General features: G+C 37.0%; 3 protein-coding genes across 8 annotated transcripts; 2 read left to right on the top strand and 1 right to left on the bottom strand.

Annotated features, from left to right (window-relative positions):
• Positions 1-17,075: 17,075 nt before the first annotated feature.
• Positions 17,076-27,974, bottom strand: IL33 (interleukin 33). 2 transcript variants are annotated; one of them, XM_028107317.2, is made up of 7 exons: positions 27,878-27,974; positions 23,120-23,245; positions 22,448-22,573; positions 20,764-20,871; positions 19,909-19,959; positions 18,618-18,715; positions 17,076-17,273 (listed from the first exon to the last, which is right to left on the bottom strand). In XM_028107317.2, the coding sequence occupies exons 1-7, from the start codon at positions 27,972-27,974 to the stop codon at positions 17,076-17,078; spliced, it is 804 nt and encodes a 267-aa protein (XP_027963118.1). The 2 variants fall into 2 exon arrangements, with proteins under 2 accessions (XP_027963118.1, XP_027963119.1); XM_028107318.1 differs by lacking the exon at positions 22,448-22,573 and having other exon boundaries at positions 20,764-20,886; positions 23,117-23,245.
• A 123,603-nt stretch (positions 27,975-151,577) lies between these two features.
• On the top strand, positions 151,578-156,166 carry RANBP6 (RAN binding protein 6). Its single transcript, XM_028107320.1, has one exon. The coding sequence runs from the start codon at positions 151,578-151,580 to the stop codon at positions 154,893-154,895; it is 3,318 nt and encodes a 1,105-aa protein (XP_027963121.1). The 3' UTR covers positions 154,896-156,166.
• Positions 156,167-158,781: 2,615 nt separating this feature from the next.
• On the top strand, positions 158,782-284,573 carry LOC148162376 (putative bromodomain-containing protein 10). 5 transcript variants are annotated; one of them, XM_088019159.1, is made up of 8 exons: positions 158,782-159,649; positions 184,918-185,118; positions 249,153-250,558; positions 260,909-260,988; positions 269,427-269,516; positions 279,565-279,695; positions 279,897-280,007; positions 284,463-284,547. In XM_088019159.1, the coding sequence occupies exons 1-7, from the start codon at positions 159,051-159,053 to the stop codon at positions 279,991-279,993; spliced, it is 2,604 nt and encodes an 867-aa protein (XP_087875285.1). In that variant the 5' UTR covers positions 158,782-159,050; the 3' UTR covers positions 279,994-280,007; positions 284,463-284,547. The 5 variants fall into 5 exon arrangements, with proteins under 5 accessions (XP_087875285.1, XP_087875284.1, XP_087875287.1 ...); XM_088019158.1 differs by having other exon boundaries at positions 279,879-280,007; XM_088019161.1 differs by lacking the exon at positions 184,918-185,118 and having other exon boundaries at positions 279,879-280,007.
• The last annotated feature ends 3,785 nt before the right edge of the window (positions 284,574-288,358 follow it).

Here is a 288,358-nt window from a genome sequence, read left to right as displayed (position 1 = left end):
TTTTTGGAAATCACCCACCCTCTCCCCTTCCCTACCTCCTGTTTACACAATCTTCAGATAATTCCTTAGAACAGTTTTATTTAGTCAAATGCTTCTCCCAACCAGATTGTGTCTTAGAAGTGAGAAAAGGAATACCATTTATTGAGTTTCTTTGAGACACCAGGCATGGTATTAAGTAAGGCACCTTCATTGTATTACATTCTTTAATATTCAAAACAGGTCTATGAGGAAGGTCATATTGTCATTCCACTTCATGGACTGAAACAGAGGCTGAATGATGTTAAAAGTAACAAGACGAAATCAGAGAGGGAGACAAACCATAAGAGACTATTAATAATAGGAAACAAACTGAAGGTTGTTGGAGGGGAGGGGGATGAGGGGATGGGTTAACTGGGTGATAGACATTAAGGAGGGTACATGATGTGATGTAATGAGCACTGGCATAAGACTGATTAATCACTGACCTCTGCCTCAGAAACCCATAATATATTATATGTTGATTAATTGAATTTAAATTTTAAAAAGTAACATACTAATGAATCTAAGGCCATGATTTTCCAACCTGGGTCTGGCAACTGAAAAACTGTTTTGTTTTTCATTTCAACATGCAACATCATTTGGTGGGTTACTTCTTTATTCTATTACAGTTTTTATTACTTCAGTTAATCACATATAAGGACAATGCAATAAGAAGCTGAATAAGACAAAACATTTCAAAAATACAGTTATTAATTACTGATACTGTAGGCCTATTAAATATCTTTAAACATTCTGACAGTTTTTTGAAGCTTAATAGTCAATAAACATAATTTAAGATGGACAATTTGATAAGTTTTGAAATATGTGTGCTCCTGAAACACCATCACAGCATGGTCAAGATAGTGAGCATATCAATCATGTCCAGAAGTTTCCTTTACCCTATTGTTATTACTCCTTTCTTTTCCACTCCCATGCACTCCCATCCTCAAACAACCACTAATGTACTATTACTATAGATTAGTTTGCATATTCTAAAGTTTTTATAAATAGAATCATTTAGTATGCACTCTTTTCTTTTTAATCCAGTTCTTTCACTCAGCTTAATTATTTTGAGAGTTATCCATGTTGCAGTGAATCTCAATAGCTTGTTCCTTTTTATTGGTGAGGACTAATTTTATTGTATAGATACACTGTAGTTTGTTTATCCATTCACCAGTGGATGGATGTTTGGGTTCCAGTTTTTGACTATTATAAACTAAACTGATAGGAGCATTCATGTCTTTGTATGGAGATATGCTTTTATTTCTTTTGAGTAAATACCAAGGAGTGAAATGGCTAGATCATATGATAGATGTATGTTCACTTACTTTAAAAATCTTTTTAAAAATTAGCTTTATTGAGGTAAAAATTACATACCTTAAAATTCATCTATTTTGAGTGTACAGTTCAATGAATTTTGATTTACAGAATTGTATAACCATAATCCAACTTTAAGCAATTTCCATCACCTTTTAAGGTGAATCATGGAGCCCAACATGGGACTTGAACTCATGATCCTGAGATCAAGACCTGCTTCTACCCTTAGCTCCAGGCAACCACTAATCTACTTTGTGTTTCTATAGATTTGCTGTTTCTGGCTTGAGGGCTGGAGCTGGAGTTGGCTGACAAGAGTGTGTGGGGGGAGGGACTGGGGCAGACTGCACCAGAGCTGACTAGGGGGGACAGCTGCAGTTGGTATGGGCCAGCGGCTCAGGGCAAGTGGGGTGGCCCTACTAAAACTGCTAGAACTCCTGGATCATGCTTCTCTGTCCTATCAAGGTGGAGGGGGAATGTAAATAATGGCAATTACCAGCACCTCTGGCCCAGGAGAGAGAGAGTTCTGGCAGTTTCTTGTTTGGCAGATGCTCTAGACTTAGAATATAAATTTCTTTAACTTACAGTCTAGTTGCCCTTTAAACTGCCATGTTTTGCTGTGCCCAGGGTGGTGGAGTCTGTGTGGCAACCCCTCAGTGATAGCCCTGCCTGCTTCAGGTTGCTGCCTGGGGGATGGTATTCCCATAATTACTGTGTTGCCATCTCTTTTACTCTTCTCTATGTGTTCCGTCTATCATTTGTTGTACAGAAACTGTTCAATCAGCCCTCAGTTCTTCTTCAGGAGGAATTGCTGTATATGTAGGTGTGTAGATTTTGTGTTTCCATGGAGGAGATGAGTTCAGGAGTTCCTATGCCACTATCTTGGAATGCTTCATTTTTTTTTTTTTTTTTTGCATATGGATATGCAATTGTATGGGCACCATTGGTTGATAAGACTACCCTTTTCCCTTGGGGCACCTGGGTGGCTCAGTCAGTTAAACGCTTGCCTTCGGCTCAGGTTATGATCCCAGAGTAGGATTATGCACCACAGTCGGTTGGTATCCCTGCTCAGCAAGGAGCCTGCTTCTCCCTCTCCCTCTGCCTGCCGCTCCCTCTGTGTGCTCTCTCTCTCTTTGTGTCAAATAAATAAAATCTTTTAAAAAAAAGACTATCCTTTTCCCACTAAATTACCTTTACACTCTTATAAATAATCAGTTGTGTGTATATGATTAAATCTGTTTCTGAACTCTCTATGGTTTCACTGCAAATACATCACAAATATGATGTATTTGTCTGTCTTTATGGAAATACCAGATTGTCTGTATAAATGTAGCTTTTATAGTAAGTCTTAAAATTAAGTAGTAGAGGCCTCTAGTGTTTTGTTTTTTTTTTTCAAAATTGTTTTGGCTAGTCTAGGTCCTCTGCATTTCCATATAAATTTTGAAATCAGCTTGGGATTTTGATTGGGACTTCACTAAACCTATATATCAACTTGGGGAAAATAGGCATCATAACCATATTGCATCTTCTGACCCATGAACAAGGTATATGTCTCCACCTATTTAGGTCTTCCTTAATTTCTTTCAGTTGTGTTTAGTTGTTTTCAATGTATAGGTCTTGTACATCTTTGTCAGATTTCTCTCTAAGTATTTTAAAATTTTCATTGTATTTTTTGTATTTAATTGTATTATAAATGGTATTTTAAAAATTTCAATTTCCAGTTGTTTTTGGTTATTATATAGAAATACAATTGATTTTTGTGTATTGATACTGTAGCATTCTGCATCCTTGCTAAACTCATTAGTTCTATTAGCTTCTTTGTAGATTCCACTGGATTTTTTACATGGATGATCATGTTTTTATTTTATTTTATTTTCAAATTAATTAATTATTTATTTTTAAATAGGCTCCACACCCAGTGTGGAGCCCAACATGGGGCTTGAATTCATGTTCCTGAAGACTTGAGCTGAAATCAAATCAGCATGTAACCAACTGAGCCACCCAGGCACCCCAATCATGTTGTTTTTAAATAAAAGCAGTATAAGTAGCATGCACTAACCGATTGACCTAGCAACAGCAATCACACAACAAAAAGACATAAAAGGTATTCAAATTGGCAAAGAAGAAGTCAAACTCTCTCTTTTTGCAGATGACATGATAGTTCATGTGGAAAACCCAAAAGACTCCACCCCCAAATTACTAGAACTCATACAGCAATTCAGTAATGTGACAGGATACAAAATCAATGCACAGAAATCAGTTGCTTCCTTATACATTAACAATGCAACTGTAGAGAGAGAAATTAGAGAAACAATTCCATTTACAATAACACCAAAAACCATAAGCTACCTCAGAGTAAACCTAACCAAAGAAGTAAAGGTCTATACTCTAGGAACTACACAACACTCATGAAAGTAATTGAAGAAGACAAAAAGATGGAAAACATTCCATGCTCATGGATTGGAAGAATAAACATTGTCAAAATGTCTATGCTACCCAGAGCAATCTATGCCTTCAATGCCGTCACGGTCAAAATTCCAATGACATTTTTCAAAGTGCTGGAACAAACAATCCTAAAATTTGTATGGAATCAGAAAAGACCCTGAATTGCCAAGGAAATGTTGACAAAGAAAAACAAAGCTGGCGGCATTATGTTGCCCGATTTCAAGCTATATTACAAAGCAGTGATCGCCAAGACAGCATGGTACTGGCCCAAAAACAGACATATAGACCAATGGAACAGAATAGAGAGCCCAGATATGGACTCTCAACTCTATGGTCAACTAATCTTTGACAAAGCAGGAAAAAATATGCAATGGAAAAAAGACAGTTACAGTCTTTGGTTTATATCTTTCAATAGTTACCCTGAATGTAAATGGGCTCAATGCCCCAATCAAAAGACACAGGCTATCAGATTGGATTAAAAAACAAGACCCATCAATATGCTGTCTGCAAGAGACTCATTTTAGACCCAAAGACACCCCCAGATTGAAAGTGAGGGGGTGGAAAACCATTTACCATGCTAATGGACACCAAAGAAAGCTGGGGTGGCAATCCTTATATCAGACAAATTAGATTTTAAAACAAAGACTGTAATGAGAGATGAGGAAGGACACTCTATCCTACTTAAAGGGTCTATCCAACAAGAAGATCTAACAATTGTAAATATCTATGCCCCTAACATGGGAGCAGCCAATTATATAAGGCAATTAATAACAAAAGCAAAGAAACACATTGACAACAATACAATAATAGTGGGGGACTTTAACACCCCCCTGACTGAAATGGACAGATCACCTAAGCAGAAGATCAACAAGGAAATAAAGACTTTAAATGACACACTGGACCAAATGGACTTCACAGACATATTCAGAACATTCCATCCCAAAGCAACGGAATACACATTCTTCTCTAGTGCCCATGGAACATTCTCCAGAACTGATCACATCCTAGGTCACAAATCAGGTCTCAACCGGTACCAAAAGATTGGGATTATACCCTGCATATTTTCAGACCACAATGCTTTGAAACTAGAACTCAATCACAAGAGGACAGTCGGAAAGAACTCAAATACATGGAGGCTAAAGAGCATCCTACTGAAGAATGAATGGGTCAACCAGGAAATTAAGAAGAATTAAAAAAATTCATGGAAACCAATGAAAATTAAAACACAACTGTTCAGAATCTTTGGGATACAGCAAAGGCAGTACTGAGAGGAAAGTATATAGCAATACAAGCCTTTCCCAAGAAACAAGAAAGGTCTTAAATACACAACATAACCCTACACCTAAAGGAGCTGGAGAAAGAACAGCAAATAAAGCCTAAACCCAGCAGGAGAAGAGAAATAATAAAGGTCAGAGCAGAAATCAATGAAATAGAAAACAAAAGAACAGTAGAACAGATCAATGAAACTAGGAGTTGGTTCTTTTAAAGAATTAACAAGATTGATAAACTGCTGGCCAGACTTATCAAAAAGAAAAAAGAAATGACCCAAATCAACAAAATCATGAATGAAAGAGGAGAGATCACAACCAACACCAAAGAAATACAAACAATTATAAGAACATATTATGAGCAACTGAATGCCAGCAAATTAGATAACCTGGCAGAAATGGGTGCATTCCTAGAGATGTATCAACTACCAAAATAGAACCAGGAATAAACAGAAAACATGAACAGACCTATAACCCCTAAGGAAATTGAAGCAGTCAATAAAAATCTCCCAACAAACAAAAGCCCAGGGCCAGATGGCTTCCCAGGGGAATTCTACCAAACATTTAAAGAAGAATTAATACCTATTCTCCTGAAACTGTTCCAAAAAATAGAAATGGAAGGAAAACTTCCAAACTCGTTTTATGAGGCCACCATTACCTTGATCCCAAAACCAGACAAAGACCCCATCAAAAAGGAGAATTACAGACCAGTATCCCTGATGAACATGGATGTAAAATTCTCACCAAAATACTAGCCAATAAGATCCAACAGTACATTAAAAGGATTATTCACCATGACCAAGTGGGATTTATCCCTGGGCTGCAAGGCTGGTTCAACAACCGCAAATCAATCAACGTGATACAATACATTAACAAAAGAAAGAACAAGAATCTTATGATCCTCTCAATAGATGCAGAAAAAGCATTTGACAAAGTACAGCATCCTTTCTTGATCAAAACTCTTCAGAGTATAAGGATAGTGGGTACATACCTCAATATCATAAAAGCCATCTATGAAAAACCTATAGCGAATATCATTCTCAATGGGGAAAAACTGAGAGCTTTCCCCCTAAGGTCAGGAACGCAGCAGGGATGTCCACTATCACCACTGCTATTCAACATAGTATGAGAAGTCTTAGCCACAGCAATCAGACAACAAAAAGAAATCAAAGGCATCCAATCGGCAAGGAGGAAGTCAAACTCTCACTCTTTGCAGATGATTTGATAGTGTATGTGGAAAACCCAAAAGACTCCACCCCAAAACTGCTAGAACTCATACAGGAATTCAGTAAAGTGGCAGGATATAAAATCAATGCACAGAAATCAGTGGCATTCCTATACACCAAGAACAAGACAGAAGAGAGAGTCGATCCCATTTACAATTGCACCCAAAACCATAAGATACCTAGGAATAAATTTAAACAAAGAGGCAAAGGATCTGTACTCAGAAAACTATAAAATACTCATGAAAGAAATTGAAGAAGACACAAAGAAATGGAAAAACGTTCCATGCTCATGGATTGGAAGAACAAACATTGTGAAGATGTCAATGCTACCTAGAGCAATCTACACATTCAATGCAATCCCCATCAAAATACCATCCACTTTTTTCAAAGAAATGGAACAACTAATCCTAAAATTTGTATGGAACCAGAAGAGACCCTGAATAGCCAGAGGAATATTGGAAAAGAAAAGCAAAGCTGGCGGCATCACAATTCTGGACTTCCAGCTCTATTACAAAGCTGTCATCATCAAGACAGTATGGTACTGGCACAAAAACAGTCACATAGATCAATGGAACAGAATCGAGAGCCCAGAAATGGACCCTCAACTCTATGGTCAACTCATTTTGACAAAGCAGGAAAGAATGTCCAATGGAAAAAAGACAGTCTCTTCAACAAATGGTGTTTGGAAAATTGGACAGCCACATGCAGAAGAATGAAACTGGACCATTTCCTTACACCACACACAAAAATAGACTCCAAATGGTTGAAAGACCTAAACGTTAGACAGGAGTCCATCAAAATCCTAAAGGAGAACACAGGTAACAACCTCTTCGACCTCAGCCATAGCAACTTCTTCCTAGAAACATTGCCAATGGCAAGGGAAGCAAGGGCAAAAATGAACTATTGGGACTTCATCAAGATAAAAAGCTTTTGCACAGCAAAAGAAACAGTCCACAAAACCAAAAGACAACCGACAGAATGGGAGAAAATATTTGCAAATGACATATCAGATAAAAGGCTAGTATCCAAAATCTATAAAGAACTTATCAAACTCAACACCCAAAGAACAAATAATCCAATCAAGAAATGGGCGGAAGACATGAACAGACATTTTTCCAAAGAAGACATCCAAATGGCCAAGAGACACATGAAAAATTGCTCAACATCGCTCGGCATCAGGGAAATCCCAATCAAAACCTCAATGAGATCACCTCATACCAGTCAGAATGGCGAAAATTAACAAGTCAGGAAACGACAGATGTTGGCTGGGAAGCAGAGAAAGGGGAACCCTCTTACACTGTTGGTGGGAATGCAAGCTGGTGCAACCACTCTGGAAACAGTATGGAGGTTCTTGGGCGCCTGGGTGGCTCAGTTGTTTAAGCGACTGCCTTCTGCTCAGGTCATGGTCATGGAGTCCCGGGATCGAGTCCCACTTCGGGCTTCCTGCTCAGTGGGGAGTCTGCTTCTCCCTCTGACCCTCTTCCCTCTCATGCTTTCTATCTCTCAAATAAATAAAATAAAATCTTAAAAAAAAAAAACAGTATGGAGGTTCCTGAAACAGTTGAAAATAGAGCTACCATATGATCCAGCAATTGCACTACTGGGTATTTACCACAAAGATACAAATGTAGGGATCTGAAGGGGTACGTGCACCCCAATGTTTATAGCAGCAATGTCCACAATAGCCAAACTGTGGAAAGAGCCAAGATATCCATAGACAGATGAATGGATAAAGAAGAAGTGGTATATATACACAATGGAATATTATGCAGCCATCAAAAGGAATGAGATCTTACCATTTGCAATGATGTGGATGGAACTGGAGGGTGTTATGCTGAGCGAAATAAGTCAATCAGAGAAAGACATGTATCATATGACCTCACTGATATGAGAAATTCTTAATCTCAGGAAACAAACTGAGGGTTGCTGGAGTGGTGGGCGGTGGGAGGGATGGGGTGGCTGGGTGATAGACACTGGGGAGGGTATGTGCTATGGTGAGTGCTTTGAATTGTGCAAGACTGTTGAATCACAGATCTGTACTTCTGAAACAAATAATGCAATATATGTTAAGAAAACAAAAGAAGAAGATAGCAGGAGGGGAAGAATGAAGGGGAGTAAGTCGGAGGGGGAGACGAACCATGAGAGACGATGGATTCTGAAAAACAAACTGAGGGTTCTAGAGAGGAGGGGTGGGGGGATGGGTTAGCCTGGTGATGGGTATTAAAGAGGGCACATTCTGCGTAGAGCACTGGGTGTTATGCACAAACAATGAATCATGGAACACTACATCAAAAACTAATGATGTAATGTATGGTGATTAACATAACAATAAAAAAAGAAAAAAAAAGAATTATTCCCAAGAAAGACTGATAAGGGAATTGGGCAGAGCAGGGGTGGTAGCTTCAGCACGAAGTCTATAGAAGAATTTTTGAGTGAAATTTAAGGCAGAATTGTTTGACCTAAGACAAGGACTTTCAAAAGCCTTGTGAGGCTGATGGAGGAATGCAAACTTACAGAAACTTTCATCTCTCTGTGGAAGATGGCAAAGCAACATCAGTACCATAAAGACAATCCTTGTAAGAAGAGCTTCAAGTGCTGGATATTGAAAGAGCATAGAAGGTGGTGGTAGTGATGGTTATATAGGTGTACAAACAGAAATGTAGTAAAATAATTCAGTACAAAGGGATACAAGGGGATTTGGGCAGAACAACGAGTATTGCTCACTACACCAGGGTTCTTCCATCTTTCCTTCCTACCAGTTTTAATGTTTTGGCCTTTCTCCCCATTCTCATTGACTCATGGTAAGAAGCTGGTTGTTCTACATTCAGCCTTATAGCTATGTCTAGGTAAGAGGAAGGAGGAGAGGGTGAAAGACTGAAAAGGGGCACTTTAATTGAATATGTCCCCTTTACAAAAGCTTTTCTCAACCCCTTAACCTGCCTATATCTTATTGTTTCAGAACCATGTCAAATGGTTACCATATCTACTGCATGAGATTCTGGGAAGTTGTATATTTTGAGTTGGGAATATTGCTGTCCAGTACAAAATGAGGTTCTGTTGGTAAGAAAGTAGGGATAGTGGTGATGGATATAAGGTAAACAACTACAGTATTTGATAACTCCTCATTTTACAGAGGATAGAAAAATTGAGAGAGGTCACATAATTTGCTGACTTTGCACAGCCTGTAAGCAATAAACCAAACTTATGTTCTTTTTACTTAAGAGTCTTTTTCTTGGTTTGTGTCTTTCTCTTTTCTTTTTCCCTTTGCTCATTTGTTTTGCTTCATATGAGTAAAGTCTTATGGTATTTGTCTTTCTCTGACTTATTTCACTTAGCATTATACTCTCTAGCTCCATCCATGTTGTTGCAAATGGCAAGATTTCATTCTTTTTTACAGCTGAATAATATTCCAGTCTCTCTCTCTCTCTGTGTGTGTGTGTGTGTGTGTGTGTGTGTGTGAGACATCCTCTTTATCCATTCATCAATCGATGGACAGTTGGGCTGCTTCCATATCTTGGCTATTGTAAATAATGCCGTTATAAATATAAGGGTGCATGTGTCCCTTTGAATTAATGTTTTTTTTAATTCTTTGGGTGAATACCAAGTACTGTGATTGCTGGTTTGTAGGGTAATTCTATTTTTAACTTTTTGAGGAACTTCCATACTGTTTTCGAGTGGCTGCAACAGCTTGCGTTCCCACCAACAGTGCAAGAGGGTTCTCCTTTCCCCACATAATTTCCAACATCTGTTGTTTCTTGTATTGTTGATTTTAGCCATTCTGACAAGTATAGTGTCTCATTGTAGTTTTGATTTATATTTCCCTGATGATAAGTGATGATGATCATCTTTTCATGTGTCTGTTAGCCATCTGTATGTCTTCTTTGGAGAAATGTTTGTTCATGTCTTCTGCTCATTTTTTATTTGATTTTTGGTGTTGAGTTTGATAAGTTCTTTATGTATTTCAGATACTAACCCTTTATTGGATATTCTGTTGCTGTGCAGAAGCTTTTAATCTTGATGAAGTCCCAATAATTCATTTTTGTTTTTGTTCCATTGTCTCTGGAGACATATCTAGAAAGAAATTGCTATGGCTAATGTCAGAGAAATAACTGCCTGTGCTCTCTTCTAAGATTTTTATGGTATCTTGTCTCACATTTAAGTCTTTAATCCATTTTGAATTTATTTTTGTGTATGGTGTAAGAAAATAGTTTCATTCTTTTGCATGTTGCTGTCTAGTTTTCCCAACACCATTTGCTGAAGAGACTGTCTTTTTTGCATTGAATAATCTTTCTTCTTTGTCAAAGATTAATTGGCCATATAATTGTGGGTTTATTTCTGGATTTTCTATTCTGTTCTGTTGATCTACCTATTTTTGTATTACTACCATACTGTTTTGATTACTACAGTTTTGTAATATAACCTGAAGTCTGGAATTATGATGCCTCCAGCTTTGCTTTTCTTTTTCAAGATTGCTTTGGTTATTTGGGGTCTTTCATGGTTCCATACAAATTTTAGGATTGTTTGTTCTAGTTCTGTGAAAAATGCTATTGGTATTTTAATAGGGATTGCATTAAATGTGTTGATTGCTTTGGGTAGTATACACATAAAATTGTGTCTTTACAAGTGATTTCTAGAAGTAGGATTGGAGTAAGGGCCATTTGCACTTTTTTTCTGTGACTTGCCCATATCTTGTCCTATTTTTTTCTATAGGGTTATTGACTGTTTCTCTATTTTTAGAAACTATATATGGTATATTAACTATTCATGGTATAACTGCAATTATTTTCCTCATATAACATTTTACTCCTCATGGGTTAAAAAAACATATAATCAATTTAACAATACTTTGATTAGCTGCATCTGGAATTTGAGTCATAGTTAGCAAAGGACTTCTACTACTAACAGATGTTAGATTTTACCATGATTCCCTCCATCATTTCACTTTTTATATTTAGATCTCTAACCCATTTGGGATTTCTCTTAGTATCAGTATGATTCATGAATACAATTTATTTTTGCCCTTATGGATATCCAATTAACCCAATACCTCCATTACAAAGATTTCTCTTTCCATACTTAACTGAGATGTCACCTTTATCATATATTAAATTTACACATGCATTTGAGACCACAAAATGTTTTTCTTTTCATCTATCTGTCCATTCCTTCATCAGTACCACATTACAGAGATTTTAAAACATAATTAAATATGTTCCAGATATTTAAATATTTTTCTAGAGAAGACTTTTCTTTTTCATTTTTTGCTTTTTCCAACTGCTAGAGGTTGTCCCCAGTTTTGGTCTCATGGTGCCTTTCCATCTTCCAAGCCAGTGATGGCTACTCAAGTCTTTCTCACACCATAATGTGACTGACTCTTCTGCCTTCTATTCCCACATTTAAAGGATCTTTGTGATTACATTCACTCCACTCTGATAAGCCAGGATAATCTCTTTATTTATTTTTAATTTTTATTTAAATTTTAGTTAACATACAGTGCAATGTTGGTTTCAAGGGTAGAATTCAGTGATTCATAATTTACATATAACACCTAGTGCCCTCTTTAATACCCATCACCCAACTAGCCCATCCCCCACACATCTCCCTCCATCAACTCTCAGTTTGTTCTCTATTTTTAAGAGTCTTTTATGGTTTTTTCCCTCTCTCCTTTTTTTTCTTTTCCCCCTCCATATGTTCATCTGTTCTCTTCTTTAAATTCCACATATGAAAATGAGATCATATGGTATTTGTCTTTCTGACTTATTTCACTTAACACAATACACTTCAGTTCCATCCACATCATTGCAAATTGTAAGATTTCATTTTCTTGCTGGGTGAGTAATATTCCATTGTGTGTGTGTGTGTGTATGTGTGTGTGTGTGTGTGTGTATAGATAAAGAAGGGGTGGTATATATATATATATATATATATATTCATCAGTCAATGGACATTTAGGCTATCTCTATAGTTTGGCTATTGTTGATAATGCTGCTATAAACATTGGGGTGCATGTACCCCTTTGAATCTGTATTTTTGTATCCTTTGGGTAAATACCTAGTAGTGCAATTGCTGGATCATAGGGTAGTTCTATTTTTTGCTTTTTGATGAACTTCCATACTGTTCTCCAGAGTGGCTATACCAATCTGCATTCCCACTAACGGCACAAGAGGCAAACCTATGTTTTTATTTTTTTATTTTTATTTTTTTAATTTTTTATTGTTATGTTAATCACCATACACTACATCATTAGTTTTTGATGTAGTGTTCCATGATTCATTGTTTGTGCATAACACCCAGTGCTCCACACAGAATGTGCCCTCTTTAATACCCATCACCAGGCTAACCCATCCCTCCACCCCCCTCCCCTCTAGAACTCTCAATTTGTTTTTCAGAGTCCATTGTCTCTCATGGTTCATCTCCCCCTCCGACTTACTCCCCTTCATTCTTCCCTTCCTGCTATCTTCTTCTTCTTTTTCTTTTTTCTTTTCTTTTTTTTTTTTTAATTTTTTTTATTGTTATGTTAATCACCATATATTACATCATTAGTTTTTGGTGCAGTGTTCCATGATTCATTGTTTGTTCATAACACCCAGTGCTCCATGCAGAACGTGCCCTCCTCAATGCCCATCACCAGGCTAACCCATCCCCCTACCCCCCTCCCCTCTAGAACCCTCAGTTTGTTTTTCAGAGTCCATCATCTCTCATGGTTCGTCTCCCCCTCTGACATACTCCCCTTTTCTTCCTCTCCTGTTATCTTCTTCTTTTTCTTTTTTCTTAACATATGTTGCATTATTTGTTTCAGAAGTACAGATCTGTGATAGAACAGTCTTGCACAATTCACAGCGCTGACCATAGCACATACCCTCCCCAGTGTCTATCACCCAGCCACCCCATCCCTCCCACCCCCCACCACTCCAGCAACTCTGTTTCCTGAGATTAAGAATTCCTCATATCAGTGAGGTCATATGATACATGTCTTTCTCTGACTGACTTATTTCACTCAGCATAACACCCTCCAGTTCCATCCACGTCATTGTAAATGGCAAGATCTCATTCCTTTTTATGACTGCATAATATTGCATTGTGTATATATACCACTTCTTCTTTATCCATTCATCTGTTGATGGACATCTTGGCTATTTCCACAGTTTGGCTATTGTGGACATTGCTGCTATAAACATTGGGGTGCACGTACCCCTTCAGATCCCTACATTTGTATCTTTGTGGTAAATACCCAGTAGCGCAATTGCTTGATTGTATGGTAGCTCTATTTTCAACTGGCAAACCTATGTTTTTAATATGCTGGGTAGTGATTCATGTATTCTCTTATGGGAGTATCCTATGGGCTAGGGACTATAATTGGACTTGGACAAATATCTTGGTATCTCAACAGGAAGCAGTTCATTGATTCTAACTCTACCAATTGACTTTAACTTCTATCTCTTGCATCTGTTTCTCAGATACCTAAGCCCCCTAATCCCAACCCTAACTATTAAGGAATTTGGAGCAACTGAATTGACCTCCTTTTGCCTGGGATCTGCAGAGGGAACCTATTTAACATGACCTTGAGAACGGATATATGAATCAATCAGGGTGGGTGGGTACTAGGGTATGGGGATAGAGTTTTCAGTCCTGTTTCTTTCTTTAATGAAAAACTCACATTGATGTCTCTTACCTTTGTGCAACTGTGTACTGCAGAGTTGGAGTTTTAATACATAATTGTACATGTTTTAAATTCCATGTGGATAAGGAGCATAGCTTAGGTTTTTGTTTTGTTTTGTGCCTTCATGGTACTTAGCAAAGTCCAATATACATGGCATGTGTTTAAGGAGCAAATGCTAGAGGACAAGATTTCTGGGCTGTACAGGTCATTGTATGATGGGGGAAAGGACAAGCCTGGTTCAATTCCCACGTGGGTACTCTAGCTTACGATTTCTCTATCTATCATGCAGTTTCTTGGTATGAGGCACAAAAGTTGAAATTGTTTTTGTTTTTTGACTTGTTTTGCAGATGTGGGGGTTATAAGTCAATCTTTTTAGACTTTAATTAAGCTGTTGCATTCTAATTAGCGATTTTCTTTCCAAATCCCCTGAATCTCAACTTTTACTTTTCTTTTCCAATTCTAAGCCACATTACTCATTCAAATAAAATTTTCTTAACAGTATTTCAAGGTATCCAATAAATACATAAAAATCTAACAAATATAAATAAAATGAGGGAAAAGCAAGTTTTGACATAATTGTTATTTCTTTTTTTTTATTTATTTGAGAGAGAGAGACAGAGAATGAGAGATAGAGAGCGCAAGAGGGAAGAGAGTCAGAGGGAGAAGCAGACTCCCCGCTGAGCAGGGAGCCCGATGCGGGACTCGATCCCGGGACTCCAGGATCATGACCTGAGCCGAAGGCAGTCGCTTAAGCAACTGAGCCACCCAGGCGTCCCCATAATTGTTATTTCTGATACAATGAAATGAACACATTCTTTCCAGTAATGTGTGTGTTATGGACATCAAAACACATGAAAATAAGTGGCAAAAGGCCACCGCACATTTGTATATTTTAATAAAACAATACTCACCATAGTGATGGTGGAAAGTGTTCTTAAAATGGAAATTGACATCAGAAATAAGATAATCAGGTTAAAAGATACATAATTGACTCAGAAGTCATGTTAAAGTTCCTTTTGTAGTGTATGTTGGCTGTTTGATCTCAGGTAAAAGTCGCTGAATTGGTCCTTTGTGCTGGCCAGTGTAATGGGCACTGGGAATACAAAGGTGAAAAAGACACAATCCCTTCTCTTACTTAGTTTTGAATTACCAGACAAATGATCTACTCCAGATATCAGCATCAGTGGATTAAAATATGCTTACTTTGACTTAAACATTTCAGAATAGTCATTTTATCATAAAATCATTAATACCTCACATACTTTTAAAAAAATGCAACTTATTCAAGAACTTAAACAATGTAATCAATATATTTGGTTACTTTAAAACAATCATTTTAAGTATAACATACAGACGCATATGGTCAACATTTAGTGTTTTTCAGAAAAGATGGTATATATTTTGCTTTTATTTTTGTCTCCATTAATAAAATTGACAATGTAATGAAAGATATATTGTTGTTTACAGTTGTTTACCCTCACACAGTAATTCTTAGCCTTTTTAATCTTATGTTCCACTGGCATTATATCCAATGATCTCAACAAATTAGAAATTAAAAAGCCTACACTTTCAGAAAAAGTTGTACTTCATAAGTACTGTTATTAGTTTTATCATTTATTGTCAGTATTAAACCTATGAAAAAGTTATAGGAGAATTTAAGGCTTTAAAATAAGCAAAAATTATTCCTTCAGTAGTTGAAACATTTTATTATATGGTTGAGTATAAATTTTACTACCTTAGTAATGTAAAACACAAAGATGTTTAAGAAAAAATATTGCCATCAGTAGGTTTATGTGAAATTCTACATCAGGTAGACAAAGTAGAAAAAGATGTTGGCATCTAGAGGTCGGGTGATATGGAATGAAGCTCAGGAGACACAAAATGTATATCAAGAGCACAGTAGGTCAAAAGAAATGAAGAAGGAAGAAAAGGCAAATAAATATTCCATAGTAAGCAGGCTAATCAGGAAGCTGGACAAAGAAGACACTTGTACACCTGGGAAGAAAGGATTAGAAGAAATTTTGTCCAGGGTGACATGTATATCAAGTCATAGATCCCTGGAGCATAGTGTCAGAGGACATGGTATACCACAAACATAAGGAATAGCCAGTTATTGATATTGTAACGTTAATTCTGTGTCCCATCTAGGCTCTAGTAGATTAGAGGACTTGTGGTATCACCATGGTATGTAGTTTATTAGATATTCCCAAAGATTTCAATTATATGTCTGAACTAAAATTTATTTCACTTCTTAATGTAAGAATGCCTTGCTAAATTTAACTCAGTCTATGAAAGTCAGCATTTTAAAAATGAAACAATTAGATGTAAAATTACTTACTTTACAAATACTGGATTTATTTTTCTTAATTTTTCAAATATCTTTGGCTTTTCTCATATTATCTGCCTACCTTTGTAGGTATCTGAAGTTTTGAGTATCTTCTTTTTTTAAAAATATTTTATTTATTTAGTTTTCAGAGAGGGGGAGAGAGAGAGAGAGGGTGCAGAAGCAGGGGGAGTGGCAGGCAGAGGGAGAAGCAGGCTCCTGGCTGAGCAGGGAGCCCAATGTGGAACTTGATCCCAGGATCCTGGGATCATGACCTGAGCCAAACGCACCCAAGTGTCCCAGTTTTGGGCATCTTCAAACAAATTTGGTGTTTTATTCCATCTGTGAAATGGTCAGTCTAAGTAGATCTGATTGTCTTTTCACCAACAGCTCTAGTGTTGGAAACTTTGTTTTGAACCAGGGAAAATTATGTCTCTATGTAGCTTTTTAAAATTGATCCCTTCTAAAATGAAACTTGGATTAAGGCCCTTGCTTTCCCCCAGAGGTCTCAGCTCTAAATATGAAGCTTTCTGGACTGAAAGTAGAAAAAAGTAAAAGTCAGGTTGTATATTTTCTGAGGTTTCTTTAACAACACACTTTTGAATATGTAGAGAGACAAAGGGTAATAAAAAACAGAACTGAAGGATTATAAAAATATATTATACAAATAATAAGAAAAATATTCTAGAGCATACTAAGTAATCTCCATTTCCCTTAATTTTTTTTTTTTTTTTTTTTTTTTTTATCTCTCATCCTTCCTTTCTCCAGCAGTAGCTATTTGGGCTACCCAACCCAGGCTCCACAGCTTTCATCACATTAAGTTAAGAAAGCTTAAATATGGTATTCTCTATACTCGAATCCTCAGTTTGGTCCCCTACTTTAATTAGGGCAAGGTGGTTATCCTTTACTCCTATAAACACTCCAGGATTGTTCTTACATTCAAATGAAACACATTTAGAAGACTTCCTATGGAGGCGGAAGAAGGCCTGGTCTGGCAATTGATTTTCACATTTTTGTAGCTGAGGAAACAAGAAAGAAAACAACCAGCATGTAAGTGGGAAGTCCAAAGTCAACCTTACCTCCTGCATTAGAAACTAAAGGGGAATAGGTGTAACTTAATATTTCTAGCAAAGCTGCTTACTAAGTAGGGGATGGGAGTGGCGGAGTAGGAAGAAATTGGTAGAGGACTGAAGTGGGGGGGGTGATTTGATTTGACTCATTGATATTCAGTTGAGAGACATTATAGCTTAGAGTGAGTGGATTTGGATGCAGCAGCTCAGGATTTGTGCCCAACTTTTGCCATGTACTATCTCTAAGACGTGTGTACATTGCTTTACTTCTCAAACCTCAATTTTTTAGTCTAATCAGTTTTCTAGATCAGTCAACCTGCAACTTATCGGCACGTATGTGAATTATGTAAGTGATTATTATTTTAAGCCAGTAAGTGTGGGGGATGGTCTGTATTACAGTAATATTTGACCAGTACAACAACTCTATTATGGCACTACTGCAAGAATTAAAGGAGACTGCTTGTAAAACATTTAGCACAGTATTTGGCATGTAATAGAGCTCTGTATGGGGTCAGCTCATATTATTAAATAGTTATATATGTCCAACACTGTTATATACATTTAGGAATGTTTGTTAAGAAAGATGCTGGTTACCATCCAGTGTTTATGTTAATACATTACATGTTGTATTAGTTAGATTTATAATTTTGTATTTATGTCATTTGTCATCTATATTATACTCTTATGTTTTCTTCCTGGTATCTATCTTTGGCTTGTTTGTTCCTGAAGATGTTTATAAATTTTCATCATGACCAATATTATACTGCTATTTACATTTTTTGTAATAACACTGTAACATTGTGAATCTTGGCATATGGAAATGTTTATGACTTTCCTTTTAGCAGGGTCAGAGTGTAAAATTATTTTTGCATTTGCCTAAGAAAACTATATTTTATCAAGAAACACTTCTTGGAAGAACAAAGTAGTTCCTAAAGTTGAGTAGAAAGGATTTGAGATCATTCTGTATAGCAGTGCTTCTCAAACTTTAATGTGCTTATGAATATCTTGGAGGTTTATTAAATTATGATTCTGATTCAATTGTGAGGAAGCCTGAAATTCTGCGTGTCTAACAAACTCCCAGGTGCACTGCTGGCAGAGATCAGACTTTCAGTAACAAGGCTATACATGCTGTTTGCCTCCCTTTCCTACTCCAGAAGCAAGTTATTTGTAGTAATTGATTGTGTTTTAGGTACAATAGCACAAACAAAACTTCTTCTTTGAAATATGCCAGACACCCAAATCTGCACAAATGAGTGGAGTCAGTTAAGACAGTTAAGGGCATATTTCTATTACCTCCACAGAGTGTTCCTTGTTGTTGGCATGCAGCAAAAAATCTTTGTCTTTTGTAGGACTCAGGTTTACCAATAATGTCTGGCCATCAACACCATCACCTTGCAATTAAAAAAATGTAAATAAAAAATGAAAGTCAATTATCATATGGTTTCACTTATTTGTGGAACATAAGGAATGGCATGGAGGACATTAGGAGAAGGAAGGGAAAAATAAGGGGCTTGGAATTGGAGGGAGAGATGAACCATGAGAGACTATGGACTCTGAGAGACAAACAGGGTTTTAGAAGGGAGGGGGAAGGGGGGATTGGTTAGCCCAGTGATGGGTATTAAGGAGGGCACGTACTGCATGGAATACTGGGTGATACACGAAAACAATGGATCATGGATCACCACATCAAAAACTAATGATGTAATGTATGGTGACTAACAACATAATAAAATTAAAAAAAATGTAAATTATAAAGTTAAAAATTTAACTCATTTTAATTTAAATGAATTTAACACCTAGGAAAAGAGTCCAAGATATGATGTAAAATAATTGCTTCATTAACCCATATGTCTTTTAGAAGTATTTGTACCCAAATGAAACTAAAGAATCATTGGACAATTTGGGGGTAATTTTAAGCTCCTTAGTTTTCTTATATGGTTTCTAACTGTAGAATTGTGACTCTATTGGGTATTTCTCTGGGTGTCAGCTTCCCTGTCTGCATGCAAAGCCACTGATAGTTGTCTCCCAATATCCAACTACCCCTTCTTGTGTAATAGAACATTTCCCAGTCTGTTTTCTTGTAATTAAGTGTAGCAATGTGACTAAGTTTTGACCAATATGAGAGGTGAATGGAAGTGTCAGGTGCAACTTCAAGGTTTTGTCCTTAAAGGGAAAAAGAATTCATGCCTTTGTCTTCCTTTGTCCTGCTGATTGGGCATTGTCATGGTAGCAAGTAATCTTGAACCATGTAGATGTTGGCAGAGTCACAGAGAAGGAGCTGGGTCCTTGTACAACCTGTTGAGCAGAACTGCTATTCCAGTCCTGGCTAAGATAAAAATAAAGTTTTGTGTAGCTTAAGCCACTATTATTCTGAATCTCTTTTAAATGTAAACATTTATCCTAATTATTAAGCTGTACAAAGGATGGGTGGAATAAATCCTCTAAGAATCTAAGATTTTACCATGAGTGTGGGCTGGAGAGAACCTTCTGAGACTGCCTTCCTTTTTCATGGAGAATTTTTGGATTTGTCCTTACCCCAAATTCAAGAATTCAAGCACTACAGCTGCCCAGCCCTCCAAATTACCTGTTTCATGAGAGGGGGATTGAGAATCATAATAACGGAATAACACCTTATCTGAAAGAGAATGCATAAAATCCCTTTGGTGAGTTACAATTTTATCAAAGGTTTCAATTTCAACATATACATAATAGCAGAAAATATCCTCTTATTATATATCAATAAAAGCAAAACTTTTGTGATTTTAAGAAAGGTCTCAAAAATGTATGAATATGCTCTGATGAATTCTCTAACAGAGTCACTATTAAAATATTTAATATGTTGTTCATAGCACTGGTATATTCTTTTACTTGAAGTTGTACTTTGGTGATATTGATAAGGCTGGAAAGATCTAGTGGGTCATTAACAATAGAAACTATGTGTGGTCTTTCTTTCCATCTTTCACAACAGATACCACTTCTCAATATCAACATTCTTCCCTGATAAACCCTGACTAAGCTTCTGAATTCTCCTCAGCTTAGTGGTATTTAGGCATCTGCTGCCAATGCATTGGAGTTAGCACACAGCATGAAATTTATTTGCCATGTCTGAAGTAATCCACCATTTATGGTTTGGTAAATTTATTATTATTATTATTAAGGGGGGGAGATTGAGCTGGAGGGGCAGGAGCAGAGTGAGACGGGGAGAGAGAATCTTAAGTAGGCTTCACGTGCAGCGAGAGCCTGATATGGGGCTTGATCCCAAGGCCCTGAGATCAATGACCTGAGCATTGTTAAGTGTTGGACACTTAACTGACTGATCCACTCAGGCAGGCCTTGGTAAATTTGTTTTTTACTTTACTAGTCATCATTATATCATCATCATACATCATACATCATACATACATCATACTATCATTATAGACAAAAGGAAATATTCTACCTTTCTCTTGGTCTTTTCCCACGTCTTCTACATAGATCTCATAACTTCCATCCTCAAAAACGAAAGTAATAGATTGGTCATTGTATGTGCTCAGGGAAGCAGAATATTCTGTAACAAGTGAAAAGCTTGTCATTAAAAATTCAAAAACACTTGTTCCCATGAACAATCTTTCATCAATTAAAAATAAATGCTTCCTTAAAGGTTTTTGCTTTTTTTCTTTCCAATTTGAGCTGCACTTTGCCCACCACGTTTGGATAGATAAAAGCCTTTGGTGAGTATGTCAGAGGGGGAGACGAACCATGAGAGATGATGGACTCTGAAAAACAAACTGAGGGTTCTAGAGGGGAGGGGGGTAGGGGGATGGGTTAGCCTGGTGATGGGTATTGAGGAGGGCACGTTCTGCATGGAGCACTGGGTGTTATGAACAAACAATGAATCATGGAACACTGCACCAAAAACTAATGATGTAATATATGGTGATTAACATAACAATAAAAAAATAAAAAAAAAAGCCTTTGGTGCAAGCTTAATGTAGCTCAAAGGATAAGGTGTGCCATTTGAATGGGATTAGAGATACTAGTCTCTTGCTTGAAAACCATAAGAGGTCACATTAGTGTGTTTATGGGAGGATTTGGTGGAGAGAAAGAAGCTGGAAAACTGACAGACTTTGCCTGAGGAAACCTCTGCTTCCTTGCTTCTTATGGTCAGGGGGACTGTGGATAAGGAGACTGTATTTTGATAGACATGGTTAAATGAATTACCCATCTGTAAGGTGTGGAGTTATTCAGAGACTTCCAACAATCCTGGAGAGTGTAAGTGTGAGTACCATTCTGTCCTCTGGCTAAATAACAGAGACACTTAGAGCAGTATTCCCAACTTTTAAAAAAATGTTCCAGCACACGTAGAAAAGGAGAATATTTCTACTGCATGCTGGGGTAAACTTGTGTAGAATTAGGGACTAACTATGTTGGTCCTTAAGAAAAAATTATTATGTTTTCTTTATTTTATAGAATTGTGCTAAGAAAAATAACATACAAAACAGAATGTTAAATATTGAGTCTGTATATGGAACTTCTAAAGTAAAATGATTTAAAAATACCTAATGAGAAACTTCAGTTTACTTCTGGGAACTTAAGACATTTATATCAGGATTATGCTTGAAATGGCAACATGCAATTCCTGTTCAAAGTTTCATAATGATCTCTTCACTTCTTGATGGTCTCCATCAGTTTGGACTTTATTTGCACGAGTAGCTGATGCAATGCAACTTAAAGCCATTTGAACAACCATTGAAAATGTTTAAGAGTTGAAATTTTATTTTAAAAATATAATAGTTCTTAATTTTCTTTCATTGTCAAAATGTTGAAATTTGGGGGGGGACATGTGGGGTTTTTTTTCCCCCAAAGGATAACATATTTTCCCCAGGAATAATGTATATGGGATTCTAATCCATAACAAGCATTTCAAAATAATGATGGAGGGCTAACTATAAAGTGTTCATTCATTGTTAGAGTAGCTACTCTGTACCTAGTTTGAATACCACTAAATGGGTATGTGGACAGCAAATGGACAGAAGTTTCTGTTATACAAGAAGGCATAGACTTGGAGCTTCTTCTTAGAGTGGCATTGGTCCTGTGTCTTACCTCCCTCCTCACACCCACACCACCCTCATCACCAGTCATACCTTGGATACTCGGAATATTAGTTGCTCCAATACATTTCTGGACCATAGGTACCTCACAGGCAAAGTCTTTCCTTAGCTGCTGACGACAAGCAGTGAATACCACATGGTGCTCTTTGTACTTTTCAGCTGTAGGACAAGGAGAGAGTAGGAGTGGACTGTCAGTATCCACTCTGCCCAAATCTCTTTACCCCCATTGGAGGATTCCCAGTCAAAGCTGCTTGCTGGGACTGACCCCAGGGCTTTAGCCACCCCATAATCTGAAGGGATCAGTACTTCCTGGCACACTTATACCCCAGTAGGGCATACCCATTGGAGCCCAGGTGGAAGAAAACTAGTTACCCATGGTCTCAACACCCAAAAACAACTGCTATTAACATTTTAGTTTAGTTCCTTTAAATAAAAAAAAAACACTTAAAAATACTGTAAATATATTTATAATTTTATATCCTGTGTTTTCACTTAATAGTATAACATAACCATTTTCTCCCATGCTATAAAAACTCTTTATATGTCCTTTTGAAAATGGCTAGAAAATAGTTCAGCATCCTTACTTTTTTCAGAAGGAAAATTTGCTCAAGGGAAAAAATTACATATCCAAGATGTGGTAAATAAAGGCAAATAGAAGCCCATTATTATATTGAAGAATTACTAGGAAATGTAGTTTCGCCTTACCTGTTCTTGGTGGATGCCTTTTGGTGATTTCTTTCCTAAAATAACAGGCTGTCTTTTCTATGATAAGGCCAGAGCGCAGCTGCATAAAATACATCTGGCAAACTTCTTCAGCTTTCTGTTGGGATTCTAAACAGTTGAAAATTTTTGATACTGTTTCATTCCATCCATTTTTATCCTTTTACAAACCCTAAGTGTAGGAGACCAAGAAAGTAACTAAAGGTCTACAGTTTTGGGACCCCTGGGTGGCTCAGTCAGTTAAGTGGCTGCCTGCAGCTGAGGTCATGATCTCAGGGTCCTGGGATTGAGCCCCACATTGGGCCCCCTGTTCAGCGGGGAGCCTGTTTCTCCCTCTCCCTCTGCCTGCTGCTGCCCCTGCTTATGCGTGCGCTCTCTCTGACAAGTAAATAAATAAAATCTTTAAAAAAAATATGTTTGCTAAAAAAAAGGTCTATAGTACCTCATCAGAAATCTTGGGGCCAGTGTGTTTCAAAATTCACAGTTTTTTAGATTTTATAATTGTCATGTAAAGTATATACTATATATACATATATATATATAGTACTCCCAGCAGGGACTAGGGCAGTACTCACATAATCAAAAATTAATTATTGATTTTATAGTGAAATATAGGAAAATTTACATAAAGTGAAATAAACACCTCATGTTGGTTCAGGTCAGGATTTGACTGTCATGTAAGTTCAGATCATATTTTATCACCAAATGAGTTATGAAAAATTTTAGGTCTTTAGAAAAATTTTGGTTTTCAGAATTCTATATAAGGGAGCGTAGATCTACATCCAACATACATCAGTCTTTGCCTGAGGGGGAACTTTTATGGTCATATGAAGTCTATAATCTTTTTTACTTATCTAGAATGTACTTTTAATAATTTTAGAGGGACAGCTATAGTCTCTAGAGTTTATTGATGCTAAAAATAACTGACTCATGTTAAGGAGCTTTTTTCCCTATATTTTCTTCTAGGAGTGTCATGGTTTCAGGTCTTACATTTAAGTCTTTAATCCATTTCAGGTTAGTTTTTGTGAGTTCTTTTACATGTGAATATCCAGTTTTCCCAGCACCATTTATTGAAGAGACTATTGTTTCTTCTTTGAGTATTCTTGCCTCCCTCCTCAAATGTTAGTGTGTTATCTGCAATTTTAGGAACTAACAATAAATACAAATTAAATCAGTTAAAGTAAATAAGTATTTAATCACCTATTTAGTAATTTTTATTCATTTAGTCAAAGAAAAGGTCTCAAGTAAAAAATTAAATTTGCTACTTGGAAATTCATAAAAGCCTTTCAGGTCAAACAGAAAAGAAAGTCGTAACACTTGAGTCATGGCACCTCAACTTTTAACATTACAGTAAATGAATTATTAAGAAATTTCTATAACACAGCCAAATTTCAGTTTTTCACTCACAGTAATTCAGAAAATGAAAATAGTTACTTGTGACTTTGGGATCCATTCTATGATTTTTTTTTTAATTTTCTAAAAGATTTGTCTTCCTCATATGCTTTTCAAAGTTAAGTAAATTTTATTAGCCATCGTTTTGAATTATCTATATCTTGCCTCCAATTCAGATGGACATCTTCCTTTAAGTCTCTTCAACTGTCTGAACAGGGCAAAAACCACTTAATTATACTCACATCTACCCTGGAACTTCCCAACATTGCATCACAGCTTATAAATATCAGCTATAGTATCGCATATTTATGGTAGTGCTTTTACAATGCAAAGAAATTTATAAAGCTATACCAGAGCCAGCATTGAACTTGGTCTCCTAATGAGTAATCTAAGACAATACTTTAAATAACTACATCACATTGTCTCTCCAGACCTAAAGGGCATAAGATGATATTATAAGGATGCTCATTCCTTACATACTTATCTTTATGTTGTATTCAGAATCCCATGGGACATGACTGACAATCATGTCTAATACAGAGAGTGGACTCTCTGGGGAGCAGGATGTGGGTCTTGGGTGTAGTTAGAAGTAAGGGTCATGATATTGAGGAAGGATTATGGATGTGGAAGAAGACAGGGGCTAAAGACAGTGATGTAGGTGTTAGCATCTAGTGGGACAAACACTGGGTATAATATATAAAGGGGTGACTACATTTGAAGTATTGAAGATACTTCACATTGGGAGAATTTGGAAGAAGGTATACTTTGGTGTTTGGGGCAGCTGAAAGTATAGTGTAATGGTTGTGCTCTCAGATGGGAAACACAAAGCTGTCATGGCCTTGGGGACTCTGTGGGAGAGAGTTCTCACTGGGGTCAAAGGGCCATGTCAAGCTTATGTAAGGACTGTTGTCACTTCCTATGTCTCTATCTTGCCTGATGTCTGAAAGCAGTGTCTTAGCATGGCTTGTGAGGAAATTCTCATAAGTAATTTCATCATAGCAACAGCATGATGAAACCCCTCACGCATTTCTGGTGAGTAAATGGGAAGGGGCCTGGAAATCTTACGTAGTTCTGCCACTGAGAGAGCCAGACTATGGCTGAGCCTAAGGGGAACTACATAAGTGAATCACTCATCTTTCATTTCTTTCCCAAACACCTATTTCTCCAAGCTTTCTTCTCACTGCTTATTACCCTTGATTGATCTGTGGCATTTGACTTTATGGTTCAGGCCAAATAAAATGTTTCTGCTGGATGGATCTGCCCCAAGGCTCCCATATTGTGACTTCTGGCTATATCCATAAGGAAACTAGATTGTCAGGGCAGGAAAAGTGTTGATGGATGTAGGGGGAGGAAGTAGCAGAGGAAAATGGCCTGACTCTGGGAGTAGCTTCCTGGAAACTGGGAAGGGAATGAGTTTGGGGAGGGGCTTTTCTCTAGTTCATCAAGTCCTGTATCTTGTCTGTGGTAGAGGTGAAATACTCTGGTGCTGACTCATATGGAACCTCACTGTATGTATATCTCTAGTGGGTGGATATTGAGTTTTGTGGCTTTGTGACTGTGTCAAAACTTGTTAGCCCAAAGGAGGAGAAGGAACTAAAACAAGCTTTCTTGCTTTGTTGCTTGGTGGCTCAGAACAGTTTATCAAGAAAAATAAGATATGACTTTGCTTGCACCTCGAATTTTGAGAAATACCTGCCACACACTTTATAGGTATCTGTTGAAATTTTGGCCAAGAGTGTATAAATAATGACAATGTTAGTGTTAAACTGAGCCAATATCATAGGAAAAGAAGATCTGCTAAGAGACAATAAAAATAATGTGCTATATTCCAAAGCCATATAAATGGTTTGGGGATTATCTTTATCACTGTTTCTTTAAATGGTATAAATGAGCTGTTAGGGCCACTGCACGCTTAAAGGAGGGGTTACATTTTAATTTTTGCATCAATGCTAGCAATTCTGGCATAAACTCCAGCCTACTCCCTCACGCCAGTAACTATGAAGGGGCCACAACTCCTGGGGTGCAAGGAAAACACATTCTTTTTTTTTAAGAGAGAGAGTGGGTATGCACAAGCTGGGGGGGAGGGGCAGAGGGAATTAATTAGGAGGGAATTTGAAGACACAGAGTCAGTTCCACAGAGTCACTGTTTCTACACAGAGCATTTTGACTCAGACACAAAAGGACTAACTTAACTGTGATTTTCTGGCCATTCAGAAGCCACAGTCAAATTAATGTTTTCCCTGGTTACTAAAACCAGCATGGGTGGGCCGCAGCCCCAGGGAAAAGAGAAAATGATATTCTTTAACACTGCTTTATCTTCTAGCCTGAAAGATGTTCAGGGAAATGGAGAGGAGAACAAAGGACAAAGGTACACCTGTCCCTACCATCATTCCTCATCTATTTTCTCTCCAGTCTGGCCAGGGTTCTATTAACTTTCTTCTGTGTTACCTCTTTTGTATGGAAAAAAATGTGAGTATAAATATGCATAATTTTTTTCCTAGGATAATTTTTTTAAAGATGTATTTATTTATAAGAGAGAGAAAGAGAGCACAGGGGCACATACATACTCTCCAGTGGGGGAAGGGTCAGAGGGAGAGAATCTCAAGCAGACTCCCCACTGAGCTTGGAGACTGTTGTGGGGCTCAATCTCACAACCCAAAGATCATGACCTGAGTGGAAACCAAGAGTCAAGACACTTAACCAAATGAACCGCCCAAGTGCCCCCAGGATAATTTTCAGAATCAAAGAGATAGCCCTTTCATCTTAGAGCTATGGCTACTGCCTGACTTTATTTACCCTTCAATTTATGCCAGATTCTTTGAGTTTGCAATTGGACAGACTTGAGCATCATTTGATCAATTCTATTTTATTTGGGGCATGGATTATTCAAATATCTTCACTTATTAATCTTTCCTTTATCAGAAGTTGCAAGTCAAGACCACAGCTTGATACATCAAAGTTGTATATTATATATACAATAAATATTGAATTAAAGAAGATCAGATTAAAATTTTGTTAGTCTAGGAAAAAGAATTTGGGACTAGTTGGAAAGAGGTGTGGATAAGAAGGGATTGATATGAAGGACTATGTATGTTTATCACTATTAGCAGGTTTAAATTACTCAAGCCATTCTTGTCCTGCGATGTATCAAATAAGCAAAAGTTGGCTATGTATAGTCTGTTTAAAGCCAAATGCTGCTGTATTACAAACTTATGAGCTATCCCTTTTAATTTCAGCTCTTATAGTCTTAGTAGCTTTTGGAAAGATAACATGTATGAACATCAGAATAATAAGAATTTGATAACAGATAAAAATAGTGTGTAAAACAATCAGAATTTCTTAAGTCCTTACTTCTCAGCTTGGGAGATTTTACCAAAGCCTTGCTTGCTGAACTCTTCATCTTTGCTGGGGAGATTTTGGTGGCTGAATACTTCATTTTAGTCTTCATTTTTCAGGCTTCTGTGGATTAAAATGTAGCATTAGTTCAATTGTTTCAACTTGAAAATAAACAGAAACAACTGTGGCTAACTCAAAATAGCATTAATAACATAGCCACATAAAGAAAATAATTATTTCAGTAAAATTTGAATATAGTTTTCTGAAAATATATCCATATTGAAATATAGTCAGAGGACAAAAAGAACTACAAGAAATCTTAAACTTTACTTAGTGGGTTTATTGGTGGTAGTATTATTGATATTAGGATTCTGAAATGTTTTTACTATATTATAGGATAGAGCAAATAAGTAGATATATTGATATTATAGGATTTTGATTGCAGTGGAAAGGAGATACAAATATAAAATATAAGAGGCCAAGGGAAAAATCTCTGTAATGTTAAATCTGAGTCAGCACTATCAGTGTGCCCGTATCTTAGGTTCTAAATACTTTTTCCTCTAAAAAGAACCAGGACTCTCTAGGTCTGGGCTGAGAATGTGGAAGTGAATATGAAATATTCAGTTATGCCAGAAAGCAGTCATTCAAAAACTTGTGAGTTTGTGTCAAAAGGACATAGGAGTCTCCCTTAAAGGGTTTCTCACTGGCCAAATTTGGCACAATTTGAGCATCAGAAAGAATAATGATGGTAATTCACTATAAAACATTTCATGCAAAAAGAAACCCACCAGTCCATAGCATTCCTCAAGAATGAATGAACAAGAGACTTATTCATTACAGAAGGAATGGTAGAATTAGAAAAATAACAATCTTGTAGCCCCCAGTGTAATACTTGATTTAAGCAAGGATCATCAATGGATGCTATGCCTTGAGTGTCAAGATGGGTCAGAGTACCTTACTGAAAGAATATGCATTTTCTCTTATAAATTGCAGAAAGCCCTGTATTCATTTAGTAGGGTACCATAGCCTGGCTTCATCATCAAGGTAAAGTAGTGGTGCTTTGATTTGTGGAGGGAGCAGGACTTCTCCAGCCTTAAATCCTCCCCTTACATGTTTGAAATTCTATTAATAGTTACTTCTACTTGTATTAAGCCTTGCCCTCTTTTTCCTAGATTAAAAAAAAAATTCAGTGTATTCCCGGGGTGGTTACTATTTAAATCTCTTACAAAGTTTATATGAATCGGCCCTTTTAGCAGGGTAAGGGATGAGCACTGAGTTACTACATTAGAGGACTCCGTGAAAGATAAACTTCATGCAACTTTATTTTTGTTTCTGAACAACCTTGAATAGACTGAAATTCCAAATTTTCTTATTTAGATAGAACTAGAATCTTACACACAGCCATCCTATTTACAACTGGCTTCATGAGCAAAAATCTTCAATGGTAGAAGAACACTTAGAAGCAGAGAACCTTAGATATCATTTTCCTGAGCCTCTAAATCTATGGATGAGTTAGCTAAGACTGAAAGAAAGTGCCTTGCCCAGGATCACAAAAACAAAACTGGGACCAGAATCTAGTCTCCTGATTTCCATCTTTATGCCAGAGCTTCTGCACGGTGTCTCCTCTCTCCTTCCTCCAATGTAGGAAGAAAATAATCAGAACTGGGAATTTGGGCAGTTGTCCAACTTCTTTAGAAATAATAAATTTCTAAATATGGTGGTTGATATGTAATCATAACATGTGCAGTTAGGTAATCTTACTGTAGTTAAATTTTAAATTTTCAGGAAATCATTCAAATAATACCCTGCACACAGTAGGTATGCAGGTAACACTTTACTGATAACATGAAAATTGTAATGCTGGATTATTTTTTGTTTGTTTGTTTTCTTTTTTATCCAAAGATCCTTATGTCCCAGAAAAAAAAGTTCTCCTGGATGGACATTTACCCCCCCCCCGCGACAAACTGTTGCATTTTCAAATAAATCTGGGAAATATTCCTATCTATATTCCACGTCTTGTGAAGTCAGAACCACATTAGCATAGTAAAGATGTTGACAGTCCTTCATTGAAGATTCATGGGTACTTTTGTTTAATTATTTTTGGTAATTATTTGATCTTGTAACTTCCCCCACTACCTCTATTAACACCCTTATTAACAAGGACTATCTATTATCATGGACTAATCTGAGATAACATACTTGGAGGAACTCTGCTCTAAACCAAAATTAGCTTTCTGATTTAAGCAACATAGATAAGAAACTGAAATACCACATTTACAATGGAGTGATTGACACAGAGAAAGTCAGCTGCTTTTTAAGAATCAAATGATAAGTCAAAAGCATAGTCAGAAAAAAAAAAAAGCACAGTCAGGAAATATTTTTAAATCCTATTCTAAAAAACAAAGCATTTTCTTTAAACAGTCTACAAATCTTTTGCTTTAAAAAATACAATCACTCTTTTCAGACTTAAAATTTACTCTTCTCATATTTTTAAGTCAGAAATATTTCAGAATATATAGCAATATAAAAATCACTGGTTCTTTCATGCTGCTTTTCCCAATAATATAGGCAAATATTCTTGCACACTGGTTATGATACCTTACCTTAGTTATAAACGTGAAGGGCTGGTCTCAAATAATGAAGTTTCTTGTCGTCAGCATTTGGTAGTGGCTGATGCTATATTCCAACTCTACTTATATATATGCACTTGGATTAAGCAACATTGGGTGGCAGTGTCTGATGAATGAGGCAATGCAAATAGCACTAGTTGAATGGGTTAGAATGAGTGGGAGTATATATTATCCCACAGCCAAATCCTAAACAGAGCTTTAAGATTATTTTAACTGCAGCACTTTCAGTGAGTTATACTCAGTTAATCATTAATTTTTATGAAACCTCTATGACATGGACTCTAGGTATTGTTTATTGCTCAATGTAGAGCATACAAGGGCACAGACTTTCATTGCCTTTCTCTTTTCTATTGGGAAGTTGAAAACTTTAGGTAATTTTTTTCTGATTATAAAAATGATGGATGTGCACTCAGAAAATGGATAAATGATAAGAAAGCATATATAAGCTATATATCCTGACATTCTTTTTCCAATACAGAAATACTATGCATATATATTTTTTCATAAAAAATAGAATCTACTGCAAGTATTATTTTGTAAGCTGCTTTTTTGATTTTCCAATTAATGTCAGAAATATTCTTTTACAGGAAGCATTATAAATAGCTTTCAATCATGTAAGTATACCATAACAAATCTTTTATTGATTAACACTTTTTTTTAAAGATTTTATTTATTTATTTGAGAGAGAGAGAATGAGAGATAGAGAGCACGAGAGGGGAGAGGGTCAGAGGGAGAAGCAGACTCCCTGCTGAGCAGGGAGCCCAATGTGGGACTCGATCCCGGGACTCCAGGATCATGACCTGAGCTGAAGGCAGTCGCTTAACCAACTGAGCCACCCAGGCACTCTTACTGATTAACACTTTGGCTGTTTCTGTTTTTTTTCTTTCTTTTCTTCTTTTCTAATATCACCAGTGTTGCAATTGACATGTGAGTGTGTGTGTGTGTGTGTGTGTGTGTGTGTGTGTGTGTGTGTGTTGTAATTCTTGGTTAACTTTTGTATGTTCATTGGTAGCACAAATTCCTAGTAGCAAGATTGCTGAATCAAAGGGTTTGTGCATCTTACATGTTGATGAGATATTACCCCATTGAATTTCTAAAAGTTTGTATTGGTTTATAGTTTTTTCAGTGATCCAGGTGAATGCTCTTTTCACCATTGCCTTAGCAGCAATGGGTGTCATCACCTTTAAAATGTTTGCCTTTCTAGTGGAATTTAAGAAACAAAACAAATGAGCAAAGGGAAAAAAAGAGGGAGGCAAACCAAGAAACATACTCTTAACTCTAGAGAACAAATTATGGTTACCTACCAGAGGGGAGGTGGGTGGGGGGATGGGTGAAATAGGTGGTGGGGATTAAGGATGGCATTTGTCATGATAAGAACAGAGTGATGGATGGAAGTGTTGAACCACTGTATTGTACACTTGAAACTAATATTATACTGTATGTTAACTAACTGCACTTTAAATAAATAAAAATTTTTTAAAAATTGCCTTTCTAAGGAGTGGAAAATATCTCATGGTTTTGAATTTTATTTATTTAGTGAAATTAAGCATCTTTTAAACAATGTATTTGTTGTCAATTTCTATAAAATATTGATTTATATGAATTCTTTGTAAAGTAAGAGATGAAACATGTGTTATCTGTGACATGTGTTGAAAAATTTTCCCCAGTACCATTTATCTTTAGACTATTAATGGCATTTTTTTTGGCCATACATAAATTTTCAAATCTCATGTGGTCAAATTTAATTATTGTTTTAGAATTTCTGGATTTTGTGTCCTGCTTCAAAAAACCTCCCCTCCTCTAAAATTATAAATAAATTTATCACACCATTTTCTAAAATTGTATACTACTTAAAACCTAAATCTTTGATCCACTATTACATTTAGTATATAAGGAATAGGATTTTTTTCCACTCCAGTGCTTATCTCAACCACACATGTAATCCAGTTTAGACAAAGTGAAGTTTCATATGTTATGTTGGGACTAGCAGGCAAAGGGCTGTGAATGCAGCAACAAGGAGTTGGAATTTTATCCTGTAGCCAACAGGAATCTTTTAAAAGTTTTTTAAGCAAGTGAGAAGTATTATAAAAAATGTGTTTTGTGAATGTAATTTTATGTTTGTGTGAAAGATCATCTGAAAGAATGAAAGAAGAGAAAGCTAGGAAACAAAGCCCAGTCAGGAGGCAAATTAAAATAGCCCAGGAAAAAGCAGTGAGGGCAGGGACTAGGGCAATGTTAGTGAGGCCAGTAAGGAGGGGATGAAGGTGGTGAGTGCTGCAAGCATTTCAGAGAGTCCTTGTTCCAGCTCCGCTAAGTCACTTAGCTCCTTAGTGGCTGAATCAGGATTAGAACCCAAGTTGCACTCTTGGTTCAGGGTTGTGTCCATCACAGAGCCTCCACAGCTCTTTTTGGATGTGTTTGTATCAGCTCTGGACTGGGGAAGTGAGGAGGTGAAGGGAACTGAGGGGGCTGTCAGGTGTTCAGGGTAGGAAACTCAGGTGAAGAGTCCATTTTCAGGTACAGATAATGAGTCTGATGTGGGGCAGATGGAATTTGAGATAAATGAGGAACAAATATGGAACTTTCAGCACTGAGCTGGTATTAGGTTGTGGGTGGGTCGGGGAGGCCAGAGTTAGCAATCTGGATTCACTACATGTGGATTTCAGCATGAGAATTGATGATGTAGGAACAAATGAGATTGTCTCAGCTGAGTGTAGAACAGGAAGAGCAGGCTACGTCTAAATGGAACTATAGGGAATCTTACATTTAAGGGGTAGGAGAAGATAAGGAATTAGCAAAGAAGACCAGAAAGAGAACCAGAAAAAAGAAGAGTTAATATATTATGAAGTCTAAGAGAGAAAACCATCTCAAAAAGGAACATTGGGTTGATGAGCACTAGTAGACCCAGATGGAGATTAGAGACCTTGGAGAGAGTCCAGTAAGCATGGGAATCTCCAAGAAACTGCAGTGGTTTGCACAGTGTGGAGGAGGAACTAAGACTTTTTCAAGAAATACATTAATGAAAGGGAAACAAAGAGAAAATTCTATTTTGACAGTACCATGGAGAAGGGAAGATGCTGCTTACTAGTTAGAGAATCTTGGACAAGTTACTTGATATTTCTAAGCTCTTAGTTTCCTCATAATAATTTTCTTTATAATAATTTGAACTCAGTGGCTCATGACAAGAATTATATGAGAAGGTATATTTTAAACCGTTGGCACAGTAGCTGGCACATAGTGGGAACTTAATACGTGTTTTTATTGTTATTATTGATTTTTTTATTGGTATATGGCAGTCTTGGGCTTGTTTCAATGTAGAGAGAAAAAGAAAATGAAAAGAGAGAAATGAAATGGAGAAAACTGATATAATAAAGTCCCAGAGGAGACAGAGAGAGGAAAAAGAATACTAGTGGAGGGGTTGGCTTTGAAAAGGAGGACGCGTACTTCTTTAGAAGAGGAGGAAGAGCAAGAGAATGGGTGAGATGTGAAGTTTTAAGGGACATGAACTTGATAGTCTTGTAAAAATGACCTGAATCTTCATAAAGTAGGTTGTGAGAAGAGTTATAGAAATTGAGAGAAATAAGTATGAGTTTTAATTTTTGAGGGTAAGTAGTTCCTTGGAGAATGTAAAAAAAGAATTTATAAGGAATGGGAAACTACTGTTTGTGGATATCAAGTTTCAGTTTTAGAAGATGAAAAGTGTTTGGACATGGGTTGTGGTAATGGTTACTCAATAATATGAATGTACTCCATACCACTGCACTACACACATAAAATGGTCAAAATGATAAATCTTACCACAATTTAAAAAATGACTTTAAAAAGGTTAAAAAAAATGGGAGTAGGAGAAGTAGAAAGATGAGGTTGTTTGTAAACCAAGGAATTCCAATGTTCTCTATCTTGGAGGTAGAAAAGTTCTGATGATAATGGTTGTCAGGATGAGGTTTTGTGGGTGGGCTGTGGAAGAGTATTAAAGAGTCATGAAAACAGGCACTGGAGTCACCAAGGGTGACATCAACAGAGGCAACATCAACCAGAAAAGGACATCAGGGTCCCTGTCAACCTGAATGGAAAGAAATTAACATATGTAGAAAATGAGAAATGTGCCACTTCTCTGTTGGCCCTCGGAAATGGGCACACAAGAAAAGGGGTGGATTTTGAGAATAGTGGTGTCACCAGGGGAAAGCCACATTTTAATGATAAAAGGAAATAGAAGCTTTTCAAGAAAAAAGGAGGGAGAGGACATTCCAGATGAAATGTTACATATTTAAATTACAAAAAACAAAAAACCCCAAACAACTTGAAAGAAGATTTTAATCTATCAAGAAATAATTTTTTACATAGAAATTCATTAGTTGGTGATTCACATCTGAGCAACAACAAAAAATGTATGAAGCGTAGTCATTTCCAAAGTTGCAATGTGCTTGTTTTTCTCTGCCCTGAGGAGGCTTCCAGAAACTTATATTCAACAAATATCACGTGTCCATAACTTGTCAGGGACAATGTATTCCAACAGCATTAATTACTTTCTAAGGCATCAAAGTATTCATGGGACACTGCATGAAAATTTTCATTTCACTTTGTCTTATTATCTACATCTGATCAACTGGAAAATCATCTACTGAATCACTAACCACCTCTCATATGTCAGGCAATGCCCTTTGATTAGCAATTTCCCTCTTTTAAAATACCAATACCCTTTATCATGTTAAGCCTGTTGGTCTTTTTTTCCTTATTGTGAATTTTAAAGTAAATTCACTTAATTAGATTGATTTCCTGTGAGGGGGCTTGTTGTTAACATGCAGAGTTTATAAGAAATTTTTATTAAAATACATGTTAATTATGGAAAACTTGGAATATAAAATATTTGATGCCCTAGAAAGTAATTAAATGCTTTGAAAAGAAAGATACCTAGTAATCATTGTAAGGAAATTCTGCCCTCCTAAGATCCCAAGGTCCCAAATGATGCTGGATTTGCACCTATCTGTACTACAGCAGAGTGCTGTAGTAATGGTAACAGTAATAACTCAAACACTTGTCTAGTGCTGGGCTAGGTGCGGGGGTATAGTAGTGAACAAAACAAACTTTCTCCTGCCCTCCCAGAATTTACTTTCTTTGGGGAGATAGATATTGAGCAAATAATCACACAAATAATTCATTTATAAACAATGATAAATAAGAACTAGGCTGGTAAAGAAGATAAAGAGTAGTACTAAAGTAGTGTGGTCACAGAAGATGGCATTTATGCTGTACTCCAAGGGTGTGAAGAATCTATGGAGGAGAGGGGACAGAGGGTGCCTTCTGGACAGAGAAAACCCTAAGGGCAAGGGCCCTGACAGAACTTGTAGTATTTAGGGAGTTGAGCAGGCTAGTGTGGCTGGAACACAGTGGGCAATGAGGAGAGTATAATGTAATGGGTTGGTGATGGAAGGGGACAGAAGCCAGGTAGGGCTGGGCCGCGGAGGCCAGAGGAAGGAGCTTAGATTTTATTCAAAATGCAGTGGGAAGCCAAGGAAGGGTTTTAAGTAATATGGGATGTGATTTGGGTTTTGTTTTTAAAAGAGCACTCTGGCTGCCATATGAGGAACAGATAGAGGGCAGTAGGAGGGAAGGAATGAAATCATCAAGGAGTCTGCATTAATTCAAGCTCTTAATGGTGGTGGTGGTGATGATGATGATAATGGTGATGGCAGTTACAGTGTCTTGGTCATCTTCTGTGGGCCAGATGCTTTATATATACTATCTCTAATTGTCACCATGATCGTGGTATTTGAGTATGATTGCCTTCATTTTAGAAATAAGGAAATAGAGATTGAGAGATTAAATAAATGTCTTAGTAAGTAACAAAGCTAGGATCTGAACTCAAATCCATCTGGTTCTTTCCCTTATTCCATGGGAACCATTGTTAGAATGAGGTGTAATTAAAATCATGGACCCGAGGGTCCATTCCTCACCTTGTCAAGCTTACATGCTCTTGCATCGGCAGAGGATCTATGAAGGTATGGTGCAATTATACAAACCCATTGTTGGGTCCTAGAAAATTACGGGAAGGAGAGAGTGTCCCCAAACTTGTCCTGGCCTGTAGGAGGGAGAGGAAATGGGGAATATGACTAAGCTCGGCAACACTATATGACTTCATTCTGGGAGATTTTATAGGGGAGCAGGACAGAGAGGGTGAGATGGGAGAGTGATCACATTACCTTCTGTTCCCTTGGGTATACTGGTTTCACTTCTTTCTTGGGGGAGATCAGAAAAAGTGATGTGGAAGAAAAGGAGGTTGAAGTTTGGGGAACAATGAGATAGCATTGTCCTTACTCAAACTGAATCACTTCCTGTCCCTGAGTCTCTGACACTCTGAAAGTTTCTACATGCCTCTTACCTGGACCCAGGGAAAACATTTCTCCCAGAGAGAGGAAGCACTACAAAGAAATTTGGCAAATCAATGTGTGACTCAAGCCAAACCCCTGTGAGAGGAAGGTAGGGATGTTATGAGTTTTTAGGAAAACTTTTTTTTTGTTTTTCACTTAATATTTATAAAGTATGTCTATGCTTTCCCACAGTTTTCCTGGACTCATTCTTACCCAATCATTTTTATTCACTGGCACTACCTGCCCCTTCAACCTTTCTAATGTAACACAACACTGCCTCCCCCCCACTGTTCATTTTGTACCCACTGGACTGCTTACTGTTACTCAATTCACCACACACTTGCACACCTCCATGCTTTTGCTCAAGCTTTTCCTCTTTGTCTGGGAAACTCCTATTTAACCCTTAGAGCCCAATTTGAATGACTTTGTTTCCCTAACTACCCACAATCAAGCAGAATTTATTGCTTCTTTTCTTACTTGCTTATCACATCCAAGTATACTCAATTTCCTCTCTCCTCTGCTAGACTGCTAGCTTCTTGGGAACAAGGGTTGTACCTTAGTCATCTTTGTTTGCCAAGCAATCACTGATAGCAGGCACCCAGTAAATATGGTGTACTTTGGGTCTGTCCTTGCAAAATCCCTACATACTAAGTAAGGCAGGTATTACTCACTGAACAGATGTGGAGGCCCTGTCAAAATGCCCTACCGAGTGGTAGAGCTGAAACTATGGATTGAGCACTGTGGAATTGGCATTACTACAAAATGACAGTTTTATATGACTCAGCTAATAGAACTCAGGTCTTCCTGTTCCTGGGTCAATATTCTTTCTAAATCATTTAAAGAAGCTGACTTTCTGTTTGGCCAATGGCCCTGTGGTTTTAGTGTGACCAGACATTTCGAATTGTTCAGTTCAGTGTGTTGTTTTATTCCCCTCCGGTGCGCCTCCCCATGCCTCACATACTTTGGACACCTAGCTATGTGTTGAACCAAATTTTTAATGATTTTTGAAGAAGCAGAGGTGGAATGACCTCCTTTCCCAAGCTTAGACTCAAGGTTTGCTTCCTCCCTGCAGGGCTCTTAAGCTCTTTCGGTCTTAGTTTCCTCATCTCAAAAATGAAGAGGCTGCATGAAAGCCAGCGTCTTCCTATCCCTTTGACTCTTTCTTGTGCTCCTATACAGGCTCCCACTTCAGCTCCTTCTTTCCACTTTCCCTGGGCCTGCTACTTCAATACTAGCAGCTGCACCAGCCTTGCCCCACAAAAGATATCATTCTCAGAAAAATGCACAAGCTCTGCCTCAGCCCCGTGCCCCTGTCCTCTCCTTTCACTACCTCACAGCAGATAGGATGACAGGGTTAGACAAGGGGGGAATTAAGTAACCTGGAGTCATGTCTTAGGCAAAGGCAGATCTGAAATCCAGGTAAACCATGGACTTGGCTACATTCTGTCTTAGGGCAAAATGACAAAGAAAAAGAAAGTCTACAGAGTTTGTAATTATATTGTGAAACTTTTAAGTGCTAGAGGAAAGCAATATATGAGAAAGAAACAACATGGAACAAACAGGTCTTTGGTTTTAGTTTAATTCTGAAGTTTAAAGTTGAGATAACTTTTTTCTTTCACTTACAATTTTTTTAAGTAAAACTGGACAAGTAATATACAAACTATGGATTAAGGAAAAATTCAGTGGAGCATAAAAAATTCAGTAGAACTATGCAGAGTTAAAATAAAAGTTCTGTGTTTTTAAAAATTTACCTTTATATTGTATTTACTATGTGCCAAGTACTGTACTAAGTGCTTTATATATTTAACTCCTTCAATCATCACAACAATTTTGTCAGGGAGGTACTATTATTTCCCCTATTTTATATGAGAAAACTGGGGCACAGAAAGATCAAGTAACTTCCCCGGGGGTCCATGGCTAAAACCTGAAGCAAATATTTTCAGAATTCATGAGGTGCTCTAGAAAGGGGTGGAGGAATCTAAACCTCTTGGGTTTCAGATCTTCCTGCCTATCCCCCACATCCAGAGCAGAAACTCCTTGTCCGTACTTGGTTTCTGCTTAAAGTTTACTTGGTCAAAAAAGTTTTGCTATAAGAAAACAAATTAAAGTTTTGAGAATATGGCCTAAATCCCTGCCATTTGGATTATTTAACCCTGTAAAGGGAGAGTGAGACTAAAGCCCAGTTCGTATGCCATCATTGGTTGTCTAGTTGGTGAGTAGATTTAGCAGCATCATAAGAAATCATTGCAGTTTAAGGTTAGAAGAGGAATTTTCAAAACTTTGTCAGGAGTAGAAACCTTGTCTGAAAAAGAAATATTGCAAAGAACCCCAAGAGATTTTTAAAAATCAGTAATTTATTAATTTATTAATACAAATATGGTTTTATGTTTAAATTTTAATATGTGCTCATTATAAAGTTAATTAGAGACTTTGTTTTCAGCATAATGGTGGATTAGTTACCATGACAAGTCCTTCTGACAAAAAGAACTAAAATCTTGAAAGAAATATTTAAAAAAGTCTTTTCAAACTCATTGTTGAACTAGCGGGAAAGTTAGTGTTCAAAATACTGGGAGGCAAGGAATCTTGGCTTTTTCCTAAAGTTGTCTGCCAAATGCTAGAGACAGGGTAGAAAACTACGTGAAATACAGGGCCCCAAATAAAGCCCAGGATATACCTAACATGGGGATTCTAATAATGCATGGCTTAAACCTGAACACCCAAAGGGCTGCGCTTGCAGTGTAAGGGTGATTGAGATAAATAAACCTCACTTGCAGAAGGGCACCACTAGGAAGTTTGTTTGACTCAACTCTGGCACTGGATAGAAAGAAAACCATTCTTCTGAAGACTTCTCTCCTCATGAAAAGTCAGACCTCATATGGGTTTGCAGTCTGAAATCACACTACCTGTGTGTTTCCAAAAGTCTGAAATAGAAAGTTAAATATAGAATGGTTTTAGGTTGGTAATGTCTCAAGAAAAATGGGAAAGGCAAACACAAGTCTTATCTTGAACTCAGCTGCAGCCCAAGCCACAAAGTATTCATTTACACAGAAAAATTTCCAGGGCAAATGAGTAGTTTGCAGTCAAAATTTATAAAACACACAGGAATACTAGGTACCATGGTGAGAACCACAGAAGGAACAGACAGCAGAAACCAACCTGCAAAGTTGGTGTATGTATTAGAACAATCAAGAATGACATATAAAACACCTGATTTTAATATCTTGAGGTAGAGTTCTAAAAATATTGAAAACAGGAACAAGGAAAAATTAGATTTGGAAAAGATCCAAATAGAATCTCTAGAAATAAAAAAATGTAATATTGAAATTAAAACTTCGTTAAACAGCAGATTAAATAGCAGATCAGAAATAGTGAACTAGATGAAGAGTCAGTGAACTAGAAAATATATCTGAAGATATTCTTTGGAATACAATTCAAAGATACATAGAGATGGAAAATATGGGAAAGGGGGTGAGAAACTTGGAGGACAGATAATGTGTATCTATTTGGAATTTTAGAAGGGAATGATAAAATAGGGAAGGGAAAATATTTGAAGGTATAAAGACCAAGAACTTCCAAAATCATTCAAAGACTCCAATTTTCAGATCTAAGAATCCCAAGCAAGTTAAAAAAATGAAAGAAATCCATATTTTGATATATTAATTATGAAACTGCAGAACATTGAAAAAAGAGAGAAGGTGAGGAAAATGAAGCTATTGGGACGAGGAAAAAGAAAATTTTGATTGGGTTTATGGATGGATGGTTGTTAGTCTTAGAGTAGCCCCCAATTTCACAAACCTGTGAAATTAACATTAGGTATTTTTGGAACCATTAAGGGCAGATCTTCACTCAAAGTCACATAGGGAGTGGGTACATGGTGGAGTCAGGTCCAGAACTCTGGTCTCCCAACTCACAAAGTGGTAGCTGTCACTGCTCTTTCCTCTCTACCCTGCTGTTGTTTCTTTAAGATATTAAACAATAGCAAAGAATAACAAAGTGTGAAGAAAGCACAGGCAACAGTTTCAGTTTATCAGGGAAGTTTTTGGCACTGTCCTATTGTATCATATATGGAATTTAATAACTATTTTAATGCATTCTTACACAGTACAGTGTCCCATCTCTAGGAACGAATGAAGCTGCTCAGTTTTCCAGGTGGGGGTAAGGAGACATAGCCTTGTTTCCTTTAAGCTTATAAAATAATGTGAGGGTAGAATGAGAAAGATTTTAGAAGATGTAATTAAAGCAGAGTCACAGAAAATAGTTCTGGCACAGCATTCTGTATAAGGTGGCAGAAGAACAATTGGAGATAGATGCAAAATCTCAATCTGGAGAAAGGCTTTGCTGAGAAATACACATAGAGAAAGCAGGCATCAAGCCACAGCATGTGTATATACCTGAGTCACTAAGTCATAAATCAGTACTCAAAACTGGAGATGAAATACAATCTGTTTTGCTTCAGTTCACTGCCTTAGACCTGGCTTGTTTTACTTTCTAAAAAGTTTATTTATACCAAGATCTACAAAGGAAGACAATCTGCAAGGGTTTTGTCTCAAGACAAATCATTTGTATATATATCAAAATCTATCATCTTTGTTCATGAAAAGATAATAATTGCATTTATGTATATGTATGTATGGAAGAATTATTTCTGAGTCTTGCCTAATTCTCTACAAAGGACATCTGGAATTAGGAACAATACAAACAAAATGGATTGCTTAACCAAGAATGAAAACTTGCACATTACTGTTAGTTTTGACTCTGGGGATAGTGCCCAGACTCCAAAGCCTGAAGTACTTTAATATTTGTATAATTTGAAATCCTAAGAAAGATACAATTCTTTGGGAAGTATCCTAAATTTTATCAGGTAACTTGCTGTTTGTTTTTTAAGAGAAACATGAGATTTTTAGACAAGGAAAGATTTAAATTTTGAAGCTCATCTTCAGAGTAGAATGTAATATATATCTTTAAATTGGCTCATTTGTAAAAAGGTAGGCTTGGGTATGGTACATATTTCAACCACAAAAAATATTGATGAGGAGAAATTTATTCCAGATACCACCAATATATATTTAAAGCCAGTGAAAGTATACCTAACTTCAATTTCCAGTGCACAAGGATGCCACTTAGATACTTCAGGAATTGATCCTGGGAGCTAGTAGGCTTTGGAAAACTAAGGAATAACAAGATGAATTTCTAAAAGGATGAGCCAGATATTTATGGAAATGGGGAAAGAGGAGCTCTAGTCTCTAAAATTTAGAAGCAAGAGAAGGCAGCCTGAAGCAGCAGCTGAGGTAACAAAACTGTATTGGTGGAAGATAAATGTAGCAGACCTCCTTTAAAAATAAAAACCTTATAAAAAAAGTTTTCTCTTTAAAAGTGGAAATCAACTACTGGTTAGTCAAGTGCTTGATAATTATATTATGAAGACTAAAGGTAAGTTTCAAAAATAGATATCAAAGATAAGTTTCAAAAGGTAAGTTTCAGGTTTCTGACACTCAACCAGAAGATAAGAATTGTCCTTGTGCTAAAAACACAAACCAGTCAGCCAGTCAGCCTTTATTTTGATGTCACATGTAGAACCTTGATATGATCTGTTTTATCAAATGGTTTTGATAGGGGTGCCTGGGTGGCTCAGTTGGTTAAGTGTCTGCCTTCAGCTTGGGTCACAGTCCTGGGATTGAGCCCCACATCAGGCTCCCTGCTAAGTGAGGAGTCTGCTTCTTCCTCTGTCCCTCCCCCTTGCTTGTGCTCACTCTCTCTCTCTGAAATAAATAAAATCTAAAAAAAAAAAGAAAACCCAAAAAACCCCAATGCTTGTGATAAATTACAAAAAGTGGATACTTTGTTAAATTATATGTCATTTGAATAATGTTTTAATCAAGAAAATTAATCAGGGTGGATTATTATTAACTCATAATGATTCAACAATACCTCAACTAAATTTTTTTAAGTATGTTGTATTCAAAGTATATAAAAACTAGCTCTTTCTGCCATCTTGGAGCCTGAGGAGGCCTGCTGGAAATAGGACTCCTAAAACGATGGAAGTCTGTGGTCCAAGGCCATTTTTGCTGACTATAAGTGGGGTCTCTGGAACTGGAGGGAGCACACAGCTCCTCTTAAAATTGAAGGTATTTATGGTCAAGATGAAATTGAATTCTATCTAGGCAAGAGATGTGCTTATGTGTACACAGCAAAGAACAACACAGTAACTCCTGGTAGCAAACTGAGCAAAACCAGAGTAATCTGGGGGACAGTAATTTGTGCTCATGGAAACAGTGACGTGGTTCATGCCAAATTCTGAAGCAACATTCCTGCTAAAGCCACAGAATCCACGTGATGCTGTACCCCTCAAGGATTTAAACTTACTGAAAAGTAAATAAATAAAGGTGTAGATTTGTTAAAAAAAAGTCTACAAAAATTAAATTTGTGACCATGGGGTTAAGAGGATAATCCCCCCTTTTTTTTTCTACTATGGTATGGCACTTAAAAAAAAGTGATTCCTGACTTTTTTTCCTGAAACCCAAATACAATATGATGACTTGTTTTGTTCCCTAATTAATGTTGCTTTGTAACTGGGAAACAATAGACAAATGCCTCAACTCCAAAATTAAATCTTAGGGAAGATATGTTTTTTTCTAAATTGTGTTTGCCTAGCTAACTCAAGTCTGGGGAAAAATTACTAGCTACCCCAGACTGACATAGTGTATTTTTAAGGAAGATAAAGAAAATGCATACATTAAAGGAGAACCACAATGCCCACCTATCAGAATGGCTAAAATGAGGAAGATAGAAAATATCAAGTATTTGCAAGGATTTGGGGCAAATGGAATTATTTTACATGGCTGATTAGAGTATAAATTGCTACACAGACTTTGAGAAAAAATTTGGTAGTATTCAAAAGCATATTTTTGGCCCAACAATTCTACTTGAAGGTATATATGAAAGGCATAAAAATGCCAAAAGACATAATAAGGGAATGTTCATAGCAGTCTTAGTCATATAATGCTAAGTTGGAAACATTGAAAATGTCCATCTACATTATAATTAGATAAATTGTTGCACATTTATTTAGAGGAATTCTAACCAGTAATGAGATAAACAAGCTACATCTATGTGCAGCTACAGCGATGGATCTCACAAACACAATGTTGAGTGAAAGGCTAGATGCAAAGGGATATATACTGTATGAATTAGTTTATAAATAGTTCAAAAACCCCACAGACAAATTGAACGTATTATATTAGAAAACATAATGCTATTCTTGAGGTACAGAGTGGTGACTAGAAGGTCCTTAGAGTTCTATACTCTTCTATTTCTTTAAATGGTTACTTACGTTTGTTCACTTTGTGACAATTCATTATGCTATACAGTTATGATTTATGCAGTTTTGTGTGTGTTATATGCGAATGAAATTTTTTTAAGTAAAAGAAAGAGAGAGACTGTCAGTGAATTCTAAAATATACAGAGTCCACATTTTTAAAAAAGATTTTATTTTTTTATTTGACAGAGAGAGAGTGAGCACAAACAAGGGGAGAGGCAGAAGGAGAAGCAGATTTCCTACAGAGCAGGGAGCCCGATGCGGGGCTTGATCCCAGGACCCTGGGATCAACAACCTGAGATCACGACCTGAGCGGAAGGCAGACGCTTAACAGACTGAGCCACCCAGGTGCCCCCAGATTCCCCATTCTTAAGTGTGGTGGTCAAAGAGACTCATTGACAGAATTAAGTAAGCACTCATGGTTGAAAAAATTAAAGAAGTGTCAGCATCTGTGTTTAAGAATGTGTTGAGCTGACAGGAAAATGGTCAGATTTGAAATGCACACATTCTCTTCTTCCCTTAGTACAAAATAAGTGGTTCTGATATGCCTGATTAAAGACTTAGTTTTCTGATCTGAAGGAATTGAAAGTTGCTCAGATTAAAAAAGCTTTTTTGTGTGTTTTTGAAATAAGGCAGAATCCTCATGGTAACTTTAAAAAGAGTTTGGCTGCCCTTCTCAGAAGGTGTTTTTTTTTTTATTTTTATAAGTTCTTAAAAACCAAAAATGGCTGGAGTTCTGTGGGAATTAGAAGATGTTGAGAGTTACCTGGGTTGAATGCTGTTTCTTAGCAGACAAATCTCTTTTCTTTCCCCAAAGAATAAATTTAGGTATGCAGAAACATAAGCCATTCATGGCAATCCTGTCTGTCTGCCAATAATGCATCTAGGAGTAGGCATGTGACTCAGATCTTGTCAATGAGACAAAGGGGAGGTGTGTCTGGGACTTCTGGGAAAATTTTTTCCTTAAGAATAAGCACTTTTTGACTTGCACTCACTTGGCCTCTTTGAGGATGTGATGCTCAGAGCTGGACCAACCATCTCCCATAAAGGGAGAGATCATGGACAGTCTGAGGACCACAAAGCAGAAGGGTGAGAAGAGCTTGGGTCTTTGGTGATGTCCTTGATTCTTTGCATCAATTGTGGGACTGACCACTTTAGAACTTCTTGTTAAGTGAGCAACAATTGTCTTATATTTTAAGTCATGTTCAATTCATTTTCTATTTTTGCAGCTAAAGCATATCAAGTGATACAAATTCTCTTTGTTTTTTGTCTAAATGTCATCACATTGCCTTTTCCTAAATCCTAAAATGAAATGGCAAACAACTAATGTATTCTGGACATTGATTTAATAATATCTTTAAATACGGCTGGATTATTTAAACATTTCCCCTGCTCCCCATGCTCAAAGCTCTTCTTTTTTTCTTTTAATTTAATTTTTATTTTTGTTTTATTCTTTAAAAAGATTTTATTGATTTATTTGAGAGAGAGAGAACATGAGAGAGAGGAGGGGCAGTGGGAGGGGCAGTAGCAGATTCCCTGCTGAGTAGGGAGCCCTACAACTATTCAGGCAGGCCGATCCCAGGACCCTGAGATCATGACCTGAGCTGAAGGCAGACACTTAACCAACTGAGCCATCCAGGCATCCCTTTAATTAAATTTTTAATTAAATTTATCAAATTTTATTAAATCCAGTAGTGTTAACTAGATCTGTTCTGCAGCAGATATCTAGAAATTTTTCATCTTGCAAAACTGAAACTATATTCATTGCACAACTCCATTTCCCCCTTTCCAAGACTCCTGATGACACTGTTCTACTCTCGGTTTCTATATGTTTGACTACTGTAGACACATCATATAAGTGAGATAATATAGTATAGAGTATTTGTGTCTGGCTTACTTCACTTAGCATAATGTTCCCAAGGTTCATCCATGTTGTAGCATGTGACAAGATTTCCTTCTTTTCAAAGACAGAATAATATTCTATTATATGTATATACCACATTTTCTTTATCCATTTATCAGTGAATGGACATTTGGGTTGATTTTACCTCTTGGCTATTTTGAATAATACTGCAGTAAACATGGGTGTACAAATATCTCTTCAAGATCCTGCTTTCAATTCTTTTGGATATATACCCAATATACTGCATGGAGCACTGGGTGTTATACGTAAACAATGAATCATGGAACACCACGTCAAAAAACTAATGATGTAATGTATAGTGATTAACATAACTTAATAATAATAAAAAAAGGGAAAAAGAATAAATTCAGATAGCCAGGGGTGCCTGGGTGGCTCACTTGGTTAAACATCTGTCTTCTGCTCAGGTCATGATCGCGGGGTCCTGTAATCGAACACCGCTTTGGGCTTCCTGCTCAGTGGGGGTCTGCTTCTCCTTTTCCCTATGCCCCTCCCCCTTCTGCTCTCTCTCTCAAATAAATAAATAAAATCTTTAAAATGTAATAAATTCAGATGGCCAATAGCAGTACTGTTATTAATATTTTACAGATTATTGTTATTATATATAATATATAGATTATATGTTATTCATTTTACAGATTACCAATATAGTAGTATTATTACTATTTTATTTTTGCAAAACATCAATTGGATTTGTTTACCAAAAATTTTTGTGTGTATAAATTTTTGTGTAAAATTGATTATGAATAAAATAAAAGTTGATTATGAAAATCATATACATATGATACATATTCAGTAGGTCATTGTGGTTGGACAAATAGTGACAAAATGCAATGACTTGTAAAGACTTTTGAATATCAAACTTCAGTTAACATTCCATTTATAAAGTGAACTGTTAAACAGGTTTTCATATCCTCCAGTAACTAATGTAGCTAATGTGAAAAAAACAACTTTCAATTAATAAAGCATTAATATTTTCTAAGATAAAAGCAACAAACAATTGGGTGATAAAAAAATCTTTTTTTTTAAATAAAGTATTTGTATTTTATTTATTTTTTCAGGTGTAGAATTTAGTGATTTATCACTTACATGCAACACCCAGTGCTCATCACACACACACAAAATCTTTATATATTTATAAAATAAAATTGCCAGTAGGAACTCATGATTTTATGTATTTATGTTTCTTCCCCTATCTCTGTAACTGAACTGATTTAATGTCAGTATTAAGATGAAATAATCCAGTATATATCCCAGGGCCCATAGTTTGTAATCTAATAATGTTCTCCACTGAAAAAATCAGAGTTCTTTGCAGAATAGCTTGTTTCATGTTATGGGTGGAAGAAATGAAAGATGAGCCAAAATAACTTGTTGCCTGAAAACAGTGATGCCTTTTTCAAAGTTCTGAGGTGATTAATAAAAAAGCAAATGAGCCAGCATAAAAGGGCTTCTATGTGCCAAATTTGACAATTTGAGTCAAAACAATAAAAAATATAGCTAATCAAAACAAGTTAAGTTTGAAAATGATTTAGTTACAACAATGTCAACAAAAATCATGAGTTCATAATGATGCTCAAAGGTGAAAAACACTAAAAATAAAAACTGTTTTCTGTTAAAAATATTATTTCATTTTACCTTTATTCAGAAGTTAATTGTAAATATATTTTCATAATATGTGAAAGTTTTCCCTTGTACAAAGACTGAAGTTACATCTTGCATAATTTCTGTAGGAATTTTCACCTAATTTTGGGATATGCCTATCAAATAGTAACAGAAATACTGGTCAAGTTGTTAAAAGTGCTGTAAAACTTTAGGTATTCCACCCTATCCTTACTGCCAATTATCCCAGATTAGTTGGTATAGTCCAAAGCCAGAAAGAGAGTCCCTCCCAATGCTGGTATTCAGCTGGCATTCTCTATGTGGCTGGTTCTTTTCCTATTTATCTCTGCTCATGCCATACCAGCTGTTGAAGATCACCCCTGGATAAACCATGAGATATTTTTTCACAACCAAATAGCCACCCAGTAATACACTGTGTCATGTATTAGATGATATTAAATTTGATTATTAGAAGAAATTTAAAAATTAAGAGTGTGGAAGTGCCTGCCCTCCTTTCTTTCCTTTCTTTCTTTCTTTCTTTCTTTCTTTCTTTCTTTCTTTCTTTCTTTCTTTCTTTCTTTCTTTCTTTCTTTCTTTCTTTCTTTTCTTTCTTTCTTTTTCTTTCTTTTTCTTTCTTTTTCTTTCTTTCTTTCTGGAGTGAGGGAAGGGTCACATTTTAATGTCCCAGTCCTTGGATGCTGGGCTGTCCAGCACCCAGCCATTCCTCATGGCCTAGCTGCTCATGCTGGTGGTGGCTGGCCTGCTTCATTGGGCCTTCAGCAGAGGCTGTCCCATCTTCCTAGGGCACCAATTTCACATCCAGCTCCAACTGACCCATGTAGAAACTGAGGGCAGAAGCCCAGAGCAGGCCCATGGCCAGCACAGCCCCCATGCCCACCAACGAGGGGGTGCTGCCCCACACCATGCACAGGCCGTGCAGCAGGAAGAAGCTACTGGCAGCTTCCCAACCCATGTCAAGAGTATGGAAGCTTGCCACTCACAAGTGTGGAGGTTCCTGGCCATTGACCTGAAAAAACTTGTTACAATCCACACCCTGGATATTTAATTCCTGTACAAGTTTAAACAGAACTTCCTTATGCAACAATCAGAAAATAGAACTCAGAGGGCTGAAAACTTGTCCGTGATGGTATGACAAGCCTTTGTCTCCCACTTTGCCTACTTCATGGGCTGCTCCAGCTATTCCCCAAACTGTTGCCTTCATCATCATTATGTGGGATGCTAAGTAGGTTCAACCTTGGTTACTCAGTAGCTGGGTTTGTTGTGAAAGGTACTAACATGTAAAGACTGTTAACCACCTCTCTTCTTCTTCAAGATAAGACTTAATTGTTCTTCTCCTCTGGACAGATAATGACCTCTTCCTGAGTATATCCCAATGATGCAGAGTGAAAAAATATAACTGGTGTTCCTTCCTTTGCCAAGAAGAGGACTCACATATAATAGGTACAGAAGTTATCTGGACCTAACAATGAACAACAACCCTAGAGGTTAGGAGTCACTGTATTGGTCTGCCTAGATAGTAGTCTAAATAAACCCAGGTGCTCATTTAGGAGCATATATCACAAATAACCAGAAAAAAAAAATTGGATGCTGCTAAAAAATGGACTTCTATCTAATTTTTATACTTTTATGAATTTAGAAATACAGGATTTATAAACAACAGTTTTTTTCCAACTGGCACATCACAATGAAAATTGTTTTAATGCTTCTAAATGCTGAGTCTGATCTCATGGACGTCATAGTAACAAAGAGAAATCATACTACTTGACATAATGAAGGGTAATAATAATTAGACAACCAGATGTAAGCATTACATGTCATGTCTTAGGCATAGGACCCTCCAAACTTTCATAGTAAAACAGCTTATTCTCCTTTGCGTTAATAATATCCAATTTATTCTATTCACCACCACACTGTGACAATTATGATTATGGTCAGAAACAATATGATTCTTGAGTAAGTCAGTGAAGATGAAATATGCACCATCTTTGATAAAGTAGTGCTGTATATACATTCAGGTAATATGGATCTTATATAGGTCATAGTGAAGAAAAAAAAAGGAAGCTGAATATATCTACCAAATTACATTAGAATGAATATTGGCACCTATGTCTGTGGCTGAAACTTTTTTTTTTTTTAAGCAGACTCCACGCCCGGGTGGAGCCCAATGAGGGCCCCAAACTCACAACCCTGAGATGAAGACCTGAGCTGAGATCAAGAGTTGGATGCTTAACCAACTGAGATACCTAGGCACCCCTGAGGCTGAAACTTTTTAAAAAGATTGGAAAGAAAAATTACTGAAATAAGCTGAATACTACAGCTACTGCTAATTTACCAATATGAAGCAGTCATGCTGATTATTGATGAAGTATCGTTCAAACAGGATTGCTAAAGAATGTGGACAAGTAGTACATATATGTACATATATTAATACATAAAAGATAATGGAAAAATATAACCTCAGGAAGGAAAAATTTTGGGACTAATAAATTCAGGCTAAGGGAATATTCATGTTTGTATATAATAAGCCCCCAAAGAACACAAGAGAAAAAGCACACAATCTCCTAAGGAAAAAAATGTTAACTGCTTAGATAATATTTCTGAAACAACTGCCAGTGATAGAGCCAACAGGCTAAGAAGTGAGAGTGGTTGATATTTGAACACAGCAGACATGCAAAACTATGAAGTTCTATGAAGTTCTATCAAAGTCTTTTAAAAAAAATATTGAATCTTTGCTAGGAAATTCAAGAGAAGTAATGAGCAAAACATTATTATGATTGCAAAAAGTTTCAGATGCACTAGTGTTGCTGGGGAAAATTGTGGCAATCATCTAATTAATAAGGTGTTCAAAGTGAAGAGGAATTAGATGTAGACTATTGTGCTAATTAAAAGTGAAAGCACCCAGCCAAGTTTGTGGGTGGACCCCTCCTGCTTCTGGCAATACCAATGGGAAAGAAAGTTACATAAGAAAATGGTGGCTGGCAGGGAACTTTTCCCTCAGATGTCAATGAATGTAACCCTAAAAAAATAGGTGGAAGGTTTTATGTCATCTCACTAATATTTTTATGTTTGAAAATTATGGAAACTTTGAATAGAAAATGGCTTTACAATATTAAAGTCTCACTAAATGAAGTGTTTGGAATCCATCTTCCTTCTTGGTTCTTTTCCTTCATGGGACATAACTCTGAGTTTTAACCTCTAATTTGAAATTTACTGATTGAGTTATCTTGGGTTAGTACAATCTTTACAAATTTTTCTTGCTTAACTTTATAAATGGAGAATGTCATCTCACAGAGATGCTCTGAGGATTAAATGGGATAATGTGATGAAAATATCTCATATTTAGTATGTGATCAGTGATTAATAATAGTTACCTTTAATGACTGCTTCTGACTTGCTTTATCTTCATAGGTATCAGAACATCTAAGGTAGGATGTCTTGTTATTGTTACTGTTTTGTTTGTTTTCTATTTTGCACCAGAGGAAAAAAATTCAGGGTCAGGAAAATTAAGTAAGATCCAAAATCACACAGGTAGTCAGTGATAGATGATGGATTTAAGGCCTGTCTGAATAAAAAAAAAAAAATCTGTGTGTTTTTACTATTATGCTATATTGCACTCTTCACATAAAGCAAAAACAAAACCAAACATTTTTACAGAATATAGCATGATCTACTGACAATAACAAGGCCAGCATGTGAGTATGTGCCAGGAGTCTGTTATAGGGAGGAAGTGGCCCAAACTCCTTACTTCCCCATTACCATCCTTCAACAATGAACTTTGGCTGCCCTGTAAGGCTGTGTTCTTTTAAAGCTTACTTTTGCATGCAAATGTCAGCACCAGAAAACCCTGAGGGAAACTGAAAAAAGATTAGAGGTTCTACCAGGATTTCCTGAAATCCTTGAACCAACCATCATTTTGTTTGAAGGAATTAAGTTTTCTTTCTGCTATTCAAGGAAATTATTTTTGGTATTAATGTTTCAAAGGTCCCTGCTACAAGCTGTGATATAAAGAAGAAAAATTCTAACACTTTTGATTTCCACCGTGTTTGCCAGAATTTCAACTTGTTGAGTAAAAGATACATTGATTTTGGCAGTCACACTCACATCTCCAAAAATGACCTCATGCTGTCAGATTTACTGGCATAAAAATTCCCTAGTGTATATTTTTTCTTCCCTCAATGCGGTCCCCTCTGCAGAACTTCTCTGTGAAGAGTTAATTCTGCATGCATATCTCCAAAAAAGGCCTCGTGCTATCATATTTACTGGCATAAATATTCCTTGGTGTTTATTTTTATTCCTCCCTTCAGTGCTACACACACTTATACACACCCCACAGTATTTCCCTGAAATGATTTAATTCCCCCATGGATGAACCTTTTATAATTGAATCTCAAACACATTCCGCGAAGTTAGTTGTAAGCTCTGTTTCTTTAACCCTCTGCTGAACCTAACCAGGAGTGGCACCTCCCATTTCTCAATCTCCTGCCTTATTTTCAGCCCTGTTTCAAACCCTAAATAAAAGTTCTTCTGAGAATTCTTCCTTCTCTATAAATGGGAAAGAGAAAGAGGTACATTCTGGCTGTAGATATTGTAAGCTAAACAGTGATGGGAAATAGAAAAATATCTAGATCATTGCTAAGAAAATGAATTATGCTGCTACCAGTGAAGGACTGGTAGGAAATCTGGGATCCTTTCAGAGAAAAATGGAAAAAATATGAAATTTGAGCTGCAGGAAGTGATGCTTGTGCAGAGAGTTCTTAACTATTTAAGGATACTACTCAACTGTGTGATTCTTCTCAAGCACTCCAAACTTTGGAAATAGAGGATTCTGATGTTTTCTGAACATAGAACTGTGACTTTTGGGAGCAAAAAGTATTCTAAAGACAAATGTGACAAGCAATAGGTAAAGGATATTGGGAACAGCACTGGACCACAGTGGCATACAGGGATGATTCAAGCTTCAGCTGAGGAGGGAGTGAGAGTCAGGAAAATCCAATCACACCTACTCCTAAACTCTCAAGTTTCCAGTGACCTGGAATCAATTTTGTGCAGCCATGATATGTTTGGATTTTTACCATTTTCTTTATTAAAATAGTCTGGAGGCATGTATTTATGTGTGGAAAGATAAGGCAGAGAAAAATGCAAGGAGAAAAAATTGCCACAAGGCAGACAGCAAGAAAGAAAGTGAATAAAACAATCTTTTAAAGAAAGTGTCAAAATGAAGAATAGTAGCAAAACTAATGAGCTTTTGAATTTACTCATTTAGGATGACAATTCCTCATTTTTTCATAAATGGTTTATTTTTTGAGCAGATGACTTTGAAAGGATGGCCCCTCTCAGTTCTTTTATTTGTCCCCCTCTTTTGAAGCCACTGGTAAACAATTGTTAGTAGGTTTGTCTTGGATAAGCATTAGCAGTATGGAGTAGAATTATCAGCTTGTTTTATAAAGTTTTGTGGTGGGGGATGGAAACTTACTATAAAGACTATTATAATCAATTTTAGCAATTTATTAATAGTTTTCCAAATCACCCAAAGGAAATCAAAGTGGAATTATACGTTAGTAGCAACTGCTATTATCAACTTTTACTGGTATTGACAATAAATAACAAATCAGTCTAATCCTTTATTTTATAGAAATAAAAACCAGTTCCCCATGGTTCCCAAGATCTTATTTTACCAAACCTGACAAAAAATGTACAAGAATATTAGTTTTATTCTTACCGTGTAATCTTGTTTTGATTTCTTCTCTGAAAAGCTGCAGCTCTGTGTTCAGAGAGCTTGCAGATTCTATTTATTACCCAAAGTTTGGCAGAGAACCAAAGCACTGTAAGAACATCTGAGAGGGTGAGATTTTGGCAGGATTTTAATTACATGAAAAAAGCCAATAGAGTTACAGTCCTGTCAACATTCAAGATTCCTACTTTCTGTCTTCTCCCCATTTCCATCTTAAAATTTAATTCAACAATTATAGATTTATGTTTTTTTTTTATTTCCAACTCACATCAGAATTATCTTATATGCAAACCCCACTCCCATCTCCAACTCACAATCCTCCTCTGCCCCTGCCCCCAACACATTACAACTTTGCTGTCTTCAGAGATGAACTTCACCTTCAGCACTGTTCATATGGAAATTCTTGGCGGGAGTTTTAAGGTGATAGTGAAAAGTTCCTGAATTTACCTTCTCCCGTGAACACTCCAAATCTACAGCTACATAAGAATCGATTCCCTCTGAAAAAGGTCTGAAAATTAGATGAACTGCTCTCCACAACAAAGAATAGCAACAACAGGATACAACAAAGATAAAAGAACCACATCAAGATGGGGTAGGAGAGGCAGAGACACAATCTCACAAAAAATCCAACCCCTGGCATGGCAAAAGACAATAGGGAAGGATGTCACCAGATGGGTGCTTTTCCCAAAGGAGTGAGGGTTAGTATCCCATATTGGGTGCCACAGCCTGTGAGATCTGCACTGGAAAGACAAGCCCCAGAAATCTGGCTTGGAAAACCAATGCATCTGATGTCTAGGGGTCCCAGAATGCAATAAGAAACTGAGATTCTCTTCTTGGAGAGCTCACATATGGTCTTACTTGCCCCAAGACCCAGTGAAAAAACAGCGGTTTGAAAAGCACCTATACTATATGAGGGACATTCATTTGCTGATCTGGAAGCATTGGCTGGAGGGGCATGGGAATTGAGGTGCTTCCTGGAGAGGGAGATGCTGGTGGACACAATTGTTCCACTCTACACACAGTCTGCAAAAACAGGCAGATGAATTCAAATGCAGCACCCTCTCACCACCTTGCTGTGATCGGGGCGATGGGGGGGAGCAAGAATGCAGGTACAGCATGTGCTGAGGTCAAAGATCATGGGCAGTAGCAGTGCTCCCCCACTTTCTGGCTGGGGTGGGCAAGAGCAAGTAGTTACCACATTTCAGCTTTCAGCTCAAAGCTGGTGTGTGTGCACAGACAAGGAACTCTCACACTGCATTACTGAAGGCTCTGGGGGCATGCAGTGAAGACATATGCTCACTGCATTTCTGAAGCTGGTGAATGTGGCCCACCCATATAATCTCTAGCTTCCTTGCCCAAACCAGTAGGTATGCACAATCCACACAAGGGACACTCCTTGATTGCCTGGCCCTGGTGGCCAAGACTGTAACAATTGGAAAGACAGTTTTTGGCAGGCTATCAACCCCAAGGCACTGCACAGAGAGCAGACTAAAACACAACTCCAGTCTTCCTATGAAAAAGGCCTATTTATTTAGCTTGGAGCTTCAGCCTCAGGGACAGGCTTAAAGTATCCCACACATCTAGAGGGTAAGGAATGTTTCGAGGGGAATATAAACAGGGATACACCATCCTTGCACACTCCCTTGGTCTTGCTAGAGGTTGATGGGACTTCCCAGAAAGGAGCTTATACACTCTTCTAGAGCCCCAATTATTGCAACTATCACCCAGGGTACACTTCCATATCTCCTGGTCTGTAGGCCAGCAGGGACTGTGATTGTGACTCCTCAGGACTATATATTTGTATACTTTAAAAGCTGCTGCCTGAGAGTGTGGTTTCCAGTCAGCCCAAAACTAGGTGCTAAATGAGATTCTTACCTTTGAATCACTGACAGGTCTTAACACACTCTCAACAATGAGGGAATATCAAGACTAAATCAGGTTATTTAGACAATCACAAAGGTTTAAGAGAGAATCAAGAGCTAGGGTGAGATTGACTGAGAAGGTCATCATCTATACAAAGCTTCAAGATAGAGAGAGGTAGCTCTTTCACATAATACATAGAAATAAAAAAAGAGTCAAGCAAAATGAGAAAACACAAATATGTCCCAAACAAAAGAAATAAGACAAAGCCTCAGAAATAGACCTAAATAATATGGAGATAAGTAATGGACCTGATAAAGAATTCAAAGTAATGGTCATAAAGATGCTCACTGAACTTGGGAGAGGAAATGATGAACGCAATGAAAACTTCAACAAAGATGTAGAAAACTTAAGAAAATACCAAAAAGAAGTCACAGAGTTTAAGAATGCAATAACTGAACTTAAAAATACACTACTGGGGTTCAACAGCAGACTGGATGAGACAGAAGTGAATCAATAAACTGGAAGATAAAGCAATGGAATCCACCCAGACAGAGCAACAGAGGAAAAAAAAAAACAATGGCAATAACTTAAGGGACCTCTGGGATAACATCAAGTAGAATAATATTTGCATTTTAGGGGTCCCAGAAGGAGAAAAGAGAAAGGGACAGAAAACTTATTTGCAGAACTAATGGCTGAAAACTTCCCTAACCTAGGAAAGGAAATAGACATCCAAATCCAGGAAGCCCAGAGTCCTCTAGATAAAATGAACCTAAGGAAATCCATACCAAGACACATTATAATTAAAATGTCAAAAATTAAAGATAAAGAATCTAAAAACAGCAAGGTAAAAACCAAATTGTTACATACTAGGGAAACCCCATAAGGCTATGAGCAGGTTTCTTAACAAAAATTTTGCAAGTCAAAAGGGAGTTGAAAGAAACATTCAAATCCCTGAAGGGAAAAACTTCAAACCAAGAATACTCTGTTTAGCAAAGCTTTCATTCAGATTGAAAGAGAGATAAAGAGCTTTCTAGACAAGCAGAAGCTAAGGCATTCATTGCTACTAAACTGGCCATACAAGACATATTAAAGAGATTTCTTTAAGCTGAAAAGAAATAGCACTAAGAATAAGATATACAAAGGAAAAATCTCACTGGAAAAGGTAAATATATAAAGGCAGAGGATTAATCACTTATGAAGCTATTAAGAAGTTTGAAGACAAAAGTAGTAAAATCAACTAAAACTATAATAGTTAAGGGATATATAAAAAAATGTAAGAAACGACATCAAAAACATAAAAGGGGGCAGTAAAAATGTAGTTTTGGAATGTGTTCAAGAAGATAAAGAAAATTGGCAGGCCTTTAGCTAGACTTCCCAAGAAAAAAAAGAAAAAGCTCAAATAAATAAAATCAGAAATAAAGTTACAACTGATACCACAGAAAGACAAAGGATCATAGGAGATACGAAAATTACAACTGATACCACAGGAATCCAAAGGATCATAGAAGACTATTACAAACAATTATATACCAATAAATTAGACAACCAGGAAGAATTGGACAAATGCGTAAAAATTTATAGTTTTCAACACTGAATTGTGAAGAAATAGAAAATCTGAATAAACCTATTACTATTAAGGAAATTGAATCAGTAATCCAAATCCAACCAAAAACAAACAAACAAAACAATCCAGGAACAGATGGCTTCACTGGTGAATTCTACCAAACATTCAAAGAATATTTAACATTTGTCTTTCTCAAACTCTTTTAAAAAATTTGAGAGGAGGGAATACTTCCAAACTTACTGTATGCAGCCAGCATATCTTGATACCAAAACCAGACAAGGACACCACAGACACAAAAAAGAGAAAATTATAGACCAATATCCTTGATGTTCGCAGATGTAAAAATCCTCAAGAAAATATTAGCAATCCGACTTCAACAAAACATTAAAAGAACCATACACCATAATCAAGTGGGATTTATTCCAGGGATACAAGGATGTTACAACACTCATAAATCAACATGATAGACCACATTAACAAAATGGAAGATAAAAATAATATTATCTTTTCAATAGATACAGAAAAAGCCCAAAATTAGAAAAGAAATCTTAAAGTAGGTATAGAGTGAACATATCTCAACATAAAGGTATATATGTCAAACCCACAGCTAACATTATACTCAATGGTGAAAAGCCGGAAGTTTTTCCTCTAAGATAAGGAAGGAGACAAACATATCTACTCTCACTGCTTTTATTCAACATAGTATTGGAAGAAAACCAAAACTGGTGGCATCACAATCCTGGACTTCAAGCTCTATTACAAAGTTATAATCATCAAGACAGTATGGTACTGGCACAAAAACAGACACATAGATCAATGGAACAGAATAGAGAACCCAGAAATGAATCCTCAACTCTATGGTCAACTAATCTTCGACAAAGCAGGAAAGAATATCCAATGGAAAAAAGACAGTCTCTTCAACAAATGTGCTGGGTAAATTGGACAGCCACATGCAGAAGAATGAAACTGGGCCATTTTCTTACACCATACATAAAAATAGACTCAAAATGGATGGAGGACCTAAATGTGAGAAAGGAATCTGTCAAAATCCTAGAGGAGAACACAGGGGATAACTTCTATGACCTCAGTCACAGCAACTTCTTGCTAGACAGGTCTCCAAAGGCAAGGGAAACAAAACCAAAAATGAACTTTTGGGACTTCATCAAGATAAAAAGCTTCTGCACAGCAAAGGAAACAGTCAACAAAACCAAGAGACAACAGAGAGAATGGGAGAAGATATTTGTAAATGACACATTAGATAAAGGGCTAGTATCCAAAAATCTATAAAGAACTTATCAAACTCAAAATCCAAAGAACAAATAATCCAATCAAGAAATGGGCAGAAGACATGAACAGACACTTCTCCAAAGAAGGCATCCAAATGGCCAACAGACACATGAAAAAAATGCTCAACGTCACTCAGCATCAGGGAAATACAAATCAAAACCACAATGAGATACCACCTCACACCAGCCAGAATGGCTACAATTAACAAGTCAGGAAGCAACAGATGTTGGCAAGGATGCAGAGAAAGGGGAACCCTCCTGCACCACTGGTGGGCATGCAAGCTGGTACAGCCAGTCTGGAAAACAGTAGGGAAGTTCCTCAAGAAGTTAAATATAGAGCTACCCTATGACCCAGCAATTGTACTACTGACTATTTACCCCAAAGATACAAAAGTAGTGATCTGAAGGGGCACGTGCCCCCCAATGTTTATAGCAGCAATGTCCATAATAGCCAAACTATGGAAAGAGCCCAGATGTCCTTCAATAGATGAATGGATAAAGAAGATGTGATACACACACACACACACACACACACACACACACACACACACACACACACTGGAATATTACACAGCCATCAAAAAATTGAAATCTTGCCATTTGCAATGATATGGATTGAACTAGAGGGTATTATGCTAAGCAAAATAAGTCAATCAGAGAAAGACAATTATCATATGATCTCACTGAGATTTAAGAAACAAAAGAGAGGATCATAGGGGAAGATAGGAAAAAATGAAATGAGAAAACCCGTAAGAGACTCTTTTTTTTTTTTTTAAGATTTTTATTTCTTTATTTGACAGAGAGATACACAGCGAGAGAAGGAACACAAGCAGGGGGAGTGGGAGAGGGAGAAGCAGACTTCCTGCTGAGCAGGGAGCCCAATTTGGGGCTTGATCCCAGGACGCTGGGATCATGACCTGAGCCGAAGGCAGATGCTTAATGCCTGAGCCACCCAGGCACCCCACTGTAAGAGACTCTTAATCATAGGAAACAAACTGGGGGTTGCTGGAAGGGAGAAGGATGGAGGGATGGGGTAATTGGGGGATGGACATTAAGGAGGGCATGTGATGCAGTGAGCACTGGGTATTATATAAGACTGATGAATCACAGACCTGTACCTCTGAAACAAATAATATATCATATGTTAATTAATTGAATTAAAATAATTAAAAAATATGACTCCCCACTTAATAGGTTTCAGTTATTTTCTGATTAAAATGTCTAATTTGGCAAATTAAAATTAGGACCTCATAATCATTATTTATCTAAGACTTTAGTATTAAATACATGAACTAAGCATTTGTTTTATTTTATTTGAGATAACTGATATGTCAGTCACTTGCCAACCACTTCAATATAATATTCTACACATAATAACTGGCAGAAGATACTGGAAATTTTAAAAAGATAATTTGAATATCAAGTCCAGTGAGGCCTGTCATTTCTCATTGCTTGGTTAAGTAAAACCTGCATAAAGACTTAACTGTGAAATATCATATGCTCCTTGACACCCATACTTTAGACATAATAAAAGCATCAAAAGAATGGTTATTAAGAAAACCCAAAACATAGAATTGGAAATCCTAGACACAGTAATCAGGCAACAAAAGTGAATAAAAGGCAAGCAAATTGGAAAGAAGAAGCAAAACTGTTACTATTTGCAGATGACATGATACTAAAACATTGTTAAAACAAATGAATTCAGTAAAAGTGCAAGATACAAAATTAATATACAAAAATCTGTTTTGTTTCTATATAGTAATAAACTCTGAGAAAGAAATTGAGAAAAACATCCCATTTACAATTGCATTAAAGACAGTAAAATACCTTGGAATAAATTTAACCAAGGTGAAAGACTTGTACTCTGAAAACTATAAGACATTAATGAAAAAAATTGAAGAAGACATGAATAAATGAAAATATATTTCATGCTTACTGGTTGGAAGAATTAATATTGTTAAAAGACCCATACTGCCCAAAGCAATGAACAAATTCAAAGCAATCCCTATCAAAATTCCAATATTTTTCATGGAACTAGAACAAATAATTCTAACATTGTCTGGAATTAGAAGAGACCCCTAATACCCAAAACATTCTTTAGAAAGAACAAAGCTGGAGGTTTCACACTCACTGTTTTCAAAGTATACTACCAAGCTATTGTAATCAAAACAGTATAGCATTGACATATAAAAGACACATAAATCAATGGAACACAATAGAAGGCCTACAAATAGAACCAAGCATATATGGTCAATTTAATTACAACAAAGGAAACCAAAATATACAATGGGGGAAGGACATCACATTCCCAACACCATTGGGAATACTGGATAGCTGAATGCAAAAGAATGAAACTGGATTATATTACACCATATAAAAAATTAACTGAAAATGGATTAAAGACATGAATGTAAAATCAGAAACTATAAAACTAGAAGAAAATAGAGTTGCTAAGCTCCTTAACAGTAACCTTAGCAATTTTAGGGGGGGGGGGGGATCTTTCTCTGAAGACAGTGGAAACAAAAGCACAAATAAATGGGACTGCACCAAACTAAAAAGCTTTTGCATCCTGAAGGAAATCATCATCAAGACAAAAAGACAAATTACTGAATGGAAAAAGATAGTTGTAAAGTATATATATGATAAGGGCTTAATACCCAAAATGTATAAAGAACAACAAAATAAGCAATCCAATTAAAAAGTGAGCAGAGGATCTGAGTAGATTTTTTTTCCCTAACAAGACATACAGATGGCAAACAGGCACATGAAAAAAAATGCTTAACATCACCAGTCTTCAAATGCAAATTAAAATCACAATGAGATATCACTTCATATCATCAGAATAGTTAATATCAAAAAGACAAAAAATAACAAGTGTTGGCAAGGTTGTGGAGAAAAGGGAACCCTTGTGCTTTGTTAATGGGAATGTAATTGGTGCAGCCAGTATGGAAGACAGTATGGAGGTTTCTCAAAAAAATTATGATCCAGACATTCCATTTCTCATTATCTATCCAAAAAATATGAAAACGCTAATTTGAAAAAATATATGCATCCCTACATTAATTATAGCATTATTTTCAATAGCCACGATATGGAAACAGCCTAAATGTCAATCAATGGATTATTGGATAAAGAAGATGTGGAGTGTGTGTGTCTGTGTGTGTGTGTGTGTGTGTGTGTGTGATGAAATATTATTCAGCCATAAAAAAGAATGAAATCTTGCTATTTGTGATAACATGGTTGGAACATAAAGGGTATTATGCTAAGTGAAATAAGTCAGAAAGAAACAAATACTGCATGATTTCACTTATATGTGGAGTCTAAAAACAAAACAAATGAACAAAATAAAACAAAACCCACACTCATAAATACAGACAACAGATTGGTCATTGCCAGAGAGGAGAGTGGAGTTGGGGGATGGTAAAATGGGTGAATGGTATTTTGAAGTACTAACTTTCAACTATAAAATAAATAACTCATGGGAACACAATGTACAACATAAGGAATATAGTCAATAATATTGAATTAACTTTTTATCTTTAAATTTTTTTATTGTTATGTTAATCACCATACATTACATCATTAGTTTTTGATGTAGTGTTCCATGATTCATTGTGCATAACACCCAGTGCTCAATGCAGAACGTGCCCTCTTTAATACCCATCACCAGGCTAACCCATCCCCCCCTCCCCTCTAGAACCCTCAGTTTGTTTTTCAGAGTCCATCGTCTCTCATAGTTCATCTCCCCCTCCGATTTACCCCCCTTCACTCTACCCCTCCTGCTCTCTTCTTCTTCTTTTATTTTTTTTCTTAACATATATTGCATTATTTGTTTCAGATATACAGATCTGTGATTCAACAGTCTTGCACAATTCGCAGAGCTCACCATAGCACATACCCTCGCCAATGTCTATCACCCAGCCACCCCATCCCTCCCACCCCCCACCACTCCAGCAACCCTCAGTTTGTTTCCTGAGATTAAGAATTCCTCATATCACTGAGGTCATATAATACATGTCTTTCTCTGATTGACTTATTTCACTCAGCATAACACCCTCCAGTTCCACCCACGTCATTGCAAATGGCAAGATGTCATTCCTTTTGATGGCTGCATAATATTCCATTGTGTATATATACCACTTCTTTATCCATTCATCTGTTCATGGACATCTTGTCTTTTTCCACAGTTTGGTTATTGTGGACATTGCTGCTATAAACATTGGGGTGCACCTACCCCTTCGGATCCCTACATTTGTATCTTTGGGGTAAATACCCAGTAGTGCAATTGCTGGATTGTATGGTAGCTCTATTTTCAGCTTTTTGAGGAACCTCCATACTGTTTTCCAAAGTGGTTGCACCAGCTTGCATTCCCACCAACAGTGTAGGAGGGTTCCCCTTTCTCCACATCCTTGCCAACATCTGTCATTTCCTGACTTGTTAATTTTAGCCATTCTGACTGGTGTGAAGCGGTATGTCACTGAGGTTTTGATTTGGATTTCCCTGATGCCAAGCGATGTTGAGCACTTTTTCATGTGTCTGTTGGCCATTTGGATGTCTTCTTTGGAAAAATGTCTGTTCATGTCTTCTGCCCATTTCTTGATTGGATTATTTGTTCTTTGGGTGTTGAGTTTCATAAGTTCTTTATAGATTTTGGATAGTAGCCCTTTATCTGATATGTCATTTGCAAATATTTTCTCCCATTCTGTCGGTTGTCTTTTGGTTTTGTGGACTGTTTCTTTTGCTGTGCAAAAGCTTTTTATCTTGATGAAATCCCAATAGTTCATTTTTGCCCTTGCTTCCCTTGACATTGGCGATGTTTCTAGGAAGAAGTTGCTGCGGCTGAGGTCGAGGAGGTTGCTACCTGTGTTCTCCTTTAGGATTTTGATGGACTTCTGTCTCACATTTAGCTCTTTCAATCATTTGGAGTCTATTTTTGTGTGTGGTGTAAGGAAATGGTCCAGTTTCATTCTTCTGCATGTGGCTGTCCAATTTTCCCAACACCATTTGTTGAAGAGACTATCTTTTTTCCATTGGACATTCTTTCCTGCTTTGTCGAAGACTAGTTGACCATAGAGTTGAGGATCCATTTCTCGGCTCTCTATTCTGTTCCACTGATCCGTGTGTCTGTTTTTATGCCAAGACCATACTATTCTGATGATGACAGCTGTAATAGAGCTAGATGTCCGGAATTCTGATGCCGCCAGCTTTGCTTTTCTCTTTCAACATTCCTCTGGCTATTCGGGGTCTCTTCTGGTTCCATAAAAATTTTAGGATTATTTGTTCCATTTCTTTGAAAAGACTGGATGTTATTTTTTTGTTTTTTTTTAAGATTTTATTTATTTATTTGAGAGAGAGAGAACATGAGGGGGGGGGTCAGAGGGAGAAGCAGACTCCCTGATGAGCAGGGAGCCCAATGTGGGACTCGATCCTGGGACTCCAGAATCATGACCTGAGCCGAAGGCAGTTGCTTAACCAACTGAGCCACCCAGGCGCCCCGAGTGGATGGTATTTTGATGGGGATTGCATTGAATGTGTAGATTGCTTTAGGTAGCATTGACATCTTCACAATGTTTGTTCCTCCAATCCATGAGCATGGAATATTTTTCCATTTCTTTGTGTCTTCCTCAATTACTTTCAGGAGTATTTTATAGTTTTCTGAGTACAGATCCTTTCCTCTTTGGTTAGATTTATTCCTAGGTTTCTTATGGTTTGGGGTGCAATTGTAAATGGGATCGACTCCTTAATTTTTCTCTCTTCTGTCTTGTTGTTGGTGTATAGGAATGCCACTGATTTCTGTGCATTGATTTTATATCCTGCTACTTTACTGAATTCCTGTATCAGTTCTAGCAGTTTTGGGGTGGAGTCTTTTGGGTTTTCCACATAAAGTATCATATCATCTGCAAACAGTGAGAGTTTGACTTCTTCTTTGCCGATTTGGATGCCTTTGATTTCTTTTTGTTGTCTGACAGCTGTGGCTAGGACTTCTAATACTATGTTGAATAGCAGTGGTGATAGTGGACATCCCTGCCATGTTCCTGACCTTAGGGGGAAAGCTCTCAGTTTTTCCCCATTGAGAATGATATTCGCTGTGAGTTTTTCATAGATGGCTTTTATGATATTGAAGTATGTACCCTCTATCCCTATACTCTGAAGAGTTTTGATCAAGAAAGGATGCTGTATTTTATCAGATGCTTTTTCTATATTTATTGAGAGGATCACATGATTCTTGTTCTTTCTTTTGTTAATGTATTGTATCACGTTGATTGATTTGCGGATGTTGAACCAACCTTGCAGCCCAGGGATGAATCCCACTTGGTCGTGGTGAATAATCCTTTTAACGTACTGTTGTGTCCTATTGGCTAGTATTCTAGTGAGAATTTTTGCATCCATGTTTATCAAGGATATTGGTCTGTAATTTTCCTTTTTGATGGGGTCTTTGTCTGGTTTGGGGAGCAAGGTAATGTTGGCCTCATAAAATGAGTTTGGAAGTTTTCCTTCCATTTCTATTTTTTGGAACAGTTTCGGGAGAATAGGTATTAATTCTTCTTTGAATGTTTGGTAGAATTCCCCTGGGAAGCCATCTGGCCTTGGGCTTTTGTTTGTTGGGAGATTTTTGATGACTGCTTCAATTTCCTTAGTGGTTATAGGTCTGTTCAGGTTTTCTATTTCTTCCTGGTTCAATTTTGGTAGTTGATACTTCTCTAGGAATGCACCCATTGCTTCCAGGTTATCTAATTTGCTGGCATAGAGTTGCTCATAATATGTTCTTATAATTGTTTGTATTTCTTTGGTGTTAGTTGTGATCTCTCATCTTTCATTCATGATTTTGTTGATTTGGGTCATTTCTCTTTTCTTCTTGATAAGTCTGGCCAGAGGTTTATCAATCTTGTTAATTCTTTCAAAGAACCAGCTCCTAGTTTTGTTGATCTGTTCCACTGTTCTTTTGGTTTCTATTTCATTGATTTCTTCTCCGATCTTTATTATTTCTCTTCTCCTGCTGGGTTTAGGCTTTATTTGCTGTTTTTGTTCTAGCTCCTTTAGGTGTAGGGTTAGGTTGTGTATTTGAGACCTTTCTTGTTTCTTGAGAAAGGCTTGTATTGCTATATACTTTCCTCTTAGGATTTCCTTTGCTGCATCTCAAAGATTTTGAACAGTTGTGTCTTCATTTTCATTGGTTTCCATGAAATTTTTAAATTCTTCTTTAATTTCCTGGTTGACCCATTCATTCTTCAGTAGGATGCTCTTTAGCCTCCATGTATTGGAGTTCTTTCCAACTTTCCTCTTGCGATTGAGTCCTAGTTTCAAAGCATTGTGGTCTGAAAATATGCAGGGAATGATCCCAATCTTTTGGTACCGGTTGAGACCAGATATGTGACCTAGGATGTGATCTATTCTGGAGAATGTTCCATGGGCACTGGAGACGAATGTGTATTCCGTTGCTTTGGGATGGAATGTTCTGAATATGTCTGTGAAGTCCATTTGGTCCAGTGTGTCATTTAGTCTTTTTTTCCTTGTTGATCTTTTGCTTAGATGATCTGTCCATTTCAGTGAGGGGGCTGTTAAAGTCCCCACTATTATTGTATTGTTGTCGATGTGTTTCTTTGCTTTTGTTATTAATTTCCTTATAAAATTGGCTGCTCCCATGTTAGGGGCATAGATATTTACAATTGTTAGATCTTCTTGTTGGATAGACCCTTTAAGTAGGATAGAGTGTCCTTCCTCATCTCTTATTACAGTCTGTGTTTTAAAATCTAATTTGTCTGATATAAGGATTGCCACCCCAGCTTTCTTTTGGTGTCCATTAGCATAGTAAATGGGTTTCCACCCCCTCACTTTCAATGTGGGGGTGTCTTTGGGTCTAAAATGAGTCTCTTGCAGAGAGCATATCAGTGGGTCTTGTTTTTTTAATCCAATCTGATACCCTGTGTCTTTTGATTGGGGCATTTAGCCCATTTACATTCAGGGTAAATTATTGAAAGATAGGAATTTAGTGCCATTGTATTGCCTGTAAGGTGACTGTTACTGTATATTGTCTTTGTTCCTTTCTGGTCTATGCTGCTTTTAGGCTCTCTCTTTGCTTAGAGGACCCCTTTCAATATTTCTTGGAGGGCTGGTTTTGTGTTTGCAAATTCCTTTAGTTTTTGTTTGTCCTGGAAGCTTTTTATCTCTCCTTCTATTTTCAATGACAGCCTAGCTGGATATAGTATTCTTGGCTGCATATTTTTCTCGTTTAGTGCTCTGAAGATATCATGCCAGTCCTTTCTGGCCTGCCAGGTCCATGTGGATAGGTCTGTTGCCAATCTAATGTTCCTACCATTATAGTTTACATATCTCTTCTCCCGAGCTGCTTACAAGATTTTCTCTTTGTCTCTGAGACTCATAAGTTTTATTATTAGATGTTGGGTGTGTTGACGTATTTTTATTGATTTTGAGAGGGGTTCTCTGTGCCTCCTGGATTTTGATGCCTGTTTCCTTCCCCACATTAGGGAAGTTCTCTGCTATACTTTGCTCCAATATACCTTCTGCTCTTCTCTCTCTTTCTTCTTCTGCTGGGATCCCAATTATTCTAATGTTGTTTTGTCTCATCATATCACTTATCTCTCGAATTCTGCCCTTGTGATCCAGTAGTTGTTTATCTCTCTTTTTCTCAGCTTCTTTATTTTCCATCATTTGGTCTTCTATATCACTGATTCTCTCTTCTGCCTCATTTATCCTAGGAGTTAGTGCCCGCATTTTTTATTGCACCTCATTAATAGCCTTTTTGATTTTGACTTGGTTAGATTTTAGTTCTTTTATTTCTCCGGAAAGGGTTTCTCTAATAACTTCCATGCTTTTTTTCAAGCCCAGCTAGTATCTTTAAAATCATGATTCTGAACTCTAGGTCTGACATCGTACTAATGTCTGTATCGATTAGCTCCCTGGCAGACGGTACTACCTTTTGTTCTTTTTGTTGAGGTGATTTTTTTCGTGTTGTCATTTTGTCCAGAGGAGAATAGATGAATGAGAGAACAAAATGCTAAGAGGTTAACAACGTCCCCAGAAAATATACTCTAAACAAATCAGGAAAGACCTGAAACCAGGGGGAAAGAAAGGGAAAGAAAGAAAAAAGAGGAAAAAAAAAAAAGAAAAAGAGATAAAAACAAACAAAAACAGAACAAAACAAAAAAAACAGAATATGATCAAATATGATCAGGCTTGTGCATAGATCAGTGCCACACACTAGATTTTGGGTGTATTTTGGTCTATTAGAAGAAAGTGCCTCCTAAAATTTTAAAGAAATAAAGACATATATGTACAAAATAAAGGTTGATATGATGAAGGGATGGAATATCACTGTAAAGATGAATATTATTTTAAAAAAGGAATTGATCAGAAGTGTTTGAAAAAAGAAAGAAGAGGATTAATGAAAGAAAGAAAGAAAGAAAGAAAGGGGAGAGAATGTGATCAGGCAAGAGACTAGAACAAAGCCATACACTAGAGATTTAGGGTATATTTTGATATGTTAGAGGAAACTGTATCTTAAAATTTTAAAGAGAGAACAACTTATATATATATATATATATATACGCCAAAAATAAGGGTAATTACTATGAAGGGATAGAATATGACTCTAAAAATAAAAAATAAAATGTTTTTTTAAAAAGGGGATTGATAAGATGTTGGTTGAAAAAGGGAAAAAGAAAAATTCAAAAAAATACAGTTAAAAAAATTAACTTTGGAAGACTAATGAATCATGGTTAAAAAGCTGTGAATTCTATGTGCAGTGTTCCCCTAATGCTGGAGTTCTCCTGTTCTCATTGATTGGTAAACTTGGTCTTGGCTGCCTGTTCGTGCTGATCTTCTGGGGGAGGGGCCTGTTGCCGTGGTTCCCACATATCTTTGCCGGAGGTGGAATTGCCCCACCCTTGCTGGGCCGGGCTAAGCAATCGGCTTGGGTTTGCTCTTGGGAGCTTTTGTTCCCTGCAAGCTTTCCGTACAGCTTTGGAGGACGAGAGTGAAAATGGCGGCCTCCCAATTGCCACTCTGCAGAATCCAAGAACTCGAGGCCTGCTCCTCAGTGAGCCCCCAAAGAAAAGCACTCAGTCACTCCCGTGTCCCCGGTGTCCAGCTGCACTCCGTGCTCACCCAGCCTGTGACCGAGCCTTTCTATCTCTGGCACCCGACCCCATGTGGAGTCTCCAAACCCAGCGGATCCCTGAGGTGTGCTCCCGCGCCGCTCCTCCCAGGGAACAGGAATCTCCCCAGATCTGCTGCTTGTTGGGTCCCTGCTGGAGGAGCAGTGGCCCGACTGTCACCAATCACAGTTTATGGCAACCCTGAGCTGAGAGCCCATGCCTCGGCTCCGTCTCTGCAGCCGGCTTCCCTGCTTTGATACCCAGGAGCTCTGCCACACTCAGGCACCCCTGGTCTTTCTGTGACCCCAGGGTCCTGTGAGGGTTCCACCCCCTGCTTAGCCACTGGAGTGACGTCCCTCAGTAAAGCCAACTTAAAGTTCTGATTTTGTGCTCCACGGCTCTATCCCTTGCCAGAGCGGCAACAGAGGCCCCCTCCCCTGCCATCTAATCCTCCCGAATATCGCCTCGGATTCACTTCTCCGCACGTCCTGCCTTCCAGAAAGTGGTCGCTTTTCTGTTCAGAGAGTTGTTGCTATTCTTTTCTTCGATCTCCTGTTGAGTTTGTAGGTGTTCAGAATGGTTTGATCCCTATTCAGTTGAATTCCTGAGACCAGATGAAGTCCCGGTCTCCTACTCCTCCGCCATCTTGCTCCACTCCTATTGTATTAACTATTAAGGTGACAGATGATAACTAGACTTAATGTGGTGACTATTGTTTCACAATGTATACAAATTTCTAATTGCTCTGCAGTCCACCTGAAACTAAAATGTTACATGTCACTTATACTTCAATTTAAAAAAAAAGATTTTCTACATAGAGCCACTAAGGAGATGGTTTATTCTTTCAAACTCTTTTTTACATAGCGTCGCCCCATATTGCATATCAGTAATATGCAACTCATCTGCAAATAAAACCTCTCAAGTTCTCCATGCATCTCAACATACCTGACTTGCTTCTCTGCTCCACATTGTTTTTTTTTTTTTCACTTTATCATGGCAGTTTTATTGTATTTACAATTTAGAGTTTGACTAGGATTGTACCAGCAGGTTAGAAAAGGGATGAGGTTTACTACGAAAGATTTTCTAGATTGTCCTTGTACTTTTTTTAAAAATTTAATTTTATTTTATTATGTTATGTTAGTCACCATACAGTACATCATTAGTTTTTGATGTAGTGTTCCATGATTTTTTGTTTGCTTATAACACCCAGTGCTCCATGTAATACATGCCCTCCTTAATACCCATCACTGGGTTAACCCATCCCCCCACCCCTCTCCTATCTAAAACCCTCAGTTTGTTTCTCAGAGTCTCTCATGTTTCGTCTCCCCCTCCAATTTTCCCTTCCTTCTCCAAAGGCCTCCATGCTATTCCTTGTGTTCCACAAATAAGTGAAACTATATGATAATTGACTTTCTCTGCTTGACTTATTTCACTTGGCATAATCTCCTCCAGTCCCATCCATGTTGATTTAAAAGTTGAGTATTCATCCTTTCTGATGGCTGAGTAATATTCCATTGTATATATGGACCACATCTTCTTCATCCATTCGTCTGTTGAAGGGCATCTTGGCTCCTTCCACAGTTGGGCTATTGCAGACATTGCTGCTATGAACATTGGGGTGCATATGGCCCTTCTTTTCACTACATCTGTGTCTTTGGGGTAAATACCCAGTAATGCAATTCCTGGGTCATAGGATAACTCTATTTTTAATTTTTCGAGGAACCTCCACACTGTTTTCTGAAGTAGCTGTACCAACTTGCATTCCCATCAGCAGTGTAAGAGAGTTCCCCTTTCTCCACAACCTCTCCAACATTTGCTGTTTCTTGCCTTGTCAATTTTTGCAATTCTAACTGGTGTAAGGTGGTATCTCAATGTGGTTTTGATTTGAATTCCCCTGATAGCTAATGATGATGAACATTTTGAGCAAATCATAGCTGAGAACTTCCTTAATCTGGGGAATGAAACAAACATTTGTGTCCTAGAGGCAGAAAGGACCCCTCCCAATATCAAGGAGAACAGACCAACACCCCGGCATGTAATAGTAAAACTCGCAAATCTTAGAACCAAGGAAACAATCTCAATGGTAGTTAGGGAGAAGAGATTCCTTACAGAGGGAGGAACATCAGAATAATGTCAGAGCTATCCACAGAGACCTGGCAAGCCAGAAAGGGCTGGCAAGACATATTCAGGATATTAAAAGAGAAGAACTTGCAGCCAAGAATACTTTATCCAGCAAGGCTTCATTTAGAATGGATGGAGAGATGCAGAGCTTCCAAGAGTGGCAGAAACTGAGAGAATATGTGAACACTAAGCCAGCCCTGCAAGAAATATAAAGGGGGGAGAAAACAGGAGAAAGACCCCAAGAGTGATATAGAACAGAAGTTTACAGACAAAATCTATAGAAACAAGGACTTCACAGGCAACATGATGACAATAAGTTCATATATTTCAATAATCACTCTCAATGTGAACAGCCTAAATGCTCCATAAAACGGCACAGGGTTGAGGATTGAATAAAAAGAGAGGACCCATCCATATGCTGTCTACAAGAGACTCAGTTTGAACTTAAAGATACATCCAGACTGAAAGTGAAGGGATGGAGATCCATCTTCCATGTCAACTGACCTCAAAAGAAAGCTGGGGTACTAATTCTCTTATCAGACAAATTAGATTTTAAGCTAAAGACTGTAGTTAGAGACACAGAAGGACACTATATCATTCTTAAAGGGTCTATCCAACAAGAAGATATAACAATTGTAAATATCTATGCCCCCAAGATGGGAGCAGCCAACTACATATCCTTTCATTCATCTCCAAATTCTCACAGAAGACATAGTTTTGTTGTTGTTGTTGCAAAAGCAAATCCTGCACTGTAGATCCCAGATCTTACCTCATGATAAAGTTTGCTCCTACACACCCTCTTTCCCTCTTTTGGCATCTGTAATATAAACATAGCAAGAAATAAAGGGGTGAAAGAATGCTTTAAATGTTTAAAAACTTGAGGGTATTTCTGCATCTTAAGATTATACATCAGCGGAAATTTGCTATTGTACTTGGAAGGAATAGGACTGTAACATGCTCGCAAGCCTAGCAAGGTCCCACAGCCATTCAACTTACAAGTTTAGAAGGGTGAACTTGAAACAAAGGGGCAGAATAAATGTTCTGTAAAACTAAATAACAGGAACTTTTAGTTTTCCTCTTGGCATACTGAGGAATAGAATGTCAGTGTTCTGGAATCCACAGGAAAATGAAGATGAGATAGCAACAAATGGCTGACCAGTGCTTGGGAAAGATATGATTGTGATAGTTCCCTGTGGAAAAAAACAACTGAAGAACTGAGGAACACTGAGATCTGTTACCCAGTTTTAAAGTTGTTTCCTATTCTGTGTAATAATGCCCTTCTATCATTCCCAAACCTGAGCAATTGTCTGCTACAAGCCAGTGTTGTGTTTTTGAAGAATGAAGGAAGAAGGTTTTGTTTACTCTTGGGATAAAGCAGTATAGAAAGAAGGCAAACAATCAGGAAGCCAAGATGACCGGTTCTGATCAGGAAATAAAGAGGAAGAGGTGACAAATAACAACCAAAAGAATGTTAGCTTGCTCTACCCTGGGAATTCTTGCAAATACTGAGATTACAAGGGATAAATAGTGTGGCCTTTTGATTGCTGAATTCTTCATTATTACAAAATGTTCCCTTATATAGTTATTTATTTAAGAAGTGTTTCTTATAAGAAGTATATATTTTTTAAAAAATGAGTTTATACTGTCTTTGAAATGAAATACTTACTCTATTTACATTTATTATAATTACTGATATATTTGGATGTATTTGTACTATCTTGCTTTATTTTTCTTTATTTTGTCTCTCCATTAATGCTTTATTTTTCTTTCTTTTCTTGCTTCTTTTGGATTAATCCATTTTTAAAAATTATTAAATTTTCCCCTAGAGGTCATGCACTATAACTTGTCTCATCAGTATAGTAAGACTGAAAAAAACTACAGCTTTGTTCTTAAGAGGCTTTATGATTTTTTTTTTTTTTGCCTCTGCCCCATGCAACTACATAATTTGGCAAATGTTTTGAGAAGAAAACTCTTTGTATGTCAGGCTCAGTTCTCCACTCCCCTCTTTTCACTGAGTTCTTGGCCCTTTAGCACTCTGATTTTGTCTCTCCAGTTCCATAAGACAACCAAAGGCTTTGCTGATTCCTCTATCTCATAGCCATAACCTTCTGCTTAAAGTCCAGATTCCCTGCACCCTGCACAGAGAATTGGCAAATTCCACTGGAGAAAAAGCAGCTATAACTATCAGCTCATCTTTCCTGGGAATGTTGACTTCTCATCTTCAGCGCTTCAACTGCTTTCTCCTACCTTTAAATGTTTTTTTTGGGTACATTATCTGTCCTTTCTGGTTATTCTAAGTGGCAACAGTGGACTGCCACAAGCTAGTTCATTGCATCATAAGTGGACGTCCTTAACTATTTAAGTTAAATACAAATGAAAGCATGGCTTTCATTAGGAGGACTATATATCATTTGGGCTTTATTCAAGTGACCATAGAATTTATTGTCCAAACCATAAAACCTTTAAAAAATGGAAAAAGTATTATTAATAATTAGGTCAGAGTAATAGATGAACACTGAGATATGGTCACCCTAATGATTCACTGGTTCTTTGGGCTGCGTTTATTACTTTTAAAAAAGATTTTATTGATTGATTGATTGATTGATTGATAAAGAGAGAGACTGGGAGCACAAGCAGGGGGAGCAACAGGCAGAGGGAGAGGGAGAAGCAGACTCCCCATTGAGCAGGGAGCCTAATGAGGGGCTCAATCCCAGGACCCTGGAATCATGACGTGAACTGAAGGCAGATGATTAACGGACTGAACCATCCAGGTGCCCCTGCACTTATGACCTTTATACAGTTCTTTTCCTTCTCTGTTCCTTCTCAAATAACAAATCTGCCCTACCAGCTACCTCCTTTCAAGGTAGATGTGTGGTATATGCAAGATCTGGTGATGTTATTTTGTTTCTAAAAAGAGAAAGAAAGCTAAAACTTAGGGTGTGCTTTAAATAGACTTTAAAAAATTAAATTGTAAAGGATATACTTTAGGCAGAGGAAGTTGTCCCCAAATAGTAAGTCTGAGATTCAAGTGGAATTAAAGAACAAAGGATTTAATAAATATGGAAAGAATGCTAAACAAATATTAACTGTAAATGATGATAACAATATCTTGTAATGTTAAGAAAAATAAGCCAGAACTAAATACATAAGAACTATAGCCCATAGGTCTGGAAGTTAATGATAAGAATGAGAGTTTGTAAAGTCCATGTGTTGATTGGGGAGGGGATAAAAATATTGTTGAATTTTAGGTTCTGATGCTTTTTTTTCAAATTTTTATTTAAATTCTAGTTAGCTAACATACAATGTAATATTGGTTTCAGGAGAATTCAGTGTTTTATCGCTTACATATAACACCTAGTGTTTATCATAACAAGTGCCTTCCTTAATACCCATCACCCATCTAGCCCATCTCCCATCCACCTCATTCCATCAGTTTGTTCTCTATGGTTAAGAGTATCTTATGGTTTGTTTCCCCTCTCTTCTCCCCCCAATATGTTCTTAAATTCCACATATGAGTGAAGTCATATGGTATTTTTCTTTCTCTGACTGACTTATTTCACTTAGCATAAAACACTCTAGCTCCATTCACATCATTGCGAATGATAAGATTTCATTCTTTCTGATGGCTGAGTAATATTTCATCACATCTTCTTTATCCATTCATCAGTCAATGGACATTTGGGCTCTTTCCGTAGTTTGGCTATTGTTGACAATGCTGCTATAAACATCATGATGCACGTACCCTTTTGAATAAGTATCCTTTGGGTAAATAAGCAGTAGTGTAATTGCTGGATCATAGTTGGTTCTGATACTTTGAGCCTATGTATTACATTTTCCAGGAAGATTTTCAAAATATTAGATATTGGGCACATAACTAACTTCCAAACTATTAGAAGAGAAAAATAAAATGAGAAAAAAATAGCAGTCTATATACTGTACAATAGAAATCAAGAAAGGAGAGAGAGCAAAACATAGGAAAGGCAGGACAAAATACAGATTTAAGATTTAACACAAAAATATCAATTATTTTAATACATGAATCAAAAACTCCAAAGAACTTATACTGGTAGACTTGAAAAGATCTATCTATGCTGTTTTTAAGAGACATATACAATAATCTATAAATTGAAATTAAAGGATAGGAAAATATAAGAAAGTATATGAGGTAAACACTGATCATTAGAAAGTTAATATTACTTTGTGTATGCTATGCTTTAAGGTAAAAAGTATACCCAAATAAGGTTATTGAATAATGACAAAACCCTGGGAATGGGGAGAAGTGAATTTCCAGAGTTTGCCACATTATAACATTTGACATGTCCACTTTTCCATACAAATATGAGACATGCAAAGAAAAAACATATGGCCACTCACAGGATAAAAAGAAAATTAGAGAAACCATCCTTTACAAAGGCTTTAAATCAACTGTCTTAAATATGTTCAAAGATCTAAAGGAAACCATGATAATGGTGTCATACCAAAGGCAGAATATCAATACAGAGAAAGAAATTATGAAAAGAACCAACTAGAAATTCTGGAGTTGAAAAGTATAATTGAGGTGAAAAATTCACTAGAGGAGTTTAGTAGTAGATTTGAGCACTGAAAAGGAACATGATCAATTTAGATTGTTCAGTCTGAGGACCAAAAAGAGAAAAAAAAACATAAGAAAAATGAGCAGAGTCTTAAAGACCTGTGAGACACCATCAAGCATACCAACATATGCATAGTAGAAGTCTCAGAGGGTAAGAAGAGAGAAAAAGGGACAGAGAAAATATTTGAAAAAATAATGGTTAAATATGTCATTAAGTTTGGTGAAAGACAAGCATCTATACATCTCTTTGCAGATACTTACTCTTAAATGTAGATAATCCCAAAGAATCCATAAAAAACTCCCAAAACAATTAGAGCTAATAAATGAATGTAGCAAAGTTGCAACAAATTTCTCTGTCACAACATCAGCCATAAAAATCAGTTGTATTTCTATACAATAGTAGTGAATCAAAGAAATAAAATCAAGAGAACAATTCCATTTACAATAATGTCAAAAAGAATAAAATACTTTGGAATAAATTTGACTAAGGAAGTGTAAAAATTGTACACTGAAAACTACAAAACATCATTGAAAGGAATTAAAGACCTAGATGTCCCATGTTCATGAATCAAAGGGCTTAATATTAAGATGGCAATACTCTCCAAATTTATCTACAGAGTCAATACAATCCCTATCAGAATTCTAGGTAGCTCCTTGGTAGAAATTGACAAACTGATTTTAAAGTCTATATAGAACTGCAAAGGACCCAGAGTAGCCAAACTAATCGTGGAAAGAAGAACAAAATTGGAGGACTCATACTTCCTGGTTTCAAAACTTACTACAAACCTAAAATAATCAAGAGTGTGGCACTAGCATAAAGCTATACATATAGAACAATGGAATAGAATAGAACCCAGAAGTAATTCCTCACATATATAATCAAATGGTTTTTGACAAGAGTGCCAGGGCCATTCAGTGGGGGAAAGGAATAGTCTTTTTCTCAGATTATGTTGTGACAAAGGGATATCTTCATTGAGTAAACTGAAGTTGGACCCTGCCTCATACCATATACAAAGTACAGCAAAATGAATTAAAGACCTAAATGTGAGGATTAAAACTATAAAAACCTTAGACAAAAATATAGGGGTAAATCTTCATGACCTTATAGTAGATTTTTAGATTAGCCCTTGTGTAACATGAGACAGAAATATTTATTGTAATAATGTGAAGTTGTTGATTATACAGCATTACTTAGTGAATGCTTATTAGAAGACTGAAAGCAGTGGAGCCAAGTGGGATAGCCCATAGAGTCAGCCTCTGTGGTCACAGAGCAGGGATGTGGGAGGTCGAGTGTGGGCCTGAAAGGCATACAGAGGTCATCCAGCCAAAAGACTAGGGCTGTTCCTTCTTTAGGCTTTTGCCTTCAGCATTTATCTCTCTCTGAGGGCCAGGAAACTAGCCTGAGTCAGAGCTGGTGGCATGATCCTTGAGACAGTGTGTTTCCTCCCAGACTGATAACAACAGGTTTCCTGGAGGAAGTCTCTAATGGTGCCTCATTTTTCTTTGTACCTGCTGTGCCCAGCACTTGCTCATGGGAGATGTAATGAAAGATGTAGGTGTTAACCCAGTGCATGTAGAAACAATTATTTCTGACCCACTAGTTTCATAGGATTATTTTACACAATTTTCCTATTCCTCTGCCAACCCATATAGATCCTCTGGGATTAATCTCTTTAAAAATTTAAAAATTTTAATTTGAAAAGGCTTTCTTCACCAGAGTGTGGTATGATGACTTGGACAATGTGCTACTCAAATATTTACTGTAAATGCTTTCTCTTGAGTCTCCAGCTCTAAGACTTCCTATTCTCCTAGTCTAATTTTACAGAATCCAGGTCAGTCTTCCTTTAGTGAAAAACAATAGAAGCCAAATACTCTGGGTTCAGTTAGAAGAATCTAAAGTTGAACACTGACAACCTGAATCAGGTGTCACTTATTATTTTCCACAATATTCTCTTGACTTGAAGCTATTGTTAGGTAATCTGACTCTGCATAGGGGCTCAAAGATATAATTGTATGACTGGTAAAATGCATAGAATTACAGGTGTGTCCTCTTGAAAGACATTTTAACAAATGAATGTGGTAGATTTTATGTCTCATTGTTATTGCTGCTGGGCATTCCTGCTCCCATTAGTACTTTAATGAAGTGCAGTGTTTGGTTTCCATTCCATCCATATGCTGCTGTGAGCTCCTTGATGAGGCTCATTATACTCAAATATGTTTTCTCTGTGCCTAATTTAGGGCCTGGTACACAGGAAGACTCAATAATTGTTTTTTGAATGAATGATTTCCCTAGATTGTAATAGTAAGACTAATTGCTAAGTGTACTGATTGCATACTCTGAGTCATGTGCTATGCTAAACACCTTAGATGAACTATCTCATTTAAATCCACAATGACTCAATGAAGTTAATACTATTTATCCTCATTTTACTGATTTATAACCAATGTTTTGTGATGTTAAGTGACTTTCCCAAGTCAGTCTTTAAAATATATCTAGAATTTGATCACTTGTCACCACTTCACTGCTCTTCACCTGGTCCAAGTCACCATAATTTCTTGCCTGGATGCAGTGTTCCCTAAATATCAATTAGCCCAAGGTGACTTATAGTGCTGTAATGATCTTTTATGTCTTCACAGAACTTTTCATCTAATTCTAATCAGTTGTCAAAAAAGGAGTGTAAAATATACAACCATATTATGGAATTGTCTACTTCTCTCTGTAATTCTGTCAATTTTGACATCATATACTTAGAAACTCTGTTATTAGGTACAGGGATATTCATTATTTTTTTAAGATTTATTTATTTATTTAGAGAGAGAGCAAGAGTGAGCTCAAGTGGGAGGATAAGCAGAGGGAGAGGGAGAGAGACCAACTCAGGGATCTATCTCACAACCCTGAGATCATGACCTAATCCAAAATCAAAAGTCAGATGCTTAACTGACTGAGCCACCCAGATGCCCCTCATTTGCATTTTGTCTTCCTTTTACTATTTTGAAATGTTCCTCTGTTATTCCTCATAATATCTTACCCTCAAGTCTATTTAATATGAATAGACCTACTGCAGTCTATTCTTATTGTGGAAAAATAATCAGAATGGCAAGAAACCAAGTGACACTCGGAGAAGTAGGAGAACTCGGGTTTATTTTAAGCTGGTGGACCCAGACAAGCTCACGCTCGAAATTCTAGACCCCGGGCAGCAGGGTTATAGAGCTTTAAATAGGGGGGTGCAGGAGATCAGGTTCCAAGGGCTGTGCTGGCTGCTGATAGGTCGGTTTAAACTGGGGGAGCAGGGGGCTGCTTTAGGTGGAAAGCCTGTTTACAGAAGCAGAAACAGCTGGCTATCTCTTGTTCCCAGTGGGGCTTTGGTTATCTCTAGCTTGCTGTAAGTAACTTCCCATCTACTGGGGCCTGTTGACCTGGGCCTGCTCTGGGTATTTTCCTCCTCATTCTTACTGTTTTTATATCTTTTTCATTCATTTGCATTCAAGCTATCTGTGTCTTTATATTGAAAGTACATCTCTTGTAGACAGCATATTGTTGGATTTCTCTTTTTAATCCATTCTGACAGCCTCTGCCTTTTAATTTGAGTATTTAGTCTGTTAACATGATATAATTATTGATATGATTGAATTCAGGTCTACCTTTCTACTATTTGTTTCACTTTGACTCCTATGTTTTTTATTTATCTCTTCCCTCTTTCTTATTTTCTTTTGGATTAATTGAACATATTTTAGAATTCCATTTTAATTTACCCACTGGCTTTTTACTTTATTTTATTTTTTAAGTTCTGAGTTTATTAGTCCTCTCATGAAAAATCTACATAATCACTACAGATAAAGTCACTGCAGGGTCTTCATGCCTTCTGTCATCCACTGCTAAACACTTTTTGCCAGCACCTCCATTAGCTTTTGCAACCCCCTGACTTTCTTCGTTCTCTTCTTGTGTTCCTTTCACTTTTTCTTGAGGTCTTTTCCTGCTCATACAAGCCATGTCTTGCAATTCTATATTTAGGTTTATTTTTCTTGGAATAATCCAAGGACTCATAAATCATGCCAAAGCCAGTTTTCTTGCCACCACCAAAATGGGTTCTGAATCCAAATACAAAGATGATGTCTGGTTTTGGCTAGTTTTTCCACAATTTCAGTCTTACTTTCTGTTGCCTTTCTGGAGTGAAGACCATTGATGACCATTTGTTTCTGCTGAAGTAGTCAGTTGGTCATGAACTTCCTGGTCCAAATAGTTGCCATTTCATTCATGATGGTGGCTGAGCTTCAGGCATCCAAGGAGGAAAAGAGTTACCTACTTGCTTTTTAGCTATACTTTTTGTTTTTGTTTTTGTTTGCATTCTTTAGGCTTTTCTGGGGATTTCAGTTCACATCCCTAGCTTTTAGCAGTCTGCTTTGAATTAATTTTGTACTACTTCACATAAAATGTGGAAACCTTGTAAGTATACAGGTACATTTACCACCCCCTCATGCTGTGGTTATTATATACATAGCATCTACATATTCCCTACAAGACAGTTTTATAGTTTTTGGTCTAAATAGTTATGTGAATTTTAAAGAAATTAAGGAGAAAACAGTCTTTTGTATTTATATACATAATCTTTTTTTTCCTTCCTGAAGATCTGAATTTCCATCTGCTATTATTTCTCTTCAGACTGAAGAACTTACTTCAGCATTACTGATTTTTTTTTTTTTTTTACTGCAGATGTGGTGATGAATTCTCTTAGTCTTCTGTTATCCGAAAATCTTATTTCACATTCATTCATGAAAGATATTTTAGTTGGATATAGAATTCTGAGTTAACAGGTCCCCTCCAACCAATGCTTTAAAGACATCATTTTACTGTCTTCTAGCCCCAAATTCTTATTATGAGAAAGTAAGTGTGATTTATATTGTTGTTTCCCTATATAAAATGTGTCATTTTTCTCAGGTTGCTTTCAAACATTTTTCTTTCATTTTATTGGCTTGACTATGATGTGAATGGGAAGCGTTTTTCTTTCCTACTTACGTATCCTTTATAGACTTCACTAGGCTTTTAAAATTTGTGAATCTATGTCTTATGCTAAATTTGGGGATTTTGGCCATTTTTCCCTCTCAATTCTCTCCACTCCTTTCAGATATCCAATCACATACATGTTAGAACTTTTGATATTGTCCCATTGTCCTACAAGGCTCTGTTAACTAAAAAAATTTTTTTCTATGCTCTTCAAATTGGATATTTTCTATTGCTCTATTTTCAAGTCCATTGCTTCTTTTCTCTGCTATTCCAGGCTGTTCTAAGCCCATCAAGTGAATTTTTTATTTCAGCTATTTTGTTTTTCAGTTTGAGAAATCCAGTTTGGCTTGTAAAATATAGTCTCATTTCTTCTGCTGGAATTTCCCATCTATTAATTGTGAGTATATTTCCCTTTATATCACTGAGCATAGCTTTAATATAAGCTTCAAAATAATTGTCAGCGGGAGGTGGAGCAAGGTGGTGGAGGAGTAGGAGACCTGGATTTCGTCTGGTCTCAGGAATTCAGCTGAATAGGGATCAAACCATTCTGAACACCTAGGAACTCAACAGGAGACCGAAGAAGAGAGTAGCAACAACTCTCTGAACAGAGAAGTGACCACTTACTGGAAGGTAGGACGTGCAGAGAGGTGAATGTGAGGCGATATTCGGCAGGATAGACGGCGGGGGAGGGGGCCTCCGTCGGCTGCTTCTGGCAAGTGATAGAGCTGCAGGGCACAAAATCAGAACTTTTAGAAGTCGGCTCCGCTGAGGGAAGTCGCTCCAGTGGCTAAGCGGGGGGTTGGAACCCTCGCGGGACAGTGTGGTCTCAGGACCCTCAGGGTCACAGAAAGACCGGGGGTGCCTGAGTGCAGCAGAGCTCCCAGGTATTGGACCGGGGAAGCTGGCTGCAGAGACAGAGCTGAGGCGCGGGCTCTCAGCTCAGGGTTGCCATAAACTGTGATCTGCGGCCTAGTCAGGCCACTGCTCCTCCAGCAGGGACCCAACAAGCAGCAGATCCGGGGAGACTCCCCTCCCTCCCCTGGGAGGAGCGGTGCGGGAGCGCACCGCAGGGATCTGCTGGGTTTGGAGACTCCACATGGGGTCGGGTGCCAGAGATAGAAATGCTTGGTCACAGGCCGGGTGAACACATAGTGCAGCCGGAGACCGGGGACACAAGAGTGACTGCTTTTCCCTGGGGCTGCACTGAGGAGCGGGGCCCCGAGTTCTTAGCTCCTCCGAGTGGAGATTGGGAGGCCACCCTGGTGGCCTGGTCCTCCAAAGCTGTACCAGAGCTTGCAGGGAACAAAAGCTCCTGAGAGCAAACCTGAGCAGCTTGCTTAGCCCAGACAAACAAGGGTGGAGCAATTCCGCCTCCGGCAAAGACATTTGGGAACCACGGCAACAGGCCCCTCCCCCAGAAGATCAGCACAAACAGCCAGCAAGCCAAGACAAAGTTTACCGATCAAGGAGAACGGGAGAACTCCAGCATTAGGGGAAGACTGCACATAGAATTCATAGCTTTTTTATTTTTACCATGATTAATTAGTTTTTCAAAGTTAATTTTTTTAAACTTTTTTTTTTTAATTTTTCTTTTTCCCTTTTTCAACCAACATCTTAACAATCCCTTTTTTAAAAAAACATTTTTTATTTTTCATTTTTAGAGTCATATTTATCCCTCCATAGTAGTTACCCTTATTTTGGCATATATATATATAAGTTGTTTTCCCTTTAAAATTTTGAGATACAGTTTCTTCTAACAGATCAAAATATACCCTAAAACTCTAGTGTATGGCTTTGTTCTAGTCTCCTGCCTGATCTCATTCTCTCCCTTTCTTTTTTCTATTTCTTTTTTTTTAAATCTTCTTCTTTCTTTTTTCAAACAACTTCTTATCATATCAATTCTTTTATAAAATCTTTTATAATTTTCATCTTTACAGTCATCTTCCATCCCTTCATTGTATCAACCCTTATTTTGTACATATATAAGTCTTTCTTCCTTTAAAATGTTAGGAGGCACTTTTTTCTAACAGACCAAAATATGCTCAAAATCTAGTGTGTGGCACTGATCTATGCACTAGCCTGATCATATTTGATCATATTCTGTTTTTTTTTTTTGTTTTCTTCTGTTTTTGTTTGTTTTTATCATTTTCTTTTTCCTTTTTTTTTTTCTCTTCTTTCATTCCCTTTCTTGTCCCCTGGTTTCAGGTCTTTTCTGATTTGTATAGAGTATATTTGCTGGAGACATTGTTAACCTGTTAGCATTCTGTTCTCTCATTCATCTGTTGTCTGGACAAAATGACAAGACAAAAAGAATCACCTCAGCAAAAAGAACAAGAGGTAGTACCGTCTGCCAGGGACCTACTCAATACTGACATTAGTACGATGTCAGACGTAGAGTTCAGAATCATGACTTTAAAGATACTAGCCGGGCTTGAAAAAAGTGTGGAAGTTATTAGAGAAACACTTTCTGGAGAAGTAAAAGAACTAAAATCTAACCAAGTTGAAATCAAAAAGGGTATTTATTAATGAGGTGCAATCAAAAATGGGGGCACAAACTGCTAGGATAAATGAGGCAGAAGAGAGAATCAGCGATATAGAAGACCAAATGATGGAAAATAAAGAGGCTGAGAAAAAGAGAGAGAAACAACTACAGGATCACGAGGGCAGAATTCGAGAGATAAGTGATACGATAAGATGAAACATTAGAATAATTGGGATCCCAGAAGAAGAAGAAAGAGAGAGGGGGGGCAGAAGGTATTTTGGAGCAAATAATAGCAGAGAACTTCCCTAATGAGGGAAGGAAACGGGAATCAAAATCCAGGAGGCACAGAGAACCTCTCTCAAAATCAATAAAAATAGGTCAACACCCCAACATCTAATAGTAAGACTTACGAGTCTCAGAGACAAAGGGAAAATCCTGAAAGCAGCTCGGGAGAAGAGATATGTAACCTACAATGGTAGAAATATTAGATTGGCAACAGACCTATCCACAGAGACCTGGCAGGCCAGAAAGGACTGGCATGATATCTTTAGAGCACTAAACGAGAAAAATATGCAGCCAAGAATACTATATCCAGCTAGGCTCTCATTGAAAATTGAAGGAGAGATAAAAAGCTTCCAGGACAAACAAAAACTAAAGGAATTTGCAAACACAAAACCAGCCCTCCAAGAAATATTGAAAGGGGTCCTCTAAGCAAAGAGAGAGCCTAAAAGCAGCATAGATCAGAAAGGAACACAGACAATATACAGTAACAGTCACCTTACAGGCAATACAATGGCACTAAATTCATACCTTTCAATAGTTACCCTGAATGTCAATAGGCTAAAAGCCCCAATCAAAAGACACAGGCTATCAGATTGGATTAAAAAACAAGACCCATCAATATGCTGTCTGCAAGAGACTCATTTTAGACCCAAAGACACCCCCACATTGAAAGTGAGGGGGTGGAAAACCATTTACCATGCTAATGGACACCAAAAGAAAGCTGGGGTGGCAATCCTTATATCACACAAATTGGATTTTTAAACAAAGACTGTAATAAGAGATGAGGAAGGACACTCTATCCTACTTAAAGGGTCTATCCAACAAGAAGATCTAACAATTGTAAATATCTATGCCCCTAACATGGGAGCAGCCAGTTATATAAGGCAATTAATAACAAAAGCGAAGAAACACATTGACAACAATACAATAATAGCGGGGGACTTTAACACCCCCCTGACTGAAATGGACAGATCATCTAAGCAAAAGATCAACAAGGAAATAAAGAGTTTAAACGACACACTGGACCAAATGGACTTCACAGACATATTCAGAACATTCCATCCCAAAGCAACAGAATACACATTCGTCTTTAGTGCCCATGGAACATTCTCCAGAATAGATCACATCCTAGGTCACAAATCAGGTCTCAACCGGTACCAAAAGATTGGGATTATGCCCTGCATATTTTCAGACCACAATGCTTTGAAACTAGAGCTCAATCACAAGAGGAAAGTCAGAAAGAACTCAAATACATGGAGGCTAAAAAGCATCCTACTAAAGAATGAATGGGTCAACCAGGAAATTAAAGAAGAATTAAAAAATTCATGGAAACCAATGAAAATGAAAACACAACTGTTCAGAATCTTTGGGATACAGCAAAGGCAGTCCTGAGAGGAATGTATATAGCAATACAAGCCTTTCTCAAGAAACAAGAAAGGTCTCAAATACACAACCTAAGCCTACACCTAAAAGAGCTAGAGAAAGAACAGCAAATATAGCCTAAACCCAGCAGGAGAAGAGAAATAATAAAGGTTAGAGCAGAAAGCAATGAAATAGAAACCAAAAGAATAGTAGAACAGATCAACGAAACTAGGAGATGGTTCTTTGAAAGAATTAACAAGATTGATAAACCTCTGGCCAGACTTATCAAGGAGAAAAGAGAAATGACCCAAATCAACAAAATCATGAATGAAAGAGGAGAGATCACAACCAACACCAAAGAAATACAAACAATTATAAGAACATATTATGAGCAACTCTATGCCAGCAAATTAGATAACCTGGAAGCAATGGGTGCATTCCTAGAGAAGTATCAACTACCAAAATTGAACCAGGAAGAAATAGAAAACCTGAATAGACCTATAACCACTAAGGAAATTGAAGCAGTCATCAAAAATCTCCCAAAAAACAAAAGCCCAAGGCCAGATGGCTTCCCAGGGGAATTCTATCAGACATTTAAAGAAAAATTAATACCTATTCTCCTGAAACTATTCCAAAAAATAGAAATGGAAGGAAAACTTCCAAACTCATTTTATGAGGCCACCATTACCTTGCTCCCCAAACCAGACAGAGACCCCATCAAAAAGGAGAATTTTTTTTAAAGATTTTATTTATTTATGTGAGAGACAGAGAATGAGAGACAGAGAACATGAGAGGGAAGAGGGTCAGAGAGAGAAGCAGACTCCCTGCTGAGCAGGGAGCCCGACGTGGGACTCGATCCCAGGACTCCAGGATCATGACCTGAGCTGAAGGCAGTCGCCCAACCAACTGAGCCACCCAGGCACCCAAAAAGGAGAATTACAGACCAATATCCTTGATGAACATGGATGAAAAATTCTCCCCGAAATAGTAGCCAATAGGATCCAAAAGTACATTAAAAGGATTATTCACCATGACCAAGTGGGATTTATCCCTGGGCTGCAAGGCTGGTTCAACATCCACAAATCAATCAACGTGATACAATACATTAACAAAAGAAAGAACAAGAATCATATGATCCTCTCAAGAGATGCAGAAAAAGCATTTGACAAAGTACAGCATCCTTTCTTGATCAAAACTCTTCAGAGTATAGGGATAGAGGGTACATACCTCAATATCATAAAAGCCATCTATGAAAAACCTACAGCAAATATCATTCTCAATGGGGAAAAGCTGAGAGCTTTCCCCCTAAGGTCAGGAACTCGGCAGGGATGTCCACTCTCACCACTGCTATTCAACATAGTATTAGAAGTCCGAGCCACAGCTGTCAGACAACAAAAAGAAATCAAAGGCATCCAATCAGCAAGGAAGAAGTCAAACTCTCACTCTTTGCAGATGTTTGATAGTGTATGTGGAAAACCCAAAAGACTCCACCCCAAAACTGCTAGAACTCATACAGGAATTCAGTAAAGTAGCAGGATATAAAATCAATGCACAGAAATCAGTGGCATTCCTATACACCAAGAACAAGACAGAAGAGAGACAAATCAAGGAGTCGATCCCGTTTACAATTGCACCCAAAACCATAAGATACCTAGGAATAAATTTAAACAAAGAGGCAAAGGATCTGTCCTCAGAAAACTATAAACTATAAAATACTCATGAAAGAAATTGAAGAAGACACAAAGAAATGGAAAAACGTTCCATGCTCATGGATTGGAAGAACAAACATTGTGAAGATGTCAATGCTACCTAGAGCAATCTATACATTCAATGCAATCCCCATCAAAATAGCATCCACTTTTTTCAAAGAAATGGAACAAATAATCCTAAAATTTGTATGGAACCAGAAGAGACCCCGAATAGCCAGAGGAATGTTGAAAGAGAAAAGCAAAGCTGGCAGCATCACAATCCGGACTTCCAGCTCTATTACAAAGCTGTCATCATCAAGACAGTATGGTACTGGCACAAAAACAGACACATAGATCAATGGAACAGAATCAAGAGCCCAGAAATGGACCCTCAACTCTATGGTCAACTAGTCTTCGACAAAGCAGGAAAGAATGTCCAATGGAAAAAAGACAGTCTCTTCAACAAATGGTGTTTGGAAAATTGGACAGCCACATACAGAAGAATGAAACTGGACCATTTCCTTACACCACACACAAAAATAGACTCCAAATGGTTGAAAGACCTGAACGTGAGACAGGAGTCCATCCAAATCCTAAAGGAGAACACAGGTAGCAACCTCCTCGACCTCAGCCGCAGCAACTTCTTCCTAGAAACATCGCCAATGTCAAGGGAAGCAAGGGCAAAAATGAACTATTGGGATTTCATCAAGATAAAAAGCTTTTGCACAGCAAAAGAAACAGTCCACAAAACCAAAAGACAACCAACAGAATGGGAGAAAATATTTGCAAATGACATATCAGATAAAGGGCTGCTATCCAAAATCTATAAAGAACTTATGAAACTCAACACCCAAAGAACAAATAATCCAATCAAGAAATGGGCAGAAGACATGAACAGACATTTTTCCAAAGAAGACATCCAAATGGCCAACAGACACATAAAAAAGTGCTCAACATCGTTCGGTATCAGGGAAATCCAAATCAAAACCTCAATGAGATACCACGTCACACCAGTCAGAATGACTAAAATTAACAAGTCAGGAAATGACAGATGTTGGTGGGGATGCGGAGAAAGGGGAACCCTCCTACAGTGTTGGTGGGAATGCAAGCTGGTGCAACCACTCTGGAAAACAGTATGGAGGTTCCTCAAACAGTTGAAAATAGAGCTACCATACGATCCAGCAATTGCACTACTGGGTATTTACCACAAAGATACAAATGTAGGGATCCGAAGGGGTACGTGCACCCCAATGTTTCTAGCAGCAATGTCCACAATAGCCAAACTGTGGAAAGAGCAAGATGTCCATGGACAGATGAATGGATAAAGAAGAAGTGGTATATATACACAATGGAATATTATGCAGCCATCAAAAGGAATGAGATCTTGCCATTTACAATGACGTGGATGGAACTGGAGGGTGTTATGCTGAGTGAAATAAGTCAATCAGAGAAAGACCTGTATCATATGACCTCACTGATATGAGGAATTCTTAATCTCAGGAAACAAACTGAGTGTTGCTTGAGTGGTGGGGGGTAGTAGGGTTGGGGTGGCTGGGTGATAGACATTGGGTAGGGTATGTGCTATGGTCAGCGCTGTGAATTGTGCAAGACTGTTGAATCACAGATCTGTACTTCTGAAACAAATAATGCAACATATGTTAAGAAAAAAGAAAAAGAAGATAGCAGGAGGGGAAGAATGAAGGGGAGTAAGTCGGAGGGGGAGATGAACCATGAGAGATGATGGGCTCTGACAAACAAACTGAGGGTTCTAGAGGGGAGGAGGGTGGGGGGATGGGTTAGTCTGGTGATGGGTATTAAAGAGGGCACATTCTGCGTGGAGCACTGGGTGTTATGCACAAACAATGAATCATGGAACACTACATCAAGAACTAATGATGTATGGTGATTAACATAACAATAAAAAAATTTTTAAAAATTTTCAGCTAATTCCAACATCAGGGCAATCCTAGATGTTTTTTTCTGTTGACATTTTTCTCTTATAAATTAATCATATTTTCCCTGTTTTGTTGAATGTTGTATAATTTTGGATTACATCCTCAATATTGTGAATGATATATTGTAGGAACTCTGGAATCTAAATATTCCTATGAAGAATATTGAGTTTTAAAAGAATATAGTTAACTTTCCCTCTTCAATGGGTGTAGATCAAATTTTAGTTCAGTTCTTGTAGCCTTAACTGATCTGCTTTGAGTCTTTCCCCAATATGCATGTTCAAGGGTCAGTTTGAGATTTGGGCAAATTTTATACAGAATTTTGGATTTTCACTTTTTGGCTTTCTTCTTTCTGGTATCTCCTCTCTCACTTTCCAGTGGATGTTACCTTAAACTCAAACCTTCTTTTCTGTTTCTTAAGGCAGTAAGACTTTGGTTTTCTATTGGAGTGTTAGCTACTGCACATATAACGAAAGGGGAAATTGACTTTTGTTCTCTTTGGCCAAGTGTTGACCCCCTACAGTTCATGATTCAATTTCCTTCAAGTATTTGTACTTATATTTTGTTCAGAGTTGATAGTTAACTACAGGAGTATTGGCTTGTTAATTGACCTTATTGGGAGTGGTTCTTTGCTTTCCATTGCTAATTTTTTGGTTAATCTTTTATTGTAAAATAAAACACAGATACAGAAAACCACCCAAAATAAATGTATAGCTGAATGAATCATTATAAAGTGAATACCCTTGTAACACTCTCCCAGGTTAAGAAATAGAATCCTGTCACTCACCTCAGAAGCCCCTTCCATGTGCCTCATCCTATTACAATTCTGGCACTCCTCTCATAATTAACAACTACCTTGACATTTATAGCAATCATTTTCTTGCACTTTTTATTTTTGTCTTCCAAATATTCATTTTTAGACACCATAGTCTAGTCATATTTTAAAGTATTTTTCATGTATTGGTTCTCCCTTAATTTCTTTACAATGAATCTATTAAATTCTGGGTGTGTAACCTGTAGTGTTTCTTTCCCTTTTTACCCCTTGAGTTATCACACCTTAACATATTATATAACTTACTCATTGATGCTGTTTATTTCCTCATTTTCCTACTTAAATATAAGCCCCATGAGTATATGGGTTTTTGTATGTTTTGTTTACTATTTTATTCTCAGTACCTAGGACAGTGCCTGGCACACAGTAGGCACTCAATAACTATTTGTTGAATGAAAGAATGAGAAACATAATTTTTGCATTGTGTTGCTTTTTTTCCTCATATTCTCAATACTGAATACTTAAGATCTGAAAATTACTCTGGCAACTTTGTTATTTCTGTATATTACTTAAAGAAAATGCCCCTTCTTTGGAAAAAGTTACAAGTTGTAATAGCCTCTCTTCTTTTTACAACTCAATGCACTTATTCAATCAACAAATATTTACTGAACACCTATGAAGTGCCAAACACTAGTCTATACACAGAACATACATCAGTAAAAGTGACAGAAAAAGCCCCTGACCATGGGGAGCTTATATTCTAGTGAGGGAGAAATAACATAAGCAAATAAACAAATAGATGTATCATATATCAGGTTGTGGTAAATGCTATAAAGAAAAATAAAGCTGGATAAGAGCACAGATTATGTCAAGGCCTGCTATTTTAGAAAGAGTGATCAGGGAAGTCTTCTTTAGGTAAGCAACTTTATTTATTTATTTATTTATTTATTTATTTATTTATTTATTTATTTATTGTGTTCAATTAGCCAACATATAATACATCATTGGTTTTTGAAGTAGTATTCAATGATTCATTAGTTGTGTATAACACCCAGTGCTCATCACCACAGGTACCCTCCTTAATACCCATCACCCTATAACTAATATTTAAACAGAGATTTTAATTGCATGAGGAGAAATTTGCTTATATATCTGGGAGAAAATCTCATATCCATTATTTCAAAAAGGAAGCCAGGTTATATGGCACAGTTGGGTGTGGGAAGATATGAAAGTTCTCTTTTATTTTCTTCAAGGGAAAACAAGAAAGGTCATGAAAAAGAGTGAGGAAGGTAAAGAAGTTGTTTAATGTTAATAGAATAGAATAGAAGAAATACTGGATAATCTCAAGGACCACTTCATTAGGGGGTCTTACATTTAGAGTGAGACCTATAGCTTATGACTGTTTTTCTTGGACTGTTGTCTAGGATGATGATGATAATAATATGGCTGCAATAAGACATAAGAGATTTGGTGGGTGGGATAGTCTGATAGCATGTGTTCCTTTTTTTTTTCATTTTTTTAAAATTCAAGGAGCCAACATATAGTGTGTCACTGGTTTCAGATGTAGAGTTCAATAATTCATCAGTTGTGTATAATACCCAGTGCTCATCACATCACATGCCCTCCTTAATGCCCATCACCCAATTACCCCATGCCCCCACCCAACTCCCCTCTAGCAACCCTCACTTTCTTTCCTATAGTTAAGAGTATCTCATGGTTTGTCTCCCTCTCTGATGATTTCCCATTCAGTTTTCCCTCCCTTCCCCAATGACCCCCACACTGTTTCTTATATTCCACATATGAGTGAAACCATATAATTGTCTTTCTCTGATTGACTTATTTCGCTCAGCATAATATGTTTAAGGTGTAGACTTTAGTGATTCTTCACTTCATACAACAACCAGTGCTCATCACAAGTGCCCTCCTTAACACCCATCACCCATTTAACCCATCCCCCCACCAACCTCCCCTCCAGCAACCCTCAGCTTATACTCCATACTTAAGAGTCTGTTTTATGGGAGGAGGAGGCAAGATGGTTGGAGGAGTAGAAGACCAACCCCGTTTCAACCGGTCCCCTGAATTTAGCTGGATATCTACCAAACCATTCTGAACACCCACAAAATCAGCCTGAGATATAAGAAGATATATCTGGATCTCTGCAAGCAGAAAAACACTGCCTGTCTTGAGGTAGGAAGGGCAGAATCGTGAATCTGTGGGGAGATATCAGAAGATAAACAGAAGGGGGAGGCAATATTCATAAGCTGGCTCCTGGAGTGCAAAAGTGTCCTGTGCCACGGACAGGGCAAAAACTCACAGAGCAGTAGCAGCAGGGAAAGGTCCTTAGAGCCGTGCTCAGGCAGGATCCAGGAGTTGCAGGTGCGCATGCATGCATGCGTGAGACCCAAGGAGCCTGTGGCAGCTCGCAATTTCAGAAGCACAAAGAGCAGGGACATACCCAGGCCCCTGGGAGGACCTCTGAGAGAGTCACTGGGTGCACACTGTGGGTGGCTGCGGTTTTCAGTGGTGCATAGAGAAATAGAGTCTGTGTGTTTTGGAGGGCTTAGTGAGGAGAACAGACTGCAATTTCTCTCCTCTGGAACAGAGGTTTGGGTGTGGCCATTTTTGTTCTGACCCTCAGAAGAGGCATGGAAAGCCACCAGAGAACAAAAGCTCAAAAAACAGTTTTCCATGGAGCCCAGCCTCCCCCCACCCCCCGAGAGGGGGCAGGGCAACTCTGCCCAAGCAGGGTTGCCTGAGAAACAGCATGACAGGCCCCTCCCCGAGAAGACAGGCTGGAAGAACAAAAAGACAACAATGCTATGGTCCACATAAGACTGTAAAACCACAACACCAGGAGAAAATATTATATTGAGCTCCCAGGTGTTGCCTCATGGCTTGTTTATTTTTCAGATACAACTCTCTTATTCTTTTTACTCTTTCTCTTATGCTTCTTCTATGTTTTATCTTTTTACCTTTTTCTCATTTCAACTAGATGTTTAATATATCAACCTATATTTTCATAGTAGCTTTTTAACTTGTACTTTTTCACACCTATACTTTTTTATAGATATAAGCTTCAATGTAGTCCTTTTTTCCTTATTCATTATTAATTTTATATATATATATTGTATATATATATACAAGTTTTACATTCCCTGTAATTTTGGGAAATAGTGTCCTCTAACAAACAGAACAAAATACACCCAGGAACAACTGAAACACCCTACTTTGTCCACACTGAAAGATTATACCCCCCTTCCCCTCACCCTTCCTTTTTAAAAATTTTTTTAAAGATTTTATTTATTTATTTGACAGAGAGAGACACCATGAGAGAGGGAACACAGCAGGGGAAGTGGGAGAGGGAAGCAGGCTTCCCATGGAGCAGGGAGCCCAATGCAGGGCTTGATCCCAGGACCCTGGGATCATGACCTGAGCCAAAGGCAGATGCTTAACAACTGAGCCACCAGGTGCCCCCCTTTTATAATTTTTAATTTTTTTCTAATTTTTTTAATTTTATAAATTTTATTCTTGTGTTTTGTTTTGACTTTGTTTTTTCAGTAGTGGCTTCCAACTGCTCTGGATTTTCCTAGGGTGCATCCTACTTGGATCGTGATTGATATTTTGGACTCTGTTCATTCCCTCAACCATCACTCAACAGAATGACTAGGAGAAGGAACTCCCAACAAAGAAAAGAACCAGAGAATATGACCTCTACCACAGACTTAATGGATATGGATATAAGCAAGATGTCAGAGACAGACTTCAGGTTAGCAATTATGAAGTCAATAACTAGGCTTGAGAAAACCATTGGTGACAATATAGAATCTCTAAGGGCAGAAATGAGATCCAATCAGGTCAAACTTAAAAATGCTATGAATGAGATGCAGTCTAAACTGGATACTCTAACAGCTAGGGTAAATGAGGCATAAGAACAAATTAGTGATCTAGAAGATAAGCTGATAGAAAGGAAGAGAGCTGAGGAGGATAGGGATAGACAACTAGAAGCCCATTAGACCAGACTTAGAGAGATCAATGACGTCATGAAACATTCCAATGTCAGAATTATTGGGATCCCCGAGGGGGTGAAAGAGTGAGAGGACTAGAAGGTACAGTTGAGCAAATCATGGCTTAGAACTTCCCTAATATAGGGAAGGAAACAAGCATTCATGTCCAAGAGGCAGAGAGGACCCCTCCCAAGGTCAATAAAAATAGACCAATACCCGGACATTGTAATAGTAAAACTTGCATATCTTAGAGCCAAGGAAGCTATACTGAGAGCAGCTAGGGGAAAAGATTTCTTTCATACAGAGGGAGGAACATCAGAATAACATCAGACATATCCACAGAGACCTGGCAGGCCAGAAAGGGCTGGTAAGACATATTCAGAGTACTAAATGAGAAGAACATGCAGTCAAGGATACTTTATCCAGCAAGACTGTCATTCAGAATGGATGGAGAGATGAGGAGCTTCCAGGACCAGCTGAAACTGAAAGAATATGTGACCACCAAGCTGGCCCTGCAAGAAATATTAAGGTGGATTCTATACAAGAAGAAAGACCCCAAGAGGAACATAGAACAGAAATTTACAGAGACAATCTATAGAAACAGGGGCTTTACAGGCAATATGACGGCACTAAATTCATATCTTTCAATAACCATCATCAGGGAACAGTCTAAATGCTCCCATGAAATGACACAGCGTTGCAGATTGGATAAAAAGACAGGACCCATCCATATGCTTCTACAAAAGACTCATTTTCAACCTAAAGACACCTCCAGATTGAAAGTGAGGGGATGGGGAACCATTTATCACCCCAACAGACCTCAAAAGAAAGTGGGGGTAGTGATTCTCATATCAGACAAATTAGATTTTAAACTGTAGACTGTAGTAAGAGATCTAGAGGGACACTATATCATACTTAAAGGGTCTATCCAACAAGAACTAACAATTGTAAATATCTATGTCCCTAACATGGGAGCAGCCAACTACATAAGCCAATTGTTAACCAAAATAATCATATTGATAATAATATATTAATAGTAGGAGACCTCAACACTCCACTCTCAGCAATGGACAAATCATCTAAACAGAAGATCAACAAAGGAACAAGAGCTTTGAGTGACACATTGGACCAGATGAACTTCATAGTTATATACAGAACATTCCACCATAAAACAACAGAATACTCATTCTTCTCAAGTGCACATGGAACTTTCTCCAGAATAGAGCACATACTGGGTCACAAATCAGGTCTCAGCTGATACCAAAAGATTAATATTATTCCCTGCATATTTTCAAACCACAGTGCTGTTAATCTGGAATTCAATCACAAGAAAAAATTTGGAAGGAATTCAAGCACTTGGAAGTTAAACAGCATCCTGTGAAAGAATGATTCGGTCAACCAGGAAATTAAAGAACAACTTAAGCAATTCATGGAAACCAATAAGAACAAAAACACATTGGTCCAAAATCTATGGGATACTGCAAAGTTGGTCCCAAGGGGTAAGTACATAGCCATCCAAGCCTCTCTCAAAAAATTCGAAAAATCCCAAAGGCACAAGCTAACCTTACACCAAAAGGAGCTGGAGAAAGAACAGCAAATAAAACCTAAACCAAGCATGAGAAGAAAAATAATAAAGATTAGAGCAGAGATCAGTGAAATAGAAACCAGAAAAACAGTAGAATAGATCAATGAAACTAGAAGCTGGTAATTGGAAAGAATTAATAAGATCGATAAACCTCTCACCAGACTTACCCAAAAGAAAAGAGACAGGACCCAAATTAATAAAATCGTGAATGAAAAAGGAGAGATCACTACTAACACGAATAGGACATTTCTCCAAAGAAGATATCCAAATGGCTAACAGACACATGAAAAGATGCTTAGCATCACTCAGCATCAGGGAAATACAAATCAAAACCACAATGAGGTATTACCTTACACCACTCAGAATTGCTGAAATTAATAATACTGGAAACAGGTGTTTTCAAGGATTTGGAGAAAGGGGAACCTTCTTACACTGTTGGTGGGAATGCAAACTGGTGCAGCCACTCTGAAAAACAGAATGGAGGTTCCTCAAAAGGTTAAAAATAGAACTACACAATGGTCCAGCAATTGCAATACCAGGTATTTACCCAAAGGATACAAAAATACTGATTCAAAGAGATACATGCACCCCAATGTTTATAGCAGCATTATCAACAATAGCCAAATTATGGAAAGATCTCAAATGTCCATTGACTGATGAATGGATAAAGAAGATGTGGTATATATATATAATGGAATATTACTCAGCCATAAAAAAGATGAAATCTTGCCCTTTGGATGACATGGATGGAACTAGACAGTATTATATTATGTGAAATTAGTCAGAGAAAGACAAATACCATATTATTTCACTCATATGTGGAATTGAAGAAAGAAAACAGAGAGAATCAAACCATAAAACAGACTTTTTTTTATGGCCAATTAGCCACCATATAGTACATCATTAATTTTTGATGTAGTAATCAATGATTCAATAGTTGCGTATAACAACCAGTGCTCGTCACAACATGTGCCTTCCTTAATAACCATCACCTGGCTACCCCATCTTCCCACCTCCCTCCACTCTGAAACCCTCAGATTGTTTCCCAGGATCCAGAATCTCTCATGGTTTGTCTCCCTCTCTGATTCCCCCCCCCCTTCAGTTTTTCCTCCCTTCCCTATGGTCCTCTGTGCTATTCCTTGAGTTCCACATATGAGTGAAACCATAAGATAATTGTCTTACTCTGCTTGATTTATTTCACTTAACATAAGCCCCTCCAGTTCCATCCATGTTGATGCAAATGGTGGGTATTCATCCTTTCTGATGGCCTAGTAATATCCCATTGTACATATGTACCACAACTTCTTTATCCATTCATCTGTTGAAGGACATCTCAGCTCCTTCCACAGTTTGGCTATTGTGGACATTGGTGCTATGGACATTGGGGTGTATGTGGCCCTTTTTTTCACTACATCTATATCTTTGGGGTAAATACCCAGTCGTGCAATTTCTGGGTCATAGAGTAGCTCTATTTTAACTTTTTGAGGAACCTCCACACTGTTTTCCAATGTGGCTGTACCAGCTTGCATTCCCACCAACAGTGTAAGAGGGTTTCCCTTTCTCCATATCCTTGCCAACATCTGTTGTGTACTGCCTTGTTAATTTTTGCCATTCTAACTGGTGTAAGGTGGTATCTCATTTTGGTTTTGATTTGTATTTCCCTGATGGCTAGTGATGTGGAACATTTTTTCATGTGTCTGTTAAACATTTGTGTGTCTTCTTTGGTGAAGTGTCTGTGCAAGTCTTCTGCCCATGCCCATTTTTTACTGGATTTTTTGTTTTTTAGGTGTTGAGTTTGAGAAGGTCTTTATAGATCTTGGATACCAGCCCCTTATGTGTAATGTCATTTGCAATATCTTCTCCCATTCCGTGGGTTGCCTCTTAGTTTTGTTGGCTGTTTCCTTGCTGTGCAGAAGCTTTTTATCTTGATGAAGTCCCAATAGTTCATTTTTGCTTTTGTTTTCCTTGCCTTTGGAGATGTGTCTTGAAAGAAGTTGCTGTGGCTGATGTCGACGAGGTTACTGCCTATGGCTTCCTCTAGGATTTTGAAGGATTTCTGTCTCACATTGAGGTCTTTCATCCATTTTAAGTTTATCTTCTTGTATGGTGTAAGAGAATGGTCACTAGACCATTCATTCTTCTGCATGTGGTTGTCCAGTTTTCCCAGAACCATTTACTGAAGATACTGTCTTTTTTCCATTGGATATTCTTTCCTGTCTTGTTGAAGAATAGTCGACTATAGAGTTGAGGGCCCATTTCTGGGTATTCTATTCTGTTCCATTGATCTATGTGTCTGTTTTTGTGCCAGTACCATGCTGTCTTGATGATCATGCCTTTGTAATATAGCTTGAGGTCAGGCATTGTGATGCCCCCAGCTTTGGTTTTCTTCTTCAACATTCCTCTGGCTATTCTGTCTTTTCTGGTCCTACAAATTTTAGGATTGTCTTTTCCAGCTCTGTGAAAAATGTCAATGGTATTTTGATAGGGATTGCACTGAAAGTGTAAATTGCTCTTGGTAGCATAGACGTTTTAATTATGTTTATTCTTCCAGTCATGATGAGGGACTGTTTTTCCAATTCTTTGTGTCTTCCTCAATTTCTTTCGTTAAGTGTCCTGTAGTTTCTATAGTATAGACCTTTTACCTCTTTGGTTAGGTTTATTCCTAGGTATCTAATGGTTTTTAGAGCTGTTGTAAATGGAATTGATTCCTTAATTTCTCTTTCTTCAGTCACATTGTTAATGTATAGAAATGCAACTAATTTCTGTGCATCAATGTTGTATCCTGCCACGTTGCTGAATTGCTGTATGAGTTCTAACTTGGGGGTTGAGTCTTTTGTGTGTTCTACATGGAGTATCATGTCATCTGTGAAGAGAGAGAGTTTGACTTCTTTGTCAGTTTGAAAGCCTTTTGTTTCTTTTTGTTGTCTGATTTCTGAGGCTAGGACTTCTAGTACTATGTTGAACAATACTGGTGAAAGTGGGCATCCTTTTCTTGTTCCTGACCTTAAGGGAAAGGCTCTCAGCTTTTCCCCACTGAGAATGATATTCACTGTGTTCTTTTCATAGATGGCTTTTATCCCTGTACTTTGAAGAGTTTTAATCAGGAAAGGATGTTGTATAATAAAGATTAGAGCAGAAATCAATGAAAGAAACCAGAAAAACAGTAGAACAGATCAATGAAACCAGAAGCTGGTTCTTTGAAAGAATTAATAAGAACAATAACACTGCTGGCCAGACTTTATTCAAGAGAAAAGGGAAAAGACCCAAATTAATAAAACCATGAATGAAATGGGAGAAATCACTACTAACACCAAGGTAATAGAAACAGTTATTAAAAATTATTACCAGCAACGTATGCCAACAAATTTAGCAATCTAGAAGAAATGGACACATTCCTGGAAACTTATAAACTACCAAGACTGAAACAGAAAGAAATAGACAATCTAAATAGACCAACAACCAGCAAGGAAATTGAAGCAGTAATGAAAAACCTCCCAAAAAACAAGCGTCCAGGGCCAGATGGCTTCCCAGGGGAATTATACCAAACATTTAAAGAAGAACTAATATCTGTTCTACTGAGGCTGTTTAAAAAAAACAGAAATAGAAGGAAAACTTCCAAACTCATTTTCTGAGGCCAACATTACCCTGCTCCCAAAACCAGACAAAGACACCGTCAAAAAGAAGTACAGACCAATATCCCTGATGAACATGGATGCCAAAATACTCAAGATTCTAGCCAATAGGATCCAACGGTACATTAAAGGGATTATTCACCAGGACCAGGTGGGATTTATTCCTGGGTTGCACAGGTGGTTCAGCATTCAGAAATCAAAAAACGTGATAGAGCACATCAATAAAAGAAAAGACAAGAACCATATGATCCTCTCAATTGGTGCAGAGAAAGCATTTGACAAAATACAGCATCCTTTCCTGATTTTATTTATTTATTTTTTTGATAGTGAGACAGAGAGAGAGAGAGAGGGAGGGAGATGGCACAGGCAGGAGAGCGGCAGGCAGAGGGAGAAGCAGGCTCGCTGCTAAGCAAGGAGCCCGATGCGGTACTCAATCCCAGGACCCTGAGATCATGACCTGAACCAAAGTCAGAGGCTTAACCGACTGAGCCACCCAGGGGCCCATGAGTGATCTTCTGTGTAAATCCACTTATATAAAAGGTCTAGAATAAGCAGCTCCATAGAGACAAAAGGTAGATTGGTGGTTTCCAAGTTCTGGGATGGGATGAGGGAAGAAATCGGGAGTGAGTGTTAATTGGTACTGGGTTTCATTTGCGGTCATGAAAATGTTCTAAAACTAAGTGTAATGATAGTCCCATAACTATGAATATAACACAAACCATTGATTTTTACACTTTTGGGGGGCAAATTATATTTATGTGCATATATTTCAATAAAGCTATTAGTTTTAAAAATCTGGTGGTTAAAAACAATAATAACAACCCCTCAAAAAGTCTGATTTCTTAAGTTAATGGCCAGTACTGTTTTTCCACTTTCATTCCTCTTGGCCTAGGTCCTGTGGAGGGATTTTCAGCATCATTTGTCATTGCATTCAAAGAACAGTGAGAGCCAAAGTTATTTTCTGGCTATCTTTTCATCCCTTAAATAGTCAAGTTTATTCTTCAAGCTCTCCAAAAGTAGTGATTCTATAATAATCCTTAATAATCATTATTGTAAGATTAAAATATTTACCTTAAATCCTTCTGCTGTACATGCTGGAAATTTTGACCTCTTATATTACAACCCTTTTTTTTTTAAGATTTTATTTATTTTTTTGGCAGAGACATAGAGAGAGAGGGAACACAAACAGGGGGAGTGGGAGAGGGAGAAGCAGGCTTTCTGCTGAGCCGGGAGCCCGATGCAGGGCTTGATCCCAGGACACTGGGATCATGACCTGAGCTGAAGGCAGACACTTAACGACTGAGCCACCCAGGTGCCCCTACAACTCTCTTTTTAAGGAAAAATAGTGTCTGCTTATCAAACTCAGGAAGGGCAACATACAGTTGATCCTTGAACAATGTGGAGGTTAGGAGCACCAATTTTCTGTGCAGTCAAAATCCATGTATTACTTTTCACTTTCCCCAAACTGAACTACTAATAACCTACTGTTGAAAGGCAGCTTTACCAATGACATAAACAATTGATTAATACATATTTTTATGTTACATGTATTATATACAATCAAGTAAGCTAGAGAAAGGAAAATGTTATTAAGAAAATCATAAGGAAAAGAAAGTATATTTACAGCACTCTAGTGTATTTATTGAAAAAAAAATCCATAAAAAATGGACCCATGTAGTTCTCACCCATGTTATTCAAGGGTTACCTGTATTTCAATAGTTTTCAATACTATCAGTAGATATTTTGGAGAAACTGGAAAGAACAGTGGACTGAAAATCAGGAGATGTGATTTCTAGGTCAGTCCCTCTTGCTAGGACAGAGAGGAACAATCACTTCATTTTATGTGCTTTCTTCAAGAGTAGGACTTTTTGATCATTTTTAGTTATGTAAGTTGTGAATATTATGATGAAAATATGTTGGAAGATGTATGTGAAAGCAAGAGCCTGTTTATTCAATACTAGATTGAAACATCAGTGGTTGGGCTCAAAGATTGGCATATTTTTATGTAGGGGTGTCCCCACCAGCTGACGGCACAGGCCCACCAATGGTCTAGCTTCATTCTTTAGCCCCATCCTTAGAGGCTAAAGGCTCTTGCCAAGACCATCCCAGAAGACAGGCAATAGATAGCAACTTTTTGGGGCCTCCCTCCCAAATATAAGGAATCTGGTTACATTTCTGCTGCCAAATCTATGTGAGACTAGGAGTAAATACGTTCCTCCTCCTCTGAGCTTAGATTTTTTCATCTACAAAATAAGAGGGTTGAAGGAGAGAATCTTTAGAGCATTATTGAATACTATTATTCTATAATTCTTTTCTAGCCTAAACATCTTTAATTGCTAATCTTCTCTCACGAAGGCTCTGTCGTGATCTTTTAGTCACTTGTTCATCTCTTTTGGACTTAATTCAAATACTTCACTCTAGGGATCCAGTGCTGCAAAGGACTAAAGGGGCCCTTATGAAAAGACATATTTTCTCTGTTAACATCTATGTGACTCTTCAAATAATAAGAATGTGAAATTTCTGTAGATAGGTCAAAAAATAATTGATTCAATCTTCTAAATGAAATTATGCAAATATCCACAATATGATCTGTAGCCAATTTTCCTTTTCCAGATGAATATCTAATTCCCATATTAATGTAGGAACATCATTTTTCTGAGTACAGTTCTATATTTGTGATTTGAATTAGGTTGTCATGAAATGAGAGTTTAAAATTTTTTTGCATTATATTTTTCTTCTGAAAAGCATCTTTTCTGGGAATCCCACCTAACACTCCATGTCAGCAACTACTTAATTTCCTCTCCATATCTGACTTCCTCTTATAATCCATTTCTACTGTATCCTAGTTCCTGAGATAAGTTTGAAGCAAAAGCCTCTGGAATGTGTCTATGCTTGTGCACACAAACCATGCTCAAACAAATGCTGGGAGAGGGATACTTAAGGAAACTTAAGTTTGCTGAGTGCCTATTAATACAAGGAACTTTATGGGGTGCCTGGGTGGCTCAGTCAGTTAAGTGCTGCCTTCAGCTCAGATCATGATCCCAGGGTCCTGGGATTGAACCCTGCCTTGGGCTCCCTGCTCAGCGGGGAGTCTGCCTCTCCCTCTGCCCCTCACCCTGCTCTCATGCTCTCTCTCTCAACTAAATAAATAAAATCTTTTAAAAAAAGTACAAGGTACTTTACATACATTATATCATTATATATGCAATGTTATATCATTTAATCTGCATAATGTCCCTATGAATGATCCTGTCATCTCCATTTTACAGGTGAGGAAGCTGAGCCATGGTTAAATTACTTATCCAAGATAACACTGCTAATAGGTGGTGGAGCCAGGTTTAAACACAGATCTGTCTGACTGCACTATACCTTACCAATTATACTCATGTGTTAACATTCCTTCCAAAAGTTTAATATGAAATCACTCTGTTATTGGTCAGTGTGCAGTCAGAAAGACAAAATTGCCCCAGGCATTTCAAATAGAGGGAATAAAATCCAAAAGGACCAAAGGGGACCAGTAATGATACCCAAAGCTCACAAGAGCTGTACTGCTGACTCCCCTCTGTGGTTGCTGCTACTGTTGAAACAATGGTGGCTATTATCTTCCTGGAAGCTGAGAATCTGCACTCTTACTAAAGGTTCAAGAACTTGGCAGCCCACAGTCACACTGATGCTACTGGACTCACTGTCAGAACTTCTGGAGCTTATTGTTTGTGGACATTGATAGATCCTAAGGCAGAAAATGTGGAAAATTTCCTTCCTCTTGCCTTTTAGTCTTTCTCCCAGACCTTCCTTTGGAAGAATCAAACTGGAAACTACTTGGCAAGGAAACTTAGAAAATCTAGTTTGCAGATTTCCAGCACCCTGCAATATAGAAAACGCTGAAGGACAAGAATGAAACTAAAAATCCGTTTTCCCAGGGAGTAGGTATCACAGTATTGACTGCCATCATCCCCTTAGTTTTAGAGCCTCTTTTCTCATAAACTGTGTTTTGATTTAGTGTCATGGCTGAGAAACTGAGTTTCTCTGACTTAAGCAGAAAGGATTTATTGGAAGGATATTAGATGACTCACAGAATTTAAGGGAAACCTGTAGAATCCAGTTTAGCAAACAACAGGATCTAGGAACCAGGAACTGGTGTGGGTAGGGTGAATGTAGGGGCTCTGCAAGGCACCCCTGCTTAAGAGGAATTCACTCTATTTTTAATTTTTAAATCTCCACTGAAGATTCAAAGTCCAAGGGAAGAGAATCAAATTGGGCAATCTTGGAAAGGATGGCAACCTCACTGGGAAAGGATATTCTCCTAAAGTAAAATAGTGATCTGTCATTCAAAGATATAGAAATGGTTTGGGGGCAGAAAACAAACCAAACATACAAACCAACAAACAAAACCAGCTATCTTTGCAGTTTCTATTGCCAGGTATTATCTCTATGCCTTCCTTCCATGCCAAGTCAATGCTGGATTTCTCTGGGATAAAAGTATCTATTCCTCCTTCCTGAGAATTGCAGCCCCATCTCTAAATGGAATTTTTTTCCTTAGGAAGTTTTGCTTGAATGCAAAGAAGTTTTAATGAACTTTTAACTCCTTTCTTTGACCTGATTAACTTTTCTTGGCATTTTTCTGCATCGAGAACAGCCCCCCAAGTGAACCGCACAAGTTCATGTTCCCTTCCAATTTCTCTGAGAAGTGAATAAAAAGTCACAACATTATCTTCCCACCCTGTCTACTCCTTTCCCTTATTTTTTCCTCTCAGGGAATATTTTCTGGGCCCACTCCATTCTCCTTACTGGTCTAAGCTCCATAACAAATATCATGGCTGCCATTCATTGGGCACATTACACATTAAATGAGATAATATAGATAAATTGAAGCACCCAGGGGACTCTATACATATTATTTAATTTAATCCACACCAGAACTCCAGTGAAGTTCTCATCACAGATAGAAAAATTAAGGCTCAGAGAGGTTAAGTAACTAATCCAAGGTTGCTTATCTGGTTAGTAGAAAAGCTCCTATTTCAACCCATTTCCACTTGATTCCAAAACCTCTATTCTTTCCATAGAATTGTGGGATCTGTACTGCCTCCCAAAATGGGGAGACAAGAGATGGAAGAGAGATCAAAGAGTCTAGTCAGGCTTCTTGCCAGGTCTTTATTTTGAAAGAGATTTTAGATAAGACAAAGGGATGTGACAATATAGATAAAACTAGAAAATCAGGAAATCCCCATCTTTATCAGATCGTTTTAATCTCAACATTTTAGGATGAGTTATACACAGTGACGCCCATATTTATGGCTACTTGGGAATTTAGCTTTCTGCTTGATTCAGTTTGACAATAGAAAATGTAAAAAGAACATTTTAAAGTTTTAAGAAATTCTTCTGCAATTTTATGCAGAGGCATGATGCCTCCTCCTTGTAAAGGGCCTAGTCAGGTTTGGTTTAGAGATAGTACCCTTTGCTGTTTAGGAGAGATAATCTGTGAACCAAAAGAAATAATCCTTTACACAATTGATATAAATGTACAAACATATTATTTCAAGGAATATACCATCTGCAATTATGATGACAGATGTAGTTTCAAGAGTGTTCACATATACTGAGTATCTACAATGTTCCAAGCTCTGTCATGGGTGCTTTATCTATATTTTCTCATTTAACACAGGATATTATGAAGTAAATGCTATTATTATCCCTGTTTTCAAATAAAGAAAAACTCAAAGAGTTGAACTCTAAATTTTAGGTGTTCCCTTGCTGTTTGGAGAAGCCCAAAAGGAAGGGAGGTTGGTATTGTGTGATTCCATGAGAAGGCAAGAGAAGAGATGACTTGGTTGGGTCCACCATCCTCCAGCTTGGCAGTGGTTGGGAAATGGGGAGAGGGCAATGTGGAGACCAAAGGAGAGTAGGGTGATGGGGCTAACTCTAGATTTTGGTTCTCCATTATAACCTGCTAGCTCTCCATTTTATTCAGTAAGTTTAAGAAGGGTTTCAATAGAGTAACAGGAACTATTCATTAGAGAATTATCTAGAAACCTCAAGAGGTGACCTTTAAGAAGAGACCATGGTGGGCCTTGATCTCACACCTTTTCTTCTCATAGTATATATTCTCCCAGGGCCATTTTATCCATGTCTGTAATTACCTTTTATAAATCAATGACTCTCAAATCTATGTCACAATCCAGACCTTTCTCCTAAATTCCTTTTCACATATCCAACTGTCTTCTGAACATCTCACTTGGATGACCCAAATGGAAGTATTCCCTGCACTCTGCTCCCACTCCTTGTTTCATGTTCCAATGAATGGGAATACCATCCATTCACTTGTTCAAATAAGAAACCTAGCCAGCATTCTTGGCTTCTTATTCTTTCTCACTGTTCTCCACCCCTCCTACCACAAATATAATCAATAGTCAAACTTATCAACTTTATCTTCCAATTATCTCTGAAATCCACATATTTCTCTCTGCCAGGAGTTCAAATGACCTGGAGAAAGCTGAGCTTTCAGGTGTTGCAGTAGCTGGTTAAAAATGAGCCCAAATCCAACAGACACATGAAAAAGTGCTCAACATCACTCGGCATCAGGGAAATTCAAATCAAAACCTCAATGAGATACCACCTCACACCAGTCAGAATGGCTAAAATTAATAAGTCAGGAAACGACAGATGTTGGTGGGGATGCAGAGAAGGGGGAATCCTCCTACACTGTTGGTGGGAATGCAAGCTGGTACAGCCACTCTGGAAAACAGTATGGAGGTTCCTCAAAAAGTTGAAAATAGAGCTACCATATGACCCAGCAGTTGCACTACTGGGTATTTACCCCAAAGATCCGAAGGGGTACATGCACCCCAATGTTTCTAGCAGCAATGTCCACAATAGCCACACTATGAAAAGAGCCAAGATGTCCATCAACAGATGAATGGATAAAGAAGATGTGGTGTATACACACACACACACACACACACACACACACAAATACACAATGGAATATTATGCAGCCATCAAAAAGAATGAAATCTTGCCATTTGCAATGACGTGGATGGAACTGGAGGATAGTATGCTGAGTGAAATAAGTTAATCAGAGAAAGACATGTATCATATGACCTCACTGATATGAGGAGATCTTAATCTCAGGAAACAAACTGAGGGTTGCTGGAGTGGTGGGGAGTGGGAGGGATGGAGTGGCTTGGTGATAGACATTGGGGAGGGTGTGCTAAGGTGAGCTCTGTGAATTGTGGAAGACTGTTGAATCACAGACCTGTACCTCTGAAACAAATAATACATTATATGTTAAAAAAAAAAAAGAAGAAGAAGATAGCAGGAAGGGAAAAATGAAGGGGGTGAAATCGGAGGGGGAGATGAACCATGAGAGACTATGGACTCTGAGAAACAAACTGAGGGTTCTAGAGGGGAGGGGGGTGGGAAGATGGGTTAGCCTGGTGATGGGTATTAAAGAGGCCACATACTGCATGGAGCACTCAGTGTTATACACAAACAATGAATCATGGAACACTACATCAAAAAGTAATGGTGTAATGTATGGTGATTAACATAACATAATAAAAAAATTAAAAATGAAATAAAATAAAAATGAGCCAAAATGACAGTAACAGTCAAGTCTTTAACCACTTACTGCAATAGTACAAAGAAGAGGCTAAATCCAGAAAAAGCGTTGACTCTTACCATTTCATTTTCTGCCATGGAACAGTGTGCAGGTGGGTTTAACTCACTGTTGAAGGATCCCTGAACAAAAGGCTCCTATGGTTTTATGGACTGTGGGGCCAAAGAGGAGGAAAGCAGGGTGAGGAGGGCTAGGAGTGGAAAAATACTGAGTTCTCCGTCAGAGTGGGGAAAGTGTCTTCCAGGTCCCCTGATAATGAGACCTCAAAATGGAGGTGTCTGGGTTAGGAATGCAGATGTATGGCTGGCCAGGAGGCCCTGAAGTCTTCATTACATCACTCAGCAGAGACTGCAGTACACTGGCTGTGCACCAGGTTTGGTGCGAGAGGGCAGCTTTTCTCCATGAGGACTGCCTGGTAAAGTCTTTGTAATTGCCCATTGTGGTACCTGAAAAATCACACATAGGATTTTGGCTAGAAACTGGACTACTCACTCCCTAGTTCTGCTTCTCACCCCAAGCCACCATCCTCTCTTATCACCAAAATAGCCCCCTCACTGATCTCCTTGAAGCCACCCTTTCCACTCTCTAATCTGTTTCCCATAAAGCTGTCAAAGGGATCTTTGTAAAACAGAACCATGATCTAATCATTCTCATATCATTCAGGTTCCCAAAAGGATATAGATTTTAATTGAGATATTTCAGATGAAAAGCTTTGATAAAAAAGGCTATTTACAGAGGCATGGGCAAGATTAAGGAGACTAGAAATAGGGTAAGTTGTATTCATCTTTAAGGCCGGGGGGACAAGAAACAGTTACCAATGAAAGCCTGGAAGGACCTGTGGTCTAGGAGAGCTACACCTACTGTCAGAGATGTAACACTAAAGCACAGGGGCACAGAGCATAGGTATCTCATTGGCTGAACCCAACTAGAAGCCAGTAGGCAAGAGAAACTGGGTGATGGACCCTGTGGGGATCAGATTTCCAGGGCAGAGAAGAGCAGAGAATGGATCTGCAGGTAAGGGAAACAGAAAAGCCAGCAGAATCCCCATGCTTAAAACTCATTAATGTCTTCACGTGGCACATAAGATAAAATCCAAGATCTTTGATATGGCTTCCAGACCCTTCCTGTCTAGGCTTGGATTTCCTTACCAGTTTTATCACATACTTCACCCTCTTCCTGCTCTACACTTCAGCTATACTCAACTTACTTTGGTTCTTTCATAAATAGGCCTTTGTAAAGGCTATTCTCAGTCCCAGAAATATTTTTTTCAATCACTCTCCCTTTAATCTGGATACATCTTACTTTTCTGATCTCACTTGAAATGTCACTCCCTGTATGAATTCCATTATGACATGGCCCTGACTGGGCTTAGTGCTTTCTCATGGGTTCTCATATCCTATTTCTACATCAAGGACTTCAATAAATTGCCTGCTACTCCCACTATTGAATGAATGTGCAGTTATTATATTTCATGTAATTGTCATCCATTGACTTTTTAATTTTTTACTGATTTCCTTTTATTTCTATTTTATGTAGAGATTATTAGGAGAGACTGCTGAATTTTATCAGTGCCTTTTCAACAAGTATTCATATGATCATGTGGTTTTCCTTTGTTTAATTTGCTGTTGTAATAAATGATGTTAAATGATTAATTTTGGACTTTACACTTGCATTCCCAAAATATACACCATTTAGTAATAATATATATCATTCATTTTATTATGTGCCAAGCTTTGTTTACTAATAATTTATTTAGAATTTTTATATCTAGATTCATTAGTGAAACTGGTCTGAAAATTGTATATTTTCATAATCTTTTTCTGGTTTTGGTAATAGGAATATACTGGTCTTATAATAGGAATATGTATATTTTCATAATCTTTTTCTGGTTTGGTAATAGGAATATGCTGGCCTTACATTGCATCAGAATTCTATTATTGAAGAGTTGGAGAGAACACAGTTATGCCTTGTTTTAATGGGAGACCTACAATCACCAGCATTAGTTTCCTATTACTACTGTTAACAAATTGCCAAATATTTAGTGTCTTAAAACAACACAAATTTATTCTCTTATAGGTCTGGTGATTAAAAGCACAAAATCACCTTTACTGGGCTAAAATCAAGGTGACTGCAGGGATGCACTCCCTCTAAAGGCTCTAGTTTTTATGGGCTGTGGGACCAAAGAGGAGGAAAGCAGGGTGAGGAGGGCTAGGAGTGGAAAAATACTGAGTTCTCTGTCAGAGTGGGGAAAGTGTATTCCAGGTCCTCTGATAATGAGACCTCCAAATGGAGGTGTCTGGGTTAGGAATGCAATTTCTTGCATTTTACAGCTTCTAGGGGCTGCCTGTATCCTTGGCTCTTGGTCTTTTCCTCCAGCTTCAAAGGCAGCAGTATAGTATCTTCAAATCTCTTTCTGTTTCCATGCTCACATTTTGTTCTTCTATGGTCACATTACCCTCTACCTCCCTCTTACAAGGATATTTGTGATTATATTGAGGACTCTCCTAGATAATACAGGTTAATCACTCTCTCAAAATTCCTAAATTACACCCACAAAAATTGCTCTCCCACATAACACTCACAAATTCCAGGGATATATTCTGGGGCTATTATTTATCCTACCATATTTCCTCATATACAGACCAGATTTCATCATTGGGCCTACCCAGATAATGCAGGATAATCTCTCAATCTCCTAAACATAATCTATAAAAGATTTTGCCATATAAAACAACATAGTCACAGGTTCAGAGGATAGGGGATGGACCTCTTTGGATGATTATTATTCAGCCTACCAGACTACCTTTTAAATTTTTTCTATAGAAATTGATCTTTTTTATGTTTTCTACATCTTAGTTCAATTCTAGTCATCTAGTATTAAAATTTGTTGCTATAGTTTTGCATATAATTTTCATAATTTTTAATTTTTGTTTGATAATTATCTTTTTTCATTCCTAATTTTATGTATTTTTGTGTATTTAAATTTTTTTGCCATAAACAATTTTATGAAGGTTGTTTTCATTGGTCTTTTTAAAGGAATAGCTTTTATTTTTTTGTTTTTTTCTCTCTCTCCTTATTTGTTTTTTTTTTGTTTTTTAGTTTGATTCTTTTTTTAATTTTTAATTTTATCATGTTATGTTAGTCACCATACAATACATCATTAGTTTTTGATGTGTAGATCCATGATCCATTGTTTTCATATAACACCCAGTGCTCCATGCAGTACATGCCCTCTTTAATACCAATCACTGGGCTAACCCATCCCCCCAGTCCCCTCCCCTCTAGAACCCTCAGTTTGTTTCTCAGAGTCCATAGTCTCTCATGGTTCATCTCCCCCTCCAATTCCCCCCCCTTCATTTTTCCCCTCCTACTATCTTCTTCTTCTTCTTTCTTCTTTTTTTTTTTTAGCATATAATGTATTATTTGTTTCAGAGGTACAGGTCTGTGATACATCAGTCTTACACAATTCACAGTGCTCACCATAGCACATACCCTCCCCAAGGTCCATCACCCAGCCACCCCATCCCTCCCACCCCCCACCACTCCAGCAACCCTCAGTTTGTTTCCTGAGATTAAGAGTCTCTTATGGTTTGTCTCCCTTTCTGGTTTCATCTTGTTTCATTTTTCCCTCCCTTCCCCTATGCTCCTCTGTCTTGTTTCTTGAATTACTCATATCAGTGGGATCATATGATACTTGTCTTTCTCTGATTGACTTATTTTGCTTAGCATAATACCCTCTAGTTCCATCCATGTCATTGCAAATGGCAAGATTTCATTTTTTGATGGCTACATAATATTCCATTGTGTGTGTGTGTGTGTGTGTGTGTATGTGTGTGTGTGTGTATCACATCTTCTTTATCCATTCATCAGTGGATGGACATCTTGGCTCTTTCCATAGTTTGGCTATTGTGGACATTGCTACTATAAACATTGGGGTGCCTGTGCCCCTATATTTGTTTTTTTTTTAAGATTTTATTTATTTATTTGAGAGAGAGAATGAAATAGAGAGAACATGAGAGGGGGGAGGGTCCAAGGGAGAAGCAGACTCACCGCTGAGCGGGGAGCCCGATGCGGGACTCGATCCCGGGACTCCAGGATCATGACCTGAGCCGAAGGCCGTCGCTTAACCAACTGAGCCACCCAGGTGCCCCTGTGCCCCTATATTTGTATCTTTGGGGTAAATACCCAGTAGTGCAATTGCTGGGTCATACGGTAGCTCTATTTTCAACTTTTTGAGGAAACTCCATACTGTTTTCCAGAGTGGCTGCACCAGCTTGCATTCCCACCAACAGTGTAAGAGGGTTCCCCTTTCTCTGCATCCTCACCAACATCTGTTGTTTCCTGACTTGTTAATTTTAACCATTTTGACTGGTGTGAGGTGGTCTCTCATTGAGGTTTTTTTTTTTTTTTTAAAGATTTTATTTATTTATTTGAGAGAGAGAGAATGAGAGATAGAGAGCACGAGAGGGAAGAGGGTCAGAGGGAGAAGCAGACTCCCCGCTGAGCAGGGAGCCTGAAGCGGGACTCGATCCCGGGACTCCAGGATCATGACCTGAGCCGAAGGCAGTCGCTTAACCAACTGAGCCACCCAGGCGCCCCTCTCATTGAGGTTTTGATTGGGATTTCCCTGATGGCTAGTGATGTTGAACACCTTTTCATGTGTCTGTTGGCCATTTGGATGTCTTCTTTGCAGAAATCTCTGTTCATGTCTTCTGCCCATATCTTAATGGGATTATTTGTTCTTTGGGTGTTGAGTTTGATAAGTTCTTTATAGATTTTGGATACTAGCCCTTTATCTGATATGTCATTTGCAAATATCTTCTCCCATTCTATCAGTTTTCTTTTGGTTTTGTTGACTGTTTGCTGTGCAAAAGCTTTTTATCTTGATGAAGTCCCAATAGTTCATTTTCATCCTTGCTTCCCTTGCCTTTGATGATGTTTCTAGGAAGAAGTTGCTGTGACTGAGGTCGAAGAGGTTGCTGCCTGAGTTCTCCTCTAGGATTTTGATGGGTTCCTGTCTCACATTTAGGTCTTTCATCCATTTTGAGTCTACTTTTTTGTGTTGTGTAAGGAAATGGTCCAGTTTCATTCTTCTGCATGTGGCAGTCCAATTTTCCCAACACCATTTGTTGAAAAGACTGTCTTTTTTCCATTGGACATTCTTTCCTGCTTTGTCAAAGATTAGTTGACCATGAGGGTCCATTTCTGGGCTCTCTATTCTGTTCCATGGATCTATGTGTCTGTTTTTGTGCCAGTACCATACTGTCTTGATGACAGCTTTGTAATAGAGCTTGAAGTCCGGAATTGTGATGCTGCCAGCTTTGCTTTTCTTTTCCAACATTCCTCTGGCTATTCAGTGTCTTTTCTGGTTCCATACAAATTTTAAGATTATTTATTCCTATTCTTTGAAAAAAGTTCATGGTATTTTGATAGGGATTGCATTAAATTTGTAGATTGCTCTAGGTAGCATAGACATTTTCACAATATTTGTTCTTCCAATCCATGAGCATGGAACATTTTTCCATTTCTTTGTGTCTTCCTCAATTTCTTTCATGAGTATTTTATAGTTTTCTGAGTACAGATTCTTTGCCTCTTTGGTTAGATTTATTCCTAGGTATCTTATGGTTTTGGGTGCAATTGTAAAAGGGATCGACTCCTTAATTTCTCTTTGTCATTGAAGTTTTGATTTGTATTTCCCCGATGATGAATGAAGTTGAGCATCTTTTCACAGGTCTGTTGGCCATTTGTATATCTTCTTTGGAAAAATGTTTACTCATGTCGTCTGCTCATTTTTAATTAGATTATTTGGTTTTTGGGTGTTGAGTTTTTTAAGTTCTTTATGTATTTTTGATACTAATTCTTTATCAGATATTTAATTTGCAAATATCTTTTCCCATTCTATAGGTTGCCTTTTAGTTTTGTTATTGTTTCCTTCACTGTGCAGAAGATTCTTATATTGATGAAGTCTCATTAGTCTATTTTTCCTTTTGCTTCGCTTGCCTAAGGAGACATATCTAGAAAGAAGTTGCTACAGCCAGTGTCAAAATCCTTGAGGATTTTGATGGTTTCGTGTCTCACATTTAGGTCTTTAATCCACCCTGAATTTATATATGTGTATGGTGTTAGAAAGTAGTCCAGTTTTCCCAACACTTTTTGTTGAAGGGACTGCCTTTTTTCTATTGGATATTCTTTCCTGTTTCGTAAAAGATTAATTGACCATATAGATATGGGTTCATTTCTGGGTTATTTATTCTGTTCCATTGATCTATTTTTGTGTCTATTTTTGTGCCAATACCATATGTTCTTGATGACTACAGCTTTGTACTATAACTTGAAGTCTGGAGTCATGATGTCTCCAGCTTTGTTTTTCTTTTTTGAGGTTGCTTTGGTTATTCAGGGTCTTTTGTCATTACATACAAATTTTAGAATTGTTTGTTCTAGTTTTGTGAAAAATGCTGGTGGTATTTTGATAAGGATTGCACTGAATGTGTAGATTGCTTTGGGTACTGGAGACACTTTAACAATATTTGTTCTTCTAATCCATGAGCATGGAATGTTTTTCCATTTCTTTGTGTCTTCCTCAATTTCTTTCCTCAGTGTTTTATATTTTTCAACTACAGATCTTTTACCTCTTTGGTTAGATTTATTCCTAGGTATTTTATGGTTTTTGGTGCAATTGTAAATTGGATCATTTCCTAATTTCTCTTTCTTATGCTTCATTATTGGTGTATACAAATGCAACAGATTTCTGAACATTGATTTTGTGTCCTGCAAATTTTCTGAATTTGTGTATCAGTTGTAACAGTTTTTTGGTGGAATCTTCGGGTTTTTAATATGGAGCATGATATCATCTGAAAATAGTAAAAGTTTGACTTCTTCCTTGATGATTTGGAGGCCTTTTATTTATTTTTGTAGTCTGATTGATAAGGCTAAGACTTCCAGTACATGTTAAATACTAATGGTGAGAGTGGACATCCCTGTCTTGTTCCTGATTGTAGAGGAAAAGCTCTTAGTTTTTCTACATTAAGGGTGATACTCACTCTGGGTCTTTTGTCTATGGCCTTTGTGATGTTGATTTATGTTCCATCTATCCCTACTTTGTTCAAGGTTTTATAAAAAATGGATGATGTATTTTGTCAAATGCTTTTTCTGCATCTATTGAGAGGATCATATGGTTCTTTTCTTTTCTTTATTTTTTTTTTTTTTTGGTTTAGTTAGCCAACATATAGTACAGTTCAGTTAGCCAACATATACAACAAAAACATTAGTTTTTGATGTAGTGTTCAATGATTCATTATTTGCTTATAACACCGAGTGCTAATCACAACACTTGCCCACCTTAACCCATCACCCGCTTACCACATCACCCAACCCTCTTCCCTTCTGTAACCCTCAGTTAGTTTCCCAAGAGTCTAGAGTCTCTCATGGTTTGCCTCCCTCTCTGATTTCTTCCCTTTCAGTTTTCCATCACTTCCCCTGTGGTCCTCTGTGATATTCGTTATGCTCCACAGATAAGTGAAACCATACGATAATTGTCTTTCTCTGCTGGACTTATTTCACTTAGCATAACCTCTCCAGTTCTATCCATATGGATGCAAATGGTGAGTATTCATCCTTTCTGATGGTTGATAATATTCCATTGTATGTATATACCACATCTTTATCCATTCATCTGTTGAAGGACATCTCAACTCCTTCCACAGTTTGGCTATCGTGGACATTGCTGCTATGAACATTGGGGTGTATGTGTCCCCTTTTTTCATTACATCTGTATCTTTGGGGTAAATGCCCCATAGTGCAATTGCTGGGTCACAGGGTAGGTCTATTTTTAACATCTTGAGGAACATCCATACTGTTTTCCAAAGTGGCTGTACCAGGTTGCAATCTCACCAAAAGTGTAAAAGGGTTCCCCTTTCTCAACATTCTCGCCAACATTTGTTGTGTGCTGCCTTGTTAATTATCGCCATTCTAACTGGTGTAAGGTGCTATCTTACTGTAGTTTTGATTTGAATTTTCCTGATGGCTAGTGATTTTGAACATTTTTTCATGTGTCTGTTAGCCATTTGTTTTTTTTGTTTGTTTGTTTTAATATTATTATGTTATGTTAGTCACCATACAGTACATCATTAGTTTTTGATGTGGTGATCCACGATCCACTGTTTTTGTATAACACCCAGTGCTTCATGCAGTATGTGCCCTCCTTAATACACATCAACAGGCTAACCAATCCCCCCTCCCTCCTCCCCTCGAAACCCTCTTTGTTTCCATGAGAGACTATGGACTCTGAGAACCAATCCCTTTTTTAAAAAATATTTTTTTATTTTTCATTTTTAGAGTCATATTCTATCCCTTCATAGTAGTTAACCTTATTTTTGGTATATATTTACATAAGTTGTTCTATCTTCAAAATTTTGGAATACAGTTCCTTATAATAGACCAAAATATACCCTAAATCTGTAGTGTCTGTCTTTGTTCTAGTCTCCTGCCTGATCACATTCTCGCCCTTTTTTTTAAATTCCTCTTGTTTCTTTTTTCAACCAACTTCTTATCTTATCAATTCCTTTTATAAAATCCTTTATAATTTTCATATTTACAGTCATATTCCATCCCTTCATCGTATTTACCCTTATTTTTGTACATATATAAATTTTTCTTTCTTTAAAATTTTGGGAGGCACTTACTTCTAACAGAACAAAATACGCCCAAAATCTAGTGTGTGGCACTGATCTATGCAAGAGTCTGATCATATTTGATCATATTCTGGTATTTTCTATCTTTTTCTTTATCTTTCTTTTTTTTTTCTTTCTTTCCCTTTCTTTTCCCCCAGCTTCAGGTCTCTTCTGATTAGTTTAGTGTATATCTTTCTGGGGTTGTTGTTACCCTGTTAGCATTTTGTTCTCTCATTCATCTATTCTCCTCTGGACAAAATGACAAGACAGAAAAAAATCACCTCAAAAAAAGAACAAGAGGCAGTACTGACTGCCAGGGACTTAATCAATAAGGACATTAGTAAGATGTCAGAACTACAGTTCAGAATGACAATTTTAAAGATACCAGCTGGGCTTGAAAAAAGCATAGAAGATATTAGAGAAACCCTTTCTGGGGAAATAAAAGAACTAAAATCTAACCAAGTCGAAATCAAAAAGGCTATTAATGAGGTACAATCAAAAATGGAGGCTCTAACTGCCAGGATAAATGAGGCAGAAGAGAGAATTGATATAGAAGACCAAATGATGGAAAATAAAGAGCTGAGAAAAAGGGAGATAAACAACTACTGGATCACGGGAGCAGAATTTGACAGATAAGTGATACCATAAGATGAAACAATATTAGATAATTGGGATCCCAGAAGAAGAAGAAAGAGAGAGAGGGGCAGATGGTATATTGGAGCAAATTGTAGTGGAGAACTTCCCTAACTTGGGGAAGGAAACAGGCATGAAAATCCAGGAGGCACAGATAACCCCCCTCAAAATCAATAAAAATAGGTCATCACCCCGACATTCTAATGGTAAAACTTATGAGTCTCAAAGACAGAGAGAAAATCCTGAAAACATCTCGGGACAAGAGATCTGTAACCTACAATGGTTAAAACATTAGATTGGCAACAGACCTATCCATAGAGACCTGGAAGGCAAGAAAGGACTGGCATGATATATTCAGAGCATTAAATGAGAAAAATATGCAGCCAAGAATACTATTACCAGCTAGGCTGTCATTGAAAATAGAAGGAGAGATAAAAAGCTTCCAGGACAAAAAAAAACTAAAGGAATTTGCAAACATGAAACCATCCCTACAAGAAATATTGAAAGGGGTCCTCTAAACAAACAGAGAGCCTAAAAGTAACATAGACCAGAAAGGAACACAGACAATATACAGTAACAGTCACCTTACAGGTAATACAATGGCACTAAATTCATATCTTTCAATTGTTACCCTGAATGTAAATGGGCTAAATGCCCCAATCAAAAGACACAGGGTTCAGATTGGATAAAAAAACAAGACCCATTGAAATTCTGTCTGCAAGAGACTTATTTTAGACCCAAAGACACCCCCACATTGAAAGTGAGGGGGTGGAAAACCATTTACCATGCTAATGGACACCAAAAGAAAGCTGGGGTGGCAATCCTTACATCAGAAAAATTAGATTTTAAACCAAAGACTGAAATAAGAGATGAGGAAGGACACTCTATCCTACTTAAAGGGTCTATCCAACAAGAAGATCTAACAATTGTAAATATTTTCATGCCCCTAACATGGGAGCAGCCAATTATATAAGGTAATTAATAACAAAAGCAAAGAAACACATCAACAACAATATAATAATAGAGGGGACTTTAACAGCCCCCTCACTGAAATGGACATATCATCTAAGCAAAAGATCAACAAGGAAATAAAGACTTTAAATGACACACTAGACCAGTTAGACTTCAAAGATATATTCAGAACATTCCATCCCAAAACAATAGAATACACATTCTTCTCTAGTGCTCATGGAACATTCTCCAGAATAGATCACATGCTAGGTCACAAATCAGGTCTCACATGGTACCAAAAGATTGGGATCATTCCCTGCACATTTTCAGACTACAATACTTTGAAATTAGAACTCAATCACAAGAGGAAAGTCAGAAAAGAATCAAATACATGGAAGCTAAAGAGCATCCTACTAAAGAATGAATGGGTCAACCAGGAAATTAAAGACTTATAAAAATACATGGAAACCAAGGAAAATGAAAACACAACTGTTCAAAATCTTTGGGATGCAGCAAAGGCAGTCCTAAGAGGAAAGTATATAGCAATTCAGGCCTTTCTCAAGTAATAAGAAAGGTCTCAAATATACAACCTAACCCTACACCTAAAGGAGGTGGGGAGAGAACAGCAAATAAAGCCTAAACCCAGCAAAAGAAGGGAAATAATAAAGATCAGAGCAGAAAGCAATGAAATAGAAACCAAAAGAACAGTAGAACAGATCAACGAAACTAGGAGCTGGTTCTTTGAAAGAATTAACAAGATTGATAAGCCCCTGGCCAGATTTCTCAAAAAAAAAAAAAAAAAAGAGAGAGAGAAATGACCCAAATAAATAAAATCATGAATGAAAGAGGAGAGATCACAACCAACACCAAAGAAATACAAACAGTTATAAGAACATATTATGAGCAACTCTATGCCAGTAAATTAGATAATCTGGAAGAAATGGATGCATTCCTAGAGATGTATAAACTACCAAACCTGAAGCAGGAAGAGATAGAAAACCTGAGCAGACATATAACCACTAAGGAAATTGAAGCAGTCATCAAAAATCTCTCAACAAACAAAAGCCCAGAGCCAGATGGCTTCCCAGGGGAATTCTATCAGACATCTAAAGAAGAATTAATACCCATTCTTCTGAAACTGGTCCAAAAAATAGAAATGGAAGGAAAACTTCCAAACTCGTTTTATGAGGCCACCATTACTTGCTCCCCAAACCAGACAAAGACCCCATCAAAAAGGAGAATTACAGACCAATATCTTTAAAGAACATGGATGCAAAACTTCTTACCAAAATAAGAGCCAATAGGATCCAACAGTACATAAAAGGATTATTCACCACGACCAAGTGGGATTTATCCCTGGACTGCAAGGTTGGTTCAACAACTGCAAATCAATCAATGTGTTTCAATACATTAATAAAAGAAAGAACAAGAACCACATGTTCCTCTCAATAGGTGCAGAAAAAGCGTCTGACAAAGTACAGCATCCTTTCTTGATCAAAACTCTTCAGAGTATAGGGACAGACTGTCCATTCCTCAATATCATAAAAGTCATCTATGAAAAACCCACAGTGAATATCATTCTCAATGGGGAAAAACAGAGCTTTCCCACTAAGGTCAGGAACACGGCAGGGATGTCCACTATCACCACTGCTATTCAACATAGTGCTAGAAGTCCTAGCCACAGCAATCAGACAACAAAAAGAAATAAATGACATCGAAGTCAGCAAAGAAGAAGTCAAACTCTCACTGTTTGCAGATGATATGATACTTTATGTGGAAAACCCAAAAGACTCTACCCCAAAACTGAGACAGAACTGAACAACTGAACAAGAGATAAGAGAACAAACCAAGACAGCACAAGAATCTCAAGGCCACAAGCTTCCCAGTCAGTTCTCAATAAAAGACTCTCACTAAAGGCCCTCAGTGGCACCCATTCAGGATCCCTCTCACTCTAGAGAGCTTTTTTCTTTTCCTTTCTGCTCTCACCTTCACTTAATAAACTTTCACTTCACTTCAGCCCCACTTCTTTTGTTTTCCTTTGACTGCATAGTAATTTCAAAGTTCCTGTCTTCTTTCTCACATATTCTTTCTTTTGCTTGATCCATTCTTTTGCTAATGTTCTCTATTTTATTTTTAATTTTATTCATTACATTCCTCAGCTCTAGAATTTTTGTTTGTTTGGACTTTTAGGGTTTCTATCTCTTTGTTAAACATCTCATCTTATTTGTGTATGTTTTATTTCATTGAATTGTCTTCCTGTGTTTTCTTGTAGCTTATTAAATTCTTGAAATAGCTATTTTTAATTCTTAAATATCAGACTTCCATGTCTTTGGGGTTGGTGCCTGGAAGATTATTGTGATCCTTTGGTGATGTCAGGTTTCTTTAATTTCTCATGTTAAAGTGTTGCATTGCTGTCTTTGCATTTAAAGTAGCAGTCACCTTCTCCATCTTTACTAACTGCCTTCAAGTGAGAAACACCTTCCTTTAACCCTGCTAGGGATTCTGAGACTTTCTTAAACTTTCTATAGATACAACTGCTCCATGTTTCTTGCTCCCTCTTGTGGCAGCATTTTAAAGTTTATATAACTTCTCTCCATCAGGCTGAGTGCTGATAGCCTCTCTTTTGTGTTCCCAAAGGTGGCACTAATGCTCAAAATTGTGGTCTCTGCCTAGCCCTCAAATTCAGGCCAGCTTTCCCCCACATGCTCACCAGTTATCTGTCAAAGCTTGTTCCCACCACTGCTATCAGGAGTGCCCCCAGGGTGCTGGTCATGAGGTGGGGTAGTCAAGGCTCATGAGATGCTGGGGATGCCTCTAGGCTAGTTGGGGGCATCCACAGGTGTGCCATTCTCAGGGGCTCATAAGCAGACTTCTTGATGGGGTCTATGATGCAGTTAGGATCCGTGCCCCCTTAATGCCCCCTGAGAGTCTTATCTGCCACTCTCTCAGTCTCTTCCCACGCCTAGGTTTTGTATCTCATGATTCAGTACTCTGGATGTGTGAGGGAGTAGTGAACCCCTTTTGCAGTGTCCTGCACAACTGGGGAAGTCAGTACTCACATGCTCTCCCTTTCTCCCACAGGATAAATCACAGGTTGAGAAAGATCTTTCCTGACTCTTTTCTGAGCTGTGTTGCCTGGGGAAAGGGGTGATGTGGGTAAAGTCAAGTTATTTCTCTTACTCAATCCAGCATTTCCAAACCAAACCCATTATATATTATGGGTTTCTTTTATATGTATATAAATATGTGTATAATATATTTTGTATACATATATATTTATATATATAAAATATATTTATATATTTGTTATATTTGTATTTGTTTTATATATATATATATATATATATTTTTTTTTTTTTTTTTCCCTCCTTCAGCAATTTGCTAGAATTTCTCCTCTGGAAATCTGGACTTTCACAAAGTCTCTCTCATCTGTGGGCAATTGTCTAAGACAACATTTTTCAGGGGGCCCTAGACAGTGGTTAAGATGGGCTGGAGCAGATTCATGGGCCACTGCAGAGAACACAGACAGGACTTAGGTTTGTATCCCCAATCCTCAATACGCATGTGGGTGAGTCTCCTTCTGGGTCTCTTGTCATATGGCACTTGATCCCACAATTTTCATAAAGGCACTTTTGTCTGTGGGTAAATGCCAGATTATTGTTGTTGAGTGGGGGACAAAAACAAGTGATGTCTTATTATTCTACTATGATGCTGATGTTATTCTTTTTGAGCCATTTTGCATTTGGTTTTGTAATACTTTTACAATACAGCTTAGTATACAAAGAAGCCCTCTGTAGGGACAACTCTGTTAAGAAAAAAAAAGAAGTATAGATTTGGACATAGATATTTATATAAATAAACATTTCTCTGAGAATTTTTGGAGACAAGAGAAAAGCTGATGAAAAGTGTCAGTGCTAGAAACCTTGTAAATGAGAATGAGGGAGAGATGGAGATAACAGGGCCTAAGTGAGCAAGTCTTTATCGTTCCCCACCACCACAGCTGCTTAAGGAAAACTGGTCTTGCTTGAAGGGAGAAAATGGATTGCAGACGAAATACATTTTTTTTTTTTTTTTAGAGAGAGCAAGAGCATGAGTGGGGGTGGGAGGAGAGGGTGAGAGAATCCCAAGCAGGCTCCACTCCTAGTGTGAAGCCTGCTGTGGGGCTGAATCTCACAATCCTAAGATCATGACCTGAACCAAAATCAAGAGCTTCCCAGGCGCCCCAAGAAGTACAATTTTTTTAAAGATTTTATTTATTTATTTGACAGAGAAATAGAGAGAGCACAAGTAGGCAGAGTGGCAGGCAGAGGGAGAGGAAGAAGCAGACTCCCCGCTGAGCAGGGAGCTGGACATGGGGCTCGATCCCAGGACTCCAGGATCATGACCTGAGCTGAAGGCAGCCGCTTAACCGACTGAGCCCCAAGAAGTACAATTTTTTATCTATGATTTATTCCGCCTCTTCAGTTTGCCTAGGTCAGTGATTCTTGATAAACCTGATTTTATGACTAATTTTACACTAATATAGATGAGATAGAGTAGAGGAAGGGGCAGGCCAATACTATGATGCAAGCAATAATTTCTTATTACTTTTCCCAGAAAAAGACTATTTTATTGCAAATTTAATTTCTGTTAAGCACAATCCCTGCCTCAGGAAGCCAGCAGGAGACAAGATTTTTGAAATAAAGTTTATCCTCAACATTCTTTTCTGCCATTTCTCTGCTCCTTCCTCTTTTTTTAGGCAGCCATTGCTGTCAGGCTGCTTCCTGGCTATGAGGTCACCACACAGAGACATTGTCTCCTGTCCTAAACCAAGTCTTCCCCACCTCGATTGCCCCATGTATTTGACACATACTCCTTGAAGGCATTGTCACCAAGAGGGTCCAGAGAATACAGGAGGACATGGAAGACAGAGTTCATAGGTTAGTTATGAAGATTTATAATGGTCTGTGTTCCAATATGATCCATTAATCTGTTATGATATAAATGACATCATACCCTACCCTCTAAGGAGTATTTGCATTTTAAGAGGATCTCCAGGGATGCAAAATTCATCACTCATCAAAAGGATGAGTCCCCTGATGGTGGAAATTTTAGTAGGCAACAATCTAATGAAAGAGATATCCTGGGGTCAGAAGTTATATTTCAAACCACACCACAAGAGAATTGTTTACCCTAAGTCAGACTGACAAGTGGCCTCCACAAAATGTAAAATTCTTGATAAAAATGTACTTACTAGCTAAATAGATAAAAAGAAAGGCAGATTGATAATTAAGTGAGCAGATGGTCTTGGAAGTTTACTGATGATGACTTACATGACATCTTGGCACATATTTAATATAAATCATTATTAACAGGTATTGGAAAACTGACAAGGCAAACAGGGAATACTGAAGCTATTGTGGAAATAGATATTGACGAAAGCAGCTATCACTGCTAGGGATGTAGAATAAAGAGAAGAGTTTGGAAATTAAATCTAAGAAGCTTGAAGGAAGAGACTCTTCAGGCTAATACTTGGATCTCTGAAGAGGGCCTGCTGCTCAGCAGCTAGTGGAGCTCCAGGTGTTTGGAAGAGGGACCAGAGAGCAAGATTGAGACCTCTGAGGAAGAGACATGAGCAACTTGGGGCTGATGTCTCTGGAGTGGTGCAATGGAGCTGGTTCTAGGATTATTGGGATCATTGCTAACTGGAATCAACTGTGGTTAGTGGAAGTCACTGCACTCAAGGTGAAGAGCTTTGCTGGGGTGATGAGAGAGGAATGGGAAAGAGACAGGAAGGTGCAAGGTTCTTCTGCTTCCTCCAGCCTTCCAGTCTCCTTCCAGCACCCTCTACTGACCAGGCCTAACAGGGGGGCCAGCAGGCAAAGGAATAATGGGATTTGTAGAATTCCAGCCCCAGCCTCATAAAGGTGAACAGAGGTTGGGTTTGAAGCTAAGAGATATTAGTTTAATTATCTACACACATATTATCTTAGATGTTAGTGTTTTCCACTTCTGTTTTACAGGAATATCCTTTGCTTTTAAGTAAGTGATTTAAATTTTAAAATTATATTTTTTAATTATGCTTTTTAAAGGTTAATTCTGACTGATATAAGAATTCAGTTTGTCCGTCATCATCTTTTCATGTGGAAATTAAACCTTCATTTATTGAGAAAATATATCCACTTATAAGGAAATGTCTTTTCCTCAAGGAAAGTAAATACCATGTCTAAGGGGTTTTCACTTCATCATAAGATTTGGAAGAGATCTTTTTTTCCCAGAGGGACATGAGCAGGATTTGAATTGTATAATAAAAATATGGAAGTTTCTCAAAAATAGACAAATCAAAGCACTCAGAACTTATCAAAGCAAAGTTTCAAAAGGAAATGTCTCTGCCAGAAAGTTTTGAGGACTCCTGTGTACATATTCAGGTTTGGGAGATAAATATATTTGTATTTATATATTGTAAAACATTCCTTCAACAACATAGGTAACAGTATCAACAAAAACCTACTGAGGTTACCACATGTTGGGCACTTCTCTAAGTACTTAGCACAATTTAACACATTTAATCCTAGAAAGCATCTTTATTTTACAAACTAATTAACTTGCCCAGGGTCACAAGTTAGTTAGTGACACAGCCAGAATTTGAATTCTGAAGTCTGGTTCCAGGACCCATGCATTTTATTTCTAAAAATTGTGGTCCTAAATCTAAAGCTATAAAGCTATCAAATGTCTATTCTTAAAGAAAGAGTTATAAGAATAAAGAAAACTTGCCAAGGAACAACACTGCCACAATTAACCATTTAGTGAAAGAATCATATTCAGTCCCTCTCTCAGTCATACACCATCTAACTAGAGGACACTGGGAGGTGGACTAAGAACTCTGAAGTGGGTTCTGTGTAGTGGGCTGGTGCCACCATCTGGTTTCTACAATAACACTGCAGGAAACTGGGAACAGGAACACTAGGCATAGGAACGTCCAGTACAAGCCTAAAATGTGGGGAGAATACTCACAATACTCTCCATGACATGGAGACAACAAAACTCACATAAAACTCAATAAAAACTTATTACAAATCATTATCTCTAAAACATTACACAGAGCAAAAAAATAATTAGACTAAAAGAAATAACGGGGATTATGCTAAGTGAAAAGAAAATTGTCCAGTTTCCAGAACCATTTGTGGTCCCATTTATATGGAACTTAGAAAAGGCAAATTGAATCTGTACTAATGGTACATCAGTGGTTGCCTGGGCCTGGATTTATTGACTGAGAAAGAGTACAAGGGAACTTTTGAAGTGATGAAATTGTTCTATATCTTGATTATAATGGTAGTTACATGAGCATAATGATTTGTCAAAACTCAGAACTATGCACTGAGAATAGATACATTTTACTGTATGTGTATCAATGAAGTTGATAAGAAAACATTGCTGCACATTATTTCCAGAGAACGGAGTTTATTCATTCAATGAATATTTATTGAGTGCTTACTATGTCCTAGTTCCCTTCTGTAAGTTTTATATCATCAGTGAACTAAACAGGTGAAGATCCCTGTCATCTTGGAGCTTACATTCTAACAAGGGGAAAGAGAAAAGAAACATAAATTGGGGGAAAAAGCCTGAATGGTTCAAAATTGAACATTTAGCAATACTAATTCTAACAAAAAAATTGTTAAGTTGTGACCTTGGGTAAAATACCTAACTCATTCACTCAATAAATACTTAATAAGAACCTATCATGTGCAAAAGCTTTTTTATCTTTTCTTAAAGATTTTATTTATTTATTTGGCAGAGAGAGAGACACACACATCGAGAACAGAAGCACAAGCAGGGGGAGTGGGAGAGGGAGAAGCAGGCTTCCCGCCGAGCAGGGAGCCCGATGTGGGGCCCGATCCCAAGACCTTGGGATCATGACCTGAGCTGAAGGCAGACACTTAACGACTGAGCCACCCAGGCACCCCAAAAGCTTTTTGATCTTGATGAAGTCCCAATAGTTCATTTTTGCTTTTGTTTCCCTTGCCTTTGGAGACATGTCTTGAAAGAAGTTGCTGTGGCTGATGTTGATGAGGTTCCTGCCTAGGTCTCCTCTAGAATTTTGAAGGATTCCTGTCTCACATTGAGGTCTTTTATCCATTTTGGTGTTTATCTTCGTGTTTGGTGTAAGAGAATGGTCTAGTTTCATTCTTCTGCATGTGGTTGTCCAGTTTTCCAGAACCATTTATTGAAGAGACTGTCTTTTTTCCATTGGATATTCTTTCCTGTCTTGTTGAAGAATATTTGACCATAGAGTTGAGGGTCCATTTCTGGGTTCTCTTTTCTGTTCCATTGATCTATGAGTCTGTTTTTGTGCCAATACTGTGCTGTCTTGATGATTACAGCTTTGTAGTATAGCTTGAGGTCAGGCATTGTGATGCCCCCAGCTTTGGTTTTCTTCTTCAACATTCCTCTGGCTCTTCTGGGTTTTTCTGGTTCCATACAAATTTTAGCAGCAATGTCCACAATAGCCAAACTGTGGAAGGGGCTGAGATATCCTTCAACAGATGAATGAATAAAGAAGATGTGGTTTATATATATATAATGGAATGTTACTCAGCCATCAGAAAAGATGAATACTTACCATTTACATCAACATGGATGGAACTGGAGGGGATTATGTTAAGTGAAATAAGTCAAGCAGAGAAAGGTAATTCTCATATGGTTTCACTAATATGTGGAATATAAGGAATAGCACAGAGGACCAGAGGGGAAGGGAGGGAAAACTACCTGGGAAGAAATCAGAGAGGGAGACAAACCATGAGAGACTCTTGACTATGGAAAACAAATTGAGGGTTTGGGGAGGGGATGTGGGTGGGGAGATGGGGTAATTAGGTGGTGGGCATTAAGGAGGGCAGGTGATGTGATGAGCACTGGGTGTTATATGCAACTGATGAATCATTGAACACTACATCAAAAACTAATGATGTCTATATGTTGGCTAATTGAACATAATAAATAAAAAAAATTAAAAAATAAATAATTAATTAAAAAGGAAAAAGGAACCTATCAGTATCAGACATTTCTAAAGGCAACCTCAATTACAAAAATTATAAGACATAATCCTTATTCAAAAAGGGTTTCCAGAGAAGTATGTATGAATTGGCAATTGAATTCCAGCATAATAAGGGCTGTGATAGCTGTAAGCACAAGAGTGCTCTAGGACCTGCAACTGAATCTTAGGTTAGGGAAAGCTTTTTAGAGGAAGTGACTTCCTAATCTAAAGCTAAACAATGATCACCACATCAAAAACTAATGATGTATTCTACGGTGACTAACATATCATAATAAAATTTAAAAAAATAAAAAATAAAGCTAAATAATGAGTAGACGTCACAGGTAAAAGAGGAGGGGGAAACCATCAGGTAGGGGAACAACTTATGCAAAGACTCACTGAAGATGAAGATTATGGCTTATTTTGGAAACTGAAAGGGAATCAGTATGATTGCAGTGGGAGAGCTAGAAAAGATGAGCGTTAGAACAAATGAAAGAGAAGAGTCAACACCTGCTTGAAGAACTTCCAAGAATCTTGGAAATCCTATAGAAGAGGTTGGACATTTTCCTGGAGGCTGAGAGAAATGATTGAAGGGTTTTCAGCAGAGAAAATATATACAAAGATTTATACTTTTAAAAAAAGTAAGCTTTCTGTAATACCAACAAGTATTGGTATATAGTCCCACCACCTAGACAAGCCCTAATGATATACTAGTGGTTACAAATAATATATGATTTAAAAATCGTTAAAAAATTCAAACTATATAGATTTATATAAAGTGAAAAATTAAACATCATTACCAAATTGTTAGAGTAAGAGAATTTTAGAGATACATCAATTCAACTATAAAGTATTTGGATTGAGATACAAACAAGTTAAGCATAAAAAAGATATTTCTGTGTATCTGGGGAAATTTGAGCCCCAGCATTGAAAATTTGATGATATTAAGGATATAATATTTAATAAATTAATTTTTTAGATGTGATAGTTATTTTTTTAAAAAGAGCCCTTATACGTAAGAGCTGTGTTTTTTTAATTAATAAACTTTACTTCTTAGAGCAGTTTCATGTTCATAGCAAAATTGAGCCGAAAATAGAGAAATTTCCCATATACCCCCTGTTCCCACACATGCAGTCTCCTTCACTATCAACATCCTTGGTTGCACTAAAATGGTACATTTGCTACTATTGATGAACCTCCTTCAGTACATCATTATCACCCCAAATCCATAGTTTACATTAGGGTTTACTCTTGGTGTTGTACATTCTTTGGTTTTGATAAGTATATAATGACATGTATACATCATTATAATATCATACAGAATAGTTTCAGTGCTCAAAAAATCCTCTGTGCTCTGCTTATTCTTTATTCCCTCTCCTTGATCCCTTAGAAACCACTAATATTTTCACTATTTCCATAGTTTTTCTTTTTCTAGAATGTCATAACTTGTAATCATACAGTATGTAGCCTTTTTGGATCCATTTTTATCACTTATTAATACGCATTTCAGTTTCCTATATGTCTTTGTCAAAATTTTAGTTCCAGTATAGTTAACACACAGTGTTTTATCAGTTTTAGGTGTACAATATAGTGATTCAAAAATCATTGCCCAGCTTTCTGTCCGTGAACGCTGCAGAGTAAGCATCATTAAAGTCTCCCCTCCCACCGCTGTCATGTCTAAGTCAGAGTCTCCCAAAGAGTCTGAACAGCTGCGGAAGCTCTTCATCGGAGTTTTGAGCTTTGAAACAACCGATGAGAGTCTGAGGAGCCATTTTGAGCAATGGCGAACGCTTACGGACTGTGTGGTAATGAGAGATCCAAACACCAAGCGCTCCAGAGGCTTTGGGTTTGTCATGTATGCCATTGTGGAGGAGGTGGATGCAGCCATGAACACAAGGCCACACAAGGTGGATGGAAGTGTTGTGGAACCAAAGAGGGCTGTCTCAAGAGGAGATTCTCAAAGACCTGGTGCCCACTTAACTGTGAAAAAGATTTTTGTGGTGGCATTAAAGAAGACACTGAAGAACATCATCTAAGAGATTATTTTGAACAGTATGGGAAAATTGAAGTGATTGAGATCATGACTGACCGAGGCAGTGGCAAAAAGAGAGGTTTTGCTTTTGTAACATTTGATGACCATGACTCTGTAGACAAGACTGTCATTCAAAAATACCATACTGTGAATGGCCACAGCTGTGAAGTAAGGAAAGCCCTATCTAAGCAAGAGATGGCTAGTGTTTCATCCAGCCAAAGAGGTCGAAGTGGTTCTGGAAACTTTGGTGATGGTCGTGGAGGTGGTTTTGGTGGGAATGACAACTTTGGTCATGGAGGGAACTTCAGTGGTTGAGGTGGCTTTGGTGGCAGTCGAGGTGGTGGTGGATATGGTGGCAGTGGGGTTGGCTATAATGGATTTGGTAATGATGAAAGCAACTTTGGAGGTGGTGGAAGCTATAATGATTTTGGCAATTACAACAATCAATCCTCAAATTTTGGACCCATGAAAGGAGGAAATTTTGGAGGCAGAAGCTCTGGCCCCTATGGTGGTGGAGGCCATACTTTGCCAAACCACGAAACCAAGGTGGCTATGGTGGTTCCAGCAGCAGCAGTAGCTATGGCAGTGGTAGAAGGTTTTAATTACTGCCAGGAAACAAAGCTTAGCAGGAGAGGAGAGCCAGAGAAGTGACAGGGAAGCTACAGGTTACAACAGATTTGTGAACTCAGCCAAGCACAGTGGTGGCAGGGCCTAGCTGCTACAAAGAAGACATGTTTTAGACAATACTTATGTGTATGGGCAAAAAACTCGAGGACTGTATTTGTGACTAATTGTATAACAGGTTATTTTAGTTTCTGTTCTGTGGAAAGTGTAAAGCATTCCAACAAGGGGTTTTAATGTAGATTTTTTTTTTTTTTTTTGCACCTATGCTGTTGATTGCTAAATGTAATAGTCTGATCATGACGCTGAATAAATGTGTCTTAAAAAAAAAAATCATTGCCCAGTGCTCCTCACAATAAGCGCCCTCCTTAATCCCCATCACCTGTTTCATCCATCTCTCCCCACCCACCTCCTCTCTGGTAACTATCAGTTTGCTCTCCGTAGTTAAGAGTCTGTTTCTTGGTTTCTCTCTATATATTTCTTTTTTCCTTTTGCTGGTATGTTTTGTTTCTTAAATTCCACATATGAGTGAAATCATATGGTATTTGTTTTTCTCTTACTGACTTATTTCACTTAGTATATTACTCCTTAGCTCCATCCACATCATTGCAAATGGCAATTCTCATTCTTTTTATGGCTGAATAATATTCCATTGTGTATACATACCACATCATCTTTATTCATCTGTCTATAGACACTTGGGTTGCTTCCATAATTTGTATATTGTAAATACAGCTGCTATAAACATAGGGGTGCATTTATCCCTTTGAATTAGTGTTCTTACATTTTGGAGGTATATACTCCAAAGTAGTGTGATTACTGGGTCATAGGGTAGTTCTGTTTTTAAAATATGAGGAACCTACTGTATTTTCCACAGTGGCTGCACCAGTTTGCATTCCCACCAACACTTGTTGTTTCTTGTGTTGTTGATTTTAGCCACTCTGACAGGTGTGAGGTGATATCTCATTGTAGTTTTGATTTTCATTTCCCTGACGATCAGTGATTTTGAGCATCTTTTCATGTGTTTGTTGGCCATCTTGATGTCTCCTTTGGAGAAATTCTGTTCATTTCTTCTGCCAATTTTTTAATTGGATTATTTGGGTTTTTTGGGTGTTGAGTTTGAAAAGTTCTTTATAGATCTTGGATATCAGCCCTTTATCTGTAATGCCATTTGCAAATATCTTCTCCCATATTGTTGGTTGCCTTTTAGTTTTGTTGACTGTTTCCTTTGCTGTGCAGATTTTATCTTGATGGAGTCTCAACAGTTCCTTTTCATTTTTGTTTCCCTTACTTTTAGAGACATGTCTACCAAGAAGTTGCTGTGGCCAATGTTGAAGAGGTTACTACCTGTGTTCTCCTCCAGAATTTTGTTGGATTCTTATCTTACATTTAGGTCTTTCATCCATTTTGAGTCTAGATTTGTGTATGTATTTGTTATAAGAAAATGGTCCAGTTTCATTCTTCTACATGGGGTTATTCAATTTTCCCAACACCATTTATTGAAGAGATTGTCTTTTTTCCACTGGATATTCTTTCCTGCTTTGTCAAAGATTAGTTGACCATACATAGAGTTGAGGGTCTATTTCTGTGTTCTCTTTTCTGTTCCATTGATCTATGTGTCTGTTTTTGAGCCACTATCATACTGTCAAGTTTTGTAATAGAGCTTGAAGTCTGGGATTGTGATGCCACCGGTTTTGGTTTTCTTTTTCATCATTCCTTTGGCTATTCAGGGTCTTTTCTGGTTCCATACAAATTTTAAGATTATTTGTTCCAGTTCTGTAAAAAATGCTGATGGTATTTTGATAGGGATTGCATGGAATATGTAGATTGCTTTGGGTAGCATAGACATTTTAACAAGATTTATTCTTTCAATCCATGAGCATGGAATGTTTTTCCATTTCTTTGTGTCTTCCTCAATTTCTTTCATAAGTGTTCTATCATTTTAAGAGTACAGATCCTTTTCCTCTTTGGTTAGGTTTATTCCTAGGTATCCTATGGTTTTTGGTGCAATTGTGAATGGGATCAATTCCTTAATTTCTCTTTCTTCTATCTCATTGTTATTGTATAGAAATGCAAGTGATTTCTGTGCATTAATTTTGTATCCTGTCATGTTGCTGAATTGCTGTATGAATTCTAGAAATTTTGGGGTGGAGTCGTTTGGGTTTTCCACATAAAGTATCAAGTCATCTGCGAAGAGAGAGTTTGACTTCTTTACCAATTTGGATGCCTTTTATTTCTTTTTGTTGTCTGATTGCTGAGGCTAGGATTTCTAGTACTATGTAGGACAACAGTGGTGATAGTGGACATCCCTCTTGTGTTCCTGACCTTAGGGGAAAAGCTCTCAGTTTTTCCCCATTGAGAATGATATTTGCTGTGGGCTTTTCATATATGGCTTTTATGCTATTAGGTATAAGCTCTCTATCCCTACACTGTGGAAAATTTTAATCAAGAAAGGATGCTGTATTTTGTCAAATGCTTTTTCTGCATCAATTGAGAAGATATTATGGTTCTTGTCCTTTCTTTTATTAATGTATTGTATGACTTTGGTTGATTTGTGGATTTTGAACCACCCTTGCATCCCAGGAATAAATCCCACCTGCTCGTGGTGGATAATCCTTTTAATGTATTGTTGAATCCTATTGGCTAGGATCGTGTTGAGTATTTTGGCATCCATGTTCATCAGGGATATCGGTCTGTAAATCTCCTTTTTGGTGAGGTCTTTGTCTGGTTTTGGGATCAAGGTAATGCTGGCCTCATAGAAACAGTTTGGAAGTTTTCCTTTCCCTTTCAATTTTTTTGAAACAGCTTCAGTAGAATAGGTATTAGTTCTTTTTAAAATTTTTGGTAGAATTCCTCTGGGAAGCCATTCAGCCCTGGACCCTTGTTTGTTGGCAGATTTTTTATTACTGCTTCAATTTCCTTACTGGTTATGGGTCTGTTCAGGTTTACTATTTCTTCCTGTTTCCGTTTTGGCAGTTTATAAGTTTCTAGGAATGCATCCATTTCTTCCAGATTGCCTAATCTGTTGGCATATAGGTGCTCATAATATGTTCTTAAAATTGTTTGTATTTCCTTGGTGTTGGTTGTGATCTCTCCCCTTTCATTCATGATTTTATTAAATTTGATCCTTTCTCTTTCCTTTTTGATAAGTCTGGCCAGGGGCTTATCAATTTTATTAATTCTTTCACAGAACCAGCTGCTAGTTTCATTGATCTGTTCTACTGTTCTTTTGGTTTCTATTTCATTGGTTCCTGTTCTAATCTTTATTATTTCTTTTCTCTGGATAGATTTAGGCTTTATTTGGTGTTATATCTCCAACTTCTTTAGGTGTAAGGTTAGCTTGTGTATTTGAGACTTTTCCAATTTCTTGAGAAAGGCTTGTATTGCTATGTAATTCTCTCTTAGGGACCTTATTTTCTGCATCTCAAAGGGTTTGAACAGTTGTGTTTTCTTTTTATTTGTTTCCATGAATTTTTAAAATTCTTCTTTAGTTTCCTGATTGACCCATTGATTCTTTTTTTCAAATATTTTATTTATTTATTTGAGAGAGAGAGACAGAGAGTTCACAAGCAGGGGGGAGTGACAGAGGATGAGGGAGAAGCAGGCTCCCTGCCAAGCAAGGAGCACAGTGTGGGGCTCACTCCCAGGACCCTGATATCATGACCTGAGCTGAAGACAGATGCTTAACCTACTGAGCCACCCAGGTGCCCCAGACCTATTCATTTTTAAGTAGGATGCTATTTAACCTCCAAATATTTGAGTTCTTTCCAACTTTCCTCTTGTGATTGAGTTCAAGTTTCAAAGCACTGTGGTCTGCAAATAGGCAGGGAATATTCACAGTCTTTTGGTACCAGTTGAAACCTGATTTGTGACCCAGTCTGTGATCTATTCTGGAGAATGTTCCATGTGTACTCCAGAAGAATGTATATTCTGTTGCTTTAGGATGGAATGCTCTATATATCTATGAAGTCCATCTGGTCCAGTGTGTCATTCAAAGCCCTTGTTTCCTTGTTGATCTGCTTAGATGATCTGTCCATTGCTGTTAGTGGGGTGTTAAAGTCTCCTACTATTATTGTCTTATCACTGTGATTCTTTAATTTTGTTATTAATTGGTTTATATAATTGGCTGCTCCCAAGTTAGCATAAATATTTACAATTGTTAGATCTTCTTGTCGGATAGACCTTTTCAGTATGATATAGTGTTATCTGCATCTCTTATTACAGTCTCTGGTTTACAATCTAGTTTGTCTGATATAAGGATTGCTACATCAGCTTTCTCTTCACATCCATTAGCATGATAAACTGTCCTCCACCCCCTTCACTTTCAATCTGGAGGTGTCTTCGGATCTAAAGTGAGTCCTTTGTAGATGGCATATAGATGAGTCTTGCTTTTTTATCCAATCTGATACCCTCTGTCTTTTGATTGAAACATTTAGCCCATTTACATCCAGAGTAACTACTGAAAGGCATGAATTAATACCATTGTATTGTCTGTAAAGTCCCTGTTTCTGTAGATTGTCTGTTTCTTTCTGTTCTATGTTACTCTTGGGCTTTCTCTTTGCTTACAGGATCAAAGTTAATATTTCTTGCAGGGCTAGTTTAACGATCACAAATTCTTTTAGTTTCTATTTGTCTTGGAAGCTATTTATCTCTCCTTCCATTGCGAATGACAGCCTGGCTGGATAAAGTATTCTTGGCTGCATGTTTTTCTCATTTAGTATCCTGAATATATCATGCCAGCCCTTTCTGGCCTGCCAGGTCTCTGTGGATAGTTCTGCTGACAGTCTAGTGTTCCTACACTTGTATGTTAAGGACCTGTTGTCTCAAGGTGCTTTAAGGATTTTCTCTTTGCCTCTGAAATTTGCAAGCTTCAGTAGTATATGCTGGGGTGTTGATCTATTTTTCTTGATTTTGAGGGGGTTCTCTGTGCCTCCTGGATTTGAATGCCTCTTTCCTTCTCCAGATTAGGGAAGTTCTCAGCTATGGTTTGCTCCAATATACCTTCTGTCCCTCTCTCTCTTTCTTCTTCCACTAGGACCCAATAATTCTAATGTGCTTCACTTTATGGTATCACTGATATCTCAAAGTCTCCCATCATGGTCGATTAGTTGTCTTTCTCTCCTTTCCTCAGCTTCCTTCCTTTCCATCATTTTGTTTTCTATGTCACTGATTCTCTCTTCTGCCTCATTTACCCTAGCTGTTAGAGCATCTATTTTATTTTATTTTTTAGTGGATTTTTTGGGGGGTTATAATTAGATTATGCCTGTGTATCGATCCATTTTTTAAAATTTTATTATGTCATGTTAGTCACCATACAATACATCATTAGTTTTTGATGTGGTGATCCACGATCCATTGTTTTTGTATAACACCCAGTGCTCCATGCAATACGTGCCCTCCTTAATACCCATCACTGGGCTAACCAATGCCCCCTCCCCCCCTCCCCTCTAAAACCCTGTTTGTTTCCCAGAGTGCATAGTCTCTCATGGTTCATCTCTCCCTCCAATTCCCCCCACCCCCTCATTTTTCCCTTCCTTCTCCTAATGTCCTCCATGCTATTCCTTATGTCCACAAATAAGTGAAACCATATGATAATTGACTTTCTCTGCTTGACTTATTTCACTTAGCATAATCTTCTCCAACCCATCCATGTTGATGCAAAAGTTGGGTATTCATCCTCTCTGATGGCTGAGTAATATTCCATTGTATATATGGACCACATCTTTATCCATTCATCTGTTGAAGGCATCTCGGCTCTTTCCACAGTTTGCCTATTGCAGACATTGCTGCTATGAACATTGGGGTGCATATGGCCCTTCTTTTCACTATATCTGTGTCTTTGGGATAAATACCCAGGAGTGCAATTGCTGGGTCATAGGGTAGCTCTATTTTTAACATTTTGAGGCAACTCCACACTGTTTTCCAAAGTGGCTGTACCAACTTGCATTCCCACCAACTGTATAAAAGAGGGTTCCCCTTTCACCACAACCTCTCCAACATTTGTTGTTTCTTTCCCTGTCCAATTTTGCCATTCTAACTGGTGTAAGGTGGTATCTCAATGTGGTTTTGATTTGAATTTCCCTGATGCCTAATGATGATGAACATTTTTTCCTGTGTCTGTTAGCCATTTGTATGTCTTCTTCAGAGAAGTGTCTTTTCATATAGACAATATGAAAAAGCCCACTTTTTGACTTGATTATTTGTTTTTTGGGTGTTGAGTTTGAGAAGTTCTTTATAGATCTTGGATACCAGCCCTTTATCTGTAGTGTCATTTGCAAATATTTTCTCACATTCAGGGGTCGCCTCTTTGTTTTGTTGACTGTTTCCTTTGCTGTGCAGAAGCTTTTTATCTTGATGAATCCAAAAGTTCATTTTTGCTTTTGTTTCACTAGCTTTTGGAGTTATATCTTGAAAGGAGTTGCTGTGGGCGATGTCAAAGAGGTTACTGCCTATGTTCTCCTCTAGGATTTTGAGGGATTCTTGTCTCACACTGGGGTCTTTCATCAACTTTCAGTTTATCTTTCTGAATGGTGTTAGAGGATGGTCGAGTTTCATTCTTCTGCATGTGGCTGTGTAATTCTCCCAGCACCATTTATTGAAGAGACTGTCTTTTTTCCATTGCATATCTTTTCCTGCTTTGTCAAAGATTACTTGACCATAGAGTTGAGGGTCCATATCTGGGTTCTCTATTCTGTTCCATTGGTCTATATGTCTGGTTTTGTTCCAGTACCATACTGTCTTGGTGATCAAAGCTTTGTAATATAACTTGAAATCGGGTAATGGGATGCCCCCAGCTGTGTTTTTCTTTTTCAACATTTCCTTGGCAATTCGGGGTCTTTTCTGATTCCATACAAATTTTAGGATTGTTTCTTCCAGCACTTTGAAAAATGTCATTGGAATTTTGATCGGGATGACATTGAAGGTATAGATTGCTCTGGGTAGCATAGACATTTTAAAAATGTTTATTCTTCTGAGCCATGAGCATGGAATATTTTTCCATCTTTTCGTGTCTTCTTCAATTTCTTTCATGAGTGTTCTGTAGTTCCTAGAGTATAGATCCTTTACCTCTTTGGTTAGGTTTATTCCGAGGTGTCTTATGGTTTTTGGTGCTATTGTAAGTGGAACCTTTTCTCTAATTTCTCTTTCTACAGTTGCGTTGTTAGTGTATAAGAAAGCAACTGATTTCTGTGCATTGATTTTGTATCCTGCCACATTACTGAATTGCTGTATGAGTTCTAGTAATTTAGGGGTGGAGTCTTTTGGGTTTTCCACATAAAGTATCATGTCATCTGCAAGAAGAGAGAGTTTGACTTCTTCTTTGCCGATTTGAATACGTTTTATTTCTTTTTGTTGTCTGATTGCTGTTGCTAGGACTTCTAGTACCATGTTGAACAATAGTGGCAAGAGTGGGCATCCTTGACGTGATCCTGATCTTAAGGGAAAGGCTCTCAACTTTTCCCCATTGAGGATGATATTTGCTGTGGGTTTTTCATAGATGGATTTTATGAACTTGAGGAATGTTCCCTCTATCCCTATACTCTGAAGAATTTTAATCAGGAAAGGATGTTGTATTTTGTCAAATGCTTTTTCTGCATCAATTGAGAGGACCATATGGTTCTTCTCCCTCCTCTTATTAATGTGTTCTATCACAATGATTGATTTGTGGATGTTGAACCACACTTGCATCCTGGGGATAAATCGCACTTGGTCGTGGTGGATCATCCTTTTAATGTATTGTTGGATCCTATTAGTTGGGATTTTGTTGAGGATTTTGGAATCTGTATTCATCAGGGATATCGGTCTGAAATTCTCCTTTTTGATGGGGTCTTTGCCTGGTTTGGGGGTTAAGGTAATACTGGTCTCATAGAATGAGTTTGGAAGTTTTCTTTCTGTTTCTATTTTTTGAAACAGCTTCAGTAGAATAGATATTATTTCTTCTTTGAATGCTTGGTAGAATTCCCCAGGGAATCCATCAGGCCCTGGACTCTTGTTTTTTGGGAGGTTTTTGATCTCTGCTTCAATCTCGTTACTGGTTATTGGCCTATTCAGGTTGTCAATTTCTTCCTGTTTCAGTCTTGGCAGCTTATAGGTTTCCAGGAAGGCCTCCATTTCATCCAGATTGCTCAGTTTATTGGCATATACTTGTTGATAATAATTTCTAATAATTGTTTCTATTTCCTTGGTGTTAGTCGTGATCTCTCCCCTTTCATTCATAATTTTATTAATTTGGGTCCTTTTTTCTTTTGGATAAATCTGGTCAGTGGTTTATCGATCTTATTAAATTCTTTCAAAGAACCAACTTCTAGTTTCATTGATCTGATCTACTGTGTTTCTGGTTTCTAATTCATTGGTTTCTGCTCTAATTTTAATTATTTCTCTTCTAATGCGTGGCTTAGGCATCATTTGTTGCTTTTTCTCTAGTTCTTTAAGGTGTAGAGTTAGCTGGTGAATTCGGGATTTTTCTGAGTGAGGCTTGGATGGCTCTGTATTTCCCCCTTAGGACCGCCTTTGCAGTATCCCATAGGTTTTGGACTGATGTGTTTTCATTCTCATCGATTTCGACGAATTGTTTAAGTTCTTCTTTGATTTCCTGGTTGACCCAAACATTCTTGAGCAGAGTGGTCTTTAGCTTCCAAGTGTTTGAATTTTTGCCAAATTTTTCTTGTGATTGAGTTCCAGTTTTAAAGCACTGTGGTCGTATCTTTAGGTTCAAAATGAGTCTCTTGTAGGCACCATATGGATGGGTGCTGTCTTTTTATCCAATCTGCAACCCTGTGTCGTTTTATGGGAGCATTTAGGCCAGTCACGTTGAAAGTGATTATTGAAAGATACGAATTTATTGTCATCATGTTGCCTGTGAAGACGTTGTTTTTGTAGATTGTCCCTGTAAATTTCTGTCGTATATCACTCCTGGGGTCTTTCTCCTTTTATAGAACCCCCCTTAATATTTCTTGCAGGCCCGGCTTAGTGGTCACATATTCTTTAAGTTTCTGCATGTCTGGGAAGCTCTGCATCTCTCCATCCATTCTAAATGACAGCCCTGCCAGATTAAGTATTCTTGGCTGCATGTTCTTCTTATTTAGTACACTGAATATGTCCTGCCAGGCCTTTCTGGCTTGCCAGGTCTCTGTGGATAGGTCTGACGTTACTTTGATGTTCCTCCTGTACGTAAGGAATCTCTTCCCCCTAACTGCCCTTAAGATGGTTTCCTTGGTTCTAAGATTTGCAAGTTTTACTATTACATGCTGGGGTGTTGGCCTGTTTTCCTTGATCTTGGGAGGGGTCTTCTCTGCCTCTAGGACGCAAATGTTGTTTTCATTCCCCAGATTAGGGAAGTCCTCAGCTACGATTTGCTCAAATCCATCTTCTAGTCCTCTCTCTCTCTCTCTCCACTCCCTCCGGGATTCCAATTAATCTGACATTGGAACTCTTCATGGTGTCACTTATTTCTCTGATTCTATTTTCATGGATTCTGAGTTGTTTTTCCCTGGCCTCCTCTTTTCCCTTTTTATCTTATATTGTCTTCCAGGTCGCTTATTCGTTCTTCTGCCTCACTTACCCTAGCTGTTAGATTATCTAGATTGGATTGGATCTCATTGATAGCATTTTTAAATTCTGCCAGTTCAGCTTTTATTTCTGCCCTTAGAGACTCTATGTTGCCATTAATTGATTTCTCCATTCTAGCCATTGTCTTCACAATTGCTAGCCTGAATTCCATCTCTGACATCTTGGTTATATCTGCATCCATTTGTAAATCTGCAACATAAGTCATAATCTCTGAGTGTGTTCTATTTTGGGGGTTCCTCCTCCTAGTCATTCTGTTGATGGGTGTTTGAGGGAATATATAGAGTCCGAATTATTTACCAGCACCCAAGCTGGTTTTTTTGGGACCTTAGGGTTGCTGGCCTCTTGTTTTCCCAGACTGTCTTCTGGAGGAGGGCCCTGCTGCGCTGTTTCTCAGGCTGTTTGGGCAGAGTTGCCCTGCCCCCCTGTGGCAGGGGATGGGCTCAGCGGGGATCAGTTTTGGGGGCTTTTGTTCTCTGGCGGCTTTCCACATCTCTTCTGCAAGTCAGAGCAGAAGAGACCATTTCCAACCCTCTGCCTCAGAGCAGAAAGACTGCAGTCTGTTCTTCAGTAAGTTCTCCAGGCCATACTGTCTCCATTTCTGTCCGTGCTGCTATAAACTGCAGTGGCCTGGGTTGTGCACACGTCCACAGCGCCCCCAGTCCTGCCTCCAGGTCGGGGCAGTCTCTGCCCTTCATGCTTCTAAAACCGCCAGCCGCTCCCAGTTTGCACACGTGACCCCGCTGTTCCGGGTTTCTGGCCTGGGGGCTGCCCTAAAGTCCTTTCCCCGCTGCTACTGCGAGTCTGTGCCCCGTCCCCAGTGCGTGAGGCTGTCGCTCACCGGCGGTGTAGGATCCCCACGGCCAGGCACCCTCCCGCTGCCATTTATCCTCAGATATCTGCCCACAGAATCAGGACTCCCCGCTTCGTACCTCAAAACCAACCACCTGCGATATTCTGCTTGTAGAGATCCAGATCTTCTTACATCTCAGGCTGGTTTCGTGGGTGCTCAGAGTGGTCTCGTAGATACCCAGCTCAATTCCGGGGACCAGTTGAAATAGGGTCCCCTACTCCTCCGCCATCTTTCCTTCTCTCTAGAGCATCCATTTTAGAGTGCATCTCAGTTAAAGCATTTTTAAATTCGGCCTGATTAGATTTTATTTCTGCACTCAGAGATTCTCTAGTGTCTTTTATGTTTTTTTCAGGCCTACCTACCAGCTTCATAATAATTATTCTGAATTCTAGGCCTGACATTTTATTTATATCCATATCAATTAAATCTATGGCAGAGAGTATTATCTCTGGTTCTTTCTTTTGTTGTGAATTTCTCCTTCTACTCATTTTAATGAGAGAAGACTAGATGAATGAGAGAACAAATCAAAAAAATCAACCACAACCCCAGCGAAATACACACTAGAGAAATCTGAAAGCTCAGAAACCAAAAAAGAAAAGAAAGGGAAAAAAGAGAATATAATCTCACAGGTGGACAAAACAGAGAGATCCACTTGGTCCTGGGTGGATTTTGGTCCATTTATTAAGAGACACTAAATCCTAAAATTGTAAAAAAGAAAAACTTGGGGGGGGGGAGGCAAAATGGCAGAAGAGTAGGGGACCTCATTTCATCTGGTCCCTCAAATTTAGCGGGATATCTATCAAACCAACTGAACACACACGAATTCAGCCTGAGATGTAGGAAAATATATCTGGAACTGTACAAGCAGAAAAATGACTGCTTTTTGCATGGTAGGAGGTGCTGAATTGAAACTGCGGGAAATATAGGAAGATAACTGGTGGGGGTAGGGAGCCTCCATAACCCAGCTACTAGAAAGTGTTAAAACACTAGAGCACAAAATCAGAACCCTTAGAAATTTGCTCCAGTGAGAGACATCCCTTTCTGAAAGGGGCACAGGAGATGAAAGGAGCAGAATTCTAGGTGGGTCATTGTGGTCTCAGGATCCCAGGAAACACAAAAAGAATGACAGAATGCCCAAGCAGTGGAGCAGGGAAACTGGTTATGGTCAGGGAGCCTGGCAGGGACTCTCAGACCCAATGACCATTAACCATGAGCCAGGCTTGTAGGGAGATAGCTCTCTGCCTGAGCACCCTGAGAAGTACTAGAACATACAAGGCACTTACCATACCCTGGGAAGGATGAAACAGCTGCCCTCATGGCTGGGCAACAATTCTGAGGGCAGCGTTGGTCTTGGAAAAGACAGTAGGACAGCCCCCAGCCATGACCCGGGAGCAGTGGAGCAGGGTGTGCGCTGAAGCCCACAACTGCTCACAATTAAAAAGACACAAAGTACAGCATTGTTAGGGGCCCCCTGAGACTCCCCTGGGGAGAATTGCAGTGGGGGTGAACTGTGGGAGTCTAGGAGTTTGGTGTATACAGAAGTGGAAAAGGGTTGACCAGAAGGATTTATTGAAGAAGGCGGGCCGAGATCTTACAGCTCTGGGCTGGAAATCCAGGATGGCCATTTTGCTCTGACTCTAAAGAGTCACAGAAAGCTGCTAAGGAACAAAAGGCACACAGAGAACCAACTCACATCGCGGTTATCCCCCTGAGAAGGGGTGGGGCAACTCTGCCCAGGAAAAGACACCTGATAAGCAGAACAGCAGGCCCCGCCCCTAGAAGAGAGACTTGAAAAAAAGGTGAATGACAGCTTATGGATCCCACAAGAGTGTAAAAGCCCAACACCAGGGGAAAATAGTATATTGAGCTCCAGGTGTTTCCTTATGACTCATTTATCCTTCAGTCTAAAATGTTCCATTTATTTTTATTTATTTTTTTCACCTTTTTCCCATTTCAAGTAGATTCTTATTTTACCAATTTATGTTTTTAAGTCACTTTTTAACTTTCATTTTTCACATCTACATTTTATAGATTTTTTGCCTCATTCTAGTCTTTTCTCCACTTTATTTAATTTTATTTTTGTATATATATAAATTTTACTTTCTGCATAAATGACAGTACAGAATCTCTAAGGGCAGAAATGAGATCTATTCACTTAATGTGAACTTAAAAATGTTATGAATGAGATGCAGTCTAAATTGGACGTTCTAACAGCTAGGGTCATGAGGCAGAAAAGAGCATAAGTGATCTAGAGGATAGGCTAATGGAAAGGAAGGAAGTTGAGGAAAAGTGAGAAAGACAACTAATCATCCATGAAGAAAGGCTTCGAGAATTTAATGATGCATTGGAAAGAACCAATGTCAGAAAAACCAGGAGGGGGTGGAAAGAGGGAGAGGGCTAGAAGGTATATTTGAGCAAATCATGGCTAAGAACTTCCCTAATCTGGGGAAGGAAAGCAAGCATTCATGTCCAAGAGGCAGAGAGGACCCCTCCCCAAGTCAATAAAAATAGATCAACACTCCAACATATAATAGTGAAGCTTGCAAATCTCAGAGCCAAAGAATCTATCCTGAGAGCAACTAGGGAGAGGAGATTCCTTACTTATGGAGGCAGGAACCTCAGAATAACATTGGACCTATCCACAGAAACCTGGCAGGCCAGAAAGGGCTGGCAAGATATATTCAGGGTACTAATGAGAAGAACATGCAGCCAAGAATACTTTACCCAGCAAGGCTGTCATTCAGAATGGAAGGAGAGATAAAGAGCTTCCAGGACAGACAGAAACTGAAAGAATATGTGACCACCAAGCCAGCCCTGCAAGAAATATTAAGGGGGGTTCTGTAAGGGAAGAGATACCCCAAGAGTCAAATAGACCAGAATGTAAAAGAGACAATCTATAGAAACAGGGACTTTGAATGCAATACAATGACACCAAATTCATATCTTTCAATACTTACTCTGAATGTAAATGGACTGAACACTCCAACCAAAAGGCACAGGTTATCAGATAGGATAAAAAAGCAGAACCCAGGGCGCCTGGGTGACTCAGTTGTTAAGTGTCAGCCTTCGGCTCAGGTCATGATCCCAGGGTCCTGGGATCGGAGCCCCGCATTGGGCTCCCTGCTCAGTTGGGAAGCCTGCTTCTCCCTCTCCCACTCCCCCTGCTTGTGTTCCCTCTCTCTCTGTCAATAAATAAATAAAATCTTTAAAAAAAAAAGCAGAACCCATCCATATGCTGTCACAAAGAGACTCATTTTGAACCTAAAGACACCTCCAGACTGAAAGTGAGGGAATGGAGAACAATTTATCATGCTAGTCTACCTCAAAAGAAAGCTGGGGTAGCAATCCTCATATCATACAAATTAGATTTTAAACCAAAGACTGTAGTAAGAGATGTAGAGGGACACTATGTCACACTTAAAGGGTCTATCCAACAAGAAGTTCTAACAACTGTAAATATCTATGACCCCAATGTGGGAGAAACGAATTAATAACCAAAGTAAAGAAACATATGGGACTTCAACACTCTACTTACTGCAATGGACAGATCATCTAAGCAGAAAATCAACAAAGAAACAAGGGTTTTGAATGGCACACTGGACCAGATGGACTTCAAAGATATATACAGGAACATTCCATCCTAAAAGAACAGAATACTCGTTCTTCTCAAGTGCACATGGAACTTTCTCCAGAATAGATCACATACTGGGTCACAAATCAGGTCTCAACTGATACCAAAAGACTGAGATTATTCTCTGCATGTTATCAGACCACAATGCTTTGAAACTGGAACTCAATCACAAGAAGAAATTTGGAAGGAACTCAAACACTTGGAGGTTACAGAACATCCTGCTAAAGAATGAATGGGTCAACCAGGAAATTAAGAAGAACTTAAACAATTCATGCAAACTAGTGATAATGAAACACATTGATTCAAAACTTATGGGATCCTGCAAAGGTATTCCTAAGTGGGAAGTACATAGCAGTATAAAGCAATTTGAAAAAATTAGAACAATCCCAAATGCACAAGCTAACCTTACACCTAAAGGACCTGGAGAAAGAACAGCAAATAAAGCCTAAACCAAGCAGAAGAAGAGAAATAATAAAGATTCAAGCAGGTATCAATGAAATAGAAACCAGAAGTAGAGTAGAACAGATCAATGAAACTAGAAGCTGGTTCTTTGAAAGAATTAATAAGATTGATAAACCTCTGGCCAGACATATCCAAAGAAAAGAGAAAGGACTCGAATTAATAAAATCATGAATGAAGGGGGAGAGATCTCAACCAATATCAAGGAAATACAGGCAGGTGTTAGAACATATTATGAGCAATTATATGCCAACAAATTGGGCAATATGGAAGAAATGGATGCATTCCTGGAAACTTATACACTATCAAGAAATAGGAAGTGGTAGAACATCTGAACAGACCAATAACGAGCAAGGAAATTGAAGCAGTAATTCAAAAGCTCCCAATAAACAAGAGTCCAGGGCCAGATGGCTTCCCAGGGGAATTCTACCAAACAGTTAAAGAAGTTATACCCATTCTACCGAAGCTGTTTCATAAAAGAGAACTGGAAGGAAAACTTCCCAATTCATTCTATGAGGCCAGCATTACCTTGATCCCAAAACCAGGCATAGATTCCACCAAAAAGGAGAATTACAGACCAATATCCCTGATGAACATGGATGCCAAAATACTCACCAAGTACCTAGCCAATAGGATCCAACAGTACATTAAAGGGATTATTCACCATGAGCAGGTGGGATTTATTCCTGGGATGCAAGGGCATTTCAACATTCACAAATCAAACAACGTGATAGAGCACATTAATAAAAGAAAAGTCAAGAACCATATGACCCTCTTAACTGATGCAGAAAAAGCATTTGACAAAATATAGCATCCTTTCTTGATTAAAACTCTTCAAAGTATAGGGAAGAGGGAACATACCTCAATATCATTAAAGCCATCTATGAAAAACCCACAGCAAATATCATTCTCAATGGAGAAAAACTGAGAGCTTTTCCCTTGAGGTGAAGAAAACAACAAGGATGCCCATACTCAGTGCTATTGTTCAACATAGAACTAGAAGTCTAGTCATCAACCAGAAAACAAAATGAAATAAAAGGTATCCAAAATGGCAAAGAAGAGGTCAAACTCTCTCTTTTCATAGATGACATGATTCTTTATGTGGAATATCTAAAAGACTTCATTCCCAAATTACTAGAACTCATACAACAATTCAACAACGTGGCAAGATATAACAACAATGCACAGAATTCAGTTGCATTTCTATATACTGACAATGTGACTAAAGAAAGAGAAATTAAGGAATTGATCCCATTTACAATTGCACCAAAAACCATAAGATACCTATGAATAAACCTAACCAAAGAATAAAGGATCTGTACTCTAGAAACTAGAGAACATTTATCAAAGAAATTGAGGAAGTCACAAAGAGGTGGAAAAGCATTCCATGCTCCTGGAGGGAAGAATAAACATTGTTAAAATGTCTATGATATCCAGATTAAACTACACATTCAATGCAATCCCTATCAAAATACCACTGACATTTTTCACAGAGTTGGAACAAACAATCCTAAAATTTGTATGGAACCAGAAAAGACCCCAAATCACCAGGGGATTGTTGGAAAATAAAACTAAAACTGGGGGCACCACAATGCCTGACTTCGAGCTATATTACAAAGCTGTGATCATCAAGAAAGTATGGTACTGGCAGAAAAACAGACACATAGATCAGTGGAACAGAATAGAGAGCCCAGAAATGGACTCTCAACTCTATGGTCAATTAATTTTCAACAAAGCAGGAAAGAATATGCAATGGAAAAAAGACAGTCTCTTCAGTAAATGGTGCTGGGAAATTGGACAGCCACATGCAGAAGAATGAAACTGGACAATTCTCTTACACCATACACAATGATAAACTCAAAATGGATGAAAGACCTCAATGTGAGATAAGAACCCATCAAAATCCTAGAGGAGAACACAGGCAGTAACCTCCTCGATCTTGGTCACAGAAACTTCTTCCAAGACATGTCTCTGCAGGAAAGGGAAACATAAGCAAAAATGAACTATTGGGACGTCATCAAGATAAAAATCTTCTGCACAGCAAAGGAAACAGTGAACAAAACTAAAAGGCAACATATGGAATGGGAGAAGATATTTGCAAATGATATTACAGATAAAGGGCTGGTATCCAAGATCTATAAAGAACTTCTCAAACTCAATACCCGAAAAACAAATAATCAAGTCAAGAAATGGGCAGAAGACATGAGCAGACACTTCTCCAAAGAAGACATACAAATGGGCAATAGACACATGAAAAAATGCTCAACATCACTTGCCATCAGCATAATACAAATCAAAACCCCAATGAGATACCACCTTATACCAGTTAGAATGGCCAAAAATAAGAAGACAAGGAACAGCAAGTGTTCACGAGGATGCAGAGAAAGGGGAACACTTTTACACTGTTGGTGGGATTGCAACCTGGTGCAGCCACTCTGGAAAACAGTATGGAGGTTCCTCAAGATGTTCAATAGTTGAATGGATAAAGAAGATGTGGTTCATATATACAGTGGAATATTACTCAGCCATCAGAAAGGATGAATACCTAACATTTGTATCGACATGGATGGAATTGGAGGGGATTATGCTAGTGAAATAAGTCTAGCTGAGAACAACAATTCTCATATGGTTTCACTCATGTGGAATTTAAGGAATAGCACAGAGGACCATAGGGGAAGGGAGGGAAAACTGGAGGGGAAGAAATCAGAGAGGGAGACAAACCATGAGAGACTCTGGACTTGGAATCAAACTGAGGGTTGCAGAAGGTAGGGGGTTAGGGGTGGAGTAACTGGGTGATAGGCATTAAGGAGGGCATGTGATGTGATGAGCACTGGGTGTTATAAGCAACTAATGAATCATTGAACACTCCATCAAGAACTAATGATGTACTAACTGAACTTAATAATAAAATATGGGCAAAAGAGGTGCGCCTGGCTGGCTCAATCAGTAGAGCATATGACTCTTGATCTCAGGGTCATGAGTTCATGCACCTTGTTGGGCATAGAGATTACTTAATAATAGAAATAAAAATAGAAAAATTTGAATAAATACCTCACCAAAGAAGATATACAACTGGCAAATAAGCCCATGAATAGATGCTCAACAGTGTTTGGTCTTAGGAAAATGCAAGCTAAAATCACAGTAAGATTCCACTGCATACTCACTGGAATCACTAAAATTTAAAAGACTGACAGTCCCTTCTGATGGCTGAGTAATATTCCATTGTATATATGAACCACATCTTCTTTATCCTTTCCCCACCAACAGTGTAAGAGGTTTTCCCTTTCTCCGCCATTTGCATCAACATGGATGGAACTGGAGGGGATTATGCTAAGTGAAATAAGTCAAGCTGAGAAAGACAATTATTGTATTGTTTCACTCATATGTGGAACATAGGAATAGCGCAGAGGACCACAGGGGAAGGGAGGGAAAATTGAATGGGAAGAAATCAGAGAGGGAGACAAACCATGAGAGACTCTGGTCTCCAGGAAACAAACTGAGGGTTACAGAAGTGGTGGGGGTGAGGGGATAGGGTAACCGGGTGATGGGTATTAAGGAAGGCACGTGTGGTGATGAGCACCGGGTGTTACGCACAACTAATGAATTGTTGAACACCACATCAAAAACTAATGATGTACTCTATGTTGGCTATTTGAAAATAAAAATAAAAAATAAATAAAAGACTGACAATCCCAAGTGCTGACAATGATGTCAGCAACTGGCACTTTCATATGTTGCTCTTTAAATGCAAAATAGTACAACTACTTTGAAGAGCAGTTGGCAGTTTTATATAAACCTGCACTTACCATTAAACCAAACCATTCCACTCCTAGTACTTTCAAGAGAAATGAAAACATATTTTCACAAAAACACCTTGCTTTCATATGTTCATAGGAGCTTTATTCATAATAGCCTAAAATTTTGAATAATCCAAATGTCTCTCAGTTGGTGAATGCACAAATTGTGGTAAATTCATATGATGGAATAAAAAGAAACAAATATGTAACAGAATGGATGAATGTCAGAAGCATTGTGCTAAGAGAAAGCAAGCAGCGAGACACAAAAAGCCATAGACTAAATGATTCCATTTATCTGAAATTCTGGAAGAGACAAATCCATAGCAACGGAAATCAGATCAATAGTGACTTGGAACCAGGCATGGGGAAAGGAGATTTTCTACTGAGGGACCCAAAGGAACTTTCTGGGGTAATGAAAATGTTCTATATATAATTGCGGTCATGGTTACTGGACTGTAATCTAATTATACAATTATAATTGGTGAATTTTATTGCATATAAATTATATCTCAATAACCTGATTTAAAGTAAAAATGCTTCACATGTGGTGCAGTATACTTCTTATTGTATCACTTAATGCCTGGTATATGAGTCAAGGTCCAGTTGGGAAAATCAATCACACTAAGTACTTCAAGAGGAAATTTTATTTAAGGGATTGATTATGCAGGTGTGGGAGATTTGAAAGAGTAAATAAATAGCAGTGAGGTAATCAAAAGATGACAGCTGAAGCAACTGTTAACATCCCTATAGCTGAGGGAGCAAAATGGAACTGGTATTTTTAAGTTCAGAGGAGGGACCTCCCAGAGCTGAGGGTGGAACCTCTGAGGAAGGGGTGCCCCTAAACTACTGTAGTATTTCTGCAGAGATGAGAGAGATTAGATTTTTTGAGGGTTGCACGAGGAGGAAACGGTTGCCACCAGGAGGAGGGGCCACTCTGGGACAATCCAGACAAGAAAAGGAAAAACAGGAAGGATTAATCCCTTTTCCGTCCTTTTTTTAATCCTCCAAATCTCTAATGGCTCCTCTTGGTGAAATCATCAGGGACTCAGCTATGGAAAGAGAATATTTTTTTCCAGAGCCTAACCTCAGGATCAGAGAACAAATTATAGGAAGTATGGATGTGGAGCTAAAAGACAATAGGTAAATGACTCCTCTGGTTTATCCCACTTTTAATAATATTAAGATTAATCAGTAATTTCAGGTGGTTTCAGCTTAATTTCTCTATTATTAAATTCCCAATCATTGTTTCATTTAATGGTTTTAATATCCATTGTTTATTATTACGTAGATTCATGATTTTATTTGGGGTTACAACACAGAAATTCTCTGATTTTAGCATTCTTTGTGCACTCAGCTGGAATTTTGTAAAGAAAAATGTACTCTCATGAACTATTTGGTTATCCTAAAATACAGTTTGTACAGGAAAGACAGGAAAAAATCTTGATTATTTATCTCTATCAATTTCATAGTTGGTGACCTAGCAACCTCCAAAAATGATCAATGAGTTAGTGGCTTTTGTTAGTATTAGAAACTCATCACTTTTGTTTATATACTTGATGTTTTTAAATCCATTATAGGCATTATTCTTTTTGACATTCAGATTGTCCTGTCTTAGGTCTGTGGAAGACTTCCTGGTATTTTTTTTTGTTTCTTGTATTTTTATTCTGGATTATTCTTGTAAAAATGTCAAATATGTCCAATTTAATTCTGTCCCCCTTATTTGACTCTAAATCTCTCAGATCTTGGAAGAAATTTGCAACTTATTTTGCACTTTTCCCACGCAGTAAGCTGCTAATAAATACTTGAATTGTCTGGTATTGAGCTACCTTATGGAAACACTCTTAAATGGCCTTTCAACAGTGAAAACAATTTTAAAAGTCAATTTTAATCATAAAATTTAATAAAGGTTTTCAACTCTAATCAAATCTGCAGGTCCAGTCTTGAAATCTTGGGTATTATGTGTGTTCCTAGGGCGGGGGTGGGGGGAGGAAATAACAGTGCAAAAAATAAATAGAAGAGAATTATACAATATAGAGAGGAAGTACTTTGAGATTTTAAGTCAGTGTGTGTTCTAAAATAAAAGATCATAAATAATTTTCCTAAAATAGATTCAGTTTAGCTCCTACTGTTGAAATGATGACTGTCACTATAGCATGTGGGAGCAACTAGAAGAACTAAATTTAGATTCTGGGACTCACCTTTTTAGGGAAGACTCTTTTTCCTCTAGAAAGAGTTAGCAGTTTTTTGGTCCACATTAACACTATTTATCCATATATAGGTAAATAAATAGATAAATTGCAGTATTCCAGCCAGATGCCCAGACTAACACTTGAGGAAATTTTTTAAGTTTCTCCTTCTCCTCTGAGTGCCACTGACACTTTTTCTTAAAACCTCTCAAATACTTACCCTCTTTTTCCCCCTTCCATTGTTGTGATGGTTTAGACTTTCAGCTTAACTGAACTATATTATTGGCCTCCTATTTGCCTCCAATCTTCACACTATTATCAAAGTAATCTTTTTGTAAATTGATTATATCACAGTCCTTGATTAAAGTCCTTAAACAGCTCGATGCCTGTTATAGAAAAATCCACATTTCTTAACATGGAATATAAGACACTTCCTGATTTGGCCTTTATTTAACTTTCTGTCTTCCTCCTTCCTGACTCCTGTGGCGTCTCAGTCTCCCTCAAGTCCTGTCCTCAATGCTCCGGCAATTCTGAAATACTGGCAGAACTCTTACCACACTAGGCTCTAATGTCTCTTTACCCTTGAATAAAGCTGTTCCCTCTATTTAGAAAAACTTCTCCTTTTTTCAAATGGTTAATGAAGATTCGTCCTTCAAAAGTCAGACCTGGGGCGCCTGGGTGGCTCAGTCAGTTAAGCATCTGCCTTCGGCTCAGGTCATGATCCCAGGGTCTGGGATCAAGTCCCAAATTGGGTTCTCTGCTCAGCGGGGAGCCTGCTTCTCCCTCTGCCTGCCACTCCCCCTGCTTATGCTCTCTCTCTGTCAAATAAGTAAATAAAAATCTTAAAAAAAAAAGTCAGCCCTGATCTCACCTTCTCTGGGAAGCTTTACCTTATCTTCCTCATACCCAGAGTAGATTAGCTGCCTCCATAACCCCACTTGTTTCCATGGCAGACTTACTATCACCACAGTGATAACTATGCTATGTGACATTTATTGTCTCTCATGAGCATCCTCACATATTTAATCTTTACCCCCAGCAGCCAGCACCATGCTTGAGTATACCTCCAATAAATGTTTGCTGAGAGAATGGATGGTTGCATAAGTTAACCCAGCATTTTCCAAACATTTTTTCAAAGTGGTTGTACCAATTTACTTATACTACTACCAAAAATATAACTTAGTTCCCTGTTGCTCCGAATCCTCACAAACCATTGCTATTGTCAAACTTTTAAATTTAAGACATTGTGGTAGGTCTGTGGTGGTATCTTATTCTAGTTTTTAATAAGTCTTTAATATACTAATAGATACAGTGTTAGGAGAAGCCTCCTCTCCTTCCCCCGAACCTCATATAATCATTAACATTTCCTGAAATAGCAAATGTAAGGCCCTTCAGTTAAACTCATTTAAGAAACAGTAGGAAAACCAGTGATCTGGAGCAATATGCAAAACCGTAGTCAAGATCTTGGAATCAGAACCAGAAGTGATCTAATCAGTGCTTCTCAAATTTTTGTATTTATACGAAAACCCAGTGTGTTTGTTAAAATTAAACATTCTCAGGTTGCATACCCCAGAAATTCTGATTCAGTAGTTTAGACCCTGGGCCCTAATACCTAAGTCCACAGAATGAGAAACTGTTTAGAGACTAATGCTTCTTCCTAAATGAGTATAGTATTGCATATTACAATGTAATTTATGAGACTGTTTTGTCTATCATCTGGTTAATCCTAAAGCTGGATTTTCTATCTTTGTTGGTATATGCAGTAACATTTTACAAAATTAAAATTTAAGCCCACTTGGAGAAGTTTAAGACAGACTTTGCAATAAGTGAAGACCTCTGATCATGTTGCAAAACCAAGAGTAATTATGGGGAATTGGTATGGTGAAAGATCATTGGTGTTGCTTTCAGAAGAGGTGGATTTGAGACTCAGCTGTGTCATCTCAGGCAGATCACTTAACCTCGCCGAGTTTCTATTACTTACCTAAAATTAGTATTATACCCAGCCCACCAAATTTGTCAAACCTGATTAAGGTTCAAAATGACGGAGTGGCAAAGTGCTAACACAAAAGTAAGATTTAATCATTGTTAGAGGAATGATCATTGTTTTTGATTGACACACCTGCTTGAATTTAAAGAAATAATACTTAGCTTCGGGGCATTTGCTTCTTGGAATAATCTCAGCATCTTCCTACTAAAAGGAAAACTGTAAAAGCATTTTACAGTTTAGGTTACATGCAAAGAAAACCTTGAGTGACATGATCAAGGATACAAAATTAATTTACAGATAAGACTAGGATTCAAGTCTTCTGATTACTAGCCCAGTTCACTTTCCACTATGCTTTACTTACTTGTCTTTCTCATTCTTTATTATAGTCCACAGACAAGGTGATTCTGACACACCAGAATTTGAGCACCACTGTTTTTGCTGCATTATATGTGGTAGTGGGATGGTAATCAGTGTCTTTACCTTTTATTGCACTTATTTGATAAACAGATTTATTGAGATATTATTATTCACATGCCATACAATTCACCAATCTCAATTGTACAATGCAGTGGTTTTTAGTATAATTAGAGTTGTGCAACCATCACAATTAATTTTAGAACATTTCATCACTCCTAGAGAAACTCACTATCTGACAACAGTCTTTTTTTTTTTTTTAAGATTTATTTATTTATTTGTTTGACAGAGAGAGAGACAGCGAGAGAGAGAACACAAGAAGGGGGAGTGGGAGAGGGAACAGAAGGGGGAGTGGGAGAGGGAGAAGCAGGCTTCCCGCAGAGCAGGGAGCCCAGTGCGGGGCTCAATCCCAGGATCTTGGGATCAGGACCTGAGCCGAAGGCAGAAGCTTAACGACTGAGCCACCCAGGCGCCCCGCTGACAGCAGTCATTTTACATTCTCTCCTTCCCACTGCCTCTGGCAACCACTAATCTACTTTCTGTATAGATTTGCCTTTTCAAGACCTTTACTATAAATTTTGCCATTTGTAATGACGTGGATGAAACTAGACGGTATAATGCTAAGCAAATTAAGTCAGTCAGAAAAAGACAAATACCATATGATTTCGCTTATTTGTGGAATTTAAGAAACAGAACCGATGAACGTGGGAGATGGCAAAAAGAGAGAGAAGTAAACCATAAAAAAGACTATTATACAGAACAAACGGAGTGTTGATGGAGGGAGGTGGACAGGAGATGGGCTAGATGGGTGATGGGTATTAAGGAGGGCACTTGTGATGAATACTGAGTGTCGTATTTAAACGATGAATCACTAAATTCTACTTCTGAAACTAATATTACACTATCTGTTAACTAACTAGAATTTAAATAAAAACTTGAAAAAATTAATAAAACGAAATTGCTCGAGGGAAAAAAAAAAACCTTTACTATAAACGGAATCATACAATATGTGGCCTTTTGTGCCTGGCTTCTTTCACCTGGCGGGTTTTCAAGATGTAATTATCGTTTAAAATTATCAGGGTAACAATAGTTTAGAAATAAAGGGTGGGAAATCATCCATACTCCCATTCTAATACATTCACTAACAGAATTTTCTTTTTTTTTTCTTTCTCTGCAGGTGCTTTTTTTATCGGATTGGAAAACAAATGGAAGAAGCCCCTCACCCCCACCATAACCTACCTATCCCCGGACACCCAGCTGCCCACCCCTTCCAGAGCACAGCCAAACCACCGGGCCAGCGGAGGATAAGCGGCCCCTCCCTTCCCCGCTGGCGCCTCGCTTACGTCACTGTTTCTGGGCGCAGTCCCCCTCCCTTCTTCCCGGTCGCGATTTCTTTGACATAGCGCGATGGCGGCGGCTGGGTCTGCCGGGGTACCGGCCGCTGTGTCGGGAAAGCAAGAGTTTTATCAGCTTCTGAAGAACCTGATCAATCCAAGCTGTATGGTGCGGAGACAGGCAGAGGAAATCTATGAAAATATCCCAGGTCTGTGTAAGACTACATTCCTCTTAGATGCTGTCAGAAATAGAAGAGCAGGTTATGAGGTGAGACAAATGGCTGCCGCACTGCTACGACGGCTTTTGTCCTCTGGGTTTGAGGAAGTTTATCCAAATCTGCCTTCTGGTGTTCAGAGAGACGTCAAGATTGAACTTATACTGGCTGTTAAGTTAGAAACACATGCTAGCATGAGGAAAAAACTTTGTGATATTTTTGCAGTGCTGGCCAGGAATTTGATAGATGAGGATGGCACTAACCACTGGCCCGAAGGTCTGAAGTTCCTTATTGATTCTATCTACTCTAAAAATGTAGTTCTATGGGAAGTTGCTCTTCATGTTTTCTGGCACTTTCCTGGGATTTTTGGGAACCAAGAGCGGCATGATTTGGATATCATCAAACGGTTGTTGGACCAGTGCATTCAAGATCAAGAACATCCAGCAATCAGGACATTGTCTGCTAGAGCTGCAGCTGCATTTGTACTTGCTAATGAGAATAATGTTGCTCTTTTCAAAGACTTTGCAGACTTGCTTCCTGGAATCTTACAGGCTGTGAATGACTCATGCTACCAGGATGATGATTCAGTGCTAGAATCCCTTGTTGAGATTGCAGATACTGTACCTAAATATCTGGGTCCTTATTTAGAAGATACTCTGCAGTTGAGTCTGAAGTTATGTGGAGACTCTAGACTTAGTAATCTGCAACGCCAGCTGGCCCTTGAAATAATAGTGACCTTGTCTGAAACTGCAACCCCAATGTTGAAAAAACATACAAATATAATTGCACAGGCAGTTCCTCATATATTAGCAATGATGGTTGATCTACAAGATGATGAGGACTGGGTAAATGCTGATGAAATGGAAGAAGATGATTTTGACAGCAATGCAGTTGCTGCTGAGAGTGCACTAGATAGACTGGCTTGTGGGCTCGGTGGAAAACTTGTTTTACCAATGACTAAGGAGCACATCATGCAGATGCTTCAGAGCCCTGACTGGAAATATCGACATGCTGGATTAATGGCCTTATCTGCCATTGGAGAAGGATGCCATCAGCAAATGGAATCAATTCTAGATGAAACAGTTAACTCTGTTTTGCTTTTTCTTCAGGATCCTCACCCAAGAGTGAGGGCTGCAGCATGTACTACGCTTGGACAGATGGCTACAGATTTTGCGCCTAACTTCCAAAAGAAATTCCATGAAACAGTGATTGCAGCTCTGTTGCGTACCATGGAAAATCAAGGTAATCAGCGTGTGCAATCACATGCGGCTTCTGCACTTATTATTTTTATTGAAGACTGCCCCAAAGCATTGCTAGTTCTGTATTTGGATAGTATGGTGAGAAATCTACATTCCATCTTGGTGATTAAACTTCAAGAGTTGATTCGGAATGGAACTAAATTGGCCTTGGAACAGCTTGTGACGACTATTGCCTCAGTTGCAGATACAATAGAAGAAAAATTTGTTCCATATTATGATATATTTATGCCATCACTAAAGCACATTGTTGAGCTTGCTGTTCAAAAGGAACTCAAGCTTCTGAAAGGAAAAACTATTGAATGCATTAGCCATGTTGGTCTTGCTGTTGGGAAGGAAAAATTTATGCAAGATGCATCAAATGTGATGCAGCTATTGTTAAAGACACAATCAGACTTAAGTAATATGGAAGATGATGACCCTCAGACATCTTACATGGTTTCAGCATGGGCTAGAATGTGTAAAATTCTTGGAAATGATTTTCAACAGTACCTTCCACTAGTTATTGAGCCTCTTATTAAGACTGCTTCAGCTAAACCTGATGTTGCTCTCTTAGACACACAAGATGTGGAAAATATGAGTGATGATGATGGATGGCAATTTGTAAATCTTGGAGACCAACAAAGTTTTGGAATTAAGACTTCAGGACTTGAAGCAAAAGCAACTGCTTGCCAGATGTTGGTTTACTATGCTAAGGAGTTAAGGGAAGGATTTGTGGAATATACAGAACAAGTTGTAAAGCTTATGGTTCCTTTATTGAAATTTTATTTCCATGACAGTGTTCGAGTGGCAGCAGCAGAGTCTATGCCTTTTCTCCTGGAATGTGCAAGAATTCATGGCCCAGAGTATCTTGCACAGATGTGGCAATTCATATGTGATCCCTTAATCAAGGCTATTGGGACTGAACCTGATACAGATGTACTCTCAGAAATAATGAATTCTTTTGCAAAGTCTATTGAAGTAATGGGAGATGGGTGCCTTACTGATGAACACTTGGAAGAACTAGGGGAAATATTGAAAGCAAAACTTGAAGGGCACTTTAAAAACCAAGAACTGAGACAGGTTAAAAGACAGGAAGAAAACTATGATCAACAGGTTGAAATGTCTCTGCAAGATGAGGATGAATGTGATGTTTATATTCTGACCAAAGTATCAGATATTTTGCACTCATTATTTAGTACTTACAAGGAAAAGATTTTACCGTGGTTTGAACAACTGCTTCCATTAATTGTAAATCTGATTTGTTCAAGTAGGCCATGGCCAGACAGACAATGGGGATTGTGCATTTTTGATGATATTATAGAGCACTGCAGTCCAACCTCATTTAAATATGTAGAATATTTTCGATGGCCAATGCTACTAAATATGCGAGACAATAACCCTGAAGTCAGGCAAGCTGCTGCTTATGGCCTGGGTGTTATGGCACAGTTTGGTGGAGATGATTATCATTCGTTATGTTCAGAAGCTGTTCCACTGCTAGTAAAAGTTATTAAGTGTGCAAATTCCAAAACTAAAAAAAATGTCATTGCTACAGAGAACTGTATCTCAGCAGTAGGGAAGATTTTGAGGTTTAAGCCTAACTGCGTAAATGTAGATGAAGTTCTTCCACATTGGTTATCATGGCTTCCACTGCATGAGGATAAAGAGGAAGCTATTCAGACTTTGAGTTTTCTCTGTGACTTAGTTGAAAGTAAACATCCAGTTGTACTTGGTCCAAATAATTCCAATCTTCCCAAAATAATCAGTATAATTGCAGAAGGAAAAATTAATGAGACTATTAACTATGAAGATCCTTGTGCCAAACGCCTAGCTAATGTTGTGCGTCAGGTACAGACTTCTGAAGAGTTATGGTTGGAATGCATAGCCCAACTTGATGATGAGCAGCAGGAAGCTTTACAGGAGTTGTTAAATTTTGCTTGATGCACTTAATGTCACTTGAACATCTTTTACCATAAAAGTAATTCCAAATAACTATTGTGAGCATATTCCATTATAATTGAGAGAACTGTTCTTTCCCTGCCGAACAGTTAATATTTCTTCCCTATATGTTTTTCCAGTATTAGTGTTCTAGCCTTGTGTTCACCTTGCATGTTTTATCTCTTAAACACAGAACTTGGTGATAACTGTGCTTTCGTTGTCTTAGAATGTTTGTCACCTTTTCCCTAGTTGATGTGAAGTATATAAATTTTTGCTACTTGTCTGAATTATTGATGCTGGGCAAACAATATACTTGTGTCAAGATGTCATGCTGCCTATCACAAGTTGCTGAGAGCTTACAAAGGAGAACTTCCAGGACAAATATCTTTGGAATTGTGGATGAAAAATAGTGGCAAGCTTATTCCTTTTTGATAATACTGCTGGTTTCTTTGGTAATGGGAGGGATGCTGAAATTGGGAGAGAGTTTTAAGATATTGCCATGGATGTGGGGAGTTTTCATATGAACTTTTTCATGATGTCTTCTGGGGAATGGGGTGAGGCATATTCATATTCTAGTCCCCAAGGTGTCCAGCTGAGAGTTAAGAGAACTTTAAAATCTTAGCCTGATTGGTCTCTATTTTTCAAGTTATTCAGGACTCTTAAGAACTATGGTTACTGCATAGGCTGTCCTGGTACATGTAACATTAGTAGCATGTAACACTATTACTCAGTGTTTGACAAATACTAATCAATATTTGTGGGCGTCTATTAATATTATGTGTTTGAACAGAATATTGCATTGTGTATGTATGCCATTTCCCCCCTGCAAAACAGCCCAACAAAAAGAGAAGCCCTGGTTCGAAATGGGGCTTAAATAGATTTCTATTTCAAAGAAGTTCTTAATAGATTCTATAGTAGCACTGAAGAGTATTCTATTATGAAAATGAAAGGGAAGCAAAATTAATTTTATCTTTAAACATGAAAAATAAAACAGCATTGAGACCAATCATTTAGCAGTAGATGTGCATTTTAAGAAAACAGTTCTATAAATCTAGAGTTAATTTTATTAATTGGAAAGTTGATCTTTAATGTCAAACTTTTTGTAGGGTAGAAAAAAGCTTTCTAGTCAGCAAATCATTGATGCAAAATTTAAGAACAAATATATCTGTCATTTCCTGGGGTTATTGTGAGTACTGTGTATGTAAAGTATTTAGCAAATATTTAAGAACAAGTAAGTGCTTAATAAATGGTACCTGTTAGTGCTGTTGTTTGTACCTCTACTGTGTTTTTTTATGGTTTAGAATTCCTTTTACATTGGAATTTCCCTGATTCACTCCCTGCCCGTTCAGAAGAACAGACCATCTAGGCTGCTGTGGACAGAGATATGAAGTTGGGATTTTAGATATGGAATTCCTATCCATTACCTGCAATGATTTATTATTAATAAGGGAAAAAAGGAAAGGACATTAAGTATGGCATAGTCACAATTTTATTTAAGATAAATAAAAATATACATGAATAAATAGAAAAATCCTACCACAAAATATTAATAGAAGTTTTCTCTGGGTGGTGGAATTAAATGGCAATTTTTCATCTCACTAATCTATATTTTCTAATTTACCTACAACCAACATATTTCTTGTATAATAGTTTTTTTTTTAAGTTTAAGGACCCAATCATACTTTTGTAATAGCTAAGATCACAATCATCTTGGCCTCTCCTTGACCTATAGCTGATGTTCCTTCAACTCATACCTATTTATCTTAATATCCCTTCTAGAAGCCCTTGGTCAAATTTCTAGCAATTCCCTACACTCTTGTTCACGAGGAACTGGAAATTCTGCCAGATGACTTGGAATTAGGCACCATAGAGAATTTTGAAGTATGACAGACCTAGATTTGAATTTTGGCAAACTGCTTTCTTAACCTAAGCATCAAGTTTCTACATCTGTAAAATAAGTGTAATAATACCTAGGATTGTTGTGAGAATTAAAGGAAATAATATAAAGTGCTTGGTGGCACAGGGTTCAATAAATGCAATCTATATTATCAGAGAGTCATGAAATAGGGTTGGTGGCTAAAAATGAAGAGGGGATATTTGCTGGCAGAGGGTAGGTCCAGATTCTTGGGCTTTGTCAAAGGAAATGAGGGATGTCCAGTTACATTTTTCCTTGCCAGTTGCTGAAATTAGACTGGTTCCTGGCTTTGTTCCTGTGAGGTACATCTAAGGGATCTGAGGAGAAAGAGAATGTTGTAAATGCCTAATAAATTACAATGTCTGGTGAGAGGAGACCTTGAAAACTGGATAATGGATGTGTATGTGGGAGTGTCAATACTCAAGTGTTCCCATTTAACTATTACCTAATATTGCTATTTAACTTACTGCCCCTTCCAAGCTTTGAAGTTTTGACTTTTATCAGTGCTCTAAAGGTTCACCATAATCAAGAATTAAATATCCCAACCATTTGGTTAGATGGCTTGTACTTTTAAAATGCTTGATTTCTAGGACGATAATTGCAGGTTTCAAGCTAGAACATTCTGTGTTAAGTAGAAAGATATGTGCATCTTTCTTGTAGGACATGAGAAAATAATAATTCCTGCTTTATGGAACCATCAGCTCGTTTCTCCCCACTTACTTTAAGCAATAATTAAAGTGAACGAGTCCACTTGTTAGACATTCTTTAAACAGTAATTTTTAAATGTGTCATGACATTTTGAGGCTAACAACTATTCAATGCTTTTCAGCTTAGACTTGAATTATTTGAAGATTGTTTTTAATCCCAAGGATTTTTAATAAGGTTCCATTCCCTTTATTTATTCTTAGCAGATCTCAAGAACCGAGGTGGCAATATGTTAATTTTAACGCATGAGACTACTTAAAATAGGAATTGATCTTAAGAACCGGGGACCGGAGTTTTAGAAATTTGAGTTCTACAAATTAACTTTTTCTTTTGCATGTGAACGTATGTTTCAGTTGGTTGAGTCCTTGAACCTCCTTTCTAAACTTTTCAAACTTGTAGTTTTATATTAAAAATCCGGCAGTCACAAAGGGGAAGGAAGGTGGGTGCAGAGAACATAAAATTTGTAACAGGAAGGATCTACATTTTGTGCCTTCTCACTATTCATTTAACAATAATGAGGGTTATTTAGCAAGCTTCTTCAGAATTAATCTTAGTTTTGAGGGCTAATTTGGGTCTCGCAAAAAAAAAGAACCTCCCGTAAACGCTTTTAAAAGCTCTTCGGCCTCTCTGGCATTGGCGAGTACAGCTGCGCAGGCGCCTTACTTCCGTCTCCACTCCGCCCTTTAACAGCCATTTACAAGCTGATGACATCATTGAGCCGCGCAACCTACCAGGCCTCGGGGCCCGTGGCGGAGCCAAAGTCGGCTTTCGTAGCTGAGCGGAACGCAAAAGGGTGGGTGGGGTTGTCCTACTACGCATGCGCACCGTGGATGGCGACGGTGTCTTTCTTTGCCTCTTTCCACAGCTCGCCTCAGCCTGAGGGTAGCTTGAGTGCCCTCCCCCTTCTCTCCCTGCCCTTCCCCTTCCTCTCCCCGCCCCCGGCCCAGCGGGACTTCTAACTGACAGTTGTCGCCGGGCCCGTCCGCGCGCCGCCTCCTCCTGCCCCGGTACCCCGCAGGTAGAGAGGGGCGGGAGCGGGTGTGAGGGAGAGGAGGAGCCCCAGACGCCGCAGCCCATTGCTGCGGCCCCATTTGGGGCGGCAAGAGAGGAATCCCTACTTCCTCTTCGCCCCCTCCCAGCACCCCAACAGCCGGCCCGGAGGGGGTGGGGCGCCGAGGCCGCGACAGCCAGGCCTGGCCTGGCCCGTGAGGAGCCGGCAGGCAGGCGGCCGGGCGGCCGGGCGGGGCGCGGAGGGGTGAGGCAAAGGAGGGCCTGGCGCGCGCCGCCGCCGGGGGGAGGGGAGAGGAGGGCACCTAAGCTCTCCTCTTCTCTCCCCCCCTCCCTCGCGAGCCATGTAACCCCGCCCCGCCGGCTGCGAGCTCGAGACCCCCGCGCGTAGCGAGCGGAGCGGGCGCTGAGAGTGAAGCCTGATGCGGCCGGCGCTGCGCGGCACGGCCGAGCCCTGAGGAAGCGGCCCGCGCTCACGCGTCCCCCTGCCCCTCGAGCAGCCGCTCCCCACGGCCCAACCTGATCCGGCCATGAGCGTGCCCGAGACGCCGGGGGAGATGGAGCCGGCCGGGGAGGAGGAGTGGCAGCCACCGGCGCCCGAGGAAGAGGACGACGAGGAAGAGATGGCAGCGGCGGTCCCGGCCTCAGGGCCGGCCCAAGGGAGGAGTTCCTCCTCGCGGGAAGATGAGGACTACCAGGAGGAGGAGGAGGAGGAACAGGAGATGGTGGTCGGGGGCGGAGGCTGCAAGGAGCAGGAGCTGACCTATGAGCTGCAGCAGGGCTACCGCATCCTCGGCGAGTTCCTGCAGGAGAAGCACCGGGGCCTCACCGCCCCCTTCCTGCAGCCCTTGGGGGGCGTTGCCACCGGGGAGGATGAAGTGGCCGAGGGGCCGCGCAGCGGGGGCCGGGGCGGTCGCGGCCTCCCGCCACAACTTGGGCAGGGCATGTGTCTGCTGAAGATGGAGGAGAAGTTCGCCAGCGGCCAGTATGGGGGCATAACCGAGTTCGTGGCGGACTTCAGGTTGATGCTGGAGACGTGCTACCGCCTGCATGGGGTGGACCACTGGATTTCCAAACAGGGCCAGAAGCTGGAGATGATGCTGGAGCAAAAGTTGGCGCTTCTTTCTCGGTAAGTGAACTCCGTCCCCTGTGGGACTGATGGAGTGACACAAACAGCCTCGCACGTGTCCGAAGATGGGTTGGGCCAGGGGCCGGGGGGCGTAGCTGATAGGTGCTGAGTTGGTGCTGGAGAACCCGGGGAGGAGGAGCAGCCCTGCATGGGGGCCCGCAAAGGTGTGGGCAACCAGGTGAAAAGCTGAAGGGGAGCTGAGTCCTGAGCGCGAAGAACAGGTAAAGTTTGTAGATAAAAAGTAAAATGATGCCCATGGGAAGAATTACGGGGATAGGGTAGAAGAAGTTTTAGCGGGATAGAAGATGGACCACAACTTTTAGACAGTTTTAACATGACATTAAAAAAAATTTTTAGGATGAAATATCGTTAGAAAAATGTGTTTGGCTTATGTGAAAAGGTGGTCGTTTCAAACCAAAAAAAATTATCGTTTCACTACCCATGTTGGCCATCGTAAATTTATGGATTGTTTTTAAATGATTAATAATTACTCTGGCATGTTCCTGATCTTTTCTGAGATCTCAGCTTTGCGTGAGCTGACTGAATTTTTGCAATAATAGTGGATGCATCAACACAAAATTTTTAAAACGTTTAGACATTTGTGTTTATTCTAGAAATCATAGTCAATTCGGATGGCATTGTGCTCTTGGTATACTATACCCATATATTCAGAGTCAGTTATTTTTCTTTAGTGAGAGGAAGTAATGTAACACAAGAGTTACTAAAATAAACGGATTTATAATCATATATTTTATGTGAGCCAAATTAATTTCTCAAGTGAAATTCTTTAGGAATAGAAAAATAATTGAATGTTGGAAATGGTAGTTGAAGTGGAATACTAGTTTGATTTTTTTTAAGAGCTGAGTGAACTTGAACAAGTCACTTTACCTTTTTGGCTTCATTTCCTCATCTGTAAAATGAGGATAGTAATAGTACCTCTTGGTGTTACCGTAGGATTAAATGAGTTAATAAATGTAAAGTCAACAGTGTCGGTTCCGTAGTTAGTCTGATATAAATTATAACCATTACAGTATTAGTAATAGTTGAATAAAATTAATATTTTCCTCATATCTGAAATTGGGCATTATACTAAGTGCTTTTATGAATAGCTCCTGAGAAGTTTTAAGTTTTGCTCCTTGATTTATAATGGTAATTTAAAAATAATGTGTCCACTGGCTTCCCATTTATTTTCAAGACTACCAGTGACTTCTTTCACTGAAAACAGTAGTTAACATAGAGCTTGACTCATTAGGGGGCTCTATTTAAGGAATCCCTTCTTGAATCTTTCATAAAGTAGAATTATTTTGTAATAGTTATTCACAGGTTTACTTTTAATACTTTATTTAGTGATATTTTACTTGTGTAGTGTGTTTATTATTCTTGTCTCCACAGAGTCATTATAGTTGACTCATAAAAAACAATCCATTCACATGTCATTATTTTTAAGCAGTAAAATATACTCCAAATTGATGTCACAGGGTTTTAGATCTGGAAGGCACCATAGAATTCATCTAGTCCAAGCATCCAGTTTTATAGATGGGGAAATAGGGATTTAGAATGGGATGAGAGAATGGTTGCCTGAAAGTGCTAAGGAGTATAGTGTTGGTTTGGATGAATTACAGGTGTTTTCAGAAGCATTATATGTATAAGAAATACTTCTTGAATCCTACAAAAAAGCAGGGAGATTATTTCTGTTTTTCATAAAGTTAATTTCTGAATGCTTTAGAATGATTCCTGGTGGCTAATGCTCAGAATACTGTATTCCCATATGATCTAATAGCATCCATACTTAGAAATTAAACTTAAAACATTCTGTTGTTTATAAACATAATAATGTATTTCTGATATTCTTAGCTGAAGAAAGATAGTCTTGCATTTTACTAGCAAAAAATAATATGATAGTCTCAGGTAAAGTTTTGAGTCCCTTGCTTTTATTGTATTTGATGTATGTAAACATTTTGTAAATAATAGGTTTGCCAGATCACACTTGCAGGTACTAGGAATTCATTTCTTTTTCTGCAATAGCCTAAAATCTGAGTTATTACTAAATAAATACTTTGCGCATAACTTTCAGAAAAGCGTTGGTTATAACTGTTTGGTATACAGTTAAGATACATAGAGATACATGTTCCAGAACAATATTCCACAGACTGGCCACATGAGTATGATTTTCTGCAGTTGACTCAAATACCTTATTTATAAATACGTAGTATGTGGTATTTTAGTAATAGAAAAAATCACCTAGATATAATTTTTCTTTTGTTTTATATATATTTGTAATATATTAAATTAATTCTTAGTTTTAGATTATTGTAAAGAGAACTTTACGGCTGCTCCAATACTCCTGAGCTTTTATAAGTATTTTATGAGCAAGAAATGAGGTACATTAGAGAAGATGCCACATTATCATAGAGTGGCCCAATGGCATTAGTACCTTGGACTGTGGACACAGTGTTTAATTTGAATATCAGTCCAGTCATTTGTACTATGAGAGTGTTAGGCTAGATTAGTTGATTGTACAAATATGTGAGTATCTGTCAAAGTTAGACATTCAAATCCCTGAGATCAAAAAATAAGCCCACTACCTCTAAGTGGTTTATAGTTGAGTAGGGAAACAGAAACTTAAAAAGATAATGATTCTATAGTGGACATATAAACAGGTACAAGGATAATTTAAGAGGGAGACCTAAGTCTGAAGGTGGGGGGATTGTAAGTGAAAGGAGGAAATGGAGAAGGGGTAAAGAGATTAGGTAGAAGGTATCATAAAGAAGTTTATACTTGAACTTGATTATTGAAGGAATTGAAGATTGCTGCTGGATATTTTTTGGAGGTTTTGCTCAATTCCAGTGAATGCAAGGTATGAAACAGCATAGTGTTTCAGGGAACTACAGGTACTTCTGTATGGCTACAGTGTGGTCTCCAGAGTAGTGTTTGCACCATGGCAGGTATGCAGGATGGTTGATTGGGGTGAGGGAAGAAAATATTACAACTTCAATATACTCTTTTTTTTTTTAAATCTTTATAAATCTCTATTTTTGGTTTGCTTTTTGTGGTGTATACAATAGCATTACATGTATAAAGTCTATGAATTTATAAATATAATTTTATTGTATATAAATATATAATAGCAATAAATAGTAATATGTTTTATATGTAAAATAGTTGTGGTAGAACTATGACTAAGACTTAGAACTAACATATCTATTATCAAAGTTATATTTTAGAAGGGATCTCACTCATTTATTTGAAGCTAGCAGTTAACATTAGAAATATGGAGAAGATCATCTAAGTGAAAAGGAATAAAAAATAGGAAGTTATGTGCAGAGTTGTAGAAACTGTCAAATATGAATAAGAATTTTTGACTCCACATTTTAAATAATGTTGTATTTGAAAGCTTTTAAATTTTAAAATATTGTTGAAAGCTTTGAGAATATTGCTTTGAAGCCAGAAAATGGCTTTTCATAGTTTAAAAGATTGTAGCTGTCAAAGAGTTATCACCTGTGACCCCAACAGAGCTGAACTTAAATTTTTAAGTTTAGCCATTTAAAATAATGTTTTGGCAAAACAAACAAGCAAAGGAAAAAAAGAGACAAACCAAGAAAGACTCTTAACCATATAGAATAAACTGATAGTTACTAGAGGATAGGGAGGTGGAGGGGAATGGGTTAAATAGGTGATGGAGATTAAAAAGTATACTTAAGATTAGTACTAAGCAATGTAGAATTGTTGAATCATTATATTGTACATCTGATCCTAATAGAATACTGTATGTTAACTATACTGGAATTAAAATAAAAAACTTAATAAAAAATGTTTTGGTGAAAATCACCTGTAACATTTCCTTGTTAAAATTATTTTTGATTTCTGAACTAACATGCTGTTAAAGGTACATGTAATGGGCTTAAAAAAATGCTTTCTTAAAATATAGCTGAAGGTTATTTAGTTTTGTGATTGCTTTTTGGCAGAATGTCTTTCTTGGGGATGGGAGTACAACAGCATCATCATGAAGCCTAAAAAATGTAAAAACACTGGTGGCTTCCAAGTACAAGTACTGAAATACAAATAAATTTTATAGACCAATTTTAATCACTTCCTAAGTTAAATTTTGAATTTTTTGACTTATTTCCAGTTAAGATCAAAATCCAGAAATTAATTGGGAATTTATACAGAAAGCTTCTTTCTCCCTAGTACTCTGACTTCCCCCACGTCTACTGGATTCTGTAATTCTATCTTCTTAATGTAAATCTTTAAAAATTGGGGACCTTTGGGGTGCCTGGGTGGCTCAGTTGTTAAGCGGCTGCCTTCGGCTCAGGTCATGGTCCCAGGGTCCTGGGATCGAGCTCCGCCAGGGAGCCTGCTTCTCCCTCTCCCACTCCCCCTGCTTGTGTTCCCTCTCTCGCCGTGTCTCTCTCTGTCAAATAAATAAATAAAATCTTTAAAAAAATAAAATAAAAATAACCTCTTGTTCAGAACTATAGAATGTTAGACCTTGATACTCCATGTAGTTCTATTTATTATAGTTGCCATTCTAAGAAAATAGTTCTGTTAAAGAAGAGTCATAAAATGTTTGGGTGCACTGATGAAAGAATGAAGGATTTCAATTAAGACATTTATTGAGCACCTGCTTTGTGTTAAGATGTATTTATAATAAAAGGTTAAATATGTTAAAACTGATTCTCTAACTTGTGCCATTGTCAGACATCTGGAAGTCATGGTACTATTTGCAGAACATTGAGAAATACTGATAAATTCTGTTTAATTATATCATATGATTTTTTTGTTGGGGGTCCAAAAGGCTTAAAACAAATTGTGGGAGGAAACCCTTAATTGAAGAGATTCTATCTAGTACATTAGTTTTTTTTCTTCTACAAATAGGGAGAACATAATCACTTTTGGATTTTTGATGATACATCTTGGTTCACTCATGAAATAACTGTTTCAAGGGTGTATAGTTTGAAGACTACTGTGATGAGCTTTATTATAGAGTGTTAGGGGAGTGCACAGGAGGGATAACTACTGGGGAAGTGGGAAGCTATGATTGAAAAATATTAGATTTTATTCTAGGTCATAGTTTCGGAGGGTGGGTAGCATATTGATATGTGGAATTGAGTTCATTAAACAATTATTTGCCTATTCTATGATAGTAGGTGGTAGGTAAAGACCTGTAGATACAGTGATAAACATGACTTCATCTCTTACTTCAAGGTAGTAGGTAAATTGAAGTGAACAATTGAAGGTATGGAGGTAGGAGAGTACAGAATATTCCAGAGGAATTGTTTATACTCAGTGGATGGAGTGTAGGAGGATGAGGGCTTATAGTGTCAGATAAGTCTAGAAAGATAGGCTGGGGTAATTAAGGAGGACCTAGAATGCTTGCTAAGGAATTTAGAATGTAAGCAGTGTAGGTCCATTACAGGTTTTAGCTAAGGGAGTGACATGATTTTACTAGTATTTTGAGGGTTGAAGGCTCAAATGGAAAGGGATGAAGAAAGGAAACTAGTTAAAAGGTTATTGAGTTAATCCATCATGAGATGATAAGCAATAGGAATGAAAAAGTGGATGAGGATATAAAAGAGGTAGATTCAGGAGGTAAAAGTGGTCAAATGGCAAGCTCTTGGATGTGGCGTATGAAGGAGAGGATGATGTACAAAATGAACTTGAGCCCAGGTGATGGTGATGCTTAGAGAACATGAGGCATTCATTTGAAGATATGCAACTGAGAATTATTAGAAGGCTGCTGAAAGAGCTCAGCAGTGTGACTAGGGTTAAATTAGAGATGTTTAATTAGGAATTAATCTGTAGAAGGATGATGGTTGAAGAAATGGGAATGAGATTGCTGAGGACAGAGTCTAGTGAAAATACAAGAGGACCAAAGGCAGAACTTTGTGTGAGGATTGGCTGTCTTCAAACTGGAAAGACAAAACATTAAAGATGATTAAAATCTGTATAATATATGCTAAAAGCTGAAATAATTAAGGAGAGGCAATTAATAAAACTGAAAAGAGTTCAGTCTGGAATAAGTAAAAGGTATTATATGGAATATAGTAAATTACTTTATTAATAAAGTATTAAAGTATAAAGTAAAAAGTATTAAGAAAACTATTACTTTAGGAGATTTTGTTCCACTTGTTAATTTGAGAATGATTTAGATTTAATACAGGAAAAATATCCTAATAGATTCAAATATGTTTTACCTTATTGCCTATTTCTCATTGTATTTATTTGTGCCCTTATATTTATTTTTATTTCTAAGGAAAAAAACTAGAGCGGGGGCATGTTTCAGAGAGATTGGGTCCCTTCCATAGTTGAATTTTAACTTTCAGATCATTTCTAGGCTATCTTCATAAAATTAGAGGTGCCCAATAGCCGTTTTCATTTCCAAGGAACTTGCATAGTAATATGAATCTTTAAAATACTTGAGGCTCTTCTATTAATTGGGAAAGACTAATAAAAAACGCAGTGCTAGTATTATCTATCACCATGCCCTTTGTTTTATATCTTCCACTTGGGACCTGTGAGTGTTCCAGAATTAATTGTGCTTAAAAGTTAGTATATTAAGTATGTTCACTTTGAAAAAAGACTTAGAACACCAACAAAGTGTTAATAGTGGTTATTGCTAAGTAGCAAGATTCTGGTTATTTTTCATTTTCTTCTTTTAACTTTTCTGTATGTCCTAGATTTTTTAAAATAAACATATTATTTTCTGGTTAAAAATGATTTTATTTAAAGGAAATTAGTATTTATGACTTTGAATAAACTGTATAGGTAGGAAATTGTATTAAAAATTTGTATCACCAAAGTTGTAAGATAGTATATTCAGGTAAATTGTCATAACGGTAGTGGAACTGTGGGTGTTTTTAATTTTTCCTTCCACTTCTAATTTCTTTTGTTACAATGACCATAAATTACTGTTGTTATTTTTGTGATACCATTCAAAATATAAAATATATAGATTTTGTAGGTGCACTTTTAAGGACTTGGAATAATTAATGGTAAGAACTCATCCCAACATTTTATATTTAAAGCTTTGAGTACAGCCATCTATCTGAAAATAACTTCACAAAAATAACTCTTCTGATAGCTCTTTTATATTTCTTTAAGTGTTTTAATATGTCTGGAAATTAATACTTGTTCATTTCTGTGTAGGCATCCTATTATAAGATAAAAAGATAAGAATACAACTGAGATAAACCAGTTTAAGGTAAAACTGCTTGATTATAAACCTCTTGCTACAATTTTGTAAGTACTTTACTAATACTGCTCTTCTGTGAGTACTTTACTGATAATTGATTTTATGTTTATAAACTGCTTTTCAATTTCAGTCTTAACAAATATACTAAGGAACCCTAAAATTCTGCTAACTGTATACTTCCCGGTGAATTCAGGGGCTTTTCTCATGTTTGTTCTAAAAATAAGAACAGAGGCCGCTTCATTTGCTTTGAAGGATAGAAACAGACCATCTGAAAAACTTACTACATAGAAATGTTTTCCCATAGAAACAGTTATAAATGTAGATGGTTTCCATGTTAGCCTATAAGCTTAATTTATTCTTATTTTATTTATTTATTTATTTTAAAGATTTTATTTATTTATTTGACAGAGAGAGACACAGCGAGAGAGAGGGAACACAAGCAGAGGGAGTGGGAGAGGGAGAAGCAGGCTTCCTGCGGAGCAGGGAGCCCGATGTGGGGCTCAATCCCAGGACCTTGGGATCATGACCTGAGCAGAAGGCAGACACTTAATGACTGAGCCACCTGAGGTGCTCCTATTTATTTATTTTTTTAAGATTTTATTTATTTATTTGAGAGAGAGGAAAAGCACAAGCAGGGGGAGTAGCAGAGGGAGAGGGAGAAGCAGGCTCCTGGCTGAGCAGGGAGCCCGATGCAGGGATCAGTCTCAGGACCCTGGTATCACGACCTGAGCTGAAGGCAGATGCTTAACTGACTGAACCACCCAGGCGCCCCTAAGCTTAATTTTTTAAAATCTGATTTAGTCTAATTGGAAGATAAAAATATTAGAATATAATCAATATACAGAATTGAAGATATATTTTGTATTTGTCTTGAATACTTGTGCTTGAGGAAAAGCAGGTTTAAATTTGACTCTTCCTACATATAAACTCACTTCCCGACTTGCTCACTTTCTTTTCTGATGCTGTCTTATTTACAAGTCTTTCCTAAGCATCATATCTAAGGTAATATTCCTCTCCCTGGTCATTCATTATATATCCCCCTTAACCTCGTTTTTCTTCATAGCATTTATTGCAACTTAACATATATGATTTAATTACATATATCTTTTTTCAAATTTTCTAATTTAAATTCAGTTTAGTTAACATAGGCTATTATTAGTTTCAGGGGTAATTACGTATATCTTTTTCTCCTCTCTTGCTAGAGTGTAAAATCTCTGAGGGCAGGGACTTTTTCTACTATTTGACTTCTATAAATGTTGACTTGCAGTTAAGCAGTACATGGTTATAAATTCTAAAGGTTGTTTTTAAAGGCTTTGGGGGCATATCTCTCAAAGGGTGTTTCCTAGATCCCCAACGTTAGAATGGTGTTAAAAAGCAGATTCCCTAGCTCCAGAATAGCATATTTAAATCTGTTAAATTAGAATCTCAGAGTGGAGATAAGGAAATCTACCTTTTTAGTAAGCTCCCTAAATGATTTTTATGCACAATAAAGTTTGAGGACTATTGCTTCAGGATATAGTAACACTGTGTCATGTTTGATTTCTCCTCAGAATTTAGAGTTTTCATTGAAATATTTAGCACTGCTTTTACACTTGTCAACCTTTATTTGCATTGCAGTTTGGGTTATAGTTGAAATGAAGGGAAGGCAGGAGAGAAGTGAGAGGAGAGTCCCATACTCATGTTTTCATGTGGAATACAGTTTGCAGAACTAACTGGTAAGAAGTGAGTGTGTTGGGGATGGGGTGAGGAGATGATACTAGGTGTATTACTCTGAAGAAGAACAGAGAGACCTTGAAAGTCATGAATTTGTCATAGAATACTACACAAAGCAATTTCTATTTTTAGATTTTTTTACATTGTTTTAAAACCTTTTATTGGAGTATTTCTAATATGCATGAAAGCAAAACAATATTTGAACCCTCACATGCCTATTACTCATTCCCCTATAATATTTATTTATAGCTGGTTCTGCCCCATCCATACCTTCCATATACCTCCCTTCTGTATTATTTTGAAGTAAGTCATTGACAACAGATTTTTCTGTAAATGCTTCAGTTTGTAACTGAGAGATGAGAACTCTTTCATTTAAAATATAACTACAGTACCATAAAAAAACAAATTTTCTTAATAGCAAAAATCCAGTGTTCACATTTCCAATTGTTTCAAAAATTATAATTTTTAAATTTTTATATTGTTTGAACATGATCCAAATAAGTCCACACATAGTGATTCGTTCATATGTCTCTTAATTTATAGATTTCTCTTCCTTCTCTCTCTCCTTCTCTCCCACTCTTCCACTTCATTCTTGCATTGATTTTGTTGAAGAAACTAGGTTATTTGGAGTCTTCTAGTCTTGGATTTTACTGATAGCATTCCATTCTTTTGTCCTCTGTATTTCCTGTAAATTGGTAGTTCTGGAAGCTCTGTCAAATTTAGAATCAATGTTTTTTGGAGGCGAGGGTCAAGAGGTAATCATGAGTTTATCAGTTTCTAGTTTTGCCTTTTAAATCAATTATGAATTATTAGATTTAGCATGATGGCATAATGTAATTTTGCTGAATTTGTTAAAGGTGTAATGAGTAGTGATTTTATAAGGTTTTTGGGTTTTTTTTCTTCACAGTTAAAATTTGTCTGTTGAACTTTATATAAGTAATTTTTTCTCAATTTCTTCCTCTAGTGGAGTTTAGAACATGAAAGTAATTTCCAGAGCAAACTACTTTATATATAATCGGAGAAAATTGATTTTAACTTAGAATTATATTAAAGGATTAATTCTAGGAGTACTTCCTTTTACTACATTGGGCTAATATTATATGTTAATATAAAGTAGCATCAGTATTTTTATTATTCTCATCTGTTTGTATCCATTTAAACCTGTTTGTATGATCTTATATATCAGCTTTGGACATGAATGCTATTCTTTGTGTTTCTCATTTGATCTTAGGGAGCAATTGATATGCACTATATCAGATAAAGTATTATATTAGTTGACCTTGTATCCTTTTGGTTAATTTTTAAATTTTGTGTTTCTCCTTTTGTAATTCAGTATGAGTTCCAAGCCTTTATAAAATTCGAAATTTTTTAACTGGAATTCTGCACACCCCCCTCCCTCCATACAGTATACAAAAGAGTATGTGTGTTTGTGTGGATATTTTAGTTTTTCTAGGGAGGTGTATAATTTAGTTTTTCTGAAGCCTGGTACAGAATTAATTGCTTTTTTCCCTGTACTTTGTGATTCTTAGTTTTGCATCTGTTTATAGCATGTAAGAAAATTATGTTAGGGTGTATCTGGCTCTCTGTCTTATTGTGCTTTCCAAGAGGGCAGAGAATATGTTTTATCTACCGTTGCATCTTCAGGGTCTAGGGCATACATAATAGTTGTTTGGTAATTCTTGAATTAATGAAATAGATGAGCATATGAAAAAAAGATCGAATGAAATATTCCATTATATCAAATCAAAATTCCTACTTGTTTTTAAAGACACAACACAATTGTCATCTCAAAAAAACTTCCTTGCTCATCTCTTCCTTCCTCTTCTTTTCAGCATGGGTTAGGTGTACTCCTCTGTTCTTACAGGATACACCTTTCAGATTCATATGGTTTGTATTGAAGTTCTTGAATACCATGATATTGAAGTTGTCTGTTTGCATATGTATTTGACTCATTAAATTTTAAGATTGTCTTACGCATTTTTGTATAGCTAGAAGTTGTCTCTTCAAGTGTGGAGAAGCTCAGTAGATAATGGTTAAGTTTAATGCAGATAACCATATCTTCCCTTAAAGGATGGATACAGTATTTAAAAGCATAATAGAAAGTAGTGTGTGGTTAATGTAGTAAGACAGTTAATTATATTCAGCATGTATTTACATTGCTTATTATTTGATAAGGCACTGTAGAGGGATTCAAAGATGAATATGGAAAGATAGGAGTTGATAAATTAAGTTGATGTAAAGGTCATTCAGGCAACAAGAATAGAATATTTCAAAAGTGCAAAGGCAAAAAAGCCACTGTATATAGCTAGAGAGTAGTTTGGCTAGAGTGTAGTTATATATAGAAAAGTAGTGACAGGTGTTATGGGGCGGGGAGCAGATCATGGAGCCAGATCACATAGGGCCTAATATGCTATGCTAATAAAGAGTTTGATATTCCAAATTAGTAAGTTATTAGAAGCTTTTAAGCTAGAGAATTACAAGGGACACTTATATGATGTGAATTAGAAAAGAAAATTTATGTCAATTTGATCTTTTTCTATACCTTAATTTTTGGCTTCTCTTAATTTTAATTTTGCATTTGACTTTATTTCTCTTAAGTCACAGATTTGATGGAGGATTATATAGAAATATATCTGGAAAAAATTGTTTTACATTAAGCAGAAATCCAAGAGTAAGGCTAGAAAGAAGAGAAAGACAGCACTCTTTTTGCCAAATAATTTAGATAAGATGCTATATTTAAATATCTAAATGTTAGGTTGGATGTGGGTGGTTTCTTTAATTGAATAATTTCAGTCTACTCCCACTTCACGAGAAAAAAAATTATGTACAATACAGAATTCTACCAATTTAAGTTACTCTATCTACCAAGATATTTTTAACAATTTTGTTTGCTAGTAAGCAAAGAAAAAAAAAGAATATGGCAAATATAATTAATAAATTGTGAACACATATTGACAGTATTTAATTAATTAAATTAATTAATTAAACTTTAATTAATAAAGTTAATTTGACAGTTTTGTTTTTATACCAAATCTGTATGTGTAATGTAATTATAAGAACATAATCACAAATAAATAACAGTTTAAATAAAAGGCTTTAAGAAACAATTAAATATGACAATATTTCATGATGATCCACAGAGTACTGAAGAAGTGGGGGAACCATTGATATCCTCCAGTTTATCTGAATCGCTGATTATGGTGCAATTGCCAGTACTTTAGTAATTTCCTCTAATTACTAATTCCACAATAGGGAATTTGGTCGGTAGTGAGATTTAAGTCTAAGGTGATTAGTTATATTTAAGTCTTATTTTAAAACAGGTATCATGGCGGGTGCCTGGGTGGCTCAGTCGGTTAAGCATCTGCCTTTGGCTCAGGTCATGATCCCAGGGTTCTGGGATGGAGCCCCACATCAGGCTCCCTGCTCAGCAGGGAGCCTACTTCTCCCTTTCCCTCTGCCTGCCATTCCCCCTGCTTTTCTTTCTTTCTCTCTCTCTCCCTCCCTCCCTCCCTCCCTCCCTCCCTCCCTCCCTCCCTCCCTCTCTCCTCTCTCCCTTCCTCTCTGTCCAGTAAATAAACAATCTTAAAAAAAAAGTATCATGGCAAGAATGTATAGACTATAGAATAACTGAGATCTATTTTAATTTTTTAATAGCAGTTTAAATCTTTTTTCTACTGATAGTTAAAATTTATTAATTTCTTTCCATATGCTATAAATAATCTGCCTAACATGCTCTTTGAAGAAGATTTGGATAAAATAGAAAATTGTCAAAAAATTAAAAAATCACCCATCCCATCAGACAGAGATAATCATTTGGTAGCATTCTTATCTACATCATATTTATTATTTACTCACACATTAAATTTCAATACAAAATTTGGATTTGCCGTATCTACAGGTTTATATCCCTCTTATCACCTATTAGATCTGATTTTACTTGTTAATCAAATGTTACATGTGAATGTTGTTACATATGAGACTACACTAACAGGATAACAACAGTAAGATCTTGTAATGTGGTTTTTGGTTTGGTTTGGTTTGGTTTTTGACCCTGTAGTTTTTTCTTGTAAACAATTTATTTTTTGCCATATAGATTAGCTGTCTTTTGTTTTGTTTGGCTACCAACAGAAAATGACAGGCCATCTTCAGTAAAAATTAGCCTAACTCATTAACAAGTAGGTTAAAGCCATCAGAAATATATTTTTAAGATCTATTCTTACTATAAATCTTACAAACTCCTCATGGCATCACTGATGGCTTCTTAATAGTAGAGGAGCAAGGGACAGATGAGAGAAGACATTTTTTTAGTATATGTATTACCTACATACAATAAAATTTTTGCCACCAGATGTACATATTTTTTAAATTAATAAACTATTAAAACATACACTAATCACTGTATAGCTAAACAAAGTCCATGTACAGTCTAGTCATACTTAAGAAACTACTGCTGTTACTAGTTTCTTTTCTTCAACTGGGTGTCTAATAGCCATCTCAGATTTTAACATGTGCAAAACTGAACTTGTAGTTTGTTTTGTTTTGCTTTTCTAAGCCTATTCTTACCTTCTGAATAAATTACTCCACTGTCTACCAAGTTGTTCTGGCCAAAAAACTAGTTTTGTTCATTGATTCTTCCTTTTCATTTATTTCTCACATTAAGTGTATTAACCAGTTGTGAGCCCTCTTCCTTAAAAGTATATTTTAACTCTTGCCTATCTCTCTCCTCTGTTTCTCACCACTTAATTACAAGTCTTATCATCTCTTGCCTGGAATACTGTTGTAGTTTCCTGACGTTTGTTTTCTTTATTCTGCTTTTTCCTCCTAGAGTCCCATTTTCTACTTAGCAGCCAGAGTGAACTTTTAAAAATGTACATACATTAAGAGAAGTCATTATCCTGCTTAAAGTGCTTCATTGGCAGTTAAGCTATAGTAAGGAGTTTGGCTTACCATTTTATGTACCTGAAAAGCCATTTCTCACCTTAGAGCCTTGATACTTGTTCTTTTTTTTAATCTAGAAAACTCTATCCCCAAGATTTTTTTGGTTTGTGGGTTTGTTTTTGTCAGGCTGGCTCCTCCTATTGGTTCCTCAGAGAAATTTTTGACTGTCTTTCCCAGAGCTTGTAGTGTGTAACTTATAGTTAGAACTGATGTTTGTATATATGTATTTGTTTACTCACTTTTCATATCTTACTCATTTTGTGTATTTTCAGTGAGGATAGGAATCTTGCCTGTGTTGATCTTGTTAAAATTGTTGCCAACACCAAGCCCAGTACCTATAAGTAATTAATATTGAATGAAGGAATAAATGAGTGAGTGAACAAATGAATGGATCTGTTTGGAATTTGTTTTGATCAAGGAGTAAGGTTGAAATCCACCTTTATTTTTTCACACATTCAGCCAGTTGTTGCAGCATTATTTTTTTCCATTGTTTTGTTATACCATTTTTATAATACATTATAATACATTAAATTCTTGGTATGTTTGGATCGATTTTTTTTAAAGTTTTTATTTAAATTCCAGTTAGTTAACAGTGTGTAATATTAGTTTCAGGTGTACAATATAGTGATTCAGCACTTCCATACATCACCTAGTGCTCATTACAAATGTACTCCTTAATCCCTATCACCTATTCCTCCCTGCCCATCTCCCCTCTGGTACCATCAGTTTGTTCTCTACAGTGAAGAGGCTGTTTCTTGGTTTGCTTCTCTCTTTTTTTTCTCTTTGCTCGCTTGTATTCTTTCTTAAATCCCACATACGAGTGAAATCATATGGTATTTGTCTTTTTTTGACTTAGTTTGCTTGGCATAATACTATCTCCATATATGTTTGTGCAAATGGCAAGATTTCATTCTTTTTTATGTCTGAGTAATATTCCCTTGTATGTATATCCCACATCTTTATCTATTCATCAGTTGATGGACACTTGAACTGTTTCCATAATTTGGCTATTGTAGATGATGCTGGTATAAACATAGGGGTGTATGTATCCCTTTGAATTAGTATTTTTGTATTCTTTGGGTAAATCCGTAGCAGTGTAATTGCTGGGTTGTAGGGTAGTTCTATTTTTAACTTGAGGAACCTCCATACTGTTTTCTAGATCGCTACACCAGTTTGCCTTCCCACCAACAGTGCAAGAGCGTTCCCCTTTCTCCACATTCTCGCCAACTTGTTTCTTGTGTTGTTGATTTTAGCCATTTTGACAAGTGTGAGGTGATCTCTCATTGTAGTTTATGATTTGTATTTCCCTGATGATCGGTGACATTGAGCTTAAAAAACAATACCCATAAAACGATTAATCCAATTAAAAATAGGCAGATGTCATGAATAGACATTTTTCCAAAGAGAGCTTTTTGCCTAAGGTCAGGAAGAAGACATGGATGTCTAACTTTCAGGACTTCTTTTTATTTTGTTTTTTGTTTTGTTTTGTTTTGTTTGTCACCATACAGTGCATCTCTCTCATGACTTATATTCAACATAGTACTAGAAGTCCTAGCCACAGCAATCAGACAATGAAAAGAAATTAAAGGAATTCAGATCAGCAAGGAATAAGTCAGACTTTCACTATTTGCAGATAAGATATAGAAACCCAAAAGACTCACTGAAAAACTACTAGAACTGATAGACCAATTCAGTAAAGTCACAGGACACAAAATCAACATACAGAAATCTGTTGCATTTCTACATGCCAGTGATGCAGCAGCAGAAAGAGAAATTAAGGCATCAGTTCCATTTACAATTGCACCAAAAACCCTAAGATACTTAGGAATAAACCTAACCAAAGAGGTAAAAACCTGTACTCTGCAAACTATAAAACAATGGTGAAAGAAAGTGGAGATGACACAAAGAGATGGAGAGACATTCCAGGCTCATGGATTGGAAGAACAAATATTGTTAAAATGTTTATACTACCCAAAACTATCCACAGATTCAGTGCAATCCCTATCAAAATAACACTGGCATTTTTCACAGAGCTGGAACGAATCCTAAAATTTGTATGGAATGACAAGAGACTCTGAATAGCCAAAGCAACCTTGAAAAAGAAAAGGAATGCTGGAGGCATCACAATTCTGGATTTCAAGTTATATCATAAAGTTATAGTGATCAAAACAGTATGGTACTGTCGTAAAAGTAAACACATAGATCAAACAGAACAGACTAGGCAACCCAGAAATGGACCCAAACTTACATGGTCAATTAATCCTCGATAAAGCAGGAAAGAATATCCAATGGGAAAAAGTGCAATCTCTTCAACAAATGGTGTTGGGAAAACTGGACAGCAACATGCAAAAGAATGAAACTGGACCACTTTCTTATACCATATGCAAAACTAAATCTAAATTCAAAATACCTAAATGTAAGATCTGAAACCATAAAACTCCTAGTAGAGAACATAGGCAGTAACATCTTTGACATCAGCTGTAGCATGTCTCCTCAGGCAAAGGAAACAAAAGCAAAAATACACTTTTGGGACTATATCAAAGTAAAAAGCTCTGCACAGCAAAGAAACTTCCATCAATAAAACTGAAAGGCAACCTACAGAATGGGAGAAGATATTTGGAAATGAAATATCTGATAAAAGGTCTGTATCAGAAATAAAAAATTTATGAAACTTGACACCAAAAAAATAAATAATGCAGTTTAAAAACTGGGGAAGACATGAGTAGACATTTCTGCAAAGAGGACATCAAGATGGCCAACAGACACATGAAAAGGTGCTCAACATCAGCAGTCATCAGAGAAATACGAATCAAAACTATGATGAGATATCTCATACCTGTCAGAATGGCTAAAATCAATAATGCAAGAAACAAGTGTTGGTGAGGATGTGTAAATAAAGGAACACTTGTGCACTGTTGGTGGGAATGCAAACTGGTGCAGCCACTGTTTTCCACTCTGGAAAACAGTATGGAGTTTCCTCAAAAAGTTAAAAATATAACGACTGTGATCCAGTAATTGCACTACTGGGTATTTACCCGAAGACTACAAGAACACTAATTCAAAGGGATACATGCATCCCGATGTTTATACCAGTATTATCTACAATAGCCAAATTATGGAAGAAGCCCAACTATCCATCAACTGAAGGATGGACAAAGAGATAGTGGTATAGATCTACAATGGAATATTATTCAGCCGTAAAAATGAATGAAATCTTGTCATTTGCAATGACGTGGATGAAGCTAGAGAGTACAATGGTAAGCAAAATAAGTCAGTCAGAAAAAGATAAATACTGTCTGATTTCACTCTTATGTGGAATTTAAGAAACAAAACAAGCAAAGGGAAAAAAGAGACAAACCAAGAAACAGAGTCTTAACTATAGAGAAGAAACTGATGGTTATCATGAGGATTGGGGGTGGGGGAATGGGTGAAACGTGATGGGGATTACAGAGTACACTTAAGATAATGAGCACTGAGTAATATATGGAATTGTTGAATCACTATTTTGTACACCTGAAACTAATAGTGTATGTTAACTAGAGTGGAATTCAAATAAAATACTTGATAAAAATATTATTTGAAGTTTAAAATAGGAGATCATTTGGGACTCATGATTTCAGTAGTGTAAGTGCAGGCAAATGCCAGGGGTGTGGATGAAACATGAAATGGGCCAGGAATTTAGATGTCACTCCTTACAAGGGGATTTTTTTTTTTATTATTTAAAGATTTTATTTTATTTTTTATTTTTATTTTTTTTTTAAAGATTTTATTTATTTGACAGAGAGACACAGCGAGATAGGGAACACAAGCAGGGGGAGTGGGAGAGGGAGAAGCAGGCCTCCCGCAGAGCAGGGAGCCTAATGCAGGGCTCGATCCCAGGACCCTGGGATCATGACCTGAGCCGAAGGCAGACGCTTAACGACTGAGCCACCCAGGTGCCCCTATTTATTTTATTTTAGAGAGAGCGCATGTGCAAGCGGGGAGGAGCAGTGAGAGAGAGAATCTCAGTCTTGGGGCTCCATCTCGTACCCTGAGATCATGACCTGAGCTAAAACCAAGCCTCAGAAAATTAAAAATAGAGCTACCCTATGACCCAGCAATTACACTACTGGGTATTTATCCCAAAGACACAGATGTAGTGAAAAGAAGGGCCATATGCACCCCAGTGTTCGTAGCAGCAATGTCTGCAATAGTCAAACTGTGGAAAGAGCCAAGACGCCCTTCAACAGATGAATAGATAAAGAAGATGTGGTCCATATATACAATGGAATATTACTCAGCCATCAGAAAGGATGAATACCCAACTTTTACATCAACATGGATGGGACTGGAGGAGATGATGCTAAGTGAAATAAGTCAAGCAGAGAATGTCAATTATCATATGGTTTCACTTATTTGTGGACATAAGGAATAGCATGGAGGACATTAGGAGAAGGAAGGGACAAATGAAGGGGTGGACTCGGAGGGAGAGATGAACCATGAGAGACTATGGACTCTGAGAAACAAACAGGGTTTTAGAGGGGAGGGGGGTGGGGGGATTGGTTAGCCCGGTGATGGGTATTAAGGAGGGCATGTACTGCATGGAGCACTAGGTGGTATACAAAAACAATGAATCATGGATCACTACATCAAAAACTAATGATGTGTTGTATGGTGACTAACATAACATAATAAAATAAAATTAAAAAAAAAATAAAACCAAGAGACTGTTGCTTAACTGACTGAGCCACCTAGGGTTATGGTTTGTTTTTAAGATAAACTTTTACATGTTTGTCTGATAAAGACAGCTAGCATGTAGAGGTTGAAATTGCAGAAGATAAATGAAATACGAATTCTGAAAACCAGTGGTGGGATTAACTTTTGGTAAGAGAATGAGAAGCACATTTTTTCACTGCAGTTTCAAGTAGCATTTAGATAATTTTGTTCTGTGAGAAACAGGAAATGGGAACTCTTCCATGAAACAAATCATGGAGTTCTTCCATAAAAACTACCAGTTTTTCAGGGCACCTGGGTGGCTCAGTTGGTTACGTGTCTGATTCTTGATATCAGCTCAGGTCTTGATCTCGGGGTTGTGAGTTCAAGCCCTGCGTTGGGCTTCATGCTGGGTGTGGAGCCTAATTAAAGAAAACAAAGACAAAAACACAAGCACAAGTGGTGGGGAAAGTCAGCTACTAAGTTATGATGGGTAGAGGGGTGAAGTGTTTGAATAATGATTATGTTTTGAAATTGCTGTTATGGAGTACCATTAAGGGAATTGACCTTCTTTAAAAAGTCCTTTGAGGAATTCTTAATCTCAGGAAACAAATTGAGGGTTGCTGGAGTTGTGGAGGGTGGGAGGGATGGGGTGGCTGGGTGATAAGACATCGGGGAGGGTATGTGCTATGGTGAGCACTGTGAATTGTGTAAGACTGATGAATCACAGACCTGAACCTCTGAAACAAATGATACATTATATGTTAAAAAAAAAAAGATAGGAAGGGAAAAATGAATGGGGGGGAATCAGGGGAGACGAGCCCTGAAAGACTATGGACTCTGAGAAACAAACAGGGTTCTAGAGGGGAGGGGGGATGGGTTAGCCTGGTGATGGGTATTAAAGAGGGTACGAATTGAATGGAGCACTGGGTGTTATATGCAAACAATGAATCATAGAACACTACATCAAAAACTAATGAGGTATGGTGATTAACATAACATAATAAAAAACAACAACAACAACAACAACAAAAAGTCCTCTTAGATAGGGTTGAATTCAGTTTAGGTTACATAGGCAACAGTACAAGATGGTGATTTTTCCTGCCATATTTAGTGGTGGAGGTATTAAGAATGAAAGAGTTTTTGGCTGAGATGCAAGAAAGAAATGGAATGCCTGAGACAGATAATTGGTCAAGAGATAAGAGCTTTGTCATGTATGATGGGTCCCAACTACTTGTCTATGTGAATAGCTAAAAGAGACTGAATTTAGTTAGAGCAAATGAAGCAGTCAAATAAGGGATTGGAGGTTTGGATGACAGCGATGAGTTAAAAATGTTGGAGGGGTGGGAGGGGCTGCCTAGGTGGCACAGATGGTTAAGCGTGGTTTTGGTGAGGTTGTGATCTCGGGGTTGTGAGATGGAGCCTCATGTGGGCTCTGAGCTCAGTGCGGAGTCTGCTTGAGACTCTCCCTCTGCCCCTACCCCCACGCTTAATCTCTTTCTCTAAAATAAGTAAATAAATCTTTTTTAAAAAATGCAGGGGGAATAAGTAACAACTGGGAGAATAGAACGTAAAGAATATCAAGTGAGAAATAAATTTCATAGTCTGTAAATGCAAAAATACTTTTTGTAGGTATGAAGACTTCTTTTTTCTGAAAATTTTTTTGGGTATTTGATACAGCTGAATCTGAGAGCAGTGGTTTCCAAACTTTTGTGATCTGTTTTCCCAAACAAAATATTTTCAATATGTGCCCTCAATGTATCTATATTTATCAATCATTTAATCATATTCTGTACCTATTACATTTTATATATTGTAAAATGTTATAATCTACTTAAACACAAGAGATAAGCAAATTTTAAAAATAAGTTTTAACATTAATGATATAAAACTTTAGTGTGGGTGAAGGCATTGTGATCATTTGTTTTGAAAATCTTGCTTTTAATACTTGGCTATAGAGCTATTTGAAAGGTTTGTTTTATGTTGTTTATTTTGGTACTTGGTTTTAATGACTGTTGTAATTCAGAGCTCATAAAGATGCATAAATCCAGATAGAAGGGCATTGTAAACTGGGCTGACTACATTGTGATGTTTATCAAACAGGCAAAAAAAATTTTTTTTTAAGGTTTATTTATTTATTTATTTGAGTGAGAGAGAGCATGCAAGGGAGGGCGAGAGTGCATGAGCAGGGCGAGGGGCAGCAGACTCCCCACTGAGCAGGAGCCCAATGTAGGGCTCAATCCCAGGACCCTGAGATCATGACCTGAGCCAAAGGCAGACTGAGCCACCCAGGCGTCCCTCAAAACAGGTAAAAATTTTTGTTGAAATTCACCAGTAAGAGTTGTCTTCCCTAATTTCAATTAGTTAGTTGCTCATGAAGACTGATATACAGGTTCTGTTTTGCTGGATAATTTTCATTTACCCCTCCACATTTACTTTCCACCTTTATGCAATGTGCTCTGTGCCCTAGGAGGCTGATTTCTAAGGACTGTATCTACTGGTCTGCCTTGTGTTCTGGCTTCTGATTGGGTTCGGTCAGGGGGAGGCACTGACAGGAGGACAGAGAGGGTTGGGATATTCTAACAGTTTTTTCTTTGCTGGGCTACAGATTGTCAGTAACTGTGCTCCTTCATTCTGTGGCCCCCTTTATAATTATAGCTTTCTTTGTTTCAGTAACTATCCCTTCTCTTTCCCCTTTTGGGCAGAGTGATGACAGCTCCCTAGCTAGCACAAGAGTGCTTCACTGTCCCTTTCTAGTTTTCCTTTAACCCTGGCTACACATTTGTGAATAGTCTCTTCATTAAACATCACGTTCTTTTTAGTTATCTTGCTGGGATCCTGAGGGCTGCAGTTGTATTTAAAATTTTTTTAAGTAAATGGGTTAAAAAAATGAAACTCTTTATTTAGAATATTTTTAAACAGATTAGATAATTGTTTCCAAGTTTTAATTGTGCAGATATAATTTTTATAGGTGAACATTTATATTGTTTTGATAACAAAAACAAAAAAATCACATAAAAATGGAAACCTTTTCAAACATCTGTTTTTAGTGGGGGAGGGCGGTGTTAGTACATATATTAACCATAAGTAAAGCTTTATATCAATTCACTTTTTCTTTACTACTTACTCTAATAATTTGAAATAGAATTAAGCCTCTGAATTCTGAAATTTGGAATGCATTAACAACACAGAAAAGACCTTTCATGCTTTTTTTTTTTTTAAAGAAAGGATAACTAAAACTCAACGGTCAGCTGTAACTATTGCTTAGCTTTGCTAACAATCTGTAACAATCTGTTACTTTCAAACTGTTGTCAGACTGATTTTATAAAATAATTTTCTGAGTAGGCGGGAAAAAAGCTTGAATTTTAGAAAGGGAGAGTTATTTTAGCGTGTTTTGTTTATTGATTATCTGACAATTCTTATTTGGAGGTGAGACTTATTTTTATCTTTTTGCATTTTATTCTCTGATACATGAAGCCCAACTAGTTAGTAACACATGTTATAGAGAAAATCGATGACTGGAATTTTTCAACTTAAATTTTATGTATATAAATTTAAAATGAAAAATAGCTTGCTCTGTATCCTTACAAATACCCCTCGTGCACGTGTGTGTGTGTGTGTGTGTGTGTGTGTGTGTGTGTGTGTGTGTGTGTGTTTGAGGCTCTGAAGTTACATCCATTAACAAAACAAAATCCTTATCTTCCTGGAACTTTCATTCGGGTGAGACCAAATAAATAGATAATTATACAATATAATTTAGTGATAAACAGGAAGAAAAAGAAGTGGGTAAGGGACAAAGAGTATAGGGGATCCTTTACTAGTATGATGGTCAGGGAAATCCTCTCAGTATGCTGGCATTTGAACAGATGTGGATGAAGTGATAATGCCTAGCCATACAGATATTGGGGGGGAAGAGTTCCTTATATGAGGACAAGGATGATCAAGGGCAAAGTTGATGTTGGCTTATTATTATGAAAATAATACAGAGACTTTAGTGGCCAGAACACAAAGAGCTATGATGAGCAAAGTAGTAGAAAATGAGGTCTGGAGAGGTAGATACTTTGGATTTTAAGTGTAACTAAAAGGCTTTGGAGGAGACAGAGCAGGGGAATGACATGATCTGACATGATCTGACTACCTGTTAAAAGGATGACCTGGGTTGCTGCAAGGAGATCAGAATAGAAGCCAGGATGCCTGTCATGAAGAGATTGCAATAGTCTAGGTGAGAGTTTGAACTTGTACACAAATACACATACTACTTGGTGCCATATGTATGTTTACATATATATATACTTATATATAATTACTTTCGGGTTAAAAGATATATTCAGAAACTTTTACATTCAGCAGTGTAATATAGACATCTTTTACAGTGAGTACATACAGACTTCTGATTCCTTTTGATGGATGGATGTTATTCCATGTTGTGGTATACATTGTTTAATCTATAAAAGGACATTTATGTTTACAGGTTGTTTTTTTTAAATAACAATACTCTGTATGTGTGTGAGAGAGAGAGATTGCTCACAGTTGTGGAGATATGTCTATAGGGTAAATTCCTAGGACCATGATGGGTCAAAGGATATGCGCACATTAAATCTTAATGATTATTACCAAATTGACTTCCAAAAATGCTGTGCCAATTTTACATATCCAATAATGTTTTGTGAAAATTTTTCTTTTCTAGATTCTCCCCAACACTGAGTGTAATCTTTACACTTTTTAATCTTTACACCTTGAAATGAAAGAGACGTCATAGTTTTCCTTCTTCTATTTTAATTATGAATGATAAATATCAAAGTATTTACATTTTTTTTTGGATGAGTAATAAAGGATACTAATTTCTCTTTGGTCTTTATTCTGAGAAGATACTGTTTAAAAAAGTAGTTTATATAACTTCATCTTCTCTACTTGTAAGAGTGAAATTAAAAGATAAAATTTAGTGTCTGACTTGCTTACATAATAATTTAGCCATGTGACTTACTATTTCCCTCAACTTTTATCCCTAGTGCTCTGCATATGCTGTGACCTTTGAGATGTCATCACGTTTCAATGCAATATTGTTCATTAATGTTCTCTTCCATCAGTATTGAGGAAGTAATTAAAATTATAGAACTAGTTAGTTCACCAGTAAAATGAACCCAAGTATACCCATTCAGTATCTGTTATTGCCAGTCATCTTATTATCTTTTGGCCCACATTCCTTTTGGCCCAATTAGCCATCAGACAGATCTATATATATGCTATTATGCATAAAATAATCACAGCCTGAAACAGTATGGTTAGATTAGCCCAAATTCTTCAGGATTACTTGAAAACTAATTTAAAAGTTCATGCCCTACTTAAAGCTGAATCAGTTACAACATTATCTCCTTATAACAAAGAAAACATATAATAGTGCCATAGTTCAGTAGAATCTTGCTCCAGATGGCCTGAGACTAAGATTGTTATAAAAGTTTTTAGAGTAATTGTGAACAAAGTCCAGGATGGAAAGGCATTTGATTGTATTTCATACCATAAAAGTTTGTCTTGTTGAACCTTAGCCTATTTTGTATTAAAGAAAGCCTATAGGAAAGCAGGAAAATTTGATTACAGGGTCAACTTTTAATTTACATAAAATTCATCCAGCATATTGAATGCTTACTTGGGGTATTGACTTAATTTTGTCATTGTAGAAAAAACATGTTCAAAACCTTCAGAGGCTCTGGCATATTTTACAGAGGTAGAAGAGCAGATATTTTCCCTAATGCTAATTTTATAATTAGCCTTTTTTTTTTCAGATAAAAGTTCAGAAGTCAGGTTTTAATTTAGACTGAAAAAATTGATAAGATTAGTGTTTTTCCAGTGTAAATGGTTTTAATCAATATTTCAAATTCATTAAGGGTATTTATAGGTAATTAAACTGCTGAGAAACTTTTTTTTAATCAGTGTTTTCAAGTATTAGATTAGTATCTTAGTGCATTAATAGAATATTATAGGGTAGGGAGACATTTGTGTGACATTGAAAAGGGAATCTTGATTCCTAGATTCTTTTTATACGTTAGTCAGGTTTCCAAATTTGCACTTCTATATCGTATATTGTAATGTTTCATTTGTTTATAATTTCTTTAAGTGTTTATGTACCATGGATTTTCTCTTCCAAAATGTTTTTGTAGTATTGTGCATTTTCCTATACCAATGATAGGTAGTATGAAATATATGAAGAAATGTAAAAATAAGCTGCATTTAATTTTGCAAATAATAAACTTTTTTCCATTAAAGAGATAGTGTTTTAATCCTTAATTTTAATGTGAAAGACTCATATATTTCTTTTTTCTTTATTTATTTGAGAGAGAGGGAGCATGAACAGGGGGAGGGACAGAGAGAGAGGTAGAGGGAAGAGCAGACTCCCTGCTGAGTGGGGAGCCTGACCTGGGGCTTGATACCAGGATCCCAAGATCATGACCTGAGCTGAAGTCAGATGCCCAACCGACTGAGCCACCCAGGCACCCCAAGATTTATATATTTTTTAAATGTAGGGAAGGGTCTGTCATTCAGACTGATTTTATGATATGGGTAAGGAAAATTAGAAATTAATGTAGGGCAGATAAAAATCTGGAGCATAGCTAAGTAAGGTTTAACTATATACTTTTTATATAGTTAGCAAAAGAGATTATTCTTAAGATGCTGGTTAAGAGGGTTTATTGCTTACCCAGAAGATTTGACCTTATGAATTGACTTATTCTTCTCCAAGGCACTTGAGAGAAAAGACAACGATAGCAGTTACATCTAGAGGCTATTATGGATTGGAGGATGAGAAGGGAACTGCATGTACCTCAACAAGGCGTCGGTCAACACCACGAAGTTTGGCAGGCTTGACAAGTGGAGTTTTTGAATCTATAATGGTTCAAGTTTTGAGACAGGAAGAACAGCTGAGAGCAAAAGAAGAAAAAAGGTAAATGTTAAAAAAAAAAGTCATTTTCAAATTTCTAGGAACTACTTTTCAAAGAGTAGCTGTATAACTTTTGTATGCCCATATCAAATTTTGGGCCCATTTCAGTAGTGTTAACAAAATGCATTGTCACTCAAGTTTGAATTCATAATGAAATAATCACAGTGAAATTTGTTTAAAAATATAGTTTTAAATTTCAGACCAAATTACTTTGAAGCTAAACACAAATTTTTACAAAAGATTTCAGAATGCTTTCTAGATTTCTAGAAGTATTATCAAATGAATTACAAATGAAAATAGAAGTATTGTCAAATTTTAAATTAGAAGAGTTTTATATAGATTAGTATAGCTTTAAAATAGATTCACAGACCTTTAAAATTAGGAGAAACTCCAGAGATTATGTAGTTCAAAATGATACATAGGTCCACCTCTGCCAGTTCCTCCATTGGTATTAATTTTCTGGATAACTCACCCTACCCTGGGCTCATCAGGAAAGAATGTTGTGCTTAATTAGTGTTACCTTCCTAGGGCCTGGGAGCATAGATTAATGGCATTTGTATAACATATTATAACAAAAGAGAGAGGTGATTACTCAAAAAAGACTGGTGATTTTCATAATAAATCAAATCTCAGACTCAAACTATATTAGGAGTGATTGCTGATGTAATAGGGAACTGCTAATGCTACTCAAAGACAATTTATAAAATGTCTTTGTTACTTTCATAATAATAAATTTAGCTTGCTTTGATATTTGATTAAAACTCAACCTTGAGACTTTCTCCTACCATACTTTTTATTCTAGTGATTAATTCAGAACCCACTGTGAAATACTTTTTTTTCCTTCTACAAAACCTTATAGAGCTATTCCTGCTAAAGGAAAGGGGATTTTATGAAAAGGGATAAAGATTAATCTGACAGTAGTGTATAATAGATTGAAATAGAGAGAAAATGAAGAAAAGGAAGGCCTGTACGAAGAAAGCTTATAATAGTCTAGATCTTCACTACTGATGACCAGAAATAGGGAGAGAGAGGTCAAATTGTTCTGGGAACAACTAACAAGACTAAGTACTTCCTTAATACTAAGGAGTGACAAAGGAAGAGACAAAAATAAGTCAGGACATAGTTGTAATAATAGTCATAGCAGCAATAAGAAGATAAGAATGATTAACATTTATTGAACATGATTATTTGCCAGGTTTAGCTCAAAGTACCTTATATGTATTTAACATTTATCCTGAAGCACAGAGAGATTAATTAACTTGCCCAAGGTCAGGCAATTTTTGAGTGGTAGTCAAGATTTAAAGGCAGGCATTTTGGCTGTAGAGCTTGTACTCCTAACTAATATGCTGTCCTTTTGACTTGTGAAATGATGGAACTAAGAAAGAAAACAGAAGAGCCTGAACCCATGCTATGAGGAAAGATCAACAAACTGTTTTTAGTAAGTTGTTTAAAGTTGATGAGGGAAAAATTTAAGCATCCCAAGTAGGAATGGATAGTAGGAAACTAGGAATCTAATGGAATCTTTTTCTTTTCTTCAATTTTACATGTTTGTGTGTCCTTGTGTTTAATGTCAAATAGACATAGGTGAATAAGATACGGGCAAAAATCCACCTTAAATGTCTTAGTGACTATGATAATTTCATGGAGCAATATGAATTAAACTTTCTCTTTGGGTTTAGTGTTAACTTTTAATTTTTAAATTATAAATATTTTAAACATGAAGCAAAGAATAAAATTATAATGAAAGTCTCCACGTACCCACTACTCAGCTATTTTTAAAGAAATTAACATACTTAAAACAGGATTCCCTAGATTTCTCCTTTGTCCCCAGAAGAAACCACTATCCTCACTTTCTCATTCCCACGCATTTTATTATCGAATTTTAAGAATTCTGTTGTATATTATGGGTGCAAGTACTTTGTCAGATATATATGTGTTGCAAGTATTTTCTCCTGGTCTTTTGCCTGACTTTTCATTTTCAGTGTTTTTTAAGAAATATAACATTTTAACTTCAGGTTTATTCTTTTGTTTTAATGTTTTGTGCTTTTTATGACCTAAGAAATCTTAACTTACCCAAGATTATGAATTTTCTCCCTTTTTTCCCAGAAATTTCTAAATTTTGTTTTATTTATTAATTTGGAGAGGGAGAGAGAGAGTGGGGGCAGAGGGAGAGGAGAGAGAGAATCCTAAACAGGCGGTGTGCACAACACAGAGCCCACATGGGCTTGATCTCACAACCCTGAGATCATGACCTGAGCCAAAATCAAGAGTTGGACACATAACTGACTGAACCATCCAGGCACTCCTCTAAATTTTATTTTTTATGGTTAGGTCTGTGATTCATTTGAAGTTAATTTTTGTGTGTGGTCTGAAGTAAAGGTGAAGGTTTATTTTTTCCGTATAGACAGTCCGTTGTCCCAGTATCATTTGTTGAAAAAAACCTGTTCTTTCCTTATTAAATTAGATTTGCATCTTTATTGAAAGTCAGTTGAACATATATATTTATGAGTCTGTTTCATTTATCTATAGGTCTGTCGTTAGGCTACTAATACATTGATTTGATTACTATAGCTTTATAGTAAGCTTTGAAATTTGGTAATATGAGTCTTCCAGCTTTGTGTTTTGTTTTTTGTTTTCAAAATTGTTAGCTATACTAGCATCTTCGCATTTCTGTGTGATTTAGATCGTATTATAAACACCTACAAAAAAAAATCTGAGGAAATTTTGATTGAAATTGCATGGAATTTATCAATCAGTTTCTGAATAATTGTAAATTTCTTTCAGTCCATTTTTTAGTTTTCAGTGATTACATTTTCCATATATTTGGTTAACTGTACCCATACATATTTTCATGTTTTTGATGTAACTGTAAGTCATTTTTTAAATTCAATTTACAATTTTTTGTTGCTAACATATAGAAATACAATTAATTTTAGTGTAGGGACCTTTGTCTCTGTACTCTGAATTCTGAAAGATTTTGCTTCATGTAGTTTGAAAGTCTGCTATTGCATGTGTATGTATTTAATGATGCTTACGGTTTTTTGATGCATTGACATCCTTCTGATTATGAGTGTCTCTTTTTATCCCTGATAATATTTCTGACATTATTTAATATTGCATTTTATCTCAACTGTTGGCTTATGAGCTATCATTATTTGAATTTTTTTTTTTTAGTGGCTTCTCTAGGCTTTAGAAGATGTGCTTAACACATTTAACTTCAAATGTTATACTACTTTAAAGGGTACTACTATTTATCTCTTCTCATACTTTGTGCTGTTGTTGTCATTTTACTTCTACAATATGTTATAAACCCCAATGCTGTTATTGTATGTGCTTTAAATAGTTATCTTTTGAAGAAATTTAAGAATGAGGAGAAAAATGTATTTTTTTTTTATTTGAGACAGAGAAGGAGCAGGGAGAGGGGCAGAGGGAAAGGGAGAAGCAGACTCCCCACTGAGCAGGGAGCTTGATGTGGGGCCCAATCCCAGGAACCTGAGATCACAACCTGAGCCGAAGGCAGACGCTTAACCAACTGAGCCACCCAGGCACCTGACAGAAATGTATTTTAAATTTATCTGTACATTTACTCATCCCAGCAGTCTGCCTTCCTTTGTATTGATCCATGACTCCATCTGGTGTTATTTTTCTACTGCCTAAAAAACTTTCTTTAGCATTTCTAATAATGTAGATCTTTCAGAACTTATTTTTTGGTTTGAAAAAAGTTTTTACTTTTCTTTACATTTTGAAGGAGAAAAATCTAGGTTGACTTTGTTTTTCCCCCCTATCAATAATTAAAGGATGGCATAGCTTAACCATACATAATTTTTTAAAGTTTTAATTTAAATTCCAGTTACACATACAGTGTAATATTAGTTTCAGGTGTACAATGTAGTGATTCAACACTTCCATACATCACCCAGCACTCATCACAAGTGCACTCCTAATCCCCATCACCTATTTAACCCATCCCCCACTTCACCTCCCTTCTAGTAACTATCAGTTTGTTCTCTGTAGTTGACAGTCTGTTTCTTGGTTTGTCTCTCTCACTCTTTTTCTTTTCCCTTTGCTTGTTTTGTTTCTTAAATTCCACATATGAGTAAAATCATAAGGTATTTGTCTTTTTTTGACTCACTTCGTTTACCATAATACTGTCTAGCTCTATCCCTGTCCTTGTGAATGGCAAGATTTCTTTCTTTTTTATGTCTGAGTAATATTCCCTTGTATATATACCCCACGTCTTTATCCATAAATTAGTCAGTGGACACTTAGGCTGTTTCCATAATTTGGCTAGTGTAGATAATGCTGGTATAAACATCAGTGTGCATGTATCCCTTTGAATTAGTATTTTTGTATACTTTGGGTAAATACCTACTAGAATAATTGCTGGATCATAGGGTAGTCCTATTTTTAACTTTCTGAGGAACCTCCATACTGTTTTCCAGAGTGGCTGCACCAGTTTGCATTCCCATCAACAGTGCAATAGGGTTCCCTTTTCTCCACATCCTTACCAAAACCTTTTGTTTCTTGTTGTTGATTTTAGCCATTTTGACAGGTGTGAGGTGATATCTCATTGTAGTTTTGATTTGCATTTCCCTAATGATCAGGGTGTGAGGTGATATCTCATTGCAGTTTTGATTTGCATTTCCCTAATGATCAGATGCTGAGCATCTTTTCATGTGTCTGTTGGCTATCTTGATGTCTTCTTTGGAAAATATCTTATCTCTTTTGCCCATTTTTTAAATTGGATTATTTGTTTTTTGGGTGTTGAGTTTCATAAGTGCTTTATATATTTTGGATACTAACCCTTTATCAGCTGTGTTGTTTCCAAATATCTTCTCCCATTCTGTAGGTTGTCTTTCAGTTTTGTTGATGGTTTCCTTCACTGTGCAGAGCTTTTTATTTTCATGTAATCCTAACAGTATATTTTTCCTTTTGTTTACCTTGCCTCAGGAGACATATCTAGAAAGAAGTTGCTATGGCTGATGTCAAAGCCGTTACTGCCTGTGTTCTCTTCTAGGAGTTTTATGGTTTCAGATCTTACATTTAGGTATTTTGAATTTGATTTAGTTTTGCATATGGTATAAGAAAGTGGTCCAGTTTCATTCTTTTGCATGTTGCTGTCCAGTTTTCCCAACACCATTTGTTGAAGAGATTGCACTTTTTCCCATTGGATATTCTTTCCTGCTTTATCGAGGATTAATTGACCATGTAAGTTTGGGTCCATTTCTGGGTTGCCTAGTCTGTTCTGTTTGATCTATGTGTTTACTTTTACGACAGTACCATACTGTTTTGATCACTATAACTTTATGATATAACTTGAAATCCAGAATTGTGATGCCTCCAGCATTCCTTTTCTTTTTCAAGGTTGCTTTGGCTATTCAGAGTCTTTTGTCATTCCATACAAATTTTAGGATTCTTTGTTCCAGCTCTGTGAAAAATGCCAGTGTTATTTTGATAGGGATTGCACTGAATCTGTAGATAGTTTTGGGTAGTATAGACATTTTAATAATATTTGTACTTCCAATCCATGAGCCTGGAATGTCTCTCCATCTCTTTGTGTCATCTCCACTTTCTTTCACCATTGTTTTATAGTTTGCAGAGTACAGGTTTTTACCTCTTTGGTTAGGTTTATTCCTAAGTATCTTACGGTTTTTGGTGCAATTGTAAATGGAACTGATACCTTAATTTCTCTTTCTGCTGCTGCATCACTGGCATATAGAAATGCAACAGATTTCTGTATGTTGATTTTGTGTCCTGTGACTTTACTGAATTGGTCTATCAGTTCTAGTAGTTTTTCAGTGAGTCTTTTGGGTTTTCTATATCTTATCTGCAAATAGTGAAAGTTTGACTTACTCCTTTCTGATCTGAATTCCTTTAATTTCTTTTCATTGTCTGATTGCTGTGGCTAGGACTTCCAGTAGTATGTTGAATAGAAGTGGTGAGATTGGACATCTCTGTCTTGTTCCTGACAGTAGAGGAAAAGTTCTCAGTTTTTCCGCAGTTAAGATGATATTAGCTGTGGGTTTTTCATGTATAGCCTTTGTTATGTTAGATATGTTCTCTCTAAATTTACTTTATTGAGGTCTTTTTATCATGAATGGATGTTGTACTTTGTCAGATGCTTTTTCTACATCTATTGAAATGATCATATGGTTCTTATTCTTTGTTTTATTGATGTGTTGTATGAAGTTGATTGACTTGTGAATATAGAACCACCCTTGCAACCCTGGAATATATCCCACTTGATCATGGTGGATGATTTTTTTAATGTATTGTTGAATTTGCTTTGGTAGTATTTTGCTGATAATTTTTGCATTTGTCTTCATCAACGATATTGGCTTATAGTTCTCTTTTTTTAATGATATCTGTCTGGTTTTGGAATCAGGGTAATGCTGGCCTCAGAGAATGAATTTGAAAGTTTTCCTTCCTTCTCTTACTTTTTGGAATTGTTTGAGAAGAATAGGTATTAACTCTTCTTTAAATGTTTGGTAGAATTCCCTTGGGAAGCCATCTGGCCCTGGACTTCTGTTTATTGGGACTTGTTTCAGTAGTGATTCTATTTCTTTGCTGACTACTGGTCTATTCAAGCATTCTCTTTCTTCCTGTTTCACTTTTGGTAGTTTATACATTTCTAGGAATTTATCCACTTCTTCTAGATTGCCTAATTTGTTGGCATATAGTTTTTCAAAACATTTTCTTAGAACTCTATTTCTCTGTTGTTGGTTGTTATATCTCCTCTCTCATTGGTGATTTTAATTATTTGGGTCCTTTCCCTTTTCTTTTTGATAAGTCTGGCTAGAGGTTTATCAGTTTTATTATTTTTTTTCAAAGAAGCAGCTCCTGGTTTTATAGATCTATTGTTTTTTTTTTAGTTTCTATACTATTTATTTCTGTCCTAATTTTTATTATTTTCCTTCCTTCTGCTGACTTTAGGCTTCATTTGTTCTTTTTCTAGCTCCTTTCAGTGTAAGCGTAGGTTGTTTATTTGGGATTTTTCCTTCTTCTTGAGGAAGACCTGTATTGCCATACACACACAGAAACACACACACACACACACACACACACACTTTTCTCTTAGGACTGCTTTTGTTGCATCCAAATGATTCTGGACTTTTCTGTTTTGATTTTCATTTATTTCCATGTATTTTTTTTTCTTTGATGTCCTTGTTGACCCATTCATTGTTTAGTAACATGTTGTTTAACCTCCATGTATTTGTGGTCTCTCCAGATTTTTTTTTATTAACATATAATGTATTATTTGTTTCGGGGGTGCAGGCCTGTGATTCATCAGTCTTACACAATTAACAGCGCTCACCATAGCACGTACCCGTCCCAGTGTCCATCACCCAGCCACCCTATCCCTCCCACCCCCATCCCTTCCAGCAACCCTCAGTTTGTTTCCTGATTTTAAGAGTCCCTTATGGTTTGTCTTCCTCCCTGGTTTCATCTTGTTTCATTTCTTCCTCCCTTCCCCTATGATTCTTTGTCTTGTTTCTCAAATTCCTCGTATCAGTGAGATCATATGATAATTGTCTTTCTCTGATTGATATATTTCGCTTAGCATAATATCTGTAGTTCCATCTATGCAAATGGCAAGATTTCATTTTTGTTGATGGCTGCATATACTCCATTGTATATATATATATATCACATCTTCTTTATCCATTCATCTCTTGGTAGACATCTGGTCTCTTTCCATGGTTTGGCTATTGTGGACATTGCTGCTATAAACATTGGGGTGCACGTGCCCCTTCGGATCACTACATTTGTGTCTTTAGAGTAAATACACAGTAGGACAATTACTGGGTCATAGGGTAACTCTATATTCAACTTTTCAAGGAGCCTCCATACTGTTTTCCAGAGTGGCTGCACCAGCTTGCATTCCCTCCAGCAGTATAGTAGGATGCTTTCTACGCATCCTTGCCAACATCTGTCATTTCCTGACATGTTAATTTTAGCCATTCTGACTGGTGTGAAGTGGTATCTAATTGAGGTTTTGATTTGTATTTTCCTGATGCTGAGTGAAGTTGAACACTTCTTTATGTGTCTGTTGGCCATTTGGATGTCTTATTTGCAGAAATGTCTGTTCATGACTTCTGCCCATTTCTTGATTGGATTAATTATTCTCTGGGTGTTAAGTTTGGTAAGTTTCTTTACAAATTTTGGATACTAGCCCTTTATCTGATATGTCATTTGTAAATATCTTTTCCCATTTTGTTGGATGCCTTTTGGTTTTGTTGACTCTTTCCTTTGCTGTGCAAAGGCTTTTAATCTTGATAAATTGCCAATAGTTCATTTTTGCCCTTGCTTCCCCTTGCCTTTGGTGATGTTTCCAGGAAGAAGTTCCTGCAGCTGAGGTCGAAGAGGTTGCTGCCTGTGTTCTCCTTTAGGATTTTGATGGATTCCCATCTCACATTTAGGTCTTTCATCCATTTTGAGTCTATGTTTGTGTGTGGTGTAAGGAAATGGTCCAGTTTCATTCTTCTGCATGTGGCTGTCCAATTTTCCCAACACCATTTGTTGAAGAGACTGTCTTTTTTCCACTGGACATTCCTGCTTTGTCGAAGATTATTTGACCATAGAGTTGAGAGTCCATTTCTGGGTTTTCTATTATGTTTCATTGATCTATGTGTCTGTTTTTGTGCCCGTACCATCCTGTCTTGGTGACTACAGCTTTGTAATAGAGCTTGGAGTCTGGGATTGTGATGCCACCAGCTTTGGTTTTCGTTTACAATATTTCTCTATTTCCCTTATGATCAGGAACACGTCAAGGATACCCACTTTCGCCACTGTTGTTCAACATAGTACTAGAAGTCCTAGCAACAGCAATCAGACAACAAAAAGAAATAAAAGGTATTCATATTGGCAAAGAAGAAGTCAAAACTCTCTCTCTTCGCAGATGACATACTTTATGTGGAAAATACAAAAGACTCCACCACCAGATTACTAGAACGCATATAGCAATTCAGAAATGTGGCAGGAAACAAAATCAATGCACAGAAATCAGTTGCTTTCTTACACACTAACAATGCAACTGTAGAAAGAGAAATTAGAGAAACAATTCCATTTACAATAGCACCAAAAACCGTAAGATACCTCAGAATAAACCTAACTAAAGCGGTAAAGGATCTATACTCTAGGAACGACAGAACATTCATGAAGAAAATTGAAGAAGGCACAAAAATAGGGAAGAACATTCCATGCTCATGGATCAGAAGAATAAACGTTAAAATATCTATGCTACCCAAAGCAGTCTATACCTTCAGTGCCATCCAGATCAAAATTCCAATGACATTTTTCAAAGTGCTGGAACAAACCATCCTAAAATTTGTATGGAATCAGAAAAGACACCGAATCGCCAAGGAAATGTTGAAAAAAAAAAAGCTGGGGGCATCACGTTGCCTGATTTCAAACCATGTTACAGAGCTGTGATCACCAAGACAGCATAGTACTGGCACAAAAGAAGACATATAGACCAATGGAAGAAAATAGAGAGCCCAGATATGGACCCTCAACTCTATTGTCAAATAATCTTTGACAAAGCAGGAAAAAATGCAAATGCAATAGAAAAAAGACAGCCTCTTCAATAAATGGTGCTGGGAAAATTGGTCAGATAAATACAGAAGAATGAAACTCAACCATTCTCTAACACCATACACAAAGAGAAACTCAAAATGGATGAAAGACCTCAATATGAGACAGGAATCCATCTCCTAGAGGAGAACACAGGCAGTAACCTCTTCGACCTCAGCTGCAGCAACTTCTTTTAAGATACATCTTCAAAGGCAAGTGAAACAAAAGCAAAAATGAACTTTTGGGACTTCATCAAGATAAAGAGCTTCTGCATAGCAAAAGAAACAGTCAATAAAACAAGGAGGCAGATATTTGCAAATGACACTACAGATAAAGGGCTTTTATCCAAGATCTATAAAGAACTTCTCAAACTCAACACCCCCCACCAAAAAAAAAATAAGTCAAAAAATGGGCAGAAGAATGAACAGACACTTCTCTGAAGAAGACGTACAAATGGCTAACAGACACAGGAAAAAATGTTCATCATCATTAGCCATCAGTGAAAATCAAATTAAAACCACATTGAGATACCACCTTACACCAGTTAGAATGCCAAAAATTGACAGGGAAAGAAACAACAAATGTTGGAGAGGCTGTGGAGAAAGGGGAACCCTCTTACACTATTGGTGGGAATGCAAGTTAGTACAGCCACTTGGGAAAACAGTGTGGAGGTGCCCCAAGAAATTACAAATAGAGCTACCCTATAACCCAGCAAATGCACTCCTGGGTATTTATCCCAACAACCCAGATATAGTGAAAAGAAGGGCCATATGCACCCAATGTTCATAGCAGCAGTGTCCACAATAGCCAAACCTTGGAAAGAGCGAAGATGCCCTTCAACAGATGAATAGATAAAGAAGATGTGGTCCATATATACCATGGAGTATTATTCAGCCATCAGAAAGGATGAATACCCAACTTTTGCATCAACATGGATGGGACTGGAGGAGATTATGCTACGTGAAATAAGTCAAGCAAAGTCAATTATCATATGGTTTCACTTATTTGTAGAACATAAGGAATAGCATGGAGGACATTAGAAGGAAGGGGAAAATGAAGGGGGGGGAGTCGGAAGAAGAGACTCTGGACTCTGAGAAACAAAGAGGGTTTTAGAGGGCAGGAGGTGGGGGATGGGTTAACCCGGTGATGGGTATTAAGGAGGGTACCTACTGCATGAAGCACTGGGTGTTACATGAAGACAATGGATCGTGGATCACCACATCAAAAACTAATGATGTACTGTATGGTGACTAACATAACATAATAAAATAAAATTTAAAAAAAAGCAAAAATTAACTTTTGGGACTTCTTCAAGATAAAAATCTTCTGCACAGCAAAGGAAACAGTCAACAAAACAAAGAGGCAACCCACAGAATGGGAGAAGATTTTTGCAAATGACACTACAAAGGCCTGATATCCAAGATCTATAAAGAACTTCTCAAACTCAACACCCAAAAAACAAATAATCAAGTCAAAAAATGGCCAGAAGGTATGAACAGACACTTCTCCAAAGAAGACATAGAAATGGCTAACAGACACATGAAAAAATGTTCATCATCATTAGCCCTCAGGGAAATTCAAATCAAAACCACATTGAGATACCACCTTACACCAGTTAGAATGGCAAAAATTGACAAGGAAGAAACAACAAATGTTGGAGAGGTTGTGGAGAAAGGGGAACCCTCTTACACTGTTGGTGGGAATGCAAGTTGGTACAGCTACTTCAGAAAACAAGTGTGGAGGTTCCTGAAAAATTAAAAATAGAGCTACTCTATGACCCAGCAATTGCACTCCTGGGTATTTACCCCAAAGACAGAGATGTAGTAAGTAAAAAAAAGGGCCATATGCACCCCAATGTTCATAGCAGCAATGTCCGCAATAGCCAAACTGTGGAAAGAGCTGAGATGCCCTTCAGCAGATGAATGGATAAAGAAGATGTGGTCCATATAGATTAGAGAGGATGAATACCCAACTTTTACATCAACATGGATGGGACTGGAGGAGATTATGCTAAGTGAAATAAGTCAAGCAGAGAAAGTCAATTATCATATGGTTTCACTTATTTGTGGAATATAAGGAATAGCATGGAGGACATTAGGAGAAGGAAGGGAAAAATGAAGGGGGCAAATTGGAGGGGGAGATGGAACATGAGAGATTATGGACTGAGAAATAACTGAGGGTTCTAGAGGGGAGTGGTTGGGGGGATGGGTTAGCCTGGTGATAGGTATTGAAGAGGGCAGGTACTGCATGTAGCACTGGGTGTTATACGAAAACAATGAGTCAAGGAACACTACATTGAAAACTAATGATGTACTGTATGGTGACTAACATAACATAATAAAATAAAACTAAAACCATTCCTCTGGGAATTTGGGGTCTTTTCTGTTTTCATACAAATTTTTGGATTATTTGTTCCATTTCTTTGAAAAAAGTTGATGGTATTTTGATAAGGGATTGCATTGAATGTGTAGATTGCTCTTGGCAGCATAGACATTTAACTGTTTATTCTTCCAGTCCATGAACATGGAAAGTTTTTCCATCTTTTTGTGTTCAATTTCTTTCATAAGTATGCTGTAGTTTCTAGAGTATAGATCCTTTACCTCTTTGGTTAGGTTTATTCTAGGTATCTTATGGTCTTTGGTGCTATTATAAATGGAATTGATTCCTTAATTTCTCTTTCTTCAGTCATTGTTAGTTTATAGAAATGCCATTGATTTCTGTGCATTGATTTTGTATCCTTCCACATTGGTGAATTGCTGTATGAGTTCTAGTAACTTGGGGATGGGGTCTTTTGTGTTTTCCACATAAAGTATAATATCATCTGCAAAGGGTGAGAGTTTGACTTCATCTTTGCTGATTCGGATGCCTTTTATTTCTTTTTGTTTTCTGATTGCTGAGACTAGGACTTCTACTATGTTGAATAGCAGTGGTGATAGCGGACATCCTTGTTGTGTTCCTGATCTTAGGGGAAAAGCTCTCAGTTTTCCCCCATTGCTGTGGGTTTTTCATAGATGGCTTTTATGCCATAGATATATACCTCAATATCATAAACTATCCCTACAATGTGAAGAGTTTTCATCAACAACGGACGCTGTACTTTGTGAAATCCTTTTCTGCATCTATTGAGAATATCATACAGTTTTTGTTCTTTCTATTATTAATGTGTTGTATCACATTGATTGATTTGCGGTTGTTGAACCAACCTTGCAGTCCCACTTGAATGTGGTGAATAATCCTTTCACTGTACTGTTGGATCCTATTGGCTAGTATTTTGGTGAGGATTTTTGCATCCATGTTCATCAGGGATATTGGTCTGTACTTCTCCTTTTTGATGGGGTCTTTAACTGGTTTGGGGATCAAGGTAATGCTGGCCCCATAAAACGAGTTTGGAAGTTTTCCTTCCATTTCTATTTTTTGGAACAGTTTCAGAAGAATAGGTATTAATTCTTCTTTAAATGTTTGGTAGCATTCCGCTGGGAAGCCGTCTGCCCCTGGGCTCTTGTTTGTTGGGAGATTTTTGATGACTGCTTCAATTTCCTTACTGGTTATGGGTCTGTTCAGGTTTTCTATTTCTTCCTGATTCAGTTTTGGTAGTTTATATGTCTCTAGGAATGCATCCATTTCTTCCAGGTTATCTAATTTGCTGGCATATAGCTGCTCATAATATGTTCTTATAATTGTTTGTATTTCTTTGGTGTTGGGTGTGATCTCTCCTCTTTCATTCATGATTTTGTTGATTTGGGTCCCTTCTCTTTTTTGTCTGGCCAGGGGTTTATCAGTCTTATTAATTCCCTCAAGGAACTAGCTCCTAGTTTTGTTGATCTGTTCTACTGTTCTTTTGGTTTCTATTTCATTGATTTCTGCTCTGATATTTATATTTCTCTTCCCCTGCTGGGTTTAGGCTTTATTTGCTGTTTTTTCTCTAGCTCCTTTAGGTGTAGAGTAGGTTGTGTACTTGAGACCTTTCTTGTTGCCTGAGAAAAACTTGTATTTCTCTATACTTTCCTCTTAGAACCGCCTTTGCTCCTCCCAAAGATTTTGAACAGTTGTGTTTTCATTTTTTTCCATGAATTTCTTTTTAATTCTTTAATTTCCTGGTTGACCCATTCATTCTTTAGTAGGATGCTCTTCAGCCTCCATGCATTTGGGTTCTTTCCGACTTTCCTCTTGTGATTGAGTTCGAGTTTCAAAGCACTGTGGTCCAAAAGTATGCAGGGAATGATCCCAGTCTTTTGGTACTGGTTGAGACCTGATTTGTGACCCAGGATATGGTATATTTTGGAGAATATTCCATGTGCACTAGGGAAGAATGTGTATTCTGTTGCTTTGTGATGGAGTGTTCTGAATACATCTGTGAAGTCCTGGTCCAGTGTGTCATTCAAAGCCCTTCTTATTGTTCTTCTGCTTAGATGGTCTGTCCATTTCAGTGACAAGGGTGTTAAAGTCTTTGATTTTGTTATTAATTGGCTTATATAATTGGCTGCTCCCATGTTAGGGAGCATTGTTAAATATTTACAATTGTTAGATCTTGTTGGATAGACCCTTTAAGTATGATATATATATAGTGTCCTTCCTCTTTTCTTATTTTAGTCTTTGGTTTAAAATCTAATTTGTCTGATATAAGGATTGCCACCCCAGCTTTCTTTTGATGTCCCTTAGCATGATAAATGGTTTTTCTTCCCCTCACTTTCAATCTGGAAGTGTTTTGGGTCTAAAATGAGTCTCTTGCAGACAGCATATTGATGGGACTTGTTTTTTAATCCACTCTGATACCCTCTGTCTTTTGATTGGGGCATTTTGCCCATTTACATTCAGAGTAGCTATTGAAAGATATGAATTTAGTGCCATTGTATTGCCTGTAAGGTGACTGTTACTGTATATTATCTGTTACTTTCTTGTCTATGTTACTTTTAGGCTCTCTCTTTCTTAGATGACCCCTTTCAATATTTCTTGTAGGGCTGGTTTGGTGTTCTCAAATTCTTTTAGTTTTTGTTTGTCTTGGAAGCTTTTTATCTGTCCCTCTATTTTCAGTGACAGCCTAGCTGGATATAGTATTCTTGGCCGCATATTTTTCTCATTTAGTGTTGAGTATATAATGCCAGTCCTTTCTTGCCTGCCAGGTCTTTGTGAATTGATCTGCTGCCAATCTAATGCTTCTACCATTGTAGGTTACAGACCTCTTGTCCCGAGCTGCTTTCAGGATTTTCACTTTGTCTCTGAAACTCGTGAGTTTTACTATTAGATGTTGTGGTGTTGACCTATTTTCATTGATTTTGAGAGGGGTTCTCTGTGCCTCCTGGATTTTGATGCCTGTTTCCTTCCCCAGATTAGGGAAGTTCTCTGCTATAATTTGCTCCAGTATACCTTCTGCCCCCCTCTCTCTCTTTCTTCTTCTTCTGGGATCCCAATTATTCCAACGTTGTTTCATTTATTGTATCACTTATCTCTCGAATTCTCCCCTCATGATCCAGTAGGTGTTTATCTCTTTTTCTCAGCTTTTTAATGCTCCATCATTTGGTCTTCCATATCACTAATTCTCTTTTCTGTCTCATTTATTCTAGCCCTTAGAACTCCTTTTTTGATTGCACCTCATTAATAGCCTTTTTGATTTCGACTTGGTTAGATTTTAGTTTTTTATTTCTCCAGAAAGGATTCTCTAGTATCTTCTGCTTGAAGTAGCTGGGCTTTTTTCAAGCCCACCTAGTATCTTTATAATCGTCATTCTGAATTCTAGTTCTGACATCTTCCTAATGTCCGTATTGATTAGGTCCCTGGTAGTCGGTACTGCCTCTTTTTTTTTTTTTTTTGAGGTGAGTTTTTCCATTTTGTCATTTTGTCCAGAGCAGAATAGATGAATGAGAGAACAAAATGCTAACAGTGTAACAACGGCCCCAGAAAAATACACACTTCTAAGAAAGTGGTTGCTTTTCTGTTCATAGAATTGCTGCTATTCTTTTCTTCGATCTTTTGAGTTTGTAGGTGTTCAGAATGGTTTGATAACTACGTAGCTGAATTCCTGGGACTAGATGAAATTTAGGTCTCCCACTCTTCTGCCATCTTCTGTGGTCTCTCTCGATTTTTTCTTGTGGTTGACTTCTGGTTTCATAGTGTTGTTGTCATAAGAGGTGCATTGTATGACTTCAGTTTTATTGTATTAGTGGAGGCCTATTTTATGACCTAATATGTGATCTAGTTTGTAGAATGTTCCATGTGCACTTGAAAAGAATATGTATCCTGCTCTTTTAGGCTGGAATCTTCTGAATATATCTGTTAAGTCTATCTGATCCATTGTGTCATTTAAAGCCATTGTTTTGTTGTTGATTTTCTGTTTAGATGATCTTGTCATTGATGCAAGTGGGGTGTTAAAGTCCCTCTACAAATTTTAGGATTATTTGTTCCAGTCCTGTGAACAAAGTTGATGTTATTTTGATAGGGATTGCATTGAATGTATATAGATTGCTCTAAGTAGCATACACATTTTAATAATACTTGTTCTTCTAATCCATGATTAGGAAATGTTTATTTTTTTGTGTCTTCCTCAGTTTCATTTATGAGTGTTCTATAGGTTTCTGAGTATAGATCGTTGCCTCTTCAGTTAGGTTTATTCCTAGGTTTCTTTCGGTTTTTGGTGCAATTGTAAATGGGATTGATTCCTTCATTTCTCTTCCTTCAGTCACATTGTTAGTATATAGAAATGCCACTGATTTCTGTGCATTGCTTTTGTTTCCTGCCACCTTTCTGAATTCCTGTATAAATTCTAGCAATTTGGGGGTGGAGTCTTTTGGGTTTTCCACAGAGTATCATGTTATTTGTGAAGAGTCAGAGTTTGACTTCTAAGCTGATTTGGATGGTTTTTATTTCTTTTCCCTTTGCTGAGGCTAGGACTTCTGGTACTATGTTGACCAACAGTGGTGATAGTGGACATCCCTGTCATGTTCCTGACCTTAGGGGAAAAGCTTTCAGTTTTTCCTAGGTTGAGGATCATACTCGCTGTGGGGTGGGGTCTTCGTATATTTTATGATATTGAGGTATGTTCCCTCTATCCTATACTGTGTGGAGTTTTAATTGAGAAAGGATGCTGTACTTTGTCAAATGCTTTTTCTGCACCAATTGAGAGGATCATAGGGTTTTAGTCTTTTAATAATGTAATGTATCACATTGATTTATTTGCGAATGTTGGACCACTTATGCAGCCCAGGAATGAATCCTACTTGGTCCTGGTGAATAATCTTTCAGTGTACTATTGGATCCTATTGGCTGGTATCCTGGTGACAGTTTTGGCATCTGTGTTCATTAAGGATATTGGCCTGTAATTCTCCTTTTTGGTGAGGTCTTTGTCTGGTTTTGAGATCGAGGTAATGCTGGCCTCATAGAAAGAGTTTGGAAGTTTTCCTTCCATTTCGATTTTTTGAAACAGCTTTGGAAGAATAGGTACTAATTTGTCTTTTTTTCTCTCACAAAATATTTTTATTTATTTTTTATATGATTTTTTAAATTATGTTCAGTTAGCCACTATATAGCACATCATTAATTTTTGACGTAGTCTTCAGTAATTCATTAGTTAAATAGAACACCCGGTGCTCATTACAACTCATGCCTTCCTTAATACCCATCAGCTGGCTATGCATCTCCCCTTCCACCTCCCCTCAAAAACCCTCAGTTTGTTTCCCAGAGTCCAGAGTCTCTCATGGTTCATCTCCTTCTCTGATTTCTCCCCCTTCAGTTTTCCCTCGCTTTTGCATAGTCCTCTGTGCTATTCCTTAAATTCCACATAAGAGTGAAACCATATGAGAATTGTCTTTCTCAGCTTGACTTATTTCACTTAACATAATCCCCTCCATTTCCATCCATGTAGATGCAAATGGTGGGTATTCATCTTTTCTGATGGCTGAATAATATTCCATTGTATGTATGAACCACATCTTCTTTACCACTCATCTATTGAAGGACATCTCGGCTCCTTCCACAGTTTGGCTTAGTGGACATTGCTGCTATGAACATTGGGATGCATGTGCCCCTTCTTTTCACTACATCTGTATCTTCGGGATAAATACCTACTAGTGCAATTGCTGGGTCGTAGGGTAGCTCTATTTTTAACATCTTGAGGAACCTCCTTACTGTTTTACAGAGTGGCTGTACCAGCTTGCATTCCCACCAACAGTGTAAGAGGGTTCCCCTTTCTCCACATCCTTTCCAAAATTTGTGGTTTCCTGTTTTAATTTTTGCCATTCTAACTTGTGTAAGGTGGTATCTCATTGTGGTTTTGATTTGTATTTCCCTGATGCCAAGTGATACGAAGCATTTTTTCATGTGTCTGTTGGCCATTTGTATGTCTTTAGAGAAATGTCTGTCCATGTCTTGCATGCATGTCTTGACTGGGTTTTTTGTTTCTTTGGGTGTTGAGTTTGAGAAGTTCTTTATATATGTTGGAAACCAGCCCTTTATCTGTAATGTCATTTGCAAATATCTTCTCCCATTCCATGAGTTTTCTCTTTGTTGTTTCCTTTGCTGTGCAGAAGCTTTTTATCTTGATTAAATCCCAAAAGTTCCAAAAACCTATGGGATACTACAAAGGCGTTTCCAAGGGGAAAATAATAGCCATCCAAGCCTCTCTCAAAAAAGTAGAAAAATTCCAAATGCACATTTAAGGAAGAAATCATACCTATTCTAATGAAGCTGTTTCAAAAAGAGAAACAGAAGGAAAACTTCCAAACTTGTTCTATGAGGCCAGCGTTACCCTGATCTCAGAACCACACAAAGACTCTATGATAAAGAAGAATTAGAGACCAGTATCCCTGAACAACGTGGATGCCAAAATATTCAACAAGATCCTAGCCAATAGGATCCAACAGTTTATTCAAAGGATTATTCACCATGATGAAGTGGGATTTATTCCTAGGATGTAAGGGTGGTTCAACATTCGCAAATCAATCACTGTGGTATTAATACTTCTTTAAATGTTTGGTCGAATTCCCCTGGGAAGCCATCCAGCCCTGGGCTCTTGTTTTTGGGTTTTTGATTACTGCTTCCATTTCCTTGTTGGTTATGGGTCTGTTGAGGTTTTCTGTTTCTTCCTGTTTCAGTTTTGGTAGTTTATATCTCTAGGAATGCATCCATTTCTTCCAGATTGCCTAATTTGTTGCCCTATAGTTGCTGATAAATGTTTTTATAATTGTATTTCTTTAGTGTTGATTGTGATCTCTGCTCCTTCATTCATGATTTTATTAATTTGGGTCCTTTCTCTTTTCTTTTTGATAGGTCTGCCTAGGGGGTTATCAATCTCATTAATTCTTTCAAAGAGCCAGCTCCTAGTTTTGTTGATCTGTCTAACTGTTCTTTTGGTTTCTATTTCATTGATTGCTGCTCTCATCTTTATTAGTTTTCTTCTGCTGGATTTAAGCTTTATTTGCTGTTCGTTCTCCTTTAGGTATAAGGTTAGGTTATGTATTTGAGACCTTTATTGGTTCTTTAAAACGTGTGTATTGTTATACACTTCCCTCTTAGGACTACCTTTGCTGCATTCCAAAGGTTTTGAACTGTTGTGTTTTTATTTTCATTTCTTTCGATGAATTTTAAAAATTCTTCTTTAATTTCCTGGTTGACCCATTCATTCTTTGATAGGATGCTCTTTAACCTCCATGTATTTCTGTTCCTTCCTAATTTCCTCTTGTCACTGAGTTCACATTTCAAAGCATTGTGGTCTGAAAATATGCAGGGAATAATTCCATTCTTTTGGTACCACTTGAGACCTCATTTGTGACCCAGTATATAGACACACTATATGATCTCTTCTGGAGCATTTTCCATGTGCACTCGAGAAGAGTGTGTATTCTGTTGCCTTTTTTTTTTTTAATTATGTTATGTTAGTTGCCGTACAATACGTCATTAGTTTTTGATGTAGTGATCCACGATCCATTGTTTTCGTATAATACCCAGTGCTCCACGCAATACGTGCCCTCCTTAATACCCATCACCGGGCTAACCCATCCCCCCACCCCACCTCAAAACCCTGTTTGTTTCTCAGAGTCTCGAGTCTCTCATGGTTCATCTCTCCCTCCGATTTCCCTCCCTTTATTTTTCCCTTGCTTCTCCTGATGTCCTCCATGCTATTCCTTATGTCCCACAAATAAGTGAAACCATATGATAATTGACTTTCTCTGCTTGACTTATTTCATGTAGCATAATCTCTTCCAGTCCCATCCATGTTGATGCAAAAGTAGGGTATTCATTCCTTTCTGATGGCTGAGTAATATTCCATTGTATATATGGACCACATCTTCTTTATCTATTCATCTGTTGAAGGGCATCTTCGCTCTTTCCAAGGTTTGGCTATTGTGGACACTGCTGCTATGAACATTGGGGTGCATATGACCCTTCTTTTCACTACATCTGGGTTGTTGGGATAAATACCCAGGAGTGCAATTGCTGGATCATAGGGTAGCTCTATTTTTAAATTTTTGAGGCACCTCCATACTGTTTTCCAAAGTGGCTGTACCAACTTGCATCCCCACCAACAGCATAAGAGGGTTCCCCTTTCTCCACAACCTCTCCAACATTTGTTGTTTCTTTCCCTGTCAGTTTTTGGCATTCTGACTGGTGTAAGGTGGTATCTCAATGTGGTTTTGATTTGAATTTCCCTGATGGCTAATGATGAACATTTTTCCATGTGTCTGTTAGCCATTTGTATGTCTTCTTCAGAGAAGTGTCTTTTCATATCTTCTGCCCATTTTTTGACTTGATTATTTGTTTTTTGGGTGTTGAGTTTGAGAAGGTCTTTACAGATCTTGGATACCAGCCCTTTACCTGTAGTGTCATTTGCAAATATCTTCTCCCATTCTGTGGGTTGCCTCTTTGTTTCCTTTGCTGTGCAGAAGCTTTTTACCTTGATGAAGTCCCAAAAGTTCATTTTTGCTTTTGTTTCACTAGCTTTTGGAGAATTACCTTAAAAGAAGTTGCTGTGGCTGATGTCAAAGAGGTTACTGCCTATGTTCTCCTCTAGGATTTTGATGGATTCCTGTCTCAGATTGAGGTCTTTCATCCATTTTGAATTTATCTATGTGTATGGTGTTAGAGAATGGTCGAGTTTCATTCTTCTGCATGTGGCTGTCCAGTTTTCCCAGCACCATTTATTGTAGAGAGTGTCTTTTTTCCATTGCATGTTTTTTCCTGCTTTGTCAAAGATTATTTGACCATAGAGTTGAGGGTCCATATCTGGGCTCTGTATTCTGTTCCATTAGTCTATAGGTCTGTTTTTCTGCCTGTACCATGCTGTCTTGGTGGTCACAGCTTTGTAATATAGCTTGAAATCGGGCAACGTGATGCCCTCAGCTTTGCTTTTCTTTGTCAATATTTCTTTGGCAATTCGGTGTCTTTTCTGATTCCATACAAATTTTAGGATTGTTTGTTCCAGCACTTTGAAAAATGTTATTGGAATTTTGATTGGGATGGCATTGAGGGTATAGATTGCTCAGGGTAGCATAGACATTTTAACAATGAACAATGTTTATTCTTCCAATCCATGAGCATGGAATATTTTTCCATCTTTTCGTGTCTTCTTCAATTTCTTTCATGAGTGTTCTGTAGTTCCTAGAGTATAGATCCTTTATCTCTTTGGTTAGGTTTATTCCGAGGTATCTTATGGTTTTTGGTGCTATTATAAATGGAACCGTTTCTCTAGTTTCTTTTTCTACAGTTGTGTTGTTAGTGCATAAGAAAGCAACTGACTTCTGTGCATTGATTTTGTATCCTGTCATTACTGAATTGCTGTATGAGTTCTAGTAATTTGGGGGTGGAGTCTTTTGGGTTTTCCACATAAAGTATCATGTCGTCTGCAAGAAGAGAGAGTTTGACTACTTCTTTGCCGATTTGAATACCTTTCCTTTTTGTTGTCTGATTGCTGTTGCTAGGACTTCTAGTACTATGTTGAACAATAGTGGCAAGAGTGGACATCCTTGATGTGTTCCTGATCTTGAGGGAAAGGCTCTCAGCTTTTCCCCATTGAGGATGATATTCGCTGTGGGTTTTTCATAGGTGGATTTTATGAACTTGAGGAATGTTCCCTCTATCCCTATACTCTAAAGAGTTTTAATCAGGAAAGGATGTTGTATTTTGTCAAATGCTTTTTCTGCATCAATTGAGAGGACCATATGGTTCTTCTCCCTCCTCTTATTAATGTGTTCTGTCACATTGTTTGATTTGCAAATGTTGAACCACCCTTGCTTCCCGGGGATAAATTGCACTTGGTCATAGTGCATGATCCTTTTAATGTATTGTTGGATCCTATTAGCTAGGATTTTGTGAGGATTTTGGAATCCATATTCATCAGGGATATCGGTCTGAAATTCTCCTTTTTGATGGGGTCTTTGCCTGGTTTGGGGATTCAGGTAATGCTGGCCTCATAGAATGAGTTTGGAAGTTTTCCTTTTGTTTCTATTTTTTGAAACAGCTTCAATAGAATAGGTATTATTTCTTCTTTGAATGCTTGGTAGAATTCCCCAGGGAATCCATCAGGCCCTGGACTCTTGTTTTTTGGGAGGTTTTTGATCACTGCTTCAATCTCGTTACTGGTTATTGGCCTATTCAGGTTGTCAATTTCTTCCTGTTTCAGTCTTGGCAGCTTATAGGTTTCCAGGAAGGCTTCCATTTCATCCAGATTGCTCAGTTTATTGGCATATACTTGTTGATAATAATTTCTAATAATTGTTTCTATGTCCTTGGTGTTTGTCGTGATCTCTCCCCTTTCATTCATAATTTTATTAACTTGGGTCCTTTCTCTTTTCTTTTGGATAAATCTGGCCAAGAGTTTATCCATCTTATTAATTCCTTCAAAGAACCAACTTGTAGTTTCGTTGATCGGATCTACTGTGTTTCTGGTTTCTAATTCATTGATCTCTGCTCTAATTTTAATTATTTCTCTTCTAATGCGTGGCTTAGGCATCGTTCCTTTTTCTCTAGTTCTTTAAGGTGTAGAGTTAGTTGGTGAATTCGGGATTTTTCTATTTTTTTTGAGAGAGGCTTTGATGCTATGTGTTTCCCCCTTAGGACCGCCTTTGCAGTATTCCATAGGTTTTGGCCGATGTGTTTTCATTCTCACTGATTGCACCATGAATTGAGTAAATTCTTCTTTGATTTCCTGGTTGACCCAAACATTCTTGAGCAGAGTGGTCTTTAGCTTCCAAGTGTTTGAATTTCTGCCAAATTTTTTCTTGTGATTGAGTTCCAGTTTTAAAGCACTGTGGTCTGAGAATATGCAGGAAATAATATCAGTCTTTTGGTGTCGGTTGATACCTGATGTATGACGCAGTATGTGGTCTATTCTGGAGAAAGTTCCATGTGCACTTGAGAAGAATGTGTATTCTGTTGTTTTAGGTTTGAATTTCCTCTATATATCTATGAGATCCATCTGGTCCAGTGTATCATTCAAAGCTCTTGTTTCCTTGTTGATTTTCCGCTTAGATGATCTGTCCATTGCTGAGAGTGGAGTATTGAGGTCTCCTAAAATTAATGTAATGTTATCAATATGACTATTTTGGTTAACAGTTGGCTTATGTAGATGGCTGCTTCCATGTTGGGGGCATAGATATTTACAATTGTTAGATCTTCTTGTTGGATAGACCCTTTAGGAATGATATAGTGTCCTTCTGTGTCTCTAATGCAGACTTTAGTTCAAAATCTAATTTGTCTGCTATAAGAATTGCTACTCCAGCTTTCTTTTGAGGTCCACTGGCATGGAAGATAGATCTCCATCCCTTCACTTTCAGTCTGGATGTATTTTAGGTTCAAAATGAGTCTCTTGTAGGCAGCATTATTGATGGATCCTGTCTTTTTATCCAATCTGCAACCCTGTGCCCTTTTATTGGAGCATTTAGGCCATTTACGTTGAGAGTGATTATTGAAAGATATGAATTAATTGTCATCATGTTGCCTGTGAAGATGTTGTTTTTATAGATTGTCCCTGTAAATATCTGTTGTATATCACTCTTGGGTTCTTCCTCGTTTTATAGAACCCCCCTCAATATTTCTTGCAGGCCCGGCTTAGTGGTCACATATTCTTTCAGTTTCTGCCTGTCTGGGAAGCTCTGCATCTCTCCATCCATTCTAAATGACAGCCTAGTGCGATAAAGTGTTCTTGGCTGCATGTTATTCTCATTTAGTACCCTGAATATGTCTTGCCAGGCCTTTCTGGCTTGCCAGGTCTCTGTGGATAGGTCTGACATTACTCTGATGTTCCTCCCTCTGTACGTATGGAATCTCTTCCCCCTAACTGCCCCTAAGATGGTTTCCTTGGTTCTAAGATTTGCAAGTTTTACTATTACATGCCGGGTGTTGGCCTGTTTTCCTTGATCTTGGGATGGGTCCTCTCTGCCTCTAGGATGTGAATGTTGTTTTTATTCCCTAGATTAGGGAAGTTCTCAGCTATGATTTTCTCAAATACATCTTTTAGTCCTCTCTCTCTCTCCACTCCCTCCGGGATTCCAATTATTCTGTCATTGGAACTCTTCATGGTGTCACTTATTTCTCTGATTCTATTTTCATGGATTCTGAGTGTTTTTCCCTGGCCTCCTCTTTTCCCTTTTTATCTTATATTGTCTTCCAGGTCGCTTATTCGTTCTTCTGCCTTACTTACCCTAGCTGTTAGATTATCTAGATTGGATTGGATCTCACTGATAGCATTTTTAAGTTCTGCCAATTCAGCTTTCATTTCTGCCGAGACTCTGTGTTGCCATTAATTGATTTCTCCATTCTAGCTATTGTCTTCACAATTGCTAGCCTGAATTCCATCTCCGACATCTTGGTTATATCTGCATCCCTTTGTAAATCTGCAACATAAGTCATAATCTCTGAGTCTTTTCTATTTTGGGGGTTCCTTCTCTTAGACATTCTGCTGATGGGTGTTTGAGGGAATGTATAGAGTCCAAATTATTGACTAGAACCCAAGCAAGATGCACTTGTTTTCTAGGGACCTTAGGCTTGCTGGCCTTTTGTTTTCCCAGTCTGTCTTCTGGGGGAGGGGCCTTGTCGTGCTGTTACTCAGGCAACCATGTTTGGGCGGAGTTGCCCTGTCCCCCCTGTGGCGGGGGATGGGCTCAGTGGGAATCAGTTTTGGGGGCTTTTGTTCTCTGGTGGCTCTCCCTGGCGGCTTTCTGCCAGTCAGACCAGAAGAGACCCTTTCCATCCCTCTGTCTCAGAGCAGAGAGATTGCAGTCTGTTCTTCAGCGAACTCTCCAGGCCACACCGTTTCCGTTTCTGTCCATGCTGGTATAAACTGCAGCAGCCTGGGTTGTGCGCCCTTCCGCAGCACTCCCTCTCTTGCCCCCAGGTCGGGGCACGTCTCTGCCCTTTGTGCTTCTAAAACTGCCAGCAGCTCATAGTTCGCACGTGCGACCCTGCCGCTCTGGGTTTCCACCCTGGGGGCTGCCCTAAAGTCCTTTCCCTGCCGCTACCAGTCTGCTTGTCTGTGCCCCGTCCCCAGCAAGTGAGGCTGTTGCTCACTGGCGGTGTAGGATCCCCATGGCTAGGCACCCTCCTGCTGCCGTTTATTCTCCAATATCTGCCTGCAGAATCACGCCTCCCCACTTCTTACCTCGAAACCAACCGCCTGCGATATTCTGTTTGTAGGGATCAGGATTTTCTTACATCTCAGGCTGCTTTCGTGGGTGTTCAGAGTGGTCTGGTAGGTATCCAGCTCAATTCCGGGGACCAATTGAAGTAGGGTCTCCTACTCCTCCTCCATCTTTCCTCTCCGCAGCAATTGACTTTTGAATCTGTATATTCTGTTGCTTTATAATGGAATGCTCTGAATTTATGTGTGAAGTCCATCTGTTCCAGTGTGTCATTTAAAGCCCTTGTTGATCTTTTGCTTAGATGTTCTGTTCTTTGCTTTCAGTGGGGTGTTAACATCCCTTACTATTATTGAATTATTACCAATGTGTTTTTGTAATTTTATTATTAATTGGTATATAATTAGCTGTTCCCACTTAGGGCCATCAATATTTACAATTGTTAGTTCTTGTTGGATAGAGCTCAAGTATGATATAATGACCTTCTTCATGTCTTATTACAGTCTTTAGTTTAAAGTCTGATGTGTCTGATACAAGGATTGCTACCCCATATTTCTTTTGATGTCCTTTAGCATGATTAATGGTTCTCTACCCCCTCACTTTCAATCTATAGCTTTCTTTGCGTATAAAATACAGTCTTTTGCAGACAGCATATTGATGGTCTTGCTTTTTTATCCAGTCTGACACCTTATGTCTTTTGATTTGAGCATTTAGCCTATTTTCACTCGGAGCAACTATTAAAGGTTATTTTAGTGCCATTGTATTACCTGTAAAATCACTGTTTCTTTATATTTTCTCTGTTCCCTTCTTGTCTGTGTTACTTTTGGGCTCTCTCTTTGCTTACAGGATCTCCTTTAATATTTCTTGAAGGGTTGTTTCAGTGATCACAAATTCTTTTAGTTTCTGTTTGTCCTGGAATCTCTTGTATTTCTCCTTTTATTCTGAATAACAGCCTTGTTGGATAAAGTATTCTTGGCTGCATGTTTTCCGCATTTAGAATCCTGTATAAATCATGCCGGTCCTTTCCGCCCTCCAGGTTTTTGTGGATAGGTCTGCTGCCAGCCTTATGTTTCCACCTTTGTACGTTAAGGACCTCTTGTCCCGAGCTGCTTTCAGGATTTTCTCTTTATCTCCGAAATTTGCAAACTTTGCTATTACATATCAAGCTGTTTACCTATTTTTATTGTTTTTGGGGGTGTTTGTTTGTGCCTCCTGGACTTGAATGCCTGTTTTCTTCACTAGGTTAGGGACGTTCTCAGCAATAGTTTGCTCAAATATACCTTCTGCCCCTCTCTCTTTCCTCTTTCTATGGGACCATAATTATTCTAATATTGTTTTGCTTTATTCTGTCACTTATCTGTCAAATTCTCCCCTCATGATCCAGTAGTTGTTTATCTTTCTTTTTCTAACTTTATTCTCCACCATTTTGTCTTTTACATCACTGATTTTCTCTTATGCTTCATTTATGCTAGTAGTTAGAGCCTCCCATTTTGATTGCATCTCAGTAATAGCCTTTTTTATTTTGACTTGATTGGATTTTAGTTCTTTTATTTCTACAATAAGGGATTCTTTAGTGTCTTCTATGCTTTTTTAAGCCTAGGTAGTACCTTTATAATCATTATTCTGAATTCTTAATATTCATATTAAGTCCTTGGCCGCTAATACTGCCTCTTGTTCTCTTTTCTGGGGTGAGTTTCTATCTTGTCATTCTGTCCAGAGAATAATAGATGACTGAGAGAACATACAAAAATAGCAACCATGACCCCAGCAAAATACACACTAAGCAAATCAGCAGAGGTCGGAAACCAAAGAAGAACCAAAAGCAATGAAAGAGAGAATATAATCATACAGGTGGACAGAACAAAGCAATACATTAGGTTCTGGGTGTATTTTGGTCTGTTTGTTAGAGGAAACTAGATCCCCAAATTATAAAGATATACATACATACATACATACTCAAAAATTGAATACAATGAAAAGAATCCAAAAATGAATAAAATATATATAAAATGTAAATGTAAAATTGAAAACTATAAAAGACTTTTAAAAAAAGAGTCGATAAAATAAGAAAGTAGTTGAAAAGAGAAAAAAGAAATGAAACTGAAAGACTAAGGAATCATGAGAGAAAACCCCAAATTCTGTATACTATTTTCCCCTAGTGCTGGAGTTTTGCAGTTCTGTGTGATTGGTAAACTTAGTATTAGCTTGATGTACCTGCTGATCTTCTGGGGGAGGGGTCTGTTGTGCTGATTCTGAGGTGTCTTTGCCGAGGTGGAATTGCTCCCTCCTTGCAAAGGGCCCGGGTTTAGTGGAAGTGGCTTTGAATTGCTCTTTGTGGCTTTTGTTCCCTGAAGGCTCTCTGTACCATTAGAGGATGAAAATGGCTGTGATTGTTCTCCAACGCTGGAGCCAAAAATTCGCACTCCCCCCACACTTTTCAGGGAGCCATTACAGAAAAGCAGTCAATTACTCTTGTCTGTCTGGTTTTTGTCTGCACTCTGTGTTCACCCAGCCCATAACCGAGCATTTTTATCTCAGGCGTGACCTCAATTTGAGTCTCTAAACTTTACAGGCTCCTGTGGTGGGCACCCACGCTGCTCTTCCCAGGGCAGGGAGTGGGGTCTTACTTTGGTTTTACCTCTTGCTGGGCCTCTGCTTGGAGAGCAGTAGCCCAGTCCTGCCATGGTTTACAGTTTATGGCAACACCATGGTTAATGCCCACTCCTGAGCTCACTGTTTGCAGCCGGCTTCCTTGCTCTGATGTTTGGGAACTCTGATGCACTCAGGTACCCCTGTTTTTTGTGATCCAGGGGATCCTGAGATCACACTGTCCCACTAGGATTCTGCCCTGCTTTGCCACCGGAGCACCTTTCAGTCAGGGACGTCCCTCACCAGAGCAGACTTCCACAAGCAGGGGGAGTGGGAGAGGGAGAAGCAGGCCTCCTGTGGAGCAGGGAGGCCGATATGGGCCCGATCCCAGGACCCTGGGATCACGACCCGAGCCGAAGGCAGACGCTCAATGACTGAGCCACCCAGGCACCCCCGGAGCAGATTTCTAAAAGTTCTGATTTTGTGCGCTGCTTCTATATCGCTTTCCGTTAGCCAGCTTAGGGAGGCTCCTCGGATTCACTTCTCCGCACCTCCTACTTTGCAAAAAGTGGTTTCTTTTCTATTTGTAGAATTGCAGCAATTCTTTTCTTAGCTCTCCAGTTGAGTTTGCTAGTGTTCAGAATGATTTGATAGCTATCTAGCTGAATTCCAGGCCCCAGACAAATTAGGGTCCCCTACTCCTCTGCCATTTTCCTCCTCCTCCTCCTCCTTTTTTTTTTTTAAGTTGAAACTTATGGCATAAAAAGTGAGAAGATAAATTTTACATACTGTTAAGTAGGTTAAAACAGCTTTTATATCAGGAATTCAAGTTGGCAGCAACATGAACAATTTAGTGCATATTTTCATATGGTGATACTTCAGTTGTCTGATGGGCATTTGATAATTTTTAGTTGATCACTTGGGAAGATATAAACATAAAAATAAATTATTTTTAAAACTTTTGTAAGTTTCACAGTTAGGTCTCTGTTTTGTGATCTATTCCAATTAAAGGAGAGAAGGGAGTTTCCATTCTGTATTTTAATTTTTATACATTCGGTGGTTTCTCTTTCTTGTATAATACATGCCATAAAATTATGGTCTCTCAAATCACATTGTAAAAATCCAAAATCCTGGCATTCCTCTGTTACTGTCTTTATTTATTTGGACAGCATTGGAAGCCAGTGCAAAGGAGATGAGAGATTATGTGTGTTGAACAGAAAGGAATAAAGACTGAGTAAAGTTTAGTAGTCTGGCCATCTTCAGGTAAATGGTGATAGGACAGTAGACAGTGTTGGGGCTGATCAGTGCACGGAGGCACTATTGATTTAAGAGAGAGCTACAGCCCAAAATTTTGGGAAAATTGAGTGAAAGGGCTGGTTAATTTATAGTTGCATTAATAGTCCTTCAGTCAGTCAGGATCATTGCATTCTGGTTATAATGGTGACCTTGAACCAGTAGGGAAAGATTAAATTACATTTCATATACCTTATTTATTAAGCATGAATGTTATCTAATACAGTTTTAGATAGGTATTTTTAAAAAAATGAAATTGGTTAAAATTGGAAGTTAGCTCTCCTCAAGGAAATTTCTGTTAATTTGTTATAACATGTTAATCACATAATTAGGTGGCAGTTTGGATTATTAAAGTCTATTATAGCTCTATTAAAAATATTGGACCTGTTCACCATTCTTTTTTTAGCAAAACTGTTTGGATTCCAGAAATAGTGTGTATGTTTTTTATACTCTTGTTTCAAATATTTTTATAAGCTTAGTGGTATTTTATTGATTTGGAAATCACTGGAGTTAAAAATATTTTCTACATTTTTTTGTGAAATAAAAACTATGACTTATGAATAAGTGACTTATTTTCAGATTCTTTGCACCATAAAATAACAATGACTTAATGCAGTAGAAATTCATTATTTGTGACCACCCAACATTTTGGATAGTTTCCCTCCATTTTGGCAAATTCCTATATTACAAGTCCTGACTTCCCAATATAGATGCCAGAAAATTTATATTCTCATTCCCACTCACAGCTAAGATAGAGGCATATGACCAGTCATACACTTTCACACTTGAAATTGTGTGGGAGCAACATGGGTTGGCAATCTTGGGCAGGGGAATTTATCTTTTGGCAAAGATGATGGTAGGAGCTTCTGGTTTTCTAGGTTCTTAGTATCAGAGGTGTCAAATACTGGTGGCAGTCTAGTTTTTCCTGTAGAAGCTCTCAAAATGTGGTTGGGATTCATATTTTCATATCTTCTCTAAGTTTGGATCCTTGGCCCTTAATAGGGCTTTTGTAAACTTCTGCTCATAGTTAAGTAGAATCTTTTTCTGCTTTAGCCAGAAGTGATTCTTTTGTTGGCAGCTAAGTAGGAAACTTGACTGAACACCTAATATGAATGGTTGGTTTTCCGAACATATTATTTATTATTTATTTTAGAAAGTATAAATAAATGCCTTACTTTCCTTTTTCATGCCATCAATTTGCATACATTGTATTGTTTCCTTAATTGATAGATTATTTTGGATTAAAGCATATATATTTTTTTTACTAGATTGTAACTTCTTAAAAATGGGGTCCATGCTTTCATCTCTTTGTGTCCTCACACATGGTAAACATTCAGTAAACATTTATAAAACTAGTAAATTTAAGATAGTTTATTTTTTAATAAAGTTAGGATACTTTAAAACTTTTTTTTTTTTTTTTGTGAAGCTGTTTACTCATTAGCAATGTTCCTGCTAAGTTATACATGACCAAAATAACCTTGGGTGTAGCTTCTGTTATTATTTCACACAGGTAAACTCTCTAAGCCAATAAAGAAGAACATAAAAAATGAGAGCCTATCCAGGCAAAAAAAAAATTTTAGACCACCTTTTTTGTTCATTTGGTGTTGTTTACCTTTTATTTTCTTTTTAATTAGTTAGTGTGGTTTCTGTAACTATCCTCAGACAATCTTTTAGCATCTCCCTAACACTGAAGCCTTAATTTTTTTTTACATTTTTTTCAGCTTTACTGAAGTATAATTGATGAAATTGTAAGATATTTAAAGTATATAATGTGCTGATTTGATATATGTAAACATTGTGAAAAGAGCACAAACTTTTAATAGCGCTCTTGGAGTGAAGGGATAATTTTTTGAACTAACATTTTAGAAGTATGCACTACTGGATCTGACTTTAGTATTGTACTTTTGGACACATTTTTAAATTGAAAATAACTTTGAAAGCTGGTAAATTTTATCTGTCCTTGTCAGCAAAATGTGGTTTGCTTCAGCATTTCATAATACAGCATTAAAATAAATTTTTTGTTATATTTTAAGTGTTTGACAAAGGTTTTAAAAATTAGTAGATTATAAACATTAACTCTAGAGCTCTTCAACAAGCTCCCATTTCCTTTATACCACACTATTAAGGATTGGGAGAGAGACTCACAGTTCTAGTTCTAAGGAACTATTCTGTGGTATGCTGGCCTATACCAAACTGGACTTTGTTTCTCTATCTTATGTCTTTTCAGTACTCATTCCATCATTCTCCTCTGAAAGATACAATTTATAGGGAACAGAAGTGTGAGTAGCAGCCCTTTAGTAACTGCAGGCAATCCCCACAATTGGCAGTATCATACCCCAACTATGTCATAATTGTCATATCATACCCCAACTATGTCATATTGCAGGCACTTGAGCCAGCAGAATGTGTATATTACACCATTGCCTAATTTTCTTCTTCTTCCAAGAGTAAGCCAATTGATGCTTCATTTGGTGCTACCAATGGCAAACTATGTATTTCTGGCACTTACACTAATCCAGTATATGCCTGAGGAAGTTTTCCTACCCTTCTATGTTCTTATGTCCCTATCGATAAGTTGAATAAGTAATTTCAGAAATTACTGTATCATTAACCTGTATTGGCCAAAGGTTGCCTATCTCTATTTTAGGTAAAAATAAGTTCATAAAAGTGTTTTGATGTCTTCCAATTTCTCCTTTGATTTTCTTTCTCAAGCACTAAGTTGTTATTCTTTCACTTCTGCAGAAACATAATTGTGACAAGGTTGAGCAAAACCAATTTTAATGCTAAGAGTATTAAATGAACCTGCATTTTGATAGGTTGATATTCCAACAGATACAGTTTTCTATGTCAGCCTTTTAAACGAACTCTGAGTTATAGTCCATGAGAAATAATTCAAAAATCTTTTCAGTAGTTAACAGCAGAATATTAAAGAAGAAATGACACTCTTCTCAGCATCTAGAGTGTAGAGAAACTTGTTTTCATGGTAAGAAACACAGTATCTATAAATTTAATATAAACAGGCTCTTTAATATTACCTGGTGTATATTCTTTAGCTTTCGAAGAGTTGATTTGAGAATTTTTTTTCATTTTACAAGCTTTTTAGTTTAAAAGTCAGATGGTACCCTTAAGGCTTTTATGAAAGACAGCAGCCTTCCTTCAGCTCAACTTCGAGGCCATGAGCAAGAAACATGCTCCTTTAACTTTTAAATATTTCTTCTAGTAATTGTTTCCACATTTCTAACTACATGCTTATATTGCTATTTCTTTTTTCTTTATTTTATTTTTTTAAAGATTTTTATTTATTTATTGAGAGAGATTAATGATAGAGAGCATGAGAGGGGGGAGAGTCAGAGGGAGAAGCAGACTCCCTGCTGAGCAGGGAGCCCGATGTGAAACTCAATCCTGGGACTCCAGGATCATGACCTGAGCTGAAGGCAGTCGCTTAAAACAACTGAGGCACCCAGGCGCCCTATATTGCTATTTTTTGATATTTCAGTTTGGCATTATCTGTTGACATCCATGTGGAAGATGAAAATTTAGTTCTCTTACAACCATTTCTACTGATTTGGAAGTTACATGTTCTATGTCTGTTCTTAATTTTGATCTCTTCTACCTCATCAGTCTTAAATATTACTGTTGAATAATAATTTAGCTCCTTTAGCTGTGTCTCATTTTTTATCCCCAAACTAGACATTATTATTACTATTTTTTGTAACATAATATTTACCCACACGATTAACAGTTGATTTGTTCTCTAATCCTTATATCTTAGAACTTCTTTCTGTGATCATTTTTCTCTTTCTGAAATATATACTATAGAAGTAATTTTCTCTATATCTTTAAATTGGGATAGTTTCTATTACTGTCTTCCAAGTTCACTGATCTTTTCTTCTGCTGTGTGTAATTTGCCATTAGTTCCACTGAGTAAATTTTCATCTCAGACATAGTAGTTTCGTCTTACAAAGTTTGATTGGTGTCTATTTTATATCTTCTATGTCTCTACTTAATTTGTTGACTATATGGATTATGGTTTCAGTAACTACTCTAATGGTCTTCTTTGTTAATTCTAACATTTGTTTCATTTCTGGATCACTTTTAATGGATCGATTTTTCTCCTCATATGGATCATGTGTTTCTGCTTCATTGCATGCCTGCTAGTTTTGATTTAGATGCCAAACATTGTTTTATCTTGGAGGGTGCTAGATATTTTTATTCCTATATTTTATTCCTATAAATCTTCTTGAGCTTTTTTCTAGAATGCAGTTAAATTACTTGGAAACAGATTTTGGATCTTTTAGGATTTGTTATCTGGGTCCAGAGGAATGCTCAATTTAGGACTAATTATTCTCTACTGCCAAGCATTCTATTAGATGTTCCATGAATTGTGAGTTATTTGAGTATGGCTGCTGGAAATAGCTACAGTTTTCTAATCTTTTGGATGTTTCCCTCCTACCCAGCCTTGGCTTGTTTCCTTATATGCATGCACTAATTAGTACTTTGAATATTCAAGGGGGGGGGACCCTCTGTACATCTTTGGTATTCTCACTTTATTCAGCTCTCTCTCCTCTTTGGTATTATGTCCTGCAGACTCTAGCTTCCTTGATGTCTCTGAACTCTTGGCCCTTCTCAACTCCTGGAGTTTGCTGGGCTATGCCTGGGTTTTCCCTCCCTGCATCATGGCTTGGAATCTCTCTGCAGGCAATAAATTGCCACAGTTGTTGGGCTCACCTTGTCTGTTTCCCATTTCTCAGAGGTCACGGTCGTTTGTTTGATGCTTACGTTCCTGAAAACTGTTCTTTTATCTATTTTGTCAGAATTTTTTTGGTTTGTTCAGGTGGAAGAGTAAATCTGATTCCTTATTACTTCATCTTGGGTGAAAGCAGAAGACACTTTAGAAGTTTTTACTTTAGTTAGAAGCAGTTTTGCTTTTTTCATCCAATTGAAAAGGACATTAATTTATCCTCATTCATGAATGATACTGCTTCTGGTTTACTTTGTTGCTGTTCAAAAATCTTTCAACTCTTTTGTTATTTCTGTATATGTAATCTTTATTTTTCCTTCTCTGCTTGTAGGATTTTCTTTTTGCCTTTGATAATTTATTGTTTTATTATGATGTGCCCAAGTAGGCTTTCTTAATTTATTTTCTTGGGCTTCCTGAATTGAGGATTTGGTGTCCTTCATTATTTCTGGGAAATAGCCATTATGTCTTCAAATATTGCCATCATCACTGTCATCCTACCCCTCTTCTATATTCTTATTTTCTAAAGCTCCAGTTGGTTGTTAGATTGTCTTCCATTGGTCTTTAAACTCTCTTTATACTCTTTATACTCTCTTCCATACATTTTGTACTTTTATCTTTTTTAACTGAATTCTTTGAAATTTCCTCAGCTCTGCCTTTTCCTGTGTAAACTATTTAAGCTATTCATTGAGTATTTTATTTTTGTATTTATATTTTTTTATTTCAAGAAGTTCCTTTTGTTTCATTTTCAAATTTCCTTAGACAAAATCCGAATTTAAAAGATGGTTCTTTGAAATTCTCTGATAATTTCTTGTTGCTGATTATTTTAATTCCTACTTTTACTTCTTTAAGTAAAGGAGCAAGGAGTCCAATGCAGGACTTGATCCCAGGACCCTGGGATCATGACCTGAGCTGAAGGCAGATGCTTAACTGACTGAGCCACCCAGGCGTCTCTCATTCACTGAAGTTTCTACATTTCTTTTTCTCTTATTTTTCAATGATCTTTTTTTCGTTTTTCTTTTATTATGTTATGTTAGTCACCATACAGTACATCATTATTTTTTGATCCATTATTCATTGTTTGCATATAATACCCCAGTGCTCCATGCAATACATCATTTTTTTGTTTTGTTTTTTAAATGGGCTCCACACCCAGCGTGGAGCTCAGTATGAGACTTGAACTCATGATCTTGAGATCAAGACCTGAGCTGAGATGAAGTGTCGGATGCTTAAGTGACTGAGCCACCTGAGTGGCCCTGATTCACTGAAAGTTTTGAGGTGAACTTTTTTTTAAGACTTTATTTATTTACCAGAAAGAGAGAGCACAGCAGGAGGAGTGGCAGACAGAGGGAGAAGCAGGCTCGCTGATGAGCAAGGAGCCCGATGTGAGACACAATCCCAGGACCCTGAGATCATGACCTGAACTGAAGGCAGACACTTAACTGACTGAGCCACCCAGGCCTCCCTTGAGGTGAATTCTTGAAGTGAAGGCTTTAGGATCCCAATTTCTCTATGTAGGGAAGATTTTAAATTATGTTTCTTTAAGAGAGAAACATTATTCAGATTTTCATTCTACTGTCACTTTTATTAATTTGTGTTTTTCAAAACACTTGGCTATTTAATTTAAATTGTCTCCTGGCCAAAGACCCAACTTTTGAATTTGATGATTTTTCTCTTGTATATTTGTTTTCTGTCTTAATGGTTTCTACTCTATTACTTCTTTCTTTCAACTTTGGGGTTTGATTTGCTGTCCTCTTTTTCCCCCCTCTAATGACCATTTGATTTTCAACTTTTCTAAATGTGTATTCCTGTGTGTCTGTGCGTGCACAAGAATGTTCATAGTAACATTATTGAAATAGCCAAAAACTGAAAACAAGACAGATGTTCATCATCAGATGAATGGATAAATGTGGCTCAGTCGGTTAAGCATCTGCCTTCGGTTCAGGTCATGATCCCGGGGTCCTGGGATTGAGTCCCATATCGGGCTCCCTGCTCAGTGGAGAGTCTGCTTCTCCCTCTGCCCTTCCGAACCCCCACTCATGCTCTCTCTCTCTCGCAAAACTAAATAAAATCTTTAAAAAAAAAAAATACTACTCAGCAATCAAAAGGAACACACCTCTGTTATATGCAACATGATATCTTGAATTTCATCTAAATGGGATAATACAGTGTATACTATGGTTTCTTTTGCTCAACATGATTTTGAGATCTCTACAGAGTTGGCTAAAGTTAGTATGCAACAGTTCACAACAGCCAATTGTGTACATCTCTTCCCAGTCCTACATTCAGTAATGTTACACTGGTAGCTTGAAATTGCCTGTGGTGGCAGTATTTATACAGTGGAAATTAACAAATGCTTACACAAACTAGATTTTATTTTATTTTCGGAAAATCAAAAAAATTAATATTTTACTTCAGGTTGTTTTTCCTTTGTTTTGTTATGTTAGTCACCATACAGTACATCATTAGTTTTGATGTGGTGTTCCATTTTTCAGTGTTTGCACATAACACCCAGTGCTGCATGCAATACATACCCTCCTTAATACCCATCACTGGGCTAGCCCTTCCACCCATGCCCCTCCCCTCTAAAACCCTCAGTTTTTTTCTCAAAGTCCATAGTCTGTCATGGTTTGTCTCCCCCTCCGATTTCTCCCCCTTCATTTTTCCCTTCCTTCTCCTAATGTCCTTTCTGCTGTTCCTTACGTTCCACAAATAAGTGAAACCATATGATAATTGACTTTTTCTACTTGACTTAATTCACTTAGCATAATCTCCTCCAGTCACATCCATGTTGATGCAAAAGTTGGGTATTCATCCTTTCCTTTTTTTTTAAATTTTTTTATTGTTATGTTAACCACCATACATTACATCATTAGTTTTGGATGTAGTGTTCCATGTTTCATTGTTTGTGCATAACACCCAGTGCTCCATTGAGTACGTGCCCTCTTTAATACCCATCACCAGGCTCTCATCCCCCTACCCCCTCCTCTCTAGAACCCTGTTTGTTTCTGAGTCCATAGTGTCTCATGATTCATCTCCCCCTTCGATTCTGCCCCCCTTAATTTTCCCCTTCCTGCTATCTTCTTTTTTCTTTTTTTGACATATAATGTATTATTTGTTTCAGAGGTACAGGTCTGCAATTCAATAGTCTTATACAATTCACAGCACTCACCATAGCACATACCCTCCCCAATGTCTAATCCCCAGCCACCCCATCTCTCCCACCCCCCACCACTCCAGCAACCCTCAGTTTGTTTCCTGAGATTAAGAATTCCTCATATCAGTGAGGGCATATGATACATGTCTTTCTCTGATTGACTTATTTCGCTCAGCATAATACCCTCCAGTTCCATCCACATCATTGAAAATGGCAAGATTTCATTCCTTTTGATGGCTGCTTAATATTGAATTCTATATATATCTACCACATTTTCTTTATCCATTCATTTGTTGATGGACATCATGGCTGTTTCCATAGTTTGGCTATTGTGGACATTGCTGATATAGACACTGGGGTGTACATATACCTTCAGATCCCTACATTTGTACCTTTGGGGTAAATACCCAGTAGTGAAATTGCTTGGTCATAAGGTATCTCTATTTTCAACTTTTTTTTTTTTCTTTTTTTTTTAAAGATTTTATTTATTTATTCATGAGAGACAGAGAGAGAGAGAGGCAGAGGGAGAAGCAGGCTCCCAAGGAGCAGGGAGCCCGATGCGGGACTCGATCCCAGGACCCTGGGATCATGACCTGAGCCGAAGGCAGACGCTTAACCATCTGAGCCACCCAGGCGCCCTCTATTTTCAACTTTTTGAGGAACCTCCATACTGTTTTCCAGAATGGCTGCACCAGCTTGCATTCCCACCAACAGTGTAGGAGGGTTCCCCTTTCTCTGCATCCTCGCCAACATCTGTCGTTTCCTGACTTGTTAATTTTAGCCATTCTGACTGGTGTGAGGTGGTATCTCATAGAGGTTTTGATTTGGATTTCCCTGATGCCAAGCGATGTTGAGCACTTTTTCATGTGTCTGTTGGCCATTTGGATGTCTTCTTTGGAAAAATGTCTGTTCATGTCTTCTGCCGATTTCTTGATTGGATCATTGGTTCTTTGGGTGTTGAGTTTAAGAAATTCTATATTGTCTGTGTTCCCTTCTCGTCTATGTTGCTTTTAGGCTCGCTCTTTGCTTAGAGGACCCCTTTCAATATTTCTTGGAGGGGTGGTTTCGTGTTTGCAAATTTCTTTAGTTTTTGTTTGTCTTGGAAGCTTTTTATCTATCCTTCTATTTTCAGTGACAGCCTAGCTGGTAATAGTATTCTTGGCTGCATATTTTTCTCGTTTAGTGCTCTGAATATATCATGCCAGTCCTTTCTGGCCTGCCAGGTCTCTGTGGATAGGTCTGTTGCCAATCTAATGTTCCTACCATTGTAGGTTACAGATCTCTTCTCCCGAGCTGCTTTCAGGATTTTCTCTTTGTCTCTGAGACTCGTAAGTTTTACTATTAGATGTCGGGGTGTTGACCCATTTTTATTGATTTTGATGGGGGGCTTCTCTGTTCCTCCTGGAGTTTGATGCCTATTTCTTTCCCCAAATTAGGGAAGTTCTCTGCTGTAATTTGCTCCAATATACCTTCTGCCCCCCTCTCTCTTTCTTCTTCTTCTGGGATCCCAATTATTCTAATATTGTTTCATCTTATGGTATTATTTATCTCTCATATTCTGCTCTCGTGATCCAGTAGTTGTTTATCTCTCTTTTTCTTAGCTTCTTTATTTTCCGTTTCCGTTTTCTTAGCTTCTTTATATTTATTTATATTTCCGTTGTTTGGTCTTTTATATCACCAATTCTCTCTTCTGCCTCATTTATCCTAGCAGTTAGAGCCTCATTTTTTTATAGCACCTCATTAATAGCCTTTTGATTTCAACTTGGTTAGATTTTAGTTCTTTTATTTCTGCAGAAAGGGTTTCTCTAATATCTTCCATGCTTTTTTTCAAGCCCAGCTAGTATCTTTAAAATCATCATTCTGAACTCTAGTTCTGACATCTTACTAATGTCCATATTAATTAGGTCCCTGGCACTCGGTACTGCTTCTTGTTCTTTTTTTGATGTGATTTTTTTCCTTGTTTTCATTTATTCCAGAGGAGAATAGATGAATGAGAGAATAAATGCTTACAGGGTAACAACTGTGACCCCAGAAAAATATACACTAAACAAATTCGAAGAGACCTGAATCTGGGGGAAAAGAAAGGGAAAGAAAGAAAAAAAAAAAAAAAGAAAAAAATAACAAATAACAAACAAACCCCCCAAAAACCAGAATATGATTAGATATGATCAGGCTGGTGCATAGATCAGTGCCATACACTAGATTTTGGGCGTATTTTGGTCTGTTAGAAGAAAGTGCCTCCCAAAATTTTAAATAATGAAAAGCATATATATACAAAAATAAGGGTAAATATGATGAAGGGATGGAATATGACTCTAAAGATGAAAATTATAAAAGATTTTATGGAAGGAATTGATAAGAATTTGGTTGAAAAAAGAAGAGGATTTAAAAGGATAGAACAAAACCACACACTAGAGATTTAGAGTATATTTTGGCCCATTAGAAGAAACTGTATCCTAAAGTTTTAAAGAGAGAACAACTAATATATACATAACCAAAAATAAGGTTCAACTACTATGAAGAGATAGAATATGACTCTAAAAATGAAAAATAAAAAATATTTTTTAAAAAAGGGATTGATAAGATGTTGGTTGAAAAAGGGAAAAAGAAAAAAAAGTGAAAGAAAAATACGAAAATTAAAAAAATTAACTTTGAAAGAGTAAAGGATCATGGGAAGAAAGCCGTGTATTCTATGTGCAGTATTCCCCTAGTGCTGGAGTTCTGCCATTGTCATTGATCAGTAAACTTGGTCTTGGCTGGCTCTTCTTGCTGATCTTCTGGGGGACGGGCCTGTTGCCGTGGTTCTCAAATGTCTTTAGAATTACCCTGCCCTTTACGGGTCCAGGCTAAGGAATCTGCTCGGGTTTGCTCTCGTGAGGTTTTGTTCCCTGCAAGCTTTTTGTACAGCTTTGGAGGACTAGAGTGAAAATCTCGGCCTCCCAATCTCCACCCTGCAGGAGCCGAGAACTCGGGACCCCACTCCTCAGTGAGCCCCCAGAAAAAAGCAGTCAGTCAGACCTGTCTCCCTGGTCTCCAGCCGCACTCTGTGCTCACCTGGCCTGTGACCAAGCATTTCTCTCTCTGACACACGACCCCGTGTGTAGTCTCCAAACCCAGCAGATTCCTGTGGTGCGCTCCTGCACCGCTCCTCCCTGGGGAGGAAGGAGAGTCTCCCCATTTGCCCCTTGTTGGATCCCTGCTGGAAAAACAGTGGCCCGACTGTGCCTTGGATCACGGTTTCTGGCAACCCTGAGCTCAGAGCCCACTCCTCGGCTCCGTCTCTGCAGCTGGCTTCCCCGCTCCGATACCTGGGACCTCTGCCACACTCAGGCACCCCCAGTCTTTCTGTGACCCTGAGGATCCTGAGCCACACTGTCCCAGCAAGGGTTCTACCCCCAGCTTTAGCCACTGGAGCAACGTCCCTCAGCAGAGCCGACTTCTAAAATTTCCAATTTTGTGATCTGCTGCTCTGTCACTTGCCAGTAGCGGCTGATGGAGGCCCCCTCCACCACCGTCTAGCTTCCTGAGAGTCGCCTCAATTTCTTTTACAAGTGTTGTATAGTTTTCAGAGTGCACATGCTTTACCTCTTTGATTAGATTTATTCCCAGGTATCTTATGGTTTTTGGTGCAATTGTAAATGGAATCAAGTCCTTAATTTCTCTTTCTTCTGTCTCTTTGTTAGTGTATAGAAATGTAAGTGATTTCTGTGTGTTGACTTTATATTCTGCCACATTCCTGAATTGCTGTATGAGTTCTACCAATTTTGTGCTGGAGTCTTTGGGTTTTCCATATAAAGTATCATGCCATCTGAGAAGAGTGAGAGTTTGACTTTGCTGATTTGGATGCCTTTTATTTTTTTTCATTGTCTGATTGCTGAGCTAGGACTTCTAGTACTATGTTGACCAACAGTGATGATAATGGACATCCCTGCCGTGTTCCTGACCTTAGGGGAAAAGCTCTCAGTTTTTCTCTGTTGAGGATTATCCTCACTGTGGTCTTTTCGTATGTGACTTTTATGGTATTGGGATATGTTCCCTGTATTCGTACACTGTAGAGAGTTTTAGTCAAGAAAGGATGCTGTATTTTGTCAAATGCTTTTTCTGCATCAATTGAGAGTATCACATGGTCCTCTTCTTTTAATAATGTAGTGTATCATATTGTTTGATTTGCAGATATTGAACCTCCCTTGCAGACCAGGAATCCCACTTGGTCTTTGTGAATAATCCTTTTAATGTACTGTTGGTTTCTATTGGCTAGTATTTTGGTGAGAGTTTTGGCATCCGTGTTCATCAGGAATATTGGTCTCTAATTCTCCTTTTTGGTAAGGTCTTTGTCTCGTGTTGGGATCAAGGTAATGCTGTCCTCATAAAATGAGTTTTGAAGTTTTCCTTCCATTTCTATTTTTTGTAAGAGCTCCAGAGGAAGAGGTATGAGTTCTTTAAAAGTTTGGTAGAATTCACCTGGAAAACCATCCAGTCCTAGAATCTTGTTTGTTGGGAGGTGTTTGATTACTGCTTCTATTTCCTTACTGGTTATTGGTCGTTCAGATTGTCTGTTTCTTCCTGTTTTCAGTTTTGGTAGTTCATAAGTTTTGAGCAATGCATCCTTTTCTTCCAGATTGCCTAATTTGTTTTCATATAGCCAGATTGCCTAATTTGTTTTCATATAGTTGTTCATACTCTGTTCTTATAGTTGTTTGTATTTATTCAGTGTTGCATGTAATCTCTTTTTCTTTTTAATTTTTTAACTTAAATGCAGTTAGCAAACATATAGTACATCATTAGTTTAAGATGTACCGTTGAACAATCTTTGAGTTGTGTATAATACCCCGTGCTCAGCACATCACATTTCTTTCATTTATGATTTTATTTATTTGCATCCTTTCTCTTTTCTTTTTCATAAGTCTGGCTAGGGGTTTATCAGTTTTATTAATTCTTTCAAACAAGCTCCTGTTTTCTTTGATCTGCTCTACGGTTCTTTTGGTTTCTATTTCATTGATTGCTCTTCTAATCTTTATTAATTCTCTTCTCCTGCTGGATTTAGGCTTTATTTGCTGTTTGTTCTCCAGCTCCTTTAGGTGTAACGTTAGGTTATGTATTTGAGACTTGTTTCTTGAGAAAGGCTTTTATTGCTATATACTTGCCTCTTAGGACCACCTTCGCTGAATCCCAAAGGTTTTGAATAGTTGTGTTTTCATTTCATTTGCTTCCCTGAATTTTTTAAATTCTTTAATTTCCTGGTTGACCCATTCATTCTTTGATAGGATGCTCTTTAACCTTGAGGTATTTGTGTTCCTTCCTAATTTTCTCTTGTCATTGAGTTCACGTTTCAAAGCATTGTGGTCTTACAGTATGCAGGGAATAGTTCCATTCTTTTTGTGCCAGTTGAGATCTGATTTGTGACTCGGTGTATAGAACCACTATATGATCTCTTCTGGAGCATGTTCCATGTGCACTCGAGAAGAATGTGTATTCTGTTGCTTTATGATGGAATGCCCTGAATATATGTGTGAAGTCTATCTGCTCCAGTGTGTCATTCAAAGCCCTTTTTTCCTTGTTGATCTTCTGCTTAGATGATCTGTTCATTGAAGTGAGTGGTGTTAACCTCCCCTACTATTATTGTATTATTACCAATGTGTTTCTGTAATTTTGTTATTAATTGGTTTATATAATTGGCTGTTCCCAAGTTAGGGACATAAATATTTACAATTGTTAGATCTTCTTGTTGGTTAGCGTCTATAATTATGATATAGTGTCTCTCTTCATCTTTTATTACAGTCTTTGGTTTACTATCCCAACTTTTTTTTTTAATTTTTTTTTAGGATTTTATTTTTTTTGACAGAGATAGAGAGCACAAGTAGGCAGAGAGGCAGGCAGAGGGAGAAGGAGAAGCAGGCTCCCCGCTGAGCAGGGAGCCCGACATGGGGCTCGATACCAGGACCGTGGGATCATTATTTGAGCCGAAGGCAGCGACTTAACCGACTGTGCCACCCAGGCACCCCGCTATTCCAACTTTTTTTTTTTATCCCTTAGCATGATAAATGGTTCTCCACCTCAATCTGGAGGTGTGTTTGGGTATAAAATTAGTCTCTTGTAAATAGCATATTAATGAGTCTTGTTTTTTTATCCAAATGATACCCTGGGTCTTTTGATCGGAGCATTTAGCCCATTTTCACTCGGAGCAACTATTAAAGATTATTTTATTGCCGTTGTATTACCTGTAAAATTACTGTTTCTTTATATTTTCTGTTTCTTTCTGGTCTTTGTTACCTTTGGGCTCTCTCTTTGCTTACAGGATCCCCTTTAATATTTCTTGCTGAGCTGGTTTAGTGATGACAAATTCTTTTAGTTTCTGTTTGTCCTGGAATCTCTGTATCTCTCCTGTTTTGAATGACAGCCTTGTTGGATAAAGTATTCTTGGCTGCATATTTTCCTCATGTAGAACCCCGAATATATCATGCCAGTCCTTTCTGCCTTGTCAGGTCTCTGTGGATAGGTCTGCTACCGGTTGTATGTTTTTACCCTTGTAGGTTACAGACCTCTTGTGATCTGCTTTCAGAATTTTCTGTTTATCTCTGAAATTTACAAGCTTCACAATTATATGTTGAGGTGTTAACTTATTTTTATTGATTTTGAGTTGCCCAGGAGTCTCCTTCCATTTTGAATGACAACCTTGTTGGATAAAGTATTCTTGGCTGCATATTTTCCTCATGTAGAACCCTGAATATATCATGCCAGTCCTTTCTGCCCTGTCAGGTCTCCATGGATAGGTCTGCTACCGGCTGTATGTTTCTACCCTTGTAGGTTACGGACCTCTTGTGAGCTGCTTTCAGAATTTTCTCTGTCTCTCTGAAATTTGCAAGCTTCACAATTATATGTTGAGGTGTTAACTTATTTATTTATTTTTTTGGTATTAAATTTATTTTTATTGATTTTGAGAGGGGGCTTCTCTGTGCCTCCTGGACTTGAATGTCTGTTTCCCTCCCCAGATTAGGAACTTCTCAGCCGTAATCTGTTTATATAAATCTTCTATCGCTTCTCTCTTTCCTCTTCTTACAACCCCAATTATTCTAATATTGTTTTGCTTAATGGTATTGCTGATATCTCAAATTCTCCCCCTCATGATCCAGTAGTTGTTTATCTCTCTTTTTCTCATCTTCCTTATTCTTCGTCATTTTGTCTTTTATATCACTGACTCTTCTGTCTCATTCATCCTAACAGAGCCTCCCTTTTTCATTGCGTTTCAGTAATAGCCTTTTTGATTTTGACCTGATTAGATTTTAGTTCTTTTATTTCTCCAGGAAGGGATTCTCTAGTGTCTTTGCTTTTTTCAAGCCCAGCTACTATCTTTATAATTGTTGTTTTGAATTCTATTTCTGGCATCTTACTTATAACCATTATGATTAAATCCCTGGAAGTGAGTACTGCCTGTTTTGGGGTGCAAGTTCTTCGGTCTTATGTGAAGAAAAGAATAGGTCCAAGAGAGGGAAAATGCAAAAATAGGAATAACACCAGAAAAATATATACTACACAAATCGGAAGATTACAGAAACTAAAAAGAAAAGAAAGAAAAGAAAATGAGAAAAAAATCAAACAAGAAGTTGAAGAGAATAGAATAATAAACTAGATACTGTATTTGTGTATTTTGGTCTGTTAGAGGAAATGGAGCCCAAAATAGGAAAGAAGGAAAAACTTATATTTATGTATATATATATATATATATATATGTATGTGTGTGTGTTTATATACGTATGTACGTATATATACACACATACAAAAATGAAGTTGAATACAATGAAAAGAAGCTAAAAATGGAAAATATATATATATAAACCATGAGTGTAAAAATGAAAATACTTAAAAGACTTAAAAATAATTTATAAAATAAGCAAATAGCTGAGAAGAAAAATAAAATATAAACTGAAGGACTAAAGGAATATAAGAAAAAAACATGAATGCTATATAGTTCTTTTCCCTTGAGCTGGAATTTTACGATTCTGTATGATTGATAAACTTGGTATTAGTAGGAAGTTTCTGCTGGCCTTCTGGAGGAGGGGCCTGTTGTGCTGATTTTCAGTTGTCTTTGCCCAAGCGGAATTGCACTACCTTTGCCAGGGGCCAGGTCATGTTTGCAGCTCCAGAGATGGTGTGGGAGATGAAACTGGCAGCATCCTAATCTCTAGCCCAGGAGTTAACGGTTCGTGTCCCCCACTCTTCAGTGAGCCCTCACAGAAAAGCTGTCAATCACTCTTGTCTCACCTGGCTTCCCTCCAAACTCTGTGTTCACCCAGCCTGTTACTGAGCATCTTTATCTCAGGCACAGGACCCTCTTTTGAGTCCCCAAACTTTGCAAACTCTTCTGGCCCTCACCCGTGCCACTCCTCCTGAGGGAGGGAGGGGGTTCTCCCAGGGGTTCTGCCTCTTGCTGTGTTCCTGCTTGGAGAGTGGTTGCACATCCATGCCATGGTTCATGGTTTATGGCAATACCGAGCAGAATGTTGCACCTGGGCTTGCTGCTTGCAGCTGGTTTCTCTGCTCCAATACCTGAGAACTCTGACACCCTCAGGCACCACCATTCTTTTTGTGATCCCGGGGATCCTGAGACCATGCTGTCCCACCTGCTTTGCCTCCTGAGCACCTTTCAGGCAAACTTCTAAAAATTCTGATTTTGTGCTCTGCTGCTTGTAACACTTTCCAGTAACTGGCTTACGGAGGCTCCCTTCCCCACAGTTTATTTTCTGATATATTGCCTCAGACTCACATCTCTGCACCTCCTACCTTTCAAAAAGTGGTCCCTTTTCTATTTGTAGAATTGCAGCAATTCTTTTCTCAGATCTCCTGTTGATTTTGCAGGTGTTCAGAATGATTTCATGACTATCTAACTGATTTCCTGGGACCAGATGAAATTAGGATCCCCTACTCTGCCATCTTATGTCTCTCCTAAATGTACATTCTTTTAAAAAAATACTCATTGATGTATTGATGACATACAATGGTATATTAGTTTCAGGTGTATGACATAATGATTCGATAATTCTGTACATTACTCAGTGTTTATCATGATAATGTAGTCACCATTTGTCACCATACAATGATTTTACAGCATTATTGACTATTCTATAATGTACTTTTCATCTTTGACTTATTTATTTTATAACTGGAAGATTTTCCTCTTAATTCCGTTCAGCTCTTTTCTCATCTTTCCACTCTCTCTCCTTTCAAACACCAATTAATTCTCTTTATTTATGAGTTCTATTTCTATTTTTATGTTTGTTCTTTGGTTTTTTTTTAGATTCCACATGTAAGTGAAATCATATGGTATTTTTCTTTGTCAGACTTACTTCACTTAGGTCATACCCTTTAGATCTATTCATGTTGTTGCAAATGGCAAGATCTCATTCTTTTTTTTTATGGTTTAGTAATATTCCTTTGTATATATATACACATTTCCTATGCATTCATCTATCAGTTTCTACTTCAGTTCTTTTTATATGTTGGCTATTGTAAATAATGCTACAACAAAAATAGTGTGCACATATCTTTTCAAATTAGTGTTTTTATTTTCTTTGGATAAATACCCAGTAGTGGAATTATTGGATCACGATACATTTCTATTTTAATTTTCTGAGGAGCCTCCATACTGTTTTCCATAGTGGTTGTACCGGTTTACATTCCCACCAACACCATTTATTCAAAAGACTATCTTTTCCTCATTGTATATTCTTGCCTTCTTTGTTGTTGATTAATTGACTGTATAAGTGTAGGTTTATTTCTGGGCTCTCTTGTTCCATTGATCTATGTGTCTGTTTTTGTGCCAATGTTATATTGTTTTGATTACTATAGCTTTATAATATAGTATGAAATTATGAATCCTGACTCCTCCCGCTTTGTTCCTTCTCAAGAGTACTTGGTTATTTGGGACCATATGTGGTTCCATACAACTTTTAGAATTATTTGTTTTAGTCCTGTGAAAAACACTATTTGTATTTTCTTGATAAGGCTTGCAATGAATCTATAGATTCAATATTGTTTTAACAATATTAATTATCACAACCCATAGCATCGTATATCTTTCTATTTGTGTTGTCTTCAGTTTCTTTTATCAATTTCTTAAACTTTTTTAGAGTATAGGTCTTTGACTTCCTTGGGTAAGTTTATTTCTAGGTATTTTTTTGGTACAGTTGTAAATGTGTTTTTTTTTTTAATTTTCTGTTTTTGCTATTTTATTATTAGTGTATAGAAATACAACAGGTTTCTGTATATTAATTTTGTATCTTGAGGCTTTACTGAATTCACTTTCTAATAGTTTGTGGTGGAGTCTTTGGGTTTTCTATATATATTATTACTTCATCTGCAAATAGTAGAAGTTACTTTTTCCTTACTAATTTGGATGCCTTTTAGTTTTTTCTCTTGTTTGATTGCTGTGGCTGGGACTTCAGTAGTATGTTGAATAAAAGTGGTAAAAGTGAACATTCTTGCCTTGTTCCTGATCTTAAAGGGAAAGCTTTCCATTTTTTCACCATTGATTATGATGTTAGGTGTGAGAGTTTTTTTTTTTATGGCCTCTATTATGTTGAGATTTTCTCTCTAAACCCACTTCATTGAGAGGTTTTTTTTTTAAATCATGAATGGATGTTATATTTTGTCAAATGCTTTTTTTGCATCTATCAAGAGTATTATATGATTTTTATCCTTCTTGTTAATGTAATGTATATCACATTGATTTGCAAATATTAAACCATCCTTGCATCCTTGAAATAAATCCCACTTGCTCATGATGAACGATCCTTTTTATTTTTTATTTATTTATTGATGAATTTTGTTTCCTAATATTTTGTTGACATTTTCCTATCTGTATTCGTCAGTGATATTGGCCTATAGTTTTCATTCTTTGTAGTGTTTTTGGTTTGGTATCAGGGTAATGAGGGCCTCATAGAATGAATTTTTAAGTTTTCCTTTCTCTTCTATTTTTTGGGATAGTTTGAAAAGAATGGATATTAACTCTTCTTTAGATGTTTGGTAGAGTATGTGGATATAAGAGGGAAACCCTCTTATACTGTTGGTGGGAATGCAAGCTGGTACAGCCACCCTGGAAAACAGTATTGAGTTTCCTCAAGATGTTAAAAATAGAGCTTTCCTGTGACCCAGCAATTGCACTAGTAGGTATTTACCTCAAAGATACAGATGTAGTGAAAAGAAGGGGCACATGCACTCCAATGATCATAGTAGCAATGTCCACAATAGCCCAACTGTGGAAGGAGCCAAGATGCTTTTCAGCAGGTGAATGGATAAAGATGTGGTTCATTTACACAATGGAATATTATTCAGCCATCAGAATGGCTGAATACCTACCATTTGTATCGACATGGATGGAACTAGAGGGGATTATGCTAAGTGAAATAAGTCAAGCAGAGAAAGACAATTATCATACTCTTTCACTCATATGTGGAATATAAGGAACAGCGTGGAGGATCATAGGGGAAGGGCAGGAAAACTAAATGGGAAGAAATCAGAGAGGGAGACAAACCATGAGAAACTGTGGACTCCGGGAAACAAACTGAGGGTTGCAGAGGGGGTGGGGGGTAGAGAGATGGGGTAACAGGGTGATGGGTATTAAGGAGGTCACATGTTGTGATGACCACTGGGTATTATACATAACTAATGAATCGTTGAATACTACATCAAAATTTAATGATGGCTAATTGAACATAATTAAAATTAAAAAATTGGAAAAAAATCAAATGCCTCTTTTGCTGCCTTGAAAAAAAATGTTTGGTAGAATTCATTTGTGAATCCATTGGGTCTTGAACTTTTGTTTCTTGGGAGTTTTTTGATTACTGATTCATTTTCATTACTTGTAATCAGTCTGTGCAGATTTTCTATTTCTTCCTGATTGAGTTTTGGAAGATTGTTTTTGGGAATTCATCTATTTCTTTAAGGTTGTCCAATTTGTTGAGATGTAATATTTCATAGTATATTCATACAATTCTTTGAGCTTCTGTGGTATCAGTTATTTTTTCTCTCTCATTTCTGATTTTACTTATTTGCTTTTTTTTTCTTGATAAATCTGGCTAAAGGTTTATCAATTTTGTTTATCTTTTAAATAATTAGCTCCTGGTTTCATTGATCTATTTTCTTTAGTGTCCATTTCATTTATTCCCACTCTAATCTTTATTTCCTTCTTACTACTAACTTTGGTCTTTGTCCTTCTTTTTCTAATTCCTTTAGGTATAAGCTTAGATTGTTTATTTGAGATTTTTCTTGTTTCTTGAGGTAGGTCTGTATTGCTTTAAAATTCCCTCTTAGTTTGGGTTTTTCTGCATCCCAAAGATTTGGGACCATTGTATTTCCATTTCCATTTGCTTCCATGTATTTTATTATTTCTTCTTTGATTTTTTTTCACAGACCCATTAGTTGTTTAGGAGCATATTATTTAACCCTATGTGATTGTGTTTTTTCCAGCTTTTTTTCCTTATAATTGATGTTGGAAGAGATGTCTGCTATGATTTCATTCTTCTTAAATTTATTGAGACTTGTTTTGTGGGCTAACATTTGATCTGTCCTGGAGAATGTTCCATGTGCACTTGAAAAGAATTCATTCTATTTTAGGATGGAATGTTCTGTAATTACTCTCAATTTCTCTCTTTACATCTGTTAATATATCTTTTATGTATTTAGGTGATCTGGTGTTGAGGGCATTGATATTAATTTAACAGTTGTTATATCCTGTTGGATTGATATCTTTAATATTATGTAATATCCTTATGTCTTGTGCTACAGTGTTTGTTTTAAAGTGTGATTTGTCTGATATAAGTATTGCTATTTTTTCTCCCATTTACATGTATTATCTTTTCCCATCTTTTCACTTTCAGTCTATATGTACCCTTAGGTCTGCAATAAGCCTCTTGTAGGCAGTTATATAGACAGGTCTTGTTTTTTTTTTTTTTTTTTTAAGGATTTTATTTATTTGACAGAGAGAGATAGTGAGAGCAGGAACACAAGCAGGGGGAGTGAGAGAGGGAGAAGCGGCCTCCCACCGAGTGGGGAGCCCAGCGCAGGGCTCGATCCCAGAACCCTGGGACCATGACCCGAACTGAAGGCAGATGCTTAACAACTGAGCCACCCAGGCGCCCCAGGTCTTGTTTTTTTACCCATCTAGTTATCCTGTGTTTTTTGATTAGAGCATTTAGTATGTTTACATTAAATGTAATTATTGATGTGTATTTACATATTGCCATTTTGTTAATTATTTTCTGGTTGTTTTTGTAGTTCTTCTCTGTTGCTTTTTTATTCTCTTGTTCTCTTCCCTTACAGTTTCAATGGCTTTCTTTAGTGTTGTGCTTGAATTCCTTTCTCTTTATCTTTTTGTATGTCTATTACAGGTTTTTGTTTTGTGGTTGCCATTGGGTTCATATATAACATTCTCTGTATATAGGAATCTATATTAAGTTGGTCATTTAAATTCAAGGACATTCTAAAAGCACTACGTTTTTATTCCTCCCTCCATGTTTTATGTATATGACATCATATATTACATCTTTTTATTTTGTGTATCCCTTGACTAATTTCTAGGTATAATTGATTTTTCTCCTTTTGTATTTTAACCTCTGTACTGGCTGTATAAGTGATTAATCTACTACCTTTACTATATATTTGCTTTTACCACTGAAATATTTTCCTCTAATAATTTTCTTTTCTAGTTATGGCCTTTTCTTTCCACTTAAAGAATTCCATTTCAACATTTCTTATAACACTGGTTTAGTAATGATGAATTCCTTTAACTTTTGTTTGTTTAAGAAATTTCTTATCTCTTTCTATTCTGAATGATAACCTTGTTGGATAGTTATTCTTGGTTGTAGGTTTTTCCCTTTCAGCATTTTGAATATATCATGCTACTTTCTACTGACCTGCAAAGTTTCTGTTGGAATAGCCTTATGAGGTTTCCCTTGCATGTAATTGTTTTTCTTCTGCTGCTTTTAAGAATCTGTCTTTATTGTTAATTTTTGCCATATTAATTATTATGTTTTTGGTGTGGACCTCTTTGGGTTCATCTTGTTTGGCCTCTTTGATTCCTGGACCTGGATGTCTGTTTTCTTTCCCAGATTAGGGAAGTTTTCAGCTATTATTTCTTCAGTAAGTTTTCTGCCCCCTTTTTTCTCTCTTCTCCTTCTGGGATCTCTGTAATGTGAATGTAACATTTGATGATATCAAAGAGATCCCTTAACCTGCTCTCTTTTTGTTTTGGTTATTTGTTTTGATTTTTAATTTTTCTGTTTAATTTGATTGCATTCTATTACCCTGTCTTGCAGGTTACTGATCTGTTCTGCATCCTCTGACTTGCTGTTGATTCCTTCTAGTGTATTTTTCATTTCACTTATTGTAGTCTTCATCTCTGACTGGTTCTTCTTTACATTTTCTATCTCGTTGAAGTTCTCATTGAGTTCATCCACTTTTTTCTCAAGTCTAGTGAGTATCTTTATGATTATTACTTTGAACTTTATTAGGCATTTTGCTTATATCTGTTCTGTTTAGCTGTCTTTCTGTGATTTTTGTCTTATTCTTTCCTTTGGTACATATTACTCTGTGTCCTCATTTTGTTTAACTCTCTGTGTTTGTGTTTATGTACTAAGTAAGTCAGCTGCACTTCCTGGTCTTGTAAGAAGTGGCCTCCTGTAGTGATGCCTTGCTGGGTCAGTCAGAAGAACGTGCAACTTTTGATTGGGGTCGTGAGTTTGAGCCCCATGTTAGGTGTAGAGATTACCTAAATAAATAAACAAACAAACATTTAAAAAGAAGTGGCTTCCTGTAGAGGTCCTGAGGTCCCTTGTAACACAGTCCCCCCTAGTTGCCAGAACTAGGTGCTGTTCCCTGTGTGGGGTGCATGCACCCTCCAGTTGTGGCTGAGCCATGATTGCTGTGAATGCAGGGGTGTGTGCAAGGGTCCTCAACCTAGCTGGCTGCAGTTAGCCTCTGCTCAGCTTACAGGCATATTGAAGGTCAGGGCTTGTTCACTGTACAGCCAGCTAAGAGGCCTGACTGCAGAAACTATGGACACAGTGGCATGTGGGGTGATCTCTCTCCCACACATCCCTCACCCCCATCCATGGAGTCATTTTGGAGTGTTGTCAGTCCCAAGTGGGACTGCCTGATGGTATGGCAGGGAAGGGGCTGTTTTGGAGGTTTGCCCTCTCATGTAGGCAGGTTGGGTGGGGTGGGTCTACAGGGTAATGCCAGGGCAAGGTCCATGGTGTTAGCAGGATTGATGAAGAGTGATAGCACTGCCTCTCTAACTGCATGTGACTATTTGCACTGCACTCACAGCAATCATGGCTCAGCCACAACTGGAGGGTGCATGCACCCCACACAGGGGACACCCCTGGAGCACCTAGTTCCGGTGACTAGGGGGGATTGTGTTACAGGGCACCTCAGGACCTCTTTTCTTACCTGGGGGAGGGTAAGAAAAATGGTGCTTGTTAGCACTTTTATCCCTGGAGGAATTTGTGTATCCTTGCCCTTCTGGCAAAGATCCTAAGAGTAGTAAATAAATCTTCCCAGGCACTTTTCAAAATGCTACTTCTGTGCTCTGTCTTGCAAGGACCAAGCTATTTAGCATGCTGGCTCTTTAGGGGCACGGACATGGTTTCCTATCACTTTCTTGCTCTCCTGGGGTTATAAACCCTGTTGATTTTTAAAGCTCCTGGAGTTAAGCCCCACTGATTTTCAAAGCCAGATATTATGGAGACTTGTCTTCCCATGTGGGTCCCCAGGGCCAGGGTGTAGTGACTGATCCCCTCACTCCTCTGTGCTTGTGATGTCCCTCCCATTTGTGGTTAGTTTTGCCAGGGCTTTGGTTCCTGCTTGCATGTCTGCCCCTCCTACTCTTTTCAATAGGTGGCCTTCTCTCTGATTACCTATAGAAGATCTGTTCAGCCAGTCTCCATGTCATTTTCAGTGAGTTGCATGAGTTAGTTAGATGGAGTTGTTGCCTTGGTGTCCATGGGATGAGGTGAGCTCAGGATCCTCCTGCTCCACCATCTTAAAAATACATTCTTCATCTATAAATTTCCTTCAAAATACTGCTTTGGCTGCATCCCCCCACCATTTTTTATTATTGTATTATTTTTTCTTCCATGTTTCCATCTCTCCTAATCTGAATGTTATAAAGTCTATTATTTTAGTAGTTACTCTAGAAATTTTCACATTCATTGTTTACTTATCAAAGTCTAAAATCAATCACTATTTTTTTTTTAAGATTTTATTTATTTGACAGAGACACAGCGAGAGAGAGAACACAAGCTTGGAGAGTGAGAGAGGGAGAAGCAGGCTTCCTGCTGAGCAGGGAGCCTGATATGGGGCTCGAACCCAGGACCCTGGGATCATGACCTGAGCTGAAGGCAGACGCTTAACAACTGAGTCCAGCTCCCCAATCAGTCACTATTTTTACCCTCTTCCTGATTAATGCAAAGACCTTGGAATACTTTTAACTTTGTTTTTTGCCCAGTTTATTTCCCATTGTTGTAATGTATTTTAATTCTGTCTTCTTTTTAAAGTCCACAAAGTGGTCTCCAGGGTGGCTCAGTCAGTTAAGCGTCTACGTTCGGCTCATGTCTTGATCCCAGGGTCCGGGGATCAAGCCCCATGTCGGTCTCTCTGCTTAGTGGGAAGTCTACTTCTCCCTCTCCCTGTCCCTCTGCCCCCTCCCGTTTCAGTTGTGCTCTCTCTCGCTCTCAAATAAATAAATAAAATATTTTTTAAAAAATAAAGTCCACAAAGCATTTTTATCATTATTTTATGCCATGATTTATATAGATTATATAACACCACTTTTTTACTCTTTAACTGTCTCTGATCTTCAGGCAAAGATGACTGTCCTTCCATCTGAAGTATATCCTTTAGAATTTCCTTTAGGTAGGGTTCTGTTCATCACAAATATTGAGTTTTTGTTACTCTGAAATATTTTTATTTTTATCTTCATTTTTGAAAGGTGTTTTTGCTCTGAATGGAAACTTACATTGATTGTTATTTTTTAAGTATGTTAACTATATTCCATTGTCTGTTGGCCTGCATTGTTGCTGTTGAGGAGTTAACTGTAAATCTTTTTTCTTTTAATTTTTGTATTTTTCATATCTAGAAGTTCTCTTTAGTTCCTTTTTACAACTGCTTTGTTGTTTATAGTCTTTTTTTAACACGTTTTCAGTTTCTTTTCACTAAACATTGTATTTTGTATGTTCTGTAATTCCTATATCGGTAGTTTTGAGGGACCAGATTTTTTCCCTGGCCCTCATAGTACTTTATTTCTCTTTATATTTTGTTAATCTTTGACTGTGAACTAAGTTTTTCTCACTGTATCAGTGGGAATTTTTTAAGATCTAGGTGTAAGCTACATTTCCTTAGAGATTTGATTTTTTTTTCTCTTTGAGTACCAGACAACAAATTTGGCATGAGACTACATTAAACTTGTTTTTTCTTAGTGTGATGTTTTTCCAATCACCCAGAAATGTGAATGTGGGCAATAAATCCAAGTGAGAGTCAGCTTGTAGTTACAAATTCTTAGGAGAGATTTTTTTTTTTCCATCTCCCACTTCTATTATGAAGACAATTTTTCTTACAGCCCCCCAGTTGGGGACAGGGGAAGGGACTGTTGTTTTTGGCACAGTGTGGGCTTTCAGCGTCCCAGCTTTGTATTTAGGAAGCCAGATTCTACCAGCCCACCAGTACCTCCATTTAGTAAAAGGTTTAGTCTTCAAAACTGTAAGCACATTTGAAAAAATTTGAATTTTATGAAGAATATCTAACATTATTTGTTCAAATATGATCAATATACATAAATGACAAATCACAAATGAAAGGTTTTTTAGTTATTTAAAATGAACCAGGACTACTTGATCAGGTAATTTGTTGTATCTGTAATATCAAGGTAGTTATAGTGTGATCCCTCAGCCAAAAATATAAAAGTAGGCTTTTTCCATAAAAGAGAAAGTTCCGATATTGCCAAAGTGGTGTTCTTACTGTATATTTGTTTTGCAGATTACAATGTGAGAGTACAGACAAACAGCCAGTGTCACACATCATGCCTCAGTTTTCATTTAGAGCCCAGGAATTAGTCATATATCGGTACTTTAATATATCTTTTCTACAGAAACCGTTCTCTCGAAAAATCACGAGTAAGATAAATTATTATATTTTCCCTCCTTTGTTGTTATTGTTATTTCTCCTTCCCAAACCTTATATTTTTTTTGGCAGATTTATTGCAATATAATTGATACACCATACAAGTCACCTATTTTAAAGTGTAAAATTCCGTTGCTTTTGGTATATTCACAGACTTGTTCAACTAAGTCATTGTTAGAATATTAACCACTGGAAAAAGAAAGACTGTTAAGAGTCATTCTCAAAACAAAACAAAACCAAAAAAAAAAAAAAAATAGTCATTCTCCATTTCCCCCAAGCTTTCCAATGCTAAGAAACCATGAACTTACTTTGTGTCTCTATAGATTTCTGGACATTTTGTATAAATTGTATTATACAAGTGTAGTCTTTTCTGGGCAGTTTCTTTCACTTAGTAACATAGTATCAAGTTTTATCAATGTTGTAACATATCTGCACTTTAATTGCCAAATAATATTCTATTATACAGATATGCCACATTTTATTCATTGAGCAATTGATGGACAATTGCAGTGTTTCGGTTATTGGCTATTGTGAGTAATGCTGCTATGAACATTCATGTACAAGTTTTTCTGGGGATATATCTTTTCATTTCTCCTGGGTATGTACCTAGAGGTGGAATTGCTGGATCATGTGGTAACTGTAGGTTTAACTTTCTGAGGAACTGCTAGACATTTCCAGTTTCTCCACCTTTTTACCAATACTTTTTTTCATTTTTTTTTATTATGTTATGTTAATCACCATATATTAAATCATTAGTTTTTGATGTAGTGTTCCATGATTCATTGTTTGCATATAACACACAGTGCTCCGTGCAGAACATGACCTCTTTAATACCCATCACCAGGCTAACCCATCCCCCCACCCGTCTCCCCTCTAGAACCCTCAGTTTGTTTTTCAGGTTCCATAGTCTTTCATGGTTCGTCTGTCCCTCCGATATCCCCTTCATTCTTCCGCTCCTGCTATCTAATTTTTTTTTAACATATAATGCATTATTTGCTTCAGAGGTACAGATCTATGATTCAACAGTCCTGCACAATTCACAGTGCTCACCATAGCACATACTCTCCCCAATGTCTTATCACCCAGCCACCCCATCCCTCCCACCCCCTGCCACTCCAGCAACCCTCAGTTTGTTTCTTGAGATTAAGAATTTCTCATATCAGTGAGGTCATATGATATATGTCTTTCTCTGATTGACTTATTTGGCTCAGCATAATACCCTCCAGTTCCATCCACGTCGTTGCAAATGGCAAGATCTCATTCTTTTTGATAGCTGAATAATATTCCATTGTATATATATGCCACATCTTCTTTAACCATTCATCTGTCGATGGACATTTTGGCTCTTTCCACAGTTTGGCTATTGTGGACATTGCTGCTATAAACATCAGGGTGCGCGTACCCCTTGGGATCCCTACATTTCTATCTTTGGTGTAAATACCGTAGTGCAACTGCTGGATTGTATGGTAGCTCTATTTTCAACTTTTTGAAGAACCTCCATACTGTTTTCCAGAGTGGCTGCACCAGCTTGCATTCCCACCAGAGTGTAGGAGGGTTCCCCTTTCTCCGCAACCCCAACATCTGTCATTGCCTGACTTGTTAATTTTAGCCATGCTGACTGGTGTGAGGTGATATCTCATTGAGGTTTTGATTTGGATTTGCCTGATGCCGAGCAATGTTGAGCACTTTTTCACGCGTCTGTTGGCAGTTTCGATGTCTGCTTTGGAAAATGTCTGTTCATGTCTTCTGCCCATTTCTTGATTGGATCATTTGTTCTTTAGGTATTGAGTTTAAGAAATTCTTTATAGATTTTGGATACTAGCCCTTTATCTGATATGTCATTTGCAAATACCTTCTTCCATTCTGTCAGTTGTCTTTTGGTTTTGTTGACTGTTTCTTTTGCTGTGCAAAAGCTTTTTATCTTGATGAGGTCCCAGTAGTTCATTTTTGCCCTTCTTTACCTTACCTTTGGCGATGTTTCTAGGAAGAAGTTCCTGCAGTTGAAGTCGAAGAGGTTGCTGCCTGTGTTCTTTAGGATGTTGATGGACTCCTGTCTCACGTTAAGTTCTTTCAGCCATTTTGAGTCTATTTTTGTGTGTGGTGTAAGGAAATGATCCAGTTTGATTCTTCTGCATGTGGCTGTCTGATTTTTCCAACACCATTGGTTGAAGAGACTGTCTTTTTTTCCATTGGACATTGTTTCCTGCTTTGTCAAAGATTAGTTGGCCATAGAGTTGAGGGTCCATTTCTGGGCTCTCTATTCTCTTCTGTTGATCTATGTGTCTGTTTTTGTGCCAGTAGCATACTGTCTTGATGATGACAGCTTTGTAATAGAGCTGGAAGTGCGGAATTGTGATGCCGCCAGCTTTGCTTTTCTTTTTCAACATTCCTCTGGCTATTCGAGGTCGTTTCTGGTTCCATACAAATTTTAGGATTATTTGTTCCATTTCTTTGAGAAGAGTGGATGGTATTTTGATGGGGAATGCATTGAATGTGTAGATTGCTCTCGGTAGCATTGACATCTTCACAATATTTGTTCTTCCAAATCATGAGCTTGGATTGTTTTTCCATTTCTTTGTGTCTTTCTCAATTTCTTTCATGACTATTTTATAGTTTTTGAGTACAGATTCTTTGCCTCTTCGGTTAGATTTTTTCCTAGGTATCTTATGGTTTTCGGTGCAATTGTAAATGGGATCGACTCCTTAATTTCTCTTTCTTCTGTTTTGTTGTCGGAATGCCACTGATTTCTGTGCATTAATTTTATATCCTTCCACTTTACTGAATTCCTGTATGAGTTCTAGCAGTTTTGGGATGGAGTCTTTTGGGTTTTCCACATAAAGTATCATATTATCTGCAAACAGTGAGAATTTGACTTCTTCTTTGCCAATTTAGATGCCTTTTATTTCTTTTTGTTGTTTGATTGCGGTGGCTAGGACTTCTAATACTGTGTTGAATAGCAGTGGTGATAGTAGACATCCCTGCCTTGTTCCTGACCTTAGTGGGAAAGCTCTCAGTTTTTCCCCATTGAGAATGATATTCGCTGGAGGTTTTTCATAGATGGCTTTTATGATATTGAGGTATGTACCCTCTATCCCTATACTCTGAAGAGTTTTGATCAAGAAAGGATGCTGTACTTTGTCAAAAACTTTCTGCATCGATTGAGAGGATCATATGGTTCTTGTTCTTTTTTTTTTTCTTAATGTATTCTATCACATTGATTGATTTGGATGTTGAACCAGCCTTGCAGCCCAGGGATAAATCCCACTTGGTCGTGGTGAATAATCCTTTTAATATACCGTTGGATCCTATTGGCTAGTATTTTGATGAGAATTTTTGCATCCATGTTCATCAAGGATATTGGTCTGTAATTCTCCTTTTTGGTGGGGTCTTTGGTTTGGGGAGCAAGGGAATGGTGGCCTCATCAAACGAGTTTGGAAGTTTTCCTTCCATTTTATTTTTTGGAACATTTTCAGAAGAATAGGTATTAATTCATCTTTAAATGTTTGGTAGAATTCCCCTGGAAAGCCATCTAGCCTTGAGATTTTGTTTTTTGGGAGATTTTTTATTACTGCTTCAATTTCCTTAGTGGTAACAGATCTGTTCAGGTTTTCTATTTCTTCCTGGTTCAGTTTTGATAGTTGATACATCTCTAGGAATGCATCCATTTCTTCCCGGTTATCTAATTTGCTGGCATAGTATGGCTCATAATATGTTCTTATAATTGTCTTTCTTTGGGGTTGGGTGTGATCTCTCCTCTTTCATTCATGTTTTTGTTGATTTGGGTCATTTCTCTTTTCTTTTTGGTGAGTCTGGCCAGGGGTTTATCAATCTTGTTAATTCTTTCAAAGAACCAGCTCCTTGTTTCGTTGATCTGTTCTACTGTTGCTTTGGTTTCTATTTCATTGATTTCTGCCCTGATCTTTATTATTTTTCTTTTTCTGCTGGGTTTCAGCTTTATTTGCTGTTTTTTCTCTAGCTCCTTTAGGTGTAGGATTAGGTTGTGTGTTTGAGACCTTTCTTGTTTCTTGAGAAAGGCTTGTTTGCTATATACTTTCCTCTTAGGACTGCCTTTGCTGTATCCCAAAGATTTTGAACAGTTGTGTTTTCATTTTCATTGGTTTCCATGAATTTTTTTTAATTCTTCTTTAATTTCCTGGTTGATCATTCATTCTTTAGTAGGATGCTCTTTAGCCTCCATGTATTTGAGTTCTTTCCAACTTTCCTCTTGTGATTGAGTTCTAGTTTCAAAGCACTGTGGTCTGAAAATATGCAGGGAATAATCCCAGTTTTTTGGTACCGGTTGAGACCTGATTTGTGACCTAGGATGTGATCTATTCTGGAGAATGTTCCATGGGCACTAGAGAATAATGTGTATTCTTTAGCTTTGGGATGGAATGTTCTGAATATGTCTGTGAAGTCCATTTGGTCCATTGTGTCACTTAAAGTCTTTATTTCCTTGTTGATCTTTTGCTTAGATGATTGTTAAAGTCCCCCACTATTATTGTATTGTTGTCGATGTGTTTCTTTGCTTTTGTTATTAATTGCCTTATATAATTGGCTGCTCCCATGTTAGGGGCATAGATATTTACAATTGTTAGATCTTCTTTCTTGTTGGATAGACCCCTTAAGTAGGATACAGTGTCCTTCCTCATCTCTTATTACAGTCTTTGGTTTAAAATCTAATTTGTCTGATGTAAGGATTGCCACCCCAGCTTTCTTTTGGTGTCCATTAGCATGGTAAATGGTTTTCCACTCCTTCACTTTCAATGTGGGGGTGTCTTTGGGTCTAAAATGAGTCTCTTGCAGACAGCATATCGATGGATCTTGTCCTTTTATCCAATCTAATAGTCTGTGTCTTTTGATTGAGGCATGTAACCCGTTACCACCAGAGTAACCATTGAAAGATATAAATTTAGTGCCATTGTATTGCCTGTAAGGTGACTGTTGCTGTATATTGTCTGTGTTCCTTTCTGGTCTATGTTGCTTTAGGCTCGCTCTTTGCTTAGAGGACCCCTTTCAATATTTCTTGTAGGGCTGGTTTCGTGTTTGCAAATTCCTTTAGTTTTTGATTGTCCTGGAAGGTTTTGTCTCTCCTTCTATTTTCAGTGACAACCTAGCTGGATATCGTATTCTTGGCTGCATATTTTTTTCATTTAGTGCTCTGAATATATCATGCCAGTCCTTTCTGGCCTGCCAGTTCTCTGTGGATAGGTCTGTTGCCAATCTAATGTTTCTACCATTTTAGGTTACAGATCTCTTGTACCAAGCTGCTTTCAGGATTTTCTCTTTGTCTCCAAGACTCATAACTTTACTATTAGATATAAGGGTGTTGACTTATTTTTATTGATTTTGAGGGGGGTTCTCTGTGCCTCCTAGATTTTGTTGCCTGTTTCATTCCCCACATTAGGGAAGTTCTCTGCTATATTTTGCTCCAATATACTTTCTGCCCCTCTCTCTCCTTCTTCTTCTGGGATCCCAATTATTCTAATCTTGTTTTGTCTTATGGTATCACTTATCTCTCTAATTCTGCCTTCATGATCTAATAGTTTATCTGTCTTTTTCTCAGCTTCTTTATTTTCCATCATTTGCTCTTTTATATCACTAATTCTCTCTTTGCCTCATTTATCCTAGTAGTTATAGCCTCCACTTTTGATTGTACCTCATTAATAGCCTTTTTGATATCGACTTGGTTCGATTTTAGTTCTTTCATTTCTGCAGAAAGGGTTTCTCTAATAACTTCCATTTTTTTTCAAGCCCAGCTAGTATCTTTAAAATCATCATGCTGAGCTCTAGTTCCGACATCGTACTAATGTCCATATTGAGTACGTCCCTGGCAGTCGGTACTGCCTCTTGTTCTTTTTCTGAGGTGATTTTTTCCATCTTGTCATTTTTTCCAGAGGAGAATAGATGAATGAGAGAACAAAATGTTAATGGGGTACCAATGTCCCCAGAAAATATACTCTAAACAAATCAGAAAAGACCTAAAACCGGGAGAAAAGAAAGTGAAAGAAAGAAAAAAACACAAAGAAAAAGACAAAAACAAACCAGAACAGAACAAAACAAAACAAAAAAAAGAATATGATCAAATATGATCAGGCTGGTGCATAGATCAGTGCCACACAATAGATTTTGGGTGTATTTTGGTCTGTTAGAATAAAGTACCTCCCAAAATTTTAAAGAAAGAAAAACATATAGGTACAAAAATAAGGGTTAATACGTTGAGGGATGGAATATGACTGTAAAGATGAAATTATAAAAGATTTTATAAAAGGAATTGATAAGTTGCTTGAAAAAAGAAAGAAGAGAATTAAAAAAAAAAGGGGGGAAGAGAATGTGATCAGGCAGGAGACTAGAACAAAGCCATACACTAGAGATTTAGGGTATATTTTGATCTGTTAGAAGAAACTGTATCTCAAAATTTTAAAGAGAGATCAACTTATATATATATGCCAAAAATAAGGGTTACTACTGTGAAGGGGTAGAATATGACTCAAAAAATATACATAAAAATGGTTTTTTAAAAAGGGATTGATAAGATGTTGGTTTAAAAAGGGAAAAAGAAAAATTAAAAAAAAAATTAAAAAAATTAACTTTGAAGGAGTAAAGAATCATGGTAGAAAAGCCATGAATTCTATGTGCACTATTCCCCTATCTCTGGAGTTCTGCCGTTCTCCTTGATTGGTAAACTTGGTCTTGGCTGGCAGTTCTTGCTGATCTTCTGGGGGAGGGGCCTATTGCCGTGGTTCTCAGATGTCTTTGCTGGAGGTGGAATTGCCCTGCCCTTGTGGTCCCGGCTAAGTAATCTGCTTAGGTTTGCTCTCGGGAGCTTTTGTTCCCTGGAAGTTTTCATTTGGCTTTGGAGGACAAGAGTGAAAATGGTGGCCTCCCAAACTCCACCCCAGAGGAGCCAAGAACTTGGGGCCCCACTCCTCAGTGCTCCCCCAGAGAAAAGCAGTCAGTCACTCCCTTCTCCTCGGTTTCTGGCTGCGCTCCATTCTCACCCGGCCTGTGACCGAGCGTTTCTATCTCTGTCACCTGACCCCATGTGGATTCTCCAAACCCAGCAGATCCCTGCGGTGCGCTCCTGTGCCGCTCCTCCTGGGGGAGGAGGGGGAGTCTGGATCTGCCCCTTGTTGGGTCCCTGCTGGAACAGCAAGGGCCCGAGTGTGCTGTGGATTAGGGTTTATGGCTACCCTGAGCTGAGAGCCCACTCCTTGGCTCTGTCTCTGCGCTGGCTTGCCTGCTCCAATATCTGGGAGCTCTGCCACACTCAGGTAGCCCTGGTCTTTCTGTGACCCCAAGGGTTCTCAGACCACAGTCACGTCAGGGTTCCACCCCCCACTTAGCCACTGGAGTGTCGTCCCTCAGTGGAGCCGACTTCTAAAAGTTTTGATTTTGTGCTCCGCGGCTCTATTACTTGCTAGAAGCACTGGACAGAGACCCCTTCCCCCGCCGTCTATCCTCCCAAATATTACCTTGGATTTACTTTTCCGCACCACTTACTTCCAGAAAGTGGTCGCTTTTCTCTTCAGAGAGTTGTTGCTATTCTTTTCTTTGATCTCCTGTTGAGTTCGTAGGTGTTCAGAATGGTTTGATCCCTATCCAGCTGAATTCCTGGGACCAGACGAAATCCAGGTCTCCTACACCTCTGCCATCCAGCTCCGCCCCCCCCTTACGAATACTTCTTATCTTAGTGGGTATGAATAGCTGTCTTCTAGTGGCTTTGATTTACATTTCTCTAATGGATAATAATGTTGAACATTATTTTCATGTGCTTATTGTTCATTTTTATATCTTCTTTGGAGAAATGTCAATTCAGATCCTTTATGCATTTTTGTTTTTATTACAATTTTTTAAAAAAATTTTATTTGTATTCAATTTAATTAACATATGTTGTATTATTAGTTTCAAAGTAGAATTTACTGATTCATCAGTTGCATACAGCACCCAATTCTCATTACTTCAAGTGCCCTCCTTAATGCCCATCATCCAGTTACCCCATCCTCCCACCCCCTTCCCTTCCAGCAACCCTGTTTGTTCCCTATAGTTAAGTCTCCCTTAACTTATGGTTTGCTTCCCTCTCTGTTTTTATCTTATTTTATTTTTCCTTCCCTTCCCCTATGTTCATGTATTTTGTTTCTTAAATTCCAAACATGAGTAAAATCATATGGCATTTTTCTTTCTCTGACTTATTTTGCTTAGCATAATACCCTCTAATTCCATCTACGTCATTGCAAATGGCAAGATTTCATTCTTTTTGATATCTGAGTAATAGTTCATCATCTATCAGTCTCTATCTATCATCTATCTATCTGTCTCACATCTTCTTTACCATTCATCTGTTGATCGGCATCTAGGCTCTTTCCATAGTTTGGCTGTTGTGGACATTGCTGCTATAAACATTGGGGTGCCCCTTCAAGTCACTATGTTTGTATCCTTTGGATAAATACCTAGTAGTGCATTTGCTGGGTTGTAGGGTAGTTCTATTTTTAATAATACAACTTCTTTATAATTTTGATTTTCTTATATGGTTAAAAGTTAACACTGACAAACACAATCTTAGTATACTTTCTAAGAGTGGAATTATGGAGTCAAAGGATGTAAATATCTTTATAGCTCTTATATGACAGCACATTACTTTTAGAAAGTAAACTGTGCTTTTGTTTAGTAAATATGCTTAAAAATTTTTTTCATTTACTTTGAAGTTGATACAATCATAAGTTGAATTTTGCTTTGGGTGGCAGTAATGTCAGTGATAAAACCCAGGGTCAAGTTATATGTGTATTTCATCATCTGAAGAAATATAATGGTACATCTAATGGGACATTTTGTACTGATGCTGAAAACTAGAACAGCCAATTGCCTTGTTAACTAAAGGTTAATATGACACCAAAAACTTGGTATTTTACGGTATTTTATGGTTTAATAATAGTATAATTTGTTAAATTTTCTTTAGGCTTCGAGAGCAGGAAAGAAAAGAAGCAGAAGAAGCTAGTCAAAAGGAAATAGAAGAATGGGAAAGAAAACTACTGGCTCAAGCAGCTCCAGCATGTATGGAGACCATGTGGGAAATTCCAGCTATTGGGCATTTTCTTTGTTTAGCCCAGCAAATTCTAAATTTGCCAGAAATAGTCTTTTATGAATTGGAACGTTGTCTTCTGATGCCTCAGTGTAATGCTTTTCTTTCTAAAATAATGACTTCTCTGTTAAGTCCTCCTCATCGCAGACCTACCTTACATCGAAGACCTACTTTGCCTTATAGGACCTGGGAAGCAGCACTGAGACAGAAAGTACAGCAGTGGTATACTGCTGTAGGGCAGACTGAAAATCCTGATAACTGTGCTGAAAAGCTTGGGTTATGTCCTCAGTTTTTTAAAGTTCTTGGAGAAGTTAATCCATTGGAAGAAAAACCTTTTCATGAACTGCCTTTTTACCAAAAAGTGTGGTTACTTAAGGGTCTCTGTGACTTTGTGTATGAAACACAAAAAGAAGTTCAAGATGCTGTACTTGGACAGCCTATTCATGAATGCAGGGAAGTTATCCTTGGTTATGATTATTTAGAGAATGCTTATGTGCATTTTCCACAGTTCTGTGGTGCAGATGTACGGATTTATAAACAGAGACCTTTTCAGGCCCCAGAATTTCCAGTTCCACCCATTAAAATACAAAGAGTACCTCGGATTAAACTGGAGAAATTGAAGTGTCACTATGTTAGTACAAGTAATGGAGAACATAGGTGTAGTAGAGGCCTGCCCTCTGGCTTCAAGAAAGAGCAGGAACTTAATTTTGATGCAACTTGGGGTTCTGCTAAAATGAACCTGGATAATCATGACATCTCTGTTGAAATGGATGTGAAATCCAGCTATGAAATTAGAATTCGCAGGCCCTGTGAAATTAAAAAAACTGATTGTTATAAAGAAAATTTAGAGGAACCAGGCAGTCCAGGGGAAGTTACTGGCTTTGGAGAGCCTCTTAGTCCAGGTGAAATAAGGTTTATAGAAAATCAAGAAAAATATGGTGAAGCTTCCAGAGTAAAGCCTGAACCCAGTCCATTAAAAGAAAATGCTCTAAAATCCTGCCAAATACATGTAAATGGAAGTCACAGTGATCATCCAGAAATTAACTGCCACAAAGTTGTAAGGGACATTCTATTAGAGCAGAGTCACAAGAAAATCAAACTAACTAAAATGAGGGCAAAAAAGAAGAAAAAGAAAAAAAAGAAATTGAAAGATGTTTTAAATGAAAACTTACAGAGAAAGCGTGAAAGTCTTCATTCTCTGGCATTCAAATCTTACAAACCTGAGATCCAGAATAAGTTATTGATCATCAAAAAGAAAGCAAAACACAAGAAGCACAAATCTGGTAAGCTAACACAAATGGGTGAGGATTACATTTAAGCACACTTCATTTGTTCTTGCAGTTAGGCATCATGGAAGGCTCTGACAGAATGGAAAGAGAGAGAGAGAGAGAGAGAGAGAGAGAGAGTGTGTGTGTGTGTGTGTGTGTGTGTGTGTGTGTGTGTGTGTTTAAGGGGTCAAGTTTTATATTCGTCCACATGATTAAAACCCAGAGCAGAAGAGGTTTTGTATACTAACAAAAAATACTGGTGCAGTATATTTTAATTTAATTTTCAGTTGCAAAATCTTTGGACATTATGTTTTTACATTTCTCTGGACCAATTTCTCCATAAGTAATGGTTCCTATCATTTATGAGAAGTGTTTTTTTTCCCCAGGCTAAGAGCAGTACAGTGTAATGGAAAAAGCACTGATATCAGGAGATATCATTCCCAGTACTATATAAAGTGCATAGCAACTTAAACCAAGGCAAGTCAGATTATCTTTCTGGGTTTCAGTTTTTTTCCCACATCATATATTTTTTAGCACTCTGTTTTCAGTATATATTTTCATATCCAGTAAAAATGTTGTGAATTACAAGGAAAAAAATTACATCAACTAATAGGACATTAAGCATATTTTTGTAAGAGGATTTGTTCATTTGTCTTACATCAAATTTAAATACGTGTTTTGTTAACAAGTCTTTAATTAAACAATAACAAAAAATCCTATAAAGTCTTCAGTGGTTGGTTGTTCTTTCATTATTCAGGTGTTTTTGCTTTTCCTGTTGTTTGCCTTTTAATCAGTTTATGTCTTGTTTGTCAAGAAGATAGGTGAGATAAAAGCAAATGATGAACTCCATTTATTAAAAAGTTATAAAAGTTGCCTGGTTAGGAAAAACTTGAATTGTTTACTAAAATGAGTTGTGGTTTATTGTGATTATTTGTGGATTTCAGTTTTTTATGTCTTTCCTCAGTAAAAAAGATAGTTAAAATTTGACAATAATTTGATGAGTTGTCAAATGAGGGAGTGAATTTTGTTTAGCTGATATAGTCACTGTTATACCATAGTTATTTAAATAAATGCAATTAAATATATTTTAAAATGTATATAATGTATCATTGATAAGGAGGCATAGAATTTACGATTAAGAACAGGCATAATTTGTTAAACTGAAAATTACAAAGTGGTCTACAATGACCCAGGTGATGAAAAACTACAGTTTTTTAAAGTAACTTTCAGAAATGAGCCTTTTAACTTTTATAATAACCCATTAGGCTATATAAATTTAGTTTGATTTGGCAAGTTCTCTTTGAATTGTTAGCCTCTAAAATATTAAGTAATAGTTTTAAATTGGAATTATTTTTCCAGTTCTAAAGTGTGCAGTACTGTTCTATTAATATCACCTGAAACCTTTTATTAAGTGTTTATTCATGACCTACTATTCATGTGTCAAAGGTAATTATGACTTAACAGGGGGAGATACTGATGTAGCTCCTATACAGACTATACCAATAGCAGAGTAAAAATATTAACTAAGCATTGGATTAAAAGGAATTTCTGTTGTAAGCAATTAAAGTGTTGCTACATTTTTTTTAAATGGAAGATCAGAATTTTGTAGATCAGAGAGAAAATCTGTGGGAGTTTCATGTCCAGTTTTAGATGAGTGAATGAAAAAAACTCAGAAGCAAATTCAGCAGGTACCTGTGTACCCTGTAATTAGGTGGGTACAGAAAGCTTACAGGCATGAAATAAAAGAAAATAATGCTCTTGCCTATATACTTTCTAATTTTATCTTCAGAGCAGATTTTAGAAAGTTAGTCTTTAGTAACAAAAATTCTTGAATCTGGCAAACACAATTTGTTTCTCCCTTCTTAGTACTGGGTAAGCCCATTCTCTTCGTTTATCAGATACTAAACTCCTTTCTGTTACAACAGTGTTACATAAAATGTTATAACAACAAAAAGCCATTTGTTTTACATTATTTTCAGTACACTTGTCTTTCTGAGGCTTTGCCCTGGGCTCCGTTATTAGTTATAAGATATTGTGGCTTTTTACAGTCAGTTTTGGGCAAACCCTAATCCAATTTCCTCTTTCTACTCTTTTTTAAAAGTGAGCTCCATGGTGACAACTTTGGAAAATGTGGAAATGCTCTTCTGATAGATTCACATTGTGCATTAGTATAAGTCCACAATGCATTTTAAAACACTCTTGTATCAGATATGTTTGGAATTCAGAAATCATCAGATTATAGGAGGATATTATGATGTATATGTTTAGTAAGTAACATTCCCTGTTGAGTTGGGGTAGCCAACACAAATTATGTGTAAACACATAATTTCTACAGAAAAATGTGTGAATGGTCAGATTAAATGAGATGAAGACTATGAAGAACCTCAGAACAGTTCATGTGAGGTTTTGCTACCATATAAATTATTTTTAAAACTTTAGTTTTGAGAACCTTTTAGACTTCAAAATTGTGGATAAGTTATTCTGGACCTGTGTTTTAAGGACTCTGGGAAAAGGAACTGTTTAGTTTTGTTTAACCTAGTATTTTTCAAGTTTATTTGAACACACAGCTTTTCTTCAAGTAATAACATTCTTGTAGAATAATCTTTGGAATAAGGTATGCCATCCACGAACCTTCACTTAGAATGAACTAAATTCTACCTGTGGTTAATATCCATCTTATGTTGATTACTATTTAATTTTTGGTGGAATCTCTGAATTTAGTAGCTGGGAGATAATTTTTAGTAGAATGTACAAAGACAAATTGAGAATGATTTGATAATTTTAGAGCACTATGAGGCAGTTTTGCAACTTTAAAGCATTTTTACCTTTTTTCAGAGTTTTCTTTCTGGTTCTTAATTTTTTAATTTATTTTTATTTAGTTACTTAAGCCTGTGTTTTTTAATTTACATTTTTAAAAGATTTTATTTATTTTTAATTTTTTTTTGTTATGGCATGTTAATCACCATACATTACATCATCAGTTTTTGATGTAGTGTTCTGTGATTCATTGTTTGCGTATAACACCCAGTGCTCCTTTCAATACGTGCCCTCTTTAATACCCATCACCAGGCTAACCCATCCCCCCCTCCCCTCTAGAACCCTCAGTTTGTTTCTCAGAGTCCATAGTCTCTCATGATTTGTCTCCCCCTCCTATTTGCCCCCCTTCATTTTTCCCTTCCTATTATCTTCTTTTTTTTAACATATAATGTATTATTTATTTCAGAGGTACAGGTCTGTGATTCAACAGTCTTACACAATTCACACTGTTCACCATAGCATATACCTTCCCCAGTGTCTATCGCCCAGCCACCCCATGCCTCCCACACCCCCACCACTCCAGCAACCCTCAGTTTGTTTCCTGAGATTAAGAATTCCTCATATCAGTGAGATCATATGGTACATGTCTTTCTCTGATTGATTGACTTATTCCGCTCAGCATGATATCCTCCAGTTCCATCCACATCATTGTAAATGGCAAGATCTCATTCATTTTGATGGCTGCATAATACTCCATTGTATATATATATATACCACATCTTCTTTATCCATTCATCTGTCAGTGGACATCTTGGCTCTTTCCATAGTTTGGCTATTGTGGACATTGCTGCTAGAAACATCAGGGTGCACGTACCCCTTCGGATCCTTACATTTGTATCTTTGGGGTAAATGCCCACTAGTGCAATTGCTGGGTCATATGGTAGCTCTATTTTCAACTTTGAGGAAACTCCATACTGTTTTCCAGAGTTATTTAAGCCTGTTTCCTACTCTTAGAAACATTATAGAATAGAAAAACATTGGAATATTCCCTGTTGTGCCTGCTTATAGCAGATACTTCTTTTTAATAAAATAATTTATTTATAATGGTTGCATTTATTTCTAGATTATTTGGATGATTGTCTCTCTAATAACATTCTTTTTTTTAAGATTATTTATTTGACAGAGAGAGAGAGACAGTGAGGGAGGGAACACAAGCAGGGGGAGTGAGAGAGGGAGAAGCAGGCTTCCTGCTGAGCAGGGAGCCCAATGCGGGGCTCTATCCGAGGACCTTGGGATCATGTCCTGAGCCAAAGGCAGACGCTTAATGCCTGAGCCACCTAGGCACCCCTATTTCATAACATTCTTGAGGACAGAAGTTAGCATAGTGACCACACATTGTTTAGGAATCTATTGAATAAGTAAATGAACACACATAATATGGTTACTCAGATATGACTCAGATTAACCCCTTAATATGTGTCTTTTATGTCTTTCTAAAACATTTATATTTTTGAATAGGATTGGACTAATACCATTTTACAATCTATTTTTTTCCACATAACAATATACCATAAACATCTTTGTGTGATAGATATCTGCAGTATCATTTTAAAAGACTGCATGGGATTCTGTTATGTGTATTTTGTAGTTATTTAACCAACTATTGGTCATTTTGGTTGTTTTCAATAATATTCTGTTATAGATTGTGTAGAGGAGGTAGAGTTGGCTGAAATAAAGTAGATTTTAAAAGGTAGAGGACTTTTTATAAAACCTGAAAAAATAGGCAAAAATGATTAAAGATACATTAATTGTTAGAAAAAGCTTATGGTGTTTTAAGTTATTCATTTCAACCAATTTGGTTTGGAGGGTTTTTCCCCCTCCTCACATGGTCATTATTTTTAATGAAATCGTTTTGTGGTAGCTCCTTTAGACTGATTAAAATAAATAAGGCAGGTGGTGTCATTCTTTCATAAGTGAATAAACTAAGGCTCAAAAGTGGTAAATAATTTGTTTTAATAATTGTTAAGTATATAGTTAAAACAGAACATAAAAGGTCAAATGGAGGGTAAATCAGTATGTGCTATAGTAGTCTCAGAAGGTTTCACAGAGGATAAAGGACTTTGAAGAATAATGGGATTGAATAGATGAAAAATGGTTACTAATGTGAGCAAAAGTATGGGGGTATAATTAAGCTGGTGTCACTGGAAAAAAACACAGAAAAACGTAAGGAAAAAGTTGCAAAGTTGAGGTTTTAGAAATGTTTGAATGATGAGAATATGCCAGTTTTGGGTGATCTCTTTCTGGGCGGGTGGTGCTATTTTAAATAATTGAACCAGGCACCCAGTGCAAGGAAATCAGCTTAAAGTAAGACATAATGTATAAAAAGCAATAAGCTCCTTTATAGGGAATAACTAAGCAGTGTAATCTATGATATTTGATCACATTCTGGCCCATTACTGTAAAAGAATTTAGTTTTTTTTTGATAAGATTATAGAACCTAACCATGGGTGTCTTTATGGGGAAAATTTTTAGAGGACCAACTCAAGATGCCAAGATACAAGAGAGTAAAAGGATTGATAGAACACCTTGTCCTTTAATTTTAATGCTTTGTACTCTTTCCCCTCCAGAAGCTAATACTCATAATGCTAAGTGTATGCCAGGCACTGTTCTAAGTCTTCATACATATTTTCTCATTTAATTTCCATAAAAACTCCAGTAAATGATATTGTTCCCCAATATATGGATTTTATAGATTTAAAAAACTGAGGCACAGAGAGGTTTATTAACTTGCCCAAGGTCACACAGCTAATAAGTGGCAGGATTAGGAGAAAGGATCTTACAGGGTAGTTACAACACCATTAAAGAGATATAAAAAGAAACCGGCAGGGTTTAGATGAAGGGGTTGAAGGTAAGTTTAGGAAGAGGAAATTTCTAAATCCAGATAAGGAATGCTTATATGACTTTTCTAGCCCATTGACAGAAAAAATAATGTTTTGAGAGAGTTGTTGCACTAACTAGCAAATTTTGACAACTGACTTAGTATTTAAGTAAAGGAAAAAAAAATAGCTGTTACTGAATTATATGACAGTGTTAAAAAAATTACTAGTATGATGAGAAATTTGCTTATAGGCAAGAATAGAAGGAAAATCGGTTGTTTTGTTAAGGTCAAATGGCTTACTTAGAGATAAAACACTACTGAAACTTGTAAAGAATGTAAATATTTGCTCAAGACATGCACACATAGTAAATAAAAAGTCAAATTTAGACTCCATTTCTGTGACTTCACATTCCAGATACTTCCCAGATTCACTATTTAATAATACAAATGCCCTTGGCATTTTATTTTTAACAGTGATTAAGTCTTAGTATCTATTCACTTACTATGATTCCTAAAATGAAAGCACTGAGAAAGTAGTGAATGTGTTAGGTTAATTTTTTTTAAGATTTATTTATTTATTTTAGGTGGGGGGAGAGGGAGAGAATCTCCAGCAGACTCTGCACTTAGCGTGGAGCCCAGCTCGGGGTTCGATCTCATGACCCCAAAGCCATGACCTGAGCTGAAATCAAGAGTTAGTTGTTTAACTGACTGAGTGACACAGGTGCCCCTTAGGATAATTTCTGAACGTGGGAAGGCCAGATCTAGGGGGGTTTGAAATGGAAGTCTCTGAATAGTTCAAGGGGCCAAAAGTGAAGACAGGCAAGGAAAGCAGGTTAAGGAGAAGAGTAAAGATGAGGAGGAAACTCACGAAAGAGGAGTTGGTTTGGGGATGATAATCATTATTTTTCTAGTTAAGAGGTGTATCTCAACATTCTGGAAGACTGGAGTTCTGTGCCTAAGTTACAATGTAAAATATATTTTTAGTTACATTGTTTTTCTCTAAAGTTGGGCTTCCTTTACTACAGCTGTTCTCAACATAGTTTGAAAAAAGCTTCCTTAGGCTGCACTAATTACTAAGTTTTAGAAATTAAGTTTTCCTTATCTATTTTCCAGGTACAAGTTGACACTAACTTTTTGCCCATGTCTATGTTTTAGGCCCAAGAATTGTGTTGAAATTCTGCATATGCTTTAAGTGACTTCTGACTTTAGTACAATCCTAGATCTGAGAATTGTATTCTGTTTTATGGGACCAGGTAACTTAGGGCAGTGGGGTAAAGACCTGGAATATGATCAGGCATGTGTTAGAGGAACAGAAGCCCACTAGGGGGCAGTATGTAACTTGCCCTGTATATATCTTGCCCTGGAACAAAAACAAATTACCAAATAAAGACTAGGTGGTTTTGTAGTATCCCATGCTCCATTTTAAAAGTAGTATCATAAAAAGGAAGAGCCAATTTTTACTGAAGAATACAGGAAAATTTGTGTTCAAATTCTTCCGAGGGTGTAGACTGAAGGTATTAATAGTACATACAAATCTTCTAATCCTAATCAAAAGGGATGCTCTGAAATCAATCAGAATCAGATTACATTGCTGCAGAAGGTTTGAAAGAATGCAATATTTTATCATAAAAAAGAGCATAGGTTTGAAGTGTGACAGATCTAGTGCAAATAACTGTTTCAGTGCATATTAGCTACAAGTCCTCGATCAATTTATTTATGTATTGCTATCCTGTTTATCTGAAAAATGAGGTAATACCTACCTTGCTCTAATCATTAAAAGAATAATTGGAATACCAAATGCATAGTACTTAACATGGTGACTGGCATGTGGTAGGAGTCAATAAATGGTAACCATGATTTTTGAGAGGTAGAATTACATAATGGAAAGAACTTGGACTTTGGAGTTAGAATCCCTGGTTATGGTACTTACTTACAGTGTAACACTTGAGTAAGTTAAGTAGTCTTTTTGATCTTCAGTTATTCCACATTAAAATGAGGTATTGCCTACCTTGGAGGGTTGTTTTGAGATTAACTGAGGTAATTTGTATAAATTATCTTGCTAAATGTCTGATATATAATAGAGTCTCAATAAATGTTAGTGGTCTTACTACCATTCCTAGGTCATGTGAAACTATTTGGTAAAATGTGTAAATTATTTAAAGTTGTTGTCAGTGTTTTCTTTATTTAAAAAAAATGGACTCAGATGGACCCTAAGAATTATAAGTAATTACCCGCTTTCCTTTTCCTATTTCCAGACTGGTGAAATTTCTTTGAAAAGTAAGATTCTTCGCTTTAAGGATCATTTCTCCTAACTTTTGTATGAAAAATGCTGTAAATACAAAATGAATAATATGATTTCTGTTGTCAACAATTCAGCTAGTAAGAATGAGAAACATAAACAGATCATTATAATACTGTATGATAAGTGTTTATACTAATATACCTACAAAGTAGAGTGGTTGCACAGAGGACATATGGGCAAGAAGAACTAAGAAAAGGAGTAAGTTAATAAAAGAATTTGAAGAAGGTCAAAAGATAATACTTATTTTAGACCCTTATCATCATGGCTTAGCTAAGGGAAATAATAACAGTTAACATTGATCACTTAACCATGTGCCTAACAGTAGTCTAATTTCTTTACATGTTTTAATTTCTTTAATTTTCACAAAGAAATTAGGTAATACCATTATCCCTGTTTTATAGATAAAGAAACTGCACAAGGAAATAAAGCAATTTGCAGTTAGTAGGTGATTAAAACTGGTATTCAAACCCAGGTAGTTTAGTTCCAAAACAAGCTTAAAACCACTACAGAATACTACTTCCATTTACTTAATCACATTTAAGTATCCTAATGGCATGGTGAAAGGAAATACCCAGTAACCACTACAGCTGCTTAATCCATTAAAATAAGAGTGACTTCTAGAGTTAACTGAAAATTTAGTACCTGAGTTTAGTGCCTATGTGGCAACAGTGTGAAATTTATTGGAAATATCAAGGGTGACCTCTGTTGTGCTTATGAATACCAAATTAAGTGATTTTTAAAAAGCTAATTAGAGCAGTGCTGTGGGTAGGAGGATAAGGAAGAATTTCATTTCCTTCAAATTGTTTTGATAGCTTTCCCAGACTTAGGGCCATTAAATCTTTTCCTATGAACTTTAAAAAATGGTAAAGATAGTTTACAGAGGAAAAGCATTCTTCTGTCCAAATTCATGAGACCCCTCGAGAGGTACCTATTGTACCCAGTTTAGAAATCAATTACTCTAGCTATATTATAGGGATACCAAGAATTTAATCATTTCTCCCTGAATATTGGTTAAGTAGACCACCCACTTACCTATTTTTGTAGAAGTTTAGTTGTGGTATAGATTCTCTGTAAGCACAGAAACAACAGTGATGAGGAATATGGATATGTTAGGTTATTTTAATTAAAAGTAAATGTCAAATGACAACAGGTTGATACTAGAACAAGACAGTAAAATCCATGTGAACCTCAGCAATGCGAAATTTGCAGTAGTTCAAGCATAGTATACATGCATTTTTATTGAGTCAAAAGTTAGAAATGATCAAATTACAGTTCCGTGATCTGGTTAAAAAAGAATACAGGAGAAAATACAATTAATTGGAATTGTGCCTAATGTTGCAATCAAATGACTGCATGGAAGATTATATCTGTATAGGAAAATATTTAGAAAGGAGCAATAGGGATTATGTTGAGCAGAGTTACATTGTGTACTCATTTTCCCTTCTGAAAAAGTAACTTTTAAGCTGATTTTAGCTTAGTAATGATTGTGAACTAAAATTAACTTTTGTTTCTGATTAATTTTTTATTTCCTTACATAGATTTTCCAGCTCCAGGAGGACAGGATTTCCATTTTATAATTCTTTGTTGTCCCCATAAATTGTACAGTGCCCTGTATCTCATGTTTGTTGAATAATTAACAACCAGTTTATTAATTGATTTTGCTAAGTACAAGTGGAAACAAAATATGCTTTAAGATGTTCCTTTTTAAAAAGAGATTATGTGCATGTGTGTATCTCTTTTGTCATGTTAAATACACAGAATAGATATACTTCAGTATGTGATATGAATTGGATTTCTTTAAGAATGTGGATTTTCCTCAGTGTTTTCTGATTGTACAGATGACTAGATGTACTTTTTAAAGGGAGATTTTTACTTTGTTTTAAAACTGGTTATTGAATACTTCAGAGGCAGCCCATTAAGTGAGTGCAGAGCTAAAGGGATAGAAAAACCTTGTTTCCTAAGCTGCTGAGAGGATTTTTACATTAGGCTGGCTTTAGACCATAGTCTTCAGAGTATAGTTTTATGCAAGTTCCTGACTATGGAAGTCATTGTTAAAAGGTAAGATTTTTTTTTCTTATGTAATTTCATTTTAAGTTGTGAATTAGATTTTAACTGAGCAATAGTAATGTAACTTTTTTTTTTTGCCAAATTTTATTATAATAAATTCTGATTCCGTGCAACTCATTGCAGATTATGATAGTTTGGTTCATATGTAAAGAAACCCACGTTTGTTAATAATGTCTGTTACTGGTAGTTATAGTTTAATGTTTGCTTTTACTGGGGTTTGTTTTGATTCATCATTTTTATTTGACTCACTAGCAGCCATCTGTTAGTTATATTTTAACTTTCAAGGTTCTATGTAATTTGGTTTTTGTTAATGAAGTGCTATAAACAGTATTATGAAGCTTTTCTCTTTTAATCTTGAAAGGAAAAAAATCCATATCTAAAAAAGCAATCACAAAGAAGAGGAAAACTGTCACAAAGTCACCTACTGTACCAGAATTCCAGGTAAATGTTTTAATTTTGTCTCAACATTTTTTAGTTTATTTGTTTTAGTGTTTATATTGTTCCTCAAGAGATTGGCTAAATTCCACTGTAACACACATACTTTCAATGAAATGTTGCCATCTGTGACTTTTTTCCCTTCAAGTGCAAGGCATAGCTAAGATTGAATCTAATGTTTCAAAATTTTTTCCCTTTTTGTCTTTTGATAGCCAAAAATCTTTTTTTATATGCTATCCTGCTTTGTAGAAGTAGTTTAATAGAACATATATTATATATTAGTAAATATATTTATATAACATATGAAAGTAAATGTGTACATGGAAGTCTTCCAAGAAGAAATCATAATTTGTAAATAATTTGTAAATAAATTTTATGAATTTGAAAATAAATTTATTTTCATTTATTTGGGCACTGTAGAAATGGTAGACTTAAAACACAAATCTTTTAACTCTTAGCTAGAGTTCAGAGAGAGTATTTTTACATTAGGTTGGCCTCAGAGTATTAAATAACTTAATACTCTAGAAATGTATTTCTAGAGTACTTCAGAGAGAGTATTAAGTAACATTTAGTTGAATGGTCTTTAAACATTTCTGCAAAAGGAAAAAAGTATACTTACTGCCATATTATGTGAAGAGTGTTTCATTTGTAGTTGGTACTAGAATAAGCAAAGAATCTCACTTTAAATAATACTTTTATTTTCTATTTTATAAAAGATGTGTTTTCTTCAAATGACACTTTTATAAAAATTTCTTTGTATTACTGTGTCCAATCCAGTTTCAAAAGTTTTATAATCTAATACTTAATTTCCAAAAAATAAGTGATGTTAAAATGAATTTTTGTCAGTCTCAAGTCAAGAAGAAAATAAAAGGAGTAATAACTATGAAAATATTGATAATGTATAATGTGAGTTTAATATATATATTCAAAAATGTAGACACATTTATTTTTCAGTAAAAATCTTATTTTGGGAAATGTTTTTATGGAAGTTACTAATTGGTAAATTTACTATTTTTAAATGAGCTATGAAAGAAAATAGGTATATTTTCTTTTAGTATTTTAGGATAGAATATTTTTAATGACATTCTTAGAATGAATTACAAACACTTTTACAAAATCATTTTATATAATATAACCTTGGTTACAGGATATTTAGTGGAAAATGTGTGTTTACTGTTTTACTTGGCGGACTTTCTAATCATTGCTTATACCTCTTATTAGATACTTTAGTAGTATATTGTCATTCTGTCACTGATATCAAAGCCTTTGCTATTTTTCCCACTCACTTTCCCCCTCAAATCCCTTAAAATTCCCCGGGAATGTAAATACCAGAACAGATCTGGCCTGCTGTTGATATTTGTCTCCATTCCTATCTTAGTAGACAAACTTTCATATATAATAAGTGGCATAGACAGTGTTTTTAAAATGGCAAATGGTATTTGTTAGTGAGGCATGAAATTAATCTAGTGGATTACATGACCAGCATTCCTTTTTTAAGCTAACAGTTAAAAGAGAAAAGAAATTATGAGTGTGTCAAATATAGTAAGGATAATATTGTCTCATGAAACTTTGGTTTTGATCTTTTGTTGATTGTACTGGCATGCATTGTAAAATACATTTTTGACCATGGGTCATGAGCAAAAAGTTAGAAAGGCACAGTACTAAGTGATGCTTTATCAGTTACTGACCGTTTGCTTACCACTCTCAGAAACTTAAGGTGAAAGTATGAATTTAGCCAAATTGAACTGTTTAAAATAAATGAAATCCCCTTCCTAGTTCTTAAGGTATCCTAGAATGTGTGTGGGGGGGGGGGTGGCTAGGATGGGGAATAGGCTTATGAGAACTGTGGTTCTTATGCCTAGTTTATAACATGAATAACATGGTATTACTCATAAAGAAAACTGACAGCTGTCTCCCAGGAAATAGGTCATTTGCTTCAAATAAGCAAAGAACAGCAGATAAGACAGTATTAGTCACTAGTAAACTTTGTTGTTACAGACAAAACCTATCGTTTTGCCTTTCAAAATAACTTTATATATACTTTGTTTCTTTCATTCTTTGGAAGTTCCCCCCCACATGTAAGAAACTATTATATAATAAAGAAGCAAGGTTTATTTCCTTCCTTTGCTTTTGCTCTAGCAATATGTCATTTAGCACCTCAGATTCTGCAAATTATTCCTTTTTTTTTTAGAGAGGGAGAGAGAGAGGCAGGGGAGGAGCAGAGTGAGAGGGAGAGAGAGTCTCCATGCCCAGCTTGGAACCTGATGTAGGGCCCGAGCTCACAACCCTGAGATCATGACCTGAGCTGAAACCAAGAGTCGGACACTTAACCGACTGAGCCACCCAAGCACCCCTGCAAATTATTCATTTTATCCAAGTTCTTAAATATCACCTTTCTAGTATTAGAAATAAAAATACTTTATAGAAAAGTTTAGCTGGAAGATTTTCTTCATAGTATTTATTCTAAAATATCTTATTGCTGAAAATAATGAAGCTGTTGGTGGATAGATATTAGATCCCTTTTGCAAAACCTGACTTATCTGCCAAAGGACTAGTCCATCTTTAAATTGATTTAAACATGCAAAGAGGGAAATGTGTTGAGGGATTAAATTGTGAAGTTTATTTTTTGTTAAGTCCCAATGAATAAAAAAAGGGAATCCTGTTTTGACCTCGATTACTTTTTAATGTGGCAATGTTTTTGTTGGCTTTTTTTAAAATTATTTTTTAAAGATTTTATTTATTTGACAGAGAGAGACAGCAAGAGCAGGAACACAAGCAGGGGGAGTGGGAGAGGGAGAAGCAGGCTTCCTGGCAAGCAAGGAGCCTGATGCAGGGCTTGATCCCAGGACCCTGGAATCATGACCTGAGCCGAAGGCAGACGCTTAATGACTGAGCCACCCAGGCGCCCCCGACTTTTTTTTAAAGCTAGAAATTAACCTTGTCTGCCTATTGGCTTCAGGAGGAATCCGTGTTTACTTACATGTACACCTAATATCTATACCTCAGTTTAGAAAATAATTATCCCACCTTTATTTAAGGTATACACTATAGATATTCAAAGGGTGGATTGGATTTATTTTTGTATGTGTATTGTAAAGGGACTAACCATATCTGTGCCACTTGTTCCAAGAGTCATGTCAGTGGTTCTCAAACTTTAGGTAGTATAAAAATAATGTGATGCTTTTATTAAAAATGGAAAATTCCTGGGTTTTATCTTCCAAGATTTCATCCTTGATTCAATGGGTCTAGGTGGGTACCAGTAATGTGCATAGTGGTTAAGCATATGGATTCTGGGACCAAGCTACATTGGTTCTAGTGCCAGCTTTACCACTGACTGTGTTCTTAAGCCCTTTGTGCCTCCAATTCCTCCTCTGTATAGTTGGGTAATAATAGTACCTTCTTCACATAGGGTGTTGTAAGGATTAAATGATAGAGCTTACTGTTTTATTTATTCTTATTTTTTTCAAATAAGCGTGCCAGATGCTTCAGACATAAGTAGTGTTATGAGTAGGAAAATCGATTAAGAACTGGCTTAAAAGCCTCTATTATTGATGTTAACCACTTTTTTCACTACTTAAGACCTTGAAATAATCTTTGATTTGGTCACATTTCATAAATCATGAAATGTCATGATTAAGCCTACAATAATTTGAAAAGTGAAAAACCAAGTAATATTTGCATCATTATATTAATCAGGGGGAAAACTTATGCTTAGCCGTAGTGTAGTGTTATGGTGGTTATATAGTTGGCATATAGGGGAACTTAGATATTTTTATTTAGCAATAGGTGCAAAAAAATTAGGAAATATTTTTATTTTTAGTATTTAGCATGTTGGTGATTTAAGCTTGTATATCATATTTAACAATTACTTATGACTTTGTTAAATTGACTAAATTATTTTTTACCAGTTTTGTAATATAAGAAAGACTGTTAGACTGAAAAATAAATATCATTTTTCTTAAACTTAATTTTTGCCAGAACACCTTTTTTTAAAATTTAATATTTGAAAGAGAAATCTAGTATTATATGAATTGTCATTTTGTACACAATTGTAACAAAGTCTTAGAAAGTATTTTTAAAACTTAGTGTGTTAAGTCTTAGTAAGATCAGTTTTTAAAATAATGTAAGAGCCTTAGTTACCATGACTTTGCTTTTCATTGGTAACCAGGATCTTTGAGCGTAATGCATTCTTGCTACTGTTGCATACCTGTGACTTATTCTAAAGGCTGCTTTGCAGAGGAAATCCAGAATCCAGCTGCTAAGACTTACATAGTAGTATTGTTTTCAAACATAAGTATAAACTCACAGATCCTTAACATACCTCTGAAAAAACTATATTTCTCCATTTAACCAGTGGAGAAACTAAAGGATATGAAATAAAGTAACAAATTGAGACCCTCAGTGTAACAAATTGAGTCCAAAATTAAAGTTGGAGTTCAACTGCTTCACTGTGTTAAGGACCTTTTGATTATATTATTTTGAATTGCTACCTCTTAATGTAAATATTTTTAGCTTCAGTTTTTTCATTTCTAACAGTATGGGTTTTACTTCCCTCTTAAAATTCTTTCAATTTTTAAATATTGTGCATTGAGAGAAACATATCTCGTTAATAAATATATATATCTTGTTAATCAGACTTATTTTTCACATCACACATGATATCCTATTTGCAGGTTTTGAAGCATTCTCCTTGGTATGGTGATCATAAGAAATGAGAAGGAATTTTTCTGTCCTCATAGTTTTAAGATGTTAATATAATTTTAGTTTAAATACAATATGAAATTTGAATTTATGCCATGAATTTAATATTCTTACAATTTTTATAATAAAGTATAGGTTTGTTGTATTAGCATGGTGATGAATGAGAGATCCAGTTTGTTTGGAGCGATTCATTTTGACTTCTGCATTGTTTTCTCTTTGCTTTTTAATGTAATTTACTATATTGTTTTAGTCTTGTATGCTACCTTATGTCCTTTTTGGAACAAATAAAGTAATTGTTTCTCAAATCTATTGAATATAAACCCAAAGGGCACAATTTATAGTGTGAAGTAATGATAAAGCAAGGAATGATTCATTTTGCAGTTTTTCTGAGATGTGGTCATGGAATTCTTTTGATCTCAACAGGACCTTCCCTCTCCCTCTATACACATTCCTGCTTCATGAGTTGAAGAGAGGGCCTTTTCATATTTACCATTTAATAGAAATGAAAGTTTAGGTATAAAATAAATCTTGAAACTATAATACATGTTCTATTGTTATTAGATTTTTTGTTTTGTTTAGAAAGACCCCTTAAAGATTATGATATATCAGGAGGTGGATGAGTCCTATGTTCTCTGGTCTCCTCTACCAGTGTGTCATCTTAGGTTACTTTACCTCTGTTAGTTTTAATTAGTTTGTATATGAATTGGAGAGATACCTTTTTAGTCCAAAAATTACATATTTTTAGTCCTTTTCAGCTCTAAGATTTATGATTTTGTGGCACTGTCATGGGTTGCCTCAAGTGAAATGTTAACTTGAGGGAGAGAGTGAAGCCTTCAAGAGGTTTTCCTGGGGGATAAAACTCTTTTTGTAATTTCTGCGGTATGACTGAAAACCTTCTCTCATGAGTGTTAGCAGTGTGATCTAACTGTAATCCAACCTGCTGTGTAGCTTTCCTTTTTCACTCCTGTAGGCCCTGAGCCTCAGATATGTTTTTCAAATTCAAGGTAATGAGAAGGAGGTTTTAATAAGGTGTTTTGCTTTGTTAAAAAAAAAAAAAATGCTTCTGTTCTCCTTATGTAGTTGAACTTTATTAGAGGATTGATTCTGTTTTTAAAAGCACCATTTCAAGTTGAGTCGAGTTTAAAGGCCACACATATGTCTTACTATGTAAAAGAGAAGGAATAGAGGGTATATTGGCATGAATCAGATTGTTTTCTCTTTCAATATTAGTAACACAATTAGAATTATGTTCCTATACAAGAATTTTCTCAGAGCTTAACTTGGCTCTATATTTTGATTATCTGTATTAGGTATATCTATTTGTGGAGAGTATAGAAAGAGATTGTAAATTGTTATGTAGCTATTCATTTTAAGAGAAATTCAAAGTAAATATTGCTAAAAATATTTCACCCTCAAATTCAACAAAATTTACGTTTAAGAGTCATGTCATTTAAGGAATATTTATCTTATTGTGCATTTAATTCAGCATTTTATCCCCTATTTGGAAATTAGTCTTTTTGAATCTTCATCTTCCTTAGCTACATAGTACCAGAATGTTTTGGAGCCATGTAGATTTGGAATTCATAATCATTTAGTACCTTACTGTTTAAAAGTATGATCTGCAGCCCATACCTGGGAACTTGTTAGAAATACAGAATCTCAGGTCCCACCTCAGACCTACTAAATCAAAAACTCCATTTTAACAAGATTCCCAGGTGATTCTTATGCAGATTAAATTAAAGTTTGAGAAGCACTGATTTGCTTACTAACTAGGTAAGCCACATCAAAGTACTGTTTTTTATAGCTCTTAAGTTGTGGAAATAATTGAGTTTGACTTCGGAACTGTGTTACCTCTTCCTTTAAATAGAATATAAATATTTATTGATCCCATGAATTGAAAGATTTTAAGTGTCTTAGAGTATGTCTAGCTAGTTGCAGTATGTTTTCATTGTTACTGTAAGTTTCTACAAACTATATATGCAAAATGTACCTTTATTCCTTGTATAATGAGACATCTAAGATGCAAGTGAAAATTCCTCTGAGCTTTGCCATATGTGCAAATGAGAAATCTATGCTGTGATATTTAGTGCACCAATTTCAGTGAAAAGGCATGTAAACATCTGCAAGTTCTGGGGCAAATTTGACATAGTGGTCAAAATAGCAGATTATACAATGGAAGTTCAGTTCCTGCTGAGTACTTACTAAAAATCTGATATGGGGCCAGTAAGATAGAAGTTGAAGACATTACCAAGTTCTAGAGGCACTCACATAGTTGTCCAGTCCACTGCCTATCAGCATTTCTTCCATAACTCTAGATTTGGCAAATGGGAATGTGTAGTTTATAATAAATATCAGCGGCACTGTCCTACTACATCATTATGTACTATTTTCTGCTCTGGAATTATTTAATTTGGGTTACTTAAATGCATATTTTCTCTGCATTGTCAGTTCTTTGAGTTTGAAGTTATGTAGACATTTCTAATAATAATTGTTGATACTAATTATAATATCTGTGATCATTTTTTCTTAGCCTATTAGATTGAACCATATCGCCATTTATGTAGATCAAAGGCATAGCAGTGATTTCATATGGTATAACTTAATAAAGGAAATTTAAAGGGGTCCTACTTTCCCATTTTTGTCACAGTAGTCACTAGGAATGATCTTGTTGTAACCCCCTTTTCTTTTGTTGTTTTTATTTTCTTTTACAAGAAATATGCTTTTTAGGAAAACAATACCCTTACACAAAGATTAATGAGTGTAACAAACATGGGCTGATAAAGTCTTATGGTGAATTAACAGCTTTATAAATGTATTTTTTTAATTATCACAGTATAAACATTACAAGACTTTCATTAATCTAAAACTTCCTCTTTATGTGCTTGTAGTTTTGTTTTAGAAACATTTCTCTTTCATTATAGATTTTTTAAAATAAGAGTTTATTTTAGGAAAAAAGTTCAACATATTGTGAAAAACTCTAATTTTATGAGAACTAAAATGTAGTTATTAATATTTTTGTTGTTGCTGACACTTCACTGTTTAAAGCTTTAGTAGTTAAGACAAACTGGTTTGATTACTCATAACTAAAACCCAATTATTTTGGCCATTTGCCAACATTACCAAAGTGAAGTAAAATGAACTGCATAATTATGAAAGGAAATAGATGCTATCTGTGGAGATGGTTTATTAAAGACTACTAAGATCATATTAAGAATGTGTACTTAATTTCATTTATTCTTTGACTGTATTACAGACAGTGGAAATCCTTCTTTCTTAGCAATATAATTAGTTTAATCATATAGTTAGCAAACCATATCAAAGGTATAATGACAGTTCTCCAGGGATGCATTTATTCACCTACTAGGAGACTGCCTGATGAAGTGTTTCTTCAAGGTGATTTAGTAACCTGTGAAATCTAGGGTGAGTTTCCAGATCTTTGTCATTCTGGGCTGAACGTTAATAATGTTAAGAAAGTACCTGGATTATAAAGCAAGCTGAGAACAGGGAGGTGTGATATGAAACCACCAATGTTGAAATTTCAGCTATTTTTATCCTAAGCCTGAAGTTCATACATTATAAAAGTAGTATCTTTTAAAATATAAACTTGTGGGGCTTTCTTTGCTTTTTGCTCTTACAAATACAAATAATTGTGAATTTAGTGTATGTTAAAACAACTTCTGTTACCACATTTTGGGTGTTTTATATTATGTGTTATCAAGCTGTGTTTTTGTGTTTTATTTTAGCTTATTTGCACTAATCTTGATGAACTCAGGGAATTAATCACAAAAATCGAGAATGAACTCAAAGATCTGGAAAACAGTAGAAAAAAATCGGTAGGTGTTGATCCAAAAATTCTATCTATTATTGACAGCATTAAAATTTATTCCTGCTTTTTTCTAAAGCTTTTTTTTTTTAAATCTTGTTCTCCTGGATTACATAAAAATTTGCAATGAAAAATAGAAACATTGTTCCTTTTATTTCTCCTGTGTGGTCTAGTTTTCATTTTTCTTAGACAAAAATGCTACCAAGGCAAGTAAATTAATTTTGTTTGCCTGGTTTATATCGGGTATAGTTTTAGGTATTTCCCAATATACTGGTTGGTTGTTTTCTGACTGGTAGTTTTTTGGGTAATGCTTACCTTGCAGATATTCTTAATTAATAATTATATGCTTTTAATGGAAGTTTATTGCTTAGTAAAATAAAAATTTTAATTAACTGTGACATAAATAACATATAAATTGTTAAGTCCTGCCCCAGATGTTTTTGATACATGCTTAACAGTATGTCTTTTTAAAACATCTTTATCAGCTGAAGGTCTTTTTTAAACGTTCACTATATATTCTAAATTCACAATTTTACCTTCATTTTTTTATTCTTGAGAGAATAGGGTATAAAGGCATTACATTTATTCACTCAGCACTTGTTAAAACGCTCAGTTATGTTATTTATTAAATCAGTAATACTTGTTTAACTGACATTAAGTGATATTACAGATTCAAAACACAATTGTACACCAGTAAATAAATGGGGAAGATTTTAAGCACGGAAGAAAATCAGTCATTATTTTTCAAATCCCTTTGTTTTATGCCTTAGGAATGCCATGAAGCCACTTAGTTTTAGGTCTTTGCTCAGAACCTATTAATCTAGAATTATGTATAAAATAAGGATATGATACAGCAAGCCTCATATCAGCCAATTTGTAGTAGTCATTTTATATAAATACTGTCAAGAAAAGACATATTGGTAGCACTCTGAAGGGAAGAGACTTAAGTGCCATAAAAGTACAACCTTCTGAGGTTATTTAATATAGGCGTAAAACAACCTTAAGGATTTCAGAAATTTCATGTGATATCCTTGAAAATATCGATATAATCTAAGAGATAGAATAATGTTCATAGTGATAATCATTAATAAGAAAACATATTGAACTATACAATCCGAGAATGTAGAAAACTATATTTTTAGATATATTTCCACTAAAAATGATTTAGACACTTATTAGATTCTTATATATTCATGTATACGTGTGTGTGTGTGTGTGTACGTATACATTTGTGTTTGTGTGTGTGTGTGTACACATACGCACTTTGGTATATGGGCAGTTACTTGATGTGGAACACCAGGTATTGTTTTAAAATTTACCTCTGTGATGTATTTCTCAAAAAACATTTATATTAGAATATTTTCTCCTCAACAAAGCTATTTTTAATATATTTGATGTTATCAGGCTCCTTGCTCGGTGGGGAGCCTGCTTCTTCTGACCCTTCCCCCTCTCATGCTCTCTCTCTCTCTCTCACTCTCACTCAAATAAATAAAATAAAATCTTTAAAGTATATATATATATATATATATTTGATGTTACATGCTCATAAAGGACTGATTCTGTCCTTTAATAGGAAGGATAGTCTTTTAATTAGGGTGTTATTTATAATTTTTGCAGAAGCTGTTTATTTTTAATGAGTTGTCTGTTCTTCATGATTCTAAATAGAATTTTGTTAAGTAAATTTGCTAATTGCTTTTTATGCTGCAGTTAAACATAACATATGCATCTTAACTTGTTCCCATATTATAAATTAGGGTTTTATTTGTTTTTATTTTTTATTTTTTTTAAAGATTTTATTTATTTGAGAGAGAGAGAGAATGAGAGAGAGCGAGCACAAGAAGGGGGAGGGTCAGAGGGAGAAGCAGGCTCCCCGCTGAGCCAGGAGCCCAATGTAGGACTTGATCCCGGGACTCCAGGATCATGACCTGAGCTGAAGGCAGTCACTTAACCAGCTGAGCCACCCAGGCACCCCTAGGGTTTTATTTGTTTTTAATGAATAGTTTTATGCATAATGTACTCACTTATAGCATGCATTGTAAAAGAAAAAGACTTCTTCAAGGATCCTAGAGTTTTTCTGTAAAGCCTTCCACCTCACTTCCGTTAGTGATACAAGGTATATGCATATTGCCTTCCTTTACAGAAATGAGTAGAAAGGTAAAAGAAAACATAAATTACAAATACTTGACACTGTAGTCTTTGAAGGCATGTTTATAAGAAAATTTTAGGTTACACACAGAGTTTAATTGATTAAATTTGTGACTCTAAATTTTTAACTTATCCATGACTCCTAGAATTTACATATTAGTTTTTTTCTTTTTAAGATTTTATTTATTTGAGAGAGAGAGCTCGAGTGAGTGGAGGAGCAGAGGGAGAGGGAGAAGCAGACTCTGTGCTGAGTGTAGAGCCCAGCACAGGATTCGATCCCAGGATGCTGAGATCATGTCCTGAGCTGAAACCAGGAGTTGGACAGTCAGCTGACTGAGCCACCCAGGAGCCCCGCATATTAGTTTTAAAATATTTTCTGCTCTTCAAGAAATAGAAATTCTTGGGACTGTACTTAGTAGGGATAATCTTAATGGGACTACTAATATACAAGCTGTTTCCCTTTAAACTGCCTAAAAGGTTTTTTCATGAACAGCTTATAATGGCCACAAAACATAATGGTAGCAATAGAGAGTAAATATTTACATTTTAGTATCATTCCTTATTTTTCTACAGAAGCTAATACTGATTATGATGTTAGTTGTAGAAATTAACTTTATTGGATGTTTATAGTAATATTAAATACTAGTTTATTTGTCTGCCATCATTTGGGAATAAGGTGTTTCACTTAACTGAATTTTCTAGGTAACTGAAACCTGAACTTTAAGAGTTATTTATTTTTTTAAATTTCTTATTTAATCATTTAATGACAAACTTCTCTGCCTCCTTTTACTATACTGAACAAAATTTTAACCCTTTTTTTGATGACTCAAGGATCATTATGAACATCCATAATTATACTGATATCCTAAAATGTATTGATATCAGTAACTCTAATTAAACATTTACCAAAAGACCTTTGAAGGTGTGTGTGTTTGTATCTTTGCTTTTGTTCTCTCTCCTCATTGTCAACCTATTGTTTTTTGTGTTTGTGTTTGTCCATGTACTTGCCCTAGCTGATATACTGTGAATTACAAAACAAGTAACAATATTTATAAGAATTAGACTCATAGTAAGGACCTGAGAGACTTTCTTAATAATTTCTTAATAATTAAATGCATGAACTTGGTGATAGTAATAGCCATTTTGACTGATTCATTGCCTGTGGGCTTCCTTTACTATTGCCAGACAGAGTATTAATTTTGATCTTCAGAAGAAGATATCACTGTCAAAACTATTAGAGTCAAAGCAATTCTGTTGCTCATCATCAACTTTTATATGTATAATAATGGCTCCAATAACAAAGAGGATGTATTCCATATAGACATTTGGTTGTCATGAATGCCATTGCTAAAGACAGAAATATTTATGTGATAGAGGATTTAACATGCATTCGTACAAGCACCTCACTTCTTTAGAAGATTTCTCTGCAGGGCCTTTCCAGATAGTTTTTCCTACCAAAGCAACAAGGAAGAATTATCCTACTTCTTCACCCCATGTCAACATGTCATTCTGAAAGCTTTCCTATCCTCTTAGAGGTTTTGCCATTGAGCTATTCATTGTATTAGAAGATTTACAGTCTTTTAAAATCTAAATTGTTTACTTATTCTTGCAAGGAAACTAATTCCATTTGTAGTTAATAATGTAAGGATAGAAAAATGCTTTAGTTTTCTTGACTTTGTTCTAGCACACTTGGTACCATTACTTCATCTAGGGACTTACTCAAAAAAGGCTCAACATCCTTTAGATCCTGCAGTGTTATACCTAATTATCTACCTGAGATTTGTTTAAAGTGAGACATCTGGTTGAGATAAATAGAAGTATATAGTTTGGCAGTTTTTAAATTTTGTCTTTCTCATTATTATTCAGACCATAGGATTCTTGAGTAAGCTAAAGGAGAAATCACAATAACATTTTTTTTTTGTGGTTTTAGTCAAGAGATGAAATTTGCATTTTGCCTAATTATTTGGAAAATCTTTTTAAATTGAGGAAATGTATTAGTTTTCCAGAAAGATGAACTAAGATACTGATAAATTTGCCTGATCCTATTGTATTTGAAATTTATTAGACATTATTGCTCTCTAAATAATCAAAGTTGGAGAATTTTGCCAGGCTTATAAAGGAAGTGTTGTATTTCTGAGTTTTTCATGTGACCTTTTTTTTCCTCATATCTGCCTAATTTCCTTGTGTTTTATGTCCTAATTTAGATTTTCAAAGAGATTTCAACCTATTTTTCTTTAATAAGGAAAGATCCATATAGAAATTGGGTATAAGGAAAAGTGACTAATTTGGCAAAAAAAATGTTACTTATAAGAAAAGAAACTTTGCCTGGATGATATAATGATAAATGATAGTCTTATCAATATAGAGAAACTAAAATTCAAAATATAAGACCTTTTTTTTCTTATACATATTTTGGCAGTTAAATAACTCAACACGTAGGGTAAATATCATAGTCAGTATGTAAAAAAAGTTATAAAACTGCCTTGCTCATTGATCTTGTAATCCTGTTTGGAATTTAATTTTTATTTTCCTCATTTCATGCCCCCTTCTCCCCAAAAAAAGCAATTTACACAGTGGTGTGTTCAGCACACTACCTCTAATAGTGGAAATTTGGAAAAAGCTTGTATGTCCAACAGTGGTGAGATTACTAACCAAACATTATTAACACAGTGGTATATCATGTAACTAGTAAAATAAAATATTTGTAGATCATTGTTACTATATGGAAGTATTTGTAAAATGTTAAATTTTTTAAATACACAAAAGAAGATGTGGCTAATGATTACAATATATAAAAAGACTTGTTAAGGAATTGGAAAGGAATTTCAAGTAATGAATAAAATTAATCTTTATTATGTTCTTAAGATAATTTAAATTTATCATACAATAATAATATTTCTCTTGCCTAACCAAAAGCTGTACATTAGCAAGACCAAACAGAGAAATCAGAAGCTTGGATCAGATGGTGACACCCCATTTTTTGGTCACAGAGTTCTGTATAAGCCACTAGTTATGAATCAGGGATGATCCCTCCCCCTCCCCCAAGGAGACTTTTGGCAATGTCTGAAGACATTTTTGGTTATTGAAGAGGTGGTACTGCCACTTAATGGATAGAGGCCAGCAATGCTCCCCAAAATATCCTACATTACAGTGATCCTATAATGCAAATGATTACCCCCCCTGCAACAAAAATTGTCTAGCCTCAAATGTCAGTTGTGTGGAAATTGCAAAACCCTAGCATAAGCCTGTATTTGCTAAGGGCCCTATTCTCTCACTTTGTCTGCTGCTGCCAGTTTACTATGGGGAGAAAACAAGTTGATGTTTTTGAAAGTTAGGTAGAAATCAGTGAAATCAGATACCTGATCCCATAATTGGGAATACTTTTTTAGATCATATACTTCTAATTCAGACTGGTGAATTTTATGAATGTTAGTATTAACCTTTACCCTTTATAAGTCCATCAGACAGTTAAAAAAAATTCTTGACTTTATATCCAACTGTTTTCAATTTATTATGATTTATGGCCTCTCAAATATGTTCATCATTTACCTTTATCTTCCTTTGTATAGGAAATGAAGAAGTTACAAATAACATGATTATATATGTATTTTCTCTATTTGTTTTTAGAAAGATGATGCAATATATCCTTAAAAAGTAAAGATATAGTAAGTAATAGAGATAAATAGAAAAATGTAGTCAGGTTATGTTTAAAACTTACATGAAATTATATGGACCCCCAAAACATAATTGCATATAGTATAAGCTAATATAGGACAAAGAGACTATTTATACATTACTCTTACTTTCTATCACCTATAACAGAAATTTTATTATGATGAAGGATTATAGGATTTTTCCCTCCTCTCCATTCCGTATCCATTTGTTCACAGTGAAGCATCAAATCAAAATTATTTTACAGCTCACTGTTTAGAGTACAAAATCTATTTTACTTGAGTATAAGAAGTATCAGGTACATGCAGAGTCCTGAATATGCCCTAATTAACTTTATTTAATGGCTTTTCTTGTAGATAGTTGTAATAATCTCTAAATTATCCTTAAAATTAGTTTTTTTTAAGTTTATTACAATTACATCATTATATATGTCATTTTTTTTTTAAGATTTTATTTATTTATTTGACAGAGAGAGGAGAGAGAGAGAGCACAAGCAGGGGGGGCAGCAGTCGGAGGGAAGGGGAGAAGCAGTCTCCCCACTGAGTAGGGAGCCTGACACGGGGCTCCATCCCACGACCCTGGGATTCATGACCTGAGCCGAAGGCAGATGCTTAGCTGACTGAGCCATCCAGGTGCCCCTATATCATTTTCTTATTCTAGATTTTCTGGTCAACTACTGGTTAACAAAACAAAACAATCTCAGCTGTGGGGGGAAAATCACTTTGTCTTTAGCCATATTTAAAGTTTTTAAAAAATTAAAACACACTTTTGGAAGGCCTGCACAATAGATAAAATAAGCTTCTTTACCTATCTTAGTTACAGATTCAAGTCTTATTCATAAGGCAAGTATTTCCTCAGTGTATTCTGTGTGTTATGTGTAGTACCAGGAACTTGGTAGGGATCTGAAATTAAAACAAAGTCCTTATCCTCAAAGAATTCACTAAAGAGTTTAAAATTTTATCCCCAACCCTGGGGATAAATTTTAATCTAGGTGAGTTGGGCTATCTTCTGTCCTTTTATAAAAGACTTAATCTTTTCTTTTCAATGAAAGCAGCGTTTGGAAGTCAACAAACACTCCAGACACTTGCTCACTTCCTTTAATTATATGTTTATATGTTTGGGAATAGGGTGGAGGGGTAGGTAACATTGCATTTTATGAAGAATCAAATGGTAACTGACATGCCCAAAATAATAGGAAAAAAAAGCTAGATGACAGGAAATGTGAACCAGAGCAATATATGACTGGTAAGACAAAGCTTCAATCAGTTAATCACTGAATTATCTAAGAGTGTATTATCCACATTTATTTATGATAAATCTTGTTCCTTGGGTATTTTTTAACATTTAATAACTACTCAGCTAAGAACAGGATTTTAACCCTTGTTAAATGTTTCTAAATGCTCAATGTTTCTACTTACTACAATTTGGCATAGTTTGAATCCCATTAGGGAAACTTTCATAAAAAGAATTATTTGAGGGGCACCCTGGGTGGCTCAGTCGGTTAAGTGGCTGCCTTTGGCTCAGGTCATGATCCCAGTTCCTGGGATTGAGCCCTGCCAGCCCTGCCTCTGGCTCCCTGCTCAGCGGGGAGTCTGCTTCTCCCTCTCCCTCTGCTCCTCTCCACCAGCCCCTCCCCCACTTGTGCTCTTTCTCTCTCAAATATATAAATAAATTATTTTTTTGAAAAAAAGAAATATAGATCATAAAGTTGAACAGTGCTTGAGAGTCACTGTATTAAAATGTAACACAATAACTTGTTCATAATGATGACTCAAATCATCGAGAGTTAAATTTTTATTCATCATGTGTTCAGGAAATCTGGAAGACATATTTCTCTCAATTAAAAAAAAAATTGCATCTAAGGAGATGCAATTTAACCTCAGATTAATGCAATTAAGGATGCAAGTTAGGGTGCCTGGGTGGCTCAGTCGGTTAAGCGGCTGCCTTCGGCTCAGGTCATGATCCCAGGGTCCTGGGATCGAGCCCCATGTCCAGCTCCCTGCTCAGCAGAGAGCCTGCTTCTCCCTCTCCCTCTGCCTGCCACTCTGCCTACTTGTGCTCTCTATCTCTCTGTCAAATAAATAAATAAAATCTTTAAAAAAAAAAAAAGGATGCAAGTTAACCTCAGTTAACTAAGAAATTTACTTATGTAGTTTGAATACTTTCTATGGGCCCACTCTGTGCTAGGCTTTGTGATAGAGCCTGAGAAAGTGAAAGTAAGTAGGACACTGTCCTTGCTCTTAAGATATTCCCAATCTTCATGTCACTTACATGGAATTTTTGTGCTCCAGTGATACCAAACATAGCATTACTTAGTGATTCAGATTGTGCAGTGAATTGCTTGGGAACCCACCTTTCTGTTATATCAGGTATAGATTTGATCAAATGTCAATTTATTTGCTACCACCAATTTATAGAAAAGGGTCAAATTCAAATACTTAGCCAGGGACACCTGGGTGGCTGTCAGTTAAGCAGCTGCCTTCAGCTCAGGTCATGATCCTTGGGGTCCTGGGATCCAGCCCCACATCAGGCTTCTTGCTCAGTGGGGAGTCTGCTTCTTCCTCTCCCTCTGCCTGCCACTCCCCCTGCTTATGCGTGTGCGCTCTCTCTCTCTCTCTCTCTCTCTGTCAAATAAATAAAATCTTAAAAAAAAAAATCAAATACTTAGCCAGTGGTTAATTTCCAGTTCAGGATTCTTTCTTCTTTGTAAATGAAAGTGGTTGTATACCATTAGTGCATATATATATAGTTAGATTTTCTTCCCCACTAGTAGTAACTGCCTTACTAGGAATATGATCTGTCATTCACTTTTTTTTATTCTTTTTTTTATTTTATTTTATTATTATGTTATGTTAATCACCATACATTACATCATTAGTTTTTGATGTAGTGTTCCATGATTCATTGTTTGCGTATAACACCCAGTGCTCCATTCAATACGTGCCCTCTTTAATACCCATCACCAGACTAACCCATCCCCCCACACTCCTCCCCTCTAGAACCCTCAGTTTGTTTCTCAGAGTCCATAGTCTCTCATGGTTCGTCTCCCCCTCCGATTCCCCCCCTTCATTTTTCCCTTCCTACTATCTTCTTTTTTTTTTTAACATATAATGTCATCCACATTTTCCTCTCTACAGAGCTAAATGACATCAAAATTTGCAATAAATTCTAATAATTGATATAGTTTGTTTTCATGTTTTCTAGTTAAATGCTAATTTAGAAATATAATGGAAATATTCAGTGTGGGATGCCTAAAGTACAAATGCTTTCCTTTTCTATTAAATTAATCTCAAGTGAAAATGGATGAGAGAAAATACTAGCATGTGATAGTTCATATTAGAACCTCTGGCACTGTTAAAGTCACTTTTAATTTTTCCCATGTTAATATGTATACATTTCACTATACTGTCAAAGTAGCACTTTTTCAAGGGACTGTATACCAACAAAATGAATGTAATGTTTTACCCCTAAAACTGAATATGCAGGAATATATGAGTATGGTGATAGTTTCTTTAGGTAAGAAAGAAAAAAGTGAATACTACTTTTAATATTATTTAGACTAAGGAGAATGTCAAATAATTGGTTTACTAATGTACTTAATTATAGTTAATTTGATTTGTGCTATATTTTTATACATATGAGTTTAAATTATTTACAAGCTATCTTCAGATACTGCTAGTGATTTTAAATGAGACATCTTTGTGTATCAATCTGTGTGGCTTTTCTCAAAGTTATTTTCATTTTATTTGAAAAGTGAGATACATTGTTATATAATCCCTTTTCCACAATAAGATTTATGTGACAAGAGCCAAGCCTGTAACAAAAAATATCTTGTTATATGATCCAGTTTCTGTGAGCTAACATTTATAAGTGAAAGTGTACCAAAAAATGGCATTGATACTTTTGTTATATACATCTTGTTTTTGTACTGTTCTTAATAAAAATGTTTTTACTATCTCCACAGTAATGGTGCTAACCCTCTCAATTTATAAAAGCATTCTTTGTATATTTATATATGATTTTATTTTTCTTCATAGAGCTGTTGATAGCTATTTTGTTTTCATATAATGTTATAAGAAGATCTATATAAGTAACAGGATGGTTTGTGTAAATAAGTTACTTTCACCTAAGTTTAACATTCAAAGCATCTAAATTTATTAAAATGTATAAAATATGTCCATGATGATAAGACATGTAAGAAACCTGGAATTTATTTGTTTTCCTTTTTTTCTTCCTTTTAGGTGTCCAATGTCTCCAGCATCAGTAGATTGCCAACTCCCTGTCCTTGCAACACCCCAGCCAGCATTATGCTAGTTCTGTCATACCCATCCCCGATTACTGCAGCAGAATGGAATCGTTCTTTAGTTGTAAGGTAAGTTTCCCTCCCCACTCATTTCACACGCATAGACTCAGCTTTTCATTTTACAATATTGTGTAGTTTTGTAAGTTTTTTTAAACTTTCTTTTTCCATATGGTTCCTTAGGTCATTAATGTATCATATTCAAAAACTTATAAAACTGCATAATATAATAAAAGTCTTCTCTTGTGACCATAGACCAGCTTCTTTTTGTAGTAATCCCCATGAGGTTATAAAACCTCCGTTGTTTGACATTTGGGGCATCTCATGGAAAGGGAGCTGGCAATCTGCAGCTGCTGTGGACATTGGATGAGAAAGTATTGAAAGGTAAGCTTCAGATTTAGACCATATTGTATGCCTTTGGTTCCATGGTATATGCTTGAATTCATACTTTACATTAAACTTTATAGTAAATTCATAAAAGAAAAATACTACTCTCTTCTTTAAAGTGACCTGCAGTAAATGTTTGCATTATTAAGTTCACATAATACATTGGGATTATCTTAGAAGATAATTTTTATCTCTGAAAATAGTGAGAATTCTAATATTGAATGAGATATTAAAAGAAAATAATATTAAATGAAAACAGTTCATTTATCCCCATTTTCACATACTTGTTAGTAAAACAAAGCTATTGCTAGCTTTTAGCTTATTAAATATATTTTTTTGAGAAATGGTTATAACACTGTTCCACAAATGGCCTATACTAATCCTTCTCCCTGCTGTCTTTGATTCTATATTGATTACTACAGATAAAGATTATAAGAGCTTTCTGATTTTTATTATATCCATATTCTTTCTTATTCATTTGAAGAATGGGGAATGTGCTGTGTTCCTTGTTTTTAAATTCACTTTTAAACTTTAGAACACTATAATTTTAAGTACTATTTTAAGCAAATGAAAATAAGTTTTATAGATTTTAGTTTTTGCATTACAGAGACACCTGCATATAAAGATAAGTACTTAACGCAATACAATCTTTTGTTCTTTAGGAATTGTCTGAGTGTAGACGAATTGGGACAGCATTATATAGTGGAAGGAGAGTTAGATTTTAACATTCAGAAGACTAGAATTCTAACTGAAAATCTGCTTCTATCTACAAGTACTTCCCTGTGATTCACCGAGCCAATTTCCTTCTGTAAAATTATGTTCTTCTCATTCCCTTCAGCTTTAATAATTTTATCCTAGAAGAAACACAGTAGTTGTTCTCAGATTTTCCTTTCTGTGTATATAAATAAAATTAATAAATCAGAAAAGCTAATGTTAGCTTTTAGTTAATGAACTGATTTAAATTCAGGAAATAATTTGATTTTACATAGATTCTTACATTAGACCCAAGTTAAGGCAGATCATTGCCATCTCTAACTTCTTTTAAAAATTCATAACTTTTTTTCTGTTTACACTAGTCTCATTGTATACTGTGACACTCCAAGACCACCACTAGGTAGAAGGGGACATGTTGTTTTAATTCCATTTGGGTTGTATTGACCAAAGAAGATGGTAAATGATATAGGCAGTATGAGTTTCTTTTTTACTGTCAAGTGGATAAACACTTTACCTAAAATACCAGTCCCAGAGCAGTGATTCTGAACTTCTTAAATATGTATGTCCCCTTTTGGTAAACATAAAAACTGTGGACACACATACCCCATGACAGGATATAGTGATATCCTTCATTGAGGTCATTGTATTCTTTATATGTGTCCTCTAGTTTTTATCAGTCTTTACTTTCTGTAATTTCTGTTATAAGAATAATATACTTTTTGTTTTCCAAACACAAAATGATTAAATATGCATTTTAAAATAATGAAATGCTATACCATCACTACCCAAGTTGAGAACATACAATATAAAGAAAGGGAAGAAGTCCAAAAAACATATATAAAGTTAGAAGGCCATAGACATTTTTAAACAGGTTAGTGGATAAGACAGAAATATAGGAAAGTTAGAAATCTATTCTCTGATTAATATTTATGATCCCTTCTCTATATATAGTTGGCTAGTTCAGTAATATATTTTCTGGGCATTAGATTAATTAAAATTTAGTAATCAAAATAAAATCAGAAGATAAAAATCTTCTAATCTTTTTAAAACTCTTTTGTACAAAAATCAATGCAGTAATTTAGTAGAAAACAAACACAGCTGACAGATGTCTTGAAATAATGACATTCAGCTACACAGACTCCTCTCCCTGTGCCTCAGTCTACCCAGTCCCAAGGTCTGATAATACTGCTAGTCCTTCTGCATTCCCCACACCATCACCACTACACTAATCCAGATAGCAGCCATACTGCCCAGGTTAATTCTGTATCTGCCATTCTTCCCCTATAACCCTCAGTTACAAAGAATTCAGATGCCTAGTGCTCTCTAGTCTTTTAACATTTTTCCAATTAATTATACTACAGAGGTGATATAATTAATTACTCACACCTTTCCTCTTTCTGATTTCTTTAGCTGAGGAAAAGTTTATTCTCACCATTTCATTTTTGAGCCAAGTTGTAGTTGAAAAGTAGAGAAATAATGTTGATGTGCCCTGTTAAAAGGAAAAAAAATCTCTATTACCTTTTTTTTTTTTTTTACTGGAACAGAATGCTACCTCATTCCGCACATGATTTTAGGTTGACTGTCATCTGCCTTTTCATCTTCCTCACTTAGCTCTCCCTAGAGGAAAATATTATTTATTGTTTAATAGTTTTATTTTCATGGGTTAGAATAAGCACTTTATACTCTCACCTAGCTTTTTTTGGGGGGTGGTGGGAAACAAACTTTTGAGGTATAACTTACTGTTAAGTTGGGTCCTTTGAGAAAGCATTTGACAAGAGGGAAGGTCTGTCTAGGTTATTATATGAAATAATTACTTTCCTTGAAATTTTTTTCACAATATTATCATTTGTCATGCCATTAAGAAGACACAAGAATTAGTTATTGAGCCTAGGTTCCATATTCATTACGTGCACATACATATATACTTCCACATCTTCCTACTCTTCAAATAAAAAATTTAAAAACCTCAGAGGTAGAAATGTAGTCATTTATTTCTACAGGCATAAACGTTTTGTTGATTTAAAGCACAAAATGTTGGGGGAGTAGGAACTATACTATTAATCATTTATGTTTGTGGCTAAAATTTCACATAGATAAAATTTCACATTTCAGTGAATGAAATGTTGAAAGTTTTAGATATATGTAAAATTGGAAAATTTATGCACCGATTTAAAATATATTTTGTGGGGCGCCTGGGTGGCTCAGTCATTAAGCATCTGCCTTTGGCTCAGATCATGATGCCAGGGTCCTGGGATCGAGCCCCGTATCGGGCTCCCTGCTCAGTGGGAAACCTGCTTCTCCCTCTCCCATTCCCCTTGCTTGTGTTCCCTCTCTTGCTGTGTCTCTCGGTGTCAAATAAATAAATAAAATCTTTAAAAAAATAAAATAAAATAAAATACATTTTGTTCTAGGGAGTAGTTTTTCTTTTTTCCATTTTTTCTTTTGTTTTTGGTGGGAGTGGTTTTATTTTTCTGACTTAATGTTCTACACGTGCAAATTAACTGAACAGTTTCTATGAGATGAAGTCTAATTTTCGCATGTTAAATGTGACCCACAATATATATAGTTGTGTGTTTTTTGTTATAAAAGAAAAAAACGAGTGGACTAAATGGTATGTGAATTATATCTCAAAAAAAAAAAAAAAATACAACATGGTTATATAACAATAAATGAAGATGGTGGTGATGTTGATAGGTATACACTATAACATTGTGGGGAAGTGGGGAGTTGGCTACCTAAAGATAAAACTTCTATAAACTTATTGTTCCTATGGTATTTGAATAATTTTATGGGTACTGAAGTATATTTTTATTAGAGGTTTTTATAACATGTCAGATTGAATTATGTGATACAGCTTTTAAGAGGTGGTGTTGTAGTTCTAGGAACTTCTAGTTTTAAGAAAGACTTCAGCATCAGGTAGATCTAGGTTCAGGTCATGGGACCTTAAACAAGTCATTTAATCTCTCTGAGCCTTAGTTTTATCATTTGTTAAGTGAGACTAAAATGCACATACATTAGAGGGTTTTCATAACTGCTTGAGTAATGTATGCTTTCATGCTCACACAACCCCTTCCTTCCTCCCCTCTTCCTTACCTTCCTCCCTCCCCTTCCCTCCCTCCCTTTCCCCCTCTAGATATAGATCTATGAATGAAATACTTAGTATAATACTTAGCAAATGGAGAGAGGGGTATCAGTAATTATTAACTCTTACTGTAGCTATAGCATTATATTATTGAAAATTATGACCATTTATCTGCTTGATTGTGCTGGAAACATTTTTAAGTACAACAATTGTAAAATTTCCTAAGGAAGTCTGTTAAGACTGCTTTTGGATATAACAATCCTTTTTTTCTCTTTTTCTCCACTCTTTGGGATGGATGATTACAAAAACTTTACAGAAGTGAGCTTATCAGTTACATGTTTAGTGAATTTATATATATGTTTGTATTTTTACATGTATTTATTAAAATATTTATAATTGACCCAATTAAAAACTTAAAAAATTTTTGTCTCCTTATTTGATTAAATAGGTTTTAGATTTCTCCTATAGAATTGCGAATCTTTAAAATATTACAAATAAGATTTATTTCAGGATATTTTCCCCCTTTACAGCCTTCTAAAGAAGACATACTCATTTGATGGGTATTGGCATTTCATTTTGTGTTTACTCAGAAAATAAGGCTTGACATTCACTTTTAGATTAAATCTAAAGGATTTACTTTAACATTGTGTTTTTAGGGCAAATGGTATCATCGGAGGCAAGCTGTAAAAGAATTGCATGGAACGTTGATACGCCTTTTAAATGAATTGCTGCCATGGGAACCAAAGTTGATGAAAGCTTTTCAAAGAAACCGGTAATTTAAGCTTTATAATCTGTTTTACCTATTTTAGGGCTCTTAATTTATGATTATGGAAAGATGTCCTGGAATCATTTTGTAATTTTCCCTTGATTTATAATTCAGGAGATATTTTTGAGTCCCTACTCTGTTCAAGGCACTTCTAAGCCCTGAAAAAGTAGGGTTGATTAAATAAAACCCTATTTGTGACTTATATTTCTCTTCTTTTTTCCTACTGTGGTAAAATGGACAAACAAAATTTGCCCTCTTAACCAGTTTTAAGTGTATAGTTCACTGGTATTAAATACATTCATAATGAATGTTATTATTACACCATCTATCTCCTGAACTCTTCGTCTTGTAAAACTGAAACTCTTTATCCATTAAATAACTCCCCATTCTCCTTCTTCCCAGCCCCTGGCAATCACCATTCTACTTTCTGTCTATATGATTTGACTACTCTTAAGTACCTCGTATAATGTACAATATTTAAGGTTTTGTGACGGTCTTATTTCACTTAGCATATTTTAAGGGTTCATCCATATTGTAACATATGTCAGAATTTCCTTCCTTTTTAAGGCTATGTGGTATTTCATTGTATGCATATACCACATTTTGCTTATTCATTTATCTACCAGTGGACACGTGTGGTTTTCGTGTTTTAGCTATTACGAATAATGTTGCTGTGAGCATGGGTGTGCAGATACCTCTTCAGGATACTGCTTTCAGTTCTTTTGGTTTATACTTTGAAGTGGAATTGCTGGATAATATGGTAATTCTATTTTTAATTTTTTAAAGAACCACCATAGTCTTTTCCACAGTGTCTGTACAATTTTCCATTCCCACCAACAGGATCCCAGTTTCTCCACCTCCTCACCAACATTTGTTATTTTGTCTTTGTTTTTTTTATAGTAGCCATCCTAATGAATGCTAGGTGGTATATTGTACTTTTGATTTGTATTTACCTAATGATAAGTGATATTGTGTATCTTCTTATGTGCTTACTGGTTATTTATATATCTTTGGAGAAATGAATATTCAAGTTTTTTGCTCATTTTTGAATCAGTTTGTTGAATTTTTTTGTTGATTTTTAGGAGTTCTCTATATATTCTGGCTATTCCAATCCCTTATTTGCAAATATTTTGTTCCATTCTATGTGTTACCTTTCGGTTTTGTTGATAGTGCCCTTGATGAACAATTTTTAAAATTTCCATGAAGTCCAGTTTCTTTGTTTTTTATTATTGCTTGTGCCTTTAGTGTCGTTCCCAAGAAATCATTAGTAAGTTTAGTAGTAAGTTTTGAAACCAAGAAGTGTGAGCATTCCAGCTTTGTTTTTATTTTTCAAGATCATTTTAGCTGTTTGAGGTCCCTTGAGATGCCATATGAATTTTAGGATAAGTTTTTCTATTCCATAACAAATATCATTGGGATTTTGATAGGGATTGCAGTGAATCTGTAGAGCACTTTGGATAGTATTGACATCCTCGAAATATTAAGTCTTCCAATCCATGAATATGGGATGTGTTTTCATTTATTTAGTCATCTTTAATTACTCTCCAGTGTTTTGTAGCTTTCACTGTACAAGTCCTTCACATCCTTGATTAATTCCAAAGTATTCTATTCTTTTTGATGCTATTAAAAACAGAATTGTTTCAAGTTGCTTTTCAGATTGATTGTTGTTACTATAGAAATGCAGCTGATTCTTGTGTGTTGCCTTTGTATCCTGCTACTTGCTGAACTCATTTATTCTAACAATTTTTTGTGTGGAATCTTTAAGGTTTTCTACATATAAGATCATGTCATCTAAAAAGAGATTATTTTTTTCTTTCCAATTTGGATGCCTTTTCTTTTTTCTTGCCTAATGCTTGGTCTAGAACTTTCAGTACAATGTTGAATAGAAGTAGCAAAAGTGAGCATCCTTGCCTTGTTCCCAAACTTATAAGGAAAAGATTTCAGTCTTTTACCATTGAATGTGATGTTCACTATGGGTTTTTCTTGTGTGGCTTTTCTTATGTTGAGATAGTTTCCTTCTATTCCTAGTTTGTTGAGTAATTTTATCATGAAAGGATGTGGGATTTTGTCATGCTTTTTCTGCAGTTGAGATAATCATGTGGTTTCTTCACTTTATTATGTTAATGTAGTATATGACATTAATCAATTTTCATATGTTGGACTATCCTTTATTCTAGGAATAAATCTCATTTTGTTATGGTGTATAATCCTTTCAGTATGCTGCAGAATTTGATTTGCTTATATTTTGTTGACCCACTCTGGCATCTTGCCATGCTCCCCCAGATCAGTATCTCTTATCTTATGGGAAGATGGCAGAGTGGGTAGACCCTAAGCTCACACTGTCCCATGTTTACAACTAGATACCATCCACATCCAAGTCAATAAACCAGAGAGCAGTCTGAAGACTGGCAGAACAAACTCCACAACTAAATATAGAGAAGAAGCTGCATCTGAAAGTTTAGGAAGGTCAGAAAGGCAGAGGGAGGCTGCCCGCAGGAGGGAGGGAGCTGTGCATGCGGAGAGGACAGAGAAACAGGCACTTGTACCAGGGAACTCATATGGGAAAGACTAATCCCCAAAATGTTTGGCTTTAAAAACCAGAGGGGCTGAATTCTATGAGTTTGTAAAACCAGTGGAAATTGGAGCTTGTAGCTTTAAAAGTCTGCTGACTCAGCACTGGGTGAGCCAGGAGGGAAAGTGATAGCTGGGTTGCTGCCCTTAAAGAGACAGCAGCCTGTGCGGAGAGGCAACATAAAATAGGCAGTTCACACACCATGGGCAAGCAGGAGACAGATTTGTTCATACTGATTTCAGAGCATGTTGGTGGACTTCTCTGAAAATGAGGGAACTGGCAGGCACCATTTTCCTCCCCCAGGCCCCAGCATAACCATAAACTCCCTATGGGAGAAGAGGCTGCACAGATATTTGTAGCCTGGACCCAGGGCTCAGGGCAAATTTTGTTAAAGCTGCCCATGTGACCCTCCCAGACTCTGGGTTTATACCTGATGGGGTTTTGGAATATAGGTGAGATTCAGTGGGGTGGAGTCCAGAGCCAAGGACCAAGAAAGAATTCTTGAGACATCTTTGGTGCAAAATGGTGGTTTATTAAAGCACAGGGATAGGACCTCTGGGCAGCAAGAGCTGCTGCCCCAGGGTTGTGAGGGGTGGCTGATTATATACTATGGGGTTGGGAGAGGTAAGGAAAAAGGGAGGTTTCAAAAGGATTTTCATATGTTAAAGAAGACTCAACAGGATACCAGAGGCCTTCCCATTGTCAAGTTAAGGTTTTTCCCTCTACCAAGGCATTAACATGCAAATAGTTGGGAACTTCCAGGAGGAACATTATACTCTGCCTGCTTCAAGTATCTGTCAATGGGCTGCAGATTATAAGGACATTTAATTGTATCTACATTTCCTTCTGGAAGCTAGGTTATTGATAGAAATGAGTTCTTGTAGATTGCTAAGACATTTGTAAACTGAGGGAAACTCAGATCTTGCAGGATTGTGATCTCTATAGGTTAACTGTTTTTCCTTTCCTTAGCTTTAGGGCAGCCAGGAGTGCCTGAGGAATGTCACATATATCCCATGGGGGTTGGGGGTCATGGGGTGTCAGTTTCTGCTTTGTCCTTAGCTTGCCTTCTGTTCCCTCATCATACCTACTGCTGCGGGCCATCCCCAGCCATTGTCATAACGCTCTCCAACAGCTTCACATCCCCAGCAGCCACAGCACTTTGGGAGATCTGGCATAAGACTAGTGAGTGGCCCAAGGCAACTTAGCTAACACCA

This window comes from Eumetopias jubatus, unplaced genomic scaffold (assembly GCF_037043125.1).
Source record: "Eumetopias jubatus isolate StellerSeaLion01/CBP00866 unplaced genomic scaffold, mEumJub1_p1.0 scaffold_15, whole genome shotgun sequence".
In the NCBI taxonomy this organism is placed as follows: Eukaryota; Metazoa; Chordata; class Mammalia; order Carnivora; family Otariidae; genus Eumetopias; species Eumetopias jubatus.
This window is presented reverse-complemented; position numbering and strand designations above follow the sequence as displayed.

Excerpts from the sequence above, each read along its gene's own strand:
- IL33 (XM_028107317.2), bottom strand. The coding sequence starts at position 27,974 with ATGAAGACTAAAATGAAGTATTCAGCCACCAAAATCTCCCCAGCAAAG. Across the intron at positions 18,716-19,908 it reads ATCCCCCTCTCATGAAACAG|GTGATGGTGTTGATGGCCAG; the intron begins GTAATTTGGAGG and ends TTTAATTGCAAG. Across the intron at positions 17,274-18,617 it reads ACAAGGAACACTCTGTGGAG|CTACAAAAATGTGAAAATCA; the intron begins GTAATAGAAATA and ends TTGTTTCCTCAG.
- LOC148162376 (XM_088019158.1), top strand. The coding sequence starts at position 159,051 with ATGAGCGTGCCCGAGACGCCGGGGGAGATGGAGCCGGCCGGGGAGGAG. Across the intron at positions 159,650-184,917 it reads AAGTTGGCGCTTCTTTCTCG|GCACTTGAGAGAAAAGACAA; the intron begins GTAAGTGAACTC and ends TTCTTCTCCAAG. Across the intron at positions 279,696-279,878 it reads AATCGTTCTTTAGTTGTAAG|ACCAGCTTCTTTTTGTAGTA; the intron begins GTAAGTTTCCCT and ends TTGTGACCATAG.
- RANBP6 (XM_028107320.1), top strand. The coding sequence starts at position 151,578 with ATGGCGGCGGCTGGGTCTGCCGGGGTACCGGCCGCTGTGTCGGGAAAG.